Source organism: Canis lupus, chromosome 4 (assembly GCF_048164855.1).
Source record: "Canis lupus baileyi chromosome 4, mCanLup2.hap1, whole genome shotgun sequence".
NCBI lineage: Eukaryota > Metazoa > Chordata > Mammalia > Carnivora > Canidae > Canis > Canis lupus.
Window position 1 is genome coordinate 75,225,460 of NC_132841.1, and position 288,358 is coordinate 75,513,817.

General features: G+C 36.3%; 1 long non-coding RNA gene, 1 other non-coding gene and 2 pseudogenes across 3 annotated transcripts; 3 read left to right on the forward strand and 1 right to left on the reverse strand.

Moving 5' to 3' along the window:
• Positions 1-116,237: 116,237 nt before the first annotated feature.
• On the reverse strand, positions 116,238-240,550 carry LOC140632688 (uncharacterized). Of its 2 annotated transcripts, XR_012030335.1 has the most exons (4): positions 240,467-240,550; positions 239,430-239,508; positions 137,756-137,836; positions 116,238-116,520 (listed from the first exon to the last, which is right to left on the reverse strand). It is a non-coding gene; the product is annotated as an uncharacterized lncRNA (long non-coding RNA). The 2 variants fall into 2 exon arrangements; XR_012030334.1 differs by lacking the exons at positions 239,430-239,508; positions 240,467-240,550 and adding an exon at positions 239,019-239,234.
• LOC140631682 (programmed cell death protein 6-like) lies at positions 117,523-118,147 on the forward strand (annotated as a pseudogene).
• Positions 164,777-166,045, forward strand: LOC140631631 (L-lactate dehydrogenase B chain-like; annotated as a pseudogene).
• On the forward strand, positions 223,883-224,017 carry LOC140632826 (U4 spliceosomal RNA). The gene has a single exon (XR_012030503.1). It is a non-coding gene; the product is annotated as a U4 spliceosomal RNA (small nuclear RNA).
• Positions 240,551-288,358: the final 47,808 nt, after the last annotated feature.

The window sequence follows — 288,358 nt, forward strand, 5'->3', positions numbered from 1 at the left end:
GGTCAAGGATAGAATATCTTGCACCTGGAGAGACAGTTCTTTCTAGCTTATGAAAATGTTCTGAAAGGACTTTCTCATTTTCCTGGACCCAAGAAATTAGAAATGCTCTACAGGTGGGATGAGACATCTCTTCCCTGTAAGACTAATAGAACACACTGATCTTTGTGGGCAGAAGAACAGACACTTCCTCTGGGCGCCCAGACCAGGGACTGAAAACTTGCCAGGTAGCAAACTAATATTTTGCTGGATTGGTGCCACTTAAACATACATTAATAGCTGGACCTGAATCTTAAGGTTTATAGGGCCTTGAGGAAGTATGCAAAGGAAAATACTAAAATAACAAAGTGATATAGCAGCCAGAAAGAAAAAAAGAAGCAGAAAACCCAGAAAAGACAATCTTTTTTAAACAGGACTGTGAGGGGAGATAGCTCTATTTGAATAATAGCTCTGATGGTTAATTTTATATGTCATCTTGACTGGACCACAAGGTGCTCACGTATTTGGTTAAATATTATTCTGGGTGTACCCATGAGATTGTTTTTGGATGAGATTAGTAAATATATAGATCAGTAAACTGGGTGAAGCAGATTACCCTTCCTCATGTAGGTGTACCTCATCTAATCAGTTGAAGGCTTGAATAGCACAAAAGACTAATTCTCTCCTGAGTAAGAGAAAATTCCTCCTGCCTGAGTATCTTTGAACTGGGATATTAACATTTTTTACGCTTTTAGACTAGAACTGAAACATTGGCCCTTCCTGGGTCTAAGCCAGCCAGCTTTCACACTCGAAACTATACCAGTAGGTCTCCTGGTTTTGTATATGTGTGTGTGTGTGTGTGTGTGTGTGTGTGTGTGTGTTGTGTCTGTGTACATCACATAGTTTCTGTTTCTCTGGAGAACCCAGATCAATACAATAAATAGCACATGTTTAAAAAAGAAACTAAGATGCACAATTCCTTTTATTTTAAATTTTGAGCAACTGAGTTAGAAAGGAGGTAACTATTGAGAGTTTAGTGGCCTTAATTACTGATCAAAAGGGTGAAGTATCTCAAAACTAGAGTAAAAATACAAAAAGAAGCATATTATGAGGGAAAGGATAAGAATATTAGAGAATGTGTCTATGAGATTCAATATGCCAAAAGTGAAAGGTGGAGAAAGCAAAACAAAACAAAACAGAACAAAAACCCAAACAACAACAACAAGAAAACAAAACAAAACAAAAAACCAGCAATAGAAGAGAGAAACTAGTTTCATAAATAAGTAAAATGAAATGACACTGAATTGAAGAAAGGCTTGAGTTGGCAAACTGAAAGAGCTCAATACAGCTGAAAGAAAAATCATACATATGATGGACATATGCCTGTAAAATTCCAAGAGTCTAAAAATTTAAGAAAAAAATGTCTTAAAAGCTTTAAGATAGAATGCCTGAGTAATTCACAAAGGAAGAAAAATCCAATTAGAATCAAGCCTTTTTGTCCAATATGGGAAGCTACAAAGTGGCAATGCTTTCTACCAATATATACCAATATATACCAATTCTACAGGCTACTCAGAGAAAAGAACCATAACTTAAGAATCTTGTAACTTGATAAGATATCATGAACATGTTGGAATAAATATATCCCAACCTTGAGAAAAAGACTGAGACCAAATAATAAAACAACAGAAACATCAAGATAGGTGAAAATAAAAAAGAAAGGAAAAACAATAAGCAAAATATTTTAAAGGAAAATATAACAATAATCTGGAACTAAACATTAAATAATTCCAACAAAACAGTTGGTTGGGGATGGAAAGAAGGTTAAGCAGTATCATCCTAAAGTTCTAATCTGTCAGACTCGAATCAGGAAGCAAAAAATCTGTATTGGGGCGGAGAAGAAGCAATAAAGAAAAATAGCTTTTGACTTGTTTTTGCATAAAATTAGAGAAACCTGTTTGATTAAGAGTGTTAAAAAAAGATATATACCAATTAATTGGGTATATTTGATAAAATCAGCAGAAATAAGAAACAAGAGGGGAAACTAAATAATAAACATAAAGTAAAATGGAAGAAATAAATCGAGTATACTAATTGTTAGTGTTAATTAAGAATGAACATACTTGTGCATACTAAACAACATAACAGCTAACTATTAATAAAGCAAAACTATCAGAGTGTATGAAGTGGATACAAATACAATTATCGTGAGAAAAAATATATTTCTTCAGAATTAGCAATGAAAAAATAATGAATAAGGACATAGGGGAATTATATAATCAACAACTCAAATTCATATATAAATCAAATATTTTAATTACTCAAAAAACAAAGATTTGTTGGTATATCCAAAACAAAAAGTTACCTCAGTCAATCAGTGATCATGTGTTTGAACACAGATAAAAACCTTAGTAATCTTAAAGTGGAGCATTTTATTGCTATATTCTATGATCCTAACATAGTAAAATTGTAAATGAATAATAAAGAAGTAATCTAAAAGCTTAACTAATGGGAAGTAGAATAAGACTCCTAAATACCTTTTGTTTAGTTTTTTAAAGATTTTATTGATTTGGTCATGAGAGACACACAGAGAGAGGCAGAGACATAGGCAGAGGGAGAAGCGGGTTCCCTGTGGGGAGCCTGATATGGGCCTTGATCCCAGGATCCTGGGATCACAACTTGAGCCAAAGGGAGAGGCTCAACTACTGAGCCACCCGGATGCCCCAATACCTCTTGTTTAAAAGAGAAAATGAAATTGTGGAATGAAAAGGAGATCTTTATTTTTTTAATTTGATTTTTTTTTTTTTAGATTACTTTAGAATCAAACTTATGGGATATAGCTAAAGCTGGGTTCAGGAAAAATTTAAAGCTATAAATGCATTAATTAATAGACTAAAGAGTAAAATAAAGAGACTTAGTACTAATCAAAGGAAATTATAAATGCAAAAATAAAGCCTAAAATAAATTTGGAGGGCACTGGTAAATATAAAAACTGAAAAAATACAACATGAAATAGCAAGAATTGATAAATGTATTCAAATCAGTTTCTTCAGTAAAGCTGATAAACTCATTTAGATTTGAATTAAGAGAAACAAAGAGGTATTAAAACAAAATCAAAACTGGAAATGAAAAATAGAAACATGATCATAGATAATAAAAGAATTATAGGAGAAAATATATATACCTCTGTGGTAACAAGCTTGAAAATCTAGAGAAATGAATAATTTTTACTATTGAAGAAGTTTAATCAAAGAAGTAGAAAACCTGAGTAGATGAATTAGATAAGAAAGACTGAAAAGCTGTTTAAATGTCTTCCAGTGGAAGCCCCAGGTTCTGGTGAACAGGGGACACTGCACTTCAGGGAATTATAGGACCTCTTTTTCTTTTTTTTAAAATAAATTTATTTTTTATTGGTGTCCAATTTACCAACATACAGAATAACACCCAGTGCTCATCCTGTCAAGTGCCCCCCTCAGTGCCCGTCACCCAGTCACCCCCACCCCCCGCCCTCCTCCCCTTCCACCACCCCTAGTTCATTTCCCAGAGTTAGGAGTCATTATGTTCTGTCTCCCTTTCTGATATTTCCCACACATTTCTTCTCCCTTCCCTTATATTCCCTTTCACTATTATTTATATTCCCCAAATGAATGAGAACATATAATGTTTAGGACCTCTTTTTCATAAGGCCACTATTTTCCAGAGCAGGAAATGTAGCTGACTCTCTTAACACAAGGAAACAGACATAGAGCATTAGACAAAATGAGGAGATAGAGAATTATGTCCCAAGGGAAATAACAGGACAAAAATCACAAGAAAAGACCTAAACAAAATGGAGATGAGTAATATGTCTTGTAGCCAATTTAAAGTTATGTTAATAAAGATGCTCATTGGACTTGAGAAAAGAGTGGAGGACCTCAGTGACATTGTCAACAAAAAGATTGAAAACAAAAAAGAACCAATCAGAGATAAAGTACTCAGTAACTGAAATTGAAAATGCACTAAATGGAATAAATAGTAGACTGTAGGAAAAGGAGAGAGAGAGAGAGAGAAAGGAATCCAGCCATCACAAAAGAAGAGAGCAAGAGAAGAAAGGAACAAAGACTACAAAAAAAAAAAAACAAACAAACCCTAAAACAAGTAACAAAATAGCAAAATAAGTACATATCTATCAATAATTACTTTGAATGTAAATGAACAAGTTGTCCTATCAAAACATGTAGGGTGACAGTCATTTTGGGTCATTTCAGACCTAAAGACACATGCAAATTGAAAATGAAGAAATGGAAAAGCATTTCTCTGCAAATGGAAGCAAAAAGAAAGCCCAGGTAGCAATACTTATATTGGACAAAATTTAAAACAAGACTATAACAAGAGACTAAGAAGGACACTATAAGGGACACCTGGGTGGCTCAGTCATTAAGTGTCTACCTCTTGATTTCAGCTCAGTCATGATCTTAGGGTTGTCAGATCAAGCCCTGTGTCAGGCTCTATGCTGGGCATGGAATCTACTTGGGTCTCTCTCTCTCTCTCTCTCTCTCTCTCCATTTGCCCTTATCTCTTGCTTGTGCTCTCTCTCTCTCTCTCCTCTCCCCAAAAAAGGACACTATAAAACCATAAAGGGAACAATACTACAAGAAGATATAACAATTGTAAATATTTATGTACCCAACATAGAAACACCCAAATGCATAAAGTAGCTATTAACAAACAAAGAAAGTATACACAATAATAGTAGGGGAGTTTAACACCTCATTGGATAGATCATCCAAAAAGAGAATCAACAAGGAAACAGTGGCTTTGAATGGAGTAGATGGATTTGACATATATTTAGAGCATTCCACCCTGAAATAACAGAATGCACATTCTTTTCAAATATGTGTGGAACATCTCCAGAATAGAACACGTTAGACCTCAAAACAAGGCTAAACAAATTTGAAAAGACTGAAGTCATACCATGCATCTTTTCCAACTACAACTTTATGAATCTAGAAATCAAATATAGGAAAAAAATCAGGAAAGACCACAATTACATGGAGGTTAAATAGCATGCTACTAAACAATGCATAGTTCAACTAAGATCAAAGAAGAAATAAAAAAAAATACATGGAGACAAATGTAAATGAAAACACAGTGGTCCAAAATCTTTTGGATGCAGCAAAAACTGTTCTAAGAGGGAATTTTATCACAATAGAGGCCTACTTCAAGAAGCAAGAAAAATCTCAAATAACCAGCCTAAACCTTACACCTAGAGTAGCTAAAAAAAATAAGAACAAACAAAACCCAAAACTGGAGGGAGGGAACTAATAAATATTATAGCATGAATAAATGAAATAGAAACTTAAAATGAGGAAATATAGTAGAACAGAACAAATAAATCAGGAGTTGTTTCTTTTAAAGATCAACAAAATTGATAAATCTTTAGCCAGAATCATAAAAAGAGGGAGGGAGGGAGAGGGAGAGAGAGAGTGAAAAGACTCAAATAAATTAAAAAATGAAAGAGGATAAATAAGAACCAACACTACAGAAATACAAAGTATTATAAGAGTATGTCCTAAAAAATTTTATGCCAACAGATTGGACAGCTAGAAGAAATCAATAATAAATTCCTAAAAATACATAACCTTCCAAAACTGAATCAGGAAGAAATAGAAAATTTGAGCAGACCAGTTAGTTAGCAATGAAATTGATTCAGTAATCAAAAAACTCCCAACAAACAAAAGTCCAGGATCAAATATCTTCATGGCTGAATTCTACCACACATTTAAAGAGTTAATAACTATTATTTTCAAACTATTCCAAGAAATAGAAGAAAAAGAAAAGCTTCCAAATTCATTCTATGAGGCCAGCATTATCTTGATGCCAAAACCAGATAAAGATACCACAAAAAAAAGGGAACTCTAGGCCAATATCCCTGATGAGCAAGGATGCAAAAATCCTCAACTAAACATTAGCAAACTGAATCCAACAACATTAAAAAAATCATTCACGGAGATCACTGGGTGGCTCAGCAGTTTGGCACCTGCCTTTGGCCGGGGGCGTGATCTTGGAGTCCAGGATCGAGTCCCCCGTCCGGCTCCCTGCATGGAACCTGCTTCTCCTCTGCCTGTGTCTCTGCCTCAATCTCTCTCTCTCTTTCTTTCATGTGTCTATCATGAATAAATAAATTAAAATAAAATCATTCACAACTATCAAGTGGCATTTATTCTTGGGTGTAAGAGTGGTTCAATATTTGCAAATCAATCAGTATAATACATCATATCAACAAGAGAAAGGATAAGAACCAGAAGATCATTTCACTAGATGCAGAAAAGCATTTGACAAAGTGCAACAGCCATTCATGATAAAAACCCTCAACTAAATAGGTTTAGAGGGAACACACCTCAACATAATAAAGGCCACGTATGAAGAAACAACAGCTAACATCATATTCAATGGTGGAAAACTGAGAGCTTTTCTTCTAAGATAAGGAACAACACAAGGATGTCTACCTTCACCAGTTATTCAACATATTATTGGAAGTCCAGCTATAGCAATCAGATAAGAAAGAAATAAAAGCATCCAAACTGGTAAGGAAAATTATCACTATCTGCAGATTACATACTATATATATAGAAAACCCTAAAGTCTCCATCAAAAAGCTGCTAGAGCTGCTAAATGAATTCAGTTAGGTCACAGAACACAAAATCAATATACAGACATTCATTGCATTTCTGTACACTAATAATGAAACAACACAAAGAAAAAATTAAGAAAATAATCCCATTTGCAATTGCACCAAAAATAATAAAATACCCAGGAATGAACTTAAGCTTTGCCAAAAAAATATAAAACAGTGTTGAAGGAAATTTCATGTGACACAAACAAATGGAAAGATACTTCATACTCATGGAATGGAAGAAAAATATTATTAAAATATCCATACACATCCCAAGCAATCTACAAATTTAAAGCAATCCCTATCAAAAAACCAACAGCATTTTTCATGGAATTAGAATAATCCTAAAATTTGAATGGAACTACAATAGACCCTGAATAGCCAAAGCAATCTTGAAAAAGAACAAAACTGGAGGTATTACAAATCCAGATTTCAAGATATACTACAAAGCTGTAGTAATCAAAACAGCATGGTACTGGCACAAAAATAGGCATATCGATATAACAGAATAGAGAACCAAAAACAAAACCATGGTTATGTGGCCATTTTATCTCTGACAAAGGAGACAGGAATATACAATGGCAAAAAGACCGTCTCTTTAACAAATAGTATTGGGAAAAGTGTATAGCCACATGTAAAGAATGAAACTGGACCACTTTCTCACATTATACACGATAATAAACTCAAGGTTGATTACAGATCTAAACGTGAGACATGGAATATAAAAATCCTGGAATACAGCACAGGCAGTAATTTCTCTAAAATTGGCCATAGAAACGTTTTTCTAAATATGTCTCCTGAGGCAAGGAAAAGAAAAGCAAAAATAAACTGTTGTGACTACATCAAAATAAAAAGGTTCTGTACAGCAAAGGAAATAATCAATAAAACTAAAAAGGAATTGAATGAAAGATGTTTACAAGTGACATATCTGATAAAGGGTTAGTACCCAAAATATATAAAGAACTTATACAACTCAAAACACAATAAAACAAATAATACAGTTAAAAAATGGGCAGAAGACATGAACAGACATTTTTCCAAAGAAGACATCCAGATGGCCAGCAGATGCATGAAAAGATGCTCATCTCTCATCATCAGGGAAATCCAAATCAAAACTACAATGAGATATCACCTCACATCTGTCATGATGGCAAAAATGAAAAACACAAGAAAGTGTTGTTGAGGATGTGGAGATAAAGGAAGCCTCATGCACTGTTGATAGGAATGCAAACTAGTTCAGCCACTGGGAAAGACAATATGGAGGTTCCTCAAAAAGTTAAAAATAGAATTACTGTATGATTCAGTAATTCCTACTACTGAGTATTTACCCAAAGAATACAAAATATCCCAATTCAGAAGGATGCACCCTTATATTTGCAGCATTATTTATAATAGCTAAACTATGGAAGCAACCTAAGTGTCCATCAATTGATGAATGGATAAAGATGCAATTGAATTATTCAGCCACAAAAAAAAGAATGATATCTCTCCATTTGCAACAACATGAATGGAGCTAGAGAATATAATGGTAAGTGAAATAAGTTAGAGAAAGACAAGCACCATATGATTCCACTTATATGTGGAATTTTGTAAACAGAACAAATGAAAAAGAAAACAGAGACAAACCAAAAAACAGACTCTTAAATATAAAGAACAAACTTATGATTACCAGAGAGGAGGTGAAAAGGGGATGGGAGAAATAGGTAATGAGGATTAAGAGTACACTTACCATGATGAACACTGAATAATGTATCGAATTGTTGAATCACTATATTGTACACCTAAAACTAATAAAACTCTGTATGTTAACTATGCTGGAATTCAAATTTTAAAAAAGTAAAAAATAAGAAATGTATAAAAGATAAAGATGTGGTACACAACACCAGTGCTTAAATCTGGGTGTTGTGTATCCAATGCTATTTCATCTCAGTGGTAGTGGGAGGGATAGATATAGAGGCCTGATGAGTATCATAAGAATGGTCATAGATAATAGCCATAACTTTCTTTTGCTTTGTAGTCCTCTAGTAGTTGGAAGAAGATTGAATTTGCAACAGAAACATTTGTTCTGTGAATTACTCATGTTTTCTTTTAGTTAGAATGTTATGTAAAATTGAATTGTTGAGAAAACGTTAATGTAAATGAAAGGAAACATAGGCACCCTAAGACTTTTACAGCCAATGGTCAAATAACAGAATTATTTGAAACTGAAAGGCATTAGTTTTTGTGGTACAGTAATTTAGAAGATACTTTTCCCCTGCCTTTATCTTTAGAATTGGAAAATAAGAGATAAAAAGATCACTTTGGAAAAGCCTGCATGAAACTTTAAAGTTCAGTTGAAAATACTTGAGAAGTGGGTCTAGGACAATGACTATGCCCCCAGTTAATTTGGGCAAATTCAGGAGAAAAAGGATCGGTCAAACCATAATTAAATTTAAAACTATTCAGTTTATTTTTTATTAAGTATTTTATTTACTTATTCATGATAGACGCAGAGAGAGGCAGAGACACAGGCAGAAGGAGAAGCAGGCTCCATGCAGGAAGCCTAATGTGGGACTCGATCCTGGGACCCCAGGATTACATTCTGAGTCAAAGGGATGCTCAACCGCTGAGCCACCCGACATCCCAAAACTTTTCAGTTTAATATATTGGTTTTATACATTTAGGTTGTAAATTCCATGTAGCTATGGATAATTTTGTTGTCCTTTTTCCTAATAGGATTCATTATTGATTTTAGAACTTAAATTGAAGAATAAGTACAAACATAATTGTTCCAGCCTGAGAAGAATGGCAAGTATTGTGGAAGGATTTTTGTTTTTAATGTATACTATAAGTGATCGTAATTTTTCCTTTATAACAAAGAAAAACAATAACAAAAATAGTAATTGTTATAGGTGGTAGTACATATGAATAATGCGGAGTTAGGTTGAACACAATTTAAGTGATCTTTTTGTTATACAGCATTTGTAAAATTGCTTTTTCCCCCCAGTAAGCATGTGACTCATTTTTAAATATCAGACAAATTGCTTCTAATTTTAGTGATCAGCAGTGATCAATCAAATTAATGAGTAGCATTTGATTTTGTATGTCATGCAAACCATATTGGTTTTCTTTGGTTTTGATATCTGATGTACTGTAGGAAATACAGTTGTTCAATAACCTAAGCTGTACTTTACACTGCTTAAGTGGGCTAAACCAATATGCAAACCATACTGGTTTTCTTTGGTTTTGGTATCTGATAATATTGTAGGAAATACAATTGTTCAATAATCTAAATTGTACTTTACACTGCTTAAATGGGCTCACCTTCTCAAGGGTAGAGTAGATGAGAAGGGGAGAGGAAGAGGGAAATCCCAAAGGGATATTTTGATTTCTACAATGACATAGCACATTACTACGGCCTTCCTGTCAAAAAGGTAAGACTAAATGACAGCCAAGCAGCATGGGTATCATCTGGGAGGTTTCTAGAAATGCAGGGTCTCAGATGCCACCCCAGACTGAATGAATCAGAATGTGCATTTTAATAAGATCATATGAGTCTTATGCATATTTGAGTAGCCCTGGTTAGGGTGTGCCTCCCCTACAGTATTTACAAGTACTTTCTACATTCGTGGTATTTTGCTACATAGGGAATTCTGCTCAGTTTAAAGCCTAATAGCCCAGTGCTTGTATTTAGGTAAAAGGCTTTAAGTCTTAAATTATGAAAACACAGGGCTTCTATGTAATCTAAGGCATTATTGAATAAAAGGGAAAGATGTATGCACCAGGACCTCTAATTCCTCTAAAATTGAGCTGTAGAAGTGACAACTATTCCACATGTAAGTAAACCAATGTCTTCAGTAATACAGAACAAAGTAATTTAAATTTGTTGGGTCTTGGATTTAGTTTATTTTTAGAAGTTTTGGGCATATAAGTCATTATGCAATTATGCATGGATCTTATGGGGGATGTCAGTTTTTATAGACACCTGTCTTCCAAGAACAAGTGTGCTATCTGCCCTCTGCCCAATGGGAGAGGCCATACTTCTGAAATCCTGGATCCTTTGGCTAAAAAAGATTATTTGTGGCATGACTGTGTTTATTTAAATTGCCTGAGGTTACTCCACTAGCTCTTTGTTTTAAATTCATGATAGAAAAGTACATTTTAAGGAAAGTCTTTAAATTATGCATATAAGGGTCTGTAAATTAAGTATTATCATTGCCTGAAGACATATGAAGAACTGTTGATATGTTTTAAGAGTAGCAATCACTAAATGCAGGACAATAGAGGATGTATTAACCTAAATATTCTAGACAAGTATTAGCCTATTGAATTATGTTACTATGAGCCAGGCATCTGACAACTTGAAATCTATTGACGCAATTTGTGGTTACATTAAATAGTTGGTTTTATTTAATGGGAATTTCATCCTCCCAAATTCCATCTTGTGTAGTGTGTATGATGCAAAGTATGTACTGTAAGTGTGGTCCTGACAGTACAATTTAAGATGTTGGTCCTAACAGTGCAATTTAAGCAATTTTTTCAACACTTTGATTTAATTTTTTCTAAGGACTGTCTACTCTCTGTTAAAAATCTTTCTACTTGCCTAATGAAACAAAGTGGCAGTAAATTTTGTAAAAAGCAGTATTTCCTAATGCAAATGCTGTTCAGCTAATGACTGCCAGGAATAGGTCTTTAATTACTTCATACAGCAAGAAAAGATGCACACCATGGAATCATGGGGTGTCTCAGTAAGAAGGTTGTTATGGACTGAATATATCCCCCAACCAAATTGATGTGTGAAAATCCTAACCCCCAGTGGATGGTATTTAAAGATGAGCCCTTTAGGAAGTAATCAAGGTTAGGCGAGGTCATAAGGGTAGAGTCCTCATGAAGGGATTAGTGCCCTTATAAAAAGAGACAGAGGGACCTGGGTGGCTCAATCAGTTGAGTCTTGATCTCAGCTTGGGTCTTGGTCTTGGGATTGTGAGTTCTGGCCCTTTGGGCTCTACATTGGACACAGAGCCTACATTAAAAAACAAAACAAAACAAAACAACACAACACAGAGAGAGAGAGAGACCAGAAAGCTTGTTCTCTCTATTATGTTATCTGCAAATTAGAGTTCTCACTAGAAACTAACCATAGTGACACCATGTTCTTAAACTGCTAGCCTCCAGAACCATAAGGAAATAAAATTTGGTTGTTTAAGCTATCCAGTCTATAGTATTTTGTTATGGTAGCCTCAGCAAAATAATACAAGGGTTGAAAAGAATCTATAGCATTTTGGCTTTGTTTGAATGATTTGAGGGGAGAATCAAAAAGCAGGAGGTTTGCTCTACCAGGGTGCTGTCAGAAAGTAGGAACAATTTCATAATTGGTTTTCTCAGTAATTGGATAGGGCAGACAAAAGAGTGGGTAAAGCTATAATTGGTACAGAAGCAGCAATCACTCAATTTAGCCAGGGATATTTTGGTATTTTATGGGTGGCACAGTGGCCTTGATTTTGTCTATACTTAGATTGAATTATAAAATGACATTATTTTGTCTCAGAGTGACCTTGTCTGATACTGCTTTCATGTGAGATTTTTTTTATGTCCAGCAGGGAAATACATGGCCTACCTGTGAAAAGGGCCAGCTTCTTAACAAAAGTGGAGCTGAGCTGTACATGCCAAACCAGTTCCCTGATTCTGATTCCCAGTTTCTTCTTTTTTACTAACTAGAAAATTGGTTTCTAGATGTTTTAGAAGATTTATTTCTTCCAATAATAAATATATTTTATTTTTAAAAAGATATTTTTGAAATTAGGGTCTTTATTCAATAAGAAAATATTAAATAATGAGATCATTTTATAAATCTTAAATTTCCTTCCTATTAAAGAAAGTATAAATAACATCTAAATCAATGACTCATTTGAGCTGGCATCCTGTCTTTGACATACCTGCCTAGGAATTGCCCAGACTATACTGGAACATTTCCAATATAAGGAAATACTTGGCTACATTGAGCTATTCCTTGATTCCCTAAATCTCCCATCCATGGGCTGTTCTTGTATTCACTTAAGCAACAGAGAACAAAATTAATGTTATTCATAGGAAAAGTATTCTAATTAATGAAACCCACACAAACTAGTTCAAATGAAGAAAGAGAAATATTTTTGAAAGGCTACAACATGCCATCTCCAAGACATTAATAAATTGAAAATTCCCATTGCACGGAGTCAAGTTAAGCTTCTTCCTCACATTTTCCATTGATTCATATCATCTCTTCTATTTCTTATGGAGTGTCTTTTCATTTGTTTATTCTTGCCCCTGATCTCTCTCTGTTTTTCCTTTCACTCATACTTTCAGCCAGCAGATCACTTTGACTTATCCTGGTACCTGTGCAGAAGAAACTAACATCCTCAATTCACAGTATATTTTATCTTAAGGGATTATAAACATCTAAGTGACCCAGTCTTGGACCAGTTCAATTTTGAGGTGAGGGAATCCACTTGGATCAGTTCAGCCTATGAATTTCCTTTTTCTCGATCTGATGTTCAGTCTCATATAATTTTTGTCCTCATTCAAACTTGTAGTTAAGGACCAGCCTTGTATTCATTATAGAACCCTAATCCAAGCTTTAAATAAGTATTTGGAAATATACCAGATTAGCTTAAAGGCTATGGAAATACAGTTCACAGAAAAGGAGATGCAAATACTTTCTAAATATATGAAAATGCTTAACTTACTCATGATATAAGTATAAGTAAATGACATTATAGAGCCATTTCTCACCTGTAGAATTGTTAAGAATTAAAATCTTAGTTGTATTTGATAATATACAATGTTAATGAGGCTGTGAGGAAATAGACCTTTTCATACATTGCTGGTAGTAGTGGATATTAGCACAGTTTTTATAGAGACTAATTTGGCAAAGTATATTCAATTTTCATCAATAGGAACTGAATAAGTAAGACACTCATAAAATGAAAAACTATGTAAAAAATAATAAGGAAACACTTTATATCTGAAATGGAACGATTTACAAGATGTTTGCTATGTGAAAAAAATCCAACTACAGAACAGTATGTATAGTAGTATACCATTTATATAAAATCAAGAGGTGGAAAAATAACTTTATATGTATATATAGTACATTGAAATTTCTGGAAGAACTTATAAGGACTAAATATTAGTAAGGAACTATAGAAAATAGATAAAAGTAGGCAGGAGACTTTTCACATCTTTTGTCTTTTGTATTTGAACCATATGAATATATCACTCATTCAAAAATTAACTAAAATAACTTTATAAGAGAATAAATAGAATTTCTAATCACCACAAAAATTGTACCTGTTTTAATGTGTATCTTCCCATATGACTTCAGATACAATACAGAACAACAAAAGGACAAACAAACCTACATAAAACTATATACTAGAAGACAGAGGACATTCAAACTTCAAATCACCTTTACATATGTATTTACATAAATTTAAGTGAACTGTCTCTGATGTTCGTCCTGTAAGTCTGCAAGTCTTCATGGTTATCAGTACAGGAAAAACTGCTGGAAAAGGAGTAGAAGAGAGCTAGTGATGGATCAAAGATTGATTTTTAAAAAGATTTTATTTATTTATGCATGAGAGACAGAGAGAGAGGCAGAGTCACAGGCAGAGGGAGTAACAGGCTTCTTGCAGGGAGCCCTATTCAGGACTTGATCCCAGGACCCCAGGACCCCAGGACCTGAGCCAAAGGCAGACAATCAACCTCTGAGCCACCCAGGCATCCCCAAAGATTGATGTAAAGCCAGTACCACATAGGACAAAGTTCATCCTTAGGTTGAAATTATTTGAAAAGTATGCTGGTAGATCAGCGCACTGACTACAGGAAGGAGATTTAAAAATCCACACATGGGACGCCTGGGTGGTTCAGCGGTTAAGCGTCTGCCTTTGGATCAGGGCGTGATCCTGGAGTCCTGGGATCGAGTCCCACATTGGGCTTCCTGCATGGAGCCTGCTTCTTCCTCTGCCTGTGTCTACCTCTCTTTCTCTCAGTGTCTCTCATGAATAAGTAAATGAATAAAATCTTTTTTTAAAAAAATAAAAGTCCACACAACTCCAGGTATCAGTCTTTGTAATACATTGTTTCTGGGAGAGAAACAAAATAAAAAGATAAGGGAAAGATACTTTTGATGATTGGATGGTGAAGTATAAAGGAAGCAAAAAAGCAATCCAAAAAATAATCCAAAACTGGAGAACACACAATTCCTCAACAACCTCCCCAGTAACCCCCATACAAAATCCATTAAACAACCTGGGCTCTGCTGCACTGACAGAAGAGGGCACCATTGAACTAAAAATTTTGTGAGCCATCACACATCCACAAAATAAGACCAAAGTGAATAAATCTATTCAGGGCTGCTACAAGATAACAAAATCAGAATCAAAATATCTCATTTGATGAGAATTTCTCCCCAGATAATATGAAGAAGACAAATTGTAATAAAAAAAGCCTATAACTTTAATTTAGAATTCTAAATAAGTGTTTAAAGATAGAAAACATTAAAGACAGAAATGGACAAAAAATAGTAAAACGAAAAAGGATTGACTAAACTTGATAAAGAAATAAAGAAAAGGAGAAAATGATTGTAAGTGTGATCACAGGGTACTCAAGGGAAAACAGACTCAAGTGAAAATTTTATGGCACATTGAAGTAGGAAAACAAAAGATAATGAAAAGTGACACACACACACACAAAAGGAACAGAGAGAAAGTTGTTGAAATGGAAGACAGACAAAGAAAAATTGTGTGTGTGTGTGCGCACGCACGTGTATTGGAATCCTTAAAACAGACAAAAAAATGGATAAAACTAATATTTAAAACTGTAATTCAAAAGATGTTCCAGTCACAAATGAAGATCTGAATTGACATATTGAAAAGTTTTAGCGGGAACCTGAGAAAAAGGACCAGGAATGGCCTGCTTTGAGACATATCCTAGTAAACTCTTAGATTTCAAGATCTAGAAAAAAATTTTCCTAAGACCTTCTATCAAAATCATCAAATTACTTATGAAGAGAGAAAAATAGACTGGAGTTAGACTTTTCCAAAACAACTTATAAAATAATAGAGCAATGGATCAACAGTGTAAAAACAAACAAAACAAAAAACTAGGAAGAAATTGCGAACCAAAGATTTGTATTCAGTTGTTAAGACAATAGAAAAACAGAATCTCTGGAGGATAGGTTTATTCAAATAAAGAGATGACTCAGAAAACTTCAGCAATGTGGTTTATGATAAACACAATATATTTCATTGCACATCTAAAACTAAACCAAATATGGGTACAGGGATGGAAGTATAATTAGAGATATTATAATCCTGAAAATGTAGAAATGATGTAAGTAAAAAATGGGAGGATAAAAGAGAGTTAATAATAAATAGGAAAAAAAGAATAAACTTCGGTAGTATTTTCTATATATGGAAGTTAAATGAACCATTAAATCCTGACAAATCAGATAATAACAGACAACTAAAAAACTGAAAAATTTTTGCGATATGTAGCAGATAAAGGGCTGATATCCCTAATGTATAAAGAACCCTTAAAAGTTGAGAGAGAAGAAACACCAAATGCTTGATAGAAAAGTGGGTAAAAGATAATTAACAATTTACAAAAAGAGATAGAAAAATCACCCTTAATGAAAAACCATTTCAACTTTACTCATGAGTAGAAAAATAGAAGTTGAAATTACACAGACTATTTTTCATCTTTCAGACTGGCAAAATTAAAAAATACACAACATAAATGTTGGGGGAGGCTATGTGCAATCCATCACTCATATATTGCTAGTGAGACAACTTCAAACATGCAAGTCAGTACAACCTTTGGAAAAGGGAATTTGGCAGTATCTAACAAAAATTCTTATGCATTTACCTCTCAACCCATATAGCCCTTTATAGGAATCTATCCTGAATGTTTACACCCAACAATTCAAATATATATGCACAAGGTTATTCACTACAACAATGATTGTAATTATAAAATATTAGAAACATTCTTAAGGGGAGAGGTTGAACAAATTATGGTATTTCTATCCAAAGGAATACTATGCAGCTGTGAAAAGAAAAAGGAAACTCTCTAAGCTGAAATAGAATGATTTGGAGTATATATGATTTTTTAAAAAGTAAAATATAAAAGACTGGCATTTTACTGACTTGGAAAAAAAGAAAAAAGGGGTAATAGAAAGATACATGTGTTTGCTTATTTGTGCTGTACAAAAAACACAGGAAGCATAAACCAAAGATAGATAGTTATCACCAGGGGTGGTTAGGAATGGGTAGGAAAGAAAGGGAGCTATAGACATGGAGTAGAATGTATGGATTAGGGGAGAGACAGTTCTCTCATTCATGTATTTGTATAGTTCTGCATTTTAGCACCAAGATGATGTTTCACATTCTAAAATGAATGAATGAATGAATGAATGAAATCAACAATGTTGGGGAAAAACCAAACAGATGGGTCCAACAGAAACAAATGAGTCTAATTGTATTTCAGATGAATAATATAACTATACTGAGTGGGAATGAAGTGGACTGATTCAAGGAACTTTTATGCACTGTATTTTGATTACATATCCTCAGGTTACATACAAAAAAACCCTGTAAACAAATATTGATTCTAGTTAGTAGGTTTATTTTTCACAGTAGTATAGGTTAGCAACTCTGAAATATTTGAAGCATATCCTGGTACTGAACAAATAAGTAAATATATTGTGGATTATGAGAGCCAAGTTTCTAGTTGAAAAGCAAGTTACAGAAATGGAAAGGAAGAAGACTAGAATAAAGCTTTTGATGTTGGAATTGGAACAATGTGAACTCACAGTTTTCAAATATAAAATATGATAGATATAGATGTATGTGTATTTAGATATTTTCTGTCTCTGTTCACTGAGATGACCTTGACACAATGCACTCTAATACTGATAAACATTCCTAGCCCCCAGATAGTGGTTTCTAAATACTATTCTTCACTAAAAAGAACCGAGGATCATTAGAAAAATAGCTGATTGCAGAGCTATTGTAGCAAAAGTTCAAGTCATAATTAGAGTATCTTTTTTTGTGGGTGCCAGTAGATAAGGAAGGGCTCAAACAGTATTGGAGACATCCCAGAAGAGCACAGGAAGTAGTTTGAAGGGCTCTCACTGGTCAAATCTTGGACAGCTGAGCATCAAAATAAATAATGAAAGATTAAAATCCACAATTTTTTACATATATGAATACATAAATTAATATATAAATAAGGTTTACAAGAACACTCTTTCCAACTGTAAAATATCAAATAGTAACTGTAGAAGAATGATAGAACTGGGAAAAAATGAATCACTACCATAGTAATAGATATTTCCATTAAGAATTATCATTAAAACTAGTAGACAAAAGTATCCTGATGAGAAATGAGATTTTTACATAATCTTAAAGTATCTCTTCATAAAATACTTCCTAATATTTTTACTTAAAAATAGTAGCTTTATGGTGGACAGACATGACACATTACCATGACCTAGGAATATTGTTATGAAGGAAATAAAAAAAGGTGTGATGGTTTGATAGTTCCAGAGATGTATATCTGGAGTTGGTTGCAAAAGACCTTTCTAAGACAGACATATGAAGTGATGCTTAAAGAATGAGAAAGAGCCAATACTTGAAGAGCTAAGGGAATGCCTCATAAAAGAATGCCTTGGATTTATAATAGATGTCAAGGTGGACACTGCATTAGTAGCCGTTTCATCTACTGAGATAATATTTTCCTGAGTGCCACCTTGAAAATTATATTACAAGTTACTGAAACATGAGAAATATATTTATATTTTTATAATTTAATACAAAAAAATAGATTTGGGTTGATGATAAGCATAAATGATGTTTTACAATCTTCCATTGTTAGCTATGAGCAGTCTCTGGGATAGACAATATTTTGACCTTTAATAAAAAGAGGAGATATTTCTAGGACACCAAGAAACAAAAACTAGTCAAACGGTTTCATAAACTGTTATATTTCATATTAAATTCAATATTCAAACTACTTCACACTTCAACAAAACTCTCCCTTTTCACTCTTAATTGAAGATTTTATATCTTATTTAATGGAAAATATACAAAAATTCAAGTGTGAATCTCTATACATTACCAACAGCAAACATACCAGCTTATTAAAATCTGTGCCAATATTTGTTGCCCTAACTCCTGTTACAGTGAATTAAATGCTCCTGCTTCTATCTACTCTCCCTGCAACTTTCAAATAAACAGTACAGTATAAATAACTATATTAATAATGTTGTACATTATATCCCTAGAACTTATTTACCTTTTAATGTAAGTTTGTACCTTTTGATCAGCTCCACCTATTTCCCCCATTTTTACACTCTACCTCTGGAAACCACCAATCTGTTCTCTGTTATTGTGAATTTCTTTTTATAAATTGTTTTTTTTTTTAAAGATTTTATTTTTTCATGAGAGACACAGAGAGAGAGAGGCAGAGACATAGGCAGAGGGAGAAGCAGGCTCCATGTAGGGAGCCCAATGCTGGACTCGATTCTGTTTAGATTCCTATGAGATCATGCAGTATTTGTTTTTCTCTGTCTGAATTGTTTGATGTAGCATAATGCCCTCAAGGTCCATCCATGTTGTTGCAAACAGCAAGATATCCTTTTTTAAAAAGAGATAATATTTTGTTGTATGTACATATGTGTATGTATGACACATTTTCTTTATCCATTCAATATTCAGGTTGTTTCCATGACTTGGCTATTTTAATGATGCTACAATATCTTTTCAAGACTGTGATTTCATTTCTTTCAGATATACCCAGAAGTGTAATTGCTGGATTGCAGATAGTGAGCACCTTAAGGGCAAAAACCATATGTTAGTTTTCTTGATATTACCACTGCAGAGCACAGTACTTGATAACTAACTAGTAGACAACCAACAAATATTTAATTAGCTAGACTGAATTAAATCCATAGGCATTAGGATATGGAATAGTGTTAGGTTATGGAAGAATGGCAACTCACCTCCCCCCCCCCATGCTAACATTAACACAATACATATAGGGAAAGGAGACATTCTTGTGTTATTAAACTCTCATCATATATCTTTAGGCTTTTTTCTTGAGATATCTATATATATATAGCCTTTGAACTGACTCAGTATATTTGCTGAGAGAGTACGGGAGCTAGCAGGATCTCCCCTCAGTATCTGGATTTCCCCGTGGGTAGCAGGTAATGGAGTGCCTGATAGAATGCAAATGAAATTGTATGGGTGTGGCTATCTTTTCAGAGCCAAAGAACCCTGAGAAGGTGGAATGTGGTCCATTAATTTGAAATGCATGCTAATGTGGTGATTTATGTCAAAGATAAGCTTGCTTTTATAAATAGTCCTTCTCTCCCCAGTAAATAGGCTGGAGGAGATGACTTTCTGACAGGAATGAGACTTCAGGACTGGGGCACTCCTAAATGAAGGGGCCTATTTAGTTAATTATGGGGCCAACTTGTGAATGTGCTGCTAGAGGCTAGAAATGAATACTACCCCTTGTGCTAAAGGACCAGTAGGTGATGGTGTCAGCCAACTTCAGCCCTGTTTGTGAAGAGCCCACACTTCCCTGGATAATCAGCCCAACAGTTAGGCCTATTTAATAATTAGAGAACCCACAGGTTGGTCAGAGCTAACAAGAAGTAGAGAGCAAGGGAGGGTGGTGATTTTTTCATCTCTTTCAAAAGAGAATGTTCACGAGTATATATATGTTCTGGGTTGGGAGTCAGACTGGTGTCCTGAGGCATGGGAGGGTTCTACTTCAAGGTATCCAAACTTAGGTTACAGGTCAGCATATGGCATTCTAGTTCTGCATTCTGTTGACAAATTTTAAGGAAATAATACAAACCAAAATTTCTACAAGACTTGACATTTCCTATAGAAAAGTCCATATTTAGAACATATAAAGTCCATGCAAGGAATGACCTTGGTGGAGTACTTCATTTCTTTCTTATTCATTCATTACCTTTTACCCAATACTTAATAAATACTGGTAAGAATTTCCATTGTTCCTATATACAGTTCCCAGTTTCTGTTGATGGTACTTCTTAAGGTAAAAAATGTGGGCCATAGAATCAGAATACCTGCTTTTGAATTCTGTTTACACATTTATGTGAACTCAGATTCTTTAATGTAAAATTGCATCTACATCCTAGAGATCATGTGAAAAAAGAAATATGTTAATATACATTAGGCATGTAGATCAATGACTGGCATACTTTAAGTAATAAAAAAAAATTAGCTAATCATCTCCTAAATCTTCCTATTTTATTTCTCTTTGCTCCTTTAATCTAGAATTTCACTGTATTTTTCTTGGATTACAGTTCTTTCCACAAATCTCCTAGCATCCAGTGTTTCTTCTCCCTACGTAACTGCCAGAGTAATTTTTTCTGAAATGCAAATCTGACCATGTCACTCCCCTAGTTATATTCAAACTCTCCATCCTGGCATACAAGGCATCTTTTTTCCAGCCTGAATCTCTTTCCTATACCTCCCATTTTGTCCTTCCACAATGACGAAAGACTCTCAGTAACCTGTCACAGCAGACTCCCTTATGCTTCTATGACCTTCTCTAGTATATTTTTTCCCTTCTTACCCACCTGATGCATATCCTTCAGACTCCTACCTAGTATTTTCCTTCTGTTGATAATCTTTTGTAACAGCCCTTCATCTGTGACTGAATGAATTTCTTCCTCCTCTGTATTTTCTGTTTATCAGTTCTAATTCTATTATTTCACCTACTCTACTGTTTTGTGACTTCACATGGAAACAGGATAGTTATTTTAGGTAAGTATCCAAGAAGATGACAGTGCACTCTGCCCAGATGGAGGGAGTTAGTGTTTACTTAGGAAAACAGACATCTGAAATTAGAGATCTAAGAAGTTAGACAACACTCAATAGTTATTGAACACTCACCTGTACTAAAATAACTACGAAGGGATCCCTGGGTGGCGCAGCGGTTTGGCGCCTGCCTTTGGCCCAGGGCGCGATCCTGGAGACTCAGGATCGAATCCCACGTCAGGCTCCCGGTGCATGGAGCCTGCTTCTCCCTCTGCCTGTATCTCTGCCTCTCTCTCTCACTGTGTGCCTATCATAAAAAAAATAAAAAATAAAAAAAAATAAAATAACTACGATACTTAGGTATGTTCTCTTTGAAAGAAGAATGTAGAAATACTTATACCTCATGGTATTTGAAAATAAATATGATCTAAAATATCTATTGTGAACTATAGAATTAAATAAGATAAAGCCAGTGCAAAAGTTGGAACAGGATCTGTTGTTTGATTTACAATATTCATGTTACAGGGATTTCTGGTTGCACGTAAATTCCATTTTCTTTTTTTCCTGGGTATGTGTAACTGGAGTCCTAGAAGAAGATCACAGTGGGAAGGATCACAGAAAAAATATTTGAATAAATATTAGAGGAAATGTTTCCAAATTTGATGAAAACTCTAAAGCCATAGAAACAAGCTCAATAAAACCCAAGTCAAAAAAATAATATAGGATATCATAATCAAATTGCCTAAAGCCATTGTAATCAAGAGACTATCTTGAAAACAGCCAGAAGGAAGATGACATATTATATGTTAAGGAAAAGATATGAGAATGACAACAGATTTTACATGGAAAACAATAGTGCAAGCTAGAGGACAGTGGAGCAACATCAAAGGTATTATAAGAAAAGGAAACTTTAGAACACTATCTCTCATTAACATACATGAAAAATTTTAATTTTAGTAAATAGAATACCACAATATGTTGAAAAGTTAATGTATCATAATAAAGAGAGGGTTATCCCAGAGTGCAAGACTAGTTTAGCATTTCAGAATCAATCAGTATAATTTATCATGTTCCCATTTTACAAATAAAGGCTCTATAATATTTTAAATAAAGGCATAAAATACATTTCATAAATTCCAACATCCTTTCCTGATAAATTCTCAGCAGACTAGAAGTAGAAAGAAAATTTATGAACCTAATGAAAGACATATGAAAAACCTAGTATAGATTTTATTTAAAGATGAAAGATTAAACACTTTCCTTCTATGATCAAGAATGAGGCAAAGGTTATTAACTCTTGCCATTTATATTTAACACCTTACTGGAAATCCTAGCAAGAACAATAAAGCAATAAAAATATTAAAGACATATAATGGAAAGGAAAATTTTTTTACTGATTTTATTTATAGACACATGATTATCTAAGTAAAAAATCTTAAGTAATCTATCCAAATCTTTTTTTTTTCTATCCAAATCTTAAGTAATGTATCCAAAGCACACACACAAACACAGATACATGCACATACAATGGAATATTTTTTATTTTTTTATTTTTATTTATTTTTTTAAAGATTTATTTATTTATTTATGACAGAGAGAGAGAGAGAGAGGCAGAGACACAGGAGGAGGGAGAAGCAGGCTCCATGCCGGGAGCCCGACGTGGGAATCGATCCTGGAACTCCAGGATCGCGCCCTGGGCCAAAGGCAGGCGCTAAACCGCTGAGCCACTCCGGGATCCCCACACAATGGAATATTATTCAGCCATCAAAAAGAATGAAATCTTACCATTTGCAATGATGTGGATAGAACTAGAGGATATTATGCTAAGTGAAATAAATCAGTCAGAGAAAGACAAATATATGATTTCACTCTTACGTGGGCTTTAAAAAACAAAACAGATGAACATGGGGAAGGGAAGGAAAAATAAAATAAGATGAAAAATTGAGAGGCCGGTAAAGCATTAGAGATGCTGAACTCTAGGAAACAAACAGGGTTGCTGGAGGGGAGGTGAGTGGGGGGAGGGATAATTGGGTGATGGGCATTAAGGAGGGTACTTGATGTATTGAGCACTGAGTGTTATATACAACTGATAAATCACTAAATTCTACCTCTGAAACTAATGAAAAATAAATTAAGAATAAAATTTAAAAAGACTAAGAAATGTAAAGTCTATAAAGAACAATAACAACAACAAAACACTATTTACTATAGCATCAAAACCATGTAATACATTGTGATTATTTTGACAAAGAGAGGCACAAGACCAATATACTAAAAACTATGAAATAATGGAGAGAGAAATTACAGACCTAAATATATGGAAAACATATGATCTATTCATGTATCAAAAGACCCAATATTATTTAGATGTAGTTCTCTTCAGATATATGTAGATTCTGTACGATCCCAAACAAAATATCAGCAGAGAGTAGAAAGTGACAAAATGATGCTAAAAGGTATGTGGGAAGATGAGGGACCTAGAATAGCCCAAATAATTTTTTGGATTTTTTTTTTTTTTTTTTTGGTTTTGGTTTGTTTTAAAAGCTTTTATTTAAATTCTTTTTTTTTCTTTTATTTAAATTCTTGTTAGTTAACAATCAGTGCAATATTGGTTTCAAGAGTAGAATTCAGTGATTCATCATTTACATACCACACCCAGTGGTCATCATAACAAGTGCTTTCCTTAATAAAAATTATGATGATGACTTTACAGCTGTGTACATTTATCAAAACTTATAAAGTTTTCTACTAATTACATTCACAATTCATTCCACATTAGTTCTCAAAAATGCTGCCTTAAGAAAGACTTTTATTTTTTCCTTTTTTTGTTTGTTTTTATTGAAGTTTGATTTGCCAACATACAGTATAACACCCAGTGCTCATCCCATCAAGTGCCCTCCTCAGTGCCCATCACCCAGTTACCCCAACCTCCTGCCCACCTCCCCTTCTGCAACCTTTGTTCATTTCCCAGAGTTAGGAATCTCTCATGGTTTGTCTCCCTCTCTGATTTTTCCCACTCAGTTCCCCTCCTTTCCCTTAAAATCCCTTTCACTAAAAAAGCAGAGCCATTGACATTATGATCAGGTGTCTAGGAGTATATATGAAAAGTTTGGAAAAGTCCAAGAGGTACAATCAACTAGTTATAAAATAAGACACGGAGAAGTACTGTAAAGCATAGGGAATATAGTCAATACTATTGTAACAGCTTTGTATGGTGACAGATGGTAACAAGATTTGTGCTTTTTCATGATATATGCGAATATTGAATCAGTATATTGTACACCTGAAACTAATACAGCTTCATATGTCAATTATTCTTCAATTAAAAAATTTAAAAATTGGGATCCCTGGGTGGCGCAGCGGTTTGGCGCCTGCCTTTGGCCCAGGGCGCGATCCTGGAGACCCGGAATCGAATCCCACGTCGGGCTCCCGGTGCATGAAGCCTGCTTCTCCCTCTGCCTGTGTCTCTCCCTCTCTCACTCTCTCTCTGTGACTATCATGAATAAATAAATAAAATCTTAAAAAAAAAATTTAAAAATTGTTTTAAAAATCTTTTAAAGTTTGAAAAAATAATTTTTAAAAACTCAAATTATTAACAGTAAGCATCCCTTCCAATTGATTCTCATATTGGTCTGGTTTTTTTGTTAGTTGTTTTTTTTTCACTTTCTGTGCCTTTTTCCAGTTAAGATGATAGTTTTCTCTTTCTTTCTTTGCATACTATAGTGACCTCTTAATTACTTGTATATATTCATAAAAATTTTCAGATAAAAGAAATCTGCGTTCTCTTAAGCCAAAAGTCAGAAATCTCTTGTTTCTTCTGTCACAGTGAAATCAGAGCTAGTTCTTTAATACTCTCTAAAACTCAGTAATTTAAAACAGCAATTATTTAGTATTTCTTCTATGTCAGCAAGTTCCCTGGGGGTTGGCTCTAGGCTTGGTTAGCTGGGACAGTTTGCCATTTGTCTTTCGTCTTTCTTAGACTGGTTGATAACCCAGGCTTATTCTCACATCAATGGCTAAGACTTGAGTACATATTCAGGAACATTCAAGGTCTCATAAAGCCTGGTTTACATTTGTACACTGTCACATCCATCTCATTTTGTTAGCCATAGAAGGTTATCTGGTCAAATCCAAATTCAAGGAATGGGGAAGTAAATATCACCCTATTAATGAGAGGAACTCGTGACACATGGCACACTACAGAAAATGTGAAGTATTAGGCACAATGATGTAATCTACAAACACCAGATTAAACCATGTATTCTTTCCCCTCTCCTCATTCTTACTAGTTCTGTATTCTGGGGAAGATACTCTGTCCCTTCTAGCAAAGCATTTCAAGTCTTCACTGAAATAGTTCTTTTTTTTTAATATTTTATTTATTTATTCGAGAGAGAGAGAGAGAGAGAGGCAGAGACACATGCAGAGGGAAAAGCAGGATCCATGCACCGGGAGCCCGATGTGGGATTCGATCCCAGGTCTCCAGGATCCCGCCCTGGGCCAAAGGCAGGTGCCAAACAGCTGCGCCACCCAGGGATCCCCACTGAAATAGTTCTGATCTAGCTTTTTAAGCTTCAACATTCTTTATATCCCTTTAAAGATTTTATACTCTATCCCATGTGATGGTATCTATCTGATGCTATGCTCGCCTGTCTCTTTGTGTCCTTTCACTGTCTTCTGTTGAAATCTTCCCAGATTAATCACAAATGTCTTTTTTATACAGGCAGTATAATTTCAAGAAAGAGACTAAGATGCTGTGAACCAGAAGGGCTGGTTCAAATCCCAATCTATGACTTGTTAGCCTTTGGGAAAATTACATAAACCTCTCTCAGCTTCAGTTTTCTTAAAAAAAAAAAAATCTATAAAATTGAGAGAATGTCATTTTCTTAACTTCTCTGTAGGCCAATGGAAACAACATTGAGATTTTTAATTCTTCTCCTTCCTTTTTCAGTTTTTTCCAAATTTATTTGATACCTTGTGATTCCACAAAGGGAGACTTCTAAAAGTTAGTTTCAGATAGGGAATTAAAGGAAGTTTATGGATCCTGCCCAAACATAGGTTCTAAATTTATGAATGAAAAGTAGGGCTTTCATAAACCAACTAGTCAATAAATTAAAAAACTACTGGCTTTTAACATTTCTTTTTGTGTGTGTCTATTTTTTATTGGAGTTCGATTTGCCAACATCTATAGTATAACATCCAGTGCTCATCCCATCAAGTGCCCCCCTCAGTACCTGTCACCCAGTCACCCCATCCCCCCACCCACCTCCCCTTCCACTACCCCTTGATCGTTTTCCAGCGTTTGTCACCCTCTCTGATTTTTCCCACTCATTTTCTCTCATTTCCTTATAATCCTTTTCACTATTTTTTATATTCCCTGTGGGCTTTTAACATTTCTTATTGCATTTTGTGTAGGTTCTTATGCTGTAAGCACACAGAACAATTACTTGAGGAGATTGAGTGAATGAGAGAATGAACATTGAATGACATATTGATGAATAGACTCAGAAAAGAAACTTTCACCTGTGTGGTTTCTGAGTCAAATGGAAAAGCATACTGCTCATTATTTTACATTAGAACTCTTATAGTATATAGAAACATTTTTCTTAGGCATTTCAACACCTTTTGCAGAGTTAACAAGCATTGAATATACATGTCAGTAAAGGAAGTGGTTATATTTTTAAACAAGTTAATTAAATTTCATCAATATTTCATCAGTATTTTCATAGCTCAGTGACAGCTTATTTAATTTTATCAGTGGAGAGTCTATTCAAATTAACTCAAAAGGATAAAACTTTTGTTCAGATACTTGCACTCTTATATGACAAAGATCTGCTTAACACATGTCTGACACTGGTCAGTAGAGGAACTCTGATCCACATAGTCACTCAGAGTCAGAGACTAACACACTCTAGCATCTCAGTACAGGAGGTCCATAATTTTTACATTAGAAGTGAGAGAATAGAGAACTCATGCCCTCTCGTTTGCTCTATCTTAGAAGTATTAGAGATAATTTCTGCTCTATAGTCCATTGGGCAGAACTCATCATGGGTCCCCACCTAACTACAATCTTGCTGGGAAATACAGGGAGCACATGAATATTCAGTGAGCTATAAATATTTCTGCCACAATTGTAATAGAATCTAAACTCATCCAAGGTAGTTATTAGGAAACACAAAAAGAGGTGTAAATCAAGGAATTTATTTAAGTTACAACATCCTTGGAATGTGATAGGAGGTTCCCTCTAAGTATTTAAGTGAGATTAGATGAATCCTACCCAGAAGATGTGTATTTGTTTCTCATGAATGTTGTTGGTATGCAGTTCTCCTTGGGTATCTTATGTTTATGCACATCTTGCAAACAGAATTAATTTCTTTTATTCTGGACGACCTCTCCAAAGATATTTGTATGGTGAATAGCCTTAGAAAGATATGTGTCAGGGCACCTAGGTCGCTCAGTGGTTGAGTGTCTGCGTTTGGCTCAGGTCTTGATCCTGGGGTCTTAGGATCAAGTGTCACATCAGGCTACCCGCAGAGAGCCTGCTTCTCCCTCTGCCTATGTCTCTGCCTCTTTCTCTCTCTCATGAATAAATAAAATCTTAAAAAAAAAAAAAGAAAGATATGTGTCTCACTCTAGAGCCAAGGGCAGGCATGCTTACTCCCCAGTATAAAAACTTTGGTTTCCTAAGCTCAGGGTTTCCCTTCTGTTATGCAACCCATGGGCATCTATTAGGACCCATTTGTGTTGTCCTTGTGGGACTTGAGGTAAGGGAAGCTAATCCAAAATGTGCTGGTACTCTGGATATTGCTATTGCTATAATAATCTGCACTTCTTCTCTGCCCTGGACTCTTGTTTTCTTCTACCACCATCTTTGAGGCTAGTGAACTTATTACCTTGTAGGTAGGGTAAAATCTCAGAACATTCCTGATACTTGACAAATGTATACAATAAATACATCTAATACACGATCAAAAATGGTTAATAAGAACTCTAAAGGTTCATTCATTTAGCAGATATAAGTTATGTACCTGGTATGTGTGAGATATGATACCAGGTATTAGAGAATGTAAAAATAAAAAGATAAGGCCTTCATACTCATGTTGCTTATTGCCTATTTGGAAGATGTATATGGAAACAGTTATTACAATACAGTATCAGAACCATACTAATAAAGTGGCATACAAAATGCAATGAGATTCTAAGGATTAAGAGAAATTGAGGAGACAGTGTTTTAACTGAAGGGAGGAATACAAGTTCACCAGATGGTCAAGAAAAGGATATGACTTCTAGACAGAGGGAAAATTTCTGAGGTGTGTCCTATTTGGAGAGCCACAACTTGTTCAGCATGGCTGAAGTTTTAAGTGCAAGGAGGCAAAGGATGAAAATGAAAAGAGTGGCTTGAAAGGTAAGTAGTGACTGGACTGAAGGTTTTTATATGCCACACAGAAGATTTTGGTTTTATCCTTTAGGCCATGCAGAACTATTTAGGTACAACCAAAAAATATTAATAAAAGGATTTTGTGGTAATAAGACTTTCAAGGAGATTTTAAGAAGCAAATCTTATTCTTTCTAGAACAATAATTCAATTACTGTGCTCATCTTCCTTTCTACATAAGGTCATTCTTTTTTTGATGCTCTGAATTATATTCTACTAATTACATAACTTCTCCATAATATTGCATACTACCTTAAAGTGGATATTTAAACCAGTTTTGAAACAGCAACTATATAGCCAACCTTCAACAGAGCTATAGCCTCAAAAGTGAATTGTGTTCATTAGACCTAATGCTAGTGAGACAAGGTTGTGAAATTTTATTAAATAATTATATTATTCCTTTTTAAAGATTTATTTATTTATTTATTTATTTATTTATTTATTTATTTATTTGAGAGAGAGAGAGGCCACGAGCGGGAGGGGCAGAGGAAGCAGGAGAATCCAAAACAGACTCCGTATAGAGTCCAACACAGAGCTTGATCCCACAACTCTGAGTGGGACTCTTGATCTGAGATCAAGACTTACCTGAGCCAAACCAAGAGTCTAACACTCAACTGACTGCACCACTCAGGCACTTCTATATTAATTCCTTTTTAAAAGGAGGCACAGTCTTTAATAATTTTATTTTTTTCTTTTGGAAGACTGACCTTTAATTTAATTTTTATGTACTGTTGTGATAAAATGCATTTGGATTTCTTACAATGATATCTCTGAAAGGACTTAACTTGAAATACAGTTGGCAACCCATGTGAAAAGTATGTGTGTCATCTGTGTATGTTAAATAAGTTAAATTCAACTTGGTGGTTCAAAAAATAATGTTTACATATTCCTTCAAGACATGCTGGGCACTTTTCTCCTGAAGAATAGGGTTTTCCTGGTAGTGAGGTAGAGCAAGCAGGTGCTGGAAACCCAGGGTATACATATGTAAAAATATTTCTAGTATTTGCTCAGGCACTTGCCAAGTCTGTTGAAGAGTGAGATATACTGTCTTTTGCTAATATTAGAATTTACAAATGCAAAGCAGATGTCATTCTACATAGCTGCTGACCTTTTGACTCTTTTTGTTACTCTGGATAAAAAGAAGTAAAGGAAAAAAAATATGAGTGGGCAGGGTAAGGCATATGTTACAAAATTAGACTGGGTAGCTGTGTTGGAATCACAGAGATGATGTCATAGTATAATAATAATCTTACATTATAGCATGAAATATTCTACTGACTTTCAAATGATAAAATTTGTCTTAGATCTTTACTTACTCCGATTAGAAAACTGTCTGCCTGTATGATTTTAAGAATGCTACAAAGAACTTCCTGATCAGCAATATAGTTTCCTAACTATTTATCAGTATATACTGGTAAACAAATCATTCCACAATTAGAGTTGAAGTTTAAGGTAGAAATGCCCCATGGAAAAAAAAAAGAAGAAAAAAAAAAGAAATGCCCCTAGGTAAGGCATAGTATACTTAAATGTTACTGTAAATGCATTGTAAAAGCAAATTTTGCTGGTAATTGATGGGAAAGATAAATTACTTGGGTACCAGTTGTATGAAGGTGGAGAGAATTTGGAAGATGCAATAAAGGGTAGGTGGAGATTCCAAAGACAAGTAACATGATATTATTTAATGTTTTTGAGTGCTTATCATTTATCAGGAAGTTCTAAGCTCTTTAAATGGGTTATCTCCTTTAACCCACCTCAATAACCCTATAAGGTAGATACTCTTCTTATCCCCCATTTTAAAAATGTGGCAACTGAAATACAAGATATTTCCCAAGGTTACATAATTGGTAAATTGTTGAGATTCCAGTCCAGACAGTCTGACACTGGTGCCTGCCCTCTTAACCATCATCCTGTACTTCATTTATATCACAATTTTGTGCATGTATCTTGTGAATAAGAGGTCCCTTCATAGGACTCAGCATGCTGGGTTGGCCCAGCAAGCTATAGTCAGTTTTCCAAAGGAGTGGTAGGGTATGTTTTATAAATATAGAAATAATATGAGGTGATAAGGAAATTATTCAGTTCCTTCACCAACTTTCTATTTCTTCATTAATGTAAAAAAATAAGAATTCAGTAAATGTTTGAATAAATAAATAACTTAAGCATCAAAGTTATAGTTTGTGTTATAAGATATTGCCAACATACTCATTAAATAATTTCCTAGAGAAGAGCAGTACCTTAAGCTAGCAGTCATATATTTCTCATTGAAAGAAGTGAGAGAAGCTTAAGGGAAAAGGCTTTGGATATATGAGAAGAAAGCACTCGGGTAAGGGAGACATTCCTCTTATTAATTTTTATCTTTTTTTCCCTTTTATAGGAGCCAAAATCAGATTAGGTTATTAAAGTGAGTTTTCAGTTTTTCTATTCTTAAATTTTTCCTTTCTTTGCCATGAAGATTCTTTTTCTAGCCTAGGAACAGACTTATCTTCTACTTTGTCCGTTTGAAGCAAAATAATAAGGAAAAAGCACTGATATGTCAAGATGTTTAAGAGCCTAAGTTTTGAAGTCAGACTTGATTTGGAACCCTGACTCAACCATTTGCTAAAAGCATGAGCTTGGGCAAGTTATTAATGATTTGGAATCTTATTTCCCTCTTTTAGAAAATAAGTGTATCAAATGTGGGTATTTAAAGCTGTTGTAACAAACTTTGAACTGTCAATAGGCTTATTTCTCTACCTGTCAATAAGCAGCTGCTTATTTTGGTGCTGAAGCTTGAGAATTTCAGGGCCAATTTCTCAAAGCCATTCTCTAGGCTGGCCCCCAGTTCTTTTACTTCAGGGTAAAATTGATTGCTGCAGCTCCAGGCATTCATTGTGTTCAAAGCTGGAAGAAGTAATAGTCATTCCCATCAACAGTGTAAGAGGGCCATTTTTGTGTTGTCAGAAAAGCAAAATCTTCTCTGGGAACCCAGATTTCTACTTCCAGAACTGTGTCATGTGGTCACTTCTACCTGAGGAATTTAAGAAAACAAGTGTTTAACTCTCTTAATGGGATTTAAAAGTTGGTGAGCCAAACACTTATGTAACAAAGGAGAATAATAGACTATACCTGATAGGTTATATAAATATTAAATTAGATAATGTTGAATAAAGTGCTAATTATTTGCCTATTGTATGAAAAGTACTAAATAAGAGACAGCTATAGTTAACATCATCATTTCTTATATTGTCATTACCATTACCAAGAAAGATAATATATACCCTCCATAGACTCTCCTCTAGATAAAATCCAAAGTCACAGATTCCACTGTGTCATAGGCTTTTTCATTTTCTTTTAGAGTTTATTTAAATTCAAGTATTATTAGTTTCAGAGGTAGAATTTAGTGCTTCATCAGTTGTATATAACACCTAGTGCTCATTACATTAAGCCCTACTTAATGCCTGTCACCCATTTAGCCCATCCCGCCCACCCACTTTCCCTCCGGCAACTTTCAGTGTGTTCCTTATATACCTAAGAGTCTCTTATGGTTTATCTCTGTCCCTCTGTTTTTGTTATTTTATTTTTCCTTCCCTTTCCCTATGTTCATCAGTTTTCTTTCTTAAATTCCACATATGAGTGAAATGATATGGTATTTGTCCTTCTCTGAGTGACTTATTTCACTTAGCAAAATACCCTCTATTTCTATCCACGTCGTTGCAAATGGCAAGATTTCATTCTTTCTGATGGCTGAGTAATATTTGATTGTCTGTGCGTGTGTGTGTGTGTGTGTGTGTGTGTGTGTGTACGCAAATTACACCACATCTTCTTATCCATTCATCAGTCAATAGACATCTGGGTTCTTTGCATATTTTGGCTGTTGTGGACATTGCTACTATAAACAACTGGGGTGCATGTACTCCTTAAAATTACTGTTTTTGTATCCTTTGAATAAATACCTAGTAGTACAATTGATGAGTCATAGGGTAGTTCTATTTTTAACTTTTTGAAGAACCTCCATACTGTTTCCCAGAGTGGCTGCAACAGTTTGCATTCCCATCAACAGTGTAATAGGGTCCCACTTTTTCCATATCTTTGCCAACATCTGTTGTTTCCCGAGTTGTTAACAGCCATTGTGACCAGTGTGAGGTGGTATCTCATTAGTACTTTTGATTTGTATTTCCCTGATAAGTGTTATTGAGCATCTTTTCATGTGGCTGTAAGCCATGTCTGCTTTGGAGAAATGTCTGTTCATATCTTCTGCCCATTTCTTGACTGGGTTTTTTGTTTTTTTGGGGTGTTGAGTTTGATAAGTTCTTTATAGATTTTGGATACTAACCCTTTATCTGCTATGTCGTTTGCAAATATCTTCTTCCATTCCATAGTTTGCCTTTTAGTTTTGTTGATTGTTTCCTCTGTTGTGCAGAACCTTTTTATCTTGATGAAGTCCCAATAGTTTATTTTTGGTTTTGTTTTCCTTGCCTCTGGAGACATGTCTAGTAAGAAGTTGCTACAGCCGAGGTCAAAGAGGTTGCTATGTTCTCCTCCAGGATTTTAGTGGATTCCTATCTCACATTTAGGTTTTTCATCCACTTTGAGTTTGTTTTTGTGTATGGTGTAAGAAGGTGGTCCAGTTTCAGTCTTCCACATGTTGCTGTCCAGTTTTCCCAGCACCATTTGTTGAAGAGATATCCATTGGATATCCATTGGATATTCTTTCCTGCTTTGTTGAAGATTAGTTTACCATAGACTTGAAGGTCCATTTCTGGGTTCTTTATTCCATTGATCTATGTTTGCTTTGTACCAATACCATATTTCCTTCATGATTACATGATGGATGTAATACATCTTTGTAATACAACTTGAAGTCCAGAATTGTGAGGCTTCCAACTTTGGTTTTCTTTTTCTTCTTTTTAAAACAATTATTTAAATTTAATTGATTAACATACAATGTATTATTTCTTTCAGAGGCAGAGGTCAGTTGTTTTCTTTTTTAACATTTTAAAAAAGATTTTATTTTTTTATTCATTAGAGACACAGAAAGAAGGCAGAGACATAGGCAGAGGGAGAAGCAGGCTCCCCACAGAGAGCCTGATGCAGGACTCAATCCCAGGACCCCGGGATCAGGACCTGAGCCAAAGGCAGATGCTCAACCACTGAGCCACCCAGGTGCCATCTTTCTCAACATTACTTTGGCTATTGGGGGTCTTTTGTGGTTCCATACAAATTTCAGAATTATTTTTTCCAGCTGTATGAAAAATGCTGGTGTTATTTTGATGGGGATTGCTTTCAGCGTGTAGATCTTTTTGGGTAGTATAGGCATTTTAACAATATTTGTTTTTTTGATCCACGAGCATGGAATGTTTTTCCATTTCTTTGTGTCTTCCTCAATTTCTTTCATAAGTGTTCTTTAGTTTTCAGAGATCCTTTACGTCTTGGTTAGATTTACTCCTAGGTATCTTATGGTTTTTAGTGCAATTGTAAATGGGGTTGAATCCTTGATTTCTCTTTCTGCTGCTTCATCATTGGTGTATAGAAATGCAATATATTTCTGTGTGTTGATTTTATATCCCGTAGCTTTGCTGAATTCCTGTATAAATTCTAGCAATTTTTTGGTGGATTCTTTTGGATTTTCTACAGAGTATCATGTTGTCTACAAAGAGTGGAAGTTTGATTTGAATGTCTTTTATTTCTTTTTGTTGTCTGATTGCTGAGACTAGGACTTCCAGTTCCACTGTTGAACAACAGTGGTGAGAGTAGACATCCCTGTCGTGTTCCTCACCTTAGGAGTAAAGCTCTCAGTTTTTCCATTTTCCATCCAGTTTCATCTCTGGCAGCTTTTTCACCCTAGATACAGTAATATTAACTGCTTTAGTAAAAACTAACTGTTTGGAGTTTTTTCCCATACAGACCATTCTGCTTCTTCTTTGCTCATCTCTGTCCCAATTCTTGCAGTATCCTTCCCATTCTTACTGACTTACCATGCACTGAATCATCCTTTAAAATCTGTATAGCTTTTACCTCTCTGAGGACTCTCGGCCTCACCCAAAGTGGGATTAGTGTCTCTCTTCAATGCTCTCTAGTACCCTGGTTGTGTCACTATCATAGACTTTATAAGAGAATAGGAATTTACTTTTGATGGACTCCTGTGGCTTCATTACATGATTCTTAAATTTTAATGAGGAGTTCTATTGAATCTTCTCTAATCTTCATTGCCCTCTGCCCAAAGCTCTTTATAAACATCTTTCTCATCTCTCCCCTTCTCCTCCCATCTCTCAGGGAAAATGATCATCTTTTCAAGAAATAATCACTGGATCATGATTTATTTCTTGGTGTTTTGGAAAGTAAACATTTACTTGGCTAGCCTGAGCACCTATTGATTCTGACTGCCAGTAGTAAGGAGTTAAAAATGGAACTACGTAAACTAGCTAGAGAAAGAATCTCTGTTCTTTGGGTTTTCTGATAGTTCAATTGCCATGGAAACAGCCTTCTCCCTGTGTTAGTTCATTAGGGGTTTTTTTTCCCCCTTAAATAATTTGGAGGACAGCCACGTTTTACAGTAGACTACTTTATGAGAAAGATCATGCTTGACATCTCCTTCCTTATGCTAAACTCTGTACCAAACAGAAAAGCAGCATTCCTTCAACATAGCACACTTCATTTTAAGATTGAATTATTACATCAAGTAAGTCATTTGACTTAAAAAGAAATACTTCTTTGTGGAGTGTGCATATGAAGTAAGAACAGGAATAAATTTCTAAATTGAAACGATTCTACTAGATCTTATTAATCTATACAATTAGGGCAATTAGGGTATAATCTTTGTTTATATTTATATCAGATACAAGTACCAAATCTTAAAAGGGGAAGAATCAGCTTTCCATGGTATTATCCAGGGAAGTAAATTCTCTTTCCCTTGGGATTCTGTGAGATGGAATACAGATAAGGTAAATCTTTTTGTAGGTGACTGAAGTTATGTTTTCACCTAGTTTGGGAGACTTTTCCTTCTGAAATAGGAAAAGTCACAGGACTGTGCTAAAAATTTTCACCTGATTTTAATCAGGGTAGAGTGGTCATAGTGGATTTGTTTAAATCACCCTTACTTTCTACGGAGAAAGCTCTAGAATATTATGTATATGCCTGAGTTTCCTACCAAAAGAATTTTTCTGAAGTAAAATTTGGGTAGGAGAGAAGCAGTTACACTCTCCCTTAGCTAAAGGTGATAACCATGTTTCTAAATTTGTGGTATTTAGAAATATAAATAGAAGTTATTTGTTATTTATTTATCATTTAAAAATTTATTATTCTAAATTCACATCATTTCAAAATAAGTTTGGATTCTCATAGAAATGTGGCAGCCTTTCTGGTCAATAATCCTTCTCCAAGCAACAGGTGGATTATTAAGAAAGGTGCTTATGGAGTTGATTAGAACAACTTGACCACCTATTTTTGTAGATGAACTATGGAGCCATCTTATAATGAGTAGTTAAGAGAGAATATTCAGAGCTGAAATTCAAGCAGCTCACCTATCAAAAACTAAATCTATCAGTTACTAAATCAATTAATAACAATTGCTAAAACATTGATTTTTTTCTAGGTTTGAGACATAATTGACATATATTACATAGAAGACATTAACTTTTCAAAACAAGAGTCATTCAGTGTTCCAAAAACAAAACAAAACAAAACAACCCATTGGTTTTATACTTACTGTGGTCTGGTACTGTGCTAAATGTTAGGAAACAAATGTCAATAAGACTTACAGAGCTCGTAGTCTGAGAAGAAACAGAAAAGAAAATAATTGTAGTACAATGCAGTGATAGAGACTTGCCCAGAAGACTAAAGGCCAAGGTTTATTTCACACAAAAGAATCAGATACTACAAAGCAGTATCTCCTTTGTAAAGAATCTTATCTACAGAAAATAGTCAATAAATATTTATAGATGTTTATGGTATTGGAGCTAAGCAGTAGCTGAAATCTGTTATTCTTTTTTACATTTCCAGGATTAAAATAAAAGTTGCTTTGGTGGATATGAAATATGTGTAAAACTGCTTTATGATTATAAAACATGATGCAAACATATGGCATGATCAATATTTACAAACATTATTTGTTACATTTTTTAATGCAAAAGTTCTAGACTGATTTTGGAGACTTGCCCAGAGTGATCATTTTTTTCTGGAAATGCACAACCAGGAGTAAAATTAATAGACACAATCAGGCAAGAGAAGGTATTTATATAATAAATATAAAAACATTTCTGGGGACCTTCTGCCTTCTGAACTGTTTATTTATTTTCCATAGCCAGTGTGCTTGTTTTCCCTCAGTAAGGGGACTACTTCACCTCATCAATACCTAGCTTTTAATTAGCTAGTCAGTTAAATAGAAATTTTGATCCTCAAATAATATAATCTTATTTATCATCATAGAATTTATATTCTTAAATAAGTGCTGGTCTTTTAAGATAGTCATTTTAAGAAATTATACTGTTATTCCACTGCTCAAAATGATTTGCAAAGTCATCTCTCAGGCTCTCTTTTTGAAATGTTTTGTTTAAAAACAATATGCAGTATATTCTAGTGGCATAGAGATATGTTATTATAGAATATTTGAAACTTTGATAAGCAAAATAAGAAAATTTAAATCATCTATCTTCCCATCTCCTATAAATAATAACCTTCAACATTTTAGTTTATATTCTTCTACCTTTTTTTACGATTTTATTTATTTATTCATGAGAAAGAGAGAGAGAGAAATAGAGAGGCAGAGACAGAGGCAGAGGGAGAAGCAGGCTCCATGCAGGGAGCCTGATGCGGGACTTGATCCCAGGTCTCCAGGATCACAGCTGAAGGCAGCGCTAAACTGCTGAGCCACCAGGGCTGCCCTATTCTTCTGCTTTGTAAGAGAAAGATAATTCTTTTTTAATAATGGGATCATACTGTGATATTGTTTTGAATTATTTACCCCACATCTGAAATTTATTATATAGATATAATGTATTTTATCTAATCCATTTTCTATTGTTGGGCACATGTTGTTTCTCTTTTTTTCTATTAGAAAGAGCATTATGCTGAACATGCTTATAGGGAATCTTCATTACCATCCAAAATTATTTCCCTAAACTAACTTACTAAAAGTAAAATTGTCTAAGCAAAGAGGAAACATATAAATTGCCCTCCAGCAATGTATACCTGATTCTCTAATCTCTTGCTAAGTTTAAGTATTATTTTTAAAGCCTTTATCATTTTAGGAAGTAAAAAAAAAAGCTATTTCATTTTCAGGAGCACTTTATTTTTATTATTGAGTTAACTTTATATTTACTGGTCATTTTATTTCATCAATTACCTATTAGCATCTTTACCTGTGTTTGTATTGATGAGTTTTTTTCTTTATTTATTGGAAGATTTTATATGTTGAGGCTAGTATACAAAGTATATATAATATATAAGGACTATATAATATACAAAGTATACATGTGTTGCAATTACCTTAACTAAACATTATTTGTATTTTTGTAATTTTATGTTATATTTAGCATAAACTTTTTAATTTTTAAGTAATTGTTTTAATCTTGGCATTTTCATTATTTTAAAATATCTATTTGGATCTTTAGATAGGAAGATTTCATACTAAGGAAAATGGCAAAAAGTATTTGATACTAATATTGAGAATAAGATCAATATCATAGTTGGGCGATGCTATTTGGAATTTTTTAACTTAGGTGATAAGAAGTATTGAGATAGCTGCTTTAGGGCTAATCAAATGTTATTTAAATTTATTAATTTTATTTTATTGCTATTTACAACATATATTAAACCTATATGATTAAGAATTGCATAGCCTTATTAGTATTTAAAAGAAACTATTATGGTTACTTTTGCTAAAAATCCTAGACATATGCTTCTGTTTTAGATTTATCTAGGATCCTTATCATGTGTTTGGGTTTTGTGGGTCCCAGACTGGGGCTTCTCCTGGGCTCTTTTGGCACTGTTGGGCCAAGCTGCTCATAACGAAAGTCTCATTGAGCTTGCCTTTCTTTCTCAGACAGTCCCTTTGTATGTATTATTTGGGACTGGTTGTGGGTAGTGAGGTTTCCTGTTCCTTCTTATATGTTCACCCTGTAGATACAGATCTTTGTAGTTGCAGAATATCCTGCTGGTAACTTTCTCTGTGAACCTAATCTTAGTCTCCCCTTTCCAAGAGTAGCGCCAACTCAATCCCTCCTGGCTTTATCATTTATGTCTTTAAACTTCATCACGCACTTCTTGTTGAGTTCAGCCACTTCATCTCTCTATTGTGTAGTGTAGCCACAAGAAAGAAGTGTTGTTAGTTTCGCTTAGAGAATATGTTAGACTAGTATTAGCCTCAAGACCCATTTGCTAGCTAGTCACTTCTATGTCTAGTTATATAGCAGCCTTGTTAACCATTTAAATGAATAGAATAAAAAGGCAGGTTTCTTTTGTAACATGAGCTAAATGGTGTGATAACTGACAATAAATATAAAAGGAATAAAGTTGGAATAATGTGGAAAGCTTCACAGAGGAAAACAATTTTGAGATATACTTTGGAGTATATTGTATTTTTTTGTACACGTTTCTTCCTTCCTTCCTTCCCCTCACCGTGAATCCTGTCCTCCTCTATGACAGGATTATGCTTACGTGTCTCATTGATGTTGTGCTTAATTGTATTAATTTCTTTTACTCTGAAATGTAGGCAGAAGTGTTTGACTTAGCGCTAGTTCTGAACTAGGCCTGAAGAGAAATCATGTATTTCTTTTTGCTGCCTTGTGCTCCGCCATTGCCCTGAGAGGAACAGTCCACAAGGCTGAATGACTCATCCTGGACAGACCTGAACCACCCGGCAGTTTGAAGCCAAGCCCACCTGAGCTCGACAGAGATTAGCCAAACCCCAAATGACCCACAGACTTGTAAGAAAAATAAGTTTTGTTATAAGCCACTGAATTTGGAGGTTATTTGGGACTTGATATTACTGAAGCAACACCTGACTCCTGCATTCATATTGTAAGAAATAGTTGGGTCATGACCTGGTAGCATCTTTCCTTCTGTTTCCGCTGTCACTGCCTCAGTTGAGGCTTTTATCCTGCCTCCCTGGATTGTTTTAAAAGTTTCCTATTTTTTCTCATCTGCATTAGTTAGGATAGCCCAATAACGATAAGCAGTTGATCCAAAATTTATAGTGTTTCAAACATAGTACAAGTTTACTCCTTGCTTACATGTCTACACTATTATCAATAGGTGATTAGGGAATCTTCCTTCCACATAGTCATTCAGGGGCCCAGACTGATAGAGGCTTTTCTGCTTTTTTTGTTTTTTGGATGTGTCTTGCAAAATACATGCAAAAAAGTAAAAAAAAAAAAAAATGTAGCTTTAGCTGTGGGGACAAGAAAAAAATTGACAACATTGGTTATGATGAGATGAGCAATTTATAATCTCTGCTATTCCATCACATGTTTAATATGCTTTATTTTTTTTTTTAAAGATTTTACTTATTCATGAGAGGGGAGGGGGCGGGGCAGAGACACAGGCGGAGGGAGAAGCAGGCTCCATGCAGGGAGCTGGACGTGGAACCTAATCCGGGGTCTCCAGGATCATGCCCTGGGCTGAAGCCTGTGCCAAAACGCTGAGCCACCCAGGCTACCCTAATATACTTTGATCTAGAGCTATTAGTTCTAAAAATTCAATGTGATGTTAACTATATGCTTAAAATCTATGGTTCTGGGCAGCCCGGGTGGCTCAGGGGTTTAGCGCCGCCTTCAGCCCAGGGCGTGATCTTGGAGACCTGGGATCGAGTCCCTCGTCGGGCTCTCTGCATGGAGCCTGCTTCATCCTCTGCCTGTGTCTCTGCCCCTCTCTTTCTGTCTCTCTCTCTGTGTCTCTAATAAATAACATAAAATCTTAAAAAAAAAATCTATGGTTCCAATTGCCTACAGTTTCATCATCAAATTCAGCATTTGATATCCATATAGACTTCTGTTTTCATCCAGGAATAAGACTGAAGAACATGTGAAGCCAGCAGTTCTTTGATTTCCTCACTACATAATCCTGTCATGCCAAAATATTAACAAGCAATGTAGAAGTTACCTACAATTTCATGGGAGAAGTAGAGGTCATTCACTGTATGGCAAACAACTCAATAGATCCTCATCACAGTTTTCATTCTCTTCTAATCTTTTTTCAGCTGTGTGACGTTTATGGTCACTTTTGCCATTTTTTACCTTTTTTTTAACCCTTGTAGCATGAAAGACCTAAATCTTCCTATTTCCTCTCTTCTGTGCCTATAACTCTCTCTACCCATTCCCTTTCTTGTATATCTTATAATAAACCAAATATACCAAACATGCATAGTCACACTCATCACTTCATTGAAGAAAATAATAAAGATCATGTAATTCCACCACCCTTGGAAAGCAGTGAGAGACCATAAATTATATTTTCCCTTGATACAAACAAGACCTCTGTGGCTAGCTCATTTCCCCTTTAAAAAATTTTATCTCTAGCTTTTCCCTTCATGCTCCCTATGTTCCAGTCATGCTGAATTCGTTGAACACACGTCTAGTTATATATTGGCCTTGTTAACCATTTAAGTGAATAGAATAAAAAGGCAGGTTCCTTTTGTATTTCTGAGGCCTTTATAAAGAGTACATCCTCTGCCCAGAAGCCTTCTTCTGTTCTGCATGTCAAGATCCTATAAATGCTTTAAGGGCTAGTTCAAGTATTTCCTTCATTGTGGAGTCTTACCTACCTCTATTCCACTGCCCACCTTCACAGAATTCATTGTTCTGTGCTCTTGTAGAATTCTATACACACTTCTACTATACTATTTATTACATTATTTAATATGTTAGTCAGTAATCTAGTTTGCCAGAATACGGACCTTGTCATCTTTGAATTCTTAGTGTAGTACTTAACATGTAGCTCGAAACACAGTTTCTTGGTAAATGTTTGTTGATGCCAGAAAAACTTCTCTGTAAGCTGGAAACCTGGTCAAGAGACAGGAGACTCTCCGTTCACAACCAGAGGCTTAATAACTAGTTGGGAACACAGAGAACTTCCATGAAGGAAGCCTTCAGGGTAGCTTTCATTCTCTACCCCAAAGTGCTATCATTGAAGGGAAAAAAGTTTTGGAACATTTTAATGTTAGTTTCTTAAATTGTATTTTCTGTGAAGAGAAAGCTGAAAAGGAGAGGAGAGTGAATGAAAGGAGAATACTGAGCCGGAAGCTAAGGCCATTCCAGAAATGTCAGAAGAGTTAAAATGTGTAACTTTCCCCCTCACTTCTGGGTTTACATGCATTGAATTTAGCTTGAGCTATTGAAGTTGTCTTGGGTTTGCCTGTAGAGGCTGTCTTTTTTAGGCCAAATTATCTAATGCAATAGATGGAAAAATAATCATATACTCCTACCAGTTCAATGAATGTTTTTGAATTAATAAAATAATCCAGGACCTAAATTTTCTAGTGTCAGACAGTAACAAACAGCACCATGAATCTTTGCACAGAAGAATACTTTGAATGTGTTGCCAGTGTTTCAGGTTTCTTTTTTATCATTTTGGCTTTGATATTGAAACTGACCAGAAATAGATGAGCAAAATTATGTCATCATAAGACTCTACAGAGTAATTGCAATACATCCTGCAGAGAACTAGGCAATAGAGACATAGACAAGATATAAGGAAGCCTCCTTATACTAACTGGAAGTGTAGTTAGTCAGAATATTACTTAAGGTAGCTCAACTACTCTATACAAATAAATTTCCAAATTTCAGTCACTTAACACAAAAATGTATTTTTTCCCTCATGTTGGGCAGTTCATCACTGCATAATAATTGAGGAATAATGTTGTCCTGGCTTTCTTTCAGTGGTTTCTCCCATCCTGTAACTCTAGAAAATCTAACATAGGATTCCCAAGATAACCCAACATGCATTGTCTCCATCCCAAGCAGTGAGAAAAGGAGAGGTTCACAGAGAATCTCGTGTGAAGGTTTTTATGGGCCAGGTCTGGAAAGGGTACATATTACTTCTGTGTCCGTTCCTTTGGCAAGGTCATCACAAGGCCATGCCTAATTCCTAAAGCTAGAAATGTGGTCAAAGCTTATCCTTTCAGGAATCACTTTTATAACTTGTTACTAGAAATGTAGTCTAACTACTGTAAGGAGAAGGAAACAGGCCTGGTAGACAACGCTATGCCTTTTGTTGCCTTTTGTTGGTGATTTCGCTATTTCAAATGGCCCTGAAGCATAGTTCTGAAGTGCTGCTTAGTGTTCTAAGCACAAAATGCTATGATGTGCCTTGAGGAGAAAATACTTGCGTTAGGCAAGCTCCGTTTAGACGTGAATTCTAGTGCTGTTGGCTGTGAGTTCAGTGTTAATGAGTCAACAATATATACTAAATAAGATATCTTTAAACAGAAACTCACATAAAACAGAATTGTATATTGACTGGTCGAGAAAAATGTTACCAGAGGCTCACAAAAACCTAACCCTGTATTTCTCCTAGGAGCAGGGTTCAGTATTTGCTAATTCAATCTTGAATTCATGTTCATGGTGATTGTATATAACTTAAGTGCCATAAGTAACAAGAATCAGTTCTCTCTCTGTTTATGTATAATTTTAACTTTCTTTCACACTAATATATATATATATATTTTTTTTGTTTGTTTGTTTACATATTGTGTCAGCCACTGCCTGTTACCTACCTCAAAAGGCATTCCCCCTGATGCCATGGCTTTGTATACCATAACACCCTGATCTTGTTCAGCCATCAGGCAGAGTAACTTGACCTAGGATAGATTTTATTTAACATGCAGTTCTAGCTGATAAAATATAAGAGGTATATTTTGCACTGACCTCCATTTTCACCTATCTCCCATATGGTATGAAGAAGTGATACTTTGAGCTGTTCCAACCATCTTGCAACCATAAGATGAGGTCCAAGAGAGCTCCCCAAATGTTAGCTTAATTAAGCTTCTACATCAATGACCGTGACGATCTCCAGACTTTGTGCAGAAAGTAAGTCCCTATTTTTAAACTATTATTAATTTATTTTCTTACCTACAGAAGTGCCTTTGACCAAAAGTATTGCTACATATTCACATAATGTTTAATCCATTCAACAAATGCTTCCTAAGTGTTTATCATATGCAAGCACTGTTAAAATAGTGGATATTCAGCAATAAACAAAACAGATAAATTCATGATCACATAGATAGGAAAAGACAAAAAAAGGGATGAATTTATTTTAAGTGCTTATTGGCCCTTTCTGTATCTTCTCTGCAAACATTTGTATTCAGAACATTTCCCCATTTTAATTGGGTTTTTGTCCTTTTTAAATTATTGAGTAAGATTTGTTATATATTCAAAATGAAAATCCCTTACCAAATACATTATTTGCAAATTTCTTTTCTCATTCTATGGGTTGCCTTTTCATTTTCTTGAAGGGCATTCTTTGAATTCCAATAAAATGTTGAATAGAACTGGGGAGGAGAGCTGACATTCTTGTCTTGTTCTTACCCTTAAGGAGAAATATTTAGTTTTTCCATTTAGTATGATAGTAGCTATAGGTTTTTATTTTTCTACATTCATAAGTGATAATTAAGGTCAGTAGTTTATAAAAGTATGATATTTATAGTGATGTAAAGGTCAGTAGTTATCTTATGATGTCTTTTTAAAAAATTTTTTTATTTATTTTTTAGAGATTTTATTTATTTATTCATGAGAGACAGAGAGAGAGAGAGAGAGAGAGAGGCAGAGACACATAGGCAGAGGGAGAAGTAGGCTCCCTGCAATACAGGGACTCAATCCCAGACCCCAGCATCACGCCCTGAGCCAAAGGCAAACGCTCATCTGCTGAGTCACCCAGGTGTCCCTCTTAGAGTGTCTTTGATTACATTTCATATCAAGGTAAGAGCAGCCTAAAGAATGAGTTGGAAAGTATTCCTCCATTTTTAATTTTGGAAGAATTTGTGATAATTTGTTATTAATTTTTCTTTAAATGTTTGGTAGAATTCACCAGTGACCTTATCTGGGCCTGGGCATTTCTCTATAGTAGATTTTTATATTATTAAATCAATGTCTTTACTTGTTCTAGATCTATTTAGAATTTTCCTTTTCTTGAATCAGTTTAGTATTTTATGTTTTTTAGGAATTTGTCTATTTCACCTAAGTTATCTGATTTGTTGGTATGTAACTGTTCAAAGTAATTTCTGATAATCTTTTTTATTTTTGAAGGATCCAGTGCTTGTTTTGGCAGCACATATATTTCTAAAGGATCAGTGGCAATGTCCCTTCTTTGATACCTTATTTTATAATTTGAATCTTGTCTTATTTCCTTGATCAGTTTCACTAAAGGTTTTCAGTTTTGTTTATCTTTTCAAAGAACTAGGGCAGCCCCGGTGGCGCAGCGGTTTAGCACCACCTGCAGCCCAGGGCGGGGATCCTGGAGACCTGGGATCTAGTCCCACGTCGGGCTCCCTGCGTGGAGCCTGCTTCTCCCTCTGCCTGTGTCTCTGCCTCTCTCTCTCATGAAAAAATAAAAAAAATCTTAAAAGAAAAAAAAAGACAAAAATCTTTTCAAAGAACTAGCTTTTGTTTTGTTGATTTTATTGTCTTTTTTATTCTGAATTTATTTCCAATACAATTTTTATTATTTCTTTTCTTATGTTTTAGAAAAGAGTATTAATGTTTACTGGTAACACTTAAGTAGAAGTGTATATTAAAATGAAGTTTTAAAAAACTATTTTTAATAATATTTTTATTTTAAATTTTTATTATCGAAGTGTAGTTAATATAAAATGTTACATTAGTTTCAGGTATACACCATGATGATTCAGTAATTATGAACATGATTCAGTGCTCATCATGATAAATGTAGTCACTGTCTGTCACTATACAACATATTACAATATTATTGACTGACTATATTCCCTTTGCTGTACTTTTCATTTTGAGACTTAATTTATTTTGTAACTAGAAGCTTTTAATTCTTAACCTTTTAACCCATTGCTCTACTCCCTTTCCTTTTGCAAACCACCAGTTTGTTCTCTGAATTTATGAGTCTGTTTCTTTTTTCTTTGTTTAGATTGCTATAATCGTCCCTCTGAGACCTGCTGTTGCTATCTATATCCTAAAGATTTGGAACCACCGTGTTTTCACTTTTTTTTTTCCTGTCCCCATGTATTTTTTGATATCCTCTTTGGTTGTTTAATAGCATGTTGTTTCACTTCCATATGCTTGTGCTTTTCACAGTTTTTTTTTTCTTTTTCTTGTAATTGATTTCTAGTTTCATACTCTTGTAGGGAGAAAAGAAGCTTGATATGATTTCAGCCTTCTTAAAATTATTGACACTTGTTTTGTGGCCTAACATCTGATCTATTCTGGAGAATGTTCCAAGTTTATTTGAAAAGAATGTATATTCTGCTGTTTTTAGGTGGAATTTTCTGTTTATACTTGTCAAATTAGTCTAATGCATTATTCAAAATCACTGTTTTCTTACTAGTTTTCTTGTAGATGATCTATGCATTAATGTAAGTGGGATGTTAAAGTTCCTTACTCTTATTTAGTATCACTGTCAGTTTCTCCCTTTATGCTTGTTAATATTTGCTTTATGTATTTAGGGGCTTCTATGATGGGAGCATAGATATTTACAATTATTTTATTTTCTTGTTCAGTTGATACCTTTATCATTATGTAATGCCCCTTGCTATAGCCTTTGTTTTAAAGTCTGTTTTGTCTTCTATAAGAATTGCTTCCCAGCCTTTTTGTTGTTGCTTCTATTTACATGGGATATCTTTTACAGCCAATCAGTTTCAGCTTATGTGTCCTTAGGTCTGAAGTGAGTCTCTCAATGCAGCATAGAGATTGGTCTTATTTTTTTATCCATTAAATCATCCTATGGCTTTTGGCTAGAGCACTCAGTCCACTTACATATAAAGTAATCATTGATAAGTATACACTTACTCTCATTTCGTTCATTGTTTTCAGGTTGCTTTTGCAGTTCTTCTCTATTCTTTTTGTCTTTTTTTAAAAAGATTTTATTTTATTTATTTGACAGAGAGAACACAAGCAGGGAGAGAAGGAGAGGGAGAAGAAGGCTCCTCGCAGAGCAGGGAGCCTGATGCAGAGCTAGATCCCAAAACCTGAGATTATGATCTGAGCCAAAGGCAGACACTTGGACTGAACCACTCAAGTACCCCTGTTCTTTTCATCTTGTCATGCTCTCTTTTTTGTGGTTGAATTCCTTTCTCTTTATTTGTTGTGTATCTGTTATAGGTTTTTGATTTGTGGTTACCACGGGGTATTTTTATAACATCCTATGTGTATAGCCATCTATATTAAATTGATAGTCACTTAAGCTTGAGCACATTCTAAAAGCAATAAATTTTTACTACCGCTTTCATGTTTTAGGTATATGATTCATTTTTAATACTTTTTTATTTGTATATACCTTGACTAATTTTTATAGATATAATTGATTTTATTACTTTTGTGTTTTATCTTCCATACTGGCTTCATAAGTGATTAATATACTACCTTTACTATATGTTTGCTTTTACCAGTGAATTTTTTTCCTTTCATAATTTTCTTATTTCTAGTGATGTCATTTTCTTTTCACTAAAGAATTTCTGTTAACATTTCTACTAAGGCTGCCACAGCGGTGAATTCCTTTAGCTTCAGTTTTTCTGGAAAATTCTTTCTCTCTCCTTCTATTCTGAATGATAATCTTGCTGTTTAGAGTATTTTTGGTCCTAGGGCTTTTTCCTTTCAGCCCTTGGAATATATTCATGCTCTTCTCTTCTGGCCTACAAAGTTTATGCTCAAAAATTAGCTTATAGCTTTATGAGTTTTCCCTTGTATATATCTGTTTACTTTTCTCTTGATGCCTTTAAGATTCTCTATTATTAATTTTTGCCATTTTAATTATGTACTTGATGTGGACCTTATTGGGCTCATTTTGTTTGGGACTCTGTGATTTTTTGGAGTTGGATTTCTGTTTCCTTCCCCAGATTAAGGAAGTTTTTAGTTACTATTTCTTCAAATATGTTTTCTATCCCCTTGTCTCTCCCTTTCTTTCTGGGATCCTTATAATGTTGTTAGTTTGATGTTGCAGAGGTCCCTAAACATATTTTCCTTGTTTGTTATTCTTTTTTATACTTTTTGCTGTGTGGCTTGGTTGCTTTCAATTACTTTGTCTTCCAGATCACTAATCCATTCTTCTACGTCCTCTAATCTACTATTGATTCCTTCTAGTGTATTTTTTTTTATTTCAGTTATTGTATTCTTCAGCTCTGAATGATCCTTTTTTATATTTCCTATTTCTTTTTTTTTAAGATTTTATTTATTTATTCATAAGAGACACAGAGAGAGAGGCAGAGACACAGGCAGAAGGGGAAGCAGGCTTCATGCAGGGAGCCTGATGTGGGACTCGATCTTGGGACTCCAGGATCATGCCCTGAGCCAAAGGCAGACACTCAACTGCTGAGCCACTCAGATGTCCCTATATTTCCTATTTCTGTTTAAGTGCACTGAATTTGTCCACTCTTCTCAAAAGTGTCAGGTATCTTTATAATCATTACATTGAATTATTTATCAAACATATGCTTATCTACATTTCATTTAGCTCTTTTTTTATGACTTTCTCTTACTGGTTCATTTGGGACATAGTCCTCTTTCTCCTCATTTTGTCTTACTGTCTGTGTTTGTGTCTTTGTATTAGGTGGGTCAGATATGTCTACTGGTTATGAAAGTAGTGATCTTGTGTAGAAGAGTTCCTGTGATGCCTTGTAGTATAATGCCCCCTGGTCACCAGAACCAGGCACTCCAGAGGTATCTCTTATGTGGAGATACCTTTCTTTCATGCACCCTCCTGTTGTGGCTGAGGCATGATTGCTTTGGGCTCACTAGTGGGTGGATCAGGCACTGTGCCTAGCTGTCTGCAGTTAGCCTCTGTGACAGCTGCAGGCACACCAAATGTCAGGGATTCCTCCCTGGAAAGCCAGCTAAAAGTCCCAGCTGTAAGAACTCTGGGCATGCTGGTATGTGGGGTTATCTCTTCCCCTATTCAGGGCAAAAGTCACTTTGGAGAGGTAATGGTCCTGTCCAGTGCTGACTACTAGGCATGGCAGGATAAGAGCCACTTTGGGGGTTGCCTGATGCCTGCTGAGGTAGATGGATTGGGTGAGGAAGATCTGCAGAGGAATATCAGAGTGAGACATGCCAGGCTAACAAGGTTGATGGAGAATGTTAGAACTGGTTCCTACATGCATAGCATTATCTAAGCTGGGAGAGGTCAAGAAAAAAGCCTACTAGTACTTTTGTTCCTGGAGAAATCTGCAGATCCTTGCTCCCCTGGCATACATACTAAGACTAGTTATTAAATCCCTTTCACATATACTCTTTGATTTTATTTTTTAAATTAAAAAATTTTTTTTAGTTCCAGTATATGTTATATTAGTTTCAGGTGTACAGTTTGACAATTCTATACATACTTAGTGTTCATCACAATAAGTGCACTCTTAATCCATTAACCTGTTTCGCCCATAATCCTGCTAACCTCCCCTCTGGTAACCACCAGTTTGTTATCTATATAACCCAGGTTCTTTTCAACCTGCTTCTTCTGTGCTGTGTCTCAGGCGGAGTCATTTAGTGTGCTGGCCCTTTAAGGACAGAGACTCGGTTTCCCATCACCCTCCAACTCTCTTAGAGTTAAGCCCTACTGATTTTTAAAGCTCCTAGAGTTAAGCACCACTGAGCAAAGCTGAGAAAAGAAAAAAGAAAAAGTATGTATTTATAGAGTTTGTTATGTTGACTTTTTATTTACCATTAGTTCTTATGAATTCAAGTTACCATCTGATGTTATGTCCTTACTTCAATACACCTTTGGTCCCACCTACCTCCTTTTTGTTGTTATTGTCAATAAGTGCATTTCTATATGTTATAGGCTTAACATTATGCATATTTATTTATAAAGTTGCTTTTTAAATTAGTCAAAAATACTTTCTTTTGTAGCTACATTATTATCTTTACTAGCACTCTTTGTTTTTCCATATGAAATCAAATTACTACCTGGGGTACTTTCTTTCAGCCAGAAGAACTTCCTTTAGTACTTCTTTGTAAGATAGGTCTGCTAACATTTAATTCTCTCAGTTTTTGTTTATGTAGGAATGTCTTTATTTTGTTCTCACTTTTGAAAAGATTGTTTTGCTGAATGTAAAATTCTTGGTTGACTTTTTTTCTTTCTGCTTATTTAATATTTCTTCCCCCTGCCTTCTGGCCTCCATTATTTATGATAAGAAGTCATCTGTCATTCATATTGAGGCTCCCTTGCACAGATTAACTCTCTTTTCTGGTGCTGCCTCAAGATTTTCGCTTTATACAATTTGATTATGATGTGTCTGCATGCAGATCTTTTTCATTTTATCCTTTAAACTCTTTTAGAGTTTGTTGACTTTCTTGGATGTGTAAATTAATATTTTTCAATAAATTTGGGAATTTTGGGGGGGATCCCTGGGTTTAGCGCCTGCCTTCAGCCCAAGGCGTGATCCTGGAGTCCCAGGATTGAGTTCTGCATTGGGCTCCTGCATGGAGCCTCCTTCTCCCTGTGCCTGTCTCTCTCTCTCTCTCTCTCTCTCTCATAAATAAATACAATCTTTTAAAAAAATGGAAGTTTTTAAACTATAATTTCCTTGAGTATTCTGCTCCATTCTCTTGTTCCTCTCTTTCTGGTTCTCTGATTATGCATATGTTGATGTGCTTAATGGTGTCCCATATTTATCAAAAACTTCATTTTTCTTCATTCTTCTTTCTGTTCTTCAGATGGCATAATATCTATTAATCATTCTTTAAATTCACCAATTCTTTAATCTCCCCATTCAAATCTACTTTGCAAGCTCTCTCAGGAATTTCTCATAATACTTGTACTTTTGACTTTAGTCTTTCTGCTTGGTTCTTTTGAAGAAGTTACACCTTTTATTGATATTCTTTATTGAATAAGACATTGTCACTAGAGCTTCTTTTACTCCTTTGAGAAGTTTCCTTTAGTTCTTTGAAAATAGTTATAGGGTTGTCTTAAAGTCTTTGTATGTTTAACATCTGGGCCCTCTCATAAGATATTTCTCCTGCCTACTTTTTTCCTGTGTATGGACCTACTCTCCTGTTGCTTCTAATATCTCAGTTTTTATTGAAAGTTGACATTTTAGGTAGTATATTATAGCAATTCATACATGGTTTCCCTTCATCCCCTACAGGGCTTCTCTATTTTGTTGTTTTTTTTCATTTATTTGTTTAGGGACTTGGCCAAACTATTTCAGTGAAGTCTGTTTACCTTGCAGTGTGAAACCTCAATGACAGTCTGCAGAGAGTACTTCCTTAAGCATATGCACAGTCACCCTGGGATGACAGTGGCTTTGGAGGGTTCTCTTTGACTGTCTCTTTCCCTGATCTTTATTGGTAAGCTATCTCATTTGATATCACACTCAGCTATTCGGTTCCACTCATTTCAAGCAGATTGCTCTATTTTTTCTTCCCAAGAATTGTCCAAGGCATAAATTGCTCCATAGTTAGATTCAATTATATTTGGGGAAGGCTAGTTTTTGAGACCAGTGTGAGGTTTTTTTTTTTTTTTTTTTTTTTTTCTGACCTGGGAAGGTTCTTAGCTGTCTCTTTTTACTTCTCTCTGGTAAAACTGGCTTAGGGTTTAGTTTGTTGCTTTTATGAAACTTCAATTCTCCTTTTAATCGCTTACCATCAAAATTCCCATTATTTTCAAGAGTGCCCTTAGGCTTGAACTTTCCTATACTCTGTTTTAAATAGAGTTAGTTCTTTTGGGGATAGTTTCAGGGCTCACTGTTGTCATGGGCTGCCTCTCCCATTAGGTAAAATCTCTGACCCACTGCTCCAGGTAATTTATTATGGCAGTATATTAGTTTCCTAGGGTTATCATAATGAAGTACCATAAACTGGAGAAACAAGAGAAATTCATTTACTCCCACTTCTGAACATCAGAAATCTGAAATCAAGTGTCATTAGAGCCTGTGAAGGTTCTAGAAAAGGAACTGTTCCAAACCTCTCTCCTAGCTTCTGGTTGTTCCTTGACTTGGTAGCATAATTCTAATCTTTATATACTATTCCTCTGTGTGCTTATGTGTCTGTCTCTTCATATGGCATTTTTTTTTATAAGGACACCAGTTATTTTGGATTAGGGGACACCTTAATGATCTCATCTTAGCTTGATTATGTGTGCAAAAACCCTATTTCCAAATAAGGCCACATTCATAGATATCAGAAGTTCAACATATCTTTTTGGGGAGATGTAAAACCCATACAGCAAGAGAACTTACAGAAAGAAGTCTGAAGGGATCAGTATCTTAGGGCGCAAAGCAACAAGAGAAAAGTAGAGAATAGACATGGTGGAGGAGAGTGGTTGATGCAAATGGAGACTAATCAGCCCAAACCCTAGACATACCAGCAGTAGAACCAGAAAATTAGAGTTCAAAGGTAATAATTTGGCTGTATGTGTTCAAAACTATATAGAATATAGGTTACTATAACCAATGCCCTCAAATTTCCCTTTTCCTGGCAGTGTTACTTCCCTAGTGGGACTAGATCATAGCCCATTGCCACAAGCCATTATAATCACTAAGCTAAAACTTATTTATTTATTTGTTTATTTTCCTTCTCCTAAACTCATGTTCAGCAAACTAATTATAATTTGCCTTTTTATACAGTGTTTCAATAAGAAAAGGATATGCTGACTACCTTATTAGAATGTTCTAGTCCAAGAAATTGTTCTTATTCCTAATATAAATTCACATTAGGTGTTGATCTATTTAAAATATTGATTCTTCTGAATGTGAAAAGTTGAAGATGATACTGGCTTTTTAATCAAATTTTTACTGTCAGAGGGGCTAACTAGTTTATCAAAATGATAACTCTGCCTCTTATTTACAATTATTATAATCATTAGTTATTGCATTGAGAACTTACTATGTGCAATGAAATATGAGGCTCATTCATTCAATTCTCATAATAATCCCCATTTTACATATAAGGAAACAAAACCAAAGAGAGAACAACTTCAGTGTCCCCCAGTTAGTAAGTTGTACAGCTGAGATTTGAGCTCTGGTCTTTATGGCACCAGCACTATATACTATTTCCTTTATAACACTCTGCCTTTCTGACTACTGATCTCATAGACCAAGGACCAAGGAATGTTCATGATAATTCCATTGAATAGGTCTCTAGTTAGCACCTAATTATATTTTATATTTTGATAGCCATTGTGAGGAACATAAAAGAATTTATCAAAAATAAGCCTTTGCTTCTGGAAGTTTGTAATCTAATTTTTAAAGGAATTAAATAAGAATGTAACATACATAATTAAGTCCCAGAATAACATTTTTGAGTTGTAGATGCTGCTAGAAATCAGAAAGCAATAAGGGCTTTATATAAATATGGATGACTTCATGGAGATTGAATAAGTTATACAGAGGGATGTTTCAGGCAAGAGATCTACCATTAGTGAACATTGTTGGGTGAGAATGAGTGTAACACATTTAGGGATAGAGAGAAGACAGTGTTGTATAGAAGAGAGGGGAAGTGGAATTAATGAAACTAGTGGCAATGAGTATTTAGGAAAGACCTCAGGCCTCAAGCTTCTGATTAATGTGTCTGAACTTGGTTTTTCGGGCATTGTGGAAATGTGGAAGAGTATTATACAATAGTGATTTTTAAAAAAGATTATTTGCTGAAAATAAGCCTGTCAAGGCTATGTGGAAAGCCAGAGGTCAAATATAGGGGTTCATTTCTTTGGTTCAGAGGAGCTAGCCAAGGGTTATCAGCATGCATTCCCTACCTGGGTCAGTGCTATAGACCTTTAGAGCAGCACTTGCTTCTACTTAGGAGTTGGAAATATTCTGATGCTGGCCACTTTCTGATCTGTGACACTACCCTGTAAAGCTATAATGGGAATGGTGGAGTTTACAGACGCATGTGTTCAAGGATTTCATTCCTCTTAAGCAAGCAGTTTAGTGAGTTTTGGTATGACCTTGTTGTGAAGAGCCAGGCTCTCTTTAGTATTGAAAGCATTTTGGAGGAAAGGTGCTATGCAAATTGGATTGATGCCATTTATGATTGCTTTGGTTTTATTCTAAGTGTCTGGAATGTCTGCTCAGAGATTACTAACTTGAGGGCTCAAAAGGCATGCCTAAAAGACCTTGACACAAGTGGTAGCTCTATCAACATCCAGTTGTGTAAAACAGAACAGGATTCTGTCACTATTAGGAGAGGTAATGCTATTTATGTCACATGAAAAGGTGGCCCAGGGGCAACTCCAGGTGGCTCAGCGGTTTAGCACTGCCTTCGGCCCAGGGTGTAAACCTGGAGACCCGGAATCGAGTCCCGCGTCAGGCTCCCTGCGTGGAGCCTGCTTCTCCCTCTGCCTGCGTCTCTGCCTCTCTCTCCTCTCTGTGTGTCTCTTATGAATAAATAAATAAAATCTTAAGAAAAAAAAAAAAGAAAAGGTGGCCCAAAGTTATCATTCATACAGCCTTGGTAAAATCATCACAACATGTGGTTTTCCTCAATTTCTAATGAAGTCTCCTTTGGTAACACTTAACAGCAAGGACTAAAGTTCAAATTCTTAAACTTGTATGCAATATCCTTTACAGTGCTTTTCTTTGTTTTTACTACTTACCTACAAGAATCCTTGCTCTGATCAAACAGCCCTACTCACTTGTTGCCTAAACTTTTTACTTTCCTACCATTTGGACATGGTTCCCCTCATCTAGAATATTTCCTCTACTTTTCCCCTTTTACCTCCTATCCTTCTATTTAAATGCTATATATCCTTTAAGAGGCAGCATAAATTCTGGTCCTCCTTGAGGACAGCTTCATAAAGATTATGGGCAGTCTACTGTTTATTCTTATGGTGGTGTTCTCAATATAGATTCCTTTTTACATGTTGATCCCAGGTTCCCCTGAAAATTTTGTATAAGTGTGTAAAGTTTATGATTATTATTAAGGTGCCTCGTCATGAGTGGCTGGTATAGTAGTGGGGGAGTAAAGCTAGGTTAGGCTGGCTGACCAAGAGTCACAAACTAAACTTTTATGATCTTTCCCCTGGTCATAGAAGAATGAGCTTCTCTGAGTAAACATAACTTTTCCACAAGTGCCTAGTCTTTCTGGAAAGCTGCAGGGAGCTAGCAATGTGTTCCTGTTTTACTGCTGGTATTATAGTTTCTGCCAGATAGTATAATCTGTCTATCACAACAACTGTGCCAGCATCATGATGACTTTTATAGTACCCTTCTTGGTGATCCAGACTTCTCTCAGCAGGAGTGGAAGATGCCCCCACTGTCACCAAGAATGATAAACATGAACAACATATGTTGAAATAATGCCAGTAAAAACTAGAAACTCTCATCAGTCATTAAATTCATCAGTGATGACCTAAATACATTTCAATTTTCTTTTATTTCCTTATGTTTTCTCCCTTCACACCCCTTTTTTTAGGTTTACCCAATACTTTTGGCTATAATGACTTAGAATTGCACTATGCACAAAAAGGTAGGATGCTGCCATCTTCATGAATACTTTGGGTGAAACAGGTTTGACATAGAAGTATCTTTCCATCTGATGTTGTAACTGGTTTATAGGAGATGCTGCTTTTTGAGATGAAAATTCTTAGTCTTTTCTCTATAACTTATATAGATAGTAAATCCAGTGTCTTAATGAATGAAATATAACTATCCAGGGACACCTGGGTGGCTCAGCGGTTTAGCACCTGCCTTCGGCCCAGGGCATGATCCTGGAGACCTGGGATCGAGTCCCACTTCGGGCTCCCTGCATGGAGCCTGCTTTTCCCTGTGCCTGTGTCTCTGCCTCTCTCCCTCTCTGTCTCTCATGAATAAATAAAAAAAATCTTAATTAAAAAGAAATATAACTATCTAGAAAACCTAAAAAGCCAAATGACTTACGGTGCCAACTTTACCAATTTAGAATAAGCTAAAATGTAGATATAAATTTTTTTTAATTTTTAAAAAATATTTGTTCTGTTTTATGACAGTATGCTATAAGGATGGTAGAAGCACATGCACATTCAACTCTAAATCACCAGAGAGGTTTGGTACTTAATTTTGGAAAAGACCCATTAAAGAATCACCACCAACTCATCATGTGCTATGAAACATCAGGCCTGGTAATAGGAAAACACTTGAAGAGGTTAGACTATACATAAATATTTGTAGCCTGCTGGGGTGTTTTCCCAATTGTAAAAATGTTAGAGAAAATATGAAGAAAATGTGCACCATTTACTTAGAGAAAGAATTCTTTATATTCTATGCCAATGTCTCTTTCTTCTTTTACTTCCTTACTTTTTTTTTTAGTACTAGGAATTAAAAATATTTGGTGCAGCTTTAGGTAGAATATGATCCAGTGACAAAATATAATTGTGAATTTGTCTAGCCTCTAATCTGTTTTAACTGTTTTCTTTACTTCTGTGCACAATTGGCTTCTGGGTAAAGAACCTCACTTGCTACCACCCACCTTCTTGATTGGTATTGACTAAATCATAATATGGATCCTCCTGAGGGATCTCCTGTTGAGTAAAGTTATTTCCTTTACTGGATCTTTCCCAGTATGGTGTCTGTAAAACATTCTGAATTTTTTGGTTGTTATCAAAACAGTCTCTTAAGCCCACGGTCTGGGTTCTGATTTGAATTGGAGAGTTGCAGTTTCATAAGGATCAAATGAATGTGCATTTCTGGAAGAAAGGAACATTTTTTGTGGTCATGGCAAATGCACCGGACATCACCAGTTTTAGACTTAGGGGCATCTGAGAAGAATGTGATATTTTTCCATATTTTAGTTTCTCGCTTTTTGAAGCCAGGTTCCTTGAGTCAGTGGCATGTTCTTATATTATAATGATTTTTTTGCTTAGTGGTACTGTAGATATACTTGGTCATACTTCAGCCCCCAATATTTGGGAGTTCCCTGAATTAAATGTGTATAATGAATTTGGCCTATGTAGTTGTTGAAAATGAGAAATTGGTTGCAGATGTATACAGTCTCTGCTCAGATTCAGGCACTACTCTCAAAGTTAAGATGAGGAAAAGGGGAGGATATACATAAAGACAATTCACCAAGAATGAGACTGCATCTTTTTTTCTGTGTTTGGTTTAATAAATCTCAGGATTTTCTTGAAAAGAATAAATAGAAATTGTGGGGAAAAGCATGGATGATTTAGTGGTGGAATAAGGAGAAAGGAATAAAGATAAATAAAGATATAGATTAATTTGGTGGTGGATCAGGAAACTTTGGTAGAAGATATACATTTCTAAGAACCTCTTTTTATATTATTTATTTTGAAATAATTTCAAACTGGGAGAAAAATTACCATAATACAAAAGAAAACACAACCCTACCATGTTCCCTCACACAGGTTCTCCAAATGTTAACATTCTCCACATTTGTTCCCTCTCTCTTTCTCTTTAATCCTCTGGTGTGTATTTTTCAAAAAACAATACCACTCTCCTACATAACTAAATACCAATATACAAAGAAATCAATAGTCATACAACACTGTTTCCCAATCCACAGGCTCTATTTGGATTGCACCAACTGTACTATTGTACCTCTTATTCCTTTCTGGTCTAGCATCCAATTCAGATCATGAGCTATATTTAGTTGTTATATCTCTTTAGGTGCTTCAACCCATAATGATTCCTTATTGTTTCCCTTGTTTTTATGATCTTGATTTTTTTTTGTATTATGTTATAGCAGCCCAAACAGATGAAGACAAGAACAAATACATGTAAAAAGGCTTATTACAAGGAATTGACTCATGTGGTTATGAAGGCTGAGAAGTCAGCAATCTGGATATCCAGAGAGCTAGTGGTATATATAGTTCCCGTTGGAGTCTAAAGGCGTGAGAACTAGGAGAGCTAATAAGGTCCAGTCTGAGTTCAAAGTCCTGATAACCAGAAGAGCCAATAGTATAAATTCTAGTCTAAGTCCAAATCCCAAGTTCTACAACTTGGACAAAGCCAAAACCCATTAGGGAGAGCAGTCTGTTTTACTCATTCTGCTGATTGAAATGTTCATTTTATCTAGAAACATCGTTACAGACACACCCAGAATAATGTTTAACCAAATATCTGAGCAAACTGTGGCCAGTCAAATTGACACATAAAGTTAATCATCATAAGTCCAACCCTTGTCAACTTGGAACTCATGCCCATCTCCTTAAGCCATACTGAATCTCCAAACAAAGACAAGAACAAGGTCAAAAATCCCACCTAACATAGTATACCTGTCCAGCATACAACCAAAACCACATTAACCCCTTTCTCAGAAGAGGAGTTAGAATCCTTGAGTGATATTCACTCTTCTCCTTAATAACTAATAACTTAACAAAGTATTACTATACAAGGTTAATAATACTTAGTAGATATGATACAAACTTAATAAATCTTAAAGGCAAAAGGGAGGAAAAGAAAGATTTTTTATACAAGCATATTCATAACAAAATAAGGAGAAAAAAACTCATGGCAATTACAGTCCTCATTTCTGTAACTGCTTACATGGTCATGGTTGATATTTATAATTAACTTCTTCCACTACCCAGCCTATAACCTTTGCCATCAGCAAGCACCTCAACTAGTTATGGTTAGTTACCAGTGGCGTAACTCCTGAAGAGTCTGGGTCATTAGTCAGTCAGTCTTGCCTGGATTGGGTTGTTGCAGTTTTCTATTGACCTTACTCACAGGTAACAGTAATACTAAGAAATGCCCAAAGGGGTCTTGAATATTCCAGACATACTCTTCCTTACTTCCGTTGTGGAGTAACAGGCCAATTTTTCTTTGGTAGTCAGGATCAGTCACCCCAAACAGCACAGTAACTGCCTATTCTTTTTTCTTTTTAAAGATTTATTTATTCATGAGAGACAGAGAGAGAGAGAGAGAGAGAGACAGAGACAGAGACAGAGACACAGGCAGAGGGAGAAGCAGGCTCCGTGCAGGGAGCCCAATATGGACTCAATCCTGGATCCCGGGATCATGCCCCAAGTCAAAGGCAGACGCTCAGCCACTGAGCCACTCAGGCAAACCCCATAACTGCCTATTCTTTGCCTGTTTATTCACAATGAGAAAACCCAAAGGCACTAGATGACAGTCTTAACTTTCAGTTCAATGAAATCATTGTTGTGTCCCCTTGTAGAAGCATCTCTCCCCTTGGAACTAAGATTTCTAGGCAGCAGAGCATAATATCATAGGAAGAGGAACCAAAAATTTTACTAGTTGGTAGGTCACTTGAAGTGATAGAAGTGCCACGGCCACTTCCACCCCTTGGCTCCTGGACTCATATACTGGATGATGACTCAGAGCATATATAGCCTTCTGGAGAACCTTGCTTCAGCCCTGCAAGGTATTCCACCTAACTGGTGGGTTTTTTTTTTTTAAGATTTTATTTATTTAAAAAAAAAAAAAAAAAGATTTTATTTATTTATTCATGAGAGACACAGAGAGAGAGAGAGAGGGAGACAGAGACACAGGCAGAGGGAGAAGCAGGCTCCATGCAGGGAGCCTGACATGGAGCTTGATCCCAGGTCTCCAGGATCAGGCCCTGGGCTGAAGGCAGCGCTAAACCACTGAGCCACCTGGGCTGCCCCCCTAACTGGTGTTGTAACTGAGTCTTTAAAAAGCCATTTCACCATTCTATCAAAATAGCTGCTTCAGGGTAGTGAGAAAGATGGTAAAACCAGTGAATTCCATGAACATTGGACCATTTCTACACTTCTTTTGCTTTGAAGTGAGTTCTTTAATCAGATGCATGTTATGTGGAATACCATGATGGTAGAAAAAGCTGTAAATCCATGGATGGTAGTTTTGGCAGAATCATGCATCCAGGGAAGGCAAATCCATATCCAAAGTGTCAATCTAAGTAAAATAAAATGATCCCCTTTTCATCATGGAAGTGGTCCAGTGCAATCAATCTGCCACCTGGTAGTTGGCTGATTACCCTGACCACTCGTGAACAAAGTGGCCATGGTGGCTGGGATGAAGGTTATATATGGGTTTAGGAACATGGATTTGCACATATCAAGGTCAATCTGGCCACTGCCAGAGTTCAGTGACCAATCTGCAGGCATCAACAACTAACACTGGGTTCTGGATATGGTGCTATTCTCCAGGGTGATCATGAGCCTATAGGGAGAAAAAAAAAGCATTTGTATATAAGCTAAAAGGAGATATATTAAGTTGTTCAAACATGAAACTACATCTGATACAACAACTGCAATTGGATACACTTAGGATAATCCACAGTCATTCTCCAAGATCCATCGTTCTTCTATACAGACCAAATAAGTGAATTGAATAACGATGTGGTGGGAATCATTGCCTCTACATCTTTCAAGGTCTTGATGGTGGCATTAATTTATGTAATCCCTCTGTGGATGTGGTATTGCTTTTGTTTGCCTAACAGTTTTAGAGACTTCCCTTGGCCTTTCCCACAATAATAGTCCTAACTCCACAGGTCAGGGAATTAATGTGGGGATCCTGCTAGTGGCTAAGTATGTCTATTCTAACTCTGTATTCTGGAACTGGAGAATTAACCACAGTATGGGTTTGGGGACCCACAGGGCATACTGTGAGATAGACCTGAGGTAATACTACATTGATCATTTGATCTCCATAGGACTCTATGCTGACTGGTAGACTACAATGACATTTAGGTCTCCTGGAGTTCATGTCAACTCAGAGCGAGTGTCCAGTAGTCCCAGAAAGCTTTGATTATTTACTTTTCCCCAGTGAGTTACCCTGATAAAAAGATGTAAGTCTCTTTGGGGAGAGGTAGGAGAAATATTGGCAGTATAAATTTTTGTCAGGCTTCCCCATCATTCAGGGTTTGGGTTGGTGAACTGGCTCAAGTTTGGGAACTGATTGAGAGAATGTCGCTCTGTTTTTATGTTTAAACTTTTGTTCACTTGACCTAGAATTTTTCTGCTTATACAAATCAAGTAGAATTTAGTAGTTTCTAGATATGTTCCACTTTTAGGAACACCACAATCAAATACTCAATGCCATAGCTGCATATAAGTCAGACTATTCTAATAGCTGCTTTGATTCTGTAGCCCATTACTGTAACCATGCCAACCTTGCTTTGGTGATTGGGTGCCTCCACTTGACCCCTGCCTCTCTGAAACCCAATTTCTCTCATTACATTTAGATTTCTCAATTCAGTGACTTTAGTTCCCACTGTAAGGTCTGACCTTTAGAGAAGAACTATCATAGAGTTCTTCAAGGATGCCAGGATTCTCCTTACCAATTTATTTCTCACAGTAATGGTGAAAGTCCTGCCGCTTAAACCCTCCCAGTGTGAGTGAATAGATATTAAATTACAAATTTACTCTAACGTTCCAATCTTTCTAAGCCTTTGAATCCCTTTCCATTAAACCAGGGCAGGTCTGGCATTTCTAATTTGTTCACTATAGACTACCTTTTTTAAGTCCATGTTTCAGCCAACCAAACAGTGAGAGCCCTTCCTGACTCCAAGCTGCAGCATTAAATGCAGAATCTCTGCTTAGTGAGATTTTATTAATAAATTTAGCCTGATCCAAATTTATGTTCCTTGCAACATTATCCCACACCCTCAATATTGTTTTACACACATATTCTACAGATTTCTGTCTGTATAAATTAGGAAACTTAAGGAGTCCTTTTGGAATATAGTATATACTTCCTCATGAGTTATACTTCATACCTCACCTTTAGTGGCCTACTGCAACGAGTCTAGTTATAGATTTAAAAAAAAAACAAAGAGGCTTTATGGGAATGGGTCATGAAGAGAATCAGCATTGCCTTGCATGGCAGCTACATTAGAGGAAGCCATTACAGTTTTCTTAGACAATGCAGGAATAATCCCCTTAAAACAGGGTGAGGGTGGAGTGGGTGGAGAGGCTGCTGCTACCACTAGTAGTGGGGAAGCTACTGCTACTGGAGTGGGGAGGCCATTTCTCCTGAGTGTGGTGAGGCTGTTTTCATTGGGAGTAAGGGGTTAGAAAGGCTGCTTTCACTGCCAAAGAAGACTCATCAGAATTTAGGGACTCAATGTCCCTAGCATCATCAGTCTTTTCACATACCTTTATTCCAATTTACAGGATCCCATTCTTTCCTCATCAGTGTCCCCACTTTAACAGTAAACACCGTGTGAGAGTGGGTGTTCAAATTGTAGTGTAATTCAACCAGATGCAGGATGAGATTGTGTGTTTAATTTTCAGCAATCTCAGTCCTGCAACTATAGGGTATAGGGATCTCTTTTCAGGGTACCCATGGAAGCTTTCAGATTTTTATGCTTAAGCTGAGAATTTGAATCCCTGAGACCATCCTTTTCTTTCAATACTTTGTCCAGCTAATTGAGAGCAAACAGCAATCTCAATATGTTTCTTAGTTTTCCAGAAATGTTCAAAAGTATCATATGCACAGTTTCCTAGCCCCTTGCTTCTTATAAATGGTTGATTAGGAGTATCCAATAGTATCATGGACTATTGGTATAATTTAAACCTCTGGAAATAGAGTCATTAGTGTCCCTAAATTTAATCAGGTTACAGATGCAATTCTGGAAAGCCTAGAACCAATCCAGAAAAATCATCCTTAAAATTCTGTTCTAGTCAGGGTTCTCCAGAGAAACAAAACCCAATAGGATGCAAGATACGCAGATGCACACGCACACACACACACACACACACACACAGATATAAAGAGATCATAAGGAATTGGTTTATATTATAGAGGCTGAGAAGACCCACAATCTGCATTTGGTAAGCTTGGAGACTCAGGAGAGCTCATAGTATAATTTTGGCTTGAATCTAATTGCTAATGGTGTAATTTCTAGTCCAAGTTCTTTTTCTTTTTCTAGGTAGGCCTCCAGTAGATTGGATAAAGCCCATCTGCTTTAGGTAGAACAATCTGCTGTCCTCAGTATACCAATTCAAATATTAATTTTATCCAAATGCTCTCATAGACATACCCAGAATAATATTTGGCCAAATATCTAGGCACCCTGTGGCCCAGTCAAGTTGACACATAAAATTAACCATTATGCTACTTAAAAAAATTATTTATTCATGATAGACATAGAGAGAGAGAGAGGCAGAGACACAGGCAGAGGGAGAAGCAGGCTCCATGCCAGGAGCCCGACGGGGGACTCGATCCCGGGACTCCAGGATCGTGCCCTGGGCCAAAGGCAGGTACTAAACCACTGAGCCACACAGAGATCCCCTTATGCTACTTTTTTTAAAAAAAGATTTTATTTATTTATTCATGTGAAACACAGAGAGAGGGGCAGAGACATAGAGGGAGAAGCAGGCTCCTCACAGGGAACCCCATGTGGGACTCGACCCTGGGCCCTGAAATCACACCCTGAGCCAAAGGCAGATGCTCAACCACTGAGCCACCCAGGTATCCCCCATTATGCTCCTTCTCTCTCTTTAATTTATATCAGTATGGATGCATAGATTCTTGTTTTTTCAATGGATTTCATATATATATTACTATCATTATTTTGGTGTTAAAATTCTCAGATTTGGTTTGTGACAGCCACTTTAAACTGATAATCTGCGTCAGTTGACATGCTTGCATTTTTCTTTTAGGAACCTTTTTTTCTGGCATAACAAGCAATCCCAGGCTCACTTTATACTTTCTCCCACCCCAGTTTCTCTAAGAAGGCCTGGTTTCTTTTAGCAAAAGATGGTGTTTAGAATTGAAGATCTTGATGTTTAGTATGCTTATTGTTATTGGGGTGGTTATTGTTGCTAGATCCACTCAGCAGAGAGAGGTAGGAAACGTATTTGTGCATGTATCATGTATTTACATACACATAAATCTGTGCTTTTAAATCTACCTATATATGTGTATATGTTTGCATGTGTGTGTGTTTTAAAAATGAGTTTTCATCACATCAATACTCTCAGTTCCCATCCAGAACCTAACACACGGACCTAAGAATTTTCATCTTCCTTTCTATATTTGTAAATCCCTTCTCTAGCCTCAAAATATTTGCTAACATGCTCAATTCCACCTGTAATTAACCAATCTTTCAACCATACCAGCCAGGTCCTCAAGACCTCAGATAATTCTTCTAAGGCATGAATTTACATTAAACATGTAGGGCTGTAGTTAAGAGAAAGTCACTTACGTTGGTAGTTCTAAACATACCCACAAATTCTTTGCTTCTCTTCCCATCAAAAAGTGGAATCTCATTCTTCCCATGAGTAAGGCCTGGCCTTAATGACTTGCTTTAACAAATAGAATATGGCACCAGTGACACCGCATTATTTCCAAGGCCAGATGCTATAAGGTGATCTGTCTGTCTTCCTCTTGGGATGCTTTCTTTTGGAACCCAGCCCCATGCTATGAGGAAACCCAGGCCATATGGAGAGTACACATGTAGGTATTCTGACCAGTATCTCAGCTGAGATCTCAGCCAAAGGCATTAACTACAAGAATTGTGAGATGACTCTAGTCCCCAGCCATTGTCTGACTATAACCATGTAAGATACCCTGAGCAAAAACTGCCTAGCTGAGCCCAGTCAACCCCCAGACTCATGACAAAGAATGATGATGAAACATATATGTTTCCTTTAGGCTGCTGAGTTTCAGATGGTTCATTACACAAAAGTAGGTAACCAGAACATTTTTGTAATGACTGTCTATCCACTTGTCTAGAATCTGATCTCAACACAGAGTTGCCATTTATATTTTAGTATAGTAACATATTTCTTATAACAACTCCATCAAGTAGACATTAAAATCCCCAATTTTTAGAGTTGAAGAATAATATGTTATCATGGAAACTTGATAAATTAGGTCTTAGACAATGTTAAGGGTCTGCTGCAATTCATTTTTGTTTTGTTTTTTTCAGGATGCTAAGCCTTGATTATCTCAAAGACTTTTTCAGTAATTCCCTTGGACTTTTGTGCATTTGAAATCACCTAGCATCACTTTCTTTAAGAAAAAGGCACCTTTTTCTAGGGTGCCTGGGTGGCTCAGTTGGTTGAGCATCTGCCTTTGGTTCAGGTCATGATCCCATGGTCCTGGGATCAAATCCTGCAGTTGGCTCCCTGCTAAGCAAGGCACCTGCTTCTCCCTCTCCCTTTGCCCCTCTCCCCTACAACTCATGTTCTGTCTCACTCACTCTGCTTTCTCTTTCTCTCAAATAAATACCTTTTTAAAAATCCTTTTTAAAAAATCCTTTTAAAAAAAGAAAATTTCTTTTTTTCTAACTTCCACATTACAATGGCCTATTTTTTCATTCATTTCTTCAACAGTTTCTTCTCTACTTTCTTGGCTCTTCTTTCTGCCCCGAATTTCCCAATATGACATTTCCCAAGGTGCAATATGAAGTACTCTACTCTCTTTACTGTCTTTCTCAGAAGTCTTCTTCTCTCACCATAATTATTTCTAAACAGATAAATCTCCCTATCTATATAATCCCTATTTACTGACAGGATTTTTTTCTGTGTTTGTATTTTACAGCTAATCATTTCCTTCATTAAAACCTCAGTGTCATCCCAAAATACAATTAGAACCAGAACCACACTTTCAACTTTCTCATAAAAAATTACTGTCTTTTGACATATTTATTCCAGTCTTTGGCATCATTATCATTACTTTAATATACCTAAAGTTTAAACTTCCTAATTCTTTGATTAATCCCTTTTCTTTTTTCTTTTTTATAGTGAGTCTTGAAGTCCTGATTCTTTTTATCCTTTCTGTTATATTTGAAATTACCTCTACTTGAGGAGCTGCCTGCTAATTGGTTGCTAGGCCTCCAACCTCTTTCTTTCCTAAGCTATCCTGTTTATTAGTACTAGGTCACATCACTAAGATATTTTCATATTAAATCCTGATTGAAAACTTCTAAATGTATCTCATTATATAAGACATAAAGATTTTCCAGAACTTGATCACAACTGTTTTACTAATTTGTCTCATCTTCATCTCTCAAATGTAATTCCAGAATCAGTCAGATGGGTCTTTTCACTGTCCCTTTATTTCTTGTACATGCTTACCTCTTTGGCTTTGTTTCCTTTGCTTCCCTGGAGTTCTCTCATTTTTTGTAGTTTTTCAACTCCAACCCTCAATGCATTCTTATCAGCCCATTTGGTGACAAAGGGATCTGAAGTAAAATAAAACAGTATTAAAGGGAAATATGTATGTGTGAGAGGTGGGAAGTATTATTTTATACACAGTGACCAGGGGATTCCTTTGTCATAAAGAAGATCTGGAAGAAATGAAGAGAGGTCCACAGACAGAGAGATGATTATCCCAAGCAGAGGAAACAGCAAATGCAAAGGCCCTGCAGCAGAATATGCTTGATGTAGTCAAGAAACAAGGAAGACTGCAGGGCTAGAGTAGAATGAGGAAGGGGATTTGGAGATGAGGTCAGAGAGGTTGGGTGCAGCTCTTCTGGAACGGTGATGGTCATTTTAAGGAATATGGCTTGACCTGGAGTATTAAAATCATTGGACTGGAAGCTTTGGACATAATGTCATCTGGTTTATGTGTTAGATCAGAACTTTGATTATCATGGTACTCCTTTTTCTGGAAATGCCAGGAATTTGGCAGTTCTTTATAAAATCAGGAAAACCTCCTTCCTTTTGAAGAAACCCATTTAACCCATGGATTATTTTACTCTAAGTTTAAATCATAGTATATTCAATATTTGGAGATTTCAAAACTTTGTGAGCTTGGTTCTTAATTTTGTATTGCTTTTTATTTCTTTGATTTTACTGTTTTGTAATATAATTTTATAATCCAAGTAATAGAGATACATAGTTTAAAAGACAGAAATGTGGAGGGGGAGGTTATACCACATCCTCCATCAGCTGTCCAAGAAAGATGTCATCAAAGGTAATATTTTTTTTACCTTATATATCTGGATATATATTTATTCCATTGATAATTTGGTTTTGAACTGTAGGTTACAGATCTCTTTTTTTGCCCTTAGTTAGAAAGGCATTGCTCTATTATCATTTAGCTTTTTACATTGCTAAGAAGTTTGATATTTGATCTCTAAGCTGTTATTACATTCATTCGCATGAAGCGAGGGACTTTATTCACACTCTCAGTTAGTCCCATTCTAGGATGTTCCCTGTTTTCATAGATATCTTGTGTCTAATTTCTGACCATTTCTAGATTTTGCAGCATAAATTATCCTGCTCCTATTTGGCATTACTTTCTGTGGGCACTTAATTTTTAACATCTGCTCTGTTAAATTAGGGACCACTCAATTATCTATTTTTCCATCTCCCAAAATTATGTTTAAATATCTTATTTCTTTATTTTTTTCCACTCTTTTTTTTGTGGGGTTTATACACTTAGAAATCTTTTTGTACTGATTTTTGGACATTGCAGGGATTAAATATGCATTCAATTTGCCATGTTTAACAGAAAATTAAGGATTTCAGAATTTTATGATACAAACCTATCTTTCCACCTTTATTTAAAAAGCTCCATATATAGTCTACTACAAAGCAAATTTCCTAATAGTGTAAAGTAACATCTGCTAATATAAAAATGCTAGGTAGGAATTGATTTCATGAAAATCAAATCAACACATTAGTCATGGTCTAACATGACAGTACTAGGCATCAAGAGGTTATAAAAGAAGTACATGATATGGCCTCTTCTTTTAGGGTGCTTACCATTTTGTTGGGATGATAAGGTACACACACTATCATATGAGAGTTAATGATTTCATTAGAAATATCTTTTAAAATACTAGAAATAAACTTGAACAAAAAATTGCATGATTAAGTGGAATAGATAAGATATGTGCTTCCAAGAATGGGAATATATGAGTAAAGGATAAATATAAATTTAAACATAAAAATGTTCAAAAACTAAAATACATTTGTAACACTGACAGTTTCCTATTTTGTCCATTTTATGTAATCTTTTTTGGAGGGAGTGGAAGCTAGTAGCAATGATCAATTTCAAGGAAATGTTAGTGACCTTAGTTGTTTACAGTCATTTTAGGCCTTAAAATGAGTTTTTCTTCAGACAGATTCTTTGAGTCTTTCTGTTTCAGCTACATGATTCGAGGTGGAGATCAGCCCCTGTGTCTGGCAAAGCTAGACTTAATTGGATTAGCAAATGCAAGTCTAGAATTTTAAATACCAAATTTGTGCACATTCTTGGCATTCTATACCCATTGGAGGCATTTCGGAATGCTTAAAAGTCTCCAAAGGGTCCAGACTAACCAATCTACCCACTCGGGCAAAATTTCAACCTAAGGAGGCTACATTTTCATTTTAAAATTTTTTCCAATTTCTCAGTATACCACTGCAGTTTAGCTCCTTGTTTGTGAGCCTAAAGAGTATCAGAGAATATACCTCCTATTCTTTTTACTTCTATCTCCCTAATTGTTAGGCCTTCATTTACCCCTTTGCTATTTCCCCCATTTGATAAGTGAATGCTGAATACAATTACTGTATTCAAACATATGAGTTCTCATCCAAATGTAGTCCTCAGTGAGGTGAGAAAACGTTAATATCCCTTTCTCCCTTCCCTACCCTCATCTTTATAATCCTGGGAGTTTAACTAACTTGCCTTTATGAAGTTTAACTCTGCTGATAGCCTTCAATCTTCTTCAATGTTTAATTCAAATCTACTTCTCTGCCATAAAGCTTCCCAATTCTAATATATTTACCCTACGTCACCTGAATTGTGTTTTGTTTATTACAGACTCAGAAAATTTACTATGTACTATATCTCTGATAATATGATGTATATTTTATATGTTCAGTCCCCTTAGATTGATCAATTTTTTAAAGGTTTTATTTATGTAGTAGAGATAGAACACAGGAGCACATGAGTGGGAGGAGGGGCAGACAGAGAGGGAGAAGCAGACTCCCCATGAAGTAGGAAGCCCAATGCAGGGCTCAATCCCAGGACTCTGGGATCCTAACCTGAGCTGAAGGCAGCCATTTAATGGACTAAGCCACCCACGTGCCCCCCAAAATAAATATCAAGTGGCACTTGGGTGGAGTAGTTGCTTAAGCATCCGACTCTTGATTTTGGTTTAAGTCATGACCGTAGATCCTGAGATCAAGCCCATGTCAGACTCCATGCTCAGCAGGGCATCTGCTTGAGATTCTCTCTCTCCCTCTACCCTTCCCCCTATTCACATGCAGTCTCTCCCTTCCCCCACAAATAAATAAATTAAAAAAAAAGAAATTTCAAAGATATCATGTTACATATAGCACATAGTTTTACTGATAATTCAATCTTTATTAGACATTTATGAACTGGATCAATTAGTTTTACTGCAACTGATTGTAACCAAAATTATAACCATGTTTCAATTGCAGTAGTCTTATTACTTAAAAATAACCATCTTTCAAGACATGTATGTTTCCCTAAAAAAATACATTCTATAACTAGATTTTTGAATGTGAAAAATATTTCCACCTCAGAACTTAATTTTCCACCTTAGGAAAATATTTTCATTTCAGGTATCTTGAAATTTATTGGTAAAATGTTTTCAGTTCAGAACTGTGTGTTTGATGAAAGGAGTTTTGCAAAAAGAAAATGAACATCAAAACTTTAGCTTAATCTTCAGCAATTCTTTGCACAAATCTTTCCCTTGTACCCTAACTTGTCTTTGAAGTGGCTGGATCTAAGGGAAGGCTAATTAACACATGTATCATTTTGTCTTTGCATTCTTACTTTCACACACCCTCTTGATTTTCTGTTACTCTGGATTTGAAGACCAGTCTCTCCACACTTTTTACCTTTTGGCAATGGAAGAAAAGAAGGGAGGGAAGGCAAGAGGGGTGGGAAAGAGGAAGAAAGGAAAACTCAAGTCATATTTTTGTCTATAGTTTTCCTAAAGATATGGAGGAGGGGCTAGAATTTGAGCTTGGAGCATTTTCTATCGTCCAGTTCATTCTTATTTTTTCTGGAGCCATTAATAAATTTTTCCTCCTATCTTACCTAAAGCACATCTATTTCTATTCAGGTGCTGGAAGCATAGCTTCTCCTCTGAAATGGGCTTTTAAAATCTTGTCTTCAATAAAGGGAGACCTCTTCTTGCATGTGAATTTTCTATCAGCTGCCAAAAAAATTGAAGTTTCTTGATAACCCTACACTTTGAGATTCTTTAGTTTCTTTTGAACATTTTTGGAAATAACCTGGACACTCAACCTTATAAACATTTTTTTATAAACTTATATTAGAATAAAAGACCCTTGGTCCTTGGTTCCATGAGATATCTTATGACCATGCATATCTTCAACACCTCAAAATGATCCATCATAAATATGTCCTTCTGTGGCAGAAAAAAAATGTGTTGGGAAACTTGGTAAGTTCAAGAACATTGCTTTTTGTTTGAAATATCATGTATTATTACCACAGTAGTTAACATTCATTAAATCTTTACTTGGGTTATGTACTGGTCTATCTCCATTCCCTACAGAGATCCTGTGAGGTGACTGTATTTGTTTTCTACTGTAACAAATTACCATAAACTGGACAGCTTAAACTCACCTGTACGCTCATAATTCTAGAGAACAAATGGTGGAAACCAAGAGATCTGCAGGGCTGTGCGCTCTTTGAAGACTCTAAGTGGAATATCTTTCCTTGCCTCTTCCAGCCTCCCATGGCTCAAGAATTTCTTGGCATGTTGAATAATTCCAATCTCTACCTTCATCTTTACATGGCCTTCTCCTCTCCCTATGTGTCTCTCCTCTGTGTTGTCTCTTATGAGGGCACTTGTCACTGGACTCAGAATATCCTGAATTATGCCTCAAGATCTTTAACTTCATTATATCTGCAAAGACTCTTTTTCCAAATGAGGTCACATTAACAGGTTCTAGGTGTTAGAACATAAACATGTAGGGATTACAATTCAACCCACTACTGTCATTAAAGCTTTTTTAATAGATAAAGAAATCAAAATTCAGAAAATTCACTTAACTTGGTCAAGATTAGATAAACAAAATTTGAATCTAGATTAATCTCTCATCAAAATCTGTGCTATTTTGATTACAGTGTCTCTTATATGAAGATCTGGATTCATGTATATTTTGAGTAGAGTTGGAAATCTATAGACGTGGTGAATCTCATTCTCTTTTCACACTAGCCATGTTTTTATCATCCTAGTGCCCCTCCAAATAAACCCATCTTTACAAGGAGATATGCCAGTGGAACTCCTTTTGAGAATATGCCTAAGCATAGTTTTCCCAATTATCTGAAGTTAAAACACTAATAAAGAACATCAATTCCCCAGCAAACCAGTCACTACTCTTAGTGGCATTTATATCATTCTCTTTCATATCAGCAGAAGAAGCATATGGCTTATGTCATATATTTGGGCTATCAGCTGGACGGAGTTTTCTTTTTTTAAAACATCTTATTTATTTATTCACGAGAGACATAGGCAGAGGGAGAAGCAGGCTCCCCACAGGGAGCCTGTCGTGGGACTTGATCCCAGATCCCGGGATCACACCTTGAGCCAAAGGCAGATGCCCAACCGCTGAGCCACCCAGATGTCCCGAAAACTATATTTTTTTATATAGACACCCAGGTGTCTATAGAAAACTATAAACAAATGTAAACAGCATTTTTAAGAACATAATTTCTATGGCATGTTTTAATCTCAGTGGTTGTTTATCACCAAAATTCAGAAGACATCCTTAACTTGGTACTCATGACATGTTGACCTAAACCCAGATGTTCTGAGCTCACAACCTTTCTGAATATTTTGATTTTAGCCTCAGCTGCCATTTTTTCTGACCTCTCAATTAGAGTTATTTCAAAATAACAGATATTTTGTTTCATTCTTTGACGCAAGAATGGCAATTTTTCATCATTTTTTTCATATTATAAGTTTATGATTTCCTAATTCATTTCAGCTCTTTCCCTCAGCAGTTGTGCCAAAGTGCATTTTCACAGAGAATTTCATAGTCCTTTTATTAATGAAAAAAAATGTATGTGTTAAAGATCATGGAGTATGGAGTCAGCCAACCTGGGTTCAGTTCCAGCTCTACTATATACCTTGGTCAAATCACTTATCCTCTGTGTCCCTTAGTTTTACAATCTATAAAATGGAGATATAATAGTACTTAGATGACAGGATTTGTAATGATTGAGATAATACTAAAATGAGAATAATGCCTAGAATATAGTGAGCACTAAATATATATTTATTAAAGAAGTAATTTCTCCCCAAGGTTTGTGCCACTCCTGCATGTTGTGTTTCTGTCCCTAATCTTGTTCCTTACCAATTCACTTGTGACTACAGTCAGAGTGATCCTTTTAAAGTACAAATAGGTTACTCTACTTCTCTGCTTAAATATCTAAATAGAATTTCAGCTTCCAGCTCTCATGGAGTAAATCATACCAAGCTAGTCTTTTTGCCATTAATATCTCAAAAACTGGACAAAACATGTCAAGCAACTGCATTTTAGGCAATGCACAACAATCAGTTTAAGCCTGTGATCATTGCGGAGGGAAACTCACAAAGTGAGCCTCATGATTGCTCAGTTCTGAAATACCAAGGTAGTTAGAATGTGGCGGATGGGGCATGATGTGGAAGGGAGCTGTCCCAGAAATCTGTGTGATGGACCTTAAGTCCATGAAGGTAAGCTGTATGTGTGTGTTCAGGGCAAATTACCCAAGGCTTAATAGATACCACCTGTTATAAGTTTGAGAGCTGAACAGACATCATGGAGGTGAAGCAATACCTGCAGACATTGAAGTTCCAGCCTTACTAGAGTAAAGACATTTTCTCTAACACCTCTTAAACACTCCTGGCATCCAACTGAGACACCAGAAAGGCATCTTAGGAGTAAGGACAATACCCTAGAGTAGAACCTACTATAGAATTACCCTAAGAAATTCCAATACCAAGCTCTAACAAGATCCATAAAGCAACTGAGTTTGGCAATTGAGTCCCCTTAAGTTAGAGGGGTTGGCAAAATACCTTGGGCTTTCCACAGTTCCTCACCAATAAAACATAAAATCAAGCCCATACAAATTCTGAGGGATTAGCCAGTATTTGAACTTGTTGCCATGTAAAAAGTGAGTAAGATAGTAGATCCTAATTCTCTACAATGCATTATCCAAAATATCTAGTTATTCAATCAAAAAAGAACATAGAGGGGATCCCTGGGTGGCTCAGCGGTTTGGCGCCTGCCTTTGGCCCAGGGCGTGGTCCTAGAGTCCCGGGGTCGAGTCCCGCGTCGGGCTCCCGGCGTGGAGCCTGCTTCTCCCTCCTCCTGTGTCTCTGCCTCTCTCTCAATCTCTGTGTATATCATGAATAAATAAATAAATAAATCTTTAAAAAAATTTTAAAAAACATAGAAATGTATTATATAGTCAGAAAAAGTCAGTAGAAACAGAAGTGATTTTCTACAAGGTAATTAAATGGTAAATTAACGGTCTTTTCAATAAATGGTTCTGAAACAATTGTAATCTAATTTTCATATGCAAAACAATGGACTTCAACTCTTACCTCACACCATATACAAAATTAATTCAAAATGGATTGTATCCCTAAATTCAAAGATGAATAAATCTTGTAGAAGCAAACATAGGCAAACAGAAAGACCAGTAACCATAAAAAAAGATATCAATAAATTGAACTTCCCCAAATTCAAACCAATTGCTTTTCAAAGGAGAAATTCAAGAAAGTGAAATGACAAGCCACGTACTAAAAGAAAGTACTCATAACACAAATGACTGATAAAGAACTTGAATATAAAGAACTCTTACAACTTAATGATAAAGCGATAAACTCAATTTTTAAAAAGATTTATTTATTTATTTTAGAGGAAAAGAGTGCATGCAATTGCATGCAGTTGAGTGCAAGTGGGAGGAGGGGTAGAGGGAGAGGGAAGGGGAGAGAATCTCAAGCCGACTCTCTACTGAGTGAGGAGGAGTTACATGGCTTTGACCCCACACCCCTGAGATCATGACCTGACCTGAAATCAAGAGTCAGATGCTTAACGGATTGAGCCACATAGGGCCTCTAACCATAACCCAATTTTTAAAATGGCAAGTGAAAACAAAACAAAACAAAACAAAATAAAAAGTGGCAAGTGAAGTAAACACATTTTATAAAAGACAAAATACAAATGGCCAATAATCATGTGAAAATTGATGTCTGCCATTACTGGTCATTACTAGAAATACAATTAAAATCATAATGAAATATCATTTCATAATTATAGAATGACTAAAATTAAAAGAATTGGTAATATAAAGTACTGGCAAAGATGGAAAAGCAATAATTTTCACACATTTATGGTGAGATATAAAATGGCATGACCACTTATAAGAACAATTTGCCTATTTCTCTAAAGTTGAACATGCTTATCATTTGATCTAGCAAATCTTCTCTTAGGTATTTCTGCAAAAGAAATGAAAACTTACTTTCAGAAAAAGACTTGTACATAAATGTTCATAGCCACTTTCTGTACAGTGGCAAAAAAACCCTGAATAATAATGAATTCTAGCAAATGAGTGGATAAACAAATTATAGTACATCACAAAATCAAATACTCAGCAATAAAAAAGAAATAAACTATTGATACATACAATGTGGAAGAATTTCACCAATACGCTGAGTAAAAAACCCAAGATTTCATATGAAAAAATTATATTTATATGAAATTGTAGAATAAGTAAAACCGAACCATTAAAGTGATGAAAAGCAGAGCAATTTTTACCTGAGTCAGAGATGGGGGAAGCAAAAGAGGAGATACAGGGGCACTAGCAAACTTTCTCAGGAGATGGAAGTGTTCTATATTTTAATTGGAGTGTAAGTTACATATGTATACATTTGTCAGAATTCTTTTGACCTCAAATGTATGCATTTTATTGAATGTAAATTCAATTCAGTTCATTAAAAAAATTAGATCTTTCATGTCTCAACTTCCACCACCCTCTCCCTTGCAGCCTAATCCCTGTTTCATCTTGAACTTTAAGTTTTCTCCATTTGGGGTACTTCTTGCCCTCAAGTTTTTGCATAAACTGTCCCCACTACTTGATAATTTTTACACTCTTTATTCACCTTGAGGAAAGTGTTTCCTTCTAACCCCATCTTGGTTAAATGCTTTTCCCATCTGTTTTCGAAGCACTCTAGTATAATGCTCAATAGAGAATATATTCTGTACATGTTATTACATGTTATTGTTTTTGCTTGTTTAATTGTCTGTCTTTCCTGTTAAAGTGTAAACTCCCTGAATATAGGAACTGTGTCTGCTTTGTTTGTCACCGTACCTATCACAGCCTTGGCTTATAGTTGGTACTTAATATATATTTGTTGAATGAACAAATGAATGAACCAATAAATGAACAAATCAACTTACATAAACCTCCTGAAATCTTTAGGTAGATTCTCAGCGATTTCAAGTTTCTGTTTTCTAAGTAAAATTAATTGAGGGCTTCCCCCTGTAAAGTGAGTGTTGTTTTTGGTATGGCACCACACGTTTTATTATAGGTATTTTCTTCTAAATTGTATTTCTCAGAAGCCACCGTTTTTGTAGGAGCAGTGAGTCACAAAAATGCAATTCTTGGCTGTGCCTTTCCCCACCATCCTGTCCCCCCAGCTAGCCAGACCAAACATTCCATATTAACCATGTTTTTGATTGTCTACAGGATTTCTGTCTGATTTAGATTGTCTATCAAGATATTTTGTAGTCTTCCTCCATTCTGAAAGGTATTGCATATTTTTCCCTTCTTATAATGTTTTCTACCTTTTTGCAAATACTTTTAAAAAGTAGGTGTCTATATATATATATATATATATATATATATATATATATATACCAAATATATACAAACAATACGTACAGATGAAGCCTTAATAAGATAGATTCTTATTTATTCTGCCATGGTTTCTTGTGTCTTTTATTCTATTTTAACATGTAGTTTCAAAGCTTTTAGGAAAAACTATGCTATATTCATTTAATTCAAAGTATCAGAGAGAAGTAATAAGGTCTCCTCAAATAGCTTAAAATCTGATGGGGACTTAAAAATAAACAAGCCATTGTCTACTCTATGACGCAATAAAATCATGTCCAGGCACTCAGTGGGGGTTGGAGTCTGCAACTCTATGTACATTTATCTAGTTGTTAAATGCTCTTCTAAATTAGGCATTAACAGTCTTACTTTACAAAGATAATTAATCACAGAACAGTAGTGTTTTCAAGATAACATAACTAATAAGTGGCAGAACCAAAATCTAGGCCAGAGTTTTAAGCCTGTCATTTTATGCTTACCACATTGCTTTCCCAAGTATAGGGACAGAAGGAAATTAAGGAGTCAAGAATGAACCACAGTTTTCCAGCTAGGTAGACTGGGTAGCAAGTGGTAGGATCCATATTCTGAGACCAAGTATGCAGGTAGTTGGACAAGTTTGGAGGAGAACATGGTATTTGGAGATATTTCAAGGTTAGTGTTTGATGGTATTGAGAGAGTGATGCCTGTAGGCCACTAAATTCAGCTACTGAAGATAATGGAAATAAGACTTTGGAGCACAAGCTACAGGCTTGGATTGAAGACAAAGGTGTGAACACCATAGTCCCTATGTAGTGGTTGAAGCTTTGGGTATGTATTAAATCATCTAAAAGGAGTATGCAGATTGAGAAGAGGTTTAAATGTCTATCTTCGATTTATTGGTCTCTAGATTTCTCATGCATATCTTACATAAAAATCTAATGCATGTATCAGGGTTTAATTTAACTTGCATTCATTCATTGAATAAATATTGATAAAGTTACTGAGTATCAATTTTGTGTTCAATGGTTAGTTAGGCCCTCTCTCTAGGATCCTGCAATCTGGCTGGCAAGTCAGAGTGTGTATACCAACTACTAGAAGTCATAATGTGCAATCTAGAGTGTGGACAGGACTAACATGTCTTATGTTTGTGGATAGGTTTCAGGGAAACCTTGGGCATCTCATAATAAATCATCACAAGACATCCAAAAGTAATGATATAAACAACATTGGTATATGCTCCTCCTAGTTTACTACTTCTTTTTCTGTTCTTCTCTTTGGAAGCTATTCAGCACTTAACAAATAATGAAAACTTTTATTTCCTGAACATGTTATACTTGAAGCCCATTCCTTTAATGCTGAAGAATGCAAGCGGTCCTCAGGAAGACTGGAACTTAGAAAGCTATATGGAAGGACGCCTGGGTGGCTCAGTGGTTGAGCACCTGCCTTCAGCTCAGAGTGTGATCCCAGGGTCCCAGGATTGAGTTCCACATCAGGCTCCTGCTTCTCCCTCTGCCTGTGTCTCTGCCTCTCTTTGTGTGTCTCTCATGAATAAATAAATAAATAAAATCTTTAAAAGAAAAAAAGAAAGCTGTTGGGAGAGCTATGAATGACCTCACTCCATTTCCCATCCCTGCTTCTCACTGCAGGTCAGGTTCATCTTCTCTCTGCATATGCTCTCTGCTCCTAAAGCTGTGTTAGGAAGCACCTAAGACTCACCACCCAGAGTAGAATATGTTTACTAAGCATTTTGTTAGTGTTTCCTCTGAGTTTTCCTTTCTCAATCCTGCATGTGCATGTATTTTTTTTTTAATCCTTACAACAACCTTTCAAGACTGAAATTATTCTTTTGCTATTATACATGAGACTGAAGCTGAGAGGGATTGTGGCCTGCCAAGTCACTGTCAGCTTCTGGGGATGCAGAGATGAAAACATTGGACTTCATAGTCCAACAGTGAAGCACATATTTATCATTATAGGTATACACATTAATTATTACAAAATTTTGTGAAAAAGTGCTGTAATAGATGTGTAAACACTGAATTGTAGTAACACAAAGTATGATGCCTGGAGAAGCAGGGAGAGTACCATATAGAGGACATTTCAATCAAACTTGGAAGAATGTGCTGGGCACAAGAGTGGGAGGAGGCTTTAGAGGCACATGAGTATTTAGGAAAAGCAGTGATGTCCATGTTTCTCTTTGATCCCATGGCTCACCTTCTGAGCTGGCAGCCCAAGCTCATTTGTGCCTTATGTGAATTTGGCTATAGAGCCTGCTGATATGGTTCAAAATAATCTGATTTCCAATCAGAGAAGAAAACACTTGAGACCAAAATTTGCTATAAAAATTCAATCTCTCTCTTACTTCTTTAGTTTTCTCTCTCTCTGTTTTTCTTCCTTGTACCCCACCACAACCACAATATAAATCAGCCCAGACAACGTGGGATTTGGCAGTGATTGGTACTTGCCCAGACTTGAGCATTACAAAAGCTATTGTGTTCTACATTACACTTATTAAAGGGTATCTCCAGGTGTATTTGTGTTTTCTCTATCCTACAGCCTATATCATAATGCTCTGAATAAAACTTTTGGAATATCCCACCAATAGGATGACTCTGAAAAAGAAACATGACTCTGGATTCTGTACAGACTTATTTGGCAAGGTATGGGTTAGAGAGTCTTGGATATGTCTCTTCAGAAACAAGGCTGAAATGTAGGTGATGTTTATATACAAAGCAGCTGAATACTGTCTCTAGCTTGCTATAAATGAAGAAAAGTACTGACGATTTTCACTGTTATGAGGTGCATTTTCCCATAACTAAGTATACCCACAGAGATGTTTAAATGAAACGTTTTTCCGTAAGCCATAAGAAATCTTAATAAGTGAGAAAAGTTTATTACATAAAGCATTATATTTAAGTTTCAGTAGAATTGTAACTGAACATTTATAAACTCATTCTATTTGTTAAGCTCTGAAGAAGATGGATGGGTATTTCTATTGTATGCTTTCAGCTTAGCATTTGTCAATAGGACAATTCAACTTGAATGTCTTTTCTATGTAGCTTTGTTACTAAAAATAGCCTTATCTTTTTTGAACCCCAGGTCTTGCTGGTTCAGGACATAAAAAATATTGCATATACTAAACTACCTCATTTCATCTATTGTAACAAAAATTAACTAGTCTAGAAAGACTCAGGTAAAAGAGAGCGCAAATGTATTTGAGTATGTTGCCCCACTAGCTCTCACCACTAATGGAGACAGTATACAATGATGGCATATAAATTTTTTAAACTTTTTTGTCCAGGTAATTATATGTATATGTAATAAAAAATGAAAAAAATATAAAATATATGTGGTAAGATGAGAGTAAGTCTTCACCTTTACCCCCAACCAATACAGCACCATCTCCAGAGGCAATCACCATATCCAAACTTTTTCTGTCCTTCCAGAGATATTATGCACATGTGTGAGTGTATGTACATGCCCATTGCTTTAATTTGACACAAATGGTGGCAAACAATACACACTATTTTGCATCTTGTTTTCTCATTTAACATGTCTTGGAGTGGTTGCATATCAGTTCATGTAGATCTGCCTCATTTAATTTAATTACTGCTTAGGATTCCATTATAGCATCGCACTGTAATTTATTTACCGGATCTCTATTAATGGAAGGAAGTTCATGTTATCTCCAGTCTTTTGCTAATATAGGCAATGAATGCTTCAGTGAATATACTTTGAGTGTGTATGGGAAGATTTGTCAGATAAATTTATGGAAGCAGAATTGCTGGGTTAAGGATAGGGAATGGAAGTGAAGGCATTTTTTGAGTAAAAAATGATCAGAGATTTTGTACCTTAGCTTAGCTCTATGTCTGTCTTAGTTCTATCTCTTTGGCTCTATTACATACTTAACATTTTCTAAGATCATTTAGAGACTCCATAATACTAAAAAATCCTTTTACTTACACCTAATTGTCCACCTCTTTCCAGTATTGGCCATTCCACTGGCTGATCTATATTTATAACTTTTTCTTACTTGTACCACCACAGGAAATGGCTTGGTTCCCCACTTCTTAGAGAAACATAGCTCACTAGCTAAGAACCCCCTTAATTCCTCTTTTAACTCTCAGAATTTCTACATGAAATTCTCAAATGATCTCAAAACAGGAATTTCCCTTTCACTGTCTTGCAATGTACTCCTTACTCCCACTGCCTCTCTACTGAATTTTTTACTCTCTGGAATAAATAAATTCTTAAAAATAAAAATCCACTCTCTACCCTTTATTCTCCTCCAGTGATTGCTTCCCATTTCTTCCCAAATAGCATTCTCGAGAGAACAGGCCAAAGAATAGATATTGCTACCACTGTTTAATTTCCAGTCTGTGGGTGACGTGCACTGGGGGGGGCACTTGACGGGATGAGCACTGAGTGTTATATGTTGGCAAATCGAACTCCAATAAAAAAATATACAAAAAAAAAAGGGAAAAACTGACTTAAATATGCATTTGGCAGGAGGCTGGCAACCCCAGTAATTAGCAGGAGGGACAGTATCTTGCCATGTATAGTGTTCTGAAGGATTTTGAAACAATTCAAATGAATAAAAAGTGCAAGGTATCTTGAGGAAAAAAAAATTCTGGTCTGCTTGTCCATTCACTAAAGACTAGGTCCTGTCTCTACTACAGCACTAAAACGACTCTTGCCATGATCTCCAGAGAATGTCAAATTTCCAAGATTTTTGAGTAGTCTTAGGCATCATCATCCTTGAATTTTAACACTTGATTTCCCTGAACCTCAACCCCTCCAGCAAAATTTCTGTTGTTTTCATTATAATATCTCTTCTTGTTTTCCTTTCCTTTTTAAAAGTAAACTATTCTGGTTTCTTTCTGACTTTAGTCCTTTAGGTCCTATGTTCCCTAGGATTAAGTTCTCATCAAGTTTTTCTTTCTTTCTTTCTTTCTTTCTTTCTTTCTTTCTTTCTTTCTTTCTTTCTTTCTTTCTTCTTTCTTTCTTTTTTCCTGTTATTATAGAATGAAGTCTAAATTCTTCACTCTATTTTTTTTAAATTGAAGTGTAGTTGACACACAGTGTTACATTAGTTTCAAGTGTACAGCATAATGATTTCAAAACTCTATACATTCTGTGCTCACAAGTGTAGCTACTATCTGTCACCATACAACACTACATTATAATATCATTAAATGTATTCCCTATGCTCTACCTATGTATTCCCTATGCTCATCCCCAAGACTTATTCATTCCATAACTGGAAGCCTGTACCTCCCACTCTCCTCTACCCATTTTGCCCATCCTTCCAACCCCTCTTGTCTGGCAATCACCAGTTTGTTCTCTGTATTTATGAGTCTGTTTCTGCTTTTCCTTTGCTTGCTTTGTCTTTTTTTTTTTTTTAAGATTTTATTTATTTATTTGAGAAAGAGAGAGAGAGAATGAGGTAGAATGAGCAGGGAGGAGTGGCAGTGGGAAAGCAGACTCCCCAATGAGCAGGGAGCCTGATACAGGGCTTGATTCCAAAACCCTGAGATCATGACCTGAGCCAAAGGCAGATGCTTAACTGACTGAGCCACCCAGGTGCCCCTGCTTTCTCTCTTAGATTCCACATAAAAGTGAAATCATATGGTATTTGTCTTTCTTTGTCTGATTTATTTTACTTAGCATAATGCCCTCTAAGTTCATCAATGGTATCACAAATGACAAGATCTCATTCTTTTTTATGACTGAGTAATATTCCATCATATATATTTACCACATACTCTTTATCCATCTATTGATGGACACTTAGGTTGCTTCCATATCTTGACTATTGTAAATAATGCTGCAGTAAACATAAGGGTGTATATATATATATTTTTTCAAATGAGTGTTTTCATTTTCATTGTGTAAATACCAAAGGTGATCCTTTATTTTAAAAACCTTGTCCCTTACTTTTTAGCTTCTTGACTCAATCATCTTCCTCTGCATTGAGCCAATGCCTAAGATGATGATGATAATGATAACAAAGAGAAAGAAGAGGAAGAGTTAACCTGAGCAATTGCATATTCCAAGGTACAGAGGTTCATCTTTTCTTTTGTGGATGTTGTCATGAGGAGTGTGAATTTTGGAAACACTAAACATATTAATTAAATAGAGGTAGAGAAAAGTTGTTGCTTCTATATTCCAAAGTATGAAGGGAACATGTGGTCATCAATATAATGAAGCCGAACTATAAGTTCTCACTGATTTCAGCTTCTGAACCTATCTTTTGTCCAAATCACCAGGTCCCATTTCTGTGTTACCCCAGAATACCTCATACCATTTCCAAGGCCACGGTTTTAGATTCATGGCTGTATCATCATCTTCTTCTTCTTCTTCTTCTTCTTCTTCTTCTTCTTCTTCTTCTTCTTCTTCTTCTTCTTCTTCTTCTTCTTTTTAAGTCTTAGCCATTTCAAACAGAACTCCAATTTATAAAAGTTGTGAAGTGTTTGGATGTAATAATAGTGTCAGTTATTGTCTATTCAGCTTTCTCAAACTTAAAGAAAATAAGCAATTTTGTGAAAATATGTATTATCTTCATTGGCTACTGCTTGACTCTCCCCGTTAGTCATCCTGGAGCTCCAGGGCCAGTTCAAGCTCCTTTCCTGCTAGCTTTGATCTCACATGCTGTATATCAGTGCCCAGCTCTACTGTTCCCTTTGCCAGATGCAGCCAGTTTTACAAATGAAATTATACATTTGAACCAGATGAGTTTGGCTTGGTGATTGGCCCTGTGCACAGTCTACAATTTGGGTCAGACTTATGAAAAGTTTGGTGAATTTGGCATCATCTTTGAGGAAGTATGGACTATCTTAAAACTCCAGAGAGAAAGCTTTAGGATCTCAGACATTCCATCTTTTGTGGGCTTCCAGAAAAGGCCACCCTCAGCTGGCAAGGGAGAGAGGGCTTATTTTCAAACTATTCAAGTCATGTTGTGACTGGAAGTTGAAGTCTGGTGCAAAACCATGAAAACTGAAGAGATAATTTATACTGATCCTGGAATTAGCGGCTTCACTCTACTGTATAGTAACTCTGGTATAGCTGGTACAGGCAGATATTTCTACCACCAAAGCATAATTTTAAGAAAGAGTTTACTTAAGCTATTTGTATTCCTTAGAATAAATGTCCTTTCTATAATGTGAGAAAAAATAGGGCCAGTTAATTAGTTGAGAGATGACGATGACCTGATTCCTTGTATCAATTAAAAGAGATTTGTAGGTTCCAAGATATGGGATACCTCTCTTCTGCTGCTTTTTATTGGCTTCAGGAGGAATGAGACTTCAATTAAGACAGTGCTAAGGCCTGAGAATTTTTTCCATCCCAGATATTTAAAGAATCATAAAGCAGCTTGAAAGAAAGCCTCACTCATTCACCCTGAAACCTCCACTGAAAAATAAATAATTGAAACCATAGCTGAGCATGATTAATGAAGATACATTATGATAATTTATTATACTATTTTTGGAGGGCTGTTTTTCCTCCATTTTTTCTCATCTGTCTCCTATATTACCCCTGCTACTACTCTGGAGACTGAGCAAAATGCAGATGTTAAGAACATAAAGATATCAAAAAGTTAGTTTTGGCTGAGTTAGCAGTGACCACATTACAGATCTCAGATTTTCCCTTCTTTCATGTGGCTTTTTTGCAGGTTGGACAATAAATTTACTAGTATGAAGTTACTTCATATATGATCCAAACATGCTGCATTGGATAAAAGGGAGTAACTGTGGGTAGGTCTGCAGGGAACTTCTAGATCACATTCAAGTATGGATGAAGGGACCTTGGAATTTAGGTGAAACTTTTCAAATCTGACAAATGCATTGCTAAACACATTTGTAAAATTCTTAAAACAAATAACAGAAAGCCCTCCTTGTGCCTAATTACCACATACATTTCCATACAGGAGGTCATATAAAGCAATTATACTTCACTAACACTGGTTCTTTCACCTTTTGGTTGTGGTATTACCTTTTTAACATTAAAGAACCTTTTAATTGCGCCACCTACTCCTTGCATTTATAAAGCCATGATGTTTAAAAGTATTTAATTTCATACGTATGATCTAAATTCATCTTAAAACTCTGTGCTAAAAATGGTGTTTCTTATTTAAATTGTTAAAAGTTCTTGTCTAGCAAACAGGAGCCTCTGTAGTTTTAGTTTAAAAGAGTATGTTCAGAGCAATGATTCTCAACCTTGGCTTCACATTACAATCACCTGAGGAGCTTTAAAAAATTCTGATGCCCAGGCTATACCCCAGACCACTTAAATCAGAATTTTAGGACATGGTACCAGTACTTTCCCTAGATGATTTCTAGATTGAGACTACTAATTTAGAAAGGTAGCATGTTGTGATGAAAAGAGCAAGGTTTTGAAATCAACCAGTTCCTTGGTTGGCATTCCATTTCCAGCACTATTTTCATTCAAAAATATTTTGAACATCTAATAAAAAAACAAAATGCCTAATATATTGTACATTCAATATATGAGTGGAATTATTATAGTAATGATAATATCTATTAAAGTATTTTATGCATGGCATTATACACATATAGAAAACAGATATATAGTTTAATAAGATGGCATTTTAAAATTTTCATTTATTTATTCATGAGAGACATAGAGGCAGAGACATAAGCAGAGGGAGGAGCAGGCTCTATCCCAGGACCCCAGGATCATGCCTTGAGCCAAAGGCAGATGCTCAACCACTGAGCTACCCAGGTACCACATAAGATTGCATTTTAAGTGCCTTGCTATGCTTCACAGTTAAGTTATGTATTCTGTATTCATAAGGATCACAAAGCCAAATAGACCTATCTCACTCACCTTTGAGTACTTTTAACACCTTGTACTTCCCTTAAAGTAATTATTTTAATTTTACTTTGGATTTTATACATAATTATCTTTAACAATGTAGGAAAACATTTCTTCTTCTTCTTTTTTTAAGATTTTATTTATTTATTCATGAGAGACAGAGAGAGAGAGAGAGAGAGGGACAGAGAGAGAGGCAGAGACACAGACAGAGGGAGAAGCAGGCTCCATGCAGGGAGCCTGATGTGGGACTTGATCCCTGGACTCCAGGGTCATGCCCTGGACTAAAGGTGATGCTAAACCACTGGGCCACTGGGGCTGCCTGAAAAAATTTCTTCTTTGGTACATGCTAAACTCTAAGCTTCTTGAAAATAGAAAATGTTTTCTTAATCATGCTGACATCCTTCTCCTAGCATGGTGCTCACTCTCCATGATGCTAGCATGCAACCTGTTTTCTGAAATCAATGTTATAAATAGGTTGCATTATATTAGCTTGACCATATTTGGGAAGCAATTAAAGATAGCATATTAGATGAATTATAAATTGCACATCCATATGGGTGTGTGTGTGTTTGCATGTGTGTGCATGTATATCTGCCTCTGTGTGTGTATGTGTGTGTGTGTGTGTGTGTGTGTGTGTGTGTGTGTGTTTGGAAAGAGAGATTTTCTATTAAAGGAAACTGTGCTTAGCTTAGTTTGTTCCTTGGCTCAGGGTCTCTTGTAGTAGGCATTTTCCTGAGGGTTGTCAGACGACTGATCTTGTGGGTGGTCTGCCATACTGAATTTGGGAACTAAGATCTCAGATCCAAGGCTCTCATCCTCCATAATGCCAGCAGACGGTACAGTCCATCAACGCCTAATTACTTCCTACTAGTTTGAACCCACAATCTTTTTTGGTTTGGTACCAGAATCAACTTAAGAAGATGTTGAAGAAAGAATGTCTGGAATTGGGAGCCTAAATATGTAGACTTTCCTTTGGGAGGTGATTGATTAGAACATTTGTTATTCACAGTACTTACAAATAACAACTTTGAGAAGGAAAGACTTTCTGATCTCATGGCAATCATTGTTGTCCACTAAAATTTCTGCCCTGATTGCTTTTTGCCTTACCAACTATTTTTACTAAGAATTTGAGGTGGAAACCAGTTTATTAAAAAGTTTATTAAAAAGATTGTTAAAAACAATCAATTGGCTGTACATATAACCACACTGCCTCACTGCACTTGTAGCTAATACCTCCACAGAACTGAATCCATGACAAATTCTTTTTTTTTTTTCCATGACAAATTCTAAAGTTTAAATTTAGGGGAAACCCTAAAACAAGGAAGAGTAAGGAGTATTTCTGAAAATGGCTTTTTTTTAAAGATTTATTTATTTATGATAGACACAGATAGAGAGAGAGAGGCAGAGACACAGGCAGAGGGAGAAACAGGCTCCATGCCGGGAGCCCGATGCGGGACTCGATCCCAGGACTCCAGGATTGTGCCCTGGGCCAAAGGCAGGTGACGAACCGCTGAGCCACCCAGGGATCCCCTGAAAATGGCTTTTAAAACAGAGAAAATATTTTTAAAAGAGTAATGAAATAACAAGAGCATCCATAGTTTTTGCTTTTCTCCAATAAATTTATAGTCATGTAGAACATGATATAAAAATGCTAGGAACTATAAATGAGCTAAATTATTTTGTCCTTCTATTAAAGGGAAATCAGTCTCAACAAATTTCACATGCTAATTAATCCTCACAACTCCCACAACAATCATAAAGACAAAAGCCATGTAAATCTATAAGGAGGCAGAAGCAGAAAAATAGTGATATGTAGATGGAAACTTCCTCCTTCTCTTAATGCCCTAAGCAAACATATTGGTTTCCTCTAGAGGGATTGACTAGTTTTCTTCTAATATGTGTTATTTGTGCTGAAGATATTTCCCATTGCTAGAGGAGATCTTGCTCCTAATCAGTATCAACTCTAAGTATATATGAACATCTTCTAGTAAAATTAAGTTAATCTTTGAAAGGAAAAAAGGCACATTTAATCCTGATTCTTAAAGCTAATTTAAAGAACAGAAATCCTTTAGATCTTAAAAGTAAAACTGATTGTCCTCAAATATTGTTAATTTGAAAGTGTTACATAGAGTAGGGGATATTGGAAAAGGAAGAAAGGAATCTGGTTTCCATACCACAGATATCAGTCAATGCTTAGAATTTGAATGTATCAGAATTCCAAAATAATTCTTCAATCAGTAGTTTCTGGTATGTATTTTACCTGAGGAAAGAAGAGGCAAGACCTCAAAGAACAATTTAATGCTACTATTTCCCATTTCCCAAGCAAATACCTCTGTGAAGACCCATCCCTTCTTCACAGTGGTAATCAGACATCTCTGATGTACAAAGACTTTTGCATTCACATAGCAAATTTCTCCTGGTTTTCCTCCACTATTAATCAGCTTCTCTTAATTTGCTGCTGTCAATAAAATATTGCATCATTAATCCATTTACCGTAAAAGTGTAATACATTTTATAGCAAAATTTTGTTAGATCCGAAAGATCCTGTTTATCTCCTTGTATGAGGAGAAAATATTTGCATTTTAAAGGGTCATTCTAAGTCAGTCTGAGAATACCCCACTTGACATTGTAATGCAGATATTTTTTGAAAATCACAGTTTTTAAAAAACAAAACACAATTAATGCTATAACTGATGAGTCACAAAGCAAAATGCAAGCCAATGCAAGCCACATCATTTTTTCTAAAAGAGTTGGAAAATTCAATTAGAAGAATATTTTAAATGGTGTCTTGAAGGTGTTCTAACATTAGCTTTGAGGTCTCCTTCTAGACTTTATAAACTTTGTAAACTATTTCTTCTGTTCACCCTCATCTTTCCTCACATTTAACACTGATTTAGATGATTTGGAATGGAAAGGTTTCCCTTTCTTTAGACAGATCTTTCTAGTACTTCCTATTTGGTAAGAGATACTATATAATTCTTAATATCCTCTACCAAGTACTTTACTAGCATGATTGATCCATTTGGCATTAATCTTCCCTTTTCTCTGCTTTGTGATCTAGGTTATGATGGGACAGTTCCTGAGAAGCTGTAGCACCAGTTTAGTTTCTACCATAAAAATTTTCTTTTCTAGTGAAGTTTTCAAGTTTAGCTTCTTACTGTTTGTATGAAAGCAAAATACAGCTGACTCAAAGATAATCTAATAGCACATCATGGGAAGGCCAACTAGCCAAAAACATCATCTGATGTTCATTCTGACCCCTAGTTTAAGGAGAGAAAAGCAAATTGCATCTTATATGTAATGCCATAAATGTGCTTTCTTTGGTTGATTATGAAGAGCGGCATTGGATTTTAACACATTGAACTTTGACTTTTGGGGTGAGACATTTTATAATCATCTGATCATCTGGTTTGCTTCCAATGTAATCATTTAATTAAGGTATAAAAACATAATGAAGGAAACATGGAAAGTATTAATATTAATATATAACATTTATTGAATGTCAGCATTGCCCTAGGAATTGTACAAAGCACAAGATTAAAGTGCCTGCCAGTTGGCTTAGCATATATATCTGCCAAGTTTTTAAAGCAATTATACAATTTTTAAAAAGACCTACAAAGTATCTTTATAACCAAAAAGATTTGGCCAATCCCTTTCACCAAAATCCATTATCATTGTAACTGCTTAGAAATACTGCTTCCATTGCCTTAATAAGTGTGCTTGAGTGAACTGGAATAACTAAAATCTTCCTGTCAAAATAGCAATGGAATAAGGAGTGGGGGGTGGATAAAAAACTTCTAACAAAAATTAATTTTAGTCTTAAGAGCCAACTAAAGGAGAGATTGTGTCTCATTTCAATAAACCTTTTGTTGTAAATCACTACTATATGTTCCCTAGCTGAAGCAGATTGTGAGCATCAGGCTGATTTTGAATTCTGCAGTGATTTCACTGGCCACATATTCACAAAAAGGGAAAGCTAATACCTATTCTTGCAAATATTTTTCTGCTTTTATTTTATTTTTATTTATTTAATTAATTAATTTATTTTTTTGTGCTTTTAAAGTGTCATGCTAGCTCCCTTTTTCCATTAGTGACTAAATTGATCCAGGAAGAAAAAAAAAGAAGGATGAGGAAGGGGACATGAGGAAGGAGGCAGAGAAGTCAGTCTGTATATGCTACCTGCTTTTCTTACCACTCACTCTTCTTAATTCCCAACTTGATATCCACTCCTACCACTCAAGGGAAACTCTTCTTAAAAATCTCTTGTAATCTCTGATTACCAATTTGAAAGGCTTTTACGTGGTCTTTACTTTTTACCTTTACACAGTCTCTGTTTTCATGCAGAATATGGAACAGTTGACACTCCGTTGATACTGTTGAACAGACTTTTTTACTAATTTCTCTTTCCAGGGCTTTGTGGCACTGCTTTCTCCTGGGGTCCCATTGCCATCTTCTATTAATATCCTTTACTATCTCCTTGTCTTTTTCCACCCACTAATCAGAGACATTTCCATAATTCTATTCTTGATATCTTATTTGCTTGGTCTTCAATGACTCTTAATTCTTGTTCTCACCATATGAATTTAACTGTGATGTCAACACCCCTGATCACCTCTTGTCCCTCTGTTCTAACCACACTGGCCGTTTTGGTGTATCTTGTGTTTGTCAATCCAGCTCTCACCTCAAAGGTTTTGCATTTGATACTGTCTTTAATTGGACTGCTCTTCCCCCAAGTATCTGAGTGGCTTGTTTCCTTATTTCCTTCAGCTCTCTGCTGAAATGTTACCTTACAGGTGAAGTTGTCCTATATTACCCCATGTAAAATAGTAATTCCTACTCTCCACACTCACTGTCCTGTCTTATGTTTCTCTATGCTATTTAACACTATCAGACATATACATTTTTTGTTTGCTTATCATCTGTCTCCCCATCTTGTAATATGTACTTCATAAAGGCTAGGATCTCTGTCTATTTTGTTCATTGGTATATTCTCAGTGCTTAAAACTGTGCCTGACACACAATAGGCACTTGGTAAATACTTGTTGAATGAATGAATAAGTTAGCAGAGATATAAGAAAGCCAAAACTCTTCATAGCTCAAAAATTCCTATATATAGCTATCTTCATCTCATCTGTGGGATGATGGCAGTGGGGCCTCTTTGTGGGTCACCTTTCATACCATGGTATGAAGATATGTATAGAAGTAATTTATGAAGGTACTTCTCTAGAGATAGTCCTGGAGAAGAGAGAAATAATTAGGCAGGAGATAGCCCTGAATCTAACTCCAGTGTTTTTGCCTGTAAAGCACCTTACAAGTAAAAAAAATATATATATATCAGTTTTATAACACTCTTAAGTTCAGATGAATTAATTACTTTGTATCATCAACAATTTGAATCATATCAATATGGCCAAACACAGTTTATTGAGAAAACCAGTAAGGTATGGAAGCTGAGTAAGATTTTAAAATTTCATGATCTTGGCATGTCATTTTTATCAATAACCAAATGATATGCCACTAAAAATCACAAAGGTTCTTACTCTGAATTTTCATTATATTCATATTGGACTCTTCTAAGACCAGCGTATGGTCTCCCCATTATTTTTATGTCCATAGGCCCACAAATCCCATTAAATAAAAAATGTCTTCATAAAAACATTCTGTCAAAAGGCTTTCTGTTAACAAAACTAAGTTTTTTATACTCCTGAAAATTTGTCGTAAAACTCAGAATTCTCTGAAGTCTGGTTAATTCACAGAACATTAGCTTGCTTTCAAGAAAGCAAATATCACAGCAAGTTCAAAGTAAAATGTTCGGGCACAAGACTATATAGCCATGTCAGAAAAGGCTTTATTTTAAAATACTTCCTTTGAGGAACATTTGTCTAGACATGTCTTCTTGCCTCATGTGAAATTAATAGCTTAAAAAGAACTCTGTGAATGGTTCCAAATGCAAACTTTAAAATTGTTGAATAACTTAATAAGGATGCATTTCATTCCTGGTTTACCAAATATGGTTTTGACAATGCTTCCAACAGTCAAGATGGTTTTTATAATGGAGACTGCTGCATTATTTAATAATAATGGCACCCTAAAAGGAGAACTGTAAATGCTCAAGACATTACCTGCACAAACCATCTATTTTAGTATTGGAAAAATAAGTTGATGAAAGTGTCCTTTGAGATTATTAATGGAGTAGTAAAAGATTCTCTAGATTAGAAAAAGTCCTAAGTCAAAGAAACAGTCTGAGCCTCTCTTCTATTAGCAAATTCAACTGTTCATCTGTGCAAGAATTGGATGAAATAGCATTGGTCTTTTTAAAGTGGATGGAGAAAGTAGATGAAGAAAATAGACTCACTGAGGCTCTACACACATTATGCGTATCTCACATACTCTTGCATATCTTGTCTTATTCAGTCTTCAAAATCAATTGTATCAAATATGGATAATTACGTGCATTTATTACTGATAAAATAATCTTATAAGAGATTCAGAGACTTGTGACCAATCTGAAATATGAACCCAGGTCTTGTGACTCCATAGCCAGTGTTCTTTCCCCTGAATCACACTATCCCATGGCTCTATCCAGTTACCTGAGGTATAAGTAGTATTCACAAGCCCTTGGTCAAAAAATATCATTAGCACTATCACAGATTTTAGTACTCCACCCATAGTCCTTAAGAAACTTTTCACAGTTTATATTCTCTCTACCTATTCCAGATCCTATGGCTGTGTAACAAATTACCCCACAATTCAGTGGCAGAAGACCAACTACTTATTATGTTCATGTATTTAGTTCAGGAGTTTGAACCAGGCATAGCAGGAAGAGAATGGCCTCCGCTGATGATGTCTGGGGCATCAGCCAGAAGGGTGAGGGATGGAATCATTGAAAATCAACCTTATTCACATGTCTATGGTTGATGTTGGCTACAGGCTTAAATCTTAATTAGAGCTGTCAGCCAGACATCTCCATGTAGCCTGGGATTTCTTATTACATGGTACTTCAGTTCTAAGGGAAAGACTAGCCCAAGAGGAGTCAGAATCAGTTGGGTATAATACCTTTTTTGAAGCTAGCCTTGGAATTCACACAGTGAATACTGCTGCATTCTGTTCATTAGAAGTGAGTCATTAGGGCAAGCCCATATTTAAGAGAAGAAGAATTTGGCTCCCTTTCGTGGGAAGAGCATTGGAGACTTTGTGAAGATTTAAAAATTTTAAATTACCACACTGCTCTTTCCCCTGGCTTTGGAGTGCTTTTGCTTGCAAGAGCCTGCCCTGTGACTCTCCCCTGGAGGACTGGCCACAAGTTGAGCCACTTTGTTCTCAAGCCAGAAGTACCTGAAAGTTAACATGAGGAAAACCCTTTCCAACTAAGTGGAACATAACTCAGATTCTGATCCTATAGATTAAAAAAAAAAAAGCTACCTTCTACAGAGCTTTGCTTAAAAACACTCCTTTGTTTGTTTTTCTTTAATAAATTTGTGTACACAAATTTTCATCTCATTGTCCTTTCCCTGGGAACTCAAGGGATGACTAGCAGTCTGCAAAATGATTCTGACTCAGAAAGGCAAATTCTGATGGTACCATCTTTGCTGTCCCTAGTCTGCCCTCAACATGTAATATGCAGTCGTTTATTCTAAAGGATTTTGTCGAGATTTATTAATTCATAGATTCTGACCATCACAAAATATTTGGAAATGCTTTATATTTTAAAGATATGAGCCTCTTGTGATTGTTGAGAGGTTCAACATGTATTTTTATTGAGCTTTCTTCTCTAATTTCTTAATGACATACTCTCTTTGTAGTAGAAATTTAGATTTCTCTGGGCGATTAACTGGGCATTTTTCCCAGTAATTGTATTCACATACATTATTTATGCATCAGAGCAGACAAAAATAGATTCAATAGAATTTGCCTTGAAAGGCAATGTATACGACAATGTGGATTATAGGTACCATCACAAAGGTAGAGATATAGTCATATATAGCGAGTAAGTACTTATGGAAGAAACAGCATGAAGAAGGGAGAGAGAACAGAAGGAAAAGGGGAAGTGAAAGAGCAGGAGAGCAAATGGAAAGGAGAGACAAGGAAAGAGGGATATCAAAGGTGGCAGTATATTTTTTTAGTGTGATTTCTTTTTTTTTTTTTTAAGATTTTATTTATTTATTCAGAGAGACACAGAGAGAGAATGAGAGGCAGAGACACAGGCAGAGGGAGAAGCAGGCTCCATGCAGAGAGCCCGACGTGGGACTCGATCCAGGGTCTCCAGGATCATGCCCTGGGCTGCAGGCAGCGCTAAACCGCTGCGCCACCGGGGCTGCCCAGTGTGATTTCTTCATGGTAATCTCAGCACGTTTCATTAAATCTACAAATCATAAAGTGGTTCATGTGTTAAGTTTCCTACACAAGCAGGAATGAAGAAAAATTTTGTGTTAAGTTTATGCAAGATGCTAAATCTAACTGATGCTGGAATGAAAACAAAAGATCCACTAAATGTTTGTCAGATACTTGCAGAGGTCATTGGGAGGCTACTGGACATTCCAGGTTCTGGAATTGGGAGTTTGGCACACTCTGTGAGGGTTAGGGCAGTCCCAAATGACATCTGGGTTACATTTGTTTTTTTCCAACCAAAGGGATGAGAGCAAAATGCCTTGTCATCATTGGAACAACCACAGAGAAGTCTGGCATAATGGTAAACTTTTTAGTCTACTTTATGAAGATGGTTCAGTCTGGATGTCTCTCAGGATTGTTGCCTTCAATTTTTAATTTAGTGAAAATCTAGAGCAACTCATAATTTCTACTTAACGTAGCACTTGTAGCTCGATGAATGGGAAGTTAAGCAATTTAATTGTTTAAATATAGAAGAACTATTGATTTTTGGATCAATTTTATGAATAACAACTTTACTTGAATTATAGCTATTAAACTCTGCCACAGCACAACAGATGGGCTCAAGAATTTCAACTGTATACAATGTGAGATACTATTGTGAGGTTAATGAGGCAGGGCCAAATAGGTAGCCAGCTGAAAGTTCTCATGTCCACTTATGAAATCTAAATCCACCCCAAGTCCTGATGGCAGTTGCCATTCTTACTTCAATACCAATGAAGAAAATTCTGAATCTGGTAGCTGGCTGGAATTTACAGCATAGTGGCAGTGATTCCAAATTTCTTAGTTGTTTGGTACGTCTTTTGTTAAATCTGGGAGTTTGGCCCACAAAAATTATGAGGATGTAGGGACTCACATTGTGTTTCCTGTGTCTTTAGATACAGAGTTTCCTGCCATATACCTGCCTGCCCCTCCACTCTATGCTCCCACACCCCCATAAGATAAGAACTTTCATTTACCTCCACGTGTGAATGAGAATTAGAGCCAGTTGCCAACCACATGATATCTGAATTTGGATGATTCTGGGTTAGCTAATGACACAATTTTCTTTGCTACAACTGGAGTCATTATCTGTTTAAATTTATGATAATTATAAGTGTCTGTCATTCTCAAGATCCACCTGTGTTCTGCACAGGCCAACTACTCAAGTTGAAGAGAGATATAATCTCTACAATCCTCTAGGAATGCAGCATTGCTTTGGATTAACTATTTTCAAACTAACTTTTTTAAGATTTATTTGAGGGAGAAGAAGCAGAGGGAGAGGGAGAAGCAACTCCCCACTGAGCATGGAGCCCAGTGTGGGGCTCAATCCTAAGGCCCTGAGATCATGACCTGAGCTGAAGTCAGATGCTTAACCAACTGAGCCACTTAGATGCCCCAGGTGTTTTCTATTTTCATATATAGAAGCAGTCCTAATGGCTTACATTTGACTTTTTCTATCTTAATAACTCCATTCCATGCATGCATCAAAGAATCGCTGTGGCACCTCTATCAATGGCTGAGTAATGTTCTTCCATTATGCATTCCAAAACTTAGGAAATAACCACAAAGTGAGTCCAGGGACCCACTGGGCTCACTCACCATACAGTAGACCTGAGCCAAAATTCCCATGGGTCATCTGATAGGAACACAATGATGTTCCGGGTCTCCAGGAATAATGTCAATTTGAGTCAGTGTGGCCAGAGTGATAGGGCTGCTTCTACTGCCAAAAATAGTTTGGGGATGTCTGAATGGCTCAGTGTTTGAGCACCTGCCTTTGGCTCAGGTCTCAATCCCGGGTCCTAGGATCGAGTTCCACATCAGGCTCCCCATAGGGAGCCTACTTCTCCCTCTGCCTATGTCTCTGCCTCTCTGTATGTGTCTCTCATGAATTTAAATAAATAAAAATCTTTAAAAAATAGTTTGAAGTAATTTAGGTGTTCAGAGTCCCCAGCTTTATTAGAATCTGCCCAACTATCCCATAATAATTTTCAGAATCCCATTTCTTCCCAGTCAGCATCTTAACTCTAACAAATGAGACTCCATGAGTTTGAGAATTCAATTTGTCTTGTAATTCAGCTATACATAGGATTGGACTTTGGGTTTGGTTTTCAGAAATATCAGCCTTGCAACTATAGGAGATAGGAGTTTCTTTCAGAGTAGTCATAGAAGCAGTACCTTAAGCTGGGAACTTAAAGCCTTGCTTTCATAATTTTCTTTCCCTAAATTCTCCAGCACACTTAGAAGCAATCAATAAACTCCATCATACTTATTTTCACTAACGTTTTCTGTGCAGAAAATATTTTGTAACCCAAAGCCTTGCCTTCTCTATGGGCACATTATTACAGACATCTACAGGTAATAATTTGAGTAATTTTTTGCCACTGCATGCCATCAACTACCAGTGTTGCCTTTACCACTGGAAATAGTCACTAATGCCTTTAAATCCAACCGTATCGGAGAACTGAAAACCCCAGAATGAATTTAGGAATCTATGTTTAAGATTATGTTCTTTAGGGATCCCTGGGTGGCGCAGCAGTTTGGTGCCTGCCTTTGGCCCAGGGCGCGATCCTGGAGACCCGGGATCGAATCCCACGTCGGGCTCCCGGTGCATGGAGCCTGCTTCTCTCTCTGCCTGTGTCTCTGCCTCTCTCTCTATGTCTATAATGAATAAATAAAACCTTAAAAAAAAAAAAAAGATTATGTTCTTTAGGAACTGCTTTTCATACTAAATTCTGTAACATTCGGGGTTTAATCAGAGAAGGAGAATCACTAGGACTCTGTATGTGTTTAGGTGTGTGTGTTAAGAGAGGTAATGCAGCTACTCCAATTTTAGGTTTTCTTGAGACTTCTTCATTGATCCAAATGTTACTTAAAAGTTTGTTGTTGAATCCTCAAATATTTGGGGAGTTTATAGCTATCTTATTTTGATGTCTGGTTAATTCCACTGTGGTCTGAAAACACTTTATGTAATTTATGTTTTTTAAGATTTCTTTTATGTCCCAGAATATGGTCTATCTTGGTGAATGTTCCATGTGAGCTTAGAATATGTATTCTGTTGTTGATGGAAGATTCTATAAATGTCAGTTAAATCCAGTTGATTGATGGTGTTCTAACAGTCAACTCTTTCCTTACTGATTTCCTTCCTTCTAAATGTATCAATCACTGAAAGAGGGTTGTTTGAGTTTCCAACTAAAATAGTTTGTCCATTTCTCCTAGAGGTCTATCAGTTTTTGCCTTGTGTATTTGTATGCTCTGTTGTTATGTACCCACAGGTTAAATATTATGTCTTCTTGGAGAATTTACTCCTTGCTTGCCTATTAGCATAAGTCGGGATTTTTGTTGTTGTTAAAAGCTGGACATGATGTACCAGGTGATAGAAACCAGTAAATATGCCTTTAGTGTGAGGTTTCATATTAATCTGCTTAGGAATTGAGTTATGTCTAATGTTTGTTCTAGCTGTAGATGCCAGAGCTTTCAGTTTCCTCTAGTGTCCTTGCTTTTGTCTCTCCTGTTACCTTTGGGTTTCCCTAAGAATCCTTTTTATGAATAAAGTCTGCTACTTGCAGCTCTTTTATCTATAATCCATTGTTATCATACTGTGCCCTGTCAATGTGGCAATTATCTGGAGGTAAAGTTCTATAATATTGTGATTAAATCTGGCTTTTTGTAGGTTTATATCCCTGGGCTTTAACCTTCACAAGGGTTTCTTGGCTTTTTCCTCTCTTTGGTGAGTCTGGAAGTGTAGAGTGGGCTTGAAATGGGCAATTGTCCTTCCTCTATGTGAAATAAAGCTATGGTAATCTTTTCTTTTGAAGAATAGGCCTTTGTTAAGTCGAACTCCCCGAACTCTCCGAGTATGTTTCAAATGGCTACTTTTCCCCTCCCACTGCCAGAAACCCTAAGAGATTTTTATTGTTTTTCACCTGAGAACTTGGTGGGATTCCTAGAGGTAAAAGCCATGAACATGAAGGTTTTCCCTTAGACTGTGCCCAGGAATTTTTCAGTCATGGGAGTACACACTCAGGAGCCAGCAGTTCATCAGACTTGCCTCTTAAATATTCCTACCAGTTTGTGACTTTAGCAATCTCTTTTCCAGGTAAACTGATCTCAGCTGTGGTCCTCTGTATTTATTTGCCTGTCACTGCAGAGGGTGTGGTTGGTAGTTTGCCCTGTGACCTCCTTCTCTAGTTGGCCCAAGGAGAGTCATAGATTTGTAGTTTGCTCAACTGTTTCTTGTTGTAACGACAGGAGTGATGACTTTTAAGCTCTTTACCTGTGGAGTATTTTGTTTAATACTTTAAGTCCAATCTTTTCAGTAGACTATGTCTCAATAGTGATCATTTTCCTGTGAAATTATTCTAGAACAGTATACTGCATTGGCAAATGGCAAATTCAATTCTTTCATTTTTATCTTTGAAAATTTTTTTCTGTTCCATTGTTTTTGTATCCTCTACCTCAAGGACACCAATTTATCTATACATGATTAGTCTCTGCTGTCTATGGCCATAGCTCCTCTTTACTTCCTTTTATAATTTTGTCTATTTTAACTACATTTTGTAATATATTCTAGAGCTCTTCATCAGCTTTAGTCTTTTTTGTGCTCATTTATTAATTGCTGCTTATAAATAATTAATTGGTTTTAATATAATTTTGCCTCCAGTTCATTCTCCAGTCTCATTTTTACCTTATTTTGTTGTCATTATTTCAATATGGGCCTTTTCTTTCAAAAATGTCATCTTTTCTTTAATTTTATTTAATTCATAAAGTTTTTTTTGATTACTGGTATCTTCAGAGTGAATTATTTTTCTGGGTTGCAAAATATTTGCTTACATTTTTATTTTTTTTAAATTTTGTTTTGTTTCTCTGTATTGTTTTGGTAAAGTGGCTGCTTTTCACTTTTCCATCTCTTTTCTAAGTATGTGGATAATTTTTCCTTGCCAATTTTTTACTTTATCTGGTCTTTCTTTGTAATCTCCCTCAACTTTTGACTCAATCTATATTTGGCATTTTATTTACCTAGAGGAGGGCAGTGGTAGGGTGGAGGTGAGAGAGAAGAGCTGGAGGTGTGCCCTGATTCCATTCACACATTTTGTCTTTAATATCTTTCTTTGGAAGTTTGTTAAACATCTTTTGCCATATTTTATTCTTGTTTCTCTGGGGTGCATGTCCAGATCCATGACGATATTGGACTATTACTCCATTTTTAGAATAATTCCTTCAGTTTAGCTTTATTAAGTCTTTGGCTATCTGAAAACACCACTACTTAACTCACTATTCTCCAGCCATCTTTTGTTCCCAGCCCACAGTTGTGGTTATGTTGGGGAAATACTCAAAATTCAGAAGTTCTTCCAACAATCAATGTGATGCTTTTTAGCTACTATGGAAAAGTATCCAGTGGTTTGAGGAGTGGTATTTTCCTTTTATTCTCATCTTTTATTTTGCCAAACTTTTATTTATTATAGACAATTAGTTCTGGGTAATTCTTCCTGAGGTATTTCTCTTATGTTGCTCCTAGCCAGAAAAAACAAAATTCTGACTTTTTTAGTTATTTCAGCTTCTCATTTACCTACCTTTTAGTCCTTTCCCCTGGGCCATCAAGAGACTTTTCAGGAATTTGTCCACTCACTTTCTTCTCCGTGATACAGCTCCTGCTTGTTCTCTTCCTCTCTCTCTCTCTCTCTCTCAATCTCTCTCTCAATGTCTGTGTGTGAGTGTATGCGTGTGTGTATGCGTGTATGTGTGTGTGTGTGTTGTATTTGGAGAGGGAGGTAGTAGGTAGGAAAATCATTCATTCTTCTCAAAGTCTTCATTATTCAAAGATACTCTATAAATTTAGAATTCATAGCTGCATACATTTTCTTGTTAGAGTACTATTTCTGTCTTCTTTGTTCATGTTACTTATATTCATTAATGGTTTAGAGTGGAAAATTCCATTATCCTACATTAACTCTGTTGTCTTTCTAATAAGTCATTTAATATAATTCAATATCTCGTATTGATCAAGCAACCTGGGTTTCCTAGAGGGGAACTGCTATGAAGATGAACATAATGAACATACACCTTAATGTGAGTTGTCTTCCAATGTGGGAATTTGAATAATTGGAAAAAGAGGCTCAGTAATTGAAATCTGCTCATGACTGAGGGTACTGAATGGATTTTAGTCATTACTATCAATTTCTTCCCTAAATTTCTAATTTCTTCCCTAAATTTCTAATTGATTGTGCTGAATTAATTGAGACACAAATGAGACATATGAGGTTAAATAGGGAATAAAGGGAGGACTATGTAATTCACATATCGGATAGGCACCATTCTCCTGCCATTTCCTAACCCCGTGTCCAGATAAATGAAAACTGACCTGGGTCTCTGAAATGACAGCTTACCCAAAAAGACATTTCATCTTGGAGATGAAGAATCTTTAAACTAGATGTAGTGATGCTGAATCCAGGCAAAACTATGAGATAGGTGAAGTTTGTTGTCTGAGTCTCTTAATCCTTTGTTTCCTAATCACAGGCTTCTTAAGATCCTTGTATCCTACCACTGTTCCCTTTGGCAAAACCTATCTCAAATTCTTTTTTTACTCTGAGGAATAAATAACTGGTGAGGGATCTTACCCAGAGGGTAGTTGTGTTTAATCAGGATTAAATCCTTAAGTAAAAGAGATTGTGGAATATAGGACTTTAGGAATCAGCAAGCTTATAGAAAGGATTTCTTTTCTTGAGCACCTGAAATTATATTACTTGGCTAATGTCTAATTCTGTTCTTTGCATAAGAGAACCCCCAATGTTAATTAATTTCTAGGTTTTCTATTCTGCTGAAATTGAGTGAAGCTTTTTGTGTTTATTCAGCAAATATCAGCTTACTGATATTTCTTTAACACAGTAGTGGAGAAAAAGTCAGAACTATTTTTCAACAATTTTATCATTTTATTGGTTTTGGTCTTCAGATTACCTGAGGCTTTATATACTCTCTACCACTTTTTAAGATCTTATACATTCAAATCTTTAAAATGAGACATAAAATATATCTTGGGAGTGTTTTTGTGTAAACATTTGCCAAGATGAGAGAGAATACACTGAATCCTCCATGGCTTCTGCTATGAAACCTATCTTTTCTCACAGTTCTTGAACTCTAACCTGAGACATTGGCTCAGATTTCAGCATTGCTGTAGTGTATAATTTGTTCTTGGGATAACCTCTGGCCCTGAGTGATTTCAAGTAATCTACTGACAATATTTTTACGAAAGAAGCCTCTCTGTTGTTCTCCCAGCTTCCAAGCAAATCTCTAGAATCCCTGTAACAGAAAGGGCTCAAATGTTGCCTTGATTTCAAATTTAAATTCCTTGTCACTAGGCTACACTGAATATATTTAAAATTCTCTGGTTCAAGCTAGGGAGCATTTATATATCCCTGTGCCAGCTACTATCAAGTCAAGTACTGTGAAGAAGACAAAAGAGTAGACTTCTTTCTACCTTTGACAATTGCTCATATCTCTTCATAGTCCTGTGAGCTTGACAGATCTTTTATTACAATGGGGATGGTGGTATAAACAGCAGAAGACTAAACTAAATATAAAATGTCTGATGGTCATAAGTGCAATGGAAAAAAGTGAAATAGAGAAGTGGGTTGGCTGAGAATTCTGGGGGGGGGGATGCATTTTATTTTTATTTATTTATTTTTTAAAGATTTTATTTATTTATTCATGAGAGACACGGGGTTGGGGGGCAGAGACACAGGAAGAGGGAGAAGCAGGCCCGACATGGGACTCGATCCCTGGGTCTCCAGGATCAGGCCCTGGACTGAAGGCAGCACTAAACTGTTGAGCCACATGGACTGTGGGGGGTGGGGCGGGGGCACATTTTAATATAAGGTAGACAGAGAAGGTCTTACTGAGAAGGTGACATTTGAACAAAATGTGAAGATTTGGGACTAAGCCATGTAGATATTTGGAGGAAGAGTGTACCAGGAAGGGTAAATAGCAAGTATAAACACTGTTTAGAGGTGAAAGTGTACCCAGTTTGTTTTAGGCATGGTACAGAGTTTGGTGTTAGCAGAATGGATAAAAGAGCAGGGAGTAATAGGAAATGCTGTCAGAGAATTAAGAGAGTGGATGGGCAGATCTTGTTTGTAAGCCATTTTAAGAATTTGACTCAAAAAAAAAAAAAAAAAGAATTTGACTCTCTCTGGTTTGAGTGAAGGGAGGCTATTAGACATTCTGAATAGAAATCTGGCATGATCTAATTCATGTTTTTCAAACTTTCACTTTAGTTGCTACACAGAATCTAAAAAGGGTAAAAGTGGAAGCAGTGTGTCCAGCATAATATTCCAGGCAAAAGGTGGTTAAGACTCAGACTGTGGTGGTATTAAAACAGTGAGAAGTGGTAGGATTCCAGATAGATGCTGAAGGAGGGTCTTACATGTTGCTGAAGGTCTTTTTGCTGGTCAGAAAGAAGGGAGTTAGGGATATTTCCTAAATTTTTGAACTGCAACTGGTAGGAAACAAGTAACAGCTGAGATAAGGAAGACTGTAGGGGGACTAAAGATGGGAGGGAGGGGCAGAGCTCAGTGTTCAGTTAGGAGATACCTAGTAGAAACTTGAAATTCAATTCATTGAACTTAAATTAAAAAAAAATAACAAATAAAAACCTGGCAGTCTTCAGCATATAAATAGTATATAAAAGAGAAGAGATCCAAGCACTCCAGACAGCATCACCCATGCTTCTTGTTGGTTTTGTCCAATGGGAGTCACTTGCAGGAGAACATAGATGAGAAAAGCAAGGTCATGGGTTTCTGGAGGTCCCCCCACTCATGTCCGTGTCAGGCAGCCCCTCTGCTATTCTAAAAGGTTTCACCAGGCTCTGGTCACACTGCTCCTACCCTTGGTCCTCTAGGCCTAGGAATGATGAACTGAAAACTTCTTTTCACTGTTACCAGTCCTGGGTGCTTTACCACCTCTCATTGGTTGCTTTGAACCTGTCCACTCCATTTAACTCTCTTCTATTTCTGTTTCAGAATATGCAATCTGTTTTCTGCCAGGACCCTAATGATATAATGGTACCTCTAGTAAAAATAGATTAAAGTAGTAGCACTTAAACCCTGAGGTCTAATCTATTGTTAATTAGTGTTACTGATAATTACAGTTTTTATATAGTTATTAAAATTATTTTTATTATAATTTTATTTGCTATATTTTATTCTATCTTGCAACCAAATGGATTAGGAGCATATTATAAAGAAAAAAAGCAGTTTTGACATGTCCTTAGAAAAGTCATGTTACTTTTCTGAACTTCAGTTTCTAGATGAGTTAAGTAAATGTAACTACTGCCTCTGCTTCTAGAAGTCCTTAAATAATGAGTTTGTACCTCCTTCAGGGTGGTGGAATAAAGTGTTAGAGGAGAGCAAAGGCTTATTGCTTACTCTTCAATAATTCTACTGGTACCTAAAACCTAAAACTGCTAGCTAGAATTAGAAGAGATGGATAGGGACAGAGGAAGGCTGTCAGTACCTGCAAGGACAAAACGCATGTCATTTCAAGATGTGTTCAGTAATTTTTTGTTTATCAGAACAGATTCTTTTGGTAAAGCCACATGACTAAAGCAGAAAACAATCTAAAGACTTTGGAATGACAGTCTAAATATTGATGGTTACCAGCATGTTTCCTCTAGGTCTCCTTGCTGAAAGCTACATCCAGGAATGACACACAGTCACGCAGCCCTGGAGTTTGGCAGCTAAGCACCCTTGGATCTTTGGCCTTCGGCACCCAGAGTATAATTCTTAAATCTACAAACTGTCTCGTGCAGCATTTTTCCTCTCCTCCTCAAATAATATCCAATTACTGAGTGCTGTGCTGGGAGAACCTGGGGAAATGCTAGAAGGAAACACAGCTGAGAGCCACTGTGGTTTGACAACTCTCCAGCTACTTTGAAAGTATTTTGGCAAAAACAAGATTTTAAGTAAAACTGTTTCCTTTGGTAACATACCCAAAACTGCAGGTTTTACATTTTCAGTACTATGATTTGAGCCAAAAGGGGGAAAAGAAAAGAAAAAAGGGGGGGGGGGAGTTTTTCTAGAGGGTGGAAGATAGAATGTAAGGGAAAGAGGGAACACTTTCCATGAGATGAGAGAATGAGGGCAAAGAGGAAACATATGGAGACATATTAACATTCTCTCCTTACTTCTTTTCTCTATAGAGGAGTTTTCTCTGTCAAAACACAGTGTTCTCTTTTGCCCTCAGATGACCTGGAAAGGATTCTCTAGGGATGACCAGGCTAGGATTTGTGTTACTGCTTATTATAGGATGATGGATAGTCAATTAGGGAAGATAAAACCACGTGTGGCCATCCCACACTACAGCAGACATGGAAGGGGATGAAATGGAATGATTTTCATTTGCACCCACTAGTTGGTTTTTAGAGGATATGCTTATCTTTTCTTACTTCATTTTCTCCCTGGTCACAACCACACATGAAATCCCTCAGTATTTGAAAATACCAGGCTCTCTCCTATCTCACAGATTTTATTTTGTAAAGGCTATTTTATCTACCCAGAATGCTCTCCCCCCAACCTCCAGCACTATTTTTCAGAGAATCCCCCCTTACTGTCCAGGTGATGTTAGCTTCTGGTATTCTCCTTGTGGCTGTTTACATAGTCCGCAATCATCTGTACATTCTATGAGGGCTTGTCCATAATCATATCTCCAGGCTAGCACACTGTGGAAAAAATCTTAAAGCACCAATAATCCCTAATCAACAACAGCAACAACAAAGAAAAGAACATTCAATAGCTCTCCCACACACTGTGTTTCAGTAATAGTATTTCCTAATATACTTGACAAGGTAAATTATTTATTGATTAAAAGTGGACAAATAAGATTATAGAACATCAGCCAAAAATAAATTTGGTGAAAATGTAATTAATGTAAGGAATTCTATCTGGTTAATAGGATCAATTGTTTTTCCTTTTCACTGAATGCTATGGTCTGAATGTCTATGTCCCTCCCAAATTTGTTTGTTGAAATGCTAATTTCTAAAGATGATGATGATATCAGGAGGTAGGGATTCAGGAGATGCTTAGGTCATGAGTGTGGAGCCCTCACAAATAAGATTAGTGCCTTAGAAAAGAGGTTCTAGAGAGATCGTTTGCTCCTTCCACCATGTTAGGACACAGCAAAAAGATGCCAGCTATGAACCAGGAAGAGGACCTTCACCCAACCATGCCAATACTTGATCTTGGACTTACAAGCCCCTAGAACCATGAAAAAATAAATTTCTTGTTTATAAACCACTCAGTAAGTGGTATTTTGTTATAGCAGCCCAAATAGGCTAAGACACTGAAAAAGGAGAAATGTACCCGGGTCTTTAAGAGACGTATCAAATAATTGAGAAACAAGATGAGAAACAGGAATAGAAATGGGGATGAGGAAGAGCATTTCCTTTTTAACCTAATACCAAGTTTAATCTGGAGGTCATTTCTATTAATCCTGAGTGTCATGGAACAATCAAAGTCTAAGCATCAGTGTTAGGGAGCATACATCCAGCTTGGGCCAATGAGGCAACTATGGATTTCTGTCCTGCAGTCAAAGGCCACAAATAATGTAGTGTGTGGTTGCATTTTCCTTGAAGTAGTGAAATTTTTAGTGATGATTTTTCATGAGATAGCTTTATCTAAATTCCACCTGTTCCTCATGTAAACCTTGTTCTACAAAACTCAGAATTGCTGTTTGTCAGGCAAGTATTTGTTATACATTTCAGAAAGTAAGTTAATACAGCTATCACTTTTAGGCAGCAAAAAGTATATTAAACTATTAAGTATTTGTACTTTTAAATGTGGAATAAAATATACATTAGATTTATTCAAAGAGGGCCTTGCTAACAGTTAACAAATTTAGAAAGATTTGAAATTTAGATTTCAGGACAGTCATTAATCAACCCGAGACTATATTCTGCCCCAGACACTGTATTCAGATTGACTTTTTCAATTAGCTTCACAGTGTGAGAGGCTTTTCTAAGATCCAATCACAAAGCAGCCTGGATATATAGAAACAAGCTCAGGTGATCTTGGTTTATGGCAGGGAGGGTTTCTCAACTTCAGCACCACTAAATTTGGGGGTGTGTGTGTGATAATTTATTGTGGGGGACTCTCCGGTGCATTGTTGAATGTTTAAAAACATCTCTGGCCTCTACCCATCAGATGCCAAAGGCACCCCCTTTCCCAGTTGTGACAAACAAAAACTTTTCCAGACATTGCCAAATGTTCCCTGGGGGAAAATTTGCCCCCTGTTTATAGAGTAAGCAAAGAAGCCTTCTAAGTATCCAGGATTTAGAGCCACAACCTTGTTCACCAGATGCAAACCTCAGAAAAGTGTACCTAAGAATCTGATCTCTTTACTACTCTAAAAACAGATGCATGTCCACTGACTTGGTTTGTTGAAGCTCAGCAGTGGTAAATATATAATATACATATATATACTATATAAGGTTTAATTTGTGTCAGGTCTTTGTAAAGCATACATTTCCTAATTTTGGCTCCACTTGGTGCTTTGTTATTTTTGTTTATTTCATTCTAAACTTGTCAAAGGGTTTCTAGAAGGATGAGAACTTTTTACTATCACATTTTGCAGTTAAAACTGCTTTAAAGGCATTGTAATTCTTCGACATTAGAGATCTCACCATCTAGATACCTAAGGCATATATTTTTAAGGCTCAATAAAATTGAAGTCCTTTAGTCAATTATTGTTTTCAGTTGTTTCCACCCTTCCAACCCAACTGTGTGTTCAGAACATCCAAGGACAAAAGATAGTTAAATGATCATTTTCTAAGCAATTCACATTACCCAATATTTATTCATGTTTAAAATGGTTGGAAGCACAATAATGCTAATCTCAAAATATAGTGATAATCCCAGAATAAATTTATTGATTTATCATGAGATATCATGAGGCTCTGTTCATTTATGAGTGTGTCAAAAATTTCTTCTTTACATTTATATATTTATCTTTGAAAGTACGTTCCACAGGCTATCAATCCTCTCATTCCTTAGGGATTCCAAACATGGCCCCATCAGACCATCTGCCAATCTTGGTCACCACAAATAATTAACCCCACCATGAAGTATTTAAAATATGTAAAGGTTAAAAGATCATAAAAATGAGACCATATGTTCAAACATACCACGTGTGCTTTGGCAAGGAAAATGTACGTGTTAAGACAAAACTTAACAAGCCTGCCAGGGAAATAGATCAAAACCAGGACAAAAAGATTCTTTTCATATAAGCTAGGTATTTCCCTAGTGCTTACCCTGAGGTTAGAGAAGATGAGGAAACCAATATCCCTATATATCTGCCTGGCAAAGCTATCTTCCTTAATGGCTGAGAAGATAAAAGGCCTTGAACCCTGCATTTGGGGAGATGAACTGCCCTGGTCCAAATCCCGACTCCGCAACTAATTCTATCAACATCTTAATTTGGCAAAATACTTAATAACTTTGAGCCTCAATTTCCTCATCTATAAAATGGAAATGATTATCTTTTTCCTGAAATGTTTTGAGGATTAACAAGATAAACTGAAAAGTATTTAAAATTTTTCCTGTCACATAATGAAGGTTGCTGTTCTTTATTAAGAAAACAAATGTATATCCACTCTCCTCAGGATTGCTAATATTCTGGTGTCCATTCTTACTTATTTTAGATAATGGTCCAAGAAAACACTGGATATGTGAAGATACATCCAGTTTTGGGCTGGGTGGCTCAGTTGTTAAGCATCCCAACCCTTGATTCTGGCTCAGGTCATGATTTTGGGATTGTAGGATCAAGCCTCGATGGACTCACACGCTGGGCATGGAGCCTGTTTGGGATTCTCTTTCTCCCCTGCCCCTTCCCACCTTTCTCTCTAAAAAGAAGAAAATATACGGATCAAGTTTTGCTAGGTGGCTCTACCACCAAAGCCAGATTGAGGAAGAACATATGTTGTCTTAATCTAGTAGTGCACAAGACTTTGTGTTCTGAGAGTGGGCCATCTGCACAGGTATGGGATTTATCCCACGAATGGGAAATAGCCAAAGGAGTCTTCTTGAAGATCACCAGAAAGACAGTAAAAAGTGGGGGATGTTGGATAGATTTCAACCATGCATTATACATATTCAATTAGTGACACCTGCTTATGCTGGTTGAATGAGTGGATTGTGAAACTGTCATAACCTAGGAAGAAATTACTTTTAGATAGCCAGTAGTTGGACTTATCCACGTCACACTTGCTATCCTTTAGAACTGATTATTTAATGTTGATTACACCACTATGTGTCAAATTGTTAAACTAAAAATTGTTAAAATAAAAACAATTAATTTTAATTTAATTTTAATTTTAAAATAAAAATTCACTCATTAAATAGCTAAGTAAGTGAGAATTAGTTCATATAATCCTCAAGGGGAAAAATGTAGTTTCCCATGCTTTTCGAGCCTTTTAGAACTTAAAGAAAATAATGAAATATTCCAGACATACAAAAATATATAAATAGTAATAAAGCAAACTTTTACTGAGGCTATAAGGGCTTCAGGAGTCCCAGCATTAATCTGAGGTCTGGGTTCTTACTTACTAGCTCTTCTCCTCACTTTTAGTACCCAAGCCTCTGGGTATACAAATTGTCAAATGCCTAGAGCAGCTAAACATTTGGTTATCAGTTTCCCACTCCGCTTTCTCTGTGAGTTTCAATAAGCCATAAATTTAAAGAGACATGTAAAATATTTCATTCAGCAATCTGTGTGTTTTTAGTGAGAAATTTTTTCAGGATATCTAGCCTCTTCAGTATTTTTTATCTGAATGTATTCACTATTATGAGTTTGAATTTTAAAATTTCATTTTATTTATATATTTCTGTCTGTAAGGTATGAATTATTAAGATTATTAAGATGGTGTCAAGATATGAATGACAATAAAGACAAAATTACCATGAACATAATTGGTATGCTATGAAAATTACTGTAAGGACAGTTTTCCATGGTGGAAATTTTTATACTTGAATTTCTTTTCAATAGTTCCAAAATAATAACTAAAAGAAAATCAGTCATCTTGTTACTCAGTGAATGTGAACTCTAAACCCAAACTATCCTACCCTTTCCAAACATCTTCTAGGATATTTTCCCAACTTATAAATTCCCCATTCTAGTGTAGATTGTCCTAAAAGAATGGAATGTGAGTGCTAGCAAATCCTCTTAGCTGTCTCCTCACCTAAAGTCTGTTATTAATGAGGAAATTCAATCTCTGTCTCTATCTGTGTGTGTGTGTGTGTGTGTGTTATCAAGTCTCAGAATCCCAACAATTTTCTTACCCTACTGTAATGATTGTGCAGTAAACAAGTGCTGAATTGGTTATTTTAGCTACCCAGGGTTCTGATGAGCCCTGGGGTATCATCAAGTGGTAAATCTTGCATTGGTAACTATCTTCCATAAGAACTCCTCTGAGTGTGCTTCTGGCCAACTAAAGCTGATACTTTCTGCCAAATTTCTCCCTGGAGGGTCTGATCCCCACTTCTAACACCATTGGTGGTCCCATTCAGATCTGTCTTGGCCCCTCTGTGTGGGAAGAAAAAGGAAAGTGTTCCATCCAGTCTTAAGATAAGGAAACTGAGCCTCATATAGGTTAATTTTTATGAATTTAAATAATAAACAATGGAACCAAACTGACTCCAGAGCTCATAATATTTCACTATACTGCATTGCAAATATAAAAATACAGTTTTGTAAAATGCTGGCAGCCAGTAGTGCAGTAACTGATTTTAGGGATATTTTAAGTGGTTGGGGTTACGCTGGCTGCTTGTGGGAAGCCTAATTTCTTTGGAACAGGGCCTGGCACATAGTGACTGTTATATAAGTGCTTACTATTTGCCATTGCCACAAGCACAGACTCTGAGCAGCTTAGGTGTCACAAATACGTCATAACTTCCATGTGTATACTGCTATTTTCTGGATCCAGATTTAAGAAGAGGACAATTCCTTAAAGTATAAGCAATTTTAAGCCAGTAAAAGTTTCTGCAAACTGGAGTAGTGCTTCTGTGATGCTCGGTAAATCCACAATAATGTCAAGAAAGGAAACTATTTATGTAAATCCATCTGTGTAAAGCAAGATTAGATTTTTGTAGTACTCATTAACTTTGTTGTTGATCTTTTAGCCCTTAATACAAGCTTCTTTATCTCTCCATACATAAAGATACCAAGTTATGAGAAGTTTGTGAATTCGGACTAAAACCTATTGATTGATTGAATCTACGTTTGGATAACGGCTTAACAAAAGTGTCTCTCTAGAATGTCTGTTAAGAAGGAATATTCTTAGGAAAATAATAATATAAACAATGTTAAAGGAAAATTATTTAAATTATCTGAGGCAACACACATTTTTAAGTATCTTAAACTTTTCCAGTAACAACACAATGATAATATATAATCATGAGATCTGTTTCTTAAACCAGATCCACAATAATTTCTACTGGGAAATTCTTCCATTAGCCTGATGATCTTCTCACAGTTTTTACGTTATTAAGATCCCAAAGGCTACTATCTCCCAAATATTTTTTTTCAAACCAAACCTAAGAGTTTTTTTAAATAGAATTTAAATTCTCTCTCTTACTAAGCCACAGGTCAAGCCACGTTCTTAAATCCAACTTAGCTAGTAATAAAGATGACTTGTGATCAAAAAAGACGACTTGATAAAAATTTTATTTTTAATAAATAATCTGTCTTACTATCTCTACTTTTCTCTTTTTTCTGATGTAATGATTTTATAATGATCATTACATATTTTTAAATATTTTAATACCCACAATCTCAGAATGTATCATTGAAACATGTATTTTTAAAATTTTAGTTACAGCATTTATAAAAAGTTGGTAAATAAATTAATAAATATTTATTTTGATTCTGCGATGTGGTTATAAATTACTTCATATTTAGGAAATTCATGTTATTAAAGTCTTAGAAAATTAGGTGGCTATTTTTCTTGGCAGTGCTGAATTTGAATGCTTGTGAATAAATCTTTTGTACAAATCAGAATTTCAAATGTCCCTGTTTAAAACACACACACAACCCCACACACACATACATACACACACACACACACAGTATATAAGAATTTTGAGCCAAGGGAAAAGAAACTACTTGAATATCTCTGTCATTTCAAGTTTAAGTTTTTCTGGTCTTACTGTGTGATTTTTTTCTGAGAATCCAGACTTAAACATTTTCTGTATGAGGAAGTAACATGCGGTCTAAATAGCATCTGCCATTTCCTTACATGATCCCAAATTTTGGCATATGACTCAATCAGTGTCCTTTCCAGAGAAGAATGTCCTTTCCTCTATGACCATGTGAGAACAGAAACTATTGCCAGCAGCTGTGTCCCTGATTATGTAGACGATCTCCTGTCTTTAGAAGGATAGCACACATTGGCATTCATAAGGAAGACAAGGCATATGAAAGAGAGAAAAGAGAGTGACAGAGAGAGGGAGAGACAGAAACTGAGATGACTCACGTAGAGAGAGAAGGAGAGGGAAAAGGGAAAATTCAGGTGGTATCAATATGATTATCATGTATATTGCTTCAGGTCTGGTTCCTTACCTGTTTCCTGCCTTCCAAGGCCTGGTCTTTAAGCCTTTGCTTTTATCTGTAAAATACTTTGTTATCTGTCAATGTTCTCCTCTGCTCTTCAAGTGGACTATCCTTGCAGTCTAAGATTTCTAATAGAAAGAGGTATCCCAAAGTCTCTGTGGCCCTGCATTAGATAGTATGCAAGTTTGATAATATGGACAATAATTTAGACTGTACATTAAATTTTAACTATTCACCAAATATATTAATGTTATAAAGAAGGAGAAAAAAATCACCTGGCAGGTATCAGGATTATAGAAACTATTATTTCAAAGATCAGTACCTGAAGGTATTATTGAATTGAAAGTGACAAATCAGGCCCAACTAGAACAGATAGATGGGGAGACCAATCCAAAGTAATCCTCTTGAAGAAATTTAGACCGTGTCAGGATGCTGAAGGAACCTCAGAATCTTCAATTGAATTCAAGTTTTATTTTACCTTCATCACCCCTAGGGTATTGTAGCATCCTTGCTACAACAAATTATAACACACTTAGTGGCTTAAAATGACACAAATTTATTATATGCAGGCCTAGAAGAAGTCTAAAATGAGTCAGCAGGGCTGTGCTCCTTCTGGAGGCTCTGGGGAAGAATCTGTTTTATTTTTCTGATTTCTAAAGGCTGCCCACATTCTTTGACTCATGGCTTCATATTATTCCAGTTATGCTTCTATCATTACATCTTCTTTCCTGACCATGACTCTTCTGTTGCCCTCTTATAAGGACCTTTATGGTTATTGGGCCCACCTGATAGTACAAGATAATCTCCCATCTTAAAACCCTAAACTTAATCACATCTGCCAAGTCCGCTTTGCCATGTAAGTTAGCATATCAGGTTCTGGGCATCTTTGGAAAGTATAGGCTTCTTTGGGAGGACATAGTTAGCTTACCATACCTGATACTACTTCTTGCAAAAGACTGCCAAACTATAGAAGTCAGTGCTACTTAGAAATCAGTGACTTGATATATTACCTCAGACTTCTCTGGAGAGGTCACTGGCCCTAAAAGGAACACTATCAATCTCAATGTGGGATTCTTGTGGGGGAAAACTTAGGAACTGGTGTATACAATCCATTTTTTCCTATGGTTTTGGACAGATGAGCACTTGTTAGAAACCCCACAAATGCTGAGAAGATGTCAGTGGGGATTACAGAAGTTTCTCTCCAGGTAGTGGAAACAAATCCAGCTGTAGGGACCCGGTTGCTGAAAGTCCTTTGGATAGGCCATGCTGCTTACCAACAAGCTGGCCAGGGCACTTAACTAGACCTCCAAAGATCTAGAAATGTGAGACAGAGGCAGATTCCATGCTGCAGATAGCCAATATTCCCACTATTCTGAAATCTGTGCAACTAGTGCTCTGCTAACAGGACAAGTGAGCATGTTCTGTGAGTCCTGGCATGCAGAATTCTAGGGACATTTCTGGAAACCACTTGGCCCACCACTTGCAACGCATCCCATAGATTACCAATAGCAGAATCCCTTACTACCTTTAGTGTAAAGGAAAGTGGATATAGGATCACCCAATAGAAGTTGGAACCACTGAGAGCCTATTATAGGAAGGCTGAAACTATGAAGGAAATACCATTGTTGCAGAAAAATCCACTGAAGCTGTGTGTGGGACAGGGCAGCAGGAATACCATGGCTTCTCCCTTCTTCCTATCTTCTAATCTACCACCATAGCCTGACATTAGCCAAACTCAGCAGGAAGCTTGTTGCCAATGGAAGCCTGAAAAAAAGCACTGCTTGTCAGAATACTCACTCTCTTCCACCTCTCCCCAATACAGGAAGAGCAGGGAAAGGGCAAGCAAGGGATCAACACAATAACCAACTAACTTTCAGAAATATTGGGCTAAGCAAAGAACAGTTGATTTCTTAACTATAGGATTTTCTATATGCACCGTGATTTTCCATGAAAAGGATATAGTATGTGGTTGAAAATGGAACTATTTTATGCCATGTCCTGTGCATACATGGTCTTAATCTCTATTCAAGGACTAACTATCCTTTGAGAAACTCTATCTTCAGCTACACTAACCCAGGAAAGTAGGACTGATCTTGTGGAAATTGCTCTGAGTTGGCTGCAAGAGTAAATTGTTTCTTAATAGACACCATCTACTCTCTTCTTGGGGGAGGCGGTGAAGTCCAAGTATAAAAACAGATAAGAAAATCATTGTGGCTTTTTCCTCTGCTTCCTGTGGGGGCCAAATTAGAATTTACTTTTTACTAAAAATCCTTGCATCTAAGACCCTGGCACTCTGGAATTTGAAAACTCAAACTAGAAATTGAACAGTCAAGAAAAATGAACCATTTTCCAGGGCACCATTTAGGGGGAAATCTAGCTTCTTAAGGGGCCTTTGTTTTCAGCTAATACAATCCAAGATCTTTTGCCAAGACTGGTCCACCTGCCAGACATTCAGCAAGCTAGTGAAGGCCAGACATTCTCAAGTAGTAGAAGAGGTAATGAAAATAAAAGAGCATGCAAAACCTGATGTTTTTCTGCATGCTTCTCTTACCATAGACATTTAAAAAAAAAACAAAAACAAAAATAAAAAGTAATTACTGAAAGCTATCACAGCACAATTTGCTGAGTCACTGAATTAAGTTTTTTTTTTTAATAGACCTGTTTATTTCTAGAGAACTGTTGATTTTTAATAGAGATGTTACTATTTGAATCCAAGTGGAGATTTTTGTCCACTTAGGCATCCAAAGCTAAGGCTGTGTCAAATCAGTTACTATATGTCAGGCACAAAGAAATTGTAAAAAGAAAGACAAAGTTTTAGGGAACTCTGAGCTTTATCAGAGCTCCTTAGTTGAAGAATTAATGTGCTGAAAATATTACAAAAGAGTTTTAAACTTGGGATCAAGAAAGATTTCATCCTGGTCCCCCATGTAATAGCTGTGTGATCTCAGCTGGTCATGATTATTTTTGATTTGAGTTCTCTCATCTGGGAATTGAAGGTGGAAATGCATATCCTATATACCTTGGGTCATCACTGAGAGACAAAATGAGATCATGTCTGGGATAATACTTCTAAATTATCAACTGCTCTTCTATAGAAGAGGATGGCCAAAGAAGGATGCATACTTTGCTCTGGACTTATGCCAGTGGCCTTAACATGCTAAGATACCTAAAAAATGAAATCAGCCTCCTTCCCTGTCCTCAGAGAAGATTTCTACAAGTAATTCATAAAATTAGTACCTCACTGGAAATGAAGTCTGATTTAAGGAACATCAGCATTGAGAAACTCCTTGGAAGACAGGGATGTTTTTTCTTTCACAATACTGTGAACAATATTCATGTGGTTTTAGAAATTACTCCAATATATCACATCTCTAAACTGAAGGTTTTTTCTTCTGATTTTCCTAGAAATTTACCTTCACCACATGTCTGCTATGAATTAATCTCTTCTGCCCAAGCCACAGTCTTGGTAGTAACCATTGCTATTCCTTCACATATCATCCTCTGAGCCCTCTGAGTACCAGCATTTCATTAAACAGATTTCTTCTGGTCTTAGAAACATGACAGTGGGTACCATAAAGATGGAAGTTTTCAACATTTGAATCATGTAATAACATCAGAAGTAATGTTAGAAATCATCTTTTTTAATGGTTTGTGAGATTTTTATTACCACAGCCTTTTGTAAAATTAAATCTTGGATAGAGTGTCATATATAAAACAGATTTGACCAAAACTGCTTTGAATAAGGGAGAGAAAAAAGAGGGGCAAAGCTCTAACATAGTACTCAATCTCTTTGTTTCAATGCAGATGCTAAGGTTCCATTGAACCATTTGAAAATCAGTCTATATAGTCCAACCTCTCCTTCCCTCCAGAGCTTCACTCTCTTCTATAAAGCCACCAATGAGTTGTTCAACCTTTCAATATTTCCAATGGTGTCCATCCTCCCAAAGAAGGCCATCCTATTTTTTGACAACTTTGCTTATTTAGAAATAGCAAGTTCATTCTTGCTAGTTTCCTTTTAAGTTCTTCTTGTTGAACCTAGAACAAAACTAGATTATACTGTATTCCATGTAGTTGAATCAATGATATTTTTCATATTTCTCTGAAAACATTTTTTTGACAAACTAGATATCCTGATCTTTTTCAACTTTCTTATAATGTAAGAATATGTGGTCCTAATTTCTCTTCAAATAACTCTCCTTTGCATTTCCTTTAGTTTGTCAATGTCAGTTTTAATTTGTGCACCCAGAACTATGAACAGTAATTCCTATCTTGATTGCAACCATCAACTCTCTAATTTTGAACATTTTAACTTCTATTCATATGGCCTGCATTTGATTTGGAGGAGACTCGTGGAGCTTAGGCAACTAAATCCCTGATATTATTCCTTAATATGCTACTGCAGAATAATATCTCCAATACCTTAAACTTGTAAAAATATTTTCATGGCTTCATTTGGTCATTTTCTTTAGCTGTGACTTATGAAGCCAACTACATGGTTCAGTTAGAAAGATTTCCTTCTTCTTATCATTTATAGGATCTGTTTTGTAGGATTTGATAAATCATCAACTGTATATTGTTCACATTTTATTCTGTCAATCACAGAGACATCATCTTCTTAATTTTCTGTAGATCTTTATTAATATAACTTCTTTTACAAAACAGTTGGTCATTATAAATCCAAACTATGTAATCATGGCTACCCATTTATATCTGACATAAAGAACTTTTTGGCTATAGAATTTTTGAAGTTTGAAGAGGGCAGACTATAAGCCTGAAAGGATAGGAAACCTGCTAAGTTTATTATGTTCTTCTCCAATGGTCCTGACATTTCAAAAATCTACCCCCAAACTAAGGGTTTTAGATGAATTTTTTTAAGCAGCAGAAGATCAGTCTGAAATTTCATTTTCCCTAGGAATTTTTTCAACTTTGTGGGTTCCAGCCAGATACTTTGCCTTCCTTGAATGTATTTTCATGTGGTTTTATAATATTTATTCAGCATTATTTTCCATTAGTTCTCTATTTTTAATTGTTGGTAACCATTTCAGTGTGTAGCTATTACATGGTGCAGAACTGATTTATCCACATTAATGTCTGAGGAGACCATGACCCATTTTATTTGCTGCGTGGTCCACCCCAGTATTCATGGCAGGTTTTCTGAATATTTCTGATGAAGTCTTTAAGCACATGTAATTCTGAAAACACATTCCCATTTAGTAAGACTTAAACAGGATGGTAAGCCCAACATGGCAAAGGTTTCTAAAAAATTCCATAAACATTAAGCATATTTATGTCATAGCATTAAGTTTGGTCAATTTGAAACTTACTGTATTGTAGTATAAGAGGCATTTTGTTTGCTTGTGTTTACTTTCCCAGGAGTAAATGCGTTTTGGTTAACCACAATGGCAAACTTAGTCAAGACATTTATGTCAACAAATCCTACTGCTTAACAAAGTCACATTCTTAGTTTCTAGGACAGCAGACTGGATTCTAAGTAATAAGGTGTTTATAAGGCATGCTGTAAATCTGGGACTATAAACATGTCTACTTTTCTGTTAAACCTGCTGCTGTGCATGAGGTACAATAAGCTCTCTTTTCAGTTTTATGGTGGCCAGTATGTTGGCTTGCCAATCCTGATTGCTGTTGATTCTGCTGTTCCCAAAGCCTCCTGCCAAGTTCTTGACCCAAGTCACGCTCCCTGGTGATGTCATAATGCTGCTAAGAATTTACTCATTCAGTGTACCTGCAGGGATGCCCCAAGAGTCACATACCTTCTCTATTAGTCACACACTTGTTGAAGAATAACATGAAAAAAACAGGACCTCTTCTTCCCCTGATTTCAAAGGTATCACATTTTTAGGTCTTTCATAATGAGCCTATAGATGATATAGTAAGATGACTTTACAGAAATCATTTTTAACATGGCTTTTTCTCAAGAGTTAACAGTACTATTTTTATTGTTTTGATAAGAAGCAAGATTTTCTCTAAATCTATAAGCAAAATTTATTTCAGTTCAACACATGTTCATGAAATGCAGTGCCTGGTGTTTGAGATTTTCATCATGGTTACTGATGCCAAATATCTGTAGGAAAAGAAGAGAAACTGGTAGTAAATCTGAGTATTTAAATTACATGATGTCAAATATGTCTATTTTGAAAAATCTGATCAACTAAGTTCTTCACTTTCACCTAAATATTCTTTACATAGGTATACCTTGCATTTTGCCTTACTTTACACTTGATTTCCTCATCCAAAGTGCTCATAGAATAAAGTTCCAGAGATCCTGCTAGAACAAATATTAAAAACAAATACAAACCTTCAACAAAAAAAATCTCTTAAAATCTGCTGGTTTTGAGCTCAGTCCCAAATAGCTCTTGTGTTTGTACACTTTTTGTTTCTCAGATGAACACTACCAAGATAACATCAATGTTTTAACCAGGCATGAGCAATGACCCAAATACAAATGACTAAAAACCACCAGTTAAGTTCTCATGGACTATCAGACTTAGAGCTTATCCTCTATCTTTGATATGTCATAATATTTCCTCTCATACTTCATTTAATGAAGGAGGTTTTTTTAAAAGATTTTATTTATTTATTCATGATAGACATAGAGAGAGAGAAAGAGAGAGAGAGAGAGAGAGGGAGAAGCAGGCTCCATACCAGGAGCCTGATGCAGGACGCAATTCCGGGACTCCAGGATCATGCCCTGGGCCAAAGGCAGGTGCTGAACCACTGAGCCACCCAGGGATCCCCTAATGAAGGAGTTTTTACTAAAAGATTCTCTTTTGCTACCTTAAGGAAGAAAGAAATCCCATCAGTAACTAAATTCTTTGATCAAACATTTACAGGCTATTTCTGAAAAGTTCCTTAAGTTACTTTGCACAATTATACCTACATATTTAACATTCAATTTGAAAATTAACATGAATTAAGCAAAAACCATTTTATTAAAGTTTTTGAATTTTAGTAATAGACAATTTGCAAAAGAAAAAAGTTCCTGTAGATCCCACAACTTAAATTATTTTTGCCATGATGTTAATCAAATCTGTTGATTTTCTATAATAAAACCTAAATACCTCTCATGTTTCCCTGGCACCTGAGCCCATGGCGCCTACCCTACTGCCCAGGCCCCAGGGCCAGGCCTGTTAGATATGCAGTGCTGCCAGACCAGAGCTCCTTGTGGAACACTTTCTAGAGGGTTGATGAAGACAGGAGTAGGGTGATATGAACAATAAGCTTCAGCAAGCACTATCCAGTGGCACATGGACTCCATTTAATCAGTTGACTGAAAGGTCAAGCATGTCTATGTTTGAGAGAACAAGGCTGGTATGACCTTCAGCAAGTTCACTGGCATCTGGAAGTACATCACAGACTATCAGAATGTCTTCCACACTTAATGACAGGGACAATTGTAGGATGATTGACAAGAACACTCTCAGGGTACTGGCTCTCTGACCAGTTTCATAACATCCTCATTCACAAGTTTGACAAAGACAGGGGCAGATCATTTGATGTTCATCCAGTGCTGCATCATCTTACAGAATGCAAGATCAGTGATATTGAAGTTTCTGTGGCCTGCTAAGTGCAATACTCCATGATTTCCTTACCAACATCAACAGATACATTTAGGCATTACCGTACTGATCAGGATGGCTGGATTCAAGTGTCATATGCAGTATCTGTCCATGGTCTTCGGCATCTTATAACTCTAGCCTTTGCAAATAGCAAGTGACTTATGGAAGACTAAAAATTCCAAATCTCCCTTTAAAGAAACAGGACACAAATGCAGCTACATTTGTTCTTCCTTTAGATTTTATATAATTAATATTTGAGGACTTGACTGTACATATGTGGATAAGCATATTAAGGTCTTTGCAAATGTAACAATAGTTATAATCATTATTCACCTGCAAACATTTGATTTGAGACTGTTCAGTTGTCTCATAAAGTAAGATGCAATAATGTTTCAGGTATCCTGCATTCAAAAAATTTATCATGTGAATTTCCAGATAGCTCCAATTCTATAGTGGAAATACTCTCATTAGCCAATAGGAATTTTAAAATAACACAGAACTTGCACAGAGGCTTTTATGTATCTTATATTTTTTAAACAGGGTTTATTGTATTTGTTTAAATATACAGCATAAGCAGTAAAGCAAATGTGCTTCCTGTCCTGCCCCTCAAAAAAACTAATGTAAAAGCAAAAATAAACTCATGACATCTATAAAATTCAGTATTAGTTTAACATGTTATACGGTTGTTTTAATGATACAGAATTACTACTTGCACTGTGAATATGATAAAAATTTTTATTATCACTACACTATATGCTTCATGTAGACAGACTCATGTCTGGCTTTTCTTACCATTTTGAAAGCTTAGAAAATATTTGGGGAGAAAATGAGTTAATAATCCTTGTTAATATGGACGACCTTTAAGATACCAAGCAGAACAAAAATGTACAATATTTTTACACTGAAAACTACAAAACATTAGTGAGGGAAGTTGAGAGGAGCTAAATAAATGGAGAATATACCACGTTCATGGACAAAAAGAACCTATATATAAAGATATCACTTTACCCCAAACTAATCTATCAATTCAGTGTAAGCCATGTAAAATCCCAACAGGTACGTTTTTTACAGAAATTGATGATTCTGAAATTCATAAGGAAATGCAAAGGCTTATGAGTAAACAAGGAAGTTTTTAGGAACAGTAAATTTAAAAACTGAAAGCCTTACTACCATATATTAATACTCATTATGAACTAGACTAATTTAAAAAGTGTGGCATTATAGGAAACCTGAGAAATGGAACAGAATAGAGTCTATAACCTGAACAATAGATGTACAGCCACCTGATTTATGACAAAGGCAACACTCTACAGTGAAGTGCAGAAAGTATGGTCTTTTTAGTAAGTAGTGAGGGGTCAATTGCGTATCCATACAATAAAAAGTTTCTTGACCCCTATTTAAACCGTATAAAAAAATCAATTCCAGATTGATTGCACACTAAATGCAAGAGGTAAAACAAATAAAGCTTTAAAGTGAAAACAAAGAGAATATCTTTGATACCTCAGAATATTCAAAGGTTGCTTAAATAGGCCATTAAAAGCACTAACCATGAAGAAATGATAATCTATAAATCTACAATAAAATAAAAACAACATAATAAAAATATAATGACCTGAGATTCTGTAATAGATTGAGTAACAAGAACCAGATTTACTCTCCCATCTGAAATAACAACAGCAACAAAAATAGACAACAAACAAAACTACCATTCTCAGAATACAATAGGTCAGGGGTAAAAAAAAGGCAGTGATATTGAGAGATGGAGAACAAATGAAGTGGACTCTATTATTGTCCTAGCTCACTCCCTTGAGAGAGTTGACAGTGTGCAGTACAAGTTGGGAGAGGGGACCAAATAGAGCCCAGCAGATTCCCTGAGTTGAAGAGACAAGGCTAAGTATCCAGGGAGACCAAGGAGGCTAGAGTTCATAGGACAGACACCAAACAGCAGACAAATAATTCTGGAGATAAGTATTTAACTGAGTACTACCTGGAATATATATTTGGAAACCACCTGAGGCCACAAAAAAAAATTAGGGTCTCTCTAATAAGAGAATATTAGAGGGAGCAGTGCCTAGCACTTACAAAGTTCAGATTAATGCCTTTTTGCACCAGCCAGACTGATAAACCTGATGATTCACAAAGGGTGGAAAATAACAAAATGGAGGTGTTTTAGTAAGAGAAAGAAATTTAAAATTGGTCTTAGACTAAATACTCCTGATAATGCCTAACTCTTAAAAGCAAACTTAAAAGAATCAAACTGTTTCCAACTAATTTAACTGCAAAGTTTAAGAATATTTATAGGAAGAGTACCTGGGTGGCTCTATTGGTTGTGTCTGGCTCTTGATTTTGACCAGGCCATGATCTCAGGGTTCTGGGATTGAGCCCCACATCAGGCTCTACACTCAGTGGGGAGTCTGCTTAGGGTTCATTCTGTCCTTCTCCCTTTTCCTCTGCCCTTCCTCCCCCTGCTCATGCTCTCTCTCTCTATCTCAAATAAAAATAAGTAAGTCTTTTTAAAAAGAATATTCATAGAAATACAAAAATATCTAGAAACCAAGTATGTGGAATCACAAAGCCAATTTAATTGGCATTTAATTAAAGATTACCAAGCATACAAAGAAGCAAGAAAAATACATTCCATAATGAGGACAAAAATCAATCAGCAGAAACCAACTCAGATGACACAGATACTTTAACTGTGTTCCAAATATTCAAATATTATGTAGAAACAGAGAAGATATAAAAAAAATCCAAATTAGAGGTAAAAACAATGTCCGCAATGAAAACTACACTGTTTAGGATTGGCAGCAGACTAAGTATTTTAATAAAAAGATAAATGAAGAAAAATAATGGAAACTCTCTAAATGAAAACAAAAAAAATTTTTAAATTAATTTTTAAAAAGCATCAGTGGGATATGGGATGAATTCAAGCAGCCTAATATATGTATAAGTGGAGTTTACAAAGAAAGAAGAATGAGGCATGAACTATAGTTGAGTAAATAATGTCCAAAATGTTTCAAATATGATGAAAAACTATAAACTCATAAATCCAGGAAGTTCCATAAATCCTACACACAAGAAAATGAAGAAAAGTCACCAAGATATATTATGAAATTGCTTAAAACCAGTGAGAAAAAAAAACAGTAAAAAAGAAAAAATCCTTTATATATTTAGTTTTTAGATGTTTACATAGTAGATGACGTATTATGTATAGAGAAACACAGATAAGGATGACAACAGATTTCTCATCAGAAACAATGTGAAAGACAGTTGAGCTACATCTTGAAAGTACTAAAAGAAAAAAAACAACTGTCAAGCTACAAATCTATACCCAATAAAAGTGTCTTTTAAAAGAAATATTCATCACTAGCCAATCTTCAAATAATAGAAAAATAGTACTGGATAGAAATCTAGATCTATAAAAGGAATGAAGAGCCATCAGGGTAGCTACATGATAAACTACATGGTAAATATGTCAGATTTTTCTTATTATTTAAATATTTTATTAAATACAATGATAACAATTATTTGTGAGATACATATGTATAATAAATAAAGTATAGCATTAAAGTCAGGAGTAGAGAAATTAAGGTATACTATACAACAATTCTTATAATATATGTGAAGTAGTATAATACCCTTGAAAGTAGAGTGTGATTGGGAGAGGTCAAAGATGTATAATATAAAATCTAAAGCAACCACTTACATAATGAAACAAAGAGTTATAGCTAATAAACTAATGAAAGAAGTAAAATAAAATCATTAAAAAACACTCTTAAAACACGACTAATTAAAAGGCAAAGATTTTCATATTGAATTTCTTAAAAAGCAATCCTCAACTATATACTACTTACAAAAAAGTCACTTTAAATCTTTTTTTTTTAAGATTTTATTTATTTATTCATGAGAGACACAGAGAGAGAGAGAGAGGCAGAGACACAGGCAGAGGGAGAAACAGGCTCCATGCAAAAAGCCTGATGCTGGACTCCATCCCGGGTCTCCAGGATCACACCCTGGGCTGAAGGCAGCGCTAAACTGCTGAGCCACCCAGGCTGCCCAAAAAAGTCACTTTAAAGATAAAGACACAAATAGCTAAAAGTTAAAGGGTGAAAAATAATATACCACACGAATACTAGTCAAAGAAAATCTAGAATAGCTATAATTACATTAGAGAAAGTCGATTTCAGAGCAAAGAATATTTCCAGGGAAAAGAATATTATTTCATAATATTAAAGCAGTCAAATCATTAGGAGGAATAACAATACTAAATAATGTATTTGCCTAACCAAAGAACTGCAAAATACATGCAGAAATTAACAACTCCACAAATGGAGAGTTCAATATCCTTCACCCAATAATTGATAGAATAAGTAGACAGAAAGTCAACAAGGACACAGAAGATTTTAATAATATTAACAAACAGCTTTATTTATTTATTTTAAAAAAGATTTTATTTATTTATTCATGAGAGACACAAAGAGAGAGAGAGGCAGAGACATAGGCAGAGGGAGAAGCAGGCACCCCGTGGGGAGCCTGATGTGAGACTCAATCCCAGGCTCGGGATCATACCCTGAGCCAAAGGCAGAAACTCAATCATTGAGTTACCCAGATGCCCCAGGCAGCTTGATTTAATTGATGTTTTCAAACACTCCACTCAACAGCAGCAGAATATATATTTCTTTCAAGTCCACCCAGAACATTTACCAGATAGACCATATTCCAGGCTATAAAACAAGATCTCAGTAAATTCAGTAACAAAAGATAAAGAAATCAAAGAATAACACTAAAGAAAGCCATCAAACCATAAAGGAAGAGAGTAAGAGAAAAAGAAAGGAACAGAGAAAAACTACAAAATCAACCAGAAATCAGTTAACAAAATGGCAATAAGTACACTCCTATCAATAATTAAATGTAAATGGACTAAATACTCCAGTCACAAGACATAGGGTGACTGAATGGATAAAAAACAAGACCCATCTATATACTGCCCACAAGAGACTGACTTCAGACCTAAAGACACGTACAGGCTGAAAGTGAAGTGATGGAATAAGGTGTTCCATGCAAATGAAAGAAAAACGCTGGGATACAATACTTATGTTAGACAAAATCGACTTTAAAACAAAAAATGTATCAACTTTAAAACAAAAAAATGTATCAATAGACAAAAGACATTGCATAATGATAAAAGTATCAATCCAACAGGAGGATGTAACAATAGCAACTACCTATGCTCCCAACAGAGGAGAGCTAAATGTATAAAGCAGATAGTAACAAACTTGAAGAAATTGACAGCAATACAATAATATTAGGAGTTTAACACCTCATTTACATCAACGCACAGATCATCCAAACAGAAAATCAACAAAGAAACAATGGTTTGAACAACACATTAGACTAGATGGACCAAATAAATATATACAGAACATTCCATTCAAATACAAGAAAATACACATTCTTTTCAAGGGCACATGGAATACTATCCAGGATAGATCACATGTTAAGCCATAGAACAAGTCTCAGTAAATTTAAGATATATATAAAGCATCTTTTCTGACTGCAATGGTATGAAACTAGAAATCATTACAAGAAAAAAAAATGGAAAAAATACAAATGCATAAGTCTAAACAACATTCTGCTAAGCAACCAGTAGGTCAACAAAGAAATCAAAGATCGAATAAAAAAATACATAGAAACAAGTTAAATTGAAAACACAACGATGCAAAATCTTTGAGACAGAGCAAAAGCAGTTCTAAGATAGAGTAATAACAGGCCTATCTCAAGACACAAGACAACTCAATTAAAAAATATAACCTTCACCTAAAGGACCTAGAAAAAGAAAACAAAAAAGTCAGAAGTTAGTAGAAGGAAGGAAATAACAAATACTAGAGCAGAAGTAAATGAAATAGAGACTAAAAAAAAACCAATATAAAACATGAAGGAGGGCAGCCCCGGTGGCTCAGCGGTTTAGTGCCGCCTTCAGCCCAGGGTGTGATCCTGGAGACCCAGGATCGGATCCCACATCGGGCTCCCTGCATGGAGCCTGCGTCTCCCTCTGCCTATGTCTCTGCTTCTCTCTCCTCTCTGCGTATTCTCATGAATAAATAAATAAAATTTAAAAAAAAACATGAAGGAAACCAAGTGCTGGTTCTTTAAAAAAATAAAATTGATAAACCTTTTGCCAGACTCATAAGGAAAAGAGAGAGGAGTTGAAGGCAGAAATTAAGGAAGAGAAATAACAACCACAGAAATACAAGGAATTATAAGAGAATACTATGAAAAACTATATACCAACAAACTCAACCTAGAAGAAATGGATGAATTCCTAGAAACATATGATTTTCCATCTCTGAATCACAAAGAAATAGAAAACTTGAACAAAATGATTACTAGTAATAAAATTGAATTAGTAATCAAAAAAATTCCCCAACAAAAGTCCAGGACCACGTGGCTTCATGGGTAAATTCTACCAACCATTTAAAGAAGAGGTAATACCTATTCTCAAACTATTCCAAAAGATAGAAGAGGAAGAAAAACTTCCTAATTTGTTCTATGAGGCCAGCACTAGACTGAAACCAAATCAGACAAAGACCCTACAAAAAAGAAAAAGAAACACACAAACATGTGCACACACACACACACACAGCAGAAAACTCCAGGATCACATCCCTTATGAACAGTGATATAAAACTCCTCAACAAAATATTAACAAAATGAATTCAACAATACATTTAAGGGATAATTACCACAAGTGGGATTTATTCCAGGGATGCAAGAGTGGTTCAATATTCAAAAATCAATCAATGTGATACATCACATTAACAACAAGAAGAATAAAAACCATATGATTACCTCAAAAGATACATAAAAAGCAGCATTTGACAAAATACAACATCTATTCATCATAAAACCTTTCAATAAACTAGGCTTAGAGGGAACATACAAAAAAATCTACAATTCTAAAAAACTGAAAGCATTTTCTCTAAAATCAAGAGTAAGACAAGGACTGTCCACTGTCACCACTTTTATTCAGCATAATACTGGAAGTCCTGGCTGTGGGAATCAGATAAGAGAAAAAAAGAAAGAGAAAGAGAAGAAAGAGAAAGAGAGAAAGAGAAAGAGACAGAGAAAGAGAAAGAGCATCCAAATTGGTAAGGAAGAAATAAAATTGTCACTATTTGCAGATGACATGATTCTATATATAGAAAACCCTGAAGACTCTACCAAAAAACTACTAGAATTAATACATGAATTTAGTAAAGTTGCAGGGTACAAAATGAATATACAGAAATGTGTTGCATTTTTATACACTAATAATAAACTAACAGAGAAATTACAATCCCACTTACAATTGCATCAAAAAGAATAAAATAACCAGGAATAAATTTAATGAAGCAAATGAAAGACCTATACCCTGTAAACCATAAGACATTAATGAAAGAAATTGAAAATGATACAAACACATGGAAAAGAGACATGTGCTCATGGTTAAAATTTCTGCATTATCCAAAGCAATGTATAGATTCAGTTCAATCCCTCTCAAAATACCAATAGCATTTTTCACAGAACTAGAACAAATAAACCCAAAATTTGAATGGAACTACAAAAGACTGAATATCCAAACCAATCTTTTATAAAAAATTGTTTTATTTTTTTGTGAGTAATCTCTATACCTAATGTGGGGCTCAAACACCAAGATCAAGAGTTATATGCTCTTCTGAGGCAGCCAGGTACCCTGCCAAAACAATCTTTAAAAAAAAATTATTTATTTGTTTATTTATTTATTTATTCACTTATTTATTTATTAGAGAGAGAAAGCACACATGAGGGAAGAGCAGAGAGAGGGAGAGAGAAACTTAATCAGACTCTGCACTGAGCATGGAGCCTGGCATGGGGCCTAGTCTCACAACCCGGAGATCACAACCTGAGCCAAAAACAAGAGTCAGACACTTAACCAGCTGCACAATCCAGCTGCCCCCCTGCCAAAGCAATCTGTAGAGAAAAGAACAAAGCTGGCAGTATCACAGTCTTGGATTTCAAGATATATACTACAAACTATAGTAAATCCAAACAGTATGGCTATGGCTCAGGTCTTGACCTGGGGTCCTGAGATCAAGTCCCACATCAGGCTCCCTGAAGGGAGCCTGCCTCTCCCTCTGCCTATATCTCTGCCTCTCTCTGTGTCACTCATGAATAAATAAATAAAATCTTAAAAAAAAAAAAAGATATACAGATGGCCAACAGATATGAGAAGATGCTCAGCTTCACTAATCATCAGGGAAATGCAAAGCAAAACTACAATGAGATATCACCCATACCAGTCAGAATGGCTAGTATCAAAAAGACAAGAAATAACATGTTGGTGAGAACTGGAGAAAAGGGAACCCTCTACAGTGTTGGTGGGAATGTAAATTGGTACAGTTACTATAGAAAACAGTATGGAGGGCCTTCAGAAAATTAAAAATGGAACTGCCATGTTGATCCAATTAATTCCACTATTAGGTATTTACCTAAAGAAAATGAAAACATTAATTTGAAAAGATATGTGTGTTCCTATCTTTATTGCATCATTATTTATAATAACCAAGATATGAAAGCAACCCAAATGACCACTGATAGATGAATGAATAAAGAAGATATGGCGCATATACATATATATATATATATAATAGCCTTAAAAAAGAATGAAATCTTGCCATTTGTGACAACATGGATGGACCTAAAGGGTATTACACCAAGTGAAATTAGCAAAATAGAGAAAGACAAATACTATGTGATTTCGCTTATATGTGGAATCTAAAAAACAAAACAAGTGAAAAAACAGAAAAAAAACAAAAAACCAGACTCTTAAATACAGAGAACAAATTGGTGGCTGCTAGGGGGAAGTAGGTGGAGGTGAAGGCATTAAAAGATACAAACTTCAAGTTATAAAATAAATAAGTCATATAGATGATGAAAAGTACAGCATAGGGAATAGAGTTGATAATATGAAAAGTAAAATAAATTCAGAAAGATTCACATCATACAAAGTATGTCCTCTAACTTCAATGGGAATAAAATAAAAATCAATTTAAAAAAGAGATATGGAAAATCCCTTAATATTTAAAACTTAAGTACTGTTCTTTGGCCCATCGGTCAAATTGAATTGATTAGAAATAAAAAACACAATTATGGAATGTTGCTAAAGTATCTATTTAGAGGAGAATTTATGGAACTTAAAATCTATAGTGGAAAGTAAGAAAGATCTCCAATCAATAACTTGAGTAATTAGAAAAAGAGCAAACTAAAATTAAAGAAAGTAAATAATAAAAATCATAGTGGAAATGAACTAAAAGAAGAACAATAGAGAATATCAATGAAACCGATAATTGATTGAGAAGTCCGATAAAATTGATGAAACTCTGACTGTCAAGAAAAAAAGAAGGCATACCAATTTGGAGAATGAGTGGTGATATCGCTACAGACCCTACAGATGTCAAAAAGATAAGAGAATATTATAAACAACTTTGTCAATGTATTGTAAAGCACAAATGAAACTATTTGTAAGTATAAACTATCAAAGCTCAATTAAAAAAAATAGATAATGCAAATAAGCCCTATCCAGTAAGGAAACTGAATTTGTATTAAACTTTCCCATAAAGAAAACTCCAAGCCCCAATGACTTTCTAAAGAATTTCACCAAACTTTTATGGAATAAATATCAATTCCACACAAACTCTTCCAAAAACGTAATGAAAAGTGAATATTTCCTGAAACATCCTACAAAGCCATTGTTGCTCTAATCCGAAACCAAATAAGATGTTTTAAGATAATAACTCTTTAAACCAATCTCCCGCATGAACATAGGTGCAATTTTTAGTAAATCAAATCATGACCAAGTGGGGTTTATCTCAGGAATACAAAGTTAGTTTAGCATGTAAACATCAATTAATGTAATTTAACATATTAGGAAACTAAAAAACCCCACACTTCATCTGAATAGATGCAGTAAAAGCATTTAACAAATCAAACATCCATTCCTGATAAAAACTGTCAGAAAAGTAGGAATGGAAGGGAACTTCTTTTACATGATCAAAGGCATCTACAAAACCATTCCTGGTATCAAACTTTAATGGTAAAAGACTTATTTTTTCCCCTACGATCAGAAACAAGACATAATACACACTCTCATCCCTTGCTGTTTATCATTATAACTGGAAAATCTGAGTGCAGTAACAGAGGAAAAAGCCATCTGTATTGAAAGGAAGAAATAAAACTGCCTTTTTTCACAGATAAACAATTGTCTATGTAGAAAATCCTATGGACTCTACAGAAAAATCTGTTAAAACTAGTAGGTTAAGTTAGCAAGACCAGTATACATGATCAATATATAAAAGTCAAAAAATATATATATAAAAGTCAATTGTAGGGGATCCCTGGGTGGCTCAGCGGTTTGGTGCCTGCCTTCAGCCCAGGGCATGATCCTGGAGACCCAGGATCGAGTCCCACATCGGGCTCCCTGCATGGAGCCTGCTTCTCCCTCTGCCTGTTACTCTGCCTCGCTCTTTCTCTGTCTCTCATGAATAAATAAATAAAACCTTTTAAAAAAGAAAAAAGAAAAGTCAATTGTAGTTCTATATACTAACAATGTACAATTTAAAGTTGAAGTAAAGGGGCACCTGGGTGGTTTAGTCAGTTAAGCGTCTACCTTTTGCTTAGATCAAAATCCCAGGGTCCTGGGAGCCTGCTTCTCCCTCTCCTTTTGCCCCTCCCTGCCCCTGCTCATGGTCTCTGTCTCTCTCTCAAAGAAATAAAATCTTTTTTTTAAAAGTTGAAATAAAAATATCATAATTGCATAGAAATATGAAATATTTAGGTTTAAATCTGACCAATATTGTGCAAGACCTGTATGCAGAAAACTGAAAAACAGTTCTGAGAGTAAGAAAACCTGACTAGAAAACCTAAATATACCTGTTCATGAATGGAAAGGTTGTTAAGATACCCATTAAGATATTGTCAAGATACCAATCTCCAAATTAGTCTATGCATTTAAAGCTATTGAGGTCAAATTCCAAGCAGATTTTTGTATAAAAGTTGATAGGCTGACTCATATGGAAAAAATTAATATGGAAATGTAAAGGATCTCTAGTGGCCAAAACAACTTTGAAAAAGAAAAAACTTGAATGTCTAACACTATCTGAGTTCAAGGCTTATACTAAAGCTACAGTAATTAAGACAATAATTAAGATTTTCTTCATTGAGATAGATAAATTGATCTAGACCAATGAAACCGAACAGAAAGTTTCATTCATATGTGGAATTTAAGAAACAAAACAAAGGATCATAAGAGAAGGGAGGTAAAAGTAAAGTAAGATGAAATCAGAGAGGGAGACATACCATAAGAGAGACTTACCTATATGAAATAAACTGAGGGTTGCTGGAGGGGAGGTGGGCTGGGGATTGAGTACCTGCGTAATGGGCATTAAAGAGGGCACATCATGGAATGAGCACCAGGTGTTATATGTAACTGATAAATTATTGATCTCTACATCTGAAACTAATGATACACTATATGTTAACTAATTGAATTTAAATAAAATAAGTTAAATTTTAAAAAATGACATGTTTGGATAACTGTTTCTTGAAACAGTGAAAGGTGTTCACAAAGGTGAAAAGGATTCATTGGAGAAAGGGCAATCTTTCTGTGTTTTCTACAAATGGTGCCAGAACAACTGAATATTCATGCACAAAATCAAACAAAAACAAAACCCTTCTATTCATATTTTTCCCATCAGCAAAAAATAGCTCCAAATAGATCATAGACCTGAATGTAAAACCTAGAACTATAAAATTTCTAGAAGAAAAACACAGGAGGAAAAATCTGAGTTATACAGGTTTCTTAGATATAGCCAAGGAGTGCTCAATTATTAGGGAGTTGTCCAAATACTTCATAAAGATTATTATTGAGAACACATTAAGTGTATTAATGTGGGCAACCCAATGGACCTCAGTTTAAGAAACACTGTTCTAAGCAGTATGTAATCCTGGGCAAGTTATTTTTCTAAGGCCAAATAATCTAGACAAATGACAAGACTGGTAACCTAGTCCATAATATCTCTCCTATCAGATGCTAAGAAGGAATGAGGTCACTTTGGTTTGCATTAATAAAACCACTTATTGACAGACATTACAGTTCACTTTTTTCAGCCCTGATATAGCCAGAACCTTGCTTTCATGTATTACAATGTTAACCCACCACCCCAACACACAGAAAAGAGTTCTTCCAAAACTTTAGCCACTGTGTTTTCTCCTAATGCAGATTCTATTAATGGTAATTAAAACCAATAAGGCAAAAAACTAAACAACTATTTAAAACCTACTCATTGAAAACACCTTACATGAACCTTCTGTATCATTTATGGACACACCTAAAGGCAGCTTCTTTCAGTTGTCAATTATTTTTAAGGCAAGTAAGATTTCTGATAACAAGTACTACATTAGGGCTGTTTGCTTCTTCATGTTGGCCTTTTCCATCACTGTGGCCTTAGTAAGGGTTGTGGCCTCTGGTGTAATATTCTTTGGACCAACACCAATATTTAGTCTTCTCCAAAAGGATATGTTGTAAAGAATCAGTATCCCCAAGTACTGCTAAAATAGGCACACTAGCTTTGAGAGAAGTATTTTTATTTTAGCACAGATTATGGAAAACTCTGTCCTGCACTTTCTCCATCAGAAAGAGTGAAGACTATGTGGAAACACAATGAGACCAAATTAACTGCCGCATATTTTATCCAGTAACTCATGGCACACAATCGAAGTGTCTTTTTAACTAGAGAATACTAATCATATCTCCATCTGTTCTAAGTGTTGTAAAACAGCTATAAATTCACTTAAGTGTTTTGAAAATTTGCTCTCAGGAGTTATTAGGATGTTTGCCTCCACCCTAATGCCTCTACACTGCCTGTTTTTTGTTTTGTTTTGTTTGTGTTTTTTTTTTTTTTTTTTTGCTTTATTTTGTTTTCTCTTCCCTCCATGTCAATGTTATTTGTCACTGCAGGTTGCTCAAGTTGTTCTTGATTTTTATAAAAATGCTCTTTTTGCAACCTGTATTTTTTTTTATTTCTGATATGTCCTTGGGTTAGAAATCATATTACTCAGCTTGATAAAATTCTCTATGACATTTTATCATATCAGAAGGCCTCTTCAGTAGAGATGAGGGCCTGAGTTTATGTTACTAGAAGCTACTTCAGTAGCTCATGGGTCTCTTTCCTTCTTTTCAGGTACTTGTTAACAATAGCTAGAAAGGAAAGATGACTGACAAATGACTAACTATTATAATAGAATTACTGAGAAAGCAGGATATGAAGAACTACTAGCCCCAGCAGTAGTTACTGGATAGTGTCATAAGCCTTCATGAATGTCTGAGTTGACTCGCTTTATAGCTTCTCAGTGAATACCTATGAGGTATGAGGTATATCTAAAAAGCCCGGTAGGCTTGCTGCACTCCTTTAAGTCCAACAGAATGGACAAATTTCATTTTCTTAAGTGCTATATTGCCAAGAATGCCTGTTGAATTGCAAATATCTCTGAAAGTGATGTCACATTTAGCTAATCAGCTGTCAATATCTAACTATGAATTAGTTTCTCTGATTAGGCACCATAGAAAGCCCTGACAAGACATAAGGCTGGTAAATTCTGGGAGAGGAGAGGAGGTGGTGGTTGACAGCCAGTATGAGGATCCTGGTACCTGGAAAGAGGGAGAAATCCAAAAAGGAAAAAAAGGAAAGGAAAGCATTGTGCAACTTCACTTCACTCATGAGTTTGCTAGCGATAGCTCATGTTTTATTTATGATCCCTTTCTAAAATTATATGGAAAAAAGTCACATGCAATCCTTTTAAGTCTTATTAGAAACAAAAACTTTTTCCTCCTCAGCATTTTCCTGAGTCTTTACAGGTTTGTTAAAGTCATCTAAATATAGATTCAAACCAAAAATACCTTAAAACATAGATTCCCTAAGGGAGCAGAGTACTATTTTGAAAGGGTGCTAAGGTAAAGCAGTTCTTCATATATTATATATGAAATATGTTTTTATACTTGCTTAAGTAAATAGAAAAAAACTTGCTTTGCAGAGACTGACTAGATATTCACCAAATCTGTTTATTCTTCCTAGGCACATGGCTCAATTACATTTACCAGACCCTTAACACTGTAGACTATATAACTATTTCTTACTCATGAATGAATATAAGTGAAAAAATTTAGAATGTAACTTTTTCATATTTGTTTTCTCTTATTCCATCTGTTGGCAGGATGATACTAAGGCAACCTAAAGAATCCAAAAATTGAAAGTAATATGACCACAGCATAGGGAGAGCAGAGTCCCACTACTGACCCTCAGTGGGTTATAAGTGAGAAATAAACCTTTGTTGGGTCAAATAATAGCATTTGTTTATTTCACGAACTAGTATTATTTAATCCTTATTCACAAAGGTGTTTAAAAAAGAGAAAACATGCATTATATTTGGGTAAGATATAGGACTCCCTTTATTTCTGGATACTTGGGCCAAAATCCTGTGTGATGGGCATACTTAGTAGGCTCTAATTTCTTGACTTTCAGTATTCAGTATTCTCAGACAAAACTCCAGGCTCCCAGGGAAGAAGCTAAGATTCACACTATAAGTGAAATACATATTGTATACTGTGGGTAACACAGGAATAGCATTAGGCATAAGAATAAGGCTTCAAGTGGAGGTGCATACAACTTGAACTGTTGTCATGCTGCTTATTATGTTATCCTGGGCATGTTGTTTAGCACCCCGTGCTTTAGTTTTCTCATTTGTAAAATGGGACCATTAACAAACCTTGGATAGGGAAGGTTAACTGAATTTGTATGCCAAGTGCTTAGAATACTGCATGGCACAGAGAAAATACAATATGAATGTTTGCTACTAGTATTAATTAGCTGAATGGTCCTGAGAACTTATTTCTGAACCTTAATTTTTGTATCTGAAAAGGAAAGCTAGTAAAACCTATCTGTAATTGATAAAAGGGGAGTTAACACTATAGTACTTTGGAAGATTGTTAATTTGTGACCCTCAGTGAATTACACTTTTGGTATCTACATTCCTGATATAGTCGCTTCCATTGACTATAGGTTTGGCCACGTGACTTCCTTTGGTCAATGAGATATCAGCAGATGTGACACAAGCAAAGGCTTAAGCATTTGCATATCATGGCTTGATCTATAGATTCGATACAACCCCAATCAAAATTCAGCAAATATTTTGTGGATATCAAGTGATTCTAAAGTTTACGTGGAGAGGCAAAAGACCCAGACTACCCAGAAAACAATATTGAAGGAGAAAAACAGAGGACTGACTCCATTCAAGTTCAAGACTTACTATAAAGTTACAGCAATCAAGATAGTGTAGTATCAGTGAAAGAATAGACAAATGGATCGATGGAACATAATAGAGAGACCAGAAAAAGACCCACATAGTCAACTAACATTTGACAAAGGAACAAAGGCAATGCAATGGAACAGAAATATCTTTTCATGTGGTGTTAGAACAACTGGACATCCACATGCCAAAAAAAAATAATCTAGACACCAATCTTACATCTTTCACAAAAATTAAATCAAAATGGACTATAGACCTAAATGTAAAAGGCGTAATTATAAAACTCCTAGAAGATAGCATAGGAAAAAACCTAGGAGACTTTGTGTATTGCAATGACTTTTTAGAAAGAATATCAAGAGTTGGATCCATGAAAGAAATAATTGATTAAAACTGGTCTTTATTAAAATTAAAAGCTTCTATCCTATGAAAGATACTATAAGAGAATGGAAAGACAAGCCACAGACTGGGAGAAAATATTTGCAAAGCAAATATCTGATGAAGGATTGGTATCCAAAATACACAAAGAACTCTTAAAGTTCAGTAAAGAAACAAACAATCCAATTTAAAAATGGGCAGAAGATCTGGACAGCTCACTAGAGAAGATATGCAGGTAACAAATAAGCATATGAAAAGATGATCAACATTACATGTCATTAGAGAATTGAAAATTAAAACAATTAGGTACCACTACACATCAAAATTAAAAACACTAACAGTATCAAATGATGGTTATGAAGTGGAACAACAGGAACTCTCATTTTTGTTTTTTTTTTTTTTTTTTTTTTTTTTTTTTTTTTTTTTATAAGTTTTTTTTTTTTTATTTATTTATGATAGTCACACACAGAGAGAGAGAGAGAGGCGGAGACACAGGCAGAGGGAGAAGCAGGCTCCATGCACCGGGAGCCCGATGTGGGATTCGATCCCGGGTCTCCAGGATCGCGCCCTGGGCCAAAGGCAGGCGCCAAACCGCTGCGCCACCCAGGGATCCCAGGAACTCTCATTTTTGGTAGTAGAAATACAAAATGGTACAGCTACTCTGAAAGACAGTTTGTCACTTTCTTGCAAAACTAATCATACTCTTATCATGGGATCCAACAGTTGTGCTGCTTGGTATTTACCTATGTGAGTTGAAAATTTATGTCCATACAAAAACCTGTACGTGGATGTTTATAGCGGCTTCATTCATAATTGCCAAAACTTGGAAGCAATCAAGATATCCTTCAGTAGATGAATAGATAAGCAAAGTATGGTACATCCAGACAATGGAGTATCATTCAGTGCTGAAAAGAAATGAGCTATTAAGCCATGAAAAGACACTGAAGAAATTAAATAGATATTAATAAAGAAACCAACCTGAAAAGACTACAGTTGTATGATACCAACTCTATGACGTTCTGGAAAAAGTTAAACTACAGAGACAGTGAAAGGATAGGTAGTTGCCAATGGTTAGCAGTGAAACTATTTTGTATGATACCATAATGGTGGTTACATGTCATTATAGATTTGTTTCCACCCATAGAATGTACAACACCAAGAGTGAACTCTAATGTACACTGTGGATATTGGGTAATAATGATATGTCAATGTAGGTTTATCAACTGCAACCAATGTAACAGTTTGGTGTAGGGTTTTGAGAGTGAAAGGTAGGGAGTATATGGAAATTTCTATTCCTTCTGCTCAATTTTGCTGTGAACCTAAAAATGCTCTAAAAATAGTCTATTAAAAAATGTGAAGGATAATTTGTAAAACATCTTATATTGAGCCTCTTGTATGTGGCATGAACTGTAGCAGACAGAAAGGAGGGAAAGAAATTAGAAATGCAAAATGAAATGTGCATTTACATCCTAAGTACTCATACTCTGGTTGTAAAGACAAGACATAATAAAAAATAAATCAAGTAACTAGCCCACCTGCTAGTTACTCTCCTCCCAACCCCCACAAAGACCTTTATCTGGATATGTAATCCTTGTTAGCAAAATACAACTTAGAATTTTATTCAGTAACCTACAAAACACAGAAAATTACTAAGAGGAGTGCAACAAAGAGCTCACACAACAGGTTGAAAAATCAAAAGACTGCAGACGCTAGTTTCAGGAGTAAAGTAGGACAGTATTTAATATACTAGAAACTTGCAAATGGGTTGGGGTAGGGCAAATCCATGGTCGAATTGCAGCACATTTGCCCTGCCTAAAAGAATTCACATTCATATTAGAAGTCAAATCAGACTAAACAAAGAAGAATTTAAAATAAAAAAGCTCATGCCTCACTGCACAATTAATTATGGACTTATTTCCATAAATATAGGCTATAAGTAACTCTCAATACAAGGCATTTTGATAAACAGATCCTCCACTGCTAGAGAATTTAGAAATTCATGAATGAATTCAATACTTCAGTACATCTTGTACATAATATTTACAGCGGGTTTTTATTTAGCTGTTTCTGTATCAAGCAAAATAACAACTACAATAATGCTAATAATAGAAGACCTAAGAATTAAAAAAACAAACAAACCTCATGCTAACTCAACAAAATAAGTGTCAGATGTGATTTCTGTATTCCTCAAAGACTAGGACACCAATTAATTAAGCAATACCTTAATAACTGAACATATATTTGCTTGAGAAAGAACTTGTAGAGTCAATAAAACATAAGAACCATGACAATAAATGACTTGGGTTGAAAAATGAGTTGTTTCACAGCCAAGAGGAATCTGAGGACACATAGTGATTACATATAATAAGGCATCCTGGATGCCATCTTGGAACAGAAAAAGGACACTAAGTAAAAACTAAGGAAATCCAGTATGGACTTAAAGAATAACAATACATCAACAAGGTATAACAAATATATCTATACCTTAGCAATGTTACTTATAGGTAGAATTAGGTGCCAAATATGTGGGAGCTCTGTAAAGTCTCTTGGCAATTTTTTGGTAAATCTAAAACTGCTCTAAAAAAAAAGTTTTTAAAAAAATGGATTAATGACTAATATGGGGGTAAATCCAGGCATTTTGATTCCCAGGCCTCCTTGCTTTTCCCACAGGCCAGAGTTTGTAATTTTTGTGTAATGGAAACCTTTGGTAGTCTGAGGAACATAGTAAGTAATGGGTTACAAAGGAAATAATGCTATTGAATATAGTAATGAAAATAAGTAAAAAAACAAATTTGTGATATAGTAATATGTGTGTTGTCATTCATATATCAAATACAAGATCTAGTGATAGGTCTCTAATCTACTATAATTGAAATGTGAGGAGTATAAATGGTAGTTCAAGATACCTACACTTACTGAAATTATGATATGAAAATATTTTTTAGTATTGGTGCAAAGTCATAAGTATTTATACTACTGTGGTTTGTTGCCTACTTTCATAATCTAAGGAAAAGTTAAATTTCAGTTAGACATGAAAAACGGCTGTGTTTTTCCCATCCATATTCATAGGCCACACACCATCTCCTGCATTCTATGCACAGTCCCAACATTTAAGAATCTATGGGCTAAGAAAGAATTGCATTTGCAACTTCTCTAAAAATAATAACAATTGAGATTCTGTGAAGTGAGTAGTCTTCCCAGTCTCAGATTTATGCCTCTTTGGATGCTGAAAGAAATTTTTGGAAAAATACTATATTGCAATGACTCTCTCCTTTGCCATACACAGCCTCACCTTTGTTCATCTTAGTCTTCTCCCTGGTCTGATATCCTTGGTACCCTTTATTTAGAGATAAATCTGAATGTTCATCATTTTTTTATTCACAATATGGATCAAACATTTTCTTTAGTGTGTTTATATTTTCTTCCTGTCCTAACTCTCTGGGTAATAAGTTCCACATACTTAACTAAGTGCTTTATATAGGAGTACCTTTTTTAACTTGTCCATAATCTCTCTACACAACATTTTCTCTGTGAAATAGTGAAAAACAGCCCACATTCAAATCAAGTTTCTAAAAAACTTACTTGTATAAATACTATTAATCTGTGGTTAGTTTACACCTTATCAATCATAGATACTAATATATCCCCTGAGATGTGGCTTTCTAAATTTCTCTCTGTTGTCCCATCGCCCTCTCACCCAGTTTCTAGGAAGAGAAATCCCATGGTATCCAAGCTATGCCATCAAAAAAAATGCCCAGAAATGGCTGGTGACTAGCAGCTTGGCAGTGCCAAGTAAAATTTTGTAGGTAAACACTTGGAAGTATTCCCCTGACGGCTTTCTTCGTCTTTACACAAACTTACCTGTTGATGGTATCTGTCAGTGCCTCCTTCCCAGTAGAGCAGTGTTGGCCCCACAGATCAGAATTTCTATTTGCTGAGAATGGAGCCTGGCAAAAATTCAACCACAAGTAATCTGAAAACATTTACCTGCCTAAACCGATCTTCCTTTTGACGTGCCAGCTCAGGTGTTGCCAAGCTTGGAGACATCTCAAACAATGTGTTTTGTTTCTGGAAAACATAATTAATCTACAGTGATTAAAGTCTGACAGGATATCCTCAAGCTATCCTTTATTTTGTTTTATTAAGAGCAACTTTGCATAAGTAATTTAATATTATAAAGTCTGAAAAAGACTAAGTGAATTCAAGGGAGCTGGTTGACTCAGTTTTATTTGATTTTGACCAGATACTTCCAACTAATTACTAGTTCTTGGCAATACTGTCATGTTAAAGTGCAGATATGTGGATTTAGAAGAGCAGAGGCTATTTGATTTTATTTTTCTACTCAAGCAGAAATATGCCTGGGCTTGCTGAGCACTTAGAAAAATTTGCTGTTTAGCTGTCTCCATCCTGAAATATGAAAATAATCTATATCTCTGATTGGATTTTTTACTTTTATATGATCCAGTGCTGGGTCCTTAGTAAAAGAATGTCACATTAATAAAATCAAGCCCTCCTTAGTTCTCCTTGGCAAGCTTTATGCCATTTGACAAAAGCATCCCTCTGCATTTGCCTCCTCCTGCATGATTTCAGTCAGACTAGAGACAGCCCTTCCAGATTCCCCATACCTCTAGAGGCTATGAGGTCTCTGGCCAGCAGTCAGGTGCAGTGGCTGTGAATGTTTGGAACTGATTATTTTCTTCTTGTTTCCAAAAAGAAAAAAAAAAAAACTATTAACAAAAGCTACCTTTCTCATTTGAACTTTGCTTTTATAGCTTACAATTATCTTAGAGCTGCCAGTTTTTGTCTTTTTGACCTAACCAATACAATTTTGTTGGAACTTCCATAGAGATGCCCACTTTTAAATGTGCCAGGTTAAGAACATTAAACATACCACTTCTCTAGTATCACTTTCATTTTATTAAAAGTAAATAGATAATTTAATGCCAAAAAAGATAAGGAAGGACATCAATTAAGAATACAGAATAGTTGTTTCAATAAGTTGTATAAGAAGTTTATTATCTATCCTTTTTTTGGTTTACATTGGTTTTGTTTTTGTTTTATTTTGGTTTGATTTATTTTGTGTGTGGTTTTTTTTTTGTTTTTGTTTTTTGTTTTTTTTAGAGAGAATGCGCATGCATGGGCCAGCTGGGGCTGGGAGAGGAACAGAGGGAGACAGAGAGAACCTCAAACAGCCTCAGTGCTGAGCATGAAACTGACACAGGGCTTAATCTCACAACCCTGAGATCATGACTTGAGCTGAAACCAAGAGTCAGAGGCCCAACCAACTGAGCCACCCAGTTGCCAAGTTTTATTTGGTTTTTAATTTCACTGTCTAGTGTAGATCTCAGGAATTAGTGCTTTGGAGTACAATTTGGTTAGGACAAAATATCAGGAAATAGTGTAGCGGCCATAAAAACGTGTCCCCTCATAGCTTCTTCTTCAGGAGTGTGGCAGAAAAGATCAAGCTGTGGCCCTGGGGACCCATCCCCATACTCACTTCCCACTGGCCACTCCTAGGCCATGACTCATATAGCAGGCACTCTATGGCAGGCCCATTCTGTCAAGTTGCAGTATTCATCTGAGGAGTAACTTTGGCTGAAGGACTCCCCATAGGCTGGCAGAAACTTTCTTAAAACTGAGCTGTACTCTGGGACTCTTCCTACCCATCTCTCCTTTCTTCCCTTTCTCTTTCTTTCTTTCTTTCTTTCTTTCTTTCTTTCTTTCTTTCTCTCTCTCTCTCTCTCTCTCTCTTTCACTGGGAAGACATCAAAGTCTTCTTCTCTTATACATATTAACTCCATCTCTCACAGGTTGAATTCTGTCTAGATGACTGTTTCATAGAGGACCCAGACTAACACAAAGCCCTTTCTCATCCACTATTTCATTCACTTGTACCTACACAAACGCTGGGAGAATTCAAAGATGGTGATAGTAAATGAGAGACAATCCTCAGTCAATATCCATGTGAAAGCTAGAACTGGAAGTCAGTCATTTTGGTTCTCTAGATGGCTTTCTCTAAGTTCCTTTTTTTTTCTCTCTCTCTCTCTCTCTTAGGAGAAAAGAAAGGAAGGGACTGAGGAAGAGGGGAAGAAAGAACAAAGAAAGGAAGAAAGAACAAAGATCTTTTTCTAAGCAGAGATGCTGTCTTATGTGTCTTTGTCCAGAGCCCATAGTCAATAAATGTTTGTTGAATTCAAGATTCTCCTGTAAGAGGTGAAGCCATTCAGAAGGCATTTGCACCAGCAGATTACACACAGTGTAATCTTGCACTTTCAGATTATGGTTTGAAACCCTTCCTTGGGTTTGGTGATATGAACAGGTTTCATTCTGTCTTAGATTTTTAGGGACAATAAAGTAGTAATGTTCAATTAACAATTAACCATCAAAAAGGAAGACAACAATCAGATAATAGTCCACTCACTCACTCACACTCTCTCCTCTGTTTACTCTCTGCCTCTCTCTCCATGTTTCATACTTCCAAAACTTTTTATCCACAAGCCCAAAGACCCAGTGATAGGATTTCATTACTCAAGAGTGTAAGATCCTCCCACTGTATTTTGATGGAACTCATTCAAGTGTCTCTTTTTATTGGGGAATTAGATATGGAGTTGATCCCTTCAACATCTAAGGGAATCCAGTGAAATCAAACTCCATATTCTTTGGTAGATTCATAGAAATCCACATGCACTCCTGCCTACATGCATTTTTTAAATTAATTTGTCTATTTATTTATACTGCTGCTGAAACACCCATCTCTATTCTCTCTTTCCCTGAGTTCAGAAGCAAGCAGAGTGATTCAGGTATAATCATACTTTCTCTTCACTTAGTCTTTTGGTTACCATAGGAACCATTTTCATCACATTTTTTAAAAATTTATTTTCTTTTTGATTCAGAAAGCTTCTGGATTCCATTATAATGGGTCACAGAGTCAGAATTTTAGAGCTCAAGTGAATTATAGAATTATCCAGTCCAACTCTTTTATGTTATATATTAATTCATTCGGGTTTTCAAGAAATATTCAGCTTCTAGTACATAGCAGGCACTGGACTAGTTACTGAGGCAGCATTCTTTGGGGAAAAGGAAATACATAAACAAGTATTAAACAGTATAATTTGAGTGCAAAGGAAGCCCAGAAGAAGGGAGAGAATAGGGAGAGCCAACGTCGAGAAGAACACCTAGAAAGATTTAAGTAGTTGATGCTGGCTGTTTGTTCTTCCTATTCTGTCAGGTTCTGCTCCAACATGCTTTGTCTAAGAACTCTATGCTTCACATAACCCGGTGAGGTAGAAACTATTGTCATCTGTATTTTAGAGATGAAAAAACAGAGGCATGGAGAGGTTAAGTAACACGCCCAAGTAATATCTAAGTGAATGGCAGAGCTGGGAGTGCACCATCCAGTTCCCATCCTCTTAACTGCTGTGAATCTTGCCACTCTGACTTTACCAAATTTCCCAAGCTAAACACTAACAAGCCAGGATTGAATCAAGTTGTTCTTATTCCCAGACTAGCATAAAATTCTAACTCCTAAGACCCCAGAGTAAGTGTCTATTTTTCTTAGTGGTCTGTCAGAGGCTGATGACTCTCAAGTAACTTCTTAAAAAAAGGTAAGACATTCCTTAGAATAGCAACTTTGGGGTCCTTGTTTAGAAGTGCCCGGGCTTGGGATAGGGACTATGACAAATATGACTGAACTTCCATTAAACAAAAATGTACTGTGAGCAGAAGCCTGGTGTGTTTGGGTGAATAGTAAGTTTCTACCACATGCAAGGTATAATAATAATCAGGTTTTCAAAATACTCAGCCAGACTCCACTGGCCTCTCTAAGATAGAAATGCACAGACAGATAAAAGACTGTGTTCAGGTTTTATTTTAATCTTTGCCTCCCCATTTGTGGTCTTAGAGGCCTTAGTATTGAAAGCAAATGATATTTCTACCATCTCCTTCCCAAGACAGGAATTTGCATTTTAATTTTGGAACAGGTAGGGAAAAATCAAATGAAATACCTTATTTACTTTTTTGAGACCTTTTTTTTTTTTCTTCTTTCCAGGAAAAAAGCCTATTGCTTACTGAGTTGTAGACTAAATACCATAAGTCCCAAGGCAGAACTGGTAATGGGAGTTGTAGAAAATGTGTTTGTTGTGCTTCACCCAGGAAGGAGGAACCCAGTTTCAAGAGGTTCCAGCATGGAATAGATTTATATAAGACCCAGTGCTCATCCCATCAAGTCCCCCCCTCAGTGCCTGTCACCCAGTCACCCCCACCCCCTGCCCACCTCCCTTTCTATCACCCCTAGTTCGTGATGGGATGAGCACTGGGTGTTATTCTATATGTTGGCAAATTGAACACCAATAAAAAATAAATTTATAAAAAAAAAAGAATGAGTAATAAAAAAAAAAAGATTTGTATAAAAGCATAGGAGTTAGTTACCTTGAACTGAACTTCAAATCAGGGAGTTTATACATAAACAGGAAATATACTTCAGTAAAGATCTGCTGAGAGTTCTACTTTGGTAAGGAAAGTTATTGAAGTGCATTTTTGTCATCTTACTAGCAATTCTGTAGCACTGCTCACCTAAGTAGGGAGGCCATACAATTTATCATCTATACCAGACACTTAAACAAAAGTGAGTGCTACTATTAATTACATCAGGGCATGTATAGACCAAGACTGAACCAGCACACTAACACAAATGATCAGCCTAATCAGGAGCAAAATGCCTTTTTCAAGCAAAAAAGCTGCAGCAACATGGTGTCTGTAGATAGAACATGATGGTAAGTAAAAAGCCATATAAGTGAAGGGTCAGTAAAAGTTTCCCACTTGGAGCCACATTGAACACAGAAATTTAGGGCTGGAAGGGTCAGGATAGTCAACTATTATTAATTGACAATTAATTCAATTAAATGAAGAAGTAAAAAAAATGAAGAAGTAAAAAAGAAATTGGAAAGACACATAGGTTTATAAAGTAGGAAAAGAATCCAAGCCTCCTGATTCAACTACATCAAGCTGCCTCTTGCATAGTTAGTGAGGCTCCACAGTCAGCTGAGTGGCTAAGGTTCCAATGGAACCACCTAATGGGGTGAGTCACTTCCCCTCTTAGCATCAATGCCTTTCCCACTCTCCCATGAAACACCCTCTACATTTTCTACCAGCTACGACAAATGTAACACTTTTAGCTCTTCTTGCTATAGAACTAGTAGATAATAACACTAGTGAGTAATAGCACCAATCATTTGAGCAGTGCCCTTAAAATTAAATAGACATGTTCTCATTAGCATATTCATTAATCATTTATCTGAAAAAACATTTATCTGAAAACCTCATTATCACCTAGCAGTAAACTGAGGTCTAAGAATAATGACACAAAGGAGGACAGGTCAGTTCTGACCGGAGGGGAAAAGGTCTTTAGGTAATCTGATACTGTAAATAAGGACAGGTGATAGAAGACATTCAACACCATGCCTGAGACAGCAGTGGTGGGCCATGTAAAAGTTCTGCATGTTGGAGAAGGGATAGCTGGAATGACTGAGAAGGACATGAAAAAAGAAGAGGATGGTTCAGAAGACAAATTTAGCAAGGCATCCACCCTAGCAAAGGGATATAGTAAAGTTTCTTGAAGGTTAATTAAGAGCATGAACTCACACATGGAGCAGGTGTGGTATGCGCAGAGCACCCAAAACTGTTTTCTCTACCTTTGATTATAAGCAGAAACTGAAGAATCAAAGACCAGGAATTAATTATCCCCTTAAAGGCAGGTTCCACTGCATGTCTCTCTCTCTAACTTTTTAGTATTTCCCCATAAGTCATGGTAAGTTGGCAGGAAGAGAGAGAAGAATTAATTCCAAATAGAATTTATTTTTTTCCTATCACTCATGAGTAGTGCATTCTGTCTTATACAGTGAGTTCAGCAACATTGGAATGGATCCCTCCTGCAAATCTAAGAGGAAAAAATAATGAAATTCTGGCATTGTTTGGAATGACAGAACAGTTCTTTCTGGGACATCAGTTTATCCCTATCTTTGCTGCATGAAACCCATGTTTAGATCACAATGGAAAAATTGAAGTAGTCATTCAGAACTTTAGTCACAGTATAATCTAGATCACCTTATTACCTATTGCATATTTGGAAGTTTATAAATGGATGAATATTTCAGTTTTCACCAAGATGTTGAATGCCATGAAAGATTGATAGCTCTGCAATAAGACCATACAATATTTCTCAAGTCTTTTACATTAGATCTTCCAGAGTACCATTTAAGAATTTTCCTCTTACTGGGCAGGGCTCAGTAAGTATTAGTCTGTTGTCTTAGTCTGAACTTAGACATACATTTTGGGTACATATGTTTGAGACTAAGAAGCATTAGTACAGTGTTTTTCACACTCTGATATTTTCTATTTATACTGTTCTCATCTATAAAATTGATCTCTTAACCTAATGTGTAAATGACCCATTGTTTGAAACATGATGTTCTAGGAAGTTATGAATCAGATACCTGAGATAGGGTTTGTGTTTTAATGCTGATTTTCCGTGGACAGTCTACATATACTTTTTTGCATGTTATCTCTTGCTGCAGAGTAGGAAAACTAGAGGAGTATATAAACAATGCCAAATCTACAGTCTAGTCAATTCAGTATAAGAAGCCAAATTAATTAATTTAAAAGTGGAGAATTGGTTTCTGCCTGTATGGACTCTTCAAATCTGTCAAAACGGTCAATGCTAAAAACTTTTCTCTCCTATATATTGCTCTGGAATTAATAAAATTACTGAGAAGCCCTTCAAGTCATTTTTTAAAAAGATGCAAGAAATGAAATTGAATTAATTTTAAATTTGGGATTATTGCTGATATTTTATTTCTAATTGTTTTATTGTATTATTTTTTAAAAGACTTTATTTATTCATGAGAGACACAAAGAGAGTGGCAGAGACACAGGCAGAGGGAGAAGCAGGCTCCCTTTGGGGAGCCTGATGTGGGACTCAATCCTAGGACCCCTTCTGGGATCATGCCCTGAGCCAAAGGCAGATGCTCAACCACTGAGCCACCCAGGTATCCTTATTATTTCTAAAGAAAAAGTCACCATGTCTTTGATTCTTCTGAAGAAGTGATTTATATTCAATCCATTTGGTGACCCTGTTTCATACCTGAATTTGGGTTGTCTGTATTAAGATCATTAATAAAGAACAAGGAGTCAGGTTATTCATATATCAATTTTAGTGCCTTTCTAAGAGATTGAATTAAGTGAAAATATCCATTATTTAAGTTTTCAGTGTAAGATATATCACACATTCAGGAATGGCTCACCCAAAGAAATACATCTGTTAAGCCATTGTTCATCATAAGGCTAAGTATATGGAAACACATACTTATTCACTCACATTTTTATTGAGCACTTACTAATGGATAGATGTTAGAGCAGACACTTAGAACCAAATTAAGGCCCTAAGCACTGAAAGGATTATTTTACATCTCCCTCCCTGTGATGCACACTTTAAAAATAACTTAAAATAAAAATAATACTAAAATATACAATGTGTAGGGAAGTTTTCAATTCTTTTTTCCACACTACTATGTTGATAATCCAACATAACCACTTTGATAAGTTTTAGAAATATCAAGGCCTTTCAGATTTTTTTTCATTTTTTGATCCTTGTGTTTTTCCTATTTTTTATACATATGCTTAGTCTGCCTATTAGGTATCCAGCCAGGACACTGTAACTTCAGAGATAGAAGACCTTGTTTTTTGTCTTCAATGAAATCATAGTCCAGTGAAAATACTTACAATGCAATAGGTCTTAAATCATCATCCACTGCACAGAAAGCCTGACCAATGTAACTTTCTGTGAGAGGTGCATCTTAAATGTCTGCATGTTCTGCACCCTAATTTTGACAGCGATATTTAGCCGGTATACACCTGGTCTAAGCATCTATAGCAATACCTGGGTTTGTTCAGGTTTATTCACCTTGGAGCTCTGGTAAGTCACTAATTGGAAATTAAGATGTATAGTAGCTGTAATTTATTGTATTTAATTACACACTTAGCCATAGTGAACAATGCTTAAAATTTGCAGTTGATTTAGAGGTGCCTGGATAGCTTAGTCCATTAAGTGTCCAACTCTTGGCTTTGGCTCAGGTCATGACCTCAGGGTCCCAGGATCAAGTACCACATGGAGCCTTGCATGGAGCCCCAAGATGGGGCTCCATGCTCAGTGCAGAGTCTGCTTGAGATTCTCTGCCCTCTCCTTTGCCCTTCCCCCCATTCACACTCTCTCACTCTCACTCTCTCAAATAATAAATAAATAAATAAATAAATAAATAAATAAATAAATAAATAAATAAATTCTTTTTTAAAAATTTATAGTTGATTTAGATTATTTGACTATAATTTTTCCTAAGGAATTGGCTTGTTACTTTTCTCCTCTGAGATACCAAAATTGTTGAGTACAAAGTCATGCCTTATTCTTCTGTTCTTGTAAGAACAGAGCCTCCGAATGTTTGGCACAAAGCAAGTGAACAATACATTGTTAGACTGATGGCAGCTAAGGAGACTTACTTCTTAGAATACACCCTGAAAACGTCTGCTGACAGGCTTCTTCCCATTTAGGGTGACCCGGCACCTCTTTTCCCTTCACTGGGCTCTTCTGCCTCCTGTATTTGTGTTTTAGATACTGCCCCTTAACCTATCATATTTCCCTGAAATAATAACATCCTGAATATACACACCAAAATTAGATCCCCATTTAGAAAACATGGATGTCAAAACATGACCTGTGTTAGTCATCCATTTCATACCTACCATTGTGCACAGTATCCATTCTAAGACATAAAATTGTCCCTTACCCAAAAATTATAGAGACGCAGGACTCTGTCTCCATCCTGCGGAGCAGTATACTAGGAAGCAGTGTGGGATGATAGTTCCGAACACCACATCCTTAGGGTGGAGCTGAGGGAGAGTGGAGAGAGGAGTGGTAGAAATCAAGGAGGCAACTCTTTGGTAACAAGTCTCAAGTCAGGATGAGCTTGCAGTGTAAACTTACTAAGAGCCTTCTAAAGGGGATACAAGAGTGAGGTAGAGTTTAAAAGTGCTCAAAGATTGAAGATCTGGAAAGCAGGTAGGAGGTTATTTCCATTGTATAATAGCAAAGTGGGAAAGGCCAAAACTATGGAATTTAACAGAGAGAAGACACAGAAATATTCCATTAAATTTTTTTTCACAGCTTTATTGAGATTAAACTGACATATAAACTTCACATATTGAAAGTGTACAATTTGGTAAGTTTTTACTGATATATATACCTGTGGGACCATTGCCATCATCAAGATAACATATCCACCACTCCCAAAAGTTTCCTTGAGCTTTTATTTTTTTTAAATATTTTTATTTATTAATGAGAGACACACACACAGAGAGAGAGAGAGAGAGAGGCAGAGACACATAGGCAGAGGGAGAAGCAGGCTCCACGCAGGGAGCCTGACATGGGACTTGATCCTGGGTCTCCAGGATCACACCCTGGGCCAAAGGCAGCGCTAAACCACTGAGCGAGCCACCCAGGCTGCCCTCCTTTGTGCTTTTAGAATCACTCCTTTCCATCTCTCCCCAGACCTCCAGGGAAACACTGATCCACTTTCTCTCATAATAATCCATTTTAAATTAGTTTTTCTATATAGTATGAAGGACAGAAATTAGTCGGTAGGTTGGTTGGTCTGTTGGCCAGTTGGTTGGACTTTGCACATGTCTATCCAACACTGTTTATTGAAAAGATTATTTTTCCCCATGAATTACCTCAACGGTTTTGTGGGACAGCCCAGGTGGCTCAGTGGTTTAGCGCCGCCTTCAGCCCAAGGCGTGATCCTGGAAACCAAGTATGGAGTCCCACATCAGGCTCCCTGCATGGAGCCTGCTTCTCCCTCTGCCTGTGTCTCTGCCTCTCTCTCTCTCTGTCTCTCATGAATAAATAAATAAAATCTTTAAAAAAAACATTTTTGCTGAGTATTAATTAGTCATATATATGTGGGTTTATTTCTGAATTCTCTATTCTATTCCATTGATCTATCTTTAAGCCAGGAATACTGTCTGAAATAACTCTAGAATTGTCATAAAATCTGATAGTGTAAAGTCCTCCAACTTTGTTCTTCTTTTCAAAGTATTATGATTATACTAAGTACTTTGTATTTCCATATAAATTTTGAAATCAGATTCTCAATTTACACAAATAAGCCTACTGGATATTTAATTGAGATTGTTTTGAACACATATGTCAGTTTGGGAATAAATAAACATAATGAGTATCAACTTTCTCAATCCATGGGCACAATGTATTTCTTCCCCACTCAGAAATCTATTATAGCTTTCAGTGTACAGACTTTACATATTTTTTGTCAAATTGATCCTTTAATGTTTTAGAAATGGTATTTTTATTTCAGTGTCTGATTGTGCATTGTTGGTACATAGAAATAAAATTGATTTTGGGTATTGACCTTTTATCAGGCAATCATGCTAAACATACTTAATAGTTTAAAATTAATTTATATAGATTCCATAGGATTTTCTACATAATCATGTCATCTGCAAATAAAGTCTTATCTCTTCCTCTCCAATTTGAATAACTTTTATTTTTGTTGCCTAATTGAATGGCTAGAAACTCCAAATCAGTGTTGAATAGAAGTGATAAGATGGACTTTCAGTCTTTCCTCCATTAAGTATGATATTAGCTGTAGATTGTTCATAGATGGACTTTGTCAGATTGAAGAGTTTCCTTTTATTGAAATAGGAATGCTGAAAATTTTTTTCAGGAATAGATATGGGATGTTATCTAATGCTTTCTCTTCACTCACTAAGAAGATCATGTGGTCTTTTATTATGGTGAATTATAGAGATTGATTTTCAAACATCAAATAAACCTTACATTTCAAGGATAAACCCCATTTGATTGTGAGAACTATCTCTTTACTGTATTATTGAATTTGACTTGCTAAATTTTGTTAAGAATTTTTGTATCTATGTTCATGAGAGATACTGGTCTGTAGTTTTCTTTTCTTATAATGTCTTTGGTTTTGCCATAAAGGTCATGATGGCTTCATAGAATAAGCTGGGAAGTGTTCCTCCTTTTTCAGTTTCCTGGAAGAGAATTGCTATCATATATTTACTAGTTGTTTGGGAGAATTTTCCAGTAAAGCCATCTGGACCTGGAGTTTTCTTTGTGGGAAAGTTTTTAATTGTAAGTTAAATTTATTTAATAGGGCTATTGAATTTATTATGTAGTTCTTCTGATTCAACCCAAGTAGTTTGTGTCTTTAAAACAACATTTTGCATTTCATCTAAGTTGTCGTATCATTGGCATTGAGTCATCCATACTAATCCCTCATTATCAGGTCCTTTGTAGGACCTGAAGTGATGTCCTCTCTCTCTCATACTTAATATTAGTAATTTGTATTCTTTCTTTTTTCTCCTGATCAATCTAGATAGAGGCTTTCCATTTTTATTAATCTTCACAAAAAACAAGCTGTGGATTTCATTTATTTTTTAATTTTATTCATTTCTGTGCTTATGTGTATTAATTCCTTTCTTCTGTTTAGTTTGAATTTAATTTGCTGTTTTTCCAGTCTTGTAAGGTGAAAGAGGTCATTGCTTTTGAGACATTTCTTCTTTTCTAATGCAGGTATTAGTGTTGTAAATTTTCCTCTAAATACTCATTTACTTCTGTAACTTTTGAGATGCTCTGTTTTCATTTTGACTCAGTTCAAAATAGCTTTCTAGTTTCACTCTTAATTTATTATTTGACCCATAGACTATTTAGAAGGATGTTAGTTTCCAATTATTAGGGAATTTTCAGACATTTTTGTATTATTAGTCTTTAATTCCATTTTGTTCGAAGAACATACCTTCTATGCTGGATTGAATCCTTTTAAATTTGTTGAGAGTAATTTTATGTCCCATAAGCTTAGTAATGTTCTGGATACACTTGAAAAGAATGTTTATTCTTTTATGGTTGGGTGGATTGTTCTACAAACGCCAGTTAGGGCAAGTGGCTTGATATTAAGTCTTCTATATCCTGACTATTGTCTGTCTATTTGGTCTGTCTACTGTGAGAGGGAGTACTTAAATTTTTCTAGAACTGTTAATTTATCTATTTCTTTTTGAGTTCTATCAGTTTTTGCTTCATGTATTTTAAAGCTCTGCTATTAACTGTATAAAGGTTTAAAACTGTTGTGTGCTCTTAATGAATTGACCACTTTTTAACAGTTTTATTGAGATGTAATTAATATATTACAAAATTCACACTATTATATTGTACAATAAAACGGTTTTTAGTAGGTTTTAGATGGTTTTGTTACCATTCCTACTGTCTAATTTCAGAGTATTTTTATCACCTCAACAATAGATCACATACGCATTAGCAATAACTCCCTACTTTCTGTCTCTATTGATTAGCCTATTTTGAACATTTTCCTATAAATGGATCATACAGAATGTGGTCTTTTTTTTCACTTAGCATAATGCCTTCCTGTTATCCATGCAATAGAATCTATCCAAACTTAATTTTTTTATACTGACAAATAATATTTCATGGATATATACTACATTTGTTTATCCATCCATCAGCTAATGAATATTTAAATTGTTCACACTTTTTGGCCTATTATTAATAATTCTGTTATAAATGTTCATGTACAAGTTTTTGTGTGAATATGTATTTTCATTTATCTTGAGAATATATTTAGAAGTGAAATTGCCAGTTAACATTTAAAGGAACTTTCAGTTGTTTTCCAGAGTATTTGCACCATTTTACAACCACCAGCAACATATGAAAATTCCACTTTTTTCATTTATTTTTTTATTTTTTATTTTTTTTAAAGATTTTATTTATTTATTCATGAGAGACACAGGGAGAGAGGCAGAGACATAGGCAGAGGGAGAAGCAGACTGAACTGAGCCGAAGGCAGACCCTCGACCACTGAGCCACCCAGGTGCCTCTGAAGATTTCTCATCAACACTTGTTATTGCTTTTCTTAAAAATTTTGGCCATCCTAGTAAGGTGAAGAGGTATCACATTGTGGTTTTGACTTGCATTTCCCTGATTACTAATAATGTTGAACATCTTTTCATGTGCACATTGACTATTTGTATATCTTTTCGGACAATATGTCTGTTCAAAACCTTTTTAATTTGATTATTAGTCTTATTGCTGAGATATAAGAGTTCTTTATTATGGATACAATTTCCTTAACAGATATATGATTTCATAATATTTATACTTCTGATGAAATCCAATTTAAATAATTTTTGTTGCTTGTACTTCTGGTGTCAGATTTAAGTAACCATTGCTTAATCCAAGGTCACAAATATTTATCTTTAGGATATCCTTTAGGATAAAGGATAGCTCTTCCATTTAGATCAATTGTCCTTTTTGAGTTAATTTTTGTTTATAGTATGGAGAGGGGTTCCAATTTATTGTTGTGCATGTGGATATCCAGTTTTCCTAGCACCAATTCTTGAAAGATTGCTTCTCTCTAGTCACTAGTCTTGGCAATATGTCTGTCTTTATGCCACAACCATACTGTCTTGATTACTGTAGCTTTATAATAAGTTTAAAACTTGGGAACTATAAGTCCTCTAACATTCTTTTTCTTCTGTAAAATTGCTTAGTTATTCTAGGACCTTTGAATTTCCATATAAATTTTAGGATCGTCATGCTAATTTCTGCAAAAAATAAAGCTGACATTTTGATAGGCATTGCATTCAATATGTAAACATATAGGACCAATTAGAAAAATATTACCATCTTAACAAAATTATGTCCTCTGATGCATGAACATGGGCTTTCTTTCCATTTGCCTAGATTTTCTTTAGTTTCAATAATATTTTGTACTTTTCAGTGTACAACTCTTGCACTTCTTTTGTTGAATTTATTTCCTAAGTACTTTAATACCATGATAAATGAAATGGTTTTATTTTTTTATTTATTTTTTTATAATTTTTTAAAATTTTTATTTATTTATGATAGTCACAGAGAGAGAGAGAGAGAGAGAGAGAGAGAGGCAGAGACATAGGCAGAGGGAGAAGCAGGCTCCATGCACCGGGAGCCCGATGTGGGATTCGATCCTGGGTCTCCAGAATCGCGCCCTGGGCCAAAGGCAGGCGCCAAACCGCTGCGCCACCCAGGGATCCTGAAATGGTTTTATAACTTCATTTTCAAGTTGTTCATTGCTAGTGAATAGAAATAAAACATATTTTTATTACTGATTTTGTACCTTGCAAGTTTGCTAAACTCTACTTTTAGTATTTCTTTTTATTTAAGATTATCTATATGCAATATTATGTCACCTGCACATAGAGATAGTTTTACTTCTTTCCAATGTGGGTGACTTGTATCCCCTTTTCTACACTGGTTTCCATGGCTAGAACTTCCAATGCGTTGTTAGTCACCAGCAAAGTGTCTCCAGCAAAACTCCTTATCTTTTTTCTGACCTGAGAGGAAAACATTCAGTATTTCATCAGTAAGTATGTTAACTGTAGTTTTTTTCTAGATGCCCTTTATCAGGTTGAGGAAATTTTCTTTTATTCCTAGTTTAATAAATGTTTTATAATGAAAGGAAGTTGGATTTTGTTTCTGTATCTTTTTGGGATGTTCATGTGGTTTTATACTTTATTCTATTAATATTTTGTATTACATTGATTGATTTTCAGATGTTAAATTAATCTTGCAGTCTTGGGCTCAATCCCACTTGGTCATCGCGATAATTGTTTTTATATACTGTTGGATCTGGTCTGCTAGTGTTTTGTTGAGCACTATAGCCATAAGGGATATTGACATATACTTTTACTTACTCTTAAAGTCTTTGTCTGGTTTTTCTATCAGGAAATACTGCCCTCTTATATTTGGGGGAAAGTTATGAAAGATTCATGGTAAATAAATCTTTTTTAAAGGTTTGGCAGAATTCACCAGTGAAATCATCTGGGCCTGGATTCTCTTTGTGGAAAGTTTTAAAGAATTCATTCAATCTTTCATTGTTGTAGGCCTACTAAGACTTTCTGGTTTTTCTTGAGTCAGTTTCTGTGGTTATGTATTTCTTTAAATCTCTATATATATTTTTTCATCTAGGTTATCTACATTGTTCACAAACAGTTATTCATAGCATTTTCTTATATTTGTTTTTATTTCTGTAAGGTTAGCAGTGATGACTCTTTTTTCTGGTGTTAGTAATTTAAGTCTTTCTTTTTTCGTGGCAAGTCTAGTCTAGTAATTTAAGTCTTTCTTTTTTTGTGGCAAGATTTGTCCATTTTGTTGATCTTTTCAAAGAACTAACTTTTCTTTTTATTGTTTTTTGTTGTTCTTCTATTCTGTACTTTACTTTTTAATTTTTTTAGGAATTTGCAAGGGTTTTTTTTCCCCTTTTTTCCTTCTTTTTTTAAATTTAAATTCAGTTAGCCAGCATATAGTACATCATTAGTTTCAAATGTAGTGTTCAATAATTTATCAGTTGTGTATAACACCCAATGCTTTTTCTAATCTACCTTTTTATTACCTACCTTTTTATTTGGTTTGGATTCTTTTTTTTTTTTTTTTTAGGGAAAGAGGCTAAGTTATTTATTTGAGATCATTTGGTTTTTAATGAATACATTTATAGCTATAAATTACCTTCTGAGCACTGCTTTAGCCTCATATGTTTTGTTATATTTTATTTTCATTCATCTTAAAGTATTTTCTAATTTTCCATGTGAACTTTCTTTAACCCATTTGTTATCTAGTAATGTGTTGACTTCTACATTTGCAAGTTTCCCAAATTGTTTCCTTGTTATTGATTTCTAATTTAATTTCATATGTCCAGAGAACATATTTTATATGATTTCAATACTTTTAAATTTATTGACACTTGCTTTATGTCCTGACATATGGTTTGTTCTGGCAAATATTCCATGTACATTTGAGGAAAATCTATATTCTTCTGTAGTTGCATAGAACAATCTATAGATCCAGTTGGATTGTATTGTTGTTCAAGTCTTCTATCTTCTGATTGATCTTCTCCCTAATTATTCTACTATTGAAAGTGGAATATTAAAGTCTCCAACTTTTTTGTGGAATTATATACTTTTCCTTTGAATTCTTTTAGATTTTGCTTCCGGCATTTTGTGGCTCTATTGATAGGTATATATATTTATAATTATTATGTCTTCATGATTATTGACCTTTTTATCATTATTAAATGTCTTTCTTTGTCTCTAGTAACTATTTTGGTCATAAAGTCTATTTTGCTGATGTTAAGTTAGCTACTCCAGCTCTATTTTGGTCATGGTTTGCATGGTACATCTTTATCCATTCTTTTATTTCCCACATTTTTATGGCTTTGACTCTAACATGTGTTTCTTATAATATCTACATAGTTGGATATGTGTTTTTATTCACTCTGCCAATTTTTGCCGTTTGATTGGAATGTGTAGTCCATTTACATTTAATTTGATAACTGATCAGGTAGTTTTAAGTCTTTCATTTATTGTTTTCTGCATGTCTTATGGGGTTTTGTAGTTCTTCTTCAGTTCCTCCATTACTGCCTTCTTTCGTGTCAACTGTATATTTTCTAGTGTACCATTTTAATTCCCTTATTTTCTTTATTATATTTTTGAGTTATTAGGAGTTTCCTAGAAGATTAAAGTTAGCATTTTAATTAAAAGTAATCTATTTCAGATTAATAACAAGTTAATCTCAATGATATATAAAAATTTCGCTTTAATAGATCTCTGGCACCTCCCTTCTTCTCTGTGATATTATGATCAATCAAATTAAATTTATATTAGCTCATCAATACAGTTTTTTTTTAGGAGAGAGCAGCAGGGGAGGGACACAGGGAGAGGGGGAGAGAATCTTAAGCAGGCTCCCCACCGAGTGCAGAGCCTGACACGAGACTCAGTCCCACAAATCTGAGATCATGATCTAAGCCAAAATCGAGTCAGATGCTCAATCAACTAAGACATCCAGACACCTCCATCAATACATTTTTTAACTATTGCTTTATTCAGTTACATTTTTAAATCAGTGAAGAAAATATTATAAACAAAAGTATTTATATTGTTTTTTATATTTACCTATGTAGTTACCTTTATTTGTACTCTTTATTTTTTCATATGCATTTGACTCACTGTCTGATGCTGTTTCATTTAAGACTGAAAGACTAGTTGTCCTAATAGGACAGGTCTTCTAGTGATGAATACTATCAGCTTTTTATTATCAGCAAGTGTCTTAATTTCTTCTTCATTTTTTTGAAGGATAGTTTTGCTGGGTACAAAATTCTTTGTTGACTTTGTTGACTATCTTTTTCTTTTACCACTTTGAATGTTTTCCCACTGTCTTCTAGAATGCACTATTTCTGATTAGAAATCAGCTATTAATCTTATTAAAGACTGAACATAATGAGCTGTTTTGCTCTTGCTACTTTCAAGATATCTCTCTGTCTTTATCTTTTGATAGCTTTATTCTAAAGTATCAGGTGTGGATCTAGTTTATTTTACCCTAAAATTCATTAAGTTTCATGAATGCATTAATCAATAAGGTCTTTAAAATCATCCTGGTCACTGAGCATCTTCTAACATACAGAACTTAATATATTCAGAACCAAGAGGATCACCCTCTAGGGCCTCTCAGGTAAACTACATTCTCCCTCCCCTACAACTTTGTCACCACCGTCTCCAGGTCAGCCCCTTTTTTCTTCTCTTTTTTTCTTTTTGTTCCTATTTACTTTTGCTTTTTTCTCTTTTTTCTTTCTTCTTTCTTTTCTTCTTTGGGATTATTGGCCCTTTATTTTTTACTACTTTGTTTTAAAATTTGTTTTTCACTTTAGTGGTCCTTTTGTTTTATTTTTTTCTGATCTCTGTTTTCATTTTCTGGTCTCTGACCTCGTCAGAATCATCTAAGGTGAAATTTACTTAGGTCTCGGTTGATATTCTTGACTCAGCCCACTCATACAGCCCCTTTGCACTGAGCAAAATGACTCGAATGAATAACTCACCACAAAAGAAAGAATCAGAACAGTACCCTGTGCCACAGAGTTACAGAATATGGATTACAATTCAATGTCAGAAAGCCAATTCATAAACACAATTATAAAGCTACTGGTGGCTCTGGAAAAAAAGCATAAAGGATTCAAGAGACTTCATGACTGCAGAATTTATATCTAATCAGGCCAAAATTAAAAATCAATTAAATGAAATGCAATCCAAACTAGATGTCCTAATGATGAGGGTTAATGAGGTGGAAGAAAGAGTGAGCGACATAGAAGACAAGTTGATGGCAAGGAAGGAAGCTGAGGAAAAGAGAAAAACAATTAAAAGACAATGAGGAAAGATTAAGGGAAATAAATGATAGCCTCAGAAGGAAGAATCTATGTATAATAGGGTCAGAAAGCATATTTGAACAAATCAAAGCTGAGAACTTCCCTAATTTGGAGAGGAAAACAGGCATTCAGATCCAGGAGATAGTGAGGTCCCCTCCAAAATCAATAAAACCCGTTCAACACCTTGACATTTAATAGTGAAACTTGCAAATTCCAAAGAGGAAGAGAAAATCCTTAAAGCAGCAAGATACAAGAGATACTTATATGGAGAGAAATATTAGATTAACAGCACATGTCTCCACAGAGACCTGGCAGGCCAGAAAGGGCTGGCAGGATATATTCTGGGTTCTAAATGAAAAGAACAGGCATCCAAGAATACTTTATCCAGCAAAGCTCTCATTCAGAAGAGAAGGAGAGATAAAAAGCTTCCAAGATTGGCAGAAAATGAAAGAATATGTGACCACCAAACCAGCTCTGCAAGAAATATTTAGGGGGACTCTTAAAAAAAGAGGAAGCCCAAAGAAATAATCCACAAAAACAGGGACTGAATAGGTATTATGATGACACTAAATTCATATCTTTCAATAGTTACTCTGAATGCGAATGGGCTAAATGATCCCATCAAAAGATGCAGGGTTTTGAACTGGATAAAAAGGCAAAACCCATCTATTTGCTGTCTGCAAGAGACTCGTTTTAGACCTAAGAACAACTCCAGCCTGAAAATGAAAGGTTGGAGAACCATTTACCATTCAAATGGCCCTCAAAAGAAAGCAGGGATAGCAATCCTCATATCAGATAAATTAAAGTTTATCCCAAAGACTGTAGTAAGAGATGAAGAGGGACACTATATCATACTTAAAGGGTCTATCCAACAAGAAGACCTAACAGTCATGAATATTTATGCCCCTAATGTGGGAGCTGCCAAGTATATCAATCAATTCATAACCAAAGATATGCTTAGATAATAATACACTAATAGTAGGAGACTTCAACATGGCACTTTCTACAAATGACAGATCTTCTAAGCACAACATCACCAAAGAAACAAGGGCTTTAAATGATACACTGGACCAGATGGATTTCACAGATATTTACAGAATTTTCCATCTGAATGCAACTGAATACACATTCTTCTCAAGTGCACATGGAACTTTCTCCAGAATAGACCACATACTGGGTCACAAATCAGGTCTCAACTGATACCAAAAGATTGGAATTGTCCCCTGCATATTTTCAGACCATAATGCTTTGAAATTTGAACTCAATCACAAGAAGACATTTGGAAGAAACTCAAACACGTGGAGGTTAAAGAGCATTCTACTAATAGATGAATGGGTCAAACAGGAAATTAGAGAAGAACTAAAAAGATTCATGGAAACTAATGAAATGAAGATACAACCATTCAAAATCTTTGAGATACAACAAAAGCAGGAGGGAAATACATAATACAAGCATACCTCAAAAAATTGGAAAAAAACTCAAATACATAAGCTAACCTCACGCCTAAAGGAACTGGAGAAAGAACAGCAAATAAAACCTACACCAAAGAAGAGAGATAATAAAGATTCAAGCAGAACTCAATAAAATAGAGACCATAAGAACTGTAGAACAGATCAACAAAACCAGGAGTTGGTTCTTTGAAAGGATTAATAAGATAGATAAAACATTAGTCAACCTTATTAAAAAGAAAAAAGACTTGAATTAATAAAATCATGAATGAAAGAGTAGAGACCACAACCAATACCAAGGAAATACAAATGACTTTAAAAACGTATTATGAACAGCTATACACCAATAAATTAGGCAATCTAGAAGAAATGGATGTATTTCTGGAAAACCACAAACTACCAAAACTGGAGCAGGAAGAAATAGAAAACCTGAACAGGCCAATAACCAGGGAGGAAATTGAAGCAATCATCAAAAACCTCCCAAGACACAAAAGTCCAGGGCCAGATGGCTTTTCAGGGGAATTCTATCAAACGTTTAAAGAAGAAATAATACCTATTCTACTAAAGCTGTTACAAAGGATAGAAAGGGATGGAATACTTCCAAACTCGTTTTATGAGGCCAGCATCACCTTAAGTCCAAAACCATACAAAGACCCCACCAAAAAGGAGAATTATAGACCAATATCCCTGATGAACACAGATGCAAAAATTCTCAACAAGATACTAGCCAATAGGATCCAATAGTATGTTAAGATTATTCACCATGACCAAGTGGGATTTATCCCCAGGATGCAAGGCTGGTTCAATACTCGTAAAGCAATCAGTGTGATAGATCACATCAACGAGAAAAAACAAGAACCATATGATCCTCTCAATAGATGCAGAGAAAGCATTTGACAAAATACAGCATCCATTCCTGATCAAAACTCTTCAGAGTATAGGGATAGAGGCAACATTCCTCAGCATCTTAAAAGCCATCTACGAAAAGCCCACAGCAAATATCATTCTCAATGGGGAAACACTGGGAGCCTTTCCCCTAAGATCAAGAGCACGACTGGGATGTCCACTCTCACCACTGCTATTCAACATATTACTAGAAGTCCTAACCTCAGCAATCAGGCAACAAAAAGAAATAAAAGGCATTCAGATTGGTAAAGAAGAAGTCAAACTCTCCCTCTTTGCAGATGACATGATACTGTACATAGAAAACCTAAAAGACTCCACCCCAAGATTGCTAGAAGTCCTAAAGCAATTTGGCAGTGTGGCGGAATACAAAATCAATGCCCATAAATCAGTGGCATTTCTATACACTAACAATGAGACTGAAGAAAGAGAAATTCAATCCCATTTACAATTGCACCCAAAAGCATAAGATACCTAGGAATAAACCTAACCAAAGAGGTAAAGGATCTATTCCCTAAAAGCTACAGAATGCTTCTGAAAGAAATGGAGGAAGACACAAAGAGATGGAAAAATATTCTATGCTCATGGATTGGAAGAATTAATATTGTGAAAATGTCAATGCTACCCAGGGCAATTTACACGTTTAATGCAATCCCTATCAAAATACCATGGATTTTCTTCAAAGAGTTGGAACAAATAATCTTAAGATTTGTATGGAATCAGAAAAGACCCCGAAAAGCCAGGGGAATATTGAAAAAGAAAGCCAGAGCTGGGGGCATCACAATGCCATATTTCAAGTTGTACTGCAAAGCTGTGGTCATCAAGACAGTGTGGTCCTGGCACAAAAACAGACACATAGATCAATGGGACAGAATAGAGAACGCAGAATTGGGCCCTCAACTCTATGATTACTAATATTCGACAATGCAGGAAAGACTATCCACTGGAAAAAGGACAGTCTCTTCAATAAATGGTGCTGGGAAAATTGGACAGCCACGTGCTGTCCAATGAAACCAGACCATTCTCTTACACCATACAAAAAGATAAGCTCAAAATGGATGAAAGATCTCAATGTGAGACAAGAATCCATCAAAATCCTAGAGGAGAACACAGGCAACACCCTTTATGAACTTAGCCACAGCAACTTCTTGCAAGATACCTCTGTGAAGGCAAGGGAAACAAAAGCAAAAATGAACTATTGGGAGTTAATCAAGCTGAAAAGCTTCTTCACAGCAAAAGAAACAGTCAACAAAACTAAAAGTCAACCTACAGAATGGGAGAAGATATTTGCAAATGACATATCAGATAAAGGGCTAGTATTGAAGATCTATAAAGAACTTATTAAACTCAACAGCAATGAGACAAAAAAATCCAATCATGAAATGGGCAAAAGACATGAACAGAAATTTTACCAAAGAAGACATAGACATGGCCAACAAGCACTTGAGAAAATGTTCCGCATACTTGCCATCAGGGAAATGCAAATCAAAACCACAATGAGATCCCACCTCACACCAGTGAGAATGGTGAAAATTAACAAGACAGAAAACAACAAATGTTGGAGAGGATGTGGAGAAAAGGGGACCCTCTTGCACTGTTGGTGGGAATGTGAACTGGTACAGCCACTCTGGAAAACTGTGGAGGTTGCTCAAAGAGTTAAAAATAGAGCTACCGTACGACCCAGCAATTGCACTGCTGGGGATTTACCCCAAAGATACAGATACAGTGAAATGCCCGGACACCTGCACCCCAGTGTTTATAGCAGCAATGTCCACAATAGCCAAACTGTGGATGGAGCCTTGGTGTCCATCGAAAGATGAATGGATAAAGAACATGTGGTCTATATACACAATGGAGTATTACTCAGCCATTAGAAATGACAAATACCCACTATTTGCCTCGACGTGGATGGAACTGGAGAGTATTATGCTGAATGAAGTAAGTCAATCGGAGAAGGACAAGCATTATATGGTTTCACTCATACAGGGAATATTAAAAATAGTGAAAAGGATTATAGGGGAAAGGAGAGAAAATGAGCAGGAAAAATCAGAGAGGGTGACAAAAAATGAGATACTCCTAACTTTGGGAAAAGAAAAGAAGTAGTGTAAGGGGAGGTGGGCGGGGGTGAGGGTGACTGGGTGACAGGCACTGAGGGGGGCACTTGATGGGATGAGCACTGGGTGTTATATGTTGGCAAATTGAACTCCAATATAAAAAATATATTAAAAAAAAGAAGAAAATCATCCTGATATTAGACTTCTGGCCTCCAGAATTATGAGAAATAAAGTTCTATTGTTTAAGCCACCCAGTTTCCAGCATCTAGTTATAGCAACCTGAAATGAATTAGACTGCGGCTTCTACACTAGTAGAAGGGAGAGCTGGTATCATTAGTTAGGAATTACAATGCTTACTTTTAGTCAACCATGTGCTGATTCAGTCCATAAAACTATATATACAAAATAGAATTTTAAGGATTCCAACCCTTTGTAATGTCCACAGAGAAGTGGGGCTTATAGTGTCTTCTCTTTCCTGTTTAGTTTCCACTTCCACCATGCCCCCTACCAATGGCTGCTCAATGGTCTTGTTCCTTTAGTTTCTATTTTCAGAGCTTACCCTCTTCCATGGTTCTTGCTTATTTCCTAATCATTAGAAGATTTTTAAGAGAAATCCTTCTTTAGGCCCTCTTTACTCTTTATTACGTCTGCTACCTCCTAGCCTCTGCTATGGATTATATGTGATTTGTTAGTAAGGAAATATGGTATTGCCTTGTACCCCATTGGAAAGTGGATATATAACACTCCCCAGAAAAGGGGTGAAAAATAGTGGGATATGTATGGTAAAAGGGGTGGGGGAAGCCACTCCTGCCACACCCCTTTTACAGAGTGCCATGGAGAAGTTCTGAATATCTACAGAAAGTCCCACCCAAATCTTCAGCATAATACCAATAAGCACGTGTGTGTGTATGTTTGTGTGTGTTTATGTGTGTGAAAAATGCACAAAGTCAAGGAAAGGACTATCTGAAATGAGCAGTGAAAAAAGATCCCAAAAACTCCCAGAAATCAAGTCAAGGAAAATAAAAATATAAAGTATAATATTTGATATAATCTGTACTAAGTCTAGTTTTCTTGACTCTAGCATTCACTCTGGTTATCTTTCCTTTACCAAATGGTTTGGGAAAATTTTCTCCTAAAGAATGTAGGTTATTTTTATAAATGCCCCCACTAGAAGTGTACCCACTTCTAGTCCCTGTTGAGAAGAAAATATTCAAATGCCTAGGTTTTTGTTATTGTTGTTGTTAATCTTTAGGTCTGTATATTTAAAAACAAACATTTCAGCACTGGCATTGGTATCTGGTTGGTTGGTTGGTTGATTGGTTGGTTTTTCCTCAGAGCTATCTGTTCCTTTTATGTCCTGGGAGGCCATTGCCCAGTGGGGTTGCTTTTGAAATGATAAGACATACTTTGAACTTTCCAAGGACTCACATGTTAACATATGGAATTTTTTTTGGAGGACATCTTACCACCTCCTCTTTTCTTAGAACAAACAGTTCTAAATTATCTGTTACTCTGTAAAATCTTATGAACTTCAACAAATGCAAACATATTCAATTTATGGAAAGGCTCTATTCCAATATTTTCTTTTTGCATTTTTTCTTCACAAGGAATTTTTCCCCCTGACAGCTTCTAAGATGTGAGGCACATTTAGTTCCTTGCTCAAAAAACAAACAAAACAAAATCGTATTTTATTTTTAATCTTTAGTTCAGCAGCTGACCTCTAAGACTCTGGTTAATTTATTTTTAAAAGTGCTCTTAGAACAAATGACTATAAGCATGTGAAACTTCCTAAGCCTAACTGGAGCTTTTTTTTTTTTTTTTTCAATTCTTAAAGTTAGGATATTTTAAATTACTCTTTTTCTTTAGTCTCCAGAATCCCATTCTCTCCCTTTTTCCTGAATATGGCTTTTAACTTTCTGATGGCAACAGGCCTCATAACAAGAATCTGCTTGGTCTTTCCATAAAACTTAGAGACTAGATTCAAGACCATCTGTTTAGCAAATTTATTGCAGCAGTCCAAATCTGAAGGAAATAAAAATATCAGTTACTCTACAGATTGCTCTAAGAAGTAACCAAGAAGAAAGTTTTAAAAAGCACTTATTGTATACCTGAAACTAATATTACACTGTGTATTAACTAACTGGAATTTAAATTAAAACTTTAAAAAAATAAAAAATAAGTAAAAAGCATTTTGTAAGTACTACTCCAAAGTCTAAAATATTTTTCCCTGAACTTGAAACAAATGTATATATCCCATCCCCATTCTACAGTAAGCTCTTAAAGTACTGGGATTTTTTTCCTGCTTATCTTTGTATTTCTGCAGCAGAGAGGTGTTAGGAAATATTCATTAGAGGCTTTTGTGTGGAATTAATGCAACAGAACTCATTTTATGAACCAGTGGATCTGCCTTTGCTAAAGAATAGAAATTTTGAAGAAGATTGGAAGTTTTTTTTATGTTTATCTGAGAAAAGAGAGATGTTTCTTCTACCTGCCTAACCATTCTCATATATAACAGAAATCCAATGAAGTATGATTTGAGAGTCACCCTGACCCATAAAACATCCTTCACAGATGTCTGAAAGCCTATTTAAAATTCACTTTCCTTCATTTTGAAAAAGAACATCTGAAAAAAACCCTGCATTTATCATATTTAGTGGTAAGAAACTAGATGCTTTCCCACTAAGATCAAGCACAAGGCAAGAATGTCCACTCTTACTACTTATATTCAGAATTATACTGAAAGCACTGCCTGGTATAAGTCAGAAAGAAAATGAAAGGCATGCATATTGGGAAGAAAGAAATAAAACTGTTTTTGTTCAGAGATGACACAACTATCTATGTAGAAAATCCCCCCCCCAAAAAAAATCCCGAATCTAATAATTATAACAAGATTACAGGATACCAGTTTAATATACAAAAGCCAATTGCCTTCTTAAATACCTGCAATGAACAATTTGGAATTTGAAATGTAAATATTATTTACATTAGCACCCCCAAAAATGAAATGCTTGGGTATAAATCTAACAAAATATGTACAAGATCTATATGAGGAAAAGCACAAAACCAATAAAAGATATCAAAGATCTAAATAAATAGATATTCCATATTCATAGATAGAAAAACTCAGTATTATTAAAATACCAGTTCTTCCTAACTTGATATGTAGATTAAATGCCATTCCAGTCAGAATCCCAGCAGGTTATTTTGTGGATATGGACTGATTCAGAAGTTAAATGGAAAGGTGAAAGATCCAGAATAGTCAACACAGTATTGAAGAGCAAAGTCAGGGGACTGATACTACCCAATTTAAAGAGTTACTGTAAAGCTATGATAATTAAGATATTGTGGTATTATCAAAAGAATAGACACAGGGAACAATGCAACAGAATAGAGACCCCAGGGGGGTACCTAGAGTCAGTTGAGCATCCAACTCTGGGTTTTGGCTCAGGTCCAGGTAGTTAGTGATTTCATGGGTTGTGGGAGGGGCCCTGGGTTGGACTCCGTGTTCAGCAGGGAGCCGGCTTGAGGATTTGCTCCCTCTGCCCTTCCCCCCACTTGCACACATGCTCTCTCTCTCTCAAATAAATAAATCTTTAAAAAAAGAGAGAGCCCAGAAATAGACCTACACAGTTAGAGCGAACTGATCTTTGACAAAAGAGCAAAGGCAATTCAGTAGTGAAAAGATAGTTGTTTCAACAATGATGTGAGAATGACTAAACATCCACATTCAAGAACAGGAATCTAGATACAGACCTTACACCCTTCTCAAAAATTAACTCAAAATGGATCATAGCCCTAAATGCAATGCAAAAAAACTACAAAACAACTAGAAGATAACACGAGAGAAAAATCTAAGTAACTTTAGATTTATCAATGACTTCATATATATATATATATATATATATATATATATATATATATATATATACAGCACCAAAGCACCATCCATGAAAGAGAAAATTGATAAGTACAAGTTCATTAAAATTAGGTTTCTGCTCTGCAAAGACTGTGAAGAGAATGAGAAGACGAGCTATAGACTAGGAGAAAATATTTGCAAAACACATACCTGTTAAAAAAAAAAGCTAGTATCCAAAATATACAAAGAACTCTTAAAACTCAACAATAAGAAAAGAGCAAACTAATTTAGAAAAATGAGCAGAATATCTGAACATAAATTTACCAGAGAAAATATACAGATGACAACTAAGCATATAGAAAGATGCTCAGCATCATATATCATTAGGGAATTGCATATTAAAACAGTGAGATACCACTACATACCAATTAGACTAACTAAAAAGCAAAATGCTGATGATACCAAGTGCTGATAAGGATATGGAGCAACAGGAACTCTCATTTGTAACAGGAATACAAAATGCTACAGCCACTTTGGAAGACAGCTTGCAGTTTTATATAAAATGAGACACAGTAGTGCTGGAGGAGATGCACGCAGCTAACATCGTCTTCTTCCTGCGACTCTTACAGCCAGTTGTCTTGGGTACAATGGCAACTCTTAAGGAAATACTGATTGCACCAATTGCAGAAGAAGAGGCAGCGATCCCAAACAATAAGATCACTGTAGTAGGTGTCGGACAAGTTGGTATGGCATGTGCCACCAGCATTCTGGGAAAGTCTCTGGCTGATGAACTTGCCCTTGTGGATGTTTTAGAAGATAAACTCAAAGGAGAAATGATGGATCTAAAGCATAGGAGCTTATTTCTTCAGACACCTAAAATTGTGGCAGATAAAGATTACTCTGTGACTGCCAATTCTATGATTGTGGTGGTGACTGCAGGAGTCCGACAGCAGGAGGGAGAGAGCTGCCTCAATCTAGTGCAAAGGAATGTTAATGTCTTCAAATTCATTATTCCTCAGATAGTCAAGTACAGTCCTAATTGTATCATAATTGTGGTTTCCAACCCAGTGGATATTCTTACATATGTTACCTGGAAACTAAGTGGACTACCCAAGCAATGTGCGATTGGAAGTGGGTGTAATCTGGATTCTGCTAGATTTCACTATTTTATGGCTGAAAAACTTGGCATTCATCCCAGCAGCTACCATGGATGAATTTGGGGAGAACATGGCGATGCAAGTGTGGCTGTGTGGAGTGGAATGAATGTGGCACGTGTTTCTCTTCAAGAACTGAATCCAGAAATAGGAACAGACAACGAGAGTGAAAATTGGAAGGAAGTGTATAAGATGGTGGTTGAAAGTGCCTATGAAGTCATCAAGTTAAAACGATATACCAACTGGGCTATTGGAGTAAGTGTGGCTGATCTCATTGAATCCATGTTGAAAAATCTCTCCAGGATTCATTCAGTGTCAACAATGGTGAAGGGCATGTATGGTATTAAGAAGAGTCTTCCTGTGTCTTCCGTGTATCCTGAAGCTCGGGGCGTTCCAGTGTGATCAACCGGAAGCTAAAGGATGATGAGGTTGCCCAGCTCAAGAAAAGTGCAGATACCTTGTGGGATATCCAGAAGGACCTAAAAGATCTGTGACATCTGGCTTCTAGGCTGTAGAAATTTAAATTCTTTTTTTTTTTTAATTTTTACTTATTTATGATAGTCACACACACAGAGAGAGAGAGAGAGGCAGAGACACAGGCAGAGGGAGAAGCAGGCTCCATGCACCGGGAGCCCGACGTGGGATTCGATCGTGGGATTCCAGGATCGCGCCCTGGGCCAAAGGCAGGAGCCAAACCGCTGCGCCACCCAGGGATCCCTAGGCTGTAGAAATTTAAAACCATGATGTGATTAACTGTGAGAGTCTTTAGTTTTTCATCCATATACATGGATCACAGTTTGCTTTTATCTTCCTAAATATGTGAATCTGGGCTTACAGAATCAAAGCCCATGTTTGGTTTAATGCTTGCAATATGAGTCTTGAGCAAATAAAATTAACTATTGTAGTGTGAAATAAAATAAAATGAGACACAGTCTTACCATATAACCCAGCAATCTCACTTCTTGACATTTACCCAAAGGAGTTGAAAAGTCATGTCCATGCAAAAACTTGATGTAAAAAAAATGTTTATAGCAGATTTATTCATAGTTCCAAACATTTTGAGGTAACCAAGGCTAATGGTGAATGGATAAACAAACTGTAGTATACTTTACAATGGAATATTATTCAGTAATAAAATGAAACCACAAAAATACATGAAGGTGTTGTATATATATTGCTAAATAAAAAAATCTGAAAAGGCTACATACCGTTTGACTCCAACTATAAGATAACCAAAAAAGGCAAAAATATGGATACAGTAAAAGAATCAGGTTGCCAGGGAAGAGAGGGATGAATAGGTGGAGTTCAGGAGAATTTTAGAATGGTAAAACTATTCTGTGTGATGCTGTAATATTGGATATACAACATTATGCATTTGTCAAAATCCATAGAACTCTACAACTCAAAGAGTGAACCCTAAGGTAAACTATGAATTTTATTTAATAATATATCAATATTTATTCATCAGTTGTAATAAATGTACCCCTCTAATGCTAGATGTTAATACTAGGGGAAACTGGGGTGGGAGTAAGGAGAAGAGAGATATGGAACCTGCAATTTTTCTGTAAATTTAAAACAACTCTGAAAAATAAAGTCTATTACTTAAATTTTTAAAAAATTCATTTTCCTCGATAATTCAGAGGCATTTTTAAATAATCTTCACCTATAGTGTGAAATTCCTTTGGAATTGACTAATATTTGTATATGAATGGGTGGGTCACATTAATATTCTACTCAGAAGTTTCTCTCAGGGTAGAATGAAAGTTCCAGGCTCTCTGAGACTGGGGGTTTCTGAAAGGGAAAGTAGAATTCAGAAAAAAATGCTTAAGACAACTGTCACTTTCACATTCTGGTTATCACAATACCCATGTCACAATACCCTGTCTACATGGTAGAAACATTTTCTCATTCTTCTATTTGTGACTATGTCAGTGTTTGTGAGTAGGGGAATAGATAGAGAACACAGAGATTTTCATTTGGGCAAATTACTTTAACCTCTTCCTAAAATAAAGATATTAACTGTCACTTCAGATCAAAGGGTTATTATGACAATTAAATGAGGTAATGCGTTACTGAGGTCTCAATAAAATATTAGCAATTGTTATTACTGATGCTATTTCTTGCCATTGAAATACTTTCTGATGAAATGCAGATTTTAGTATGTCTAGTCTGAGAAAGCTAAATGTAGGTTGTAGGAGGTGAAGGGATAGAGATGGGAAGGATATCTGGATGAAGTAAAGAAGGAACTAACATTTTTGATGGCAGCTATAAAATCAAGCATCATACACTTTGTTATATCAAGAATCATGGCAGCCTCAGGAATTATCCCTTTTTGTAGATGGAGAAATTAGACTCAGTAGGTAATTTCTCCATGGTACCACAACTAGTTATTGTAACTGGTAATGCTGGGGTCCAACTCAGAAATTTTTTACTTATCGTGTGTGCTTCCCTGTATGGCATATGATGCCATGTGGACTGAGAGATTAGCCTCATTAGTTATTTGGGCTACTTGAGACTGCTCCAACCATGCAGTCATACTGGTTCTTCCCATGATGGGTGCTTGATAAATATCAAATTTGTTTAACATATTTTAAAACAAATGGGAAAGTGAATGAATGGATGAATTAGGAGAACTATACCAAATTGCAGAGTATTGAACATAAATCAAAAGTGATTCTATTTTATACCATGGGTGTGTTGCTCAAAAGTTCCAGAGCTTCTAGAAATATAATCATATTTTAAACAATGTAAGGAACCTCCCCAAATGAACCTGATAGTTTTGTAAAGAGAAAATTCCTTTTGAAATAGGAATGATTACCTCATTTATCAATCACTTTTGATTTCACTGGGTTGAGCTTTTTCTCAAATAGGTTTGAGTAGAAGATTGAGTAAATAGTCTAAAAGCTTCCCTTGGAGGTCACTTCATGAAATAAGCATAAGTCAGAGCTGGGTCACCAAAATCACTTGGTGTTTCTAAAGTACTTTGTTCCCACCTTACATAGGTCTACACATTGGCTCAACTAACTAGTTCTATTTTTTTTTTCTGATTAAGTCTGTTCTAGGCTACTGTTCACATCTTTCTCTTCAGTTCTCATAGAAAGATGAACATGTTACCTTGTATCTGAATCTAATTTTAACTTGTATTTTTGATTAGAGCTATTAATGAAAAGTAATCCTGCTGCTGAAAGTGTTTTAATTAAATTAGTCAGCAGGCACTTTTGAAGCCTATTATGTGCTAGATAATATATAGAGATGAAAAAAATACCTGTCCTTAATAAACTCATAGTATAATAAATAGGATTGTTAATTACCATTTAAAGATTATTTCTATCTTTAATGTTAATAATAACATCCACATTGTTCTGCAATAATATGGTAAAGCCTTTACATGTAAAATGCCATAGAGAAGTAAGGGAATATTCAATATGTGAAGGGGTTGCTGAGTGGAAATTTATATTTATTGAATATCAACTATGTACCAGGCCCTATGCCCACTAAATTCTTAAAACTGTTCAATGAAACGAGTAATTTTACCCCCATTCAACAGATGGGGAAAAATACCAGTGCCGGTAAAAGGCAAAACTGGGCATTCAAAACCTAGTCCTACTGACTCTTAGAGTTTTCCTCCCACCGATGCCACCATTTTCTGAAGACCTACCATGCCCCAAGCTCTGGAATAAGAAGTTTTATATGCCTAGATGGTTCATGTGATATGCCTGGATCTGACCAAACTTTAATGGTTCTTGGGGAAGTGACAGATGATAGCCTTACCTCAAGCACCAGTTGATATTAATGGGATGTACTTCTGGAGTTATATAGAGTTGTGTCTTGTTTTGTGTTTTACTGGAAGATAAAGTACAACTGGGGGCAGGTGCCTGAGAGAACAGAGCAAACTAGGACAATAGAGACAAAGAAGTAGCCTCCTTTCATCTGTTCATCTCTCCTCACTTCCACCTTGAGCCTGACTGGTTGGTCTTCAGCCAGAATTAAGATAGAAATGAAAGTCCATCTAAGAGTCAGGGCATAAACAGTGCTGATTTGGGGCTCAGATAACTAAATTGAATCCAGAATGGAGCATGCCCCATACTGTCTACCTGTAACCTGCAGAGAAGGAGGAAGCAATGCTCTTCCAGTGGATTGGCTTTCTAAAGCTACTGTAACAAATTACCACAAATTCAGTAGCTTAGAACAACAGAAATATATTCTCTAATTGTTCTGGAAACCTGAAGTTTGAGATTAGTATCACTGAGATGTTGGCAGAATAGCTTTTCCTCTGGAGGCTCTTAGGTAGGATGTGTTCCTTGCCTCTTCCAACTGCTGGTGGCTACTAGCATTCATTGGCTTATGTCTGCATCACTCCAGTCTTTAAGGCCAACATCTTCAAATCCCTCTCTGCCTCCATCTTCACATCACCTTCTCTTCTGTGTCAAATCTGCCTCTCTCTCCCTCTCATAAAAATGAATGTGATTGTGTTTAAGTCCCACCCTAATAATCTAAAATAATTTCCCCTCTCAATCACCTGATCATACTAATCAGGTCTGCAAAGACTGTTTTCAGATAAAGTAATGGTTGCAGGTTCCAGGATTTAGGATGTGGATATCTTTGGGGGGCCACTTTTCAGTTTACTACACTCAGGATCCCTGTCTTCCAAGGCAGTGGGTAAGAGCCTCATTCAGGGCCTACAGGGCATGGACTGTGCAGAGGATACTCAAACAATAGAAAAGGAGCAACCTGTACTGAGACCCTGGAAAACTGAATGTGACCCAAGGACACCTTGGTTGAGTAGATGGGTGATGAGTGATAACCTGAAGGAGCAGGTGTGAACTAAGAACCATGGCAATTTGGAAATTGTTCTTCATGTGGTTACATAGACTCTCACACCGTGGTAGAGGCTGAGACATTTGGATGAGCTGTAACCAGTATTTGATAGAGCAAAATACAAAAAGATGTGATCATAAAGCAGCTATATTTTCGTCAGTGCTTCCTTTCTCAGTAGCTAGATGGGCTAATAGCTAGTTGTTCTTTTGCAACATGAGAGAGCACTCAGGCATGGCCTGTAATTTTCTGATACCTTTTAAATATAAAAAATCCTCTGGTCAGTCTTAATGCAGTAATTAAATGCCCAGTCCAATTTTATACTTTACTTAAAGCTAAAGCTTCTCCCTTCCTCTGGTTTAGTGCTACTTCTAGCCAAGACACCTACAGGATGACAGGAGACATAACCTACCTCTATTTCCCAGCTTTACACTTTCCTTCTCCCCCACCCAGCCTTACCCCTTCATAGTAGTCAATTGTAGAGGTAGAGATAGCTAAAAGAAAGTTTTTACTGACTAGAAGAGATGTAATCTGACATTACTGCCCTCTGTCAGATTCCCAATACTGATTCTTTTTCTCATGGGCAGTTTTCTTCTGAGTTTCTCCAAGATTCTCCCACTAGGAACATCAAATGGCAATTCATAAAACACTGACAATCCGACTGACTGCTGGGGAGCGAACCCTTAGGCCCTAGGAACCCAGCAGTCACCACACACGGGGTCCATTGCCTCATCACTGGCTCTATTGGATAAGATCAAGTTAAGATGGCTCTAGGCCAACTCTCTCCCAAAGGATTGCAATTAGGTCCAAGGTGAGCTCCCATGTGATCTGCCTATGCAGCCCCCAAAAAGGCAGTTTACCCTGATGCATTTCCTCTTCTCTGCCACTTCAAGCTTCTAGAAGCCAAGAAATTTACAGCTTTGAGACAAAAAACTCCATTGAAAAGGACTATCTTTGCAGTTACTGAGATACTTTCCCATAAAATCCTTTGTCCTCTTTTTCCTCTTCCTGTTCACTTGGTATTTGAAACCAGAAAGAATATAGCATGTAATTTTGACTTTCCAGGACTTGTACAAACTTATAGCCTTCACACAGATGATCCAGAGCATGTTAGACTGACTTCAGTGAACCCCCGAACCCCTCCATCCTCTTCCTTGATGTGAAGATTTTCCCACTGCCTCAGAGGCCATATCTTTCCAACAACCAAGCTCTTCTAATAGATGTAACAGAGGTGTAGCAAAAGGCCATCTGGGACTTTGCTCCAAATCCTCTGTCTCTGTACCCTGGTAAGATTAAACTGTCCAACCTAGAAATTCTAAATCAGATCCTACAGCTTTTACCAGTTGGCCTAAAAGGCCTCCCCCTTTCTTATTTCCTTTTCTCCTGGGTAGCACCAACACATGAGAAAAACAAATCAAGTCTATTTAGAGGCCGCATGCTTTTTAGGGCACTCTTTTTTTGTTTTGTTTTTTAATATTTTATTTATTTATTCATGAGAGACACACAGAGGGAGGCAGAGACATAGGCAGGTTCCATGCAGGGAGCCCGATGTGGGACTTGATCCCAGGACTCCGGGATCATGCCATGAGCTGAAGGCAGATGCTCAACCGCTAAGCCACCCAGGCATCCTTATAGGACACACTTGATGCAAAAACTGTTCAATAACTTCAGAAACTCTGGTTCTTGGGCCATAAGTCTACTTTGTTGAAGAAATATGTTCTCTTTAGCCTTTGCTATTTTGCCTTTCCTAAAATACTGATTTCAACTTTAATTTAGCCTCATCACTGCAGAGGCAGATGGAAATATTCTGGCTTCTCTGCTAGAGAAAGTATTCAGGTTTCTTAGCAAAAATTAGCAGAGAAGTTATTTTTTCAAATACATATATATCTTATAAGGAAAGAAGAACTTCACTATTAAATAATATGTTAAAGCTTAATCATCTGGATAACAATATATGTCATATAATACATATTTGTTGACTATTTAGGGATCTATACAAATTTCCAAAATATGTCATTTCCCTGAAAGACAAGCAACATATGGTGGAATTTAATAGTTATATGGCTTTTATGAAAAGTAATTCATTGTTTTACAGAGGTATTTTAATGGATGATAAATGATATTTGAAGTAAAACTGAATTTCTTTAAAATGAATCCTAGATAAGGAATGAAGAAACAGCAGTTAAGAAATTCAAAAATTGAGATTCAATTTTTACTTACACTTTTAAATAACTATTTATTGAGTCATACTACACTTTTATGACAAAGTACCATTTTATAAACTCTTGATTTCTAGTCAGTACTGGTAAGGAATTATAAAACTATAAATCAAAATACTTCAAAAAGTCAAATTATATTTTAGTAAAATTAATTAAAGACTGCTATAAAATAGACTTCCGATTTTGAAAACATCCATTTATAACTGATGAGAAATATGATTGTCAGTATTAAATCTTCTTATATGTGTTCTACTTGGAGGATAATAGCCAAAATGGCTTTAAGCTAATATAAATTATAGCATGAGTTTTATTTTTAGTGACAGAAAGATACAGGTTCAAATTCTAAGCTTGCCACTTTCTAAATATAACCTTGAGCAATTAACTTGGCTTGTCTGAAGACAGCTTCCTCACCATTAAAAGGGAATAATAATAATACTCCACCAAGCATTAAATGACTTACTTCCAGTGAGAGGAAGCTAAGAAAACTAACTTTCCCAAATGAACAACTAGAAAATAGTTTTTTAAAGTATTCTGTCGGGAAGCTTAGTAGAGCCAATAAGACAGTGAATAATTAAAGAGACAAAATCTCAGAAAAGAAAGAAACCCAGGGTGGGGACCTCTTTTCCCCACCAGTGTCTGCTTGTTCTGGAAGAGGGTACCTATGAGAAAGGTAGAAGCGAGCAGAACTTTCCATTGACTCACATGAAAATAATTAGAGTTCAGAGTCTCTTTGTAGCAGGGATTCTGAAAGACAGCTCCTTAGGTATAATAGTGAATCAGAAGTAGACCAGTCCTCCCAGGAACAGAAGCCTTGCTTCAAATCATCTTAATCCAAAGGTAAAAAAAGAGAAAAAAGGAGCACACACAGGTGCAACCAAATAACAGTACAATAGAATTTAGATTCAAGTTATCCGTAATTTCATTAAGTAAAAATGGACTAATTGCTACAATTAAAAGACATAGATTGACAGAGTTGCATACAATATGTGTGTATTCTGAACATTATGAGCCAAACCTAAAATATAAGAAAACCTAAAGTCTGGAATTAAAAGTCTGAAAAACAATGTACCGGGATGCCTGGGTGGCTCAGTGGTTAAGTGTCTGCCCTGGGCTCAGGGCGTGATCCCGGGGTCCTGGGATCGAGTCCCACATCAGACTCCCTGCATGGAGCCTGCTTCTCCCTCTGCCTGTGTCTCTCTGCCTCTCTCTGTGTCTCTCATGAATAAATAAATAAAATCTTTTTTAAAAAATGTACCACTCAAATACTAAACAGTGTGGTTTTAAAATAGGCCCTTGGATTCTTTGACACTACTCCCTTCAAAGGTAAAGCCTAATTCCCCTCTTCTGGAGAATAAGTTGCACTTAATGACTCACTTCTAATGAATAGAATGTGGCAGAAGTGAAAGTGTGCAATTTAGCCTAGGTCATAAAATTTGTTGTGGCTTCCTCCTTGGCCTCTCTCCCTCAGATTGCTTGCTCTGTGGGAAGCCAGCTTCGAAATCATGAGGACACTCAGGCAGCCTATTGGAGAAGTCCATGTGATGAGGAACCACAGCTTCCTGTCAACAGCCAATATGAAACCAAGGCCTGCAGTCAAAAGCCATGTGAGTGAGCCATCTTGGAAGTAGGTTGTCCCCATTCAAGCCTTCAGCCCCATTCAAGTCTCATGAAGGTGCAGCTCCACTTGATATCTTGACTGCAACCTCCTGAGACACTAAGCTGCTTCTATATCCCTGGCTCCCTTTAAACTATTAGAAGCAATAAATGTTGGTTTTTAAGCTACCAAGTTTTAGGGGTACTTTGTTAGTCAGGAATAAATAACTAATATACTAACCAAAAGAAAGCTGGTAAGAACTACATTAATATGATAAAAATATATATATACTTTAAGTCAAAAAGAAATATTTTGGAAAAGCGGTGTAATTTAACAGATAATTATAATAATACATAAATTTGTATCACCTAATAATATAGCCTAAAAATGTATAAAGCAAAAATTGATGGAATTATAAAAAATAAGAAGCAGATGCACATTCACACTGGAACATTTAAAAAATATACCTCTATGTAACTGATAGAACCAGAAGACCAAAAAAAATGATATAAAAATTTTGAACAACCCAGTTAAAAATGTATGTAATTGAATACGCAACAACTGCAAGCCACACATTCTTTTCAAATACACATGGAAAATTTTCAAAATTGCTGAACCGTAAAGCAACTCAACAAATTTCAAAAGAATGGCATCACACAAAATATACTAGATGACCACAGATCAAGGCATAATAAAAAGATAACTATAAAATTCCCATAAATTTGGAAAATACAAAATATGCTTCTGGATCCCTGGGTGGCGCAGCGGTTTGGCGCCTGCCTTTGGCCCAGGGCGCGATCCTGGAGACCCGGGATTGAATCCCACGTCGGGCTCCCGGTGCATGGAGCCTGCTTCTCCCTCTGCCTGTGTCTCTGCCTCATTCTCTCTCTCTCTCTGTGACTATCACAAATAAATAAAAATAAAAAAAAATATATGCTTCTAAATAACCTCTGGATCAAAGAAAAGATCACAATGGAAGTTAGAAAATATTTTGAATTTAATGATATGAAAATATTTGTTGAATTTAACTAAAGTCATACGTTAGAGGGAAATACATAGCCTTAAGTACATATATGAGGAAGAACAAAGACTGAAAAATCAGTGATCTAAGGATCCATCTCAATAAGTTAGTAAAATAATAGCAACTTAAACTCCTCAAAAATAGAAAAAACTAATGAAAAAAGCAAAAAATGAGGGACAGAAGACTAAAATATAATAGGATCAACAAAGTAAAAATTGATTCTTTGAAAAGACTAATGAAATTAATAAACTCTAGGGAAAGCTTATTAAGAAAAAAAGTCACAAATCAGTAATACCAGGATTGGAAAGGGTGATATATAACTACTGCTCCTATACATTTTTCAAATATAAGAGAATATTAAGTATAATCTTGCAGATTGGAATTCTGTGATCCATTCACAATGATGGTTATCTTCTTTAACTTGGCAAATGCCCACTGATGTCGTTGTGAAGTCAAAAGACATTTGGCTTCAGGATTTAATGCTCTATAAAAACCAGTAGTAAATAACTTTAATTTTATATCACAGTGAAACTTTATGGGATACAAACTCTATTGTTATAAAAAAAATTGACTCTCTAAGAAATTCACAAGACTCCCCAAATTCCACAGTCTTCACAGCCTCTTTCCACTTCCTGCTCAAACAGAAGAGAATGGCACATAGAACTATTCTTAGTGGAATTAGAAGTCACAGTGAATAATTTTTTACTTGCCCAATTCCTATGAAAAATAAAATATTTCAGTGATTTAATTTCTTACTGTAAACCTGGCCTGATCTTGAAGCAGTGCTTCCATACCACTATTATTGAACATACCATTAGGAGTTCCTTATTTTTTGTAATTGGAATTGCATGTTAAAGGGGATAAACTAAAACCACCATGTGACCCTGGCTGCTATCTCATCTGCAATTCTACACCTGAAAGTGACTACTTAAAGAATAATGTGATTACAATGGGTAGAATGCTATTTATACCCTCAACCAGAGTTATTTTAGAAACAGGACGATAGTAAGTGAATCACATGTTTTATCTTTTAGGGAAGATATGAATTCCATGTTCTCCATTTATAAAAAGAAACAGAAAAAGAAAGAATTCTTTACCTACAAAGCTTTCTGCTGAGGAATGCCTTAGCGATATTATCATTGTGATACCATTTAATAAGTGGCTTAAGAAGACCTAATATTGCAGGCAACATTGTCAAAGACCATTATAATTATCTACAGTTGGTTCTGGGTGATTATCTGGCTTTTCGCTGTCCTTTTTCCTGGCTTTTCTTCTTTCTCTTTCCAAATCCTGCTTTGGGACCATTTAACTGCTCAGTAGCACTTCTCTAAGTGAGCTGGTAGGAAATGATGGAGATGAAATTTAGGTTTTTCTATGTATACATATATTTAATTCATGGAAGATTTTTGAAGGAGAGAGCTCAGCTGTAAAGTGAGATTTGAAGAACTCTGGGGTGTTTAACATTTCCTGTCTTTATCTCATAGCAACTATGAATGCACTGATTTGACCACCTTTATTAGACCCTCCAAGCAAATTCCATATATATAGACTTTTTCTAAGTCCTAAGTCTGTAACAAAGAATTGGTCACTGCTCCAGCCCACATTTGCTCCTCCCTGTTGTCATCTTTGATGGATTCTTCTAACTTAAGGGCATACACAGTTCAAACCGACAAATACAAGAACCAAATGCTGTGCTGTAAAACTTATTTTTTCAGTTTGATCACCTGGGTGTTTGACTTGTCTTTTGCCCTCTTTGAGAGCCTTTGTTATCTGGATTCTTGGCTGGCTTCCTCTGTCCAGTGACAAGCAGTGTATGGCTTTGCTTCTCCATAATCCTCATAATCAACACTTCCATTTATAATAACAAAGTACATTCACCAACACTCTTGTGTGGAGCACTTTACTTACTTTTCAGAAATCAGAGGAAAGGTAAACAGATTCCTGCTGGATCCCATATTCAGAGCTTATCGGTAACCCAAGGAGAGAACACACTAGGACTTTCTTTTGGAAGTGTCAACGCTTTAGACATATCAGAGCAGGATTTTATCTCTATGTCCAATCTGATATAAAAATTATCTCTTGAGCTGCACATGAGTGGCTCAGTTGGTTAAGTGTCCAATCTTGACTTTGGCTCAGATTGTGATCTCAGGACTCTCAGATCAAGCCCCACATCAGCTCCACTCTGAACAAGAAACCTGCTTAAGATTCTCTCTGTCCTTCCTCTCTCCCTAATCCTTCTATAAAAAATAATTTTAATTAAATTTTAAAAATAATATTATCTCTTGGGGGTTGGTGCTTGGGTGACTGAGTTGGTGAAGGGTCTGTTTTTGCTCAGGTCATGATCCTGGGGTACTGGGATGGAGCCCTGAGTTGGGTCCCCTGGTCAGCAGGGAGCCTGCTTCTCCCTCTGCCCTTCCATCCCTCATGCTCATTCTCTCTATCTCTCAAATAAATAAATAAAATCTCTTTAAAAATTTTAAAATTATCTCTTGGAAGGAAGATATTATTCTTCCAGATGGGTTGGAAAATGGATAGAATAAGCTTTAACTCCACACCAGACCTGATATTACTTCCCTTTTGTATCATTCTGAATTAGTGTAACCCAGCTAATGTAACTAGGGTTTCTTGATATCTCTTTTGTTGAAAACAGGAAAGAAAAGGGTGCCTGTCTGGCTGATCAGAAGAGCATGTGACTCTTGATCCTGGGGTCACAAGTTTGAATCCCACATTAGATATAGAGATTATTTAAAAAAAAAAAAAGAACTTAAAAAAAAAAGAGTATGCAAACAGGAAAAAAAAGTTTTTACAATCTTACTTGAAGCAAAATTTCAATGTGAATATTCAGCCATATGAAAGGTTCCAAATTTTCCAACTTGACATTAGACTTATAGCAGTATTTTACTCCCCGCCCCCCATCTCCTGTTATCAACAAAGCAAAGAAGAAATGGGATTCCTATCAGTATATGTTGTCATGTGTTAAATCGTCCGGATAAAAAGTGCTATGAACTGAAGTGTATCCTCTCAAAATTCAAATGTTGAATCCTTAACCCCCAGTGTGACTATATTTGGGAATCAGGCCTTTAAGGAGGAAATTAAGGTTACGTGATGTAAATGTTGGGACCCTAATCCAATATGACTAGTGCCCTTGTAAGAAGAGAGATACCAGGGATGCATGCACATAGAGGAAAGGCTATCTGAGAACACAGCAAAAAGGTGCTATCTGAAAGCCAAGGAAAGAGGCCTCAGGAAAAAACAAACATGTTAACACCTTGATCTTGGATATCCAGCCTCAAAAACAGTGAGAAAATAAATTTCTATTGTTTAAGCCACTTAGCCCATAGTGTTTTGTTATGGCATCCCTAGAAGACTAATACATCAGTCAAAAATATCTTCATGAAGAAAACTGAGGAAGTCAAGCCTGCAAACTTAAAAAAAAAAAAAAAGATTTTTAATTTATTCATTTGAGAAAGAGAGAGAGAGGAAAAGGGAACACAAATGGGGGGAGGGTCAGAGGGAAAGGGAGAAGCAGACTCCCTGCCCAGAAGGAAGCTCCACATGGGGCTTGATCCCAGGATCCCAAGATCATGACCTGAACTGATCCCAAGATCAAGCACTTAACTGTTTGAGCCACCCAGTGCCCCAGTCCTTCAAACTTTTGATCAAATTTATCTTTTTTGGAATCTGTGGATTTAATTGGATTGCTTTGGACAAAAATGATTTAGTCATCTTTTAAAAATAGTAATATCAAAGCACCAATTAGCACAACTTTATTCTCTCAGAGTTCAAATAAAAAATTACCTGATTAGTGGGGTAATTTTTTATGATTCAACACTATGCTAGCTATCTGGTGGAATTTGGGGCATATGATTTCAATTAGAAACATCTAAAGAAAGAAATTCACCAATATCATAACTTTGGTTGTATTATGTTGACTGTTCTATGGGCTATAGCTTTCTCCTTCTTATCCATATCTCCCAAATTTTCTTCAGTGTTCTAGTATTTCCTTTATAGTGGAAAACTAAAATATAGTGGGCTTGAAAACATTACATGTATGTATGTAATTTTTATTTACATAGTATTTTTAAGCCAATTACACTTTTCATGCTTTACATATTTTGTATATTTATATTATAGATATAGATGGAAACAGTGTGCTATAATGCTATCCCTCAGTTTATCTAGAGGGTTAGGAATAGCCACTTGGGGAAGGATTATGAAAGAAGAAAAAAATAACTGTGGCAGCAATGACATGAGAAAAAACTATGACAAAAGAGAATAGAGCATGTTTGGACAAATGTGCAGTTTGTTGTGCCACTAGTGTGGTGAGGATACATGTATTGTGTAAATTAAGGCTGGATAGACTAGAAACTGATGACTGAAAATCATAAATGCCATGTTAAGGAGTTTGAACTTTATTCAGCAACAGTGGAATACATAAATGATGGCATGGGTGGTGGTGTGAAAGCTTACTGACTGGAGCTTGGGAGACAAAAGCTATAAAATAGTCCTTGACAGAGATGCTGTAGGTCTTGAGGACAGAGGGAATAGAGAAAAGAGGATAAAAAAAAAAAAATGACATTGCATACAGGGAATGGGTGGAACTTAGAAGTATGTTGGATATGATGAAGAAAGAAAATCACAAAGTCATGATGTTGAGAAGGTCCCAGTTCAAAAGATTGTAAGAGCAGTAGCTCTGTAATGCAATATAGGGAACCCAGGGGGAAGAATAGTAAGTTTTGGTTTGGATAAATGATGAATTAATGTTGATCTCTTATGGAAATGTCCAAATGCTATTTGAGAACACAGGGTAGGAGCTTAGGAGCAAACTGCAAGAAAATGGTTCTCCTTTCTAGGAATGAAAGTATAAACATATCATAAGAAAGAACCAAGGATGAGCCTTTGAGAAGCCCCTCAGTTATGGGGCTGGATGTAGAAGAAAGCAAGCAGCCATGGGGACTGAGGGATAAAAAAGCAGAAATAGTGCAGCTAGATGAAAGAAGAATATGATTATACAGAAGGTGTTGATAAAGGCTTGTCATATGCTTGCTATAGCATGAACATACTTGCTGGTTTGGCCTAACTGAATAAACAGGCTTCAATAACCAAGGAAACCATTTTACTCCCAGAATCAACAATAGGATGGTGCCTTGCTGTCTAGGATAAGATGGGGCTGGCTATTCATGCTAAGACCCTTCCTTCCTGCTTCTTGACCTGTAACTTGGCCTCCCTGTAGCTGTCTTATCTTCAACTCATAGGGAACATAGTCCAGTTAAGAGGAAACTACATCTCTCTTCACTACATCTCTTCTCCAGACACCTCCTCCGATTTCTATTATCTCTTATCAGCTGTAATACTATCCAAGGTTGTGATTCCAGACAGCAGAGCCTTGGACATTCTCTCTCTAAGACCAGAGGTTATCCAAACAGCCAATGGGCAAAGAGTAATACCTCACAATTAATAATAATCAAAAGCATTAACAGCTAAAATGGAGACTTCCCTGACCACTCAAGAACACAACTCTGTTGATTGATCTCACTTTAAATTTGTGACTGCTAACCTCTAATGGGCAATCCTATGACAGATGCCTTTCATTCTTTTCCCTATTCTCCTACATTACTACTAGCTAACATTTTTTTTCTTCTACTTTCAAATCTCCTACACCCCCCAACTTTCCCATAATTCTCAGAGATGACATTTGTAGAGATATTAGAAGCAATCACCATCAGCATTCCACCATCAAATACAAATTATAACTTCATTCAGCACCAAACTCTGCATTTTTTAGCTACATTGAATTTATATCATTGCTGAATCAAAATACAGTTCCTTCACCTGGATCCCAAACCCTCAATGATTTTGCTTCTGTTATTATCCCCTCTTTATTGGAACACTTCCATCAGCACAGAGACATGTTCTGATGTTTCACATTAACTTTTCAGAGTCTCAGCTCCATCAGTAAGAATTTTCTAAACACTTAGGTTCTTCCAACAACACTGTCTTTGAGTCACCCTCTTGTTCCTATTTGATTTTATTTGACACAGTACAAATGAAACCACAGTTGTGCATTTAGTCCTTGCTTTATCCAATTATTCTGTCATTAACTTATGGACAAAATGCACTTCCTAAATCTTGGCTAGCCTCTAGATAATGGTACCAATTGATGGGGAAAGACAAATAATGTCAATTCCTTATTTGTTAACAACAATTTGGAACTTAGTCACTAAAACCATCTTTATTTTAAAATGAGTGAAGCCTGGGAAAGAAGCAAAAAATTGTTGAAAGAATGAGAAAATTATACCTGAAGAATAAGGTTAAAGTACTAACCCTATTAAAAATGGGGATGTAATAAAACTGAAGAACAACTTAATGGTCTTTTAAAAGTAGGAGAATATTCAGAGGACAACAAATCTTATCAATTCCATTAATAACAAAGGCAAAAATAGGTTTTGATAAAAGCATCAGAGGCTTTGTTTATTATTTGTGATTTTTTAATAAATTTATTTTTTATTGGTGTTCAATTTGCCAACATATAGAATAACACCCAGTGCTCATCCCATCAAGTGCCCCCCCCAGTGCCCGTCACCCAGTCACCCCCAACCCCGCCCACCTACCCTTCTACCACCCCTAGTTCGTTTCCCAGAGTTAGGAGTCTCTCATGTTCTGTCTCCCTTTCTGATATTTCCCACTCATTTTTTCTCCTTTTCCCTTTATTCCCTGTCACTATTTTTTATATTCCCCAAATGAATGAGACCATATAATGTTTGCCTTTCTCCGATTGACTTATTTAACTCAGCATAATACCCTCCAGTTCCATCCACATTGAGGCAAATGGTGGGTATTTGTCATTTCTAATGGCTGAGTATATTCCGTTGTACACATAAACCACATCTTCTTTATCCATTCATCTTTCGATGGACACTGAGGCTCCTTCCACAGTTTGGCTATTGTGGACATTGCTGCTATAAACATCAGGGCACAGGTGTCCCGGCGTTTCACTGCATCTGTATCTTTGGGGTAAATCCCCAGCAGTGCAATTGCTGAGTCGTAGGGCAGATCTATTTTTAACTCTTTGAGGAACCTCCACACAGTTTTCCAGAGTGGCTGCACCAGTTCACATTCCCACCAACAGTGCAAGAGGGTTCCCCTTTCTCCACATCCTCTCCAACATTTGTGGTTTCCTGCCTTGTTAATTTTCACCATTCTCACTGGTGTGAGGTGGGATCTCATTGTGGTTTTGATTTATATTTCCCTGATGGGAAGTGATGCAGAGCATTTTCTCATGTGCATGTTGGCCATGTCTATGTCTTCCTCTGTGAGATTTCTCATCATGTCTTTTGCCCATTTCATGATTGGATTGTTTGTTTCTTTGCTGTTGAGTTTAAGAAGTTCTTTATAGATCTTGGAAACTAGCCCTTTATCTGATACGTCATTTGCAAATATCTTCTCCCATTCTGTAGGTTGTCTTTTAGTTTTGTTGACTGTATCTTTTGCTGTGCAAAAGCTTCTTATCTTGATTCAGTCCCAATAGTTCATTTTTGCTTTTGTTTCTCTTGCCTCCGTGGATGTATCTTGCAAGATGTTACTGTGGCTGAGTTCAAAAAGGGTGTTGCCTGTGTTCTCCTCTAGGATTTTGATGGATTCTTGTCTCACATTTAGATCTTTCACCCATTTTGAGTTTATCTTTGTGTATGGTGAAAGAGAGTGGTCTAGTTTCATTCTTCTGCACCTGGATGTCCAATTTTCCCAGCACCATTTATTGATATTATTTGTGATTGAAATGCATTACGAAATAAGTTTTAGAATCACTTTTACTAGAATAGATATGTTCATGTAAAATGTAACTGCCTCATTTAGGAAGGATTCAGGAATGGCTGTTCTTGAAGTCAGTGGAAAGTAATAAATTACCTCTACAAGACTCTTTTACTGAAATGGGTCTTACTAATTCTGAAATGTTTTGTACTGCCATATCATGGTTATTTTTTCTTTAGTCAAATAAAAATTTATGTTTCCTCAAGCTATGATAAAGAGTTTCAGAAACCTGGTAACAGAAATGTAATAGAAGTACTTCCACTTTGCAAACCTTTCCGTGTTCTTTACTTTCTTAAATGAGTAAAACCTTCTGTAAATGCTGTGATATATACCACAAAGCCCTCTGGGACTTGTGTTTGTTGGTTCATTTTTTGTTTTTTGGAGTTTTTTGCCTCTTTTTTTCTGTCTCTCTTCTTTTATAAGACAATGTGGTAAACACTATCAGTATATAACTATTTTTAACATTTAGAAAACTAGGAATGTTCTTCAACACAATAACCAGCAAAGAAATTGAATCAGCAATCAAAAAACTCCCAATAAACAAAAGTCCAGAACCAGATGGAGTCACAGGTGAATTCTGCCAAACATTTAAAGAAGAGTTAATACCTATTCTTCTAAAACTATTTCAAAAAATAGAAAAGGAAGAAAAACTTCCAAATTCATTCTATGAAACAAGCATTTCCCTGTGTGCCAAAACTGGATAAGACACCACTAAAAAAGAGAAATACAGGCCAATATCCCTGATGAACATAGATGCCAAAATCCTCAACAAAATACTAGCAAACTGATACAACAATTCATTTAAAAAAAACATTCACCATAATCAAATGGGTTTATTCCTGGGTTGCAAGGATGGTTCAGTATCCACCAATCAGTGTGATATTTCATATCAAAAAGTGAAAGGATAAGAATAATATGATCATTTCAATAAATACAGAAAAAGTATTTGATAAAGTACAACACCCATTCATGATAAAAATTCTCAACAAAGTAGGGAATATAGGGAACATAGCTCAACATAATAAAGACCATATATGATAAACACACAGCTAACATCATCCTTAATGGAGAAAAACAGAGAGCTTTTCCCCTAAGGTCAGGGAAAGACAAGGGTATCCACTATTTCCACTTTTATTCAACATATTACTGGAGGTCCTAGCCATAGCCACCAGACAATAAAAAGAAATAAAAGGCATTCAAATTGGCAATAAAGAAGTAAAACTTTCACTATTTGGAGATGATATAAAACTCTATATAGAAAACCTGAAAGACTCCACCAAGAAAACTACTAGAGCTGGGAAAGAAATTTAGAAAAGTCACAGGATGCAAAATCAATGTATAGAAATCTGTTGCATTTCCATACACCAATAATAAGCAGCAAAAAAAGATATTAAGAAAATATTCCCTTTTACAATTGCATCAGAAATAAGATACCTAGGACTAAACCTAACCAAAGAGGAGAAACACCTGTACTCTGAAAACTATAAAACAATGATGAAAGAAATTGAAGACAATGCAAAAAAAAATGGGAAGACTTCCATGCTCACAGATTGGAAGGACAAATATTGTTAAAACGTCTATACTATTCAAAGCAATCTTAATGCAATCCCTATCAAAATACCAACAGCATTCTTCACAGAACTAGAACAAACAGTGCTAAAATTTGTAAGGAACCACAGATAAATGAAAATATGTTCAACATCATATGTTACCATCAGGTAGATGCAAATCAAAACTACCACACCTGTCAGAATTATTAAAATCAACAACACAGGAAACAAGTGTTGGGGAGGATGTGGAGAAAAAGAAACCCTCATGACACTGTTGGTGGGAATGTGAACTGGTGCAGCTACTGTGGAAAACAGTATAGAAGTTCCTCCATAAGTTAAGAATAGATCTACCTTATGATACAACACTCACATTACTGGGTATTTGCCCAAAGAATACAATAACACTAATTCAAAGGGATACATGCACCCCTATGTTTATTACAACATTATAACATTATTTCCAATATACTTGCTATTCTATATATATACTTACTGTATATATACTTTATATATATATATATATATATATTCTATATATATACTTACTCTATATATATATATTCCACTATATATAATGGAATTTTATCTGGTCACAAAAGATAATGAAATCTTGCCATTTGCAATGACATGGATGGAACTAGAGAGTATAATACTAAACAAAATAAGTCAGGCAAAGAAAGACAAACACCATATGGTTTTACTCATATGTGGAATTTAGCAAACAAAGCAAATGATCAAAGGGGGGAAAAGGGAAAGAGACAAATCAAGAAACAGACTTTAATTATAGAGAACAGATGATTATCAGAGAGGAGGTGGGTAGAGGGATAGGTTAAATAGGTGATGGGGATTAAGGAGTGCACTTGTTGTGATGACAGCTCATCACCTGGTGTTACATGGAAGTGTTGAGTCACTATATTGTGCACCTGAAACTAATATAAAACTGTATGGTAACGCCCTAGAATAAAAAAAACAACTATGCATGTTTTTTTTATTAATTGCACAAATACCACAAAATGGTATTAAGTACTGCATAGTGTGAATCTTCAACTCATATTATATTTTACTGTATAATAGTCATGAGTGTGAAGAATACATTTGACCCCAATTAAACCTGTTCCCCATTTTTATTAGGCTCTAAAAGTCTAGGTACAATGTTCTATTTCTATAGATATGAAGGCATAGACTTACGAGGAAATTTCATGTTTCTGTCATGTTTATATTTCTATCTGTGTTTCAGTCATGTAGAGGAGTTGAACCTCTATGCTCTGATGTATGTGATGTATTTTTAAATGACAAAATATGGAAAAATTGAATACCTGTTAAAACCTACTAACCATGAGAAAGTCAGAACACACTATGAATTACAGAAGAAACTCAGTGAATCATCTGGATAATGTGGGCAAAAAAGCCACATTTACATGAAATATCCAAGTAATTCCAACTTTGGGGACTTATTTACCTAGATATGGCACTTCCAGATAGTGCCTTATAGATCCAGATAATGTCTTCAGTAGTAGAAATTTTTTCATCCTTTCGGGTGATTTTAAAAATCTTTTATAAACAATTAGCAGTCATTTGGAGTGAAATATGATAAGTAAAAACAACTTTCTAAGTTGTGTTTCACATTTCTGAGACCAAATCAAAGTGTAACCTAACAGTTAAAATATTGTCTTATCCTGGCTCATGGCTGTCCCTGGTGGTAACTGAGTGATGTCCACTCTGCTGGAATAGGGAATAAATGTTAAGGGTGAATTTGAAGGGCATTATTTTTGAGTGTTTCAGTTTTTTTGTTCTAGAATTTTTTAAGTCTTATTTCTCTTCTTTTTAGTCATATTTCTTTCTTTTTGACCAAAAAAAAAGTAGATCCGGATGTATTTTCTTAAGAATTTCTCTGGCATCTCATGATTGCTGCCAGCCTTGCATAGTATCACAAAGCCATAGTTAGATATTAGTGTTCTGTGAACAGGAAAGGGAAGTAGGAGTCTCCTGGCCTCAGCTTGCCAAGCAGCTCTCAGGTACAGTATCTTTTGTCTCTCTCTCTCTTTTCCCCCCCTTTGCATATTTGTTTTGTTTTCTAAATTCCACAAATGAGTGAAACCATATTGTATTTGTCTTTCTCTGCCTGACTTATTTTGCTTAGTATAATACTCTCTACCTTCATTCATGGTATTGCAAATAGCAAGATTTCATTCTTTTTTATGTCTGGGCAATATTCCATTGTATGTATATACCACTTCTTCTTTACCCATTCATTAGTTGATGGACACTTGGGCTATTTCCATAATTTGGCTATTGTAGATAACGCTTCTATAAACACCAGGGTGCATGTATCCTTTTGAATTAGTATTTTTGTATTCTTTGGGTAAATACCTAGTAGTACAATTGCTGGATGGTAGGGTAGTTCTAGTTTTAACTCTTTGAGGAACCTCCATACTGTTTTCCACAGTGGCTGCACCCAGCTTTCGGAACACTTTTAATGTATATCCGTCCTCACTGTCAGTACTTTCTTCCTTCTAATTTAAGCCTAATTTAAATCCTTAGGACTGTTTCCTCTTGTGAAGTGAAAATAGCAAATGGCTTTGATCATTTGGGTGAGAATTCTTCAAAGCCCAGAAAACCACTTTTTAATCATTACTAGTCTTCATTGTCCCATATTCATGTGATCTTGAGATATTTTAAATTAATCTCTAAAAATCTTCCATCTCCAGGCAAAACTGGTAGTAAACCAGCAACCCTGATGTTGGAGTGCATGTTAAAACGTTGCTCTGACTCAAAGAATTGGAATGTAATTTACAATTGAGGATAAACTCTGTGAAAACACCTCCATGATCAAGATAAAAGATGAAAAAGAAAAGTATCTTTGGGCCCTAGGGATAATTAGATCTGATGGTATCTGCTGCAACTTGCAAATGTGAACATTTTTAAGGGCAACAACAGGACTGGAATATAGCAGCCCAGTAAGAACTGCACCTGAAAATATTCCTATCCATTTGGTGCAAATCAACAGTGAAAAATAGATATTGAGTACATTTTTTTTATTTTTATTTATTTATGATAGTCACAGAGAGAGAGAGAGAGAGGCAGAGACACAGGCAGAGGGAGAAGCAGGCTCCATGCACCGGGAGCCCGACGTGGGATTCAATCCTGGGTCTCCAGGATCACGTCCTGGGCCAAAGGCAGGCACTAAACCGCTGCGCCACCCAGGGATCCTGATATTGAGTACATTTTAAAATTTATATCAAGTGCCTGCTTCTTTCTAAAGCTGATTTTTGGTTTTTATTTAATTTGTGTATTCTCTGGCTGCTACTGCTACAATGGATGCTGCTGCTTGGCATGCAAATATCAAGAATCAACTACCCAAAGTAAAGAAGAAGGAGAGAACCATGAAGCTTTACATATCTATCAGTCAATAGGGCTTGTGATAATATTTAAAAGAGAAGACTGTCTGCCAAACTAATGCATAAAAGGTGATGATAAATCTTTCTACTATCAGATACAATGTCATGTAAACAAAAAGTGTTGGGCACAAGAATAAAATCAGGAACATAAAAGTCTCCCAGCAATGGGGGCAATGTGTGCAGCAACTGTAGCAATGTGATAGAAGCAGGATAGTACTGCATTTGTTCATGAAGAAACAAGCCCTCTTAATGCACCTTTCTCAAAACAATTCTTTCCATCTTCTGTGACACTACCTTGTCCTAGATAGTCTGCTTACTCTTTTAATCTATAGCCAGCCCCCTAACTGAAAGCTTTCTTTAACATCACAGTCTCCTCCCTCTCCTATGATCTGTTTATATTTTCACTCCTAGAATGAACTATGGTTTAGTCTCAAGCTATCGCTCAAATTCTGGGCCTTGTATTTCTAATTGCCATCTAGAATTCTCCATAGAGACAGACATTTTAAGAGACTGTAAGGTTGAATGAATTCTGTAGTAATGAGGCAATCCTCTCATCAACTAGAAAATAGTAAACAAATATACTGGTAACAGTCTATACCTCAAGGTATATGTTCATCTATTTTTTTTATAGATTCTAAATAGAAGTACAGTATTCTGTTTATAGAGAAATCTCAATATAAGTTTTTGACTAAATGTATTCACATGGATTAATGTGAGTAAAACTTTATCAGATTATAGGGGATAATTATTAATATTTTTACGAGCTATTTAACTGGATTGATGAGTGACAAAGAGAAAGCAGAATTCCTTGGCTCCCATGATTCTTGGGCAAGGAAACTGTGCCTTCAATTCTCTGGTATCAGTTACTGGCTAAGGGCTGTCTGAGGGACTTCTGGCTCCCTGCCTGTGTGGGCAAAGGCTCAGGAATACTCTAGTAGTCCTCCATATAAAGTTATTGGTGTGAGCTTTTGGAAACAAGAACATATAGAGGCCAGGGGAGGGTCACACAAATGGCACATAGAACACTGGTAGTATTTCCTACACCAAGAAAAAAATTAATGTCTCATAAAACATATTAATATGCCTGTCTTTTGAAAATTCCAGTAAATTTTGAAAGAAAATTGGGGGACCTGGTGGTTCAGTTGGCTAAGCAGCCAACTCTTGATCTCATCTCAGGTCATGATCTCAGGATTGCAAGACAGAGCTCTGTTGGGCTCTGTGCTGGGCATGAAGCCTGCTTAAGATTCTCTCTCTTCCTCTCCCTACTCCATCCCCCAATCCCAGTTATACACTCTTTCTCTCTAAAAATTTTTTTTGAAATAAAATAGTTTTTAGAGTGATATCATCACTGCTCAAGACTTAACTTTACCACTGCTTTTAGAGGTGCTCTAATTGGACTCCTCTCTCTAACTTCCTTAGCTGTGTGGCTTGAACGTTTCATTTGCTGACAAGGATGACATGACAATGGCATACAGAGGGGTATTTGGGGCAAACAAGGAAACAGAATCTTTTTTTTTTTTTTTTTTTTAAGGAAACAGAATCTTAACAATAGAGAACAAACTGATAGTCATCAGAAGGAAGGTGAGTGGAGGAATGGCGATAAGGATTAAGAATGTGCTTGTAACAAACACAGGTGATATATCATATCTTCTTTATCCATTCATCAATTGATGAACACTTGGGCTTCTTCCATATAATGGCTATTGTAAATAATGCTGCTGGAAACACAGAGGTGCATGTATCACTTTGAAATAGTGTTCTTGTATTTTTTGGGCAAATACCCAGTGGTGTGATTGCTGGATCATAAGGCAATTCTATCTTTTACTTTTTGAATAACTTCCATACTGTTTTCCACAGTGGTTACACCAGTTTGCATTCCCATCAGCAGTGCACATGCATTCCTTCTTGTCCACATCCTTGTCAACAGGAGACAGGATAGATTTTTATTTATGTATTTAAGATGAGAAAACTAAGACCAAAAGACATTAAGTGACTTATTGAAATCATATAGGGATTCAATGACATTGCAAGTATTTAATTCCAGATCTAATATATACTTATCTATTATCCTTAACACTGTTATTTAATGGACTGGACTTTGCATTAGAATTTGTTCATTATTTTCCCTTCTGAGTTAAAAGATGTATTACTTTTCTATGTATGTTGTAATAGATTACCACAAACTTAGTGGCCTAAAACAATACAAATTTATTACCTTACAGGCTCTGCAGGTCAGAAATCCAAACTGGGTCTCACTAGGCTAAAATTAAGGTATTAAACTAGCTCTGTTCCTTCTTGAGGCTCTAGAGGAGAATCTGTTTTCTTATCTTGTGCAGCTTCTAGAGACTGCCCACATTCCCTGGCTTGTTGCTCCTCTTCATTTTTAAAGCCAGATAATAACAGTTGAGATTTTTCTACATCATTTCTTCTGACACTGACTTTTCTGCCTTCCTTATGCACATGTAAGATATTTTATCAGGCACCTGGGTGGCTTAGTCAGTTAAGCATCAGACTCTTGATTTCAGCTGAGGTCATGATCTCAGGGTCATGGGATTGAGCCTCACATTGGGCTCCATGCTCAGTAAGGAGTCTGCTTGGGGGTATTTCTCTCCCTCTCTCTCTGTCCCTTCCCACCTAAAATAAATAAATAAATAAGTCTTTAAAAAAAGTAGATCCCTCATTAAGTGGGTTCATCTGGATAATCCCCGATAATCTCCCTATTTTAAGGTCAGCTGATTAGGAATCTCAAATCCATCTGAAACCATAATTCCCCTTTGCCATGTAACCCAACATATATACAGGTTGTAGATATTAAGATAATATTCCATTAGAGGACATGGGAGCATTATTCTCCCTACCACTGAAGGGTACCTAAGACATTGTTTATTAAGGTAGAATTTAACCTTAAGTTAAGGATTGGCTTTTTCACTCAGATCTTAATAATATTCTGATATCTTGCAGGGTAGAAATTAGTATTCCTCTTATAAATACCAAAATGACACTTGCTATCAACTGTCTTTTTAAATAATTAAAAGTATATTTACCAACCCACTTAGTCATTATTTAATTTGTACATTCTTTAGAGTTCCATATTTTTTCCAGGATAGGATTTGACTACCTTTGAACCACACTTCATATCTCATCTCAGGGGGAAAAAAAATGGAAAAGTAATGCTGTAAACATCTTTACATCAAGTAAAGGTTATTTAAAGGGTCTATATGTATTTTTTCAGGATTCTCAACTAGAAAGAGCTTCAAGCTCTGTGTGTATATTCATATGCACAGTCATACATGGGGATACATTCACATATGGAAAACAAACTCTCCCCTCCAGAAAACAGAGGTTGCGGGGGAGGTGGGGAGGGAAGTAGAGACTTGGACTGAAGTTATAATGAGAAAAGACACTATAAAAATAACATTGTGGCTTCTGTGGGATCCCATATTTATCCTCTCAGATGCTTCCAGAGCAAACATAGTCCATTTATAAATGAAAGAATTTTGCTGTCAACCTAGAAGCTCCACCTGAGATCTGGAGAGGAAAAGCCTCACCCTCACTCTTTTAGCCTCTTACCTCATAGCCTGAGGCAAACAGCACCATCACCACCCTCTGAAAAATATAGATGTAGGCATCTACACTCACCTTTGAAGTAGAAAAGGAAAGCAGTTAGTATTTAAATCTACCCCAGAGACACAGTTTGAATATGGTCATTTTTCCAACCTCAACAATTATATCTGAAATGAGATTCAATTTGAATTAGATATCTTAGTTCTGTGTTCTCTAGTCTTAGGATGGAGTACAGAGATTCCGCCTATGTTACTCAAAAATGACCTAGGTACCACAGGAGAGATGAAAAGGGAAAGTGAGTAGTAGTTAGGAAGGAGATGTGCCTCCTCCCACCAACCACCAATCTCCTGAGAGATCAGGAATACAGTGGAAAGAGCGCGAGGTTAATCATGAGTAAGAGGTGTATTTGAATCCTTAGTTCACCATACTTAGTGTCCGACCACAAACATTCCACAAATCTTTTGGTCCTGCAATTTTTCTTCTTTAAAGATATAATAATCATTCCTACTTTCAAATAAAAAGCTCTTATGATAACTAAATGAGAATATGTTTGTAGAGATTCTAATACAGCACTTAGCCCATGGATGCTCATAAACATTTAAGTACATTTTTTACAGCTCTTCTGACAGTCCTGAACCTACTGGCCCTCAAATCTATTTATTGCCCTTCCTCTGCTCTTCCTCTGTGTATTACAGAGGGGCTCACCTCCCTGCAGACTATATCTTCCCAGGCTTCCATAGCACGTGGCTCGGTTAGACCAGCACTATGGAAAGTACTTATGGATGTTAGACGACAAGGGGTACAGGGATATCCCAAAGTACACTTTCCCTTCCCTGCCCTCTGCCTTTAGTGGTTTTCTGGCAGCAGCTGCATGTCCTTTATGGTGTGCCTTCTAGCAAACAGGACCACCATATTCCCCTCTGGTCAGGTGATCTCAGCTCTTTAGGCATACCACCTTCTTCCAGACTAGGGAGAATAAAGGCTAACTTTTGGGTTAGCTCCCTAGTGATCCCCATGTGGTTTGGTTTGGCTCTCCCTTCTCTACCACTTATATAGCTACTTCCCTGCATTAGGCCCCCCTGTTTTAGATATTCAAAGTAGTTTCTGTTTTTCTGGTAAAATCTTGGCTGAGAGAAAATTCTTTTCCTCTTTCCCGAGCAGTGACAGTAGAGGAGGCAATATAAAAGTCAGGAAACAGCCTGCTTTGGGGTTACTTTATCCCAGCAAACTCAGGGCTTGCAACCCTTATTTTGTCTTGCCCATTACCTGATCCTTTTATGTGATAATTATGATCATGATTTAATGACCTATAGAGAGGGGAAGTATCAAGAATCACCTACCACTATCTAAATGGATGGTGTGAAGAGCACCATCAAATGGAAGAGCTAGTAGTTTAGTTGTTTATCATCCTAGACATCAGTGAGCAAGTCTGTCCAACAGATAAAATAATTAATAGACAACAGGCTAGAACTGTAGTGATATGTACAAAAGATAGACAAGTTTGGGAGCATTAAATGCCTTTTGAAAGACACTTGTGGGGCCTTCTATTCACTTCATTCAGGTGTCTGCTCAAATGACACCTCAGAGAAGCCTTCCCTGACCATTTGATTCATATCAGTGCTTCCCTGACCACCTGATTTCAACCAGTGCCATCATCATCACCACTACTCTCTTTTCATTTCAAGGGATTTATGAATACATTATACATTTATTTGTTTATCATCTATTGCCTATACAAGTGAGGAAAACTTGGAAGGCTAAGGGCTTTATTTTATTCATCACTAAACATCAAGAACCTATCTAGTAGGCATTCAGAAATATGTATTTGGTGAATGAATGAATATGAGAATACTACCCAGCCTTGCGTCTGCATCTGCCTTCTTCTCCCCACTATATACTACCCACCACAGCCAAGAGTACTCATTACCTACTTCTACCAGTAAATCCCAAGCTAAACACTAGCAGGCCCTCTTTAATGCCCTAACAGAAAACATATACTGGCTTCTGAGTCTCAGGTAAAGGCCTTTACCACTTTCAAGAGCCTCATGATGCTCTTTCACCTTGTTTTGCCTTTTCAGTTCTTATTGGTTTTTTTTGCTTCCTGAGTATTTCCCTGGACCTTTTCACCTTTGCCTTGCCCATTTGTTTGCCTGGCTAGCCTCTGACTCAGTGTTTTAAATTGGCCACAAACTCATATATAGATCTTGAGTTCTTACTATTGACCTGCTACCAGCACTTACTTTTGGACCCGAGTACTTGGCTTTCCTTTCTTACATATATCCATGTTCTGTATAATGCATTTTATTTTTTTAAATATTGTATTTATTTGAGAGAGAGAGAGAGAACACAAGCAGAGGGAGTGGCAGAGGGAGAGGGAGAAGCTGGCTCCCTGCTAGGCAGGAAGCCTGATGTGGGGCTTGATCCTTGGAACCTGAGATCATGACCTGAGTTGATGGCAGACGCTTAACAAACTAAGCCACCCAGGCACCCCTATATATTTCATTTTAAAATAATGGAAGGAAAGGGAAGATAGAGCAGGGGAAAAATAGAAGATACTGAAAATAAAACACTTCTGCCTTACCATTTTTTTCTAGGGTTGGACTTTACAAGAGCACGTTAAGTTCTGATTTGTTTGAGCTGATGACTTAATGTATAATCTTGAGGAAGGTTATTTGACTTTGTGGTCTAGCTTGCCCTAACAAACCATAACAAAAAAACAAAAAGCTTAACACTAATGCTCAGCTCCACATTCCAAGAGGAGCCTTAATCCTAGACTGATAAATAATAAGTAAAATTAGCCCTGCTAATCCCTCGTTACTTCAGGCTTTGGTGATATATCCATGCTGTTGAAGTGACACTTAAATTATTTACTTAACAGTATTTTGTGCTTGGAAACAGCTTCATTAGTCTCCCCATTTTTTGTGGAACTAATATACGAGTTGGTGGAATGGAAAAGGATTTGGTTTAGGAGTTCAGAAAGCTGGATTCTGCTATCAACTCTACCACCTATTAGCTATGTATCTTTGGGCATTTCATCCCTCTCGGGCTTGATGTCCTCATCTCTAAATGAAAGGTTTGGACTTAGATAATGTCTGAAATAATTTCAAACCTTACAATCGTGTGCAACTAGAAAATAAATAAAAGCATTCATATGTATAGAGAGTTTTGCCAAAATGGCACTGAAAACGATATTTTGACTGTGGTATGGGAAAAGGAACTCTGAAATCTCAGTGCCACTGGTTTTCATAATTCTTTTTGAGTTCATTAGCTTCCATTTCTTTACCTACAAAATTAGGAGTTTGAGCAAGAATATATCTAAGTATCCTTCTTTTCAAGGTCTTATAATTCTATGTTTTTATGACTATACAAAATCTATTTCCCTAACTTACTGTGAACAAATTTTCACAGTTTTGAAAATGAACGACTATAAAATGGCACTTGAAATTTGAGTGAGAAGATATAAACTCCTCTCACCTCGATAAGAGCTTTCTGCTTAGTAAATTTTAGGAGGAGGAAAACTTATTAATTCATTATTCATAATATGGATGAATGGATAGATTGACAGGAAGGTAGGTAGGTAGATAGAGAAATAGATACATAGATACATAGATAGATAGAAAGATAGATAGAAAAAGGAGATAGTTATTTTATAATAGAGGCACCAGAAAGAGAAGGAGTAACTAACATGGATATGTGGTTTAATACGATTGTTAGTTTCAGGCCATAAGCCAGATTTTATCTTTGATGAAAGGTGATTTCAATGGACCCAATCTTTGTTTTATTTCTCACATTTTCCAAATTATACCCGTTCCGCAGAACTTGATCTACTAGAGCCAAAATAAAGTCAGTATCTCTAAGACTGTTCGAAGGGCTTTTTTTTTTTTTATTAAACTGTCAATATTATCCTCATAAGAGCCTCCTTCTTAATTAACATTGAGAAGAGTTCATTTCTTAACTTTCTTGTAAAACATTGATTGAAGTTAGGTTAAAAATCACAAGTGCTTAAAACCTATGATTTGAGTTTCCACTATTTTCCAAGAAGGCAAATGGTAACTGTGACAGAAAAGGGCGGGCGGGGGGGAGGGAGAAAGACAAGGTAGTTTCCTATTTCTTGGGGAGAAAGCATTTAAATACCACTTCCTATTTTAAAGAAAGACTGTGATGGATAATTAAAAGGAAAGTATATATAAAAGTACTTAGCACAGGACCTGGAACACGGTGTTTGACAAATGTGAGTCTTCTTCTTTCCTTTCTTCCTTCTACAAATGGATTCCTAGACAATCCTCAAGATGATTCTGAATCCTGAAAGTTCTAAATCATCCCTATTCCATAATTTACTATGCCACTCCCCTTTTAATAAAACCTAATAAACATCTCTATGCTTCACTTACCCTTAGGCTGTTCATTTTATTTCTACTAGTGTGTAAACATATAAAAGGCTCAAAACTTGCAGAGTCAAGATTCAGCATGCTTTAAGGATCCTGCCTTACAGAGGTCTATTTTTAAGTTGTGAGCTCTGAGAACACATTGTAAAAGGAAATGAGTACTGCTTGTTCAGTCTTCCTCAGTTTTGGACCTTTCCCACCTCCTTCTAGGACAGTGAAGTTCCAAAGACATGGGTGAAGATCAGCATCCTCTGTAAGGAATACCTACAAAATCTACTTTTGGGCACCCTTAATTTGGAGCACAAACTTGCAGATTTGAAAGGCTTCTGTCATCCCGCTTTGCCTTACCTATACCAAAGGTTATTGAGTTCCATTTTCTCAATCACTGATTTATCCTTACTAGTTTTTTTTAATGATAACTAAAACTGTTCAAGATTGTGCTCAGTCTATTCATATATTTGATGTGTGATAACAATGTATTATATTTGTTTAGATATATCTATCCTTTTTACCACAAAGGATTCGGTTGCCTTTTAACAATATATGATAAATTTATAAGATGGAAAATCCAACTTAAAGAAAAAGAGAGGGACACCTGGGTGGCTCAGCGGTTGAGCAGCCCCCTTTGGCTCAGAGTGTGATCCTGGAGTCCTGGGATCCAACCCCATATCTAGCTCCCTGCACGGACCGTACTTCTCCTTCTGCCTGTGTCTCTGCCTCTCTCTCTCTCTCTCTCTCTCTCTCTCTCTCTGTGTGTGTGTGTCTCATGAATAAATAAATAAAATCTTCAAAAAAAAAAAAGAAAGAAAAGAAAAAGGAGAATATAAATATGGTTGCTATGACTGACCCACGTACTTAATTTTAAATTCACTTGCCACTAGGGCCATAATATTTACCAGGGAGTGAGAAGTATAGCAGTGTACAGAAGAGAGATTAAAAAAAAAAAAAAAGAAGAGAGATAAAACTTTTTAGCACTAACTTCTAAATAAAATTATACATAGGACTTTCCATAAGAGATACAGAGTCATTAATGAACTATATTCTTAATATATTTACAGCAAATTAAGTGGGGGATCAGATGGCTATTTTTTATGGTAACCTTCAATAAAATGTTCATGGCATAAAATTAAAGAACATTGAAGGATGAGTATGTGATATTGTAAAGGATTGAGACCAATTCTGAAAGTGTTTAGAATTGCAGTTGATCCAGGGGAAGAGTGTAGAAGGCTTAGAAAAGGAACAAACTGTCCCTTAGATAACTGATCCAGAACACAATTCTCACTTTTCAGCTGCTAAAAGAAGATATAAGAGATAACACTCTGACTTTAAACTAATGTAACAGTGTGTGTGAATTTACTCAAATAAAAGAAATTAAAAAAAAAAAGATATTATACTCTCAGAATAAGACCTAGGAGGCTGGGCTTCAACAATGGGAGTAAATCCTTAAGCTTGGAAAATCAGACAAATAAGCACCAAGGTGTTAGGTACCTAACTTATGTTCCAGCCTGAATTAAAGATCACCAACTTCCACAGGATCTGATTGTATATGTTGTGTATATATTTAGATTAAGAATCTTCACATTAATCTGACATTACTTAGCCAAACTAAAATATGTCTTTTAATTTGAGGCATAAAGTCTCATGATCAATCTGGGTTTTCCATGTACCTTCCCAATTAAAACCTGTATGTGGGATCCCTGGGTGGTGCAGCGGTTTGGCGCCTGCCTTTGGCCCAGGGCGCGATGCTGGAGAGCCGGGGTCGAATCCCACGTCGGGCTCCTGGTGCATGGAGCCTGCTTCTCCCTCTGCCTGTGTCTCTGCCTCTCTCTCTCTCTCTCTCTGTGTGACTATCATAAATAAATAAAAATTAAAAAAAAATTTTTTTTAAAAACCCTGTATGTTATTTCAGCAGGAGGCTTGCCTGATCCCCTGCACTAAGGTGGACCTCCCCAGTGCATGTCCCCCTAGCCTACTACCCATTATACTTTAGTCATAATTAGTAATTTAATGTCTCTTCTCCCCTTTAGGCAGGAAAAGCACAGGAAATAAATTTATCTCTTTCACTAAGGATATTCTGTGTCTAGAATATAATGTCTGATTTACTATCAGTCTGCAAACCCCATTTGTTAAATTATTGAATGCATGCTGCTATTTTCAGTGTTGCTTTATAACTTTTGTTTGTTTGTTTCATAACTGTTTGGTAAATTATCATTCCATACATTAGGAGTGAACTCATGTAGTGTGTATGTTGGATGTAATAGATATGACATTTATTCCTTAAAACCACCCTCTGAGAAAAATATTATTTTTAACAAATATTTTATTTATTTATTCATGAGAGACACAGAGAGAGAGGCAGAGACATAGGCAGAGGAAGAAGCAGGCTCCCCATAGGGAGCCTGATGCAGGACTCAATCCTAGGACCCCAGGATAATGACCTGAGCCAAAGGCAGATGCTCAACCACTTACCCAGGTGCCCTGAAAAATATGATTCTTATCTTCATTTTACTAATGAGAAAACTGAGGCACCAAGAAGGAAGGTACTTCTTAGGATCATACCATTAGGAAGTGGTAGGATTCACTCTCAGGCAGTCTGGCTCCAAATTCCACAGTCTTTACCACATAATACGGGACCTATGACCAAATCACCTTTAGGGTTTTAATAATTTCAGCCTCTCACAGAGTGCCTGCATTTTTACTGACTTTTATTCATAGCAATTATTGTTTTAATTTGCTTTTCTTTGATAAAAAGTTGAGATCGAATATTTGTTTCATTATTAGCTCATTGTGTTTCTTTAGGAAATTAGTACATGGTATCTCATTGTGGTTTTGATTTGTATTTCCCTGATGGCAAGTGATGCAGAGCATTTTCTCATGTGCATGTTGGCCATGTCTATGTCTTCCTCTGTGAGATTTCTCTTCATGTCTTTTGCCCATTTCATGATTGGATTGTTTGTTTCTTTGCTGTTGAGTTTAAGAAGTTCTTTATAGATCTTGGAAACTAGCCCTTTATCTGATACGTCATTTGCAAATATCTTCTCCCATTCTGTAGGTTGTCTTTTAGTTTTGTTGACTGTATCCTTTGCTGTGCAAAAGCTTCTTATCTTGATGAAGTCCCAATAGTTCATTTTTGCTTTTGTTTCTTTTGCCTTCGTGGATGTATCTTGCAAGAAGTTACTGTGGCCGAGTTCAAAAAGGGTGTTGCCTGTATTCTTCTCTAGGATTTTGATGGAATCTTGTCTCACATTTAGGTCTTTCATCCATTTTGAGTTTATCTTTGTGTCTGGTGAAAGAGAGTGGTCTAGTTTCATTCTTCTGCATGTGGATGTCCAATTTTCCAGCTCCATTTATTGAAAAGACTGTCTTTCTTCCAATGGATAGTCTTTTCCTCCTTTATCACAATGAGATACCACCTCACACCAGTGAAAATGGGGAAAATTAACAAGGCAGGAAACCACAAATGTTGGAGAGGATGCGGAGAAAAGGGAACCCTCTTACACTGTTGGTGGGAATGTGACCTGGTGCAGCCACTCTGGAAAACTGTGTGGAGGTTCCTCAAAGAGTTAAAAATAGACCTGCCCTACGACCCAGCAATTGCACTGTTGGGGATTTACCCCAAAGACACAGATGCAATGAAATGCAGGGACACCTGCACCCCGATGTTTATAGTAGCAATGGCCACAATAGCCAAGCTGTGGAAGGAGCCTCGGTGTCCATTAAAAGATGAGTGGATAAAAAAGATGTGGTTTATGTATACAATGGAATATTACTCAGCTATTAGAAATGACAAATACCCACCATTTGCTTCAACGTGGATGGAACTGGAGGGTATTATGCTGAGTGAAGTAAGTCAGTCGGAGAAGGACAAACATTATATGTTCTCATTCATGTGGGGAATATAAATAATACTGAAAAGGAATATAAGGGAAGGGAGAAGAAATGTGTGGGAAATATCAGAAAGGGAGACAGAACGTAAAGACTGCTAACTCTGGGAAATGAACTAGGGGTGGTAGAAGGGGAGGAGGGCGGGGGGTGGGAGTGAATGGGTGACGGGCACTGGGGGTTATTCTGTATGTTGGTAAATTGAACACCAATAAAAAATAAATTTAAAAAAAAGGAAATTAGTACATGTATGTTTTAATTGTTGGAGATAAAGGAAAAAGAAGGACCAAGAAATAGGCCATTGTTCAGATAGAACAACTAACTAAGGAGTTGCTTTGAGGGGCTCGGAAGCATGGGGGAAGTACCAACAACAAATGTCTCTATTTTTAGGGTGGTAATTAATTTATCCTGGAAACCAGTGCTCTTCAGAGAGGAAAGAGGCACTGTGCTAATGACATCAGACTATAGGCATCAACCAGGACTATCCCAGGCAAACTGGAATATAGAGTCACCTTACCTAATTTTTGCCATAGCATCAGGCTGGTTCTAATTCTGAACCGTGGTGGCTGCTACTGGTTACCCCAAAAAGTTTTATTCAGCATATCATGTGGGCCATGTTCATTTTTCTAACATTCCAGTCATTGCACAACTATTTGTACTGTCCTCTTCAATATGTTCTCTTAGGAGACTACAACCTATTCGAATGATGCTGCAATTGTTCAAAATATTTTTGTAATTCTGTCTGGTATCACCTTCTAATCTATTTAATGGTTTTTTATTAAAAAATCAATTTAAACACATCTTATTAATCTTTTTTATTCCAGTTAGCTCCTCACCAGTAGAAACACTTAATATTTGCAGAATTCAGTGAAATGGAATTAGATTCTAAAGCTCAAAATTACCCTTAGAGGAGGAAAATTCACTACCATTGAATCTATTCAATAGGTCACTACTCAGAAAAAAAAGACTGAAAAGAAATACAGAAAAAAAGACTGAAAAGAAATATTAACCATGTTTATCTTTAGGTTTTAGAATTACAAGTAAAAATTCAGAAAACAATACACAACAAAACAAAATCAAGCTTTCAATATGAATATGTATTACTGTTGAGAATATTTTCATTTAATTTTGTTTTTACATACAATGCTTCAGGTAATTCCAAAGAAGAATTTCTCAAATATGTTACATAATATTACCATTTGGAGAATATGTGTACAACTTGCAAAAGTGATTACTTTGCACACATTTAGATGAGTACATTCTGTAATGTTTGTTTAAAAAATAATCCACTACTTTGTAATCATGTTTCTATTTTAGATATTTTCATGAATATAAGTCATGACATGGATTCTATGAGAGACAGGATTTTAAAAATAAGAGAAACAAACATTCAAGAAATAAGTAGATGACACTTAGGGTCAGGGCATGTAGCCAGCTGCCTGGGGAGTAGTCTCCACAGCTGCACTCCTCTCTAGTAGTGACACAGAGCAGCAACAGTGGTTCATCTAGAAGTTCTACCTGGTGATAAGCAATTTAGAGACTGAGAACAGCTTTATCATACAAGTTTTATGGAATGAAAGCAAAGGATAAAAGTTCCAATAATTTGCCTGCTTTGGTAGTGTAATGATGGACTGCTGAGCTTTCAGACCAGAGCATTGAGAGGACATACACAGACGACCCACATCAATACACATACATTTTTGTCAACTGTACAACCAACTAAAACAGCCATGCCCTCAACACAAACTACCCCATAAACCAAGAGCTAATTAAATACAAACAGGGTTGTTATCACTCACCAGTGGCTGGAGTGGTGTATGGTAAGGGTGTTCTGAGCAAGAGTGTCCATGTCAATAATAAGACTTTCTATGAAGAACTTTCTGAAACTTGTTGATGAGAGAATGGGAAAGGGAAGAAGGGGTGGGCACTGACTGTGGCTGGTGGCTGAGAACTCGAGGCCACCCAAAGGCAGTGGTAACATATGTTGAAGGAGGCCATTTTACCAACTCCTTTTGAGCCAGGGCCATGTTCAGAGCAGATGTTCTTATGTGACTGCTGCTTTCTCTGTGGATGAATATTGGGCTGGGCTGCGAAGGAGGTGGGGACAGTGGGAAGCCAAAACTGGTTCCCCTCTCCCTGTGGAAAGGAGAAGCGTGCTGCCCGTTGTAAAAAGAAAACATTATAAAGTGCCTGTTTATGTGCTAAAGTAATTTCTAATTACTGGAGGCTGGGAACGTGGTCTGGTGTGGTTAAAGGAGGGCACTCAGCACCAGGACAGTGACTATTCTGTTCTCTTCTCTGCCCTTAGCCTCCTCATGTGACTGGCTGCAAGTCACCTACCTCCTTTCCCCTCAGAACTCCCACCTAGATGATTTGGGTAAAACTTCCCATTCATCCAGCACTTGGCATCTGGCATTCTCAAGCCCTTTAAAAATGTAGACTAATTAATAGTATCCCTTTGAGACTGGAAATTACTATTATGAAGATGATACTTTTAGTTGACAGTGATTAGAGACACACGGAGTTTAAATGATTTCCCTCCAGGAGTTAGAATCCCTAAATGTGGGTAAGAGCTAATCTTGGGCTATCACCACTCAACCCCACACCCTGGCAGACCACACCAGGGAACTCACAGGGTGCTTTGAGGATAAATGAGTTATTTACTCAACCTTTAAGGCAACTCAGATTAGGTGTTAAAGAAATACAAAGCAATTCTAATACAGATGGGGGCTTTATTTTCACAAAGCCGCACTAGTCTTGCTAAAACCCTTAGCTCCCTGGGCAGAGCTCCTTCCTGGTCATCTCCTTTCCACTGGAGGCTGTCACAAGGACAAACTGTTAAAACTAGATTGAATTATTACTCCCTCATTTTAGTTGTAAACTTTTCAAAAAATTACAACATAGTCCTTGAAAAATAAAGTTTAAGTAATCAAAAATTACACAGAATAAAGAAAACAATACTTCTTCAACCCTTGTCCTATAGCCACCCCCAACAACCCCAATCATATTTCCCAGTGCTAAACACTGTCCGCTTTCTTCTCTGTCCTTCCAAGCAATCCTAGCATTAGTTATAATACTTAGGAGGCTGTGTAGCCTGACTGCTAGCTCCATGATTTCCTAGCTATGTAATATTGGTCAAGGTCACTCACCTCTCTTGAGCTTCAGTTTGCTCATCTGCAAAGTGGAAATAATTATAATGCCTATCTCACATGGATATTTAAAGATTAAAGAAGATTCCTCTCCATACAGTTAAATAAATGTAAACTATAGTTTTAGGAATATATGCAGTACTTTATCTTACAGAATAGGATCATTTCGGGGCACCTGGCTCACTCAGTTGGTGGAGCATGTGACTCTTGATCTTGGGGTTGTGAGTTTGAGCCCTATTTTGGGTATAGAGATTACTTTAAAATAAAGAATAGGATCATTTCAACTGATCCTATTTTGAGTTTCACAAAGTGACTTTTTCACCCAACCTTGTGCCATCACCAAAGGATTTCTCCCACATTAGTTTGTAAAGATGGGGTCATATTCAGAATAGTGACAACCTGACCCAAACATTTAGCAGTCAAGAAGAATACATTGAACAATCAGAGGAGATGTGAGGCAAAACCAGCAGGTGAATACCAGCCAAATATCAGTGATATCTAGGGAGCAACCTTATTCTGTTTAAATCATCCCTTTTGTTTCTATAGAATGTTTAGTCATTTTTAATAGTGCTTCAAACAACATGCATGTATATTTTTTATTGGTTTCTTGCTTAATTCCTATATGTCAAGGACCCTGCTATATATGGCTTCTATACTTTGAAATGATTAAGGATTACTTCAGGCACATTACATGGCCAACATTTTTTAAAGTTCCATGTGTGCTTTGAAAGGTTGCATATTCTGCAGTTGTGTATGCACATTTTTTATATAGCCATAAAGCAAGTTTCTAAAAACGTGTTGTTCAAATTTCTATTACTCCACTGAATTCTGTTGCTGCTTCTTTTTTTAAAGATTCTATTTATTTATTCGTGAGAGACACAGAGAGAGAGGCAGAGATATAGGCAGAGGGAGAAGCAGGCTCTCTGCAGGGAGCCTGATGTGGGACTCGATCCCGGATCCTGAGATCACAACCTGAACCCAAGGCAGATGCTCAACCACTGAGCCACCCAGGTGTCCCTGCTACTGCTTCTATCAATCATGGAGAGCAGTATACTAGAGATTTCCCACTATGATTGTGGATTCTTCTATTTCCACAATAGAAGCTAGACTAAATGATAATTTACAATTATCTTTACAGGTAATTCAAAGTCTACAACTGCCTCTTCATAAATTAACTGGTTTAGTTTTGTCTACATTGTAGTCCATAAACAAATTATAGTACCAATGGTTATTTTAGATGCTACATGGCTCAACTTTAAAAAAGATTCTAATAAACAGTTTACTACTTAGTGTGCATTAGAAAAAAATTAGAAAACTAGCACATCAAACTCAAAATTTCGGGATCTACTGCTTAAAATGAAATAAAACTAATTATTTAAAGTTTTTAAAAGTCAATTTAAAAAAAATTAGAATATAATGTTACCAATTACTCTAGAATATGGCAAATATCTTGAAGATAGTTTACAAAAGACTGAGGTGTGAAAGACCTTGAACTAGGTAATAAAGAAAAACCTATAAACACAACAAAAGGCACATCTTTAAATTGCTGGACTGCTCTGTATATTGCGGGCACACAGTAAATATAATGATGCCTCCTTATAAAGCAGCGGTAGAGTCTGGGACTAATGCCAGTGTTGTGGACTAATAATAGTTTTAAAGTTTTGACTTAGTTTTACCAACTTTTTTTGCAGATATGATTTCAAATATTATCTAGGTGTACTTAATTATGCTTTTTCAATGGATAATATTTACCTTGAATATATTTACATGTTAGAAATTCTTCCTTTACTTATTTAATTAATTATTTGGCTAAAAGCACCAAGTTCAGATTATCGATTTGTCCCCTTTGCTTCTGGTTGTTGGGCTATTCCACCAGCTTTTGGTGGATAACAAAAATGAAGGTGTTGGTCAAAGTTTTGGTTTTAGATCACTTGTGTATGTTGATTTGTTCTTCTTAAGGCCACTAACACAAGTAATAGAGCATTATGAAGAGTCTGATACTTTTAACTGAAAAAGCTTTTGGCTACAATTCTCTAATAATAACACTTATATCTTTATAGTCTTTAAAGTTACAAAGCACTTTCACAGACACTGATTAAATTAATCTTCACACAGGGGATCCCTGGGTGGCTCAGCGGTTTGGCGCCTGCCTTCAGCCCAGGGCGGGATCCTGGAGACCCGGGATCAAGTCCCGTGTCGGGCTCCCTGCATGGAGCCTGCTTCTCCCTCCTCCTGTGTCTCTGCCTCTCTCTCTCTCTCTCTCTCTCTCTCTCTCTCTATGTCTATCATAAATAAATAAAAAATAAATCTTTAAAAAAGTTAATCTTCACACAACCTTGTGAAGTAGGTAGAGTGTTGTAATACAGTATGTGAAGGTGCCCTGGGAGGATTGAAACTAGAGAACTATCTTCTTTTGAAGCTAGAGAACTGTCTTTTAGGACATTTAAAGCAGCCAGTGCATTTCAAGAGAAGATGGGTTTTATCTTTAGGGGAAGTCCTCCTTTTGTTCTGGGAGGCGTTGTTGTCAAGCAGATATAAGGCAATACCTCATAGGCAATTCTTTGGAAAACCTGGTAGATTGAAATGTTAAGAACTTGGTTTCATAGTGTAAAATGAGTCTATTAACATGACTGTAACATCAAGGATTTGGACAATTTTTAAAATTTGTTTTCAGATCCCTTTTGCTAAAAAATATTATTTGTTCTTGGGAAATGTGTCTGTATCCTTGCATAAGTACTGACTGGCTCATAGAAAAGGGGCAATTGGCTGATGGTGAAGAAGAACAAGCAAGGTTGACATCTTTCACATCACCTAAATGATAGATTAAGAAACGCATCAAACATGAATGTGGAATACACTAGCTAAGTCAGTGATTTCTCAAACCTGGTGTCATGAAGGGCTTTAACACCCTAGGCTTCAGCCTTTGGTACATATACTGTGAACTATTGTGGTTGCCATGTCCATAATAAGTGGCCCAGGCCACATTTTGGAGGTAGGGGGTTAGCATTTCCCTGAAGGAAATGACCTTCCTATCATGATGCATCCTAGGAAAGAAAACAGAGCCTGTGATGATGCTTCTCCAACATGCCCACTGATCACGACTGAACTGGCTTCACATTTCAAGGAAAGCTTGACAGGAGTTATACAAGTAATCAGTGTGGGTGTGGGGACTTTTGGAATCATAAGCAAAGGTAAATTCACCATGAAACAAAAGAAGCTAATTATCAGGGTTTTTCCGTGTTGGGAGGGCCCTATCAATGTGTATGCGTGGTTACCTGTTTTTAAACATGCAAAGTAAAATATTTTTTGTATCATTTTTCTTACAGAAAATCCCAAAATTATGTCAATTTCATTCCCTACAGAATCTGAGTCTGTCCCAATTCTTAGGTAATCTGTGTTGAACTTTTGTTATTTCCAAGACTTTAGGAAAGTTCTGGTAAATATTTCAGCCCTTAGTGCCACCTTCGGCTCAGGGAGTGATCCTGGAGACCCGGGATTGAGTCCCACGTCAGGCTTCCTACATGAAGCCTGCTTTTCCCTCTGCCTATGTCTGTGCCTCTGTGTGTGTGTGTGTCTCTCATGAATACATAATAAAATCTTAAGTAAGTAAGTAAGTAAATAAATAAATAAATAAATAAATAAATAAATAAATATTTCAGCCTGTCTTGGCAATTCTTTGGAGGAATTAAAGGGTACTGAGTCTATACTTGGGATGAAATTGCTAATGTTGTGGCAATATCCTGGAGAAGCCAGTTATGAGGTACAGTAGTTGACCAGCAAGCAGCAAGTAGACAGTGGGGATTGACTGTGGGCCAGTGCAAGAGTGTGCCTGGACCAGACATGCTTACCACCACTCTCACATATAATAGAGGGGAAGAAGCCTGGAAAGAAAACTTAATCCCACTATTTATGTACATAGGAGCTATTGGAGTTATATTCATTTTAGAGAGTAAGAAACTAAAGAGAACAGAAATGAAGCAAATAAGACTGAGATAATTTGTAGAATTAATCGGAATGGAGCCTAAGTCTTCTGATTTCATGGTCAGTTTCTACCATGCTGAAAGGAGTACCTTGAGGTTCAGAGGTTCCCATGTAGGAACTGAGCAAAAATAAAAAAGCATTAAGCGAATTTTAGTTGCTATTGTAGTGAGTTCTCACTTGTTTGTAGGAACAATTTGATGACATCCAGGATTCTTGTTTGAGCAAGAGTTTCAAAGTTCTGCTACTGTGTATCCACTGTCTGAATCCATTTTTAAGGAATTCAAAAGCAGGCAAAACTAATCCGAGGTGATAGCAATCAGAAAGTGGTTGAGGAGTGGGCCAGGGGCATTGATGGGAAAGATGGAAGAAGGGAACTTTCTTGTTCTATATAGATCTTATTACACTCATCAAACCTTATAAAACTGAATATGTAATAACTGTGTATATCATTGTATATTAATAAAACCTCAATGAATATATAAAATAAGACTAACCAAAACAGCCATAAAATTAAAAATTGAATTAAAACTCTTATTCTGCAGAGGCATGAGTAAAGATTCTCAGGACTCAGGGAAGTAAGATCTCTATTCTTCCTGTTGCAAGGGAAAATGTTTCCCCACATTACTGCGTGTCACGTATCTGTCTCCTTTTTATCTCTCACTGTCACTGGAGAACAATGCCATTGGCAGACACAGTATAGTTATCAGACAAACAATAATATTATTACTGGAAAAATTGGCAAGTTGTTTTCTGCAAAATCCTTTCCCAATCATAGAGTTGCATTTCCTTTCCTCCTATTCTCTGATACTTCAATCTCTCTGCTGCATTTTTTAAAAAATAAACTCTAGCATGGTTCTTAATTCTAAGTGCTGTGTATTTCTGTTTTTCAGTGCTCTAGCTAAATAGGATTAATTCCAGGAAGTACAGATTTGTTTTTTTTTTTTTAACTCTCTTTTTTTGAAAAGTTTTCCACTATTCGGAGTCTGTTTTTTAAATAAATGCATGTATTTTTCTTTTTTTAATAATAAATTTATTTTTTATTGATGTTCAATTTGCCAACATACAGAATAACACCCAGTGCTCATCCCGTCAAGTGCCCCCCTCAGTGCCCGCCACCCAGTCACTCCCAGCCCCCGCCCTCCTCCCCTTCCACCACCCCTAGTTCGTTTCCCAGAGTTAGGAGTCTTTATGTTCTGTCTCCCTTTCTGATATATCCCACACATTTCTTCTCCCTTCCCTTATATTCCCTTTCACCATTATTTATATTCCCCAAATGAATGAGAACATATAATGTTTGTCCTCCGATTGACTTATTTCACTCAGCATAATACCCTCCAGTTCCATCCACGTTGAAGCAAATGGTGGGTATTTGTCGTTTCTAATGGCTGAGGAATATTCCATTGTATACATAAACCACATCTTCTTTATCCACTCATCTTTTGATGGACACCGAGGCTCCTTCCACAGCTTGGCTATTGTGGCCATTGCTGCTATAAACATTGGGGTGCAGGTGTCCCGGCATTTCATTGCATCTGTATCTTTGGGGTAAATCCCCAGCAGTGCAATTGCTGGGTCGTAGGGCAGGTCTATTTTTAACTCTTTGAGGAACCTCCACACAGTTTTCCAGAGTGGCTGCACCAGTTCACATTCCCACCAACAGTGTAAGAGGGTTCCCTTTTCTCCGCATCCTCTCCAACATTTGTGATTTCCTGCCTTGTTAATTTTCCCCATTCTCACTGGTGTGAGGTGGGATCTCATTGTGGTTTTGATTTGTATTTCCCTGATGGCAAGTGATGCAGAGCATTTTCTCATGTGCATGTTGGCCATGTCTATGTCTTCCTCTGTGAGATTTCTCTTCATGTCTTTTGCCCATTTCATGATTGGATTGTTTGTTTCTTTGCTGTTGAGTTTAAGAAGTTCTTTATAGATCTTGGAAACTAGCCCTTTATCTGATACGTCATTTGCAAATATCTTCTCCCATTCTGTAGGTTGTCTTTTAGTTTTGTTGACTGTATCCTTTGCTGTGCAAAAGCTTCTTATCTTGATGAAGTCCCAATAGTTCATTTTTGCTTTTGTTTCTTTTGCCTTCGTGGATGTATCTTGTAAGAAGTTACTGTGGCTGAGTTCAAAAAGGGTGTTGCCTGTGTTCTCCTCTAGGATTTTGATGGAATCTTGTCTCACATTTAGATCTTTCATCCATTTTGAGTTTATCTTTGTGTCTGGTGAAAGAGAGTGGTCTAGTTTCATTCTTCTGCATGTGGATGTCCAATTTTCCCAGCACCATTTATTGAAGAGACTTTCTTCCAATGGATAGTCTTTCCTCCTTTATCGAATATTAGTTGACCATAAAGTTCAGGGTCCACTTCTGGGTTCTCTATTCTGTTCCATTGATCTATGTGTCTGTTTTTGTGCCAGTACCACACTGTCTTGATGACCACAGCTTTGTAGTACAACCTGAAATCTGGCATTGTGATGCCCCCAGTTATGGTTTTCTTTTTTAAAATTCCCCTGGCTATTTTCTGTTTATAAAGGAAATATACCCCTTTGGGATAAATGAATTTAATCCAAGATAAGCACTATTGAGTTTTATTTTTTAATATTTTATTTGTTTATTCATGAGAGACACAGAGAGGGGCAGAGACATAGGCAGAGAGAGAAGCAGGCTACCCACAGGGAGCCCGATGTGGGGACTCAATCCCGTGACTCCAGGAACACACCCTGGGCCATCTGAAGGCAGGCGCTCAATCGCGGAGCCACCCAAGCATCCCCACTATTGAAATTGAAACGTGCTTTTCTTCTGTTCTGTTCTATAGTTGATATCATGCTGCATACTCAAGTTTTCTTCACCCTTTTTAACATAATATTATAATATAAGAATTTTTTGACACTATTAGAACCACTTTCTAATGCAGGCTATGCCTGATAATTATTGCTCCTTTATTTTCGAATTGGTCAAACTATTCTACCAACTTTCAGTTGATAATCATTTTCCTGTTACATCCATTAATAAAGCAGTGTTTGTCAACAGCTTTTTTTTCAAGTTCTATGTTAATCAAAATTGGGTAACATTTGTTCAAAATAATAGGCAGATTATGAGTAACCTGAGGGCAAGGATAATATTTTCTCCATCTTTGAATTCTCCACAGTGCCAACATATAGTAGGAATTAAATAGGCATTCGTAGATTGAATGAATGATGATCATTTGATGATATTTTCAGGATGGGGCACCTGGGTGGCTCAATTGGTTAATCATCAGACTCTTGATTTCAGCTCAGGTCATGATCTCAAGATTGTAAGATCAAGCTCTGAGTCAGGCTCTGTGCTGGAAGTAGCCTGCTTAAGAGTCTCTCTCTCTCTCTCTCTCTCTCTCTCTCTCTCTCTCTCTCTCTCTCCCTCTTCCCTTTCTCTGGCATTTTTTTCTTTGTCTCTCTCAAAAATAATAATAAAGACAATAATAACAACAACAGCAATAATAATATTTCCAGGAATCAAGACCTGAGCAGTAGGCGGATAACCTCAGTACTTATTACTTGTCTTCTAGAAGTAGAATGTACTGTACTGAGGAATCTCGAGCAAAAATAGAATAACTTTTAAACTAGTTCTCTGCTGTTCTGGATCCATAAGCCACCTTTTAACACCAGCATGAACTGTGCACTGGCACTGCTTAACAAACTTTGCTTAAAGATTTTACATGTTCTAGCCATAAGTTTTCTAGTTTTTTAAATCAGTTATCCCTGAATATAATTTGGAATGCATGACTTGTAATGTTCCTTTGTATTTTACCAGGTGGTTATTAATTCATTATCACAGAAGCCTTTTAGAACAGGAATTCAAGATATTTTAGAGTTTCTTTATTCATGCAATTACTAAATCTTAGAACATTTAGAGCCAGAGAAGCCTGAGTGATCATCTATATCAAAGTCTCTTTTTAAAGAAGAAGAAGGCAACCAATTGATTTACCAAGGTGTTTTAGCTAACCAAAGCAGCATTTTGACTTCCATTTTTAACAATGTACTGCCTCAAGTAGATCTGTTCTATGGTTCATTAAGAGTAACATGTTAAGAAAATATATTTCCACTTTTGACAAAATTACTAAGAAGATCAGGATAATGTGTATATATGTAATATATCTAGACTTAAACAAAATACTTGACAAAGTATTTTATCTTCGTGCTTTTATAAAACCAATATAAACTGGATGCTGGAACAATTTTTTTTTAGAGATTTGTTTTATTTCTTGACTTTGCAAGAAATAATACAGATACATAAATATGTGTAAAGCATAAAGATACAGCTTAATGGGTTATTATAAAATAGAGGTATGTGTAACTACCAACCAGATCAAGAAATAAAACATTATCAATTCGAAATTAAGGATATTATGAAAAATGGCCAGGTTTTTTTCATGCATCCTCATGTAACTATATATCCATTTCTGTTGAAGTCACACACACATTATAACCCAGCAGTTCTGCTCCTATAATCATAATGTGTGTGCATCTTCATCTTTAGTAGATAATGCTAGTTTTCCAAATTAGTTTTATCAATTTGTTCTCACTAGTTATATATGAGATTTTCCATGAGCAGTTTTTCCATTTCTGGTTAGTATTTTTTGCATCCTATTTAAGAAATCTCTTCTTACTATTTCTAAAATCTTTATTGTTTTGCTTATCACCTAATTTGGATTTTGTGTATGATATGTTACAGGATCAAATTTCTCTCTTTTCCATATGAACATTCAGTTGTCTCAGCAACAATAGTGAAGGCTGTGCTTTCCTCAGTGCTCTACAATGCCAACTTTTGCATGAGTTAAGTCTCTTTATATGGGTCTCTTCTGTAAGCCTTCTGTTCAAATAGATCTTCTGATCTATTTATCTCTTCAGACAATAACACACTGACAGGTTCTAGGGCTTTATAATACAGCTTCATAAATTGTAAGACAAGTCTTTCCTTACTGATTTATTCTCCAAAAGTTCATTGGTTTCCTTGTTATGAGGGAGTAAGGGAAAAGAGAAGGAGAGGGAGAGAGGCAAAGAAGGAAAGAAGAAAAGGGAAGGAGGAGGGAGGGAGAAGCTAAAGAAAAGAAGAGAGAGGGAATTTCCATAATCAGGAATGCTTTAAACAGGTTTATGATATGAAAGTGGACATTGTTGGTTTATGTAGCACTACTTCTGAAATCTTGAGTTTAGTATTTCCCAATTTTAGAATCTAAAAAATTCATCTCAACCCAATATTATCTGTTAAACATCTACTATGTATCCAACATTGTAGTAGGTATTGTGAAGGGTTCGGAATCAAAATGAAAATATTCAGAGCTCGTTTATTATTTTTATTTTTAAGCTTTGAACTATGAGGATTAAGAAGAGTACTGAATTTCAGATTTTACTATAATTTCTCCACAAAAGAGACAACTAAATTCCTTCTAAATACCTTAAGCCTAACAGAAGTTAACCCTTAATACAATCAAGAAATTAAAAAAAAAAAACTGAGCAAAAATAAAAACAAAAAACATATCCCAACAAACCATTTAAAAGATCTAGGGGATATAAGAGTCATGTACATTGTCTGATGCTGAAAATGGATCACCACTGGGTGTCAAAGCTGAAGCATTAGACCAATCATACAACTTCTTTTTTTTTTAATTTTTATTTATTTATGATAGTCACACAGAGAGAGAGAGAGGGGCAGAGACACAGGCAGAGGGAGAAGCAGGCTCCATGCACCGGGAGCCCGACGTGGGATTCGATTCCAGGCCTCCAGGATCGCGCCCTGGGCCAAAGGCAGGCGCCAAACCGCTGCGCCACCCAGGGATCCCAATCATACAACTTCTGGTAGATATTTCAGTCATTCTTAGGATTGATTTTAATAGGCATAATTGTCTATACTTTGTCTTTTAAAATCTTTAGAAAATTTTTCTTCAAAATAAATATATCTCAGAATATCAATGTAGAAAGCACATAGAAGTAAAGCTCCTCTAATTAACAGGTAAGACCTCCTCTCCAACCTGCCCCACCCTCTCTCTGCCACAACCTATAGCTGAGTTATCTCCAGGGCACCCTTGGGATCCATGCATTCCCAAAACAACTTACTAAAAATGAATATTCTGCATCAGTAATGACTATCTAAACTACTAAAATAAAAACTAATCTTGATTCAGAAAATTGGGTTGGTTTCTTCTTTTTTACTTCTAATCTGGTGCTGAGGACACTACACAGCTCCTAGTTCTTTAGTAGAACTAGAAACTATCCAAAGGAAAGTCTCTAAGGAAGTCAAGAAGGTCCACTTGGGAAGGCTTTTGTCTCTCTATTTCTTACTCTAATGAACATTTGTAGTCAATTACCCTACATCCCTGGTTAAAGTAGTCTATAGAACCATATCATATAGTATAGAACCCTGTATCATTATGTAACTCATGTTACAAGGCAGACAGGAACTGAATTTTAGATTGTCTTTCTTTCAGCACAGAATAGAAAATTTGTGACCCTATCCCCCTGATTTCAGAGCTAATGATTTGATAGGGCTTAACTAAACCTCAGGTAGCATAAAGATCTTCACAGGGAGGCATTTCCTCCTATATTCAGGAGAATACATAAACTTGCATCCAAGCAAGAAGCCTGTTGGATAAGTTCTCCAAAGGGAAAGTAATCTTATTCTGATTTCCCTCATCTTCCAATTTAAGGTAGGGCCTTTACTATTCCCTGGACCTTTTCCTAAACTAGTGTGGTGGTGAAACTGAGAAAGCATTAACAAATATGTGTAGGAATGGCAAAAAGAAGTGAAGAAAAATAGAGAAAGATATTGCAACAAGGAAAAGGGCAAAGAATCAAGCAAACATGCTCACCCTTGGACATGTAGTGACTTCTCTTTTCTATGCGGTGCCTCATTCTCCCTGCCTCCAGGTGGTGGCACTGGTGCTCTTTCTGCCTTACCCTGTAGGACAACATTCAGCTTGTCTCCCTAAAATAGGAGGAACTCTAGGAGGTAAGGAAATGAAGAACACTTGGCTGCTTATTATTGGGTCTATTGAAACAAAGCTTCTTGAAGGACCATTCCTTTGCAATGCATTGCCTTAACAAGGATGTAATAATCTGTGAGCAAGAGAAGAAAAAATGAAAGGAATTGGAACTATAAATGGAATGTAGCCTATGGATGGAGCATTCAGGGACAGAGGTGGAAGAGCTGCTCTAAATTTTTAAGGCCGTCTTAAAGATGGTTGGATTAAATCATTTATATCCTAAATTATGCATATTGTAGTCACAAACATAGATCAGTTTCTGTCATTCTCAAATCTATATAAACCTCCCCATACCATTACTGTACTTGGTATTCAACTTTGTAGATGGGAAGAAATAAACCATAAAGGTATCTTCTGACTTGAGCAAGGTCACATAGCAAGTTGGTGATAAAGTTCTCAGGAGTTCTGTACTACGTGAGCAAAGACACTAGATGATAAAGACACAGCTGCACAACTATGCTAGATTCTCACTTGTAAGTTTTCCTGGTTAAGATAAGATATTCTCTAACTATAGCATAGGTACTTTTGGACATATCCCTTGCAAATAAGCATTTTTATTTTTCTATGTTTCTAAAACAGAAGACTCAAACATAACAATGAATCTAAATTACAAAGAGACTATCTTGGGCTTTCAATGGTCCTGGAAAAATGATCACTAGTCTTATCTATCAAGCAAACATAATATACATCATGGCCTACACATAAAATAAATAGCATTTTTGAATACATCTATTTGGGGATTCCTCAGTAAAGCTACAGAGAAAAGATTTTAAATGAGCACTGTAGTAAAACACACAGAAACATTGGTCATGGAGACACATTGGTTTCTACCTCTTCCCTGGTCTCTATCAGACTATATGATTTGTGTAATCTTAATCTTTCTATACCTCCAATTCCATTCTCTGTAAAACAAATGACTGCAATCAGATTAATCTAACCATCATGATTCTGAAACCCTGTTTGTGAGTAAATGTTCCTCCACCTGAGATTGCTTCTAGACAGAATTGCTTCTTCAAAATAATTTATCCTAAAACTATAATCTATATGAAAAGACACCCCAACTGGGTTAGATGTACCTGTCCACCTTTGACTTTCTCTGATTTTTCTTCACAGTATTGCAAGACCACTGCAACACACTGCAACAGTGTATAAACCTAATCTTTGGCCAGAAGTGTCCATGGAGTTAGTATATTTCATAGTGTACTTCTTTAAATTACTCATCATTTCCATGGCTACCTAGAATTCTGTGGTCAAATCTCAGTTTTTGCAGACAAAGAGAAAACAGAGTTAGAAGGGTCTAGGAACGAATGTCAGTTCCAGGAATGTATGTCATGCAAATCCTGCCACTCAACTCAGGTAAGAATGACCAGAACTCGCAAGGCAGACTGAAGGTGCATGTTTCACTGATAGCAAAAGATGTTTTTTGGTTGTTGTGTGTGGTTTTGTTTTGTTGTTGTTGTTGTTTTGCCAAATATTCGTTAGTCTTGGGCAGTATATTGCTAAGTCAACACAAGCTCTACTTTGTATGTGGTGTGTTCTCTTTTCAGGAAAAATTTTTTGCATCTGTAAAGGATTTGAATTGATCACTAAACAGTATTTCTCCTAAGGGAGCATACATATCTCAGAGTCCTATCCTGGGTAATTGACACCATCCTGTTCATAGTGACATAATACATTTCCCTTCTGTTACATAGCTTTGTGCTCTCAGGAACCATGAGGTCGCTGATTAGTGTTGGTTAAGGTTCATCCTGCCTATGTTTTTTTTAATTATTATTTAATGAGAAGATAGGCAGACAAAAGATACTCTGTTCTGACTTCCAGAAGTCCATATTTAGCCAAAGGATTTGATCCAAATATGGTTGGATACTGATATATCTGAAAAACAGACCAATCACATGAGCACAAGTGATTTCAGATTTGTTAATGACTACCTGTTAAGAGTTTTGTGGCATCTTCTCTCTTACAGACACTATAATAAAAAGGATATTTGACAGAATCTAAAAATGCACCTATAAAGTAAAACTAAAGGGATATGTAAATTGTTATTGCTTGGATAATGGGTTCATTCCAGGTTTCTCAGAACTCATACTAACACTGTCCACAGTTAACTTCCCTTTTGGCCCCTTTTTCCTATTTTGCAAAACAAGCCATTTTCCTTTAAAATGAAAAGTTATGTCTAAAAAAGATGTTGCTACAGCCAGTGTCAGAGAAATTACCACCTGTACTCTCTTCTAAGATTTTTATGGTTTCAGATCTCACATTTAGGTCCTTAATCCATTTTGAATTTATTTTTATGTAAGGTCTAAGAAAGTGGTCCAGTTTCATTCTGTTGCATATAGCTGTCCAGTTTTCCTAGCACTATTTGTTGAAGAGACTGTCATTTTCCCATTGCATATTCTTGCCTCCTTTGTCCAAGATTAATTGACCATATAATTCTGGCTTTACTTCTGGGCTTTCTATTTTGTTCCATTGATCTATGTGTTTATTTTCAGCTAAATTAAAACTCAAGAAAAAACAAGTGTTGACAAGGATGTGGAGAAAAAGGAACCCTTGTGCACTGTTGGTGGGAATGCAAACTGGTACAGCCACTGTGGAAGACAATATGGAGGTTCCTCAAAAAATTAAAAAATAGAACTACCCTATCATCCTGTAATCATACTACTGGGTATTTACCCAAAGAATACAAAAACACTAATTCAAAAGGATATATAAACCCCTGTGTTTATTGAAGCATTATTTACTGTAGCCAAACTGTGGAAGCAGCCCAAGCGTCCATGGATTGATGAATGGATAAAGATGTGGTATACCTATACACAATGGAATATTATTCAACTATAAAAAGGAATGAAATCTTGCCATTTGCAACAATATGAATGGACCTAGAGAATATAATGCTAAGCCAAATGAACCAATGAGAGAAAGACAAATGCCATATGATTTCACTCATATGTGGAATTTAAGAAACAAAACAAATGAGCAAAGGGGAAAAAAGAGACAAACCAAGGAACATACTCTTAACTATAGAGAACAAACAGATGGTTACCAGAGGGGAGGTGAGTTGAGTGGTTGGGTGAAACAGGTGAAGGGGATTAGGAACACACTTGATGAGCATGGAGTATGGAACTGTTGGATCACTATATTGTACACCTAAAACCAATACAGTACAGTATATTACACCAGAATTTAAATTAAATTAGATTCTCTGTCCATACAAAAGTATGAATTTCTATTCCATTAATAATACCAAATTATTAATGTCTCAACAGAGATAAAGTGTTTAGAGCATTTAAAAATGACATAGGATCCTGGGGTGCCTGGGTGGCTTAGTTGGTTAAACATCTGCCTTTGACTCAGGTCATGATCTCAGAGTCCTAGGATCAAGTTCCACATGGAGCTCCCTGCTTAGCAGAGTCTACTTCTCCCTCTTCCACTTCCCCCTACTTATGCACTCTCTCTAAAATAAATAAAAAAAATATTTTTTAAATGACATAGGATCATATTTTTACATCATAATTCAGATGTATTGTCATGCCTTCTATTTTGTCCATAAAATTTTTATAGGATCCAGTGTATCAACATGTTGGAATCACCTGAGGAGTTCAAAAAGCTACTGATGCCTGGGCTGCCTCCTAGACCAATTAAGCCAGAACTTCTAGGAGGTGGGACACAGGCAACTCTAGGTATCAAAGGCCTCCCTGGGTGATTCAAAGGCTGCAGTTGTAAGCCACTGAGCTACAGTTCTCTTAATACCAAAGTGTAAATGGGGATCAGCCTACATGTTCTTTCCTTTACCAGAAATTTGCAATAAAAACTAAATTTCCAAATAAAAAAATTCATTTTAATTTAAAAGATCAGTTAACTATAAAAAATAAAATAAAGTGAAAAGTTATGGAAGGAATGTTTACAGGCCTTCAATAATTTACATTCCCTGCAACCCTAATAGAAGTCTTGATGGCTTATGGCAGGAAAGCAGGGTAACTTTAAGCTCACCTAGGCTCTTCTAACCTCTATTTTTTTTTATTTATTTATTTATGATAGTCACAGAGAGAGAGAGAGAGGCAGAGACACAGGCAGAGGGAAAAGCAGGCTCCATGCACTGGGAGCCCGACGTGGGATTCGATCCCGTGTCTCCAGGATCGCGCCCCGGGCCAAAGGCAGGCGCCAAACCGCTGCGCCACCCAGGGATCCCTCTTCTAACCTCTAAATCGTAGTCAGGATTTGTTGGGTTTATGAGGTTTTAGACAAGTAAACAATGTGCAGTTTAACTCTTTTCTGCTCTCAACCTTCCCAAAACCTTGCTCTTTTTGAGGTTCTGCTTTGGTTAAATGGTTAAGTCATGTGGGTGAACTCCCACTTTGCATTGGAACACCAGAATGCTGATTTTTCAGACTCTATCCTCTTTCAATGCTCTGAGAAAGCATGTACTGATTTGCCAGACCAGGGCTTTTCAAATTTTTACAAGTTGCAGTTCTCTTTGCATAGACATAATCTTCCAAGGGCACCCAGTAGGCAAAGCAGGTAAACATCTGTTGAAATGCAGATAGAGAGCTCAGAGCTCCACTTGACCTAGCTTCACTTTTCCCCATCACCTCACAGTTGCCCATAAACCAGACTCTTGGAACTCTCAGGGTGGGCAGAACTCAGCTTGAAAACTATTATCCTACTCAAAAGTATTTCCTTCCTTCCTCTGGACTCCTATTTCATTCACTGTTCCCCTTATTGATTGATTGATTGATTGATTGATTGATTGATTGATTGATTCATTCATTCATTCATGCATGCATGCATGCATACATTCATTCATTCATTTAGCAAATATTTATTGAGTATTAGCTGTGAATATCTGGCACTTAATTATGTATGGCCTGATATAATGCTTATCTAACTATATTGGAATTCTCAGTCTAAATGTCTACTTCCTCGTAGACTGTGGGTTCTTCCTTGGGTGCTCTGATCCTACACAGAAGTTGGAACATAATATATGCTTGATTTTCCCATAAATCCACAGGTCTCTGCTCAAATGGCACATGATTAAAGAGGTCTTTGCTGACCATCCAACCTAAAATCATACCTATTTCACCCTGTCTCCCTCTATATCCCAAAGCTACTTTTTCCTCATAGCACTTGTAACCACGTGATAAATTATATGTTATATATAATGTGTATATATAGATATATACACACATAAAGGGGGCCTATATTCTGGAGGGATGTGTGTATATATATATATATAATTCTAGAATAGTGCTAGGCATTTAAATTGATACTCATTAAACATTTGTTGAAGTGGTAGATGAATAATAGAGCAAATATGGGTATATACTGTTAGCATTAAAAAGATATTCATATTAAAATATATGTGTGACTCACTGAAATGGCACCTTGTTGTTGTTCTTGTTCTTGAACCTGGCTATATTATTTAATTATTTAGCCTGCTTCAAATTTGCCCAGTCTACCTCCATACTTCCCAATGATGGTAATGTGTCTGAAGAACCATAATTTCAGTGCTGGAGGAACTTACTGGTTCTATATTTTTATTTTTCCTATAAATTGAAATTCATCTGTATCCTGGTTTCTTTCTCTCTCTCTCTCTCTCTCTTTTTTTTTGCAAATGTATTTTTTATTTTCTTTTTTTTTCAATTTTATTAAATTTTTCCTTTTAATTCCAGCATAGCTAACATAAGATGTTATATTAGTTCTGAGTGTACAATACAGTGATTCAACAATTCTACACATTACTCAGTGCTCATCATGATAAGTGTACTCTTAATTCCCCTCACCTATGTCACCCTTCCCTCCACCCACCTGCCCCTGTAACCATCTTTTTGTTCTCTATAATTAAGTCTGTTCCTTGATTTGTTTCTGACTCTCTGTTTTCTTATTTGTTTCATAAATTCTAAATATGAGTAAATTCATATGGTATTTGTCTTTGACTAACTTATTTCACTTAGCATTATACTCTCTAGCTCTATCCATGTTGTTGCAATTGGCAAGATTTCATTCTTTTTTGTAATTGGATAATTCCATTATATATACACCTCATTTCTTTATCCATTCATCAATACATGGACACTTGGGCTGCTTCCATAATTTGGCTGCTATAAGTAATGCTGCAAAAAACAAGGGGTGCATATATCCTTTTAATTTAGTGTTTTGTATTCTTTGGGTAAATATCCAGTAGTAGGAATTACTGGATCATATGGTAACTCTATTTTTAATTTTTTGAGGAACTTTCATTTTGTCTACCCCAGTGGCTGCACCAGTTTACATTCCCACCAACAGTACACAAGGGTTCCTTTTTTTCCACATCCTCACCAACACTTGTTTTTTATTTTGATTTCTCCACATCCTCACAAACATGTATTTCCTTTATTTTTGCCATTATAAGAGATGTAAGGTGATATCTCATGGTTTTGATTTTCATTTCCCTGATGAGGAGTGATGAGCATCTTTTCATGCATCTGCTGGCCATCTGGATGTCTTTTTTGGAGAAATGTCTATTCATATCTTCTGGCCATTTTTCAGTTGGATCATTTGGCTTTTTGTGTGTTGAGTTATATAAGTTCTTTATTTATTTAGGATACTAACCCTTTATCAGTTATGTCATTTGTAAATTTCTCTCTTTCAGTAGGTTCCCTTTTAGTTTTTTTTTTTTTAATGTTTCCTTTGCTGTACAGAATCTTTTTATTTTAATGTATTCTCACTAGTTTATTTTTGCTTTTGTTTCCCTTGCCTCAGGAGACATATCTAGAAAATGATGCTACAGTTGATGTCAGAGATATTACTGCCTGTGCTTTCTTCTAGGATTTTTATGGTGTCCGGTCTCACATTTAGGTCTGCGATCCATTTTGAGCTTACTATTGTGTATAATGTGAGGAAGTGGTCCAGTTTCATTCTTTTACATGTAGCTATACAGTTTTCCCAACACCATTTGCTGAAGAGATGTTCTTTTTCTCATTATTCTTATCTACTTTGTCAAAGATTAATTGACAATGTAACTATGGGTTTGCTTTTGGGCTTTCTAATCTGTTCCATTGATCTGTGTATCTGTTTTTATGCCAGTACAGTGCTGTTTTGATTACTACAGCTTTGTAGTAGATCTTGAAATCTGGAATTGTAATGCATCCAGTTTTGTTCTTTTTCAAGATTGCTTTGTGTATTTAAGGTTTTTTTGTGGTTCCATTCAAATTTTAGGGTTATTTGTTCTATTTCTTTGAAAAATGCTATTGGTATTTTGATAGGGATTGCATTAAATCTGTAGATTGCTTGGGAGGTATGGACATTTTAATATTTATTCTTACAATACATGAGCATGGAATAACTTTCCATTTGTGTCATCTTCAATTTCTTTCAGTGTTTTATGTTATTCAGCCAAGCTTAAGTTCATCCCTAGGTATTTTATTATTTTTGGTGCAATTGTAAATGGGATTATTTTCTTAATTTCTCTTTGTGCTGCTTCATTATTACTGTATAGAAATGCAATGGATTTCTGTATATTGATTGTGTGTCCTGCAACCTTACTAAATTCATTTATTAGTTCTAGCAGTTTCTTGGCAGAGTCTTTAGTGATAGTTTTACTTCTTCTTACCAATTTGGATGTCTTTTATTTCTTTTTCTTTTCTGATTGCTATAGCTGGGACTTCTAATAATATGGTGAATAATAGTAGTGAGAGTGGACGTCCTTGTCTTGTTCTTGATCTTAGAGGAAAAGCTCTTTTTCACCATTGAGTGTGATATTAGTTATTCATTTTTCACATATGGTCTTTATTATTTTGAAGTATGTTTCCTCTAAACCTACCTTGTTGAGAGTTTTTATCATGAATGGATGTAGTACTTTGTCAAATGTTTTTCTGCATGTATTGAGTGATCATATGATTTTTTCTTTCCTCTTCTATCTTGAGGTATCATGTTGATTAATTTGTAAATATTGAAGCACTCTTGCATCCCAGGAATAAGTCCCCACTTAATTGTGGTGAATTATTTTTTAATGTATTGTTGGATTCAGTTTGCTAATATTTTGTTTAGGATTTTTGCATCTCTGTCCATTAGGGATATTGGCCTATTCTCTTTTTTGTGGTATCTTTATCTGGTTTTAATATCAGGATAAAATTGGCCTCACAGAATAAATTTGGAAGCTTTTCTTTCTCTTCTATTTTTGGAATAGTTTGAGATAATAGGTATTAACTCTTCTTTAAATATTTAGTAGATTTTGCCTGTGAAGCCATCTGGCCTTGGACTTTTGATTGTTTGGAGATTTTTTTATTCAATTTCATTGCTGGTAATGGGTCTGTTCAAATTTTCTATTTCTTCCTGATTCAGTTTTGGGAGGTTATACATTTCTAGGAGTTTATGGATTTCTTCCACCTGTCCAATTTGTCGGCATATAATTTTTCCATAGCATTCTCTTATAATTCTTTGTATTTCTGGGTGTTAGTTATTATTTCTCCTCTTTTCACTTTTAAGTTTGTTTACTCGAGTCTTCTTTTTTTATGAGTCTGGCTAAAATTTATGTTTTGTTGATCTTTAAAGGAAACAACTCTTGATTTCTTTGATCTATTCTATTGCTTTTAAGTTTTTATTCATTTTTTTCTGCTCTAATGTTTATTAGTTCTCTCTTTCCATGTGTTTTGGGTTTTGGTTCTTTTAAACTCCTTTAGGTGTAAGGTTAGGCTGTTTATTTGAGATTTTTCTTGCTTCTTGAGGTAGGCTTGTATTGCTATAAACTTCTCTTAGAACAGATTTTGCTGCATCCCAAAGATTTTAGACCACCGTGTTTTCTATTTTATTTGTTTCCATGTGTTTTTATTTCCTCTTTGATTTTAGTTGACCCATTCATTGTTTAGTAGCGTGTTATTTAACCTTATGTATTTGTGGTCTTTCCCAATTTTTTCTTGTAGTTGATTTCTAGTTTCATAGTGTTGTAGTTGGAAAAGATGCATACTATGACCTCAGTCTTTCTGAACTTGTTGAGACTTCTTTGTGGCCTAACATGTGATCTATCCTGGAAAATGTTCCCTGTGCATTTGAAAAGAATGTGTATTCTGCTGTTTTAAGATGGAATATTCTAAATATATTGGTTAGGTCCATCTAGTCCAATGAACCATTCAAGGCCTTGTTGATTCTCTTTTTTGGATGATCTGTCCATTGATGTAAGTAGGGTGTTAAAGTCCCCTGCTATTACTGTATTACTCTTGAATACAAGAGTATTTATGTTTGCTAATTTGGGTACTCCCATGTTGGGTACATAAATATTTATAATTGGTATATCTTCTTGTTGGATTGCCCCCTTTATTATTATACAGTGTCCTTCTCCGTATCTTGTTACAGTCTTAGTTTTCTTTTTTAAGATTTTATTTATTTATTCATGAGAGACACAGAGTAGAGAGAGGCAGAGATATAGGCAGAGAGAGAAGCAGGCTCCATGCAGGGAGCCCGGTGTGGGACTTGATCCTGGAACTCCAGGATCACCACCTGAGCCAAAGGCAGATACTCAACTTCTGAGCCACCCAGGCATCCCTACAGTCTTACTTTTAAAGTCTATCTTTTTCAGTATAAGTATTGCTACTCTGGCTTTCATTTGATGTCCATTCGCATGAAAAATGCTTCTCTAACCCTCACTTTCAATCTGCATGTGTCTTTAGGTCTAAAATGAGTCTCTTGCAGGCGACCTATATATGAGTCTTGTTTTTTTATCTACTCTGTCATCCTGTGTCTTTTGAGTGGAGTGTTTAGTCCATTTATATTTAAAGTAATTTTTTAGTGTTTTTAGGACATGACCTTGCCTCCCAGTTCCTTGGGAATTTGTTTTGTTTTGTTTAAGTAGTCTCTACACCCAAAGTGGGGCTTAAACTCATGACTCCAAGATCTAGAGTTGGATGATCTATTGACTGGGCCAACCAGGCACTACAGAATAATTAATGATGTGTATTTACTGCCATTTTGTTATTTGTTTTATGGTTGTTTTTGTAGTTTTTCTCCATTCCTTTCTTCCATTGCCAGCTTTGCGTGGTGGCAGTATTGTAGCCAATGAGGTTTATCCAAGGCACAATTATTGCTAATTAAAAACTTTCTTCCATTGCTCTCTTTCATGGTTTGCTGACTTTCTTTAGTGATATATTTGGATTCCTTTCTCTTTATTTTTTGCATATCTTTTACTCATTTTTGATTTGTGGTTACCATTTGGTTTGTATATAATATCTTTTATATATAGCAGTCTTGTATTAAGCTGATGGTTGCTTAAGTTAGAACCCATTGTTTACTCCTCTCCTCCCCCCATTTTAGGTATATGGTGTCTTACTTCACACCCATTTGTTTTGTGAGTCCCTTGACTGATTTTTACAGATATATTTATTTTTACTGCTTTTGTGCTTCCTACTTTCCCTACTATTGCATAGTTTTTCTTTCTACTCAGAGAGTTCCCTTTCACATTTCTTAGAGAATTTAATGGTTTTGAATTCCCTTAATTTTTATTTAGGAAACTCTTTACCTCTCCTTTATTTTACTTTATTTTTTTTAAGATTTATTTCTTTATTCATGAGAGGCACAGAGACAAAGAGACAGAGACATAGGAGGAGGGAGAAGCAGGCTCCTCACAGGGAGCCTGAGGTGGGACTCCATCCTAGATCCTAGGATCAGGCCCTGAGCCAAAGGCAGACACTCAACTGCTGAGCCACCCAGGAATCCTTTTACCTCTCCTTCTATTCTGAATAATAATAGTCTTGCTGGTTAGAATATTCTTGGATGCAGATTTTTTTTTCCTTTGAGCACTTGAATACATCATGACACTCCCTTCTGGCCTGCAGTTTCTGCTGAAAAATCATCTGATGGCCTTAAGTGGTTCCCTTGTATGTAACTGTTTTCTCTATCTCTCTCTCTTTCTCTCTCTGTCTCTCTCTCTGCTTTTAAAATTATCTCTTTATTACTACTTTTTGCCATCTTTTTATTTTATTTTTTTCACTTTCATTTTATTTTTATTTTTTTAATAATAAATTTGTTTTTTATTGGTGTTCAATTTGCCAACATACAGAATAACACCCAGTGCTCATCCCGTCAAGTGCCCCCCTCAGTGTCCGTCACCCATTCACCCCCACCCCCCACCCTCCTCCCCTTCCACCACCCCTAATTCGTTTCCCAGAGTTAGGAGTCTTTATGTTCTGTCTCCCTTTCTGACATTTCCTACCCATTTCTTCTCCCTTCCCTTCTATTCCCTTTCACTATTATTTATATTCCCCAAATGAATGAGAACATATAATGTTTGTCCTTACTTTTTGCCATCTTAATTACTATTTCTTGGTGTGGACCTCCTTGGGTTTATTTTGTTGGGGGAATCTCTGCCTCCTGGATCTGGATTTCTATTTCCTTCCCTAAATTTAAGAAGTTTGCAGTTATTATTTCTTCAAATAAATTTTCTGCTCCTGGGGCACCTGGGTGGCTCAGTCAGTTAAGTGTCTGCCTTCAGTTCAGTTCATGATCTCAAGGTCCTAAGATTTGGGCCCCACGCTCTGTTCCCTACTTGGGGAGGGGCCTGCTTCTCCCTCTCCCTCTGCCTACTGCTCCCCCTGCTTGTGTACTCTCTCTCACTCTGTCAAGTAAATTTTTAAAAAAATATTTTAAAAAATTCTGTTCTCTTTTCTTTCTTTTTTTTTTTAAGATTTTATTTATTTATTCATGATAGACACAGAGAGAGAGGCAGAGACACAGGCAGAGGGAGAAGTTTTTTTTAAATCTCATTGCTAAGGGTCTAACTGATGTCTTCCATTCTTTTCTCAAGTCCAGTGAGAATTTTTATGACCATTACTTTAAATTCTCTATCAGGCATACTACTTATCACCATTTCACTTAGGTCTCTTGCTGTGGTATTGTCCTGTTCTTTCATTTGTGACATATTTTTCTGTCTTTTCAGTTTGTCTAACTCTTTGTTTTTGTTTCTCTATGTTAGGAAGGACAGCTATATCTCCTGCACTTGAAAATAATGCGCTTCCCCAGAAGAGATCCTATAGTACCCTGCTGTGCAGTCCCCTGTTCACTAGAACCTGGCACTTTGGGGGTATCTCCTATTTGTGATGCCTACACCCTGCTGTTGTATCTGGCTGCCTTTTCCTTCAGTCCAGCCATCTGCAGTGGCTCTCTTTGCCTGCTGTGGGCAGTGTTTGATCCTTACAGTGTTGGTGAGCCAGACTGAGGACACCTTGGACTTGAATGGAGTCAGACCAGGAATTTGCCAGAGATGTAGTAGCACCAAACTGCAGGGCACTTTCACTGTATTGTCCCCTGAAAAGCTTTCAGTGGTAGGCAGGGCCTGCAGTCAGACCAGTTGTCCACCTCCAGCCCACTGCTGGGGCCTCCATCGGACTTGTGTTTGTGTTTATCTTTCCCACTCTCCAGATGCTGGCCACTATAGGGGTTGCTTGCACACTGCCAGGCCTGTGACACTGCCTTGTATGGGTTCTGGCCAAGACAGTTCTGAAGAGGGCAGATCCACCCAAGCACAAAAGTGAGGCAGGTGCAACAATGCTAGCAAGCTTTGCCTGTCTCCTTTCCTCTATGGGAGGGCCCTGCAGCACCTGGACTGAGGCAGGCTGTCTGGAGAGGTAGATTGGCAAAAGCACAACATGGGGGTGTGGGGCAGCAATGCTCACTAGTTAGATAGCAAGTCCTGGAGGTGTCAGTATGTTTATCCTGGGCAGCAGGGCAGGGAAATGGCACCTGCCAGTTCCTTTGCTCCCAGAGGAGTTCCCCAGGGATTTCTGTCCTTTTGGGACATGCTCTGATATTAGTAAATAACTCTTCCTCCCATATGCCCCAGGCACTTTTCAGACTGTTGCTTCTATGGCTGTATCTCCACAGGCTGTTGTGTTCTCTCTTTAGGGACAGAAACTCTGTTTCCTCTAGCCTACCAGCTTTCCCAGAGCTGAGCCGCTGATTTCTTTACAATTCCAGGTTTTAAATCCCACTAGTTGTAAGAACTCATGAAATTCAACCCCTCTGGTTTTCAAAGCCAACTGTTACAGGAATTCATCTTCCCTGTGTGGGATCCCCAGTGTGGGCATTTGTTGCTCTCCCTCTCTGTTTCCATCGTGTCCCTCCCTCCTGTAGACAGTCCCTCAAGTTCATTTAGTTTCCAACCACTTCTCTGCCCTCCTTTCCTCTTTGTGGCCTCTTTATATTCAGTTGTGGAGTTTATTCTGCCAATCTTCATGTTGTTTTCTGGGTTGTAAACACTGATGAAAGTGTCATCTAGTTGTATCCGTGGGACAAGGTGAGCTTAGGGTCTTCCTACTCTGCCATCTTCCCCAGAAGTCCTCTGGGAATGGCACCTTCTTGAGAGCAAATCTATGGCTTATGTTTCTTTTAATCCTGTACTTTTCTCTATTTCCTTCTGTGCCCATAACAGTATTTTGTGTGTGGCAGATGGGCCATACATTTAGTTGACTGATTAAGGAAAGGAAGGAAGAGAAAATGGTGCTATATTAATTTGCTAGGGTTGCCATAACAAAGCACAGACTGAGTGGCTTGAATAGCTGAAATTTATTTTCTCACTATTCTAGTGGCTAGAAGTCCAAGATCAAGGTACCTTTTCTTCTAGGCCTCTCTCCTTGGCTTATAGATGTCTTTTTTACTGTATCTTCGCATTCTCTTTCCTATATAACTATGTTCAAATTCCCTTTTCTTAGAAGGACAACAGTTGTATTATGTTAGGGCCCACCCTATTAACCCCATTTTAACTTAATCATTTCTTGAATCCCACTTTGAAGTACTGGGGTTTAAGGCTTCAATACATGAATTTTTAGAGGATACAGTTCAGCTTATCTCAGATGCTCTGCAGTAGAGTGCCTATAAGCTCCCTGTAACCCACCTTTGTGGCACACAGCTAATCATGTTCTGCCTTTGTTCATCCTCTTTGTTCAAGAGGATCATGTGGATGCTCACACCCTTTTCTTCCCTAACATCTTGTCTGTTGCCTATAATATAAAGCCAATGATCTTTAACCCAATATTCAAAACTTCCAATCTAAACTTACTTCCTCCTCTCCACTACATAAACTCTCTCTTGCAGCCAAATTCAGGCTAGGAGCTCTCCTAGTAAATTAAGTTCATTCCCACTCTTGTGCCTTTGTTAAGAAAATCTTTGCACCTGAAATGCTCTCTTTCCCTCCTCATCTACTTAAATTCTGCTCCTTCCACAGCCATCTAGAACCTTCCTCTTCATGAAGCCTTCCAGGCCACCATGAGCCCTTCCTCTTTCTGTGCCCTCATAGCACTTGACTACTCAGTGCAGTCCATGGACCAGCATCTTCTAGGAGCTGTTTAGAAATGCAAAAGCTCAAGCTGCACTCAGACTACCAATGAGAAGCTGTGTTTTATCAAGAAAACCAAGGGAACTGTATGCACATTTACGTTTGAGAGATCCTGCTGTCTGCCAGCTGGCTGATCCCCCTTTGACTCTTCCACTCTGCTTTAGTAGCTTTGCTTGCTTTATTGCATTGAATTGTTTGATTTTCAAATGGATTACACCTTATGTAAATATTTTTATAGTTCTACAGCTCTTTCAAAGCAAATTTAGAGTCAATTAACAAATATAGAGATGCCTGAGTGGCTCAGTGGCTTAGCCCAGGGTGTGATCCTGGAGTTCCAGATGGAGTCCCACATCGGGCTCCCTACATAGAGCCTGCTTCTCCCTCTGCCTGTGTCTCTGCTTCTCTCTATATATGTCTCTCATAAATAAATAGATAAATAAATAAATAAATAAATAAATAAATAAATAAATAAATAAAATCTTTTTTAAAAAAATTAACAAATATAATTTGAACATCTATGTACTGGGAAATAAACCTTAGAACTTAAAATCTGGCACAAACTTTCTCCTGCTAGAAAACACAGAAGAGGACTCATCACATAGCATTCAAAGCTATCACCTCAATACAGGAGGCAGAGAGCCACTTTCACCCTCTAGACCATTAGCAGAGATACCTGGACCAGACTAAGGAAAATTCAGTCAAACCTAAGAGTTTGGAGGTATGAATGCATAAGGGCCCAGTCCCTAGCAAAGCTTTGACAAGTAGCACATTGAGCAGCTGTGTTCTGTGGCCTCTGTCTTCCAGATCCATCTTCTCTGAAGTCATGGGAGTTGTGCCTTTCAGAGAAAAGAACACAGACTGACAAAGGAAGACTAATATCCTTTAATGCCTGAGATGAAGCATGAGAAGCTTGGTCATTTGAAAAATACCAAAGACATTCTTGAGGTAATTTAAGCATGAGGAAAAATGATAATGAAACAGTATGGCTTAGGTAGCAATGTTCATGATTAACTTCCCTTTATGTGTGTGTGCTTGTGTTTATGCGTTCATGTGTGTATCCATTTTTGTACCTTTGGATGTGGAAATAATTTCAAACATTTAGAAAAGCTGTAAGAATGTCACCTACTGTTAATATATTGCTCCCATTTATCAATTATAGACTTCTCTCTCTCACTTCCTTATTCTTTCTCCCTCTCTGTCTGTATTTATATATATTCACACACATATATAAAATTAATTTTTGAACCATTTGAGAGTCCTACATCAAGCCACTTTACCTCTATATATTTCAGGGTGTATTTTTAAGAGTATGAACATTCTCTTATAAAACCACAGTTACTGTAACATTAAGCTTCCTAATTTCTCTTGGCTTTGTTTCACCATTAAGATGACCACTTCCTACTTGATTAATATTTTTGGTGTTGCTCTCACATTTTGATTGATAAGCAATTTTCAGTGTAATTTACAGTTGTGAAAACACTTCACTATTACACCAGGTTTTTCCTACAAGCTCTTGGCTCTGCTGTGTTCACCTTCTCCCCTTTATCAGACCACCTCTAATAATTGGACTACAATAATATAGAACGTAAGGCGGTCACTAAAAATTTTTTACTTCATTTGCCCAGTTAGTGTTTGATCTGAAATCCATCCCATTATCATTAGAGAAAAATTGGATAATATATCTGAGGAAAAACTCAAGCCATTTTTATTATGGGCTGTATCAGGCTTTTGGCTATGGTTTTCGATTATTGTCTCTTAAGAAACAGAGATAAAAGACAGAACAAAGAATGGCAGGAGTTACACTCTGAAATGTGCAGGGAACTGGATTGATTTCATAAATTAAAAGGCAAAAACTCATCTTTTCAAATTATTAAAATAGCACTTCTCATTCTATGTATTATTTTTAAAAATGTAGTTCAGCTGAGCCATAATATGCCCTTCCAAAAGATAAAATGTCTTAATATTCAGAAAGACCATATTGTGCATTTGACCTGTATAGCAGCTCTTTATAAAGATTGGTCTGAAGGGAACTACATGGAGTCCCTTAAGTCCTACTTTCATATTGTATGCCCCACTGGCATCAGTAAACATAAGTGATTTTTACTCTTTTTAATGTGTGTGTATATATCCCTGTGATTCACAAAACAGGTTCTACAAAACAAGTTTTATAAATATATCAAAACTATATTCTGATTGTATTCTCATGCATCTATGGTGACCTAGAACCAGTGAATAATTTGTTCAAACACCCAATTAGCATGTAATGCCTAAATTTACATAAAAGTTAATGGAGTCTCAAATACTCCATTAACTCTCGTTGAATATTTACCACCATTCCCCATTAGGCTGCCTATAAAATGATTTCTACTAAATTAAATTAGGCTTATAAAGCTATAATTAAGTTATTAATGTGTTTTCTCAAGACTTAATCTTTGAACTTGTTTTATCTTATATCTCTGCTTGCTTCCTTGGTGATTATATCTCGTCTCATAACTAAATATAATCTGTATCTCCTGTCTCACTAGTCCCTCCTCTCTCTCTTGAATTCCTGAGCCATATATACAACTGTCCATTGACTCTTCCTGTCTAGTAGGTATCTCCCAAACCTCCAACGCTTGCAGTCTTCCCATCTCAATAAATGAAAACCTTTTTCTCCAGTACCATAGACTAAAATCCTTTGTGCCACCATGGACCCCATTATTTTTCTCACATTCTTCACCAGATCCATCAGAAAATCCTGCCATCTTCACCTTCAAAATATATTCCAAATTTGACCACTTCTTACCACATCACTGATAACACTCTGGACAAGCCACTATCATCTCTCACCTGGATTACTGCAAAAATTACCTTACTTACCTCACTAGTCTTTTCTGGTACCACCACCCTCAATCTTTTCTCCAGAAAGAAGCCAAAGCAATCTCTTCAATACCCAAATCAGGGCTTCCTGTTCAGACCATGATAAAGCAGCTGGTATTGAACCTATCCAACTATAAAACTGGATAAAATATATATATATAATAAGATATTGGACCGAAATCAACACAATGCTACAAACTTTAAGAGGAGGGACTTACATGAGGTGATTTCTACCTTTTCTTTGACACTTTTCAAAGAGTAGCAGTTTGGTGGGCTGAAGAAACCAAAGTGAGAGTTCAGGAATGCTAAAGTGGCTGGGATTTAAGAGAGGGCCTTGTCAGGGTACCAGAAATAAAGGAATCACAGAGAAGGAACCCCCAAGAGATGCATGGAAATTCTGGGACTTTAACTGAATGTTGAGCTACATGTGAGGGACTTTAACTGAGTGTTGAACTACATGTGTGCAAGGAAAGATTCCACGGGGCCTATTGGAGAACAGCTTCTAGGATGCTGAAAGTTGGAGAAAAATTTCCAAAGCCACAGTGTTTGGGAGAAGGTAGATATCTTGTTTAGCTAGAGAAGACAGGTTTTGATGAATACTCTATGTTGACATCACAAAAAGATTATGAGCTATAAGAAATACATTTTAAATTTTCTAGATTAATCACTAAAAGAACAATATCACAAAATATGGACAACTTGATTCTAAAAATTATAAGGACATGCAAAGAACCAAGAATAAGACAACTTTAAAGAAAGATAAAGTTGGAAAATTTACATTATCATATTTTAAGATTTCTTTCAAATCTACAAAAATTAAGAGAATATGGTACTAGTGAAAGCTTAGATAAATAGAGCAATGTTAGACTCTAGAAATAAACTCGTATATATTACCACATGATATACAGCAAAGGCACCATTATAATCTAGTGTGGGAGGAATAATATGTTTAATAAATAGTATTAGAACATTAAGGTATCAAAAAAAAAGAACATTAAGGTATCAAAACGGGGACAATATGTATATTCCCAGCCTCAAATCATATATAGAAATTCATTCAAGATAGACCATCAATTTAACTATAACAGATAAACCAAGTTTCTAGAAGAAAACATAGGCTTTTGCTTCTGTATGAGGCAAAGATTTCCTTAGTGGGACACATAAAGCAGTAACTATTTTTTAAAATGATAAATTGGATTTCATTAAAATAAAGAACTTCTGTTCATTAAAATGAATCATCAGGGAGGTAAACAGCAGGCTCCAAACTAGAAAACTATATTTCAACACATGTAGCTAAAAAATATTTTGGATATAAAATATATCAAGAGCTATAAATCAGTAAGAAAAAAACATTAAAACGGACAGAACTTGAACAGCTACTTCATTTCTAGATGGTCAAAAAGTATGTGCTTTTGAGCATCTAAAAGTGCTCAATATTGGGGCACCTGGTTGGCTCAGTGGTTGAGCATCTGCCTTTGGCTCAGGTCATGATCCCAGGGTCCTGGGATCTAGTCCTGCATCAGGCTCCCCGTAGAGACCCTGCTTCTCCCTCTGGCTATGTCTCTGCCTCTCTCTGTGTCTCTCATGAATAAATTTTTTAAAATCTTTAAAAAATGCTCAATATTATTACCTATCAGGAAAATGCAAGCTAAGACCACTTTGTGGTACCATTACACACCTACCAGAATGTCTTTTAAAAAGATTGACAGTATCAAGCATTGGCAAGGATGTCTAGTAACTGGAACTCTCTCTCATATATTGTCGATAGAATGTATCTCATAGAATGTATTTGTTCAACCACTTAGCAAAAAATTTTGGCCATATGTATTAAAGCCAAACATATGCCCACCCTATGACTCAGCATGTCTGTTCATACCCAAGATAAACTAGTGCATGTATTCACCAAAAAATATATATATAAATGTTCATAACATCTTTATTCCTAATAGCCAAAGCCCCAAAGCAACCCAAATGCCCATCAGTAGGAGAATGGATAAATGATAGTATATTCATCCATACAATGGAATAGTACACCACAATGAAAAAGAGAAAACCACTGATATGTGCAATAACATGAATGAATCTCAAAATATAAAGTTGAGCACAAAAATCCTGATAAAAAATATATTGCATAGTTCCCCTTAAATGTGGTTCAAAGGACAAACAAAACTAATCAGTGGTATTAGAAGACAGAAGATTGATTACCTCATTGAGGAAGTGGAACATGGACTGAAAGTAGCAAGGAATCTTTTCAGTTCATGGCAATCTTCCATATCTTAATCCAGGTGTTGGCTGCATGGGTGGATACATATGTAAAATTTTACTGAGCTACCCACTTAAGGTTTGTGCATTTGTGTTTAAGTCTACCAATGTGTAAGTTACATCTCAATTTTTTTACTACTTTAGAGGGAGAAAAAAAGTCCAATCATGTCACTTCTCTGTTTAAACCTTCCGATGGCTGGCTTCCCATCTCACCCTTCAGAAAATCCCAAATCCTTTCTGTTTAACATAGCCTGCCTACACAATCTACCTCCCCACCAGTTCCCATAATGCTCCATCCTGCTATTTCTGAAATATATCAGGTGTTCTTCTGGTCTCAGGGTCATTGCTCTTCCCTCAAAGGCTCTTTGTATACTCATTGCTATTAACATAGCATGATTTTATGGAGTATTTATTATTGGTCTCCTACACCTGACTGTAAGCTCAATGAGGGCAGACATTTTTGTCAGTTTTATCCATCATCATATCCTTAGCATCTAGGAGAGTCTGACATATGATAGGTGCTCAATAAATATTTTGCAATGAATGAATGAATAAACCATCATCATAACATTTTCACTAAATATTGGACACCTTTTGTGCACGCTTCATATTCTCTCACCCAGTCTCTTATTCCAACCATCCTATAGCATCCAATTCCATACAGACTTTGTCCAGATTGTCCTATCTTTAATGTGATAGTGACTCATCTTGGACCATGTGAGGCATCTTTCACTTCTTGCATTCAGGCTTTCTCTAATGCCAAAGTGTAGGAGTCTACTTCCTACATGAGAACAACCCAAAAGAGTGGGACAGCTAATTCCATTGAAAAGATCCTTGATCACTGGGGAGAAAAGCTAATGGATAAATTCATCCTCCTTTAATCTTCTAAGGCAAAGGTAAGCATTTTTTTTTTTTTGGTAAGGGGCCAGATAGAAAATAATTTAGGTTTACAAGCCATACAGTCTCTTTCACAACTACTTGACTCTGCCATCATAACCTGAATACACCATAGGAAATAAATAAATGAATGATGTAGCTGTGTTCTAATAAAACTTTATTTACATAAATAGCTGCCCAGGCAGATTTTGCCCCAGAGGCCATCATTAGCCAACTCTTACTTAAGGCAACAGTATGAGAAACATTTCAAAAGGCTCATCATAAGTTCCCAACAGGATCAAGTACCTATACTGCTTTTCCTACAATGGTTTTCAAATCAATAATGCATCCCTGTTTTGGCTTTTCCTACTTCCCTGTTTCACTTTCCATCTTTCTTCAGAACCACTTCCCAAATAAATTACCTACATGCAAGCCTTAGTTTCATGTTGTTTTCAGAGGAACCCAGGCTATACCATGGTTCTTAAAAAGCATGATTGTATTGGTTTTTTTTAAGATTTTATTTATTTATTCATGAGATACACACAGAGGGAGGCAGAGACATAGGCAGAAGGAGAAGCAGGCTCCACACAGGGAGCCCGATGAGGGACCTGATCCCAGGACCCCAGGATCACACCCTGGGCCAAAAGCAGATGCTAAACCACTGAGCCACCCAGGCATCTCACATGACTACCTTCTTACCATAGGTCAAATACCGTTTGGTTCCTGATAGTAAGTACAAACAGTCCTTAATCTCATAATAGGCTATTTTACTGGAAAATATACCATAAGTAAAAATTATATGAACCAAACTGATTTTTCTAAGAAACAGTGTAACTAGTTCTTTGGGTTCAAGGACCAGATGCCATTTTTCCTGAAAGCATTTTTAAGCAAACGTTATAGCCGTGGCCAAAATAGTAAACAAAATATAAAACATTTAATATAACAACTTAGATTATCAAACTGTACAAAATTCTCTTATTTTTGTGATTCCTCCCTCAATTTTATTTAACGTATTAGAAGAATACCTAATGTGATGAAACTCTGACAGATATTCATGAGGAAATGTCAAACCATTTTTAATGGCAGTTGAAATTTGATCCAGGAATGTTAGGATTCCTGCTTTTGTGCTTTTCTTTTTTTTTTTTCAAGTTTTTTATGTGGCAACACAGGCTTAAGAATCAGTTGTTCATGAGAGACTCCTAACTCTGGGAAACGAACAAGGGGTAGTGGAAGGGGAGGTGAGTGGGGGGATGGGGTGACTGGATGATGGACACTGATGGGGGCACTTAATGGGATGAACACTGGCTGTTATACTATATGTTGGCAAATTGAACTCCAAAAATATATATACAAAAAAAGAATTAGTTGTTAAACGTTTGTTCCAGTGTTTTAAATTTTTTCCTCAAAATTATCTGTCTACTTATCATAACCCTTGACAAGTGGTAATATGCTTATATCTGCCAGATAAAGAGCTGAAAATATGAAATTCACTAGCTCAGATCACTGTAATAAATAGAGAACTATGACATAAATTCCCAATGTGGCAGCCTGCTGTTGCAAGCTAATGTTAAAAACACTGGCACTTGAAATCTATACATTTGTTAACTGTAGGTAGCCATTCCACAAGATTTGATGTTGTCTACAAAGAGATTTTACAGAGTATTGATGGTATTACTTCTGGAAGAAGAGCCAAAAAGCAAGGTCTTCTGGTAGAGAATAACTGCATAGGTTCATTTCCACTTACATGGGGAATTGAGTCCTTTCCTCAAGTTAAGATGCCAGGTTCAATTTCTGCCTCCTCTATTTCCTATTTCTACTTCACCTTGCTAAACCTCAGGGTTGTTTTGTTTTTTTTTTTTAATCTGAAAGGCAAGAATAAAAATAGCACCAATCTCAAAGAGTGTTGTGAGGATTAAATAATGATTTATGAACAGAATTCTACATAGTTCCTAGCACACAACAAATACTTATTAGTAAATCTTGACTGCCACCGCTGTCATCATCATCATCACCATTTCTTTCAAAAGAGTATTTAAACTTTATCTTTTGTGGACCATTTAACACCTTTTCTTTTCTTCCATAAGTTTTGCATCCCAAAATTAGAGCAATGTTCCTCAATCCCTTTTAACTCCATTTATATAAGCATAAAACTGCATGCAGTACACTCCACATTCTGATAGGCTACCATAAATCATTGGAAACCTTAAGTAATGCATTCTTTCTTTTTAATTTTTATTTGGCTTTGGTTTATGCAGCTGAAATTATGAAATTATGTTCCCGTTGCCCCATTCCATATTGTATTCCCCATAGCCCTTGCTTCTGGTTTCCTGTCCTCAAGGAGTCCAGTCAGGGTAACAAACAAACAAACCAGTAACCTCGACATAGCTTTTAGAATTTTTCTAGTGGATGTAGTAGAAGAATAAAGGAGAATGCAATCAGGTCAACTTGAAATGGAGAGCAGATGGATGCCCTTCTCTTCTGCCCTCTAAATGCCTTTAACTCCTTATTAAAACATTTTCACTGGTCCATCCTCCCACTTACTTGAAAATTTTCTTTAATTATCATCACTACCCCTGCCCACATCCTCCACCATTATGCCTCCCCATTAAAATTCCCATTAGCTCAAAATATGATGTCAATGATATCTTAAGAGTGAAGAATAGATCAAACTAGTTCACACTAAAAGGAATAAATGACTCCTGCCTCAGTGCACTAGCTCATTCTATTTTCAGCTCTTTATATTGAAATTCCTTCCCCCTTAGTTTGGAAATAAAAGTATAAAGAGAGAATATCAAGAAATGCCAGTGTCGTCCTCCTCCTAGGAGATCTACATGGAAATCTTGAACTAGTTATCCCTAAGGGCTACATTCCCAAAGGTGGAATTTCAGTGTGACTGGCTCATGTGTATGTGTGTTTAGAGTGGTGGGGGAAGTGGGGAGGTTTGCCTGGATGTGAACAATTGCCCCTTACATAGCTCTTTGGAAAGTATGAATTTTTTGCATATTAAGTGGTCTTAGAGTAGGCCCTATCTATGAAGAGAAAATTTCAAATGATACATGTATTGCTGAGGCATATAAATGGTTCTTTGCAAATGTATAAGTATCCTTTTTACAGTAGGTAGCTTATGTAAGAGAGAGACATAATTTAAAATGAAATGTAGGAGTATGGAGTGATTATTAAGTTTCAAGGTAGATTCTTATGCTGTTGGCATCTTTGAGAAATAAAGCTTAATCCAAGATGATTTGAGATGAATCAGAGGGTAAAGAACACTACACAAATACTTCTGCTGTCTAAAGCTAAATTGCTTTTGGGCATTCCTCCATCTGTAAAGAGGCAGGAGACAAGATTAATGTTTGTTTGACATTCTAGCCATTAGGTACAAAGTTTAGTCTTCAGTGAGGAAAGGGAATCACTTGTAGTTTCAAAAAAAATGGGAGACAAAAAGCCTTCAGCTAAGGAAGGAAAAGTTTAGACTAGATATTAGGAAAAAGAATGTTCTTATGAACAAGAGCCACAGAGTATTAGAGTAGGTTCCCAAAAGAGGTCAAAGGAGCTCCTGTGCAATAAAGAATGGTTTTATTAAGATGTTATTGGAATATAATAAATGGCTTGAAAAATGCCAGTGGAGGCATTCTGATTCTATAGCTGGACCACTCAGTTGCAAGCTATGTTCAAAGCCATAGGGAAAAACAATAAAGAAGAATAATACTCTACTAATGAAGACAGTAGAGACTCAAGAGTCTCCTTTATACTGATATCCGAAAGGCCTTTCAGAAATACACTCAGATAAGCATGTCACATCAGAGAGGGAAGACTCAAAGGTGAGCATGAAGCTCAGAACTTCAGAGACTCAAATCCCTAAAATCTGGGAGCAGAACAATATTTTATAAACACTTCATAGAAGGCAAGAAGTCAGGCATTCTTGTATATACATAATAGGTCAGCTTTTCCAGTGATAGGAAAATCTTCAAGAAAGACATCAAAAATTTACCATCCAAAAGTGATACACTGTGCTCCTGTTTCCAGATCCTGTAATCATATGTCTCATTAAAGTCAACAGAACTGCAGTCATTAAGAACTGCACTTCTAAAAACCCAAACATAAAATATGAAACTGGGATCTCCTCACCCCAAACCAAAAAACTTAGTTTAAGGGTTTGTGCTTAAAATTTGAGCATAAAAACTTCCTACACGTTGGTCAATTGGTTCTAAAATGAAATTTACATTGTCAGCCACTTGTACTGACAGCTCCAAACCAGAAAACTTAGCTTAAGGATTTGAGCTTAAAATTTGAGCACAAGAACTTCCTACACGTTGGTCAATTGGTTCTAAATTGAAATTTTCATTGTCAGCCAGTTGTATTGACACACCTACTAATTAGATATATTCTTTACTAAGTCAACTTATTATTTTTAATACAGCTTTATAGCTTTTCAGGGCCACAAAATGTGAGGATATATGATATCTGTCTGAAATATCTGTCACTTTGTTGGGCAAAGTGGGCAGAGATGATTTGGCCCATCTGACTGGCTAAGTTCATGATACTTCATCCCTTACCTCTATATTTCTACCCCATTCTCATTCAAAGAAAGTGAATATCCTTGAGAGGAAAAAAAAATCCTGGAATTTTAATAAATTCCAATGTTCCAGTTAGTATGGCTATATAAGAAATTATCCTAAAATTTAGTGGCTTAACATAATAATAATAATTTCTTCTCACAGTTTTTATAGATCAGAAATTCAGAATATGCTGTTAAGCTATTCCGGCTCAGGGTCTCTTGTGAGGTTGCAGTCATTTGAAGGCTTGACTAGGGCTAGTAGATACATTCAAGGTAGCTCACATAGTTTGCTGGCAAGTTGGTACTGGCCTTTGCCTGAGGCCTCAGTTCCTCTCCATGTGAACATCTTCATAGGGCTGCTTGAGTATCTTCATGGCATTGGAAGCTGGCTTTCATCACCATAACAGGTGATACAAGAGAGCAAAGCTGAAGCTGCCTGCAATGCCTTTTATGACCTAGCACAATTGCTGTGGGCCCCTAAGATGGACCTGAGATAATGAATAGGTGAAATAAATGTATAATAACTGAGTAAATCTTTCAAAACCATTACTTTCATATTGAGGACATCTTATATACCAGGTAATTTCCTAAAATATTGCTCATATTTAATTTTCACAACTACATAGAGCATTTTGGGGTTTTCCCATTTATCAGATGAGAAAAACTAAAGTTCAGAATCATGAAATTACCTACTTGCTGAGATGTAGTTCAGAGTTAGAACCTGAACCCAGATCCTAAGCCTCTTCCCTTCATATATGTTGCTTCTTAAAGCCTGGAAAGGAGAAGAAGGCACAGTTATCATCTAAAGAGTATCCTTAAATATCAAAGGCAACAAATGCAGTGTAAAGACTACTTCCCCAGTCATTTACCTTGTGAGTTCTTAGAGTAAATACTATTTAGTCCAGTCAAGTTTGATTGTCTACTCATATCAATAGTGTTAAAGATAACATTCCTAAATAATGTATTGGTTATATTTTTTGAATATATAAATATATATTTTTTTTAAATGTAAGCCATTGGGGCACCTGGGTGGCTCAGTCAGTTAAGTGCCTGCCTTTGGCTCAGGTCATGATCTCAGGGTTCTGAGATTGAGCCCCGCATTGGGCTCTCTGCTCAGCAGACAGTCTGCTTCTCCTTCTACCCCTTCCCCCTACCCCTTACTTGTGCTTGCACACTCCCCCTCTCTCTCCCTCCCTCTCTGACTCTCTCTCTCTCAAATAAATAAATAAATAAATAAATAAATAAATAAATAAATAATTAAATCCTTTTTAAAATGTAAGCTATTAAAATATACAATAGCATTCTCATCCAATGTGATCAGTTAGGATAGTTGGTTAATTAAAAATCAACTTAGTACAGATACTCATTTAACATTATATTTACTTACCTAAAACATTTATTTTAACTAAAGTATAATGAATGTTTATTTACAAATCTTTTCATGTATGTTGAAAGCCTTTTTTAAAGTAGGAGTTGTTACATACTAGTAATGAACAATCCAAAAAGGAAATTAACAGTAAAGCTGAAAAAATAAAAACAAAAAGGAAACTAAGAAAAAAAATCCAGTTACTATAACATCAAAAAAGAATAAAATATTTAGGAATAAATGTAACTAGGAAGATGCAAGATTTGCACACTGAAAACTATAAAGAAATTTAAAATTTACATAAATAGAAAAATACTTCATGTTCATGGACTGGAAGACTTATTGCTAAGATGGCAATACTCACCAAAGCAATTTGAAGATTAAACACAACCTCATAAAAATCCCAATGGCTTTTTTTTTCTCAGAAATGGGAAAGTTGATCCTAAAATTTATATGCAATTGTCAGGGACTCTCAGTAGCCAAAAACATCTTTAAAAACATTAACAAAGTTGGAAGACTCACACTTAAAAAAAAAAAGATTTTATTTATTTATTCATGAGAGACACACACACAGAGAGAGAGAGAGAGACAGGCAGAGACACAGGCAGAGGGAGAAGCAGGCTCCATGCGGGGAGCCTGATGTGGGACTCCAGGATCAGGCTCTCGGCCAAAGGTAGCGCTAAACTGCTGAGCTACCCAGGCTGCCTGGAAGACTCACACTTTCCAATTTCAAAACTAACTACAAAGCTACAGTAAACAGGGTAGTACTAGCATACAGCTAGCTAGATCCATAAAGCATTGGAATAGAATTTTGAGTCCAGAAAAAAACTTAAACCTCTATAGTCATTTGATTTTCAGTAAGAGTGCCAAGACTGCTCAATGGAGGGAAGAATATTCTCTTCAACAAATGGTGCTGAGGCAACTGGATATCTGCGTGCCAAAGGAATGAAGCTGAACCCATACCTCAAACCATATGCAAACATTGTTAAGGACTGAATGTGTCCTCACAAAATCCACATGTTGATGATCTAACCCCAGTGTGATGGTATTTGGTGATGGAGTCTTTGGGAGGTAAATTAAGTTTGGATGAGGTCATAAGGGTGGGGCCTTCATGATGGCATTAGCGCCTTTATAAGAAGAGATACCCAAGAACTCCCTCTTACTGTCTCTGCCATATGGCAGCTGGTGGTCACACTTAGGATACAATGAGAATGCAACTATCTGCAAGTCAGAAAAAAGGAACTACAGCTTGATCTTGGACTTCCTAGCCTCCAGAATTGTGAGAAATTTCTAAAGTCATTTATTCTATAGTACTTTCTACAGAAGAACTAATAGGATCAGGTTTAGAGATTTAGAGACAAATTTCACTAAAGTAGTATGGAATTACTTTCTATGATTCAGATATAGAAAGACATATTTTGTAGCTGGAGAGAAGCAAAGGGATGGTTTGATGAGTCAACTTACCCAGGCTCAGTAGAGAACACTTGGTGCTTAATAGACTTCAGGGAGTTTTCTGAGTTATTTGGAAAGAGAGATTTTCTGTGATTTATGAAGAGAAGATCTAAGATGTCCTTTAGTGGCCTCAGCAGTTTCAACTTCAGAGATACTGCATCCAGGAGCCACAGTCCTCTCAGGATTTTAACCAGCCAAAACTATTGAAATTTCCTAGGTATTCTTTCCCTCAGTTGGGAATTAGCAAGACTCTTTCTCCCTTATTGGAAAAGAGAAAGAAATACTCTGTGGTATTCTCAAAGGGAAAGCTATATGGCAAAAGGGGGGTTTGGAATAGGATGATCACTTGACATTCAAAGCTTTCTGCTAAGAATTTGTAACTATGTGCATATTGCATCTACCAGGCCCAAATATCTGCTGGTGTAATATACTTAATATTTTATTGTGAATTATTTATCTTCTCCCACTTCTAGGAACATGAAGCAAAGCAAAACTTTATGTGCCTCCACCCCCTTTCAATCATTGACTGGAGAGATATCAAGGCTGAACTTTGAAATACATTCAATCTAGATTCATGCAAGTTTTATAATTGTCATGGCCTGAGAGATCATCCTTTCTCCTTTTATAAATGAGAAAACTGAAAACTAAAATGTTGAGGATCACACAACATAATAGTTCTAACGGAACTTGAACTGGAACCTAATTTTCTTGCTTTTCCACTACTATAGTTTTTTTTCCTCCCAATTTTTGTATTATTTTAAAAGTGAGAAGAAACATCATCAAATTTCAAATTCAAGATCCATGGATGAGCTTAAAAGGTCCATGAACTTCCAGAAATTTTAAGTAAAATGTTGTATATGTGCATTTTTCTGAAAAAATTTATCAAAGGGCTTCCATAATCCCCAAAAAGGTTAAAAAATGCTGCAATATACTTATGTTGTAGGGGGAAATGATCTTGTATCAACAAATGATCATTTTTCTTTTCTCTTCCCTTCACTTCTTTTGATGTAAATTTTTACTTAAATTATTTTTCTTCATAGGAGTCCAAGAATCAAAATATAAATTGGACTATATACTTGGCCACATTTAGCGTCCAAAATTCAGACAACTTTTAATAGTTTGGGGAAAATATTTCTATGCTCATATAAAACACAGGGAGGGGGTACCTGGGTGGCTCAGTTGGTTAAGCATCTGCACTCAGCTCAAATCATGATTCCAGGTTCCTAGGATCATTGGGCTCTCTGCCTCTCTGCTCAGTAGGATACCTGTTTCTCCTTCTCCCTGTCACTTCCCCTGCTTGTGCTCTCTCTTTATATCAAATAAATTTTTTTTAAAAAGTTAGAAACACACATAAAGAGGGTATCATAGACCTCAGGGGAAAATAGGAAATAATATTACTTTCTTGATCCCATCATATAGGGCTTTTGTATTAACAGTGATTCTAGTCTATGAGAAGCAGATGTTATTTAACTTGTTCATTAATGTCCAAGCTGTAAGTGACTACTAAACAGCCAGAAGTTTATCACTTCATACGCAGAAGGAGAAATTTTTTAGCCATCTTCTCAAGTAAGAGAGACCCCCTAAATTATATTCAAGAAGAAGTGTGGTCTTATGCAAAAACCACTAGCATTGGATTTGAAAACCTGGTCCAACCTCAGCTCTGCCACTTACTGGCTATATAACTTTAGACTTGTTACTTAAAATTTCTAAGTTTCCATTTTCTCACCAGTAAATAAGTATAAAAGTACTTTTTGGGTTGCTGATGCATGGTGTTATTTTGATGATCAACGTGCCTGTTATAGTTTGGATTGTATGCCTCAAAATTTATGTTGAAACATTATTCCTACTACTTCAAAATGAGACTATCTTTAGAAATAGAGTCTTTAAAAAGGTTATTAAGTTAAAATGAGGTGATTAGGGTGAGCCCTGATCCAATCTGACTGGTATTCATAAGAAGAGGAAACTTGAACATTGTGCAAAACATTGTGCAAAAACTACCAGAAATACATGCACATAGGGGAAAGACTAAATGGGGACACAGTAAGAAGGCAACTATCTGTATAAGCCAAAGAGAGAAAGTAGGAAAAACCAAACCTGGCAATACCTTGATCTTGGACTCCCAAGAACTGTGAGAAAATTAATTTCTCAATACAATGCCAAAGCCCTCTATTAAAATTATTAGTTACTAGAGATGTATAAGAAATTTCTTTTGAGAGTAGGGCAGATTTTATCTACATTTGGAAAATGGTTTCAAGCTTTTGAGATCACTCTTTTTCCCTCTCAATTGATTCTTTCCAACTTCCAGAAAGTAATTTGTTTCTAACCTTCTAAAGCCTGAAACCCAGTTAAATATCAAAATTGAAAGATATTTTTTAATCACTCTAAGTCTTTATTTTACAGAAGGGAAAGGAGTCTCAAATTCACACAAATAGCCATTTCTGTAAAGAGAGAACTGGAGGATAACCAAATACCTTTGTCATAGAGATATTGTGAAGAAAAACTTGGGTAATGCCCTAGAGCATTTAGCACACTGCCTAGTAGCAAGTGCTTAATATAATATAGCTCCTTATCATTGAGAAAGGCCAAGTACATTGGTCTAGTCTGGATCACATTGCTAAACTAATTGTTGGTAATTCCAGATTTCCAGGGCCTTTGGGTACTGAAACTCTTAGATTTCCCCCAAATCCAAGCCCAGTAAATTTTTTCTGATAGTGACAAACTTGATCTGATTTAGAGTAAATTTGTTAGGACCCTGATGAGTTCTTCAATGGGAATTTGTCAATGAAAATCAAAAAAAAAAAAAAAACTTAAAAAACTGAAGGAGCAGACCTGCTCATAAATCTTTCACTGGTCTTTGGATTCAGTCAAAGCCACACTAAGCTACAAGTTAACAATCCACCCCAGGCCCTTTTCCCCTGGAATAAAAGTGGATACACAAAAGGCAGTCCAGTGAAGGCTAGCTGGCCCACAAGCTTATTTGATGGGACCATCACCAAGGGTAACAATCAATAGCCTGAATTTGAAGTGAACCAGTTCTCCCAGGCCATCATCCTCCAAACTCTGATCTTTAAAAAAACAAAAAAAAAAAGTTCTGGGTTTACCTCTGACCCTTGTCCTTGGCTATCTACATGGATTCTCTATAGCTGTGCTGAATTATTCCTTTCTTTTTTATCTTTACTTTCTCAGCATTTCCTTTGCTAAATAACAGGCAGATGTCCAGACTCAAAACATTTCCCAATTTTTGGCTTGGATTTCAGTGGAATACTCTTTTATATGAAGTTTTGAAGGCTATAGAAAGATTGCATTGGGGACAGTTACCTGCCAGCTATTAACCATTGCTTCTGGTCTGACCTGAATTCACAGAGGGCATGGTCACCCGACAACTTAATCAATGAGCCTCTTTGGCTTTAGAGTGGCAGGGGCCAAGAGCTCCATCAAAGAAGCCTATGTGCTTTCAGCAACTCAGAAGATTCCAGTTGTTTTCAGCAGGCCTGAGAGGTTAAAATAAACAAATATGAAAATGCCAGATTGCCCTCTCATTTCTTCTCATACCTGCTGCCAACCAGGGCCAGTGCTGGACAGGCTGCCCCCAAAGAGACTGTGGTGGTGCCTATGAGGCCAAGACATGTGACCAGAGCTGTCACTGCACTAAGTGCCTGCCTTTCTCTCCTCACCCCACTCTCCATTTCTAAAAATGCATGAAATACCCATTTCTGTATAATTACCAAGTGCATAAAAGGCCCTCCAATCCCTCTCTCCTGGCACAGATTTCACCCCGTCGAGTTGGCAACCTTTGACTACATAGACACTTTCAGCAGTGTTTGAACACAAAGCTTTGTGCAAAAAAAAAAAAAAAACTCAGCGATTGTGTTTGCAACTACAATTGATTAGGATTTTCCTGTCCCATAGCAGTGCAGCCTAGGACGTGAGTGAGATCTCCATGATGGCATTACAGAGCAAGTACACATCCTCTCTGTATGCCCTCGGCCTTTACACCTTCACAGTTCTTTTTTAAAAGCTCATAAACATGTTTGGCTGCCAGACAGCTCACAAAAAAAGGCCGCTCACTGACTGATTGTTCAAGCTGAGGGTCCTACATTTAAGGCAGCTTCTGCCTAGCAGTTTCAGTTGTATAGACATTCTGAATTAGAATGGAACTGAAAGAATTTTTAACTGTTTACTGGTTAAGGTGTTAAATGCTATCATTCAGTCTTTTAACTCAATTATCATTCAGTCTTTTAACTTAATTCAAGAGCACTGTGTGTCCCTCTTGTCTATGGTAAGAAGAAAAATTGTATAAAATATTTGCAAGTGTCTGTCTGCCTTGTGCATTGATATTGAATTTGTTATGCATATGAACTGGGTTTCTTATGTGAATGCACACATACATACCCATGAAAGTAGGAGGCAGTTAAAGCAGAATTTCCCCATAATTTAAGAAAAATATTGCAATTCAGTCTCTGCTGGTAATCCTCTCAAAAGTCATCAGTGATTTCCTAATTGCCAAATCCAGTGGCCACATCTCAATCCTCATTCTCCTCGATGTTCTGGTATCATTTGATACCATTGATCATTGCTCGTCTTTCTTGAAACTCTTTTTTGCAAGGGCATTCAAAACCCTGCATCACCATGATTCTTTCTGATCTCTCTGACCACTCTTTCCCAGGTCCTCATTCTCTTTTGCTCACAAAACAGCAGAATTCCCCCCACCCCATAGTCATGTCCTCATCTGTCTTCTCTTCTTTTTCTAGTCTCTCTTGAGGAACTCTATTCCCTCCCAAGGCTGTAAATGTTGCCCTGATATGAATGATTCCCAAGTATATATCTCTGGCCCTGCCTCTGCTCTCAAATCTTATTACTTTCTCACCTCAACCTATATATCATGCTGGTATCTTAAACTCAGCAGCTGCAAAATAGAATTTGTGTATATCCACCCAACTGTCCTAATCCTAGCTTCCTTCTCCTGCTCTTGCATTCATTCCCTATTTGATTTGGGTCACCAGCATCTGTGTGACCACCCAAGCTTAAAACCCCAGAATCATCCTTGATTCTCTCTCCCATTCTCCCTTCATAAAGAACAGTTAATGAATCTATCTGGTGCCTTAAATTTCTTGTGTAATTTTTTTCTTCTCCATTCACTCTGCAACTACACTGATCAAGCTTTTATTTTCACCAAGAGTATAACTAGACTCTCAGAATTTTATGGCTCTCTTCCAATTATCTTCCATTTCATCCTGTGCATTACACTGAGATTATCTCACAACACAGTATTTATTATATTACTCCTCACCCCCAAAATCAATGGCCCCACTGCCAATACAATAAAGTCTGAAACTCTTTATCCTCAAATTAAGATCACTCCAGGATCTGGCCACTGGCCATCCTATATTCAGCCAAATGGAATTTCCAATATTTCCTATAAATATTTTCCATTAGCATTTATGTCTTTGTTCATGCTGTTTCAACTGTCTGAAATACCTCATTCATCTTTCTCTACCAGTTTGTGCTGTCTTCTGCAATTCAATCCAACTTAATTCCATAAATATTTATTGAGTGCTGAATATGGTAATGGAACTCACTGCTCTCTAACCTGATGTCAGTAAACATCCTCATTCATTTTTGAGAGTTCTCATTCTTTGACTGTATACACTGCCCATAGACAGAGGACAGCCACTGTAGATAAATTCTCTCCTTCACTTAATACACAATGAGCATCTACTTTAAGCACCATGCTAGATCCTAGGCATACAGTGGTAAATAAACCCAATATTTTCTTGTGCTCATAGGACTTAAAATATTTGTTCTTAAACAGATAGTCTGTTTTCCTATCAAAGTCCTATAGGCAGAAACTGAGTATGATTATTGAAAGGCAGTTATTATTCAGTAGATGCTTAATTTTTGCAATTTACAACAAATATTCCTGGTGACTCTCAGGTGGAAGTGATAGTTGTCCCAGCCTTCTCCACTTCCTTTCAAAACCTCTCTCTTACTCCTAGCAGCTGGGTCTTAAAGAACCAGAGTTCCTAATCCTCAGGACAAGAATAGGTAAGGCCAACTTCTTAAGTATCACACATGCAATCACACAGGGACCTGTGCTTAGATGGGCCCTGTCCTTGGTTTAATGCTCTGTTGTTGTCATCTTGAAATTCTCAATAATTTTTTAACAAAGAACCCCACCAATTACGTAATCTGTTCTGAAAACGGAGTTGGGGATAGCAGCCACTATAACTTTAATGTCAACACCATCAGTTTGCCAATAGGCTCCTCTTCAGTATGTCTTTACTCCTGCTCAAATGCAGAAAATAGCAGGGACATAGTTTGAAAGATATCTTTATATTTGAAATTATTTATACTCTGTTGTGCCTAACAGTGCTATGTATTAAGATCCAATAGAAATAACAATGGCTCTAAAATAATAATGCTATGTTTGTTCACCTAACCTATGACATCTTTAGGTTCATTATGGCAATGGTTCTTAAGGGGTGAGACCCCATCAGCAGCATGAGAATCACCTGGGAATTTCTTAGAAATGCAAATGATTGGACCCCACCCCAAACTTACTGAATCAGACATTCTAAAGGCAGGATCCTGTTACCTGTGTTTTAACAAGTCCTCTCGATGATTCTGATATATGCTGAAAATTGGCAACCACAAGGTTGTGGCACTGACAGCCTGTTGAGAACACAGTCTGTCTCCTACTGTTTCTCAGTCAGGTGGGGATTATTTATTATAGACCTGCTGAAGGACAACTGGGAGATATTTTAGCTTAGAAAACTTTGTTTTAGGGGCACCTGGATGGCTCAGTTGGTGGGACATCTGACTCTTGGTTTCAGCTCAGGTCATGATCTCATGGGTCTTGGGATTGAGCCCCCAGTCTGGCTCCACACTCAGAGGGCATTCCGCTTGAAGATTCTCTCCCTTTGCCCCTCCCCCCCCCCAGCCATGCACATGCTCTCTTTCAAAATAAATAGATAAATATTTTTTTAAAAGAAATAAATAAAAGAAAACCTTTGGTTTAATGAGTTTGTATGAATAGAGGGGAAACAGCAAAACATTTTTCTTTTGGCAACAGATTTGTTTATCCTGCTCCTTTAAAGTCAGAACCAATAATATAGAACGGTTTGACTTGACATCTGAGTGAAAAAGAGAAGACTTCTTTTAATTGTTCTCTCAAACAGACACATTTTGGAGACAACACCATAGAGTTTTATTGCTGAAGATTGATCTTAGATCATAAGATCCCACTGTCACATTTTACAAATGAGAAAATTAGGGCCCAGAGAAATGAACTAACTTTCCAGAGATCACTCAGTTTTCATTTAGGCATTCACTAAAAGAAAAAGGTTTATGAAGGTAAAAGTCAGAATCTTTTGCTGATCATTTGATACCCTTCATGCCTGGACACTTAGAGAAGCAGCCACCCTATCCAGAATCTCTATGAATTGCATTGCCATTGAGCATTCATTTCCATTCTGTTGCTTTTAGATAGTTTGATTTCAGAACACATACTATTTTTAAGAGACAGCCTTCATGTTCTCTACTTTTTTTATAAATTTATTTTTTATTGGTGTTCAATTTGCCAACATACAGAATAGAATAACACCCAGTGCTCATCCGTCAAGTGCCCCCCTCAGTGCCCGTCACCCATTCACCCCCACCCCCTGCCCACCTACCCTTCCACCACCCCTAGTTCGTTTCCCAGAGTTAGGAGTCTTTCATGTTCTGTCTCCCTTTCTGATATTTTCCACTCATTTTTTTCTCCTTTCTCCTTTATTCTCTTTCACTATTTTTTATATTCCCCAAATGAATGAGACCATATAATGTTTGTCCTTCTCTGATTGGCTTATTTCACTCAGCATAATACCCTCCAGTTCCATCCACATCGCATGTTCTCTACTTTTGAATGCTCAGTTTTTCCTTTGAAGTTTGCCATCTCACCTAAGGAAGACAAGGCAGTAGCCAGGCTATGTAGTTGTCTTACTCTCACCCTTTGGGAGGAAGGTGAGCTCTGCTTGTAGGTGGCCATGCTCAGCTCCAAGCTGCTTTTCTCCACACCTGGTTCTCGTTTGTAACACCGAAAGCATTTCATGCTTATTAAGCATCATCTGGTCCCAATTTTTAAACCACAAGTTTGGCTTGGTTTGTTTTTAATAAGCGGTTACAACAGAGTCCACCTTTTCAGTGTGATGATGTCTCTTAAACCCAGCTATTGGCATCTTGGAAATTTAGATTAATATGGTTGTTATAGGAGGTTAAAAACATGAAAGACACAAATCCTGAAATTTTACTTTATCCCGCCTAGATATGATGCAGATTTATTTTCAACACATATATTTGAAGGAAAGATGATCAAGTTTAAAGAGAATTGTGTAATGGTATTTATTTATGCATGGTAGTCCACATCTCCATTTTTCTTCCCCAATTTTGAATTTTAAGAATTCCTAGGTTTTATGCAGAAGTACTTTGGTGAGATAAAGTCAATAGAATTCTTCATCATTGCTCAATTTCTAAGTATTTTGCAATTAGTATCAGTTTTTTGACAGTCAGTGCTTCTTTATATAGTACTTTGTCACTGCACTGCCAACATAAGAAAGCAGTTACAACATTCATCTTCTTTTAAGAAGAGCTAGGAGTCTGTTTTTTCCAAGCTAAATATGATCATAAGATTTTTAAAAGGATATATAATTGATAGTTAAACATTAACAGAGTTTTCCAGATTTCTTTATAATGTATTTTTAAGTGCCCATTGCCTGGTATTAAACATTAATAACCATTCAGGTACTGAGCAGGGAATTTTTAAATCTAGCATGCAAAATTGCTTGATGTTAAAAAAAATTTGCTTGATGTTGGGTTAGTGTCATAGGCTTACACCAGCATAGTGCAAGTTTGAAGCTATCTCAATTCTCTTCCCTTAAATCAGAAGTCTCACTGGATTGATGGGAATGTTTCCTTCTTTCTTCTAAAATAAGTGTAATGGATATTTTCAATTTCTACCTCAGGAGAAACAGTCTTCATACGAATTACCAATAACCAAGTCTAAATCATCTTCCTGTGTGATTTTAAATATTTAGTCCTCTCCACTACTATTTCCAAAAACCTCTAAAACATGTTTCACAAATCTGTTTTACCATAGCCTTTACTCTACATTATTTGGATTTAATTGTCCAGTATCATCAGCTCTAAGCTATAACAGATGAAGTTCTTTTCTGTCTCTTCACCACTGTATCCTCAATGCCTAGAACAGTGTCTGACCTATGATAGATACTATATTAATCTCTTGGGTATTTTTTTTAACTTTCTTTTTTTTAAGATTTATTTATTTATTTATTCATGAGAAACATGAGAGAGAGAGAGAGAGAGAGAGAGAGAGAGAGAGGCAGAAACACAGGCAGAGGGAGAAGCAGGCTCCATGCAAGGAGCCTGATGTGGGACTTGATCCCGGGTCTCCAGGATCACACCGTGGGCTGCAGGCGGCGCTAAACCGCTGCGCCACCCGGGGCTGCCCTCTCTTGGGTAATTGACTGAAGAGAGACTGAATGAATGAATGCATTGGCCATATATTGTTTTATTCTCAAAATTCAAAATTTAGCTTTTACATGAGCATTAGAGAAAAGTAGGTAAATCACAGGAATAGTAATCTAAATTTCCATATTATTCCTAGGGACTGTCTCTAAATTAATATTACTATTCAGTAATGATATATCAATTGAATATAGTAATTGGATTAGAGGGTCCAATATCATTGCAGTAACTCCTACAACTAGGAGACCTTTTTTCATTCAGTGTTTATGAATTGCTATATGATATTTTGCCCACAGCTGATCTCTTAACATATTTTCTCATGAGATAAGTAAAAATTGTATTTTCCCCTCCCAATGAGTTGTGCAAATCAGTGAAGGGATGTAAGAACTATAAAAATGTTTAATAGCACCTTCCATTTTTGTTCCCTTTAGAAGTCTGAAGTCATAACTAAAAGAAATCACAAAAGAAATTACTTTTTTACATCCGTTCATATTTTCGTAATTCAAATTTCTGGATTAACAAATCAAAAAGACCAAAGAACGATTATTGCTATCAATGATCATCCTTTGTGGTGGACTTTTTTTTTTTAAGATTTTATTTATTTATTCATGAGAGACAGGCAGAGGGAGAAGCAGGCACCAAGCAAGGAGCTGGATGCCGGCCTCGATCCTGAGTGTCCAGGATCATGCCCTGGGCTGAAGGTGGCACTAAACCTCTGAGCTACCAAGACTGCCCTGTGGTAGACTCTTCTATGAGTACTGTCAAAATTACCCTACAGTATAAGGTTAAACTCTTGACTCTTAGAATAAAATGTTTCTGCTACTATCTCCCTACATCTTCAGCCATTGGCATTCAAGGCATTTCTTATTTCTGGTGAATATAAATATTTTCAAAACTACTTTTTCTATCAATAGTTACCATAACTCTGAGGGTGATTTTATTCCCAATGAGAAGTGGAATTGCCTCTCTTTGGGAAAGATTCAGATTCTAGATGTTAGCTCTTCTAAATTCTGCTATCTTCTACATATACTATATCTTTCAGGAAAATCCTAATCTTTATGAATCTCACATGTCAATGGCCCAAATAAAAGCAATATTGAGTCAGCCCACAATACACAAGGATCTTTATTTAACCTAGAAAGAATCAGAATTTTAACAAAGCACTAAGAAGATATTTTACAATATTTTCTCAAATAATATGATGGCTTCCTATATTCCAACTTGCAAACTCAACTTTTTTTTTTAACTGACCCTTCTTGCTGTCTTACATTCTTTTTTTTTTACATTTCTTTTGTTTATATTCTTTATTCTGTCCTTTCCCAGCACATAAACAGAATGCTTAATTTTTTCTTTATTTATGTATTTACTTAAGTTTTTATTTAAATTCTAGTTAGTTAAGGGGCACCTGGGTAGCTCAATCTATTGAGCATCCAACTCTTGCTTTTGGCTTGGGTCATGATCTTGAGCTCATGGAATTAAGCCCCAAGTCAGGCTCCATGTTCAGTGGGGAGTCGGCTTGGGACTCTCCCTCTGCCCCTCCCCCCACTCACACTTGCTCACTCTCTCTCTAAAATAAATAAATAATCTTTAAAAAATAAATGAATTCTACTTAGTTAGCATACAATGTAATATTACTTTCAGATGTACAATATAGTGATTCAACATTTCCATACCACACCCAGTGCTCATCACAGCAAGTACATTCCTTATTCCCCATCACATTTTATCCATCCCCCCCACATTTTATCCATCCCCCCCACAAACCCCTCTGGTAGTCATCAGTTTGTTCTCTACAGTTAAGAGTCTGTTTCTTGGTTTGTCTCTGTCTTTTTTCACTTTGTTCATTTGTTTTGTGTCTTAAATTCCACATATGACTGAAGTCATGTGGTACTTTTCTTTCTCTGACCTATTTCACTTAACATAATACTCTCAAGCTCCAGGCATGTCATTGCAAATGGCAAGACTTCATTCTTTTGTATGGCTGGGTAATAGTCCTTTATTTTTATATATATATATATATATATATATACACACACACTGACTGAAGAGTAATTGAAGAGTCAATTTATATAAATATATAATATATATACATTTTATATATTATATAATATATATTATATATTAATTATTAATATATTAATTAATATATATTAATTAATTATTAATATATTATATATTATATATTACAATATATAAAATATCACATAACAATTCATATATATATATATATATATATATATATATATACACACACACATTTTACATACACACACACACAACCTCTTCGCCCATTCATCAGTTGATGGACATTTGGACTGCTTCCATAGTTTGGCTCCTGTAGATAATGCTGGTATAAACAGGGTACCATGTTTATACCAATGCTGGTATAAATCAGGGTACAGGCATCCCTTTGAATTATCATTTTTGTATTCTTTGGGAATACACCTAGTAGTGCAATTGCTGGATCATAGGATATTTCTATATTTAACTTCTTGAGGAATCTCCACACTGTTTTCCAAAGTACCTGCATCAGTTTGCATTCCTACCAAGAGTGCACAAGAGTTCCCCTTTCACCATATCCTCACTAGCACTTTTGTTTCCTGTATTGTTGATTTTAGCCATTCTGATAGATGTGAGATGATATCTCATTGTAATTTTGATTTGTATTTCCCTGGTGATGAGTGATTCTGAGCATCTTTTCATGTGTCTGTTGGCCATCTGGATGTCTTCTTTGGGAAAATGTCTAGTTATGTCTTATGCCTATTTTTAAATTGGATTATTTGCTTTTTGTGTGTTGAGTTTGACAAGTTCTTTATAGATTTTGGATACTAACCCTTTATCAGATTATGTCATTTGCAAATATCTTCTTCCATTCCATAGGTTGCCTTTTAGTTTTGTTGATTGTTTCCTCTGCTGTGCAGAAGTTTTTTATTTTGATGTCCCAATTTCTGCTTTTGTTTCCCTTACCTTTGGAGACATATCTAAACAAGAAGTTATGGAGGGGTTAAGATGGCGGAGGACTAGGGGACCCTAATTTCATCTGGTCCCTGGAACTTAGCTAGATGGTTATCAAATCATTCTGAACACCTGTGAAATTAGCTGGAGATCTGAGAAAAGAATTGCTGCAATTCTACAAATAGAAAAGTGAACACTTTTTGCAAGGTAGAAGGTGCAAAGACATGAACTCTAGGCAATATATAGAAGATAAACCACAGGGGGAAAGAGCCTCCATAAGCCAGCTATGGGAAAGTGTTATGAGAAGCAGAGCACAACACCGGAACTTTTAGAAGTCTACCTGAAAGGTATTCAAATGATGAAGTGGGACAGAATCCCAGGTGGGACAGCATGATTTCAGGATCTCTAGGGTCACAAAAAGAATGGGGATGCCTGGAGTGTTGCAAAGTTCCCACGCATCAGAGTGGGAAAGCCAGCTGCAAACAGCAAGTCGACGCACCACCTTTCTGCACAGTGTTGCGATAAACTTCGAACCTCTACAGGGTCAGGCAACCACTCTTCATGTATGGGTCCAGCAAAAGACAGAAGCGTGCCAAGACCTCCCTCCCTCCCCCCGGGAGGAACAGTATGGGCCTGAGCCATAGGAGTCCATTAAGTTTGGAGACTCGAAATGGGGTCACATGCCTGAGTTAAAAAATCTCAGTCAGGGGATCCCTGGGTGGCGCAGCGGTTTAGCGCCTGCCTTTGGTCCGGGGCGCGATCCTGGAGTCCTGGGATCGAATCCCACGTCGGGCTCCCGGTGCGTGGAGCCTGCTTCTCCCTCTGCCTGTGTCTCTGCCTCTCTCCCTCTCTCTCTGTGACTATCATTCATAAATAAATAAATAAATAAATAAATAAATAAATAAATAAAGCAAGCAAGCAAGCCAGCCCAGTCACGGGCTGTGTGAACACAGAGTTCCAATGTAAACCAGGGAGACAGGAGAGATTTACTGCTTATCTGTGAGGGCTCACTGGGCGGGGAGGGGGGGGATGAACTTTTAGCTCCTACGCTAGAGATTGGGGCAGCACCATTTTCGTCCCCATCCCACCCCCATTGGTGCTGAAAGCCTTCAGGGAGCTAAACAGTGACACATAGTGAAATCCGGAGTGTCATACACTGAACTGGTCTCCTGGAAAGGGGAACACAATTCTGCCCTGGCAAGGACATCTGAGAATCAGCACAACAGGCCCCTCCTCCACAAGACCAGCAGGAACTTCAACTAATCCTGAGTTTACCAATCACAAAGAGCTACAAAACTTCAGCTCTTGGGGAAAACAGTATATAGCATTTGTAGTTTTTTCTTATTATTCCTTAGTCTTTCCGTTTTATATCTTTTTCCTTTTCAGCTCTTTTCTTTTTTTATCAATTCTTTTTAAAGTCATTTTTAATTTTCATTTTTACATTTACATTATATATTTTTTCATTTTTGGTTTTCATTGTATTTCAGTTTTACTTTTTTATATTTATGCTTTACTTTCTTTCCTATTTTGGGATCTAGTTTCCTCTAACAAATAGGCCAAAATGCACCCAGGATTTGGTTTATTGCTGTGTTCTTTTCTATTTCTTATTTGATTTCTCTCTCTCTCTCTCTCTCTCTCTCTCTCTTTTTTGTTTGGTTTCTGTTTTCTTCTGATTTGTTTAACATGTATTTTTTTCTGGTGTTATTGTTGCTATTTTTGTATTTTCTCTCTCTTTCACCTATTCTTTTCTGGACATAATGACAAAATGGAAAAACTCACCTCAGAAGAAAGAACAGGAGGCAGCACTCATTGTCAGGGATTTAATCAATATGGATATAAGATATTGAACTAGAATTCAAAAGAAAGATTATAGGGATGCCTGGGTGGCTCAGCAGTTGGGCGTCTGCCTTCCACTCAGGGCGTGATCCTGGGATCCAGGATCCAGTCCCACATCGGGCTCCCTATGAGGAGCCTGCTTCTCCTTCTGCCTATGTCTCTGCCCACCCCACCCCCCTCTCTCTCTCTATCTGTCTCTCATGAATAAATAAATAAATATTTTTAAAAAAAATGAAAGAAAGATTATAAACATATTAGCTGGTCTTGAAAAAAGCATTGAAGGCATTAGAGACTCTCCTACTGGAGAAATAAAAGATCTAAAATCTAATCAGTCTGAAATCATGAAGGCTATTACTGAGATACAATAAAAAAAAATGGAGGCACTGGGACACCTGGGTATCTCAGTGGTTGAGCATCTGCCACAGCTCAGGTCATGATCCTGGAGTCCCGGGATTGAGTCCTGCATTGGGCTCCCTGCAAGGAGCCTGCTTCTCCCTCTGCCTATATCTCTGCCTCTCTCAAAATGTGTGTGTCTCATGAATAAAAAAATCTTTTTTGAAAAAAATGGAAGCACTAACTACTAGGATAAATGAGGCAGAAGAGAGTCAGTGATAAAGAAGACAAAATAATGAAAAATAAGGAAGCTGAGAAAAAGAGAGATAAACAAAGATCACAAAGGGAGGATTTAAGAGACCAGTGATACCATAAAGCAAAACAATATTAGAATAATTGGGGTCCCAGAGGAAGAGAAAAGAGAAAAAGAGAGGCAAAAAGTTATTTGAACAATTTAGAGCTGAGAACCTAATCTGGGGAAGGAAACAAGCATTTAAGTCCAGGAAACACAGAGAACACCCCTCAAATTATTAAAAAAAAAATCAACATCTCAATATATGATAGTGAAGTTTGCAAATTTGAAAGATAAAGAGAAAATCCTAAAAGCAGCTTAAGACAAGACATCCTTAACCTACAAGGGTAGAAACATTAGGCTGGCAGCAAAGCTGTCCATGGAAATCCGGCAGGCTGTAAAGGACTGGCATGATATATTCAGGATGCTAAATGAGAAAAATGTGAGCCAAGAATACTTTATCCAGCAATGCTGTCATTCAAAATGAGAGGAGAGATAAAGAGCTCCCAGGACAGACAGAAACCAAAAGAATTTGTGATAATCAGCCCTGCAAGAAATATTGAAGGGGATCCATTGAGGAAAGAGAGAGCCCAAAGTAACAAAAGCCAAAAGGAGCAGAGACAATCTACAGAAACAGTGAGTTTACAAGTAATGCAATGGCACTAAAGTCATACCTTTCAGTAATTACTCTGAATGTAAATGACCTAAATACTCCAATCAAAAGACATAGGGTATCACATTGGATAACAAAGCAAGACCCATCCATTTGCTGTCTACAAGAGACTCATTTAGACCCAAGGACACCTCAAGATTGACAGTGAGGGGATAGAGAACCATTTATCATGCTAATGGACATCAAAAGAAAGCTGAGCAAGTAATCCCTTTATCAGACAAACTAGATTTTAAGCCAAAGGCTGAAATAAGAGATGAAGACACTATTTCATAATAACAAGGTCTATCCAACAAGAAGATCTAACAAGTGTAAATATCCCCCTAAAGTAGGAGCAACCAATTATATGAACCAATTAATAACAAAATTAAAGACACACATTGATAATAATATAGTAATAGTAGGGGACTTTAATGCCCCACTTATAGCAATGGACATACCATGTAAGAAAAAGATTTAAAGAATTAGTACCTTTTCTTCTGAAGCTATTTCAAAAAATAGAAATGGGAAGAAAACTTCCAAACTCCTTCTGTGAGGCCAGCATTACCTTGATCCTAAAACCAGACAAAGACCTCACCAAAAATGAGTGTTAAAGACCAATATCCCTGATGAATATGGATGCAAAAATTCTCATCAATATACTAGCTAATAGGATCTCACAATACATTAAAAAGATAACTCATCACAACCAAGTGGGATTTATACCTGGTATGCAAGAGTGGTTTAACATCTCCAAATAAATCAATGTAATACACCACACTGATTAAAGAAAGGACAAGAACAGTATGATCCTCTCAATAGATGCAGCAAAAGCATTCAACAAAATATAACATCCTTTCTTCATTAAAACTCTCTGCAGTGTAGAGATAGAGGGAACATACCTAAATATAAAAGCCATATGCAAAAAAAAAAAAAAAACCCACAGTGAATATCCTCCTCAATGGTGAAAAACTGGGAGCTTTTCCCCTAAGGTCAGGAACACGACAGGGATGTCCACACTCACTACTATTGTTCAACAAAGTACTAGAAGTCCTTATCTCAGCAATCAGACAATAAAAAGAAATAAAAGGCATCCAAATCAGCAAGGAAGAAGTCAAATTTTCACTATTTTCAGATGACATGATATTCTATGTTGAAAACCCAGAAGATTCCACCTCAAAATTGATAGAACTCATATAGCAATTCAGCAAAGTGACAGTATATAAAATCAATGAACAGAAATCAGTTTCAGTTCTGTACATTAACAGTGAGACAGAAGAAATAGAAATTAAGGAATCAATCCCATTTATAATTGTACCAAAACCTATAAGATACCTGGAAATAAAATAAACCTAACCAAAGAGGTAAAGGATCTGTACTCTGAAAACTATAGAACACTTATGAAAGAAGTTGAAGAAGACACAAAGAGATGGAAAAACATTCCAAGCTCATGGATTGGAAGAATAAATATTGAAAAAAAAAAGAATAAATATTGTGAAAATGTTTATGCTACCTTGAGCAATCTCCACATTCAGTGCAATCCCTATCAAAATACCATCAATACTTTTCATAGAACACGAACAACCAATCCTAAAATTTTTATGGAACCAGAAAAGATCCTGAATAGCCAAAGGTATGTTGAAAAAGAAAACCAGAGCTGGTGGCATCACAACTCCAGACGTCAAGCTATATTACAAGGGTATAATCATTAAGGCAGTATGGTACTGGCACAAAAACAGACACACAGAAAAGAGAAGAATAGAGAACCCAGAAATTGACCTTCAACTCTATAGCCAACTAATCTTCCACAAAGCAGGAAAGAATATCCAATGAAGACAGTCTCAACACATGGTGTTGGGAAAATTGGACAGTCACATGCAGAAGAATGAAATTGGACCATTATCTTACACCATACACAATAATAAACTCAAAATGGATGAAAGATCTAAATGTGAGACAGGAATACATCAAAATCCTAGAGAAGAGCACAGGTAGCAACCTCTTTGTCCTTGGCCTCAGCAATTCCTTGCTGGACACATCTTCAAAGGCAGGGAAACAAAGGCAAAAACAAACTGTTGAGACTTCATCAAGATAAAAAGCTTCTGAATAGCAAAGAAAAGTTGATTTTGTATCCTGTGACTTTACTAAAATTGTTAATTAGTTCTGGCTTGTTTTGGGATGGAGTCTTTAGAGTTTTCTATTTAGAGTATTATGTCATCTGTGAAGAGTTAAAGTTCTACTTCTTCCTTGCTGATTTAGATGCCTTTTATTTCTTTTTATTGTATGATTGCTGTGGCCAAGACTTCAAGTACTATTTAAGTAACAATGATAGAGTGGACTTCCCTGTCTTGTTCCTGACAATATAGGAAAAGCTCTTAGTTCTTCCCCATTGAGGATTATATGAGCTCTGGGTTTTTCATATATGGCCTTTATTATGTGGAGGTATTTCCCTCTAAACCCACTTTGTTGAAGGCTTTTATCATTAATGGATATTCTACTATGTCAAATACTTTTTTCTGCATTTGTTGAAATGACCATATAGTTCTTATTATGTCTTTTATTAATGTAGTGTATCAGACTGATTTCTGAATACTGAACCACTCTTGCATCGAATAAAAATGGGAATAAATCCCATTTGATCATGGTGAATTATTTTTTTAATGTATTTTTAGATTCAGTTTGCTAGTAACAATTGAGAATTTTTGCACCCATGTTCATTGGGGATATTGGCCTGTGTTTCTCTTTTTTAGTAGAGTCTTTATCTGGTTTTGGTATCAGGGTAATTCTGGCCTCATCGAATGAGTCTGGAAGTTTTCCTTTCTTTTCTGTTTTTTGGAACAGTTTGAGAAGAATAGCTTTAACTCTTCTTTAAATGTTTGGTAGAATTTGCCTATGAAGCCATTTAGCTTGACTTTTGTTGAGTTTTTTTTTTATCACTTATTCAATTTCTTGGCTGGTTATTAGTCTGTTCAAGTTTTCTATTTCTCCCTTTTTCAGTTTTGGTAGTTTATATGTGTCTAGGAATTTTTCCATTTCTTCCATGTTGTCCAGTTTGTTGGCATATAGTTTTTCATAATATTCTCTTATAACGGTTTCTATTTCTGTGATGTTTGCTGTGATTTCTCCTGTCTCCTTTGTGATTTTGTTGTTTTGGTTCCTTTTCATTTTCTTTTTGAGAAGTCTGGCTAAAGGTTTATCAATGTTATTAATTTTTCAAAGAACTAGCTCCTGGTTTCATTGATCTGTTTTATTATTTTTGAATGAATAAGTGAATGAATGAATGAATCTGTTCTATTATTTTTGAATGAATGAATGAATGACCCATTCATTATTTGGTAGCATGTTGTTTAACCTCTATGTGTTTGTGGTCATTCCGATTTTTTTCTTGTGGTTAACTTCTAATTTCATGGCATTGTGGTCAGAAAAGTTGCATGGTGTGATTTCAACCTTTTTGTATTTGTTCATGCCTATTTTGTGACCTAAAATGTGATCTATTCTGGAAATATTCCACGTGCACTTGAAAATAATGTATTTTGCTGTTTTAGAATGAAGTATCTGTTAAGTCCATCTGGTCTAGCGTGTTCAAATCCATTGTTTCTTTGTTGATTTTCTGCTTGGATTATCTGTGCATTGCTGTAAGTGGGATGTAAAAGTCCCCTACTATTATTGTGTTATTACCAATTTGTTCCTTTATGTTTGTTACTAATTGTTTTATATATTTGGGTGCTCCCATGTTGAGTGCATAAATATTTACAATTGTTATGTCTTCTTTTAAGATTGTCCCATTTATGATTATATAATACCTTTCTGTCTTTTTACAGCCTATGTTTTAAAGTCTAGTTTATCCAATATAAATATTGCTACTTCAGCTTTCTTTTGACATGCATTTGCACGATAAATGTTTCTTCATCCCCTCACTTTCAATCTGTAGGTGTCTTTAGGTATCAAATGAGTCTTTTGTAGGCAGCATATAGATGGGTCTTCTTTTTTCATCCATCCTGACACCTTATGTCTTTTGATTGGAGAATTTAGTCCATTTACATTCAAAGTAATTATTAGTAGGTGTGTATTTGTTGCCATTTTATTATTTATTTTGTCATTGTTTCTGGAGATTCTCTCTGACCCTCTCTCACCTTTGTCACATTTATTCTCTCCTTTGCATTTAAAGAGTTCCCTTTAATAATTTTGCAGGACTACTTTAGTGCTCATAACTCTTTTAGTTTTTCTTAGGAAACTCTTTATCTCTCCTTCTATTCTGAATGATAGCCTTCCTGGATAGAGTATTCTTTGCTGCAGATTTTTCCCATTTAACACTTTAAATATACCATGCCACTTCCTTCTGGCTTGCCAAAATTATGTTGAGAAATCTCCAGTTAGCCTTATGAGTTTTCCCTTGTACATTAAGGACTTCTTTTGTCTTGCTGCTTTTTTTTTTTTGAAGATTATTTATTTATTTATTCATGAGAAACACACAGAGAGAAAGAGAGAGAGAGAGAGGCAGAGATATAGGCAGAGGGAAAAGCAGGCTCCTTGCAGGGAGCCAGATGTGAGATTCGATCCCAGGACCTGGGATCATGCCCTGAGAAATCCAGGTGTCCCAGTCTTGCTGCTTTTAAGATTGTTTTTTATCACTATACTCTGCAAATTTAATTACAGTATGTCATGATGTTGGCCTGTTTTTGTTGATTTTGATGGGAGTTCTCTGTGCCTCCTGGATCTGGATGTCTGTTCTTTTCCCAGATTAAGGAAAGTAGTAGTATTATTACTACTCAAAATAAATTTTTGCCCAATTTTTCCCTCCTCTACTGGGACTCCCATAATATGAATTTTATTACATTTGATGGAGTCACTGAGTTCCTTGGACTCTATTCTCATGTTCCATAATTCTTTCCCTCTTTTGTTCAGCTCCATTATTTTCCATTATTTTGTGTTTTATATCACTCATTCATTGCTCTGCTTCTTCCAGCCTGCTGTTAATTGCATCAGGCTTGTTTCCAATCTCATTTGTTCCATTCCTCATTTCTAATTAATTATTTTTTAATACTTTTATCTCTGTGATAAGCATCTCCCTGGTGTCTTCTATTCTTTTCTCGAGCCCAGTGGGTAGCCTTCTGATTGTTGATTTCAGTTCTTCATCACCCATATAACTTATATCTGTTTCACTTAGATCTCTGGCTATAACCTTATCTAATTCTTTCATTTGGGATAAATGCCTCTATATTAGAATTTTGTCTAAGTCTCTGATTTTTTCTCTATGTTAGAAAACACAGTTATGTCTCCTGCTCCTGAAAATAATAGCCTTATGAAGAAGTCATGTAGTTTCTAGAGCCTAGGGCTTCAGGAAGTATCTCTGATGTGTGCTGCATGTGTGATGCTGTTGTCTTATGGCTTCTCTATTCTTCAGGCCAATCACCTGCAGAGGTTCTCCTTGCCTGCTGTGGACAGTGTTTAGTCCCTGGCCTGAACATGATGAGTTTTAATGTGCTCTGGTCTGCTTGTGAAATGAGATCTGACACCAATTCCACCAGAACTGAGGCCCTGCAGAATTCTGTTTGGGACACATGGTGTGGACAGGCATTTGTGCTGGTCTTCTGAGGGAGAAACCCACTGCTCTGGGACTGAAATACCCCCTCGACTGAGAAGGACAGACCCACTAGAGCACAGAGGGGTGGAGCTTGGTATAAGCAAGTTAGGCAGCAGTGTCCACAGTGAGCTGCTTCCCACAGGTGGCTCTGTGTTTATGCTGAGGGTCAGAAATGGGAAATGACACCAGACACGTTGTTTCCATAGAGGCTTCTTCATGAATGCTGCCTTCGGGGGTACACTCTGAGAAGAGTGAATAATTTCCCCATGGTGTGCCCTAGGAATTTTTCATATCACTATATCTATGCTGTCTGCCCCCAGGTTTTTGCCTGCCTTCTCTCCAGGAGCAATACAGTGCCCTCCATGTTCTATCCCTGCCAAGCCTGCTGACCTTTAAAACTCTAGGCTTGAAACCTCGCTGGTTGCAAGAACTCACAAAATCCAGTCTCTTTCATTTTCCAAGCCAGTGGCTTTGAGGAAACATTCTCCCTGTGCATTCTTCTCTGTGCACCTCTCTCTCTCTCACCTTTCTCTGAGGCCGTGGCTTTCTCCCCTCTGCAGCACCTATGATCCATTTCTCCCCTAAACCACATCTCCGCACTGCCTACCTTCTCAGTGTGGCCTCTCTCTTCAGTTGTGGAGTTTGCTCTGTCAGTCTTCAGGTTGATTTCTAGGGTATTTAATTAGAATGATTTGATAGTTATCCAGTTGTTTTTGAGGGTCCTTCAACTCCACCTCCATCTTCCTTTCCTGTATCTTACATTCCTTTTTTCTTGGCCTTTTAACTTTTTCCAGTATTATTGAGAAATAATGGACATATATCACCATATAAGTTTAAGGCACTTAGCACAATAGTTCAATTTACATATATTATGAAATGATTATCATAATAGATTCAGCTAACATAATGTACCTATATCCTCATATAGGTACAACAAGCAGAGAAGAAGAAAAAAATAAAAATGTTTCTCCTTGTGATGAGAACTCTTAATAATTTTCCTATATATCATACAACAGTGTTAACAATAGTTATCATGTATAGTTATCATGTGTCATTACATCCTTAGTGTTATTTATCTTATAACCGGAAGTTTGTACCTAATGACCACCTTTCTCAATTCTCCTTCTCCCCACCCTCTGCCTCTGATAATTACAATTTTACCTAGTTTGGTTTTTTTGTTGTTGTTTTCTGTTTTACAATTCCACATATAAGTGAGGCCATATAGTACTTGTCTTTCTTTGTCTGACTATTACACTTAGCATAATGCCTTCAAAGTTTATCCATGTTGTTGCAAATGATTCTGTTTCCTCATTTTTTAGGGCTGAATAATAATTCAGTTTATTTTTGTACCACAATTTCTTTAAAAAATTTTTTTTGTATATTTTTTATTGGAGTTTGATTTGCCAACATGTAGCATAATATCCAGTGCTCATCCTGTCAAGTTCCCCCTCACTGCCTGTCGCCCAGTCACCCCATCCCCCCACTCACCTTCCTTTCTACTACCACTTGTTCATTTCCAGAGTTAGGAGTATCTCATGTTTTGTCACCTTCTCTGATGTTTCCCACTCATTTTCTCTCCTGTCTCCTTTATTCACCTTCACCATTTTTTATATTCCCCAAATGAATGAGACCATATAATGTTTGTCCTTCTCTGATTGACTTACTTCATTCAGCATAATACCCTCCAGTTCCATCCACATTGCAGCAAATACTGGGTATTCCTCATTTCTAATGGCTGAGTAATACTCCATTGTATACATAGACCACATCTTCTTTAACCATTCACCTTTTGAAGGATAACGAGGCTCCTTCCACAGTTTGGCTATTGTGGACATTGCTGCTAGAAACATTGGGGTGCAGGTGTCTCCGCTTTTCACTGTATCTGTATCTTTGGGGTAAATCCCCAGCAGTGCAATTGATTGCTGGGTCATAGAGTAGCTCTTTTTTTAACCCTTTGAGGAACCTCCACAGTTTCCAGAGTGGCTATACCTGTTCACATTCCCACCAACAGTGCAAGAGGATTCCCCTTTCACCACATCCTCTCCAACATTTGTGGTTTCCTGCCTTGTTAATTTTCCCCATTCTCACTGGCGTGAGGTGGGATCTCATTGTGGTTTTGATTTGTATTTCCCTGATGGCAAGTGATGTGGAGCATTTTCTCATGTGCTTGTTGGCCACGTCTATGTCTTCTTTGGTGAAATTTCTGTTCATGTCTTTTGCCCATTTCATGATTGGATTGTGTGTCTCATTGCTGTTGAGTTTTAAAAGTTCTTTATAGATCTTCAATACTAGCCTTTATCTGATATGTCATTTGCATTCTGTAGGTTGTCTTTTAGTTTTGTTAACTGTTTCCTTTGCTGTGCAGAAGCTTTTTATCTTGATTAAGTCCCAATAGTTCATTTTTACTTTTGTTTCTCTTGCCTTCATGGATGTATCTTGCAAGAAGTTACTGTGGCCAAGTTCAAAAAGGGTGTTGCCTGTGTTCTCCTCTAGGATTTTGATGGATTCTTGTCTCACATTTAGATCTTTCATCCATTTTGAGTTTATCTTTTTGTATGGTGTAAGAGAATGGTCTGGTTTCATTCGTCTGCACGTGGCTGTCCAATTTTCCCAGCACCATTTATTGAAGATACTGTCCTTTTTCCAGTGGATAGTCTTTCCTGCTTTGTTGAATATTAGTTGACCTAGAGTTGAGGGCACATTTCTGGGTTCTCTATTCTGTTCCATTGATCTATGTGTATGTTTTTGTGCCAGGACCACACTGTCTTGATGATCACAGCTTTGTAGTACAACTTGAAATACGGCATCGTGATGCCCCTAGCTCTGGCTTTCTTTTTCAATATTCCCCTGGCTATTCGGGCTCTTTTCTGATTCCACACAAATCTTAAGATTATTTGTTCCAACTCTCTGAAGAAAGTCCATGGTATTTTGTTAGGGATTGCATTATTTGTGTAAATTGCCCCAGGTAGCATTGACATTTTCACAATGTTCATTCTAACAATTCATGAGCATGGATTATTTTTCCATCTCTTTGTGTCTTTCTCAATTTCTTTCAGAAGTGTTCTGTATTTTTTAGGGTAGAGATCCTTTACCTCTTTGGTTAGGTATATTCCTAGGTATCTTATGCTTTTGGGTGCAATTGTAAATGGGATTGACTCCTTAATTTCTCTTTCTTCAGTATCAGTGTTAGTGTATAGAAATGCCACTGATTTCTGGGTATTGATTTTGTATCTGCCACACTGCCGAATTGCTGTAGGAGTTCTAGCAATCTTGGGGTGGAGTCTTTTGGGTTTTCTATGTAGAGTATCATGTCATCTGCAAAGAGGGAGAGTTTGACTTCTTCTTTGCCAATTTGAATGCCTTTTATTTCTTTTTGCTCTGTGATTGCTGAGGCTAGGACTTCTAGTACTATGTTGAATAGCAGTGGTGAGAGTGGACATCCTGTCTTGAACCTGATCTTAGGGGAAAGGCTCCCAGTGTTTCCCCATTGAGAATGATATTTGCTGTGGGCTTTTCATAGATGGCGTTTAAGATGCTGAGGAATGTTCCCTCTATCCCTACACTCTGAAGAGTTTTGGTCAGGCATGGATGCTGTATTTTGTCAAATGCTTTCTCTGCGTCTATTGAGAGGGCCCTATGGTTCTTGTTTTTTCTCTTGTTGATGTGATCTATCATGGTGTTTGCTTTACAAGTATTGAACTTGCCTTGCATCCTGGAGATATATCCCACTTGGTCATGGTGAATAATCTTCTTACTGTACTGTTGGATCCTATTGGCTAGTATCTTGTTGAGAACTTTTGCATCTGTGTTCATCAGGGATATTGGTCTATAATTCTCCTTTTTGGTGGGGTCTTTGTCTGGTTTTGGAATTAAGGTGATGCTGGTCTCATTAAATGAGTTTGGAAGTATTCCATCCCTTTCTATATTGTGGAACAGCTTTAGTAGAATAGGTATTGTTTCTTCTTTAAACATTTGATAATATTCCCCTGGGAAGCCATCTGGCCCTGGACTTTTGTGTCTTGAGAGGTTTTTAATGACTGCTTCAATTTCCTCCCTGGTTATTGGCCTGTTCAGGTTTTCTATTTCTTCCTGTTCCAGTTTTGGTAGTTTGTGGTTTTACAGAAATGCGTCCATTTCTTCTAAATTGCCTAATTTATTGGCATATAGCTGCCCGTAATATGTTTTTAAAGTCGTTTGTATTTCCTTGGTATTGGTTGTGGTCTCTACTCTTTCATTCATGATTTTATTAATTTGAGTCTTTCTTTTTAATAAGTTTGGCTAGTGGTTTATCTATCTTATTAATTCTTTCAAAGAACCAACTCCCAGTTTTGTTTATCTGTTCTACAGTTCTTCTGGTCTCTATTTCATTGAGTTCTACTTAAATCTTTATTAACTCTCTTCTTCTGCTTGGTGTAAGTTTTATTTGCTCTTCTTTCTCCAGTTCCTTTAGGTGTGAGGTTAGTTTGTGTACTTGGTTTTTTTCCAGTTTTTTGAGGGATGCTTGTATTGCAATGTATTTCAACCTTAGGACTGCTTTTGCTGTATCCCAAAGATTTTGAATGGTATATTCTTCATTTTCATTAGTTTCCATGAATCTTTTTAATTCTTTTCTAATTTCCGGGTTGACCCATCCATCTTTTAGCAGGATGCTCTTTAACCTCCACGTGTTTGAGTTTCTTCCAAATGTCTTCTTGTGATTGAGTTCAAGTTTCAAAGCCTTATGGTCTGAAAATATGCAGGGGACAATCCCTATCTTTTGGTATCAGTTGAGTACTGATTTGTGACCCAGTACTGTGACCCAGTACTGATTTGTGGAAAGTTCCATGTGCACTTGAAGAGAATGTGTATTCAGTTATGTTTGGATGTAAAGTTCTGTAAATATCTGTGAAATCCATCTGGTCCAGTGTATCATTTAAAGCTGTTGTTTCTTTGAAGATGTTGTGCTTAGAATATCTGTCACTCACGGAAAGTGCCATGTTGAAGTCTCCTACTATTAGTGTATTATTATCTAAGTATATCTTTGGTTATTAATTGATTGATATACTTGGCAGCTCCCACATTAGGAGCAAAAATATTCATGATTGTTAGGTCTTCTTGTTGGATATATCTTTTAAGTATGATGTAGTGTCCCTCTTCATCTCTTACTACAATCTTTGGCGTAAACTTTAATTTATCTGATATGAGGATTACTATCCCTGCTTTCTTTTGAGGACCTTTTGAATGGTAAATTGTTCTCCAACCTTTCATTTTGAGGCTGGAGGTGTACTTAGGTCTAAAATGAGTCTCTTGCAGACAGCAAACAGATGGGTCTTGCTTTTTTATCCAGTCTGAAACCCTGGATCTTTTGATGGGATCATTTAGCCCATTCACATTCAGAGTTACTATTGAAAGATATGAATTTAGTGTCATAAACCTATTCAGTCCCTGTTTTTGTGGATTATTTCTTTGGGCTTCCTCTTTCTTTTACAAAGTCCCCCTAAATATTTCTTGCAGAGCTGGTTTGGTGGTCACATATTCTTTCAGTTTCTGCCTATCTTGGAAGCTCTTTATCTCTCCTATTCTGTATGAGAGCCTGCTGGATAGAGTATTCTTGGCTGCAGGTTCTTCTCATTTAGGACCCTGAATATATCCTGCCAGCCCTTTCTGGCCTGTGAGGTCTCTGTGGAGATCTGCTGTTAATCTAATATTTCTCCCCATATAAGTTAGGGATCTCTTGTCTCTTACTGCTTTAAGGATTTTCTCTTTATCTTTGGAATTTGCAAGTTCCACTATTAAATGTCGAGGTGTTGACTGGTTTTTATTGATTTTAGGGGGGACATCTCTATCTCCTGGATCTGAATGCCTGTTTCCCTCCCCAAATTAGGGAAGTTCTCACCTATGATTTGTTCAAATATGCTTTCTGGCCCTCTGTCACTCTTGGCGCCCTCGGGAACCCCAATTATATATAGATTTTTCCTTCTGAGGCTGTCATTTATTTCCCTTAACCTTTCCTCATGGTCTTTTCATTGTTTTTCTCTTTTTTCGCACCTTCCTTCCTTGCCATCAACTTGTCTTCTATGTTACTCACTCTTTCTTCTACCTCATTAACCCTCATCGTTAGGACCTCCAGTTTGGATTGCATCTCATTTAATTGATTTTTAATTTCAGCCTGATTAGATCTAAATTCTGCGGTCATGAAGTCTCTTGAATCCTTTATGCTTCTTTGCAGAGCCACCAGTAGCTTTATAATTGTGCTTCTGAATTGGCTTTCTGACATCATATTGTTATCCAAATTCTGTAACTCTGTGGTGGAGAGTACTGTTTCTGATTCTTTCTTTTGTCATGAGTTCTTCTTTCTAGTCATTTTGCTCAGTGCAGTGTGGCTGTATGAGCAGACTGCATCAAGGATATCAATTACAACCTACACAGATTTCACCCTAGATGATTCTGCTGAGGTCAGAGACCAGAAATTGAAAACAAAGATCAGAATGAAATAAAACAAAAGGACCATTAAAATGAAAAAAAATTAAAACAAAGTATTAAAAAATAAAAGGCCAGGAATCCTAAAGAAGAAGAGAAAAAAAGAAAAGAAAAATAAAAGAAGAAAAAAAGGGGGCAGACTGGCAGATGGTGGTGGTGAAGAAGTTGTAGTGGAGGGAGAATGTAGTCTACCTGAGGGGTTCTAGAGGGTGATTCTCTTGTTTCTGAGTATATTAAGTTCTGTATATTAGAAGATGCTCCGTCCCAAATTTATATAAACCAGAAATACTTGTAGAGGGCCCCAACATTGACCACCAAACATAAATGAGATAAAAGAGGGGGGCAGAATGGGAATGAGGAATCTCACAGAATGAACCTGCACAGTATACCACTTGGTTCTGGGTTGCATCCTGGTCATGTTTTAGAAGGTATTAATTTCCACCATTGTAGAACAAAATGAGGCAGAGAAAATAAAAAAAAAAAACACAAAACAAAAAAACCCCATATCTTGTATATCTCCCAAAATTAAGTTGAGTATGTTGAAGGGAGTCTAGAAGTGGAAAATATACTAGGACCTATAATTGTAGAAATATGAAAGGCAAAAAGGAAGAATGTTAAAAATGAAGAAGTAGTAAAATATTGTAGTTAAGGTGGGAAAACAGAAAAAAGTTGGAAACTTCCAGTCTGATAAAAAAAAAAAACTAGTTGTACTGGAAAAATGGAAAAAGGAAGGGAAAAAAAAAGGAGGGATATCCTCTGGTTCTATATACTGTAAATCCCTCAACTTCCCTGGAGCTTTCTAGTGCTGCTCAGTCAAGAACTTGCTCTTCACCTGTCCTTCCAGCTAGTCTTCTGGGGGAGGGGCTGCGGTGCTGATTCTGCCAGGTGCACGGCTCAGTGGGAGCTGTTTATCCTGTGAGGCCCCTGTTCCCTGGCGGCCCCACTGCATCCCAGGCACAGGGTGACACCAGGAGAAACAACCACACTGGCGGCGGCCAGCTCTCCAGCCCTGGAGTCAGCTTCCCCAGTAAGCATCCAGTCCGCACTGGCCTGGATGCTCCGGGGACAGGGGCGCTGATCCACACAACTTGGGGGCACCCCAGCAGGAGGGTCCTCGCGTCCTGGGCCTTCCCCGCCTCCCCCAGGGGCGCCCCAGCAGGAGGGTCCTCGCGGTCCTGGGCCCTCCCCGCCTGTCCCCCAGGGAGCGCAGGATCCGGACTGTGTCCCCCGGCGCCCAGGGATCTGGGCCTGCGCCCCTGGAATCCCGCTCCCGGGAGCCCCCAAGGCAGCAGGGTGCAGCCCCTTCCCCCAGAGCCGCCACCTGAGCTGCTCCCAGGCCCTGCCAGGAGCTCCCACCCTTTACCGAACTCGGCCCCCCTCACCCCACCCCCCCGCGCCCCTACTCTGTTAGTGACCCTGGGGACCTGGAGGCCCCGCCGCCCCCTTGCAATCCTGCCTGAGCTCCCTGCTGGGCGCCTTTCCGTTGGGAAGGATTGGGGCGGATTGTTAAAGTCCCCGTGTCTCCGGGGGTCGGGGCTCTCCTGTCCCCGAGGCTCCCGCCGCCCCCGCTTAGCCCCTCTCCTCACCGGGCCCCTCCCCCACTGGATTCTGTTTTTTTGTTTGTTTGTTTTTTTCCACCTTCCTACCTTGTTAGAGGCACAAACCCTTCTCACTGTAGCGCCCCGGCTGTTCTTTCTTTACGTCTCAGGTCGAATTAGTAGGTTTTCAGGATGATTTGAAAGTTATCTAGGTAAGTTGGTGGGGCCAGGTGACTTGGGGACCCTACTCCTCCACCATCCAGTCCTGCCCCTTGTACCACGACTCCTTGATCCATTCATTCATCCATGGACATTTAAGTCATTTTCATATCTTGGCAGTTGTAAGTGATGCTGCTATGTACATAGAGGTGCAGATATCTTTTCAAGTTAGTGTTTTTTGTTTCTTTTGGAAATAGTCCCAGAAGTAGAATTGCTGGATCATACAATAGTTTTATTTTTTAGTTTTTGAGGATCCTCCATACTGTTTTCTATTTGGCTGTATCAATTTCCAATCCCACCAATAGTGCACAACGATTCCCTTTTCTCCACATCCACATGAGCATTTATTGTCTCTTGTCTTTTATATGATGGCAGTTCTGACAGATGTGAGGTGATCTCGTTGTGGTTTTAATTTGAATTTACCTGATGACTAGTGATGTTGAGAATTTTGTCATAAACCTTTTGCATGTCATGTTTGAAGAAATGTCCATTCAGCTCCTTTGCCCATTTTTTAATTGAGTTATTTGGGGTTTTTGCTATTGAGTTATAGGAGTCCTTTATATATTGTGGATATTGACCCCATTTAAGATATATAGTTTGCAGATATTTTTTTCCCATTCAACAGGTTGTCTTCACTTTGTTGATAGTTGCTTTTGCTGTGCAGAAGCTTCTTAGTTTGATGTAGTCCCACTGTTTTTTTTTATTTTGTTGCTTGTGCTTTGGATGTCATATATTGCTAAGACCCATGCCAAGGGGCTTTGTTCTTATGTTTTCTTCTAGGAATTTCATGATATCAGGCCTTACAGTTGAGTCTTCAATCTATTTTGAGTTAACTTTTGTTAAGTGGTGTAAGTTATGATCCAGTTTTACTCTTTTACAAGTAAATATCCAACTATCCCAATGCCATTTATTGAATAGACTATTTTTCTCCATTGAGTAGTCTTAGCTCCCTTGTCAAATACTAGCTGACCATATATCCATGGGTTTCCTTTGGGCTTTCAGTCCTGTTCCATGGTCTATTTGTCTGTTTTTAGGCCAGTACCATACTGCTTTGATGACCATAGCTTTATAATATAGTTTGAAATCAGGACATATGATGCCTCTTGCTTTGTTCTTCTTTCTCAGAATTTGTCTATTCAGGGTCTTTTGTGTTCCACACAGATTTTAAGAGTGTTTTTTCTACTTCTGTAAAAATGCCATTGGAATTAAACTGAATCTATAGATGGCTTTTGGTAGTATCGACATTTTAACAATATTACTTCTTCCTTTCCAATTCTGATACCTTTTATTTCTCTTTTGCCTGATTTCTCTAGCTAAGACTTTCAATACTATGTCAAATAGGAGTGAGGAGAGTGGGCATTCTTGTCTTCTTCCTGACCTTAGAGGAAAAGCTTTCAACCTTTCACCCTGAGTATGGTGTTAGCTGTGGGCTTGTCATTTATTGTGCTGAGATATGTTCCTTCTATGTATAGTTTGTTAAGAGTTTTTATCATGAATAGATGTAGAATTTTGTCAAATGTTTTTTCTTAATTCAGATGATCACACAATTTTTTTTCTTTCATTCTATGATATATCACATTGATTGATTTGTGTATGTTGAACCATCCTTACATTCCCCAGGATAAATCTCCCTTGCTCATGTGTATGATCCTTAGAATGTACTGCTAAATACAGTTTGCTAGTATCTTACTGAGAATTTTTTCACCTATATTCATCAGATATATTGCCTCATAAATTTTTTTAGGATGTCCTTTCTGGTTTTAGCATCAGAGCAATGCTGGCCTTGTAAAATGAGTTTGGGAATGTTCCCTCCTCTTTGATATTTTTGGAAGAAGTTGAAAAGGATTGGTGTTAATTATTCTTAAATGTTCGGTAAAATTCACTAGTTAAACCATCTGGTCCCAGCTTTTTATCATCAGGAAGTTTTTGGTTACTAATTCACACTCCTTACTAGTAATTGGTCTCTTCAGATTTTCTGTTTCTTCCTGATTCAGTCTTGGTAATATCTATGTTTCCAAGAATTTTTCCCTTTCTTCTAGATTGTCCAGTTTGTTGGCATATAGTTTTACATAGTAGCCTCTCATGATCCTTTGAATTTCTGTGATATTAGTTGTAATGTTTCTTTTTTCATTTACAATTTTGTTGATTTGGGTCCTATCTTTTTTAAAAAAAATATTTTATTTATTTATTTATTTATTTGATGGAGAGAGAGAGCACAAGTATGCAGAGAGGCAGGCAGAAGGAGAGGGAGAAGCAGACTCTCTGCTGAGAGAGAGCCTGATGTGAGGCTTGATCCCAGGACCCTGGGATCATGACCTGAGATGAAGGCAGATGCTTCACTGACTGAGCCACCCAGGAACCCCTGGGTCCTATATTTTTTCACTTGGTTAGCCTAGGTAAGGGTTTGCCAATTTTGTTGATCTTTTCAAAGAACCAACTCTTAGTTTGTTAATATTTTCTATTATTTTGCTGTCCTCTATTTCATTTATTCGTGTTTTAATCTTTATTATTTTCTTTCTTCTGCTAACCTTAGGTTCAGTTTGTTCTTCTCTTTCTACTCTCTTGAAGTGTAGAGTTATGTTGTTTATTTGGGATCTTTTTTTGCTTTTTAAGGTCAGTGTTTATTACTATGAATTTCCCTCTTAGAATTGCCTTTGTTGTATCCCACAAGTTCTGGTATGTTGTGTTTTCATTTTCATTTATCTGAAGAAACTTTATTTCCCAAAGCACCTAGGTGTCTCTGTCAGTTAAGAGTCTTCCTTCGGCTCAGGTCAGGATACCAGGGTCCTGGGATGGAGCCCCACATCAGACTTCCTGCTCAGCGGGGAGCCTGCTTCTCCCTCTCCCTCTGTTCTCTTTCTCCCTCTCTCTTTCTCTCTAATAAATAAATAAATAAAATCTTTTTAAAAAAGAAACTATATTTCCCTTTTAGTTTCTTTTTTGATCTATTGGTTGTTTAAGAGAGTGTTAATTTCCATATGTTCATACATTTTTCAGTTTTCCTCTTGTTGATTTCTAATTTCATGCCATTGTGGTCAGAGAAATGCTTCGTATGATTTCATCCTCTTATATTTGCTAAGACTTGTTTTGCAGCCTACCATATGGTCTACCCTAGAAAACTTTCCATGTGTTCTTAAGAAGAATGTATTTCCTGCTATTGTGGGATAGAATGTTCTATGTATGTCTGTTAGGTCCATTTGATCTATAGTGGTGTTCAGATTCACTATTTCCATATTAATGATCTATTCATTTTTGAAGTGAGGTATTAAAGTCCTCAAAAAATATTATATTACAGCTTATTTCTCCTTTTAGCTCTGTTAGTTTTGTTTTATATACTTGGGTGCTCTGATGTTAAGTGCATTAATATTTATAATTGTTTTTCTTTCTTTATGTATTAATCACCTTATCATTTTATAATGACCTTCTTTGTCCCCTTTTGCCATTTTTAGTTTAAAGTCCAATGTAAGTAGAATTACCCTGGCTTTCTGAGATTACCATTTGCTTGAAATGTTTTGGATTTTTTTTCCATCCTTAACTTTCAGTCTATGTATGTCATTCAGGCTAAAGTGAATCTCTTTTAAACAGCATATTGTCAGATCATCTTTTTTAATCCATTTGGACATTCTGTGTCTTTTAATTGGAGAATTTAATCTGTTTGTATTAATTATTGATAGGTAAGGGCTTACATTTGCTATTTTGTTAATCATCTTCTGCCATCTTGTTGATTCACTGTTTCTTATTTCTTATTCTGATATCTTTTTTGTGTGTTTTGACGTCTCTTGATGTCAGCATACTTTAACTTCTTTATCATATTCTTTTGTCTCATTACTACATGATATTCCCTTGGGGTTACCATTAGGCTTACATAAAATATCTTAAACTTATTATACCTTATTTTAAATTTATAACAATTTAATTTTAACAGAATTCATAAATTTTACACTTTTACTTCTCTTCTCCCTCACATCTTAGGTTATTGCTGTTACATTTTACATGTTTTTTTTAACATGTTTTTTATATGGTTTTAATTAACAGATTATTGTAGTTATGGTGATTTTTACTACATATATTCTTTTTTAACTTTTAAACTAAAGTTGTAAGTGAATGTATATTCTGCTATAGCTGGGTAACACTCCTATACTGGAGAATCTAACTATGACTATAGATTTAGCATTTCTAGGGAGATTTATGCTACTGTTTTATGTTTCTGTGATCTTAATTAGCATTATTTTACTTCTACTCAAAATGTTCTCTTTGACACTTCATTAAAGGTAGATCTGGTGGATCTACCTGGTAGTTTCTGAAGGACAACTTCACCAGGTATAGAATTCTTGGTCGACAGTTATTTTTTTTCAGTATTTTGAATATGTCATCTCATTCTCTTCTAGCCTAAAATATTTCTGGTAAGAAATCCACCTATAGTGTTATGGAGTGGGGGGTGGTCTTGAATGTAACTTTTTTCTCTTGCTACTCTCAAATTTCTTTTCTTGGTCTTTGACTTTTAACAATTTAATTATAATTTGCCTTGGTGTAGCTGTATTCAAGTTCAACCTATTTGGGGTCTTTTGGGCCTCATGGATCTGGATGTCCATTTTTCTCTTCAGGTTCAGGAAGTCTGCAGCCATTATTACATTTTTTCCCCATTATTACTTTAAAGATAATTTCTGTCACTTTTTTTTCCTGGAATTCCCATAATGTAAATATTGTTTCTTTTCATTATCTTCTACAATTGCCATTGGCTTTCTTCACTCTTTCATTCCTTTTTTTTTTTTTTTTTTTTCTCCTCTGAATGGGTAATTTCCAATGACCATTTCTCCAGGTTGCTGGTGATTCTTTCTTCTGCATGGTCACTGACTTTTGAAACCCTCTATTGAATTCTTCAGTTAGGTTATTATATTTTTCTGCTCTAGGATTTCTGAGCTTTTTGTTCCCTTGATGGTTGCTATTTCCTTGTCAATCTTCTCATTTTGTTATGCAAATTGCTTTCCTAATTTCATTTTGTTGTCTGGCTGTGCTTTCTTGTAGTTTACTAAACTTCCTTAAAAGGATTATTCTGGGAAAAAAAGAGATTATTCTGAATTCTTTATCTAATAGTTTGTAGATCTCCATTTCTTTGGGATACATTATTGCCACTTTACTAGATTCCTTTGGTGGTGTCATATTTTACCTTATTTTTCATCATCCTTGATTCCTTACATTGGTATCTGCACATGTGAGTAATTGGATGACTCCTCCAAAAGTTACAGGTTTCCTTTGGCAGAGACTCTTCTTTAGCAGTCAGCTCAGTTGGGTTTCTGGGTATGTCTGCTGATAAGGTCCTTGGGCAGGTGAAACCTACTATTATGGTCTATTTTTGGAGGAAGCAACTGTTTGAATTCAGAGGACAGGAATGGGGGGTGTGCCTCTGGCTCAGAACAGTTGGATAGGGCTGTTGGCTTGGTTCCCTACTCAAGTGAGGCCGTGAAATAGGTTCCATGGTTGTCTGGATTCTCTAGTCAGACTTACTAGACAACTGAGACTAAGTACTATATTCAGTAATAGATAGAACTATGAATTAGTAGCTTCACTAACCTGGCAGGCAACAGAATGGGATCCAGGGCCTATATAGCTTGCTGTTTGGGGACCTGAATCAGGCCAGAGTGTGCACTGAATTTCCTGAGTCAAGTGAGGCCATTGGTTTTGCTATGCAGACGAGTTAGTCATATGCTGTACCCTCTGTTCAAGTGCCATTGTATGTAAGGCTGTTGAATGGGCTACACAGCTTCCCACATGCTCTAGTTAGTTTTTCTGGTTAAACAGGTTGAAGGCAATATTCAGCGATGAATGGGGCAATGAATTAGGTTCCCTCCCCAGGTACAGAAAGAGAAGCAGCTCTAAAGCCAGTAAACCTCTTTGTTGTCTTAACTCAAGCCAGCTCATATTTTAAGCTCCATGACTGAACAGAGCCACCAGCTTTGCTTTGCAAACAGAGCTTTGGCTCTGCCTGCCTTTCTTTAGGTTCAAGCACCTCTGGGCTGCACCACTTCCAGAAGTTGAGACTAGCCCTACTCTCTTGTCAAATTGGGCCAGAAGACACTCCCTACAGTGAGTGGAGCTATGTTTCAGCCCCCTTGCCTGAAAGGGAGGTGAAGGGACTGTTCCAGACTATTTTAAATTTCCCAAATAGTCTCTCCAGTTGGGAGAGACCAAGAGCTTCCCTCCGCCTTGACTATGAATTTATTCCCCTGTCTCTACATAGTATGGGTACCCTCCACACTCAGTATTGGCTTTGCTCTGGGGGCAACCACTTCTCCTCTCCTGACACTTAGCTGGAGAGCCACTGGGCTGCATAGCTTCCAGGAGTTGTTGCCAGTACTTCTTGTCAGGTGGGGCAAGAAGAGTCTCCACAGTGGATGAGGCTGTGTCAGCTCCCTTGCCTAAGCAGGAAAGGTCAGAGCTGCTCCAGACTATGCTCAATTTCCCAGACCATCTTTCTGGTTGAGATGGGGACAAGTGCTTCCCTCAGCCTTAGCTATGAACTAATCCACTTGCCTGTGTGTGGCATGAGAACCCTCCACACCCCATATTGGCTTTGTTTTGGGGGCAATCACCTTTGCCCTTCTACTCAGCTGCAGCACCACTGGGCTACACAGCTTCCAATTGTGAGCCCTTCTGGTCAGATGTGGCTGGAAAACATTCTCCACAGTGGATGAGACTGTGTTTCTACTCCTTGCCTGGGTGTAGGCAAACTGGGCTCTGGGGCCAGCAAAGCTCCACATTTGAGGATTTGAATCAGGCACATCCGTACCCTGCCAAGTTCCCTGATTATAATTTATCCCCAACTGCTGCAGGTGAGCAAAACTGCTGGTTAGGTTTATTACTTGGGCACTGCACATATTAATTTGCTCTACCAAGATCTGTATGCTAGTTGCAAGTCCTTTCCCCTTCTCTATCACAGTTACATTCCCAGTGGTTGGACCCCACAGATTTTCCTGCAATCTTCATGGTGTGAGATCAGAATAGGGACTCCCACAAAATGGCCCCAATGCTGGGAGAGGGGGAGCGATTGTCCTCCACCACCCCAGATTCTTTTCCCACTGGAGGACCCAGAGTCTCAGAGGAGACTTCTCCTCTTACCAGTCTGTCTTGGTCTTTATGGTGCAGGGGAGTACTTCCATCTTAATTCTTTGTTCTAGTATTCTCTTAGTGGTGTCTTGTTCTTGAATAGTTGTTAATCTGTTCTTGTGAGGAACAGCCAATTTCACCATCTCAGTGACATCACTCCGTGTCTGTCCTTTTTATAAGCATACAGTGATTGTCCACATATTGTCTCATCTGACCACAATAAAGTTCTGTAAATTATAAAAACAACATACAATAATGGTTAGGGGCACAGGCTTTACAGGAAAGCTGAGGGTAATCCCTCTGACTAGTGTGAACTTAAGCAAATTTTTTAACATTTTTGAGCTCAGTTTTCTCATTATAAACAAGTAAGAATGGTATTGCTTATCCCATGTAACACCAACAGAGTTAGACAAGGGAAAGTGATTGGTAACAGGGACTGCATCTGCTGATGCTGAGATTTAGTTGTACCTTACCTACATGTGAATTTGGTCAATATATACACTGGCTTCAAGCAGTGTGGCTTTTTTACTCAAATATATATTTTGGAATTCTAGGTATACTGGTAACAAAGAGATTGGTCTTTTAAAGTGCCATAAAATATTTCTTTGTATAAATGCTCCACAGTGGGGTTTTTTGTGTTTATTTTTTTGCTTTCACCTTTAATTTTGGCTGTTTCCCTAAGCATGGCCATTTAGGTTGCTGCCAATATTTTTGCTATTCTGAAAATAATGCAATGAACTTTTTTTTTTCATTTATTTATGATAGTCACACAGAGAGAGAGAGAGGCAGAGACACAGGCAGAGGGAGAAGCAGGCTCCATGCACCGGGAGCCCGACGTGGGATTCGATCCCGGGTCTCCAGGATCGCACCCTGGGCCAAAGGCAGGCGCTAAACCGCTGCGCCACCCAGGGATCCCCAACTTTTTATACATATTCCCTTGCACATTTGTCCTAGCATTTACTAGGGTAGATGACAACAAGTAAATTTCTGAGATGTAAGGTATGCACATTTTTAGTTTCAGTAAATAATACCAAATTATTTTCAGAAAGACTCTCCAAAAATTAACTTCACCTCATCTTTGACAATGTGTCAGATACCATAAAATTATCAAAAGTTCTTACACTGAGCATTCAACAGACCAGGAATAGAAGGAAGGTACCTCAACATAATAAAAGCCATTTCTGAAAAGCCCACAGCTAATATCATACTCAACAGTGAAAGACTAAAACTTTTCCTCTAAAAAAGCAAGGCAAGGATTTTTCCATTCAACATGGTGTTGCAAGCCCTATTCAGAGCTATGAGGCAGAAAAAGAAATAAAGGGAAGAAGTAAAATTATCTCTGTTCACAGATGATATGATGTTATGTAGAAAACCCTAAATAATCCTGGAAAAAAAAAACTAAAAATTTCACACACACATAAAAAAAAACTGATAAGCAAATTCAGCAAAGTTTCAGGATACAAAGTCAATACACAAAAAAATAATTTCACTTCTATACACTAACAATGAATAATCTGAAAAGGAAATCGAGAAAATAATTCCATTATGATAGCATCAAAAAGAATAAAATATTTAGAAATAAATGTAATCAAGCTGGTGAAAGACTTTTATACCCTGAAAAGTATAAAACATTGCTGAAAAAAATTAAAGAACATACAAATAAGTGGAAAGACATCTTGTGTTCACAGATTGGAAAATTTTGTAATTTTAAGATGTTCATACCACCCAAAGCAATTCACAGAGTCAATGCAATATCTATCCAAATCCCAATGACACTTTGCGCAGAAATGGAAAAATTCATCCTAAAATCCATATGGAGTATCAAGGGACCTGGGATAGTAAAAAAAAATTGACAAAGAAAAACAAAGTGGGAAGACTTATATTTCTAATTTCAAAGCACATAACAAAACTACAGTAATAAAAGCAGTGTGGTACTGGCATAAAAATAGACCAATAGAGTAGAATATAGAGCCCAGAAATAAACTCTCTCCTATAGTTAAATAATCTTGGACCAAAGTGCCAAGAGCACTTGATGAGGAAAGGACAATGTCTTCAACAAATGGTTTTAGGAACATTGAAAATCCATATGCAAAAGGATGAAATTGGATCCTTATCTTTTTATTTTTATTTTTTAAGTTTCAGAGATAGAATTTAGTGATTCATCATTTGTATATGACACTCAGTGCTCATTACATCAAGTTGCCCATTGCCCAATTATCGCTCCCCACAGTCTCCCCTACAGCAACCCTCAGTTTGTTTCCTAGAGTTCAGCATCTCTCATGGTTTGCCTCCCTCTTAATTTTCATCTTATTTTTCATTCCCTTCCCCTATGCTCGTCTGTTTTATTTCTTAAATTCCACATATGAGGAAAATCATATGGTATTTGTCTTTCTTTGATGGCTTACTTCATTTAGCATAACACCCTCTAGTTCCATCCATGTCATTGCAAATGGCAAGATTTCATTCTTTTTGATGGCAGAAGGACAGTCTCTTCAACAAATGAACCCTATCTTAAACCATATATAAAAATTAACTCAAAGCAGTAAAGACCTAAACATAAGACCTAAGTTATAAAATTTGTATAAAAAAATGTAGGGGAAGATCCTCATGACACTGGACATAGCAATGATTTCTTAAATATAATAACAAAAGCACATGCAACAAAAGCAAAAATAGACAAATGGGACTACATCAACTTAAAAACATTATGCAGGGCAACCCTGGTGGCGCAGCGGTTTGGCACCTCCTGCAGCCTGGGGTGTGATCCTGGACACCCGGGATCGAGTCCCACATTGGGCGCCCTGCGTGGAGCCTGCTTCTCCCTCTGCCTATGTCTCTGCCTCTCTCTGTGTCTATGAATAAATAAATAAAATCTTAAAAAAAAATAAAATAAAATGGAAGAGTGGACTTTCACTTTAAAAAAAACCTTAATGCATCAAAGGACACAATCAGCAGAGTGAAAAAAGCAACTTACAAAAGGGAAGAAAATAATTACAAATCATATGCCACATAAAGAATAAATATACAGACTACATAACTAACTCCTACAACTCAACAACGAAAGATCAAATCACCAGTTTGAAAATGGCAATATGATTCCATTTCTATGAAGCACTTACAGTAGGTCAAAATCCTAGAGAATAAAAAAATAGAATGGTAGTTTCCAAGAAGTAGAGGAGGAAAGAATGTAGAGTTATGGTTTAATGGATATAGAGTTTCAGATTTTCAAAATGAAAAGGGTTTTGAATATGGAAGGTGGTGATGGTGCCACACAGTATGAATGTACTTTTCACTGTTGAACTATACATTTAAAATGGTAAACTCTATATTATGTGTATTTCAACAAAATGAAAGGAGGGTTAGGGAAAGGACTTGAACAGACATTTTTAGTTATACAGATGACATTATAAGCATGTGATAAGATCGAAAAGTTATTCAATATCACTAATCATCAGAGAACTGCAAACAAAACCACAATGAGATATTGACTCACATCCATAGAATGGTTATTACTTTATAAAACAAGAAAAAAAAACAGAAAATAACAAGATTTGATTAGGATGTGGAGAAACTGGAATGCTGTGTATCTTTGGTCAGAATGTAAAATGGTTCAGCTACTATGGAAACAGCATGGAATTTCCTCAAAAATTTAAAAATAGAACTACCAGATGATCTGGCCATCTTACTTCTGGGTATATAACCAAAAGAGTTGAAAGCAGGGTCTTGAAGAGATAGTTGCACACTTATTCATAGCAGCACTGTTCACTGTAGCCAAGAGGCAGAAGCAACCCAAGTGTCCATCAACAGATTACAGAGAAACAAAATGTGAATACAGTGGAATATTACCCAGCTTCAAGGACAATGAGCTTCAAGGACAGCATAGTAAGTAAAATAATTCAGTCACAAACAAAAAACAAAAAACAAAAAACTATCATTTAATAGATGAAGCAAAAAAAAGTAATGATAATGAAATATAGTTTTTAGATTGTTACCAATCTGATAAAAAAAGCTTTCTTGTTGCTTTTCTAGTGAAGCTAAGTATCTTTTTACATGTTTATTGACCATTTGTAGCTCTTCTCTGTATTTCCTGCCCACAATCTTTGCCCATTTTTTTCTACTTGTTTTTTTTTCTTATTGACCTACAAACATTTTTTAATATGTTCTGGAAGTTAATTCTTTATCTGTTAAATGTGTGGCAGATTTTTTTCTCCCAATTTTTCTCTTGCCTTTTGACTTTGCCTATATGAATTTCCTTTCTTTTTTTTATTGTGGGGAAAAAAAACACATAACATAGAACTTATCATTTTAACCACTTTTATGTGTGTGGTTTAGTGGTAGTAAATATATTCACTTTGTTGAGCAACTATCAACACTATATCCCCACAACTCTTTTGATCTTGTAAAACTGAAAGTCTGTCTATTTAACAGTAAGTACCATTTTCCCCTCATCGCAGCTCTAGTAATCACCATTATACTTTCAGTCTTTATGGTTTTGACTACACAAAGTACCTCACACAATATTTGACTTTTACTTTTTGTGACTGGCTTATTTCATTTAGCATAATGTCCTCAAGTTTCACACATGTTGTAACATGTCAGAATTTTATTCTTTTTTAAGGTTGAATAATATTCCATTTTATATATGTGCCACATTTTGCTTATCCATTCATCTACTGATGGCATTTGGATTGCTTCTATATTTTAGCTGTTGTGAATATATTTTGAATGAGTATACAGGTATCTCTTTGAGACCCTACTTCCAATATACGCAGAAGTGGAATTACTGGATCAGATGTAATTCTATTTTTAATATTTTGAGGAATCATCATACTGTTTTTCATAGCAGCCGAAAATTTCAACCATTTTACATTTCCACCAGCAGTGTGCAAGGTAAGGTTCCAATTTCTCCACATTCTCATCAACTTGTTTTCTGTTTTTTTAGATAATAGTCATACTAATGGATGTGACATAGTATATCACTATAGGTTTGATTTCCATTTCTCTAATGATTAGTGATGCTGAATATCTTTCTATGTGTTTATTTGCCATTCATTGATCTTTTTTGGAGAAATGTTAAGCCACAATGACCCAGGCCAGCTGCTCACCGAATTCACAGGACTTCCCCCATTCTGTCACTGCTGGCAATGTTAAGCCCCAAGGACAGAATCTAAAGCCACATTGAGCACATATACATTCAACAGACATATGGGGATTTTTGTCTTGATAAATCTGAAATACCAATTTGCAGACTAAGGCTGAAAATCTCTAAAATTCTTAAAGCCACACATTGCCAGTAAGGTGATTAGGGTGACAATACAAGCTCTTGGTATTGTCTTTCCCCATGAAGTTAATAAGACTCGTTATCTTAAGTGATATCTTCTTATTGAACAGGGAAGCAGGAATGAAGTGTTTTGGGATTTTTTTTTTTTTTTGGGTGGGGGGAATGTCTATTCAAGTCCCATTGCCCATTTTTGAAATGAGTTATTTGGGTTTTTTGCTGTTGAGTTTTAAGAATTCTCTATATGTTTTGGATATTTTCTCCCAGTCTTTCTGTGGTCTTTTGACTTTCTTATCATATTTTCTTCTAGCTTATTTTGTGTCTTGTTTAAGAAAATCTTTTCTAAAAAAAAAAAAAAAAAAGAAAAGAAAATCTTTTCTACACCTAGGAAAAAATATATTCTCTTGTATTTTCTCCTTGTGATGTCAGATTTTTTTTTTTTGTATTTACATCTTTAATGGATCTGGAATTTATTTTTATGAATTATATAGTTGGAGATCTAATTTATTTTTTCCAAATGTATATCCCAGTCTCCAAAAATCAGCTAATAACTAGCTTTTCCTTTCTTTACCAATTTGAAATGCCATGTTGATTATATCATAAATTCTTACAGATTTTTTTAAAGTATAGTTTATATACAATGTTATATTAGTTCCAAGTGTACAACCTAGTGATTTGACAGTTCTATACATTGCTCATTGGTCACCAGAATAAGTGTAGTCACCATCTATCAGCATACATTATTACAGTATTATTGACTATATTCCCTATGCTGTACTTTTCATCTCCATAACTTCTTAATCCCTTTTACCTGTTTCACCTATGCCCCCCCCACAGCCACCTCCCCTCTGGCAACCACCAGTTTGTTCTTTGTATTTATGAGTCTGTTTCTATTTTTGTTTGTTTGTTTTGTTTTTTAGATTCCACATATAAGTAAAATCACGTGGTATTTGTCTTTCTCTGTCTGACTTATTTCACTTAACATAATGTCCTCTAGGTCCATCCATGTTGTCATAAATGGCAAGATATCATTCTTTTTATGGCTGAGTAGTATTCCATTGTATATGTATGTAAATGTGTTACGTGAATGTACATATATGTATATGTATACATATCTTCATTATCCATTCATCTATTGATGGATACTTAGGTTGCTTCCATATCTTGGCTATTGTAAATAATATTGCAATAAACATAAGGGTGCACATATCTTTTCAAATTAATGTTTTCACTTTCCTTGGGTAAATACCCAATAGTGGAATTACTAAGATCACAGTGGTTGCACCAATTTACCTTTCCAGCAATAGTACACAAGGGTTCCCTTTTCTCCACATCCCACAAATGTTTTTGAATTATTTCTGAATTTCCTAATAGTTCCATTAATATAGGTGTCCTTGTTTGGTACAATATCACATAGTTTTATTAAGTCTTTATAATATATTTTCCTAAGCATTAGAGAAAAAAATCATAATTTTTAGAATCAGTTTTTCAAGTAGCATAAAAATTTTTAAGGGGATTTTGGCTTGGATCCCATTGATTTATTTTTTTAATTTGAGAAAAATTGATACCTTTAAGGTATTATAAATCATCAAAAACATGACATATTAGTTTTTTATTTCAGTTCTTCTTTTATGTCTTTCAATAAAGTTTGGTAATTCTTTCCGTAAGATTCTGCAAACTTATTTTTAGACTTATTCCTCAGCAATTTAAAGTTGTTGCTGTTAAATGAGATTGTTCTATTATTTTCTAGTTGATTGTTGCTGGTCCATGTTGTTTTTTATATGTTTAACTTGATTTCTGACAAACTCACTATATTCCCTTATTAATTCTGTTTGTTAATTATCTTGGGTTTTCTAGATTGAGAATAATATCAAACGTCTCATAAGACTGTAATCAAGGTGTCAGTCAGCCAGGCTGCATTCTCATCTGGAGACTTTTTTTTTTAATAATAAATTGATTTTTATTGGTGTTCAATTTGCCAACATACAGAATAACACCCAGTGCTCATCCCGTCAAGTGCCCCCCTCAGTGTCCGTCACCCATTCACCCCCACCCCCCACTCTCCTCCCCTTCCACCAGACCTAATTCGTTTCCCAGAGTTAGGAGTCTTTATGTTCTGTCTCCCTTTCTGACATTTCCTACCCATTTCTTCTCCCTTCCCTTCTATTCCCTTTCACTATTATTTATATTCCCAAAATGAATGAGAACATATAATGTTTGTCCTTCTCCGATTGACTTATTTCACTCAGCATAATACCCTCCAGTTCCATCCACGTTGAAGCAAATGGTGGGTATTTGTCATTTCTAATGGCTGAGTAATATTCCATTGTATACATAACTGGAGAAGAATCTGCATCTAATCTCACTCAAGTTGGCAGAACTCATTTCCTCATGGTTGTGGAACTGGGGGCTTGGCTTCTCACTGGGCTGTCAGGTAAAGGGCCCTCCACTGATGGAGGCTGCCTCTGGTTCCTATAGGCTATCCACAAGTCCTTGCCAAGTGGAGCTTTCCAACATGTTCACTCACTTCATTAGGTCAGCAGCAAGGATGTCTAAAGAGAGTCTACTAGTAAGACAGAGTCCTATATAATGTAATATAATTATAGGAGTAGCATCCACTCACTTTTGTCAGACTTTGTTAGAAAGAAATCACAGTTTCTGCCACACTCAAGGAAAGGGAATTACACAAATGCATAATCACCAAACATCAGGGATATTAGAATGACCTTAGACTCTCTCTGCTATAGCCTATATACGACATCAAGTTATTAGAATATGTTAAGATTCCCTTGGGATTACCTTCACCTCTTTCTTGTATAGGATCCCTATTCCCTGCATCACATTCTTCCTCTTAGTTATACCCACATTTTAGTAAAACATACTCCCTTTTAGCTTCCTGACAAGGTGATAAGTAGTCAATTTTTTTAATCCTTGAATGTCTGTAAAAGTTTAAGGGATATTGTGCAAGACACTATGTTAGCAAAAATTCTGGACTTGAGTCAGAAACCTTATTCTCTGGTATTATATTCACTATCTCTATGATCTTGGGAAAATCACAGAATTCTCTGAGCCTCAAATTCTCTTTCTAAAATGGATAATAATCCAAACTGTGCCTGCTTAGAGGATACACAGGAAGAGGCTTTGTATGGTGAAAGTTCTGTACAAATAGCCAATTGTTAAACCACTGATAGCTTGAAATCACCCATGGTGGGAATATTTACACCGTGGAAATTGACAAATACTACAAGGAGCTTTTATTTTCCTTTTTTAGGAGAGCCTATTTGTGAGCACACCATTTACTTACAAATGGAAGTGATTATTACAGCTGTGTTTATTGTTGTGCCTCCTTTATGTTATCATGGCCTAATGTACAGCTCAATTGTAGCATTGATCACAATGTAACATTATTATATAATAGGTCATGAATTCTTTGGGACATAAGACTGTGTCTTGTTTTGAAAACCCGTCTCCTTGCACCCTACTTTTTCCAGTACCTAGCACATTGACTGGCCCCTAGTTGATATATAATTCCATATTTGTTGAATGAGTGGCAAAAATATGTATGTGTAGGAGTTGAAAAAAAACAAGCATAGATAAAGGAGAAATGAAAGGGTTAGGAAAAGTATAACACATGAAATACTTTTTGAGAAGAATTCCCCAAATAGCTGCCCTTAATTGAGAGTTTTCTATGAGTAAGCATCATTCTAGGTGCTGTATAGAAATATTTTATATAATACTCTTGACAACTTATGAAAGAAGTATTATTATCCCCATATCACAGATGAGAAAAAAATGTCAGGAGTTAAGCAATGTGCCCTCCATGATGCAGGCTGGGGTTCAAATCTGATAAATGCTTATGTTACTTACACAGCATATTCCTACACTATGAAGTAGCAAACCACAATATTTATGAGCCTATACATTTTTAAAAACTAGAGCAAAATATCTCCATTTAAATTAAGAGGGAGAGCTGAGTACTATAGCAAACTCAAGAGCACAAACTCCATCTAAAGGGGATAGCTTTATTGAAGCTAAAACTTAAATTTTTTCGTGAAAGACTGAGAATCTAGGATTTTGTTTCTTGACTCAAATGTTGGTAACTAGTTCTATATAAAAATTTAAGGGATCCCTGAGTGGCTCAGTGATTTAGCACCTGCCTTTGGCCCAGGGTGTGATTCTGGAGTCCCAGGATCGAGTCCTGCATCAGGTTCCCTCATGGAGCCTGCTTCTCCCTCTGCCTGTGTCTCTGCCTCTCTGTGTGCGTGTCTCTCATGAATAAATAAATAAAATCTTTTTTAAAAATTAAAAAGACTTGAGATAAAACATCTCTGAATAGGCTATCTATTTAGTTTAATATATATTCCATCCCCCCACATAAGTTTTGAACAGCCAGGGGGCAGCATGAGAGTATAAAGTGTCATTGAGGATGAAATGGATGAACTGAAAGGCAAGTCTAGTCCACTTGACAGTTTTGCCCAGAGTGCAGACACAGAGGGCAGGGAGGTCCAGCTATCATGTTGCAGAACAAGAGCCCACAGAGACTGGAGGAGGATGAGGTAAGGCCCCACTGTTGGTGCACATTCCAACTTCTCCAGGCATCCCCAGGGAGGGCACATTCCTCATGGTCAAGTAGCAGAGCTGTTGATTTAAAAGATTCTTAGAATATTCTATTCGATATCCTAGTGGAGTTTTTCTTTGCCTGGAAACAATATATCTAGGCCATGCCTTGAACTGTGGGACATCCATAAGCGTGTGTAGGAAGATTGTCATGACTGTAGACCCCTAAGCAGTTTCCTGGGGCCTGGAAGGTCCCTTCAGATTCCTCATCCTTTGATCTCTTTTTCCCTTCTCGGGGAAGAGTGCTGGTCACACCAAGTCTCAAGTCAGTTCTCCATTCTTTCCTATAAATTTTTAATTCTGGAGAAATTGGAAGATTGACTGTTGTCATATAGTGAATCTAAAGTTTTTCAAAGAAGTTTTAAAACAGTTGCCAAGTTAGTTACAATTACTTCTAGGGGTGCCTGGGTGGCTCATT